Source organism: Mauremys reevesii, linkage group 2 (genome assembly GCF_016161935.1).
Source record: "Mauremys reevesii isolate NIE-2019 linkage group 2, ASM1616193v1, whole genome shotgun sequence".
In the NCBI taxonomy this organism is placed as follows: domain Eukaryota; kingdom Metazoa; phylum Chordata; order Testudines; family Geoemydidae; genus Mauremys; species Mauremys reevesii.
In genome coordinates, this window is record NC_052624.1 from 228,351,786 (window position 1) to 228,556,646 (window position 204,861).

Here is a 204,861-nt window from a genome sequence, read left to right on the forward strand (position 1 = left end):
CCTATGTGACCCTGAATGAAAGCCAGCCAAGGGAGAAAAATGTAAACCCAAAACTGATTGTTACTACCTTGGCATTTTTTAAAAATATGCAGGGTTACAGACTGGACTAGCACACATACTGCTGTGTTTGTAACTGGCACAGCAGAGGAAGGGTAGGTGGATCTTTACTAGCATTAAAATACTATCTCAGACAGCATGATTTAAGACCCAGTGGCTGCATTTAGTAGAAAAGTCCCTTGTAGACTCAGTAGCATGCTGTCCAGATTGGGGCACAGGGGAGGGGAGGAAGTCAGTTGTGCTTGTTTGCAACCTTCTGCATTCTAGTTCAGCATCCTGTTAGTCAAGTATCAGAGGGGTAGCCGTGCTAGTCTGGATCTGTAAAAGCAGTAGAGAGTCCTGTGGCACCTTATAGACTAACAGACGCATTGGAGCATGAGCTTTCGTGTGTGAATACCCACTTTGTCGGATCTGTTAGTATATAAGGTGCCACAGGACTCTTTGCTGCTCATCCTGTTAGTGTTTGCCTTAATCTTCCCCCACTCCTAGCAGGTGCTGCTTGAGAATTGTTCATGTAGAAGAAACTCAAGACAGATAGATCCTATGGAGGGCAGACTTCCAACTACCCTAGTGGTAGCTTGCCAGTCCTCTTGATTCCTTAAACTGTGTTTAGTTCCCACTTGATGACAAGCTCCTTTGTATAGATGGTATTCCAACAGTAGCCTGGAAAAGTTAGTCCGTAGTATGTGATTTCCAGACCAGTAATATCCCAAAGCCTTCTCCAGCCTGAATTAATGTTGAAACCAGCACTGATAACAGGCCCCTGATCTGACCGGGACATGTTTTTTTGGAGGAGGGGTATAGGGTAAAATTTTTCAAATGAATTAAATCTGAAATTCTTACCATGGGGTATCTTTCGTCAGGATTCATTGCAAGAAGGAGCTTGTGCATAAGCAGTGTATACAGCTAGCACAAAAGCATACCAGATTGATAACAGTATCAAACTGTGGCTCTGCCTGATTACAGAATGTAAAAGGGAGAGGGGAGTTATTGGTGTCTAGGACCCATAGTCAAGCCCAGAAACCTACTGTGTTAGGTGCTGTACAAATCTTTCCATTTTTATCCCATCACCTAATGAAAAATTGTGCAGGTTCATTTTATTGGCCATGCACTTCCATAATTACACAGGATCCTCAACCAGCATGGGAAAAGGAAGAGGGTCATAGATGACCTAGAGTGACCAAAAGTGAAGGAAGATGAGGAGAGTGGTTTTCCTCAAACTGATGAGAGGACTAGGCCTCAGGCCCAGATCACCCCTAGGCTGTAGCCTTCAGTACCAGCACCCATGCAGCTACTAGAAAGCTCAGGAGCTAGGTGGGCTGGGAACAAGTCAAAAAACTAGAAGAGAGAGATGTATCCTGTGCACTATACCCCCCAACAACCAGAGGTGGAAAGAGACCAGGAGGCATTGGGTTCCACAGCCCGGGAGACTGGAGTGTGGTCTTCAGTTATTTACATTATTTTGCACACTTGTAAGTAGTTATTGATGGACAGACACCTGGTATGTCTCCAGTGGCTATGTTAATTAGTTGATCTGACTGTACAGTAGCTTTGTGATGAGTGCTTGGCACTTGTCTGACTCTTCCTTCTTTCCCAAAAGTGTCACATTCTTGCAGTAATATAAAATGAATAGCACTGGTAACCGAATAGCACTGGTACAGCGGTACACATCACCTCATTCCCCTCACCCTGTGATGCAAGTATGTGCGTACACAAGGCATCTCTCCTTTCTCATGCTGACTTGGACCCCAACCCTAGTGATGAGATGCACTTGGATTTTCTGTAGCAGACCTACAAACTATGAGAGGGCCATGAGCTCATATCATGTGAAAATTCTTGCCTTTATCCTTAGCTGTGCAGAGTGCAGCATCCCACAGCAGTACAGATAGCACTGACTACAAAACCATTTTCATCATCCTGCAACTGCTACATGTGCAATTAAACCTTTTTGTCAGGGGCTCTGTGGTCAAGGCACAGTTTCATGAGCCATGGCAGCAGAAGGTAAGGAAGGAGAGGAGGCATGCTCTCATCCCCTAACAGTGGGCCCAGACCCATTGGTGATGGGGGGTGTGTGTGTGGAGGGAGGAAGGTAACCACAAGCTTTCAGCACCCTGCCATCATGCACTTTTCAGTACATTCCAGGTTGGTGTTCATGACCCTGCCTCCATGGCTGACCAAGCTCTACGTAACACTGTTGTAGTAATCCTTTGGGTTGATATTCACTTGATCCTTATGGTTAGCACTGCATTCTCTACAAGCCAGCTATTTATACCTACAACCTAGGGGTAAAGCACAGTATTAATTGCCTCAAATCTCCATAACCCCCACAGCTTAGCTAGGTACCTATAACAGGCTGGGCTGGGGAGTTTTTAGATGGCAACAGCACCCTGCTTCTGGAACAGCATTACCTCCCTCATTTCACTGCTCCATGAAAATCTATTTTCTCCTGGGGAACTTCTGGCCTCACTGCTGGTCATCCCGTCATGGTGTGCTAGTTGTCCTGCACCAGAAGTGTTGATCTACATAGGGAGAATCTGCATAAGCTGCAGCAATTGAGGGGACTCTGAGGCCTGCCCCTGAAATGTGATCTACAATCTTGCAGAACATCAATCCTGCTACATAAGCAGGTCAGGCACAAGCAGCAACAGCTTATCCAAGGGTGCTGGATCCATGACTTGGCCCCAGCTAGAACGAACAGATGAGACACATGTAGAGCTGGAAGTTCCTCAGTAAGATGTGTTGGTGGGCTAAAACCACTTCCATAATAAACCAAGTCCTAGAGCAGCTTTAGTTAATGAGATAATCTTGGATATACCCCGAAAACCTAGAGCCTACTCTGTGTAACTGTTTCACCAGTGTGACTACACGTACGATTAGGTATGGGTCATGTGGTGCTGCACCATGGATGCTGGGAGAAGAGCTTAGCTAGTACATACTGTACTATGGATGTGACAGTGCACCCCATAAGGCTTTATAGAAATATGCTTATGAATGTAGATGATATAACGAATATGTTTTATGCTACATGTGCCATGTGACAGTATCTATGTAAAGGCTATGCTCTGACTCTATTCCTCCTATTTGTGTATGCATGTATCATTTTTGTGCTTGAAGTTACTGGCTCTGTACCTGCTTGATTTCTAAGTAGCCTTAATAAAGCATTTGTTCAGCTTCTTGAGAAAGGAACGTGCAAATTAAGTGCCCACTTAAAGAGCAATGAATCGTGGAAGGCTCCAAGCCACAGAAGAAGTCTATCTGAGGCCATTCAGGGTAGTATGTAAACAATGGATGCTACCTGTAAAAACCTAGTCGTGCATGGACATGTGCCTTGTCCATGTGACTCCAAAACTCCATCTTGGAGCTGGACTTTGCATAGGAGAGAGGAGGGGGTCTCCACCCACAAGATAAAGTCTATTTGGGAAACCCCTCCATTTTGTCTTCAGCTGGCTCAAGAGATAGCCCCTCCTCCTCCAAGGCTACCTGAAAGAAACTGGAACAAAGGACAGTAACTACAGGGAGTGAGAGTGATTACTGGACACAGACTAGAAGGAGATTAGTCTGTAAAAGGAAGCTTACTGGAACACCACATGGGTGAAATTTTTGTCTGTATTCAGTTTTCTAACTGTATTAGAGTCAGACTTGCATGTTTTGTTTTATTTTACTTGGTAATTCACTTTGTTCTCTCTGTTACTACTTGGAACCACTTAAATCCTACTTTCTGTATTTAATAAAATCACTTTTTACTTATTAATTAACCCAGAGTATGTATTAATACCTGGGGGGGGGGGGGTGGGGGAGGGAGGGTAAACAGCTGTGCATATCTCTGTATCAGTGTTATAGAGGGCAAACAATTTGAGTTTACCCTGTATAAGCTTTGTACAGGGTAAAATGGATTTAGTTGGGGTTTGGACCCCACTGGGAGTTGGGCATCTGAGTGTTAAAGACAGGAACACTTAAGTTGCTTTCAGTTAAGTCTGCAGCTTTGGGGCATGTGGTTCAGACCCTGGGTCTGTGTTGGAGCAGACTGGCATGTCTGCCTCAGCAAGACAAGGTGCTGGAGTCCCATGCTGGCAGGGAAAGCAGTCTTGGCACATCAGTTGGCAGCCCTAAGGGGGTTTCAGTGATCCAACCTGTCACAATGGACATATCCTCAGAAGCAAGAAAGACAGACAACCATAATGTATATTTCTCTTCATCCAACTACCACCACATGCTCTTGTTCATTTTGAGTGCCTCCTTCCACTCTAACTCATCCCCACAGGAAAAAAAAACAAACAGCCTTATGCCAGAGGGAAACAAGCCATTAAAACCCTCAAAAGTCTGAAGCTATGCTCCTGGCTGCATCCCCGCTCCCACTCAGAGAGTGATCGTATTATTTCTTAGAAGTTCAGTATATTTAGCTTCATTTGAAAGGTCAAGGAAACAGTGAAACAAGTAGGTGCAGATTACACTGGTTTGATTGCACTGATGAAAGAATTCAAAAACTTTATTGACCTATAACCTGATTAGAATATGCCAGATGAGAACCAATATTGTACAGAAAGTTGTACAGAATTTTTACATAGAAAACTTTACATATCTGTACCATATACATTTTGTCCATCTGAAAAAATTTTCTACATCCACTGTAATACAGAATGCTTGACAATCTTGTCTTTAACCATCAGGGCACAATTCACAGTATGAATACATTTCCAATAAATTTAACCATCCCCAAACCATGCCAGATTTGTTACTTTAATATATTCAACATTAAATTCTGTACAGAGAGTGAAATCTACATCAAACAAACAAAAAGAAGTGACAGCAGACACAACCTAGACTGTTTGCAGTGATTCAAGTTCCAGTCCTTGAAGGATCATCATATTTCAATGGCTCTTTATATTTAAAAGCCCTAAAACAAGTATATTACAGGTAGTTATGTCAGTCGTGAGATTTTCTACCTCTGTTCTTGACAAAATTCAGCAACACTAACTTTTGGGCTACAACAAAACAAAAATCATAACTCAAAAAAATAAACCCAAACTTCTAGTGCATTTGGTAAACCATAAAATGTTATGGGTTTTTAGCAAATCAATAAGAAAATACAGAAACAAAACAATGCAGGAAGAACTGTATAGTGTTTAATAATTTATATTACAGACCTGCATCTCTGTACATTTTTCACAGAAGGATGATTAGCAATATCTCAGACCGCCTGAGTGTGCAAAAATTTTTAAGAGTAAGAGTATCAGACATAGTTGCTAAATACCTTTTACCATGAACAATAATTTTCCATTCTTTTTTCACTATAAACAACATTTTATCCTTCAAAATCCAGCTCTCCTGAGTTGTACTTCTGGCAGAAGTTCAAACCTTTACATATATAGTTCTTTGGGTACGTTTTAATTTCACACCCGCCATAAACATCTGTTGCTATACTGCTGTCTAGGACAGTAAAGGATATCGTAGCCCATGCTGACAACAGGACCGTGCTAAAAACTGGCTCTATGCTCAACATGAGCCAGGAAAGAGAACCAATAGAGATAATCCATCAGAAAACTGAAAGGAACTGGAGTGTTGCAAGCCTGAATTACAGCTGTAAGTATCTGTACCATTAACCCTTAGATACATGTTGCCATTCAAAGAAACCGGTTTTATGGCTATCCAGACAGAAAGCCTCAGCTACCAGGTCCTTTTAAATAGCCAAGGGATGTAATTTCGTAACAGAGCAATATTCAGTCAGCGCTTGCTACTGCTTGTTTGTTCCAGGGTCCTGCTCTGGTGGTTGGGATATCTGAAAAACTACACCAATCCGCAGGAAAAACCTTCGCAGAACAGCTCGAAGTTCAGGAATTAGGTCAAACTGCATAATTTCACACAAGAGAGGGTAGTAGAATGAGGCATGAGCTCTGAACTGAGGGGGGAAAAAATAAAGTTATTCTATTGTACATCCACCTTCACAAGCCTGTTCTTTAGAGTGTAGGATTTCAAATACTATGCATCAAGGTGAGACACAAACGTTAATGGAGTTCAAGTACAAACAATTTTATAGTCAGGCTGCTGGATGAAGGCGCTTTGTATGTGATGTATTTTGAGGTATCCTGCAGTGGCTATATCCTGTATCTACATATTTTGTTAAACTATTGCTCATTCTGAGAAAGAAGGGGCTTTTCCTTTTCCACTTAAGATTTGTGCACCTTGTCAGCTTACATCTGCAGCATGGCATCAAATTTTACTAAACCCAAGAAAGTTTAGTGGGGGCCGCGGAGGTCTCAGATGAAAGTACAATAATTACTTGCTGTACAATTGCTGAAATATTCTAATTTGTTCAGAAGATTGATTCCAAAATTCATTATTACACATAGCGTAGGAGTATACAGGCACTGGGTGTTATGGGAAGAATTAGGAAAAGAACATATTTATTAACCATTAACCCTTCCCTCATAGTAGCTGTTTGTGGGAAGCAACTTTTAAAGACAGCCCTCAAGGCAGACGTATCATGTCTTCATGTTATTTTATCCCAGTATGCTTGTCCTGCCTGCCATCCCCATCCTCCTCTCTAGTGTCTGTCATCATCCCTCATGTACTGTCTCAAATCAGACAGCAAGTTCCTTAGGGCAGGACATTTGCTCAATTGTCCATAAAGCAGCACGAACATTTAAAGGTCTATAACTACAAAGCCGATATATCATCTTTGAAAAGCTGAAGCTAAAAAAGTACTAAGTTTTTTGAGCATACCAGTGTTCAGATAATAAAACTTGGAACCAGTTCTTATTTGCAGTACTGCTTATTTTATTTTAAAATATCTTTCATGCAAATACTTACCCTTTCATCACTTATCTTGAGGACCTTAGTCAAGAATAAGAGTAGTAGATTAGTCCAGGCTTCCCGGTGACTTTCTGATGTAAGAGTAAGGAAGTAACTTAGAGCTTCACTGCAGACACTATAGAGAACATTAAAATTACAGAAGGTAACAAAGTGTTTGTAAATACAATTGTAACCATAATCAATACTGAACAGGCCCCTGGCCAGAATAGCACCATTTTGGGAAAGGGAGTGTAAGCCTCATTAGCCAAAATAAATGAGAAGTGCCCTAAAAAAATGTAAGTAGGGGAGAGAATCTCAAACCCCATCCCAGTTGTAGTTTTGCACAACTGGTACTTTTACCAGTCCTAGGACTGTAATATCAGGGATGCTGCCGATCAGGATTGAACTGGCCTGGCAAAGTGAGGTGCCTGCCCCAGCCAGTACTATCATGCTCAGGCCTATCACATTTTCTTCCGATATATTACACAAAACGGTAGTAGCAGGCTCTAGAAAATGACAGAAGCAGAAAGATACTTAAAGTACTTCTGTATTTCATATAATTTCTGGAGGTGATAACAGATTTATCAGTCTTTCAGAGCAATAAAGAATCCTGTGGCACCTTATAGACTAACAGACGTTCTGCAGCATGAGCTTTCGTGGGTGAATACCCACTTCTTCAGATACAGTCTTTCAGAGTCACTGTATTATCTGTAAGTCTGAGTGCTATCACCACTGTATTTAAGTCCTACATTGTTCAGTCACTGGAAAGGGTTTTGTAGACTAAAAATTTTCTTCTAACAAATATGAGAGTTCAGAATAATTAATAGCTAATACCCCCAAGAGGCAGAGTGTGTGTCAGAAGGTTCCTGAAGCTCAGTGGCACCTGGGCTATTTCCTACAAGTAAGAGTATGTAGTGAATTCTCAAAGAAAATTGGTGTCTATTCTCAGATTCATGTGAAAAGTTGACCTCCTGTCCCCCTTAAACAACAGCAGCAAAAATTTTGGGAGCAAAGGAAATTCCCTGCCCCACCCCCACATGGAACACACACCAGGGTTAAGGCTGACACCATCCTATGTTCTGCTACTTTTGCAAGGTTTTATGGACAGGGCAGGGAGAGAGTGGAGAAGATCAGAAGAATTGCTCTCTTCTATCCCACATCAGGCGTTTCAGCTGTAACTTTCATTGTACTATTTCCTTTTCAACATTATATAAACATTAACTGTACATATAGCAAGTTAGATAGAGCACATTAAAATATCTATTTAAACACAAACCACATTAACGTTACAGCTATTGCAATGATCTTACTTCAATAGTCTTTGCTGGACTTCATCCCATGCATCGGTGCGGCTTTCATCCATGTACATGCGGAAAAGAATGCGCAACCCACAGGCCAGGCTACTGGTCTCCTGTTTCAAAAGATTGGGCTTTGATTTGCCTTTAAAACCTGGAGAAATGTAAGGAATATATTTAAATTTGTTACTTTCATCTTGAAGTTTCCCTTTGTACTTTTATCTTTTTAAAATCCTTGTTTGCCAGTAACTGGCTACTACAAATTACTCATTTATTAAATCTTGCAGCACAGGGCAGTGTTGTTGTTTGGGGTCTCTGTGTACTACCGTAACCTGAGTGATGAGATTGGAGTCCAACTGAGTCCTTGGGGAACCGAGTAAGAGAGGAACCCCAACACTAATCAGACAAGACACATGGGAAACAGAGACAGAGAGAGGTGAAATGACTTGCCTAAGGTCATACAGAAGGTTAATGGTAGATCCAGGAACAGAACTCATATCCCAATCCAGTACCCTATTCACTGGACTACACTGTCTGAATCACGCAGTGATGGTTTAAAATACTAATTTTATATAAAAAATAAATTGCTAGAACACCAAGGTTTAGCAAGCTATTACCATGTGTGCTTATTAACTGCTCTCATAAGGTTCATTACAGCTCAACTGCTATTAAAGATCTATACTGTATAAATGCATTGTTATACATTCACACCACACACAGGATCCAACTAAGATGGCCATGTGAGTGTATGCTGACAACAGACACCAAACAACTCACAGTATGGTGGGTGCACTATTGCTGAAAGTATTAATATACCTGGATTTGGTCCTAAGGAATAGATGAATACATCATACTACAGGAAATTTCCACTTTCCACCAACAAAGAGTCCTAGACAATGGCATTTATTTCACACACTTAAGTATATATATAAAACAAAGGATGGAATTTTTCAAAGAAGCCTATGGGAGTTGGGTGCCTAACTCCTTTAGGCTCCTTTAAAAATCCCAGTGAAAAAAATTAACATTTAGTCAAGAGTTTAAGGCCAGAAAGGATCACTGGATCACCTAGTCTGACCTCCTGTATATCAGAGGCCACCAAACACTACCCAGCACCACACTACAGTGCTTTCTGTCTTCAAAACATTTTACAAACGTTAATCTATCCTTCAAATCACTGAAAGGTATTATCAGCCCCTTTTATTACACAGATAATTTAATAATAGAAAGTTAGATGAGTTGATGAAGACCAAGCAACAAGTTATTGGGAAAAAAAAACAGGAATAGCTCTTAACTCTTAAGTTTCAGGCTTAAGACAATAGACCAGTGGTAGGCAACCTGCGGCCCATCAGGGTAACCTGATTGCAGGAGCCACTGGGAGCTCTGGGGGGCCGTGCCTGTGGACAGTCAACATCAGCAAAAGGTCTTGCAGTCCCACAATCAGATTACCCTGATGGGCCATAGGTTGCCCACCACTGCACTAGACATTGCTAACCACAGGCACCAACTTTCCAAAGTGCCAGGGGGGGCTTGACTGGCGGCTCTGACCCCGCCCTGCCTCTTCTCATCCAGTTCTGCCCCCTCCCCCAAGCACACTGCGTCCTCGCTCCCCGCTCCTCCCTCCCAACCTCCTGCATGCCGCGAAACAGCTGTTCACGGCAGGCAGGAGGTGCAGGGAGGGAGAGGGAGGTGTTGATTTGCAGGCCTGCTGGCAGGCAGGAGACACTGGCGGGGTGGGGGTGGGGGAGCTGATTTTTCCCCCGGAGCACCCATGGAGTCAGCGCCTATGTTGCTAACTCTCAGATACTTTCAGTTAATGAATTAATGTTAGCTGTATGACCTAAGGACTGAACTCTGTACTTAAATAAAGTCCCTACCAAAAAGGATACATGTCTCAAATGTAACCTACCAGTAAGCTATGCATTTACTTTAGGATGGCTAAGTACATCCTCACAGAGTTTGGTTTAATGTTATAAACCAAAAACTAAACTATCACACATTTTTATTTTATCTTTTTCCTTTTCTGAAAGGAAAGTTTCTTTTAAAGGAAAAGAAATGTCAGCTATTTAAGTAACCAACCAGAAAAGAATCTCCACTGAGCTCTATGACTAATTAACCTATAGCTAAGGCTAATGCACTATGCTGGTGCACCCTAAGGTGATATAACAAGGCAATCAGTTCAAAACACGCAACTGATTCAGTTCAAAACACAGTAACGTTGTTTTCTCAAATATTTTTCTAAATGGAGGTGACCCACCTGCTTTCCAGAGAGCAGTTCTTTGTTCATTGTTTGAATTAAAAGCTTTAGCAAATCTGTGAGATTCCAGCAAACAGTCCAGCAGTTTGAAAAGCTGTTGCGATGTTAGAAAACGATACATTCCTTGATCTTGTGTGTCCACATGAACATCGAAGTCTACTGCATCTCTCTTTAAGAAACAGATTTAGAACAGTCAGACTCAGAACAGGACTGACTACTGATTGTTGGTCATGGCAGTCAAGCTTTGCGATATCAGTCATTAACAACTGATTATGCCAACTTAAGGGCAAAAGGCTGTTGAAATTTTATTGTTCTATAATTTCTCTTTTAAAGACAGACACTATGAATTATGCCCCTTACCTTATTTCTAGCCATACACATACTTAAACTTAGATCTGGATAGAACAATCAAACAAGTAACACCACATACGAGGTAAAGAAATTTCATCACACACTAGTAATATCTAAATTTAAGCCTCCACAAAGTGGTCTGCCTCTGTGGGGGAGGCTGAATTAATGTAAGGTTTAACAGACACGTTGGTTGCTTTGTTGGAAATTATGTAATTGTTCTAAGAAACTATTAGTTGACTGAAGTCGCAAGAGCTTATGGAACTTAATCTACCAGTGAAAATCTTCCCAAAAGGCTAACACCAACCACTCAAACTTACTTGTGCTGCTGCTAGATTCTCTGCATCTTCTTTTTTGCTGGTTGCTGGGAAGAACACAATGTTGTCGATAGTCTGAATAAGCTCCAGTTGTACAACACATTTGATTAACAGAGCAGCAAACAACTTCTGTTCCGGAAATTCTTAAAAAAAAAACACAGCAAAATTACTTATTCTAGCAACTTTAACAGTTACTCAGGCAAAAAAAGCAAAGTACAGTTTAAATCTGTAAGTAAGTTATTTTAGTGAAGACTTTCAGGACAGACCTACACTTAAAAGAATGTAATTGCATGGATAGTTAAAAACCAAGCCTGAAATGTAAAAATTCATCCACTGAATTATCACCACACACAAAACAGTTTGTCAATATAGTTTTTAATTGGGAAGGGTTTTTTCCCCATCTTTTCAAACCTCTAAAATTGTTGAAGGGTTTTAGTTCAGTTTATAGGAGGCAGGTGTCCATCAGCACAAAACTACCCCTAAGTTGCGACTCTTCTTGGCAGTATTGGCAGAATAGCCAGAACTCAACAGGCAAAGTGATTGTCACTTATAAAAATGGACCCTTGCAGACTAGCATTACGATACATTTGCCTTCTCTATACTGGAAAATACTCACAAGTTAAATAGGGTGATTAGTCACTAGTATGTCAGGCATCTACACATACATTTGCAACCAAGGTTCTAGAGGCTGCTTTGTAACATTTGTTAGCTCTCCTCTGGGCAGGAATGAAAATTTTTTGTTCTCAGCTAGTGTTAGCTTACAATGTTACATCCCCCACAAAAAATTAAATTCAAGGAAAGAAAGATTAAGTTACTAATTTATAATAATTTTATAAGGAGTCAAATACTGTGTTTAAGAAATCTTGCTTTAAGTTACAAATTTACTAGCAACCTAAAGCAAGATTTTTAAACACAGGGTGAAATCCTGGCCTCATGGAAGCCAATGGGAGTTTTGCCATTGACTTCCAAGGGGCAAAAATTTCACCCAAGGTGTTTTTCTCCTTATAAAACTGTTCTATTTTTGCCCTCACCACAGAGAATTAAAAGTCATATATCCATTAAATGATATCTTCAACACAGTGTATCTCAATCTTTTTGTGCTGGCAACCCCCTTTGGACTTAAAAAAACAAACAAAAAAAAACAAACTGTGACCCCTTACCTTAAATATCATTAAGTAAATTAAGAATAATAAACTAATATTTCAAACCTATGCAAATATATAGAGAAGTGCTGTCAAGTGATTAAAAATTAATCACGATTAATCGCACTGTTAAACAATAATAGAATACCATTTATTTAAATATTGTGAATGTTTTCTACATTTTCAAATATATTGATTTCAATTACTACACAGAATTCAAAGTGTACAGTGCTCATTTTATATTTATTTTTATTACAAATATTTGCAATGTAAAAAACAAAACCCGGTATATTTCAATTTACCTAATACAAGTACTGTAGTGCAATCTGTTTATAATGAAAGTTGAACTTACAAACGTAGAATTATGTAAAAAAAACCCTGCATTCAAAAATAAAACAATGCAAAATTTTAGAACCTATGAGTCCACTCTGTCCTATTTCAGCCAATTGGTCAAACAAGTATGGTTACAATTTGCAGGAGATAATGCTGCCTAAGTCTTGTTTACAATGTCACCTGAAAGTGAGAACATGCATTCACATGGCACTGTTGTAGCCAGCATCAGAAGGGTTCTGATGACGGGTTCTGTTTCCTCAGATGTCAGATGCCACCAGCAGAAGGCTGATTTTCTTTTTTGGTGGTTCAGGTTCTGTAGTTTCCGCATCGGAGTGTTGTTCTTTTAAGACATCTGAAAGCATGCTCCACACCTCATCCCTCTCAGATTTTGGAAGGCACTTCAGATTCTTAAACCTTGGGTCGAGTGCTAGCTAGCCTTAGAAATCTCACATTGGTACCTTCTCTGTGTTTTGTCAAATCTGCTGTGAAAGTGTTCTTAAAACAAACATGTGCTGGGTCATCATCCGAGACAGCTATAACATGAAATATTTGGCAGAATGTGGGTAAAACAGAACAGGAGACATACAATTCTCCCCCAAGGAGTTCAGTCACAAATTTAATTAATGCTTTTTTTTCTTTAGTGAGTATCATCAGCATGGAAGCACGTCATCTGGAATGGTGGCCGAAGGGGCATATGAATGTTTAGCATATCCGGCACGTAAATACTTTGCAACGCCGGCTACAAAAGTGCCATGCGAATGCCAGTTCTCACTTTCAGGTGACACTGTAAATAAGAAGCAGTCAGCAGTATCTCCTGTAAATGTAAACAAACTTGTTTGTCTTAGCAATTGGCTGAACAAGAAGTAGGACTGAGTGGACTTGTAGGCTCTAAAGCTTTACATTGTTTTCTTGTTGAGTGCAGTTATGTAACAAAAAAAAATTTACATTTGTAAGTTAGATTGCACTACAGTACTTGTATGAGGTGAATTGGAAAATACTGTTTCTTTTGTTTATCATTTTTACAGTGCAAATATTTGTAATAAAAATAATACAAAATGAGCACTGTACACTTTTCATCCTGTGTTGTAATAGAAATCAATATTTGAAAAAGTAGAAAAACATCCAAAAATATTTAATAAATTTCAATTCGTATTCTATTAACAGTGCAATTAATTGCAATAAAGTTTTTTAATTGCAGTTAATTTTTTTATTTAATTGCATGAGTTACCTGCGATTAACCGAAAACCCTAATAGAGTAATTTTTTGTTGTTATTCTTTGCAGCTAGCAAATATGTATGTGCACTTTTCAGCGAGGTCTTCTTGTGCAATGGATAAAAAGAGCTCAAGCAAGTACTTTGCAGAATGAAGGAGTGAAGAAGGCAAAGTGCAGAAAATATGATTGCAGCTATTTAATGTGCAGTTTTACAGCAATCAAAAAATAAACCTCATTGTGTTGTACGTACTGAAGTGCTACGTGCTGAAAGCAGGAAACCTTTGAAATTAAGTCAGCATTTGGAAAGTAAACATCTACAGTTAAAGAACAAGCCTCCTGAGTTCTTTAAAGAGAAAATGGAACAGCTTGAATAGCCAGCAACCACTGATGCCAAATACAAGGAATGTCAGTAAGAATGCTCTTGAAGCTTCATATCTCACATCACTTTGTATTGCCCAAACATGTAAGGAACATACAATAGCCGAGAATCTCACACTTCCTGTGGCATTAGACATTGTTACAAGCATGCTCGGCCATGAAGAGGCAAATAAACTTAAAGCTATTCCTTTATGAAATGATACAGTTTCAAGGCATGTTAATGAAATGGCTGATGACATTCAAGAGCATTTGAAAGAAAAGTTAAAATGAAGTGAATTCTTAGCTGCTTAGTTTCATGAATCAACAGATGTTCCAGGATCAGCACAGTTCTTAGCTTTCCTTTGATACAATTCAGATGCTACTGTTGAGGGAAAACATGCTCTTCTATAAAGTGCTGCCTAGCCACATGACTGAATAATATCTATTTAACATTTTTGCTTAAGCTACCAAATTATTTTGAAATCGATTGGAAAAAATGTATTGTTATATGCAGTGATGCTACCAAAGCAATGACTAGCAAGAACAGCGGGCTTGTTGCAAGAACAATTATGCTGCATGCAATTTGGACCCACTGCTTCTTACACTGGCAAGCACTTGCTGCAAAAGGAATGCTTTCCGAGTTGCATTACTTGATGAGTCTGTAAAAGTTGTGATTTTCATAAAAAAGCCTATTTCTATCAGCTCGCCTGTTTGTGATGAAATGGGTGCACTTCATAAAAGTCTTCTCTTGCACATTGAAGTGAGGTAGCTCTTAGGGGGAAAAGTGTTAAGCAGACTTTCTGAATTGCGAGCTGAAGTACTTATGATCCCACAGGATCAAGGGACTCCTTTTGCTAAATCGTTCTGGGATAATTCATGGTTTCTTCAATTGGCTTACTCAGACATCTTCGATCATCTCAATGAGTTAAACATGAGTTTTCAAGGACAGCACAAAACCATAGTTGTGTTGGGAGACAAAGCAAGAGCCTTTGGAAAGAAGCTTGGAGCCTGGTCTGCTCAGCTTCAGAGTGGAAACTTCGAGTCATTTCCTCTGAGTTGCAAGTTCATTAAATCAATTGCTGATGACAAGAGTGTGGACATAAAACAATTAAAAACATTATGATTGAACATATACTTGAACTTAAAAAGCAGCTCCAGGATTACTTCCCACCTGATGACGAAGAACATGACAGGAGGTGGATAATTAATCTGTTCAACAAAGGAGAAGTCAAGTTTGCCGAACTTGCAGGAAGCCTACAAGATAAACTGATCAAGTTTTCATCTGACAAAAAGCTTCAGTGTTCATTTCTTTCAGAAGATGTTTGCATGTTTTGAATGGCTTAGAAGCATGAGTATCCTGAACTTGCAACTGAAACTTTGAAAGTTTTAATTCCGTATACACCACCATACTTATGTACATGGGGATTCTCATCAATGGTTTCTTCAATTCAACCCAACATAAAAAATCAGCTGGTACAAAACAAGCACAAGTATCTCATTGAAGGACTTTGTAAGACTCTTAATTTGTAAAAAGTGAACTTATAGTTTGTTTCTGTGTAAAAATATACTTTGATCTGGTACACAAAGGTTACTTGGGACCTTCCTAAACCCATCCTGAGACACCCCACCCCCACCCCAGGTTGAGAAACACTACTTTAACAAATACAAAATCCTCTGTTATCAGCATTCTTCTTTTTATTTAGAGAAAGACTTACTTGCTGTAGGTCTGGTTCTGCTGATCTCTTCACTTGCTGTGGACCCCACAATGGGCTGAATCTGGTGTCTATCTGAAGATCTTGGCTGGACAGTATCATGAATATCTACAGATTTCTGTGATATTGTATCCTGAAAATAAAATAAACCCAACAGTTGGTACATCAAATAAACTGAACAGAAGCTCACCAATGGGTCAACTTTCAATAAAATGTAACTGTAATTTACTGACAACAATATTTGAGGAGTTTTCTATTTCATTATTGTGATTATTTAAAAAATATAATATGCACTATAGCAGTTTTTTTATATTAGAATTGGGAGAAGACTAATTCAAGTCATAAGGTTCACCAAGACAAGGATTGACAACTTCTCAAATACGTGCATATAGAGCAAAGTAATATAATCAAATAACTAAGATAAAATATGTAATTATATATTGAAATCAAGAGAATACTTTGCACTTACAATCATTTTTTTACCATTTTCTAATACTTCAGTGGACCATGTACTAGCATGTCAAGTAAAAGCTTAATTCAAGTTTCAAAGGATTAAGTAAAATACATTAACTGTAGTATAATTCTGAAACCTGGCATTGCTCTATACCTTCCTTCCAAGTGCTTTATTTACAAATTCTTAGACCCACCCAGCGAAGCATCATTTTCCAATATATAAATGGGTGAAAATGTGGCATAGGGACGTAAGTGGCAGATCTTTGAATACTTCAAATAGCAAGAGTAAGTGGGCAGTATAACTGAACTTTAATCTTTATTTGCTTCAAGTCCCCTGAAGTCATGAATGATCACCTCATGATGTGTGGTGGGTATAAATCTCAGAAGTCTGCTGCAGCAAGATGTTGGCTTGGCCGATGGAAGTATCAGGTAAATGTCCTATTAAATATTATTATTATTGTTATTTGATAGCTAGCTGCTTCAGCAGATTTCTGGGATATGTATATTCGGAATACTAAAAAACAGGGGAGTCAGAAGACAAGAACTGACCAGATAAGATCTATGACTTGGGATGACCTGAAAGAGAAAAGCGGCTACATTATATGAATAGCTTCCTTATTCTTGCTGGGTTGAGTATTCTACATACTAAATTGAAGAATTTTATTTCATTTTTTCACTATTTGTTGATCACCATTAAGACTACTCCCTGCCTTTCATTTTTAAGTACTCATGGGAAGAGGTAGAAATATTAAATTATGTAATTTAATATAGAAATATGAATATTCTATCATTAACTGCCGAAGTACATTATATAGACGTGTGATTATTATTCCTTTCAATAAGCAAATATTTCCAGTGTCTATTGTACAGTAAATGCAATTTGAGACTATGATGATTTAAATCTAAGTATAGGACACTTATAAACAATTACAGCATACCAATAATAGTAACCAGGATTGGGTATTCAAACAGTGGACAACTCCTCTCCTCATTTTATATGAATGCATGTTTGATTTTATACTATTGTGTATAATACCCAGCACCGTTACCAGGGCCGGCTCCAGGCATCAGTGCAGCAAGCAGGTGCTTGGGGCGGCCAATGGAAAGGGGCAGCACATCCGGCTCTGCGGCGGCAGGTCCCTCAGTCCCTCTCGGAGGGAAGGACCTGCTGCCGAAGAATGAAGTGGCGGTGGTAGAAGTACTGATTGTGGCTTCCCCCCGCCACTTGGGGCGGCAAAAATGCTGGAGCCGGCCCTGACAGTTGCACTCAAAACACTTTTAAGGAACAATCTAAGACAAGAGGGCCGTTCTGATACAAAATAAAGGGAGGCAAAGTGCTCTACTGGTTATGGAGGAATGGGAGTCAGAACTTCTGGATTTCATGTCCAGTTTTTGCTGATGCCTCGCTCACTGCACGAAACTGGGCAAGTCACAACTACTGTCTCTCAGATTATACATCTGAAAACATGGGTATAAGACTTCCTACCTATCTCACAGGAAAACTGTCAATCAGCTTTATTTAAAAAAAAAAAAAGAGTAAACTTAACTGCTGATTGATCATGAAAATCCACAAACCCCAGCAAACCAAACCACAGGATCTAAGGCTACGTCCTCACTGAAAAAGGTACATGTTTTACATTGAGATAGCTAACTTGACATCAACACACATTTTTTTTTTTGCAGTGAAGACAAAGCCTGAGACTCTGGGCTTTTTATAAAACATCACTGTAACATTTAAAAGGACAACAGCAGCTTTTTAGTTTATTCAAATGATCAAGGACTATCCAGTGCAATATTCAATTATTTACATATTGTACAACTTTCAGCTTTATTTCTAATAATTTCAAATGACTGGAAGTTCAAAAATATTGCCATCATCTACCATTTTATATAGTGCTTTTCACGTTCAAAGCACTTCACGCACATCAGGATGTGGCAAGTACATCTAATAACACTGAATGAGAGTATTGGCTAGAGGTCTAATACAACCAGAAATGGAACAGTTCACATATGTGTTTTCTCATAACTAGACCCCATGAAGAGAAATGGAGGGAGTTCACACCTTAGTGTTACTGTTCTGGACCTTGATCCTGCAATGACATCCAGATAGATGGACCTTTTCACCCATGCAGAGTCTTAGGCCCCCCATGTACTATGAAGATTTACCCACATGCTTAATTTAAAAAGCATGAGCTGTTCCATTGAAATTAATGGGACTCAAGCCCTTAGTCACATAAGTATGCAAATCCAAAGAAACAACAGCATGTCAGTTTACACCATCCAGGCTTTGAGACTAGATGGGCTACAAACTTTATTTATTTTTAAATGAAAGTTTATATTCTTATTATGAAACAAAATCTGTGAGAAACCCTAAACAATCACTGAAGCGCAATGATTTCTGTGATTGATTTTATTGTGCTAGCCTAGCTAAAAAGATAAATGTACTCATTTAAATTAAATCAAGACAACATTATTGTCCAAGGAGCCTGGACACCACTATATATGGGGGTTATCAGGAACGTGCACATGTACTGGAATATAGCTTACCTACTTCTGCACAACACAATGTCCGAGCACTGCGTTAACAGACTGAAAAAACACTATTTCTTGGCAACTGAATGTTTTGGTTTTTTTTAAAGTACATTATCTAGAAAAGCATTTCTAACCAAACCACATCAAAATTTGGATCTAAACTAAGCACATTTTACTTGTTCCATACAACAATGTATATTCAAGGCAAACCCGTGAGAGCTTTAAAAAAAAAATTAAAACTCATTTTACAAAACATACCAGCTGTTTCTCTCTCACAGCAGATGGTGATACAGGGCCAGCCTCTCCACCTGTCGGTCGCCAAGTCAACAGCCTTGAAAACACAAAGAGCACACACTCAGCAGTTTTGAAACAGAAATCACACATTTAGATACTTACATACAAGACACACATTCGTATGCAATGGTTGCCCTGTGTCTAGTATTGTTAGAAATTAAATTGATAAAAGGCATGAAAAATGAATAAAAAATGGAGGCAAAAATATACTCTTAATAGATGCTTCCAGAAATCTATAATTTAAATACTGTTTTTGAAATATAGTTTGTTTCCGTTATACGCAAGAAATAAAAGTAAAAATGTTTACTTCACATTTTTCCAACTATAACTACTTTAGTTCTTAGCTTTAAAAAGAAAAAAACCTCTGGTGTTCTTTGTAAACTTTATAACTGATACAGAGCAGAAGCGACAGTAACACTTTGCACTTCCTTAACCTCCACCTTAAGATGTCAAATCACTTTGCAAACACTGAAGAATATCCTTGTGAATTATTTGTATTACAGCAGTGCCTAGGTTTCCTAACTGAGATCAGGCCCCACTGTGGCAGGTGTTGTACATGCACATTGTAAGGTCTTCAGAGAGCATTACTACCTAAATAGGCAAGACAGATAAAGGGTCGGAGAAGTGGATACTAACATTTCTTATTTAATAGAATTGGAACTAAAATCCAGAGAGACTAAATGATTTGACAAGACAAGAATGGATAAGAAGTCTATGGAAGAGCTTGGAATTGAACCCAGATCTCAAAAGTCCCGGTCACAAAAGTCTTCAGGCAACACAAAGCAGGCAAAAAGTTGTTACAAAGGGGTAGCTGGGAACTCTTCTGGAATAGAGCTGGCTAAAGCCAATGTAGTTGGTTTTATGCTACCCAGTCACCATCACTACCTGTGAAAGGAGGTGGGAAAGAGTGGGCCCAGAGCATGCTGCACTTTAACAAGTCTCACTGGCATAATGGCCTTAGGGAGCTATTAAGTGCCTGCAGAAGTTAGACTGTTCCAATTTTTGCCAGGAGCCAGTTCCCAGCTCCTGGCCAGTACCAGGATAAGAGGAGGGTCAATTTTGCCTCTATCAATCTCAGCTATGCCAAACTCTGCTCTGGCACACCTGAGGGTATGGCTTCAGCTAAAATAACATTATATATTGTACAGATTGTATTATTTCTTCTGATTTGTAACAAAGACGACTTCCATCCAGGGCACCAGAATCTGATGCCTGTGACTTACTCAGAAGTGTGTGCACATGCCTGGTGGGGCTCATTGCAGGATTTTTCTACTGTCACCATGTTGCATAAGTATAGGAGCAAAGGTAGGGCAATGATTTCCACAAAAGCAATTGAGATATTGAATTAATAACGCAATAACTTTGCAAGCATGCCAGGACACCAATTTTACCCGGCTACCCACATGATTCTTCACAAAAGTGATCAGTAATTATTTTAGTTATCTCAGCAAAGAGTTTCTCAAAGAAAGACAAGTAGTATTATTTCAGGATTGTTTAATCACTTTTGAAAACAAAGAGTACATCTACACTTGGAGCCAGCGATGGGATTCCCAGCTCGAGTAAACAGTCTCTCACTAGCGCTCATTGAGCTAGCATACAAAAAGAGTAATGTAGCCACAGTAGCGCTGGCACCGGCAAGCGGCAACATGGACTAGCCACCACACATCCATGTCCACAGAATCTGGGCGGGTTTGTACTCAGATGGACTAGCCTGTGCCACTGCTTGCAACTGCCCATGTTAGAGTGGCCACACTACTATTTTTAGCAAATAGCTTGATGAGAGCTAGCGAGAGTATGTCTAGCCTAGCTGGGAATATCACGCCCAGCTCCAAATACAGACATAGACAAAGAGAGCCTGTCAAGCACTGGCAGATTCCAGTACCATGTATGAAGACTCACCTATTAAATAACTTTTGAAGCAATCACAATGTTTCTCACACTTAGAGGGATATAAAATACAACATATAAAAAGAGGTTTACCGAGTTGCCAATATTAAAAATAGTGTGAGGTAAAGTGCTGACTGGTCCAAAGGTTACTAACAGAATACAGGGTCTTAGGGTACGTTTCCACTGAATCCAAGACATAACTGCAGCTTGGGTAGGCATACCCTCCCTAGCTCTAATCCAGCTAACATGGCTAAAACTAGCAGTGAAGTTACAGAAGCACAGCTTCAGTGCCAACTAGCAACATGACTATGTACTCAGAGGGCCTGGGTGGGCTTCTTCACTGCTAGTTTTAGCTGAGCTAGCAAGATTAAAGGTACCTACCTGAGTTGCAATCACACCTTCACTTGCATTTTAGTCATACCCTTATTTTTAAGGCATTGGGTCAAATGCAGCCAGTTCGTATGCTGGAAGGCACCTAGAGTTAATACTGAAGTCATTACACATGGAATAAATGCTAATTTATTAACTAACCACTTCCACGCTATTAGTAATAAAGCCCTTGCCCTTGATGCAACCATATATACCTCTGCGCTCTTTGCTTCTGCCTGCACTTCAACAAACAGTGTCAGAATAAGGAGAAAGGAAGAAAGAGTAAGTGAAGTTACTCAGAGCAAGGAGGGGTTGTTTTCCTCATCCCCAAGCACTGGAGCAGCATTCAGAACAAGCTGTGTTGTCAGGGCTGCACTGTAGAATAGAAAGAGGAGAGAACTGAGGCTCTTTGTACAGCTGTGAGGGCAGGAAAAGCCCCAGCCCAAAGAGAAGAGAGACAAAAAGATAGGACAAAAATATGAACTCCATGAAAAGGAGACTCTGCAGAGAAACTGCATTGCAGGTCACAAGAGAGCTACAGCAAAAAGGCCCAGCTCCCATTGGAAGAGGAAGGAAGCCACAGGCATGGAGGGAGAAAAATAAGGTAGCTTAAGGGCACAGAAACAGCAGAAAAACAGGATGAAAACAAGGAGTTTGCAAAGAAAAGTTCATTTTTGAGGGAAATGGAGTCAGTATTTCCACTAACCCTTCTAGAAAGTCTTAAATTTTGCTGAGAAGACATGGCTAAAATGAACAGGTCATTTTGAGCAGTTTCATGTTGCATCAGGGTTGTCAGTAACAGTGATGGGTACCAAGTAAATGTCCTCATATGCCCTGGAAGATGAGGCAGACGACATACTGATCAGAAGACTGTATGTAAAAACACTGATAAAGCAGATGATGTTTCACTGGAAAGGCTGCACATCTCCCACAGAATATAAATGAGACCAGAGGGATGCTTGGGATAATACAAAAAATTCAACCTATAAAGCTCAAGAAGAAAACTGAAAACCTGAGGAAACTCTGATAGAAGACAGACAGGAAAAAGAGAATGGAACATATGGAAAATGTGGTAGAAAATCACAATATTAATGGAAAATGTGTCCAGCCTAAGAAGCAAAATACCATAAATGTCAGCAAAAGGGAAACTGTGAAGCATTATGCAGGTCTTAAAAGCAAATGCTTAGTAGACAATGCAAAAGAACCACCGTAAGAAGTCCACAACAGAAATTGTTACGGAGCAGCCAATGTCTGATTGTATGAATCCACAGAACAGTGAAGGAGCTTAGCACTTTGGTGAAAATGAAGACTTAACACATTCTGCTAGCACAAGTTCATATTAAAAATGTACATAGTAGCTGGCACAATGGGTTAGTGTGCTTGGCTTTTCACATCTGGCGACATGGGTTCAAATGTCATTCTCGGTCACACCAACAAAAGACACAGTGGTGGTTTCATTCCAGCCTTCAGCAAGCAGTTATCCACATCACTTCACCACCACACACAATCTGATGCTTTGATAGGGTGTGAAATTTATTATTGGTTTAGCTCAAAGAGTTGTATTATTAAATTAAACCTGAAACATCTGGGAACTGGCTACCTTTCTGTGGATTTTGTGTTGCTTTGGGTGGTGTGTTGAAGAGGTTTCTAGCCACTAAAGACAGGGCAGAGTGAGATATTTGTGAGGAGAAAGTCCCCCTTCGCTGCAATTCCCTCTGCACTTCAGCCTGAATGCCACATGCATCCCAGATCCCCCACTATCAGTTCCTAATCCCTCCACTGGGCCAGGTAACATCAGGAAGTCACACCATGGAAAGGAGAAAAAGATATGGAGCCAGCAGTCATGTGCAGCCCCAGCAGTGCTGTTACCTGAGTCAGGACAGAGACAGTGAGACTTCAGAATGGGTAGGGAGTTGCACACTCTGGCTTTGTCTACGCTACACCCCACTGGTGGTGGTGTGTAATGTATGTTTAGCTATGTGCTGGCGTGAAAAGCTCACTATGTCCACATTGTGGTGTGTGGCTACACGTGTCAGTGAAAGGCCCCGGAAGCAGGGAGGCTGTGGGGGAAGGATTCAGCAGCTCTTCACTGCCAGGACCTTTTGTTGTGGTGAGAAATGGCTCCAGCAGTGGGGAACTGGCAGAGCCTTTCCCCACTGTTGGCATCTTTCACTGAGGTAGGGAAGGCTCCAGCAGTGGGAAACTACACTGCTTAAAGGTGGAGGCATGGCTTGGGCAAGTAGGGAGTCGTGCAGGCATGTACTCAAGTACATACCCACACCCTTCAGGCATTTCTTTACTCTAGTCACCTAAGCTGTGCCTCACCACCTACACTGCTATTTATACCTCTGCTGAGGGGTGACACAGATATGGACACTACACACTGCCGAAAAAAGCCTACAGTATAGATGCACCTTCTGGGAGGGAGCTTGGGGGTTGGAGGATTTTAGTCTTGAACAACAGTGACAGTGATTTTCTATTTTTTCACACCCCATAAGCATGCATGGTGTACTGTAGCTGACGTGGCAAGACCCTTCCCCAGGGAGCTTACAGGCAGAATTAAGATATAACACAGCAAGGAAAGACAAATATATGAGGGTTGTGAAAGGTTAAAGGCCACAAAGAGATTAATACATCACACTAGGAACACTTTGTTAATTCTTCCTCCCCCCCTTTTTTTTTTTGCTTTTGTTTTTTAAGTAAACAGATTAAAATTGGGCAAGTGTGAAGATGATGAACCAACTATCTGGCTTCCCTGACAAATTAAGAAGCTTACTCTAATACACTTCACTTAGCATATTTTATAGCAAAACTCCTGTTAGATTATTTCATGTGTACTTAAAAAATGGAAAGGCCCACTGACCAATAAATAAGACTAAGAGAAGAAGCGAATAAAACCAGGAGATACAATTCTTCCTCAGTGAAGCTGTAATTTTAAAAAATTGATTAGACCTCAATAATTCCTGTTAAAAAACCTCCCATGTTATATTTCAAAGGTTTTTTTAAAAAAAAACAGTTGATTAACATTTACAATATATAGAAAAAGTACACTGAATACCCTTGTTATTCTGAATCAATTTGCTGTTCTAAAAGACCATTTATTTTTAGTCTTCTCTTGACAAATAAGCAAAAAAAATATTAAAAACATTAAATATAATATCCCAACTTTTTGGTCACCCATAGAAAATGAAATTGATTTAAAACCATGGAGCCCTTATCCAAATTATCTTCTAAAAAGAACAGCGAATACAAATTTTACAATAAAAAGAGGAATTTTCTTACGCATGGGGGATTGTGGTTTTGAAGATATCCAGCATGCAGTTGCACGTTTTATCCCAGATTTCTAGGGTAAACTTTTCACCATTTAGAATGACGACATTCTCCAAACAGTTGGTACCAGATCGTGCTAGCTGTTCATTGTCTGGAAAAGAAAATAGTGCATTTGTTTGTTTGTACCCAACAGGATAAAATGTTAGCATTGTCTAATACAACTTGGTACAGTCTTACCTTGCTGCACACACCAGTACAGCTGTGCAAATATATCATCCAAAAGGACATCACTAAGTACTTCTAAATACTGGGTGAATACATCACATATTGCATAAAGTGCATGATTGCAAGTAGTTGTCATCCATTCAGCTTTCTAGGAGAAAAAATAGCAAGGTGTGTACTACTGTAAAGTTTCAAATGTATCTTATTAAGAATGCGTGAAAGTTTTATTTTAACTTGTAGGCAATTCCTGGTCATCTGGTATTGGGTACTTGTTCCATCTGCACCTCTTTCCTAATTTCTATTTTTAATCCCTACTGCTATCCCTAAACTAAATTGCAACTACTATCCACAACGACATGTAATGCTGCATGGATTTGGAAGATAGGCCGGTCTAAAATAGGCCTCTCCACTTTTACCCTACTTACTGTGAGGTTAAGAGCATCAGCTTCAGTAACGCATTGATAGCATTAGAAAGCATAAACGAAGAAAGCATGAAAACCTGATCCCAAGGAGAAATTAAGTAATGTAAATGTGAAGAGTACCTGACATCATAACTGTAGCATACAGTAACTCCCTTTCTTTTTGCTACTATTTGAGAGCAATGTAAAGATTATGTAAATCATTAATGGATGCTAATATAAATTTAGTCTCACTCACAATTAGCTAACTTTCCTATATCTTAATATTTGACAAAGAAAAAGAAAATCTGGTCTTTCACAAATTAACTCTATGTATTTTCCAAAAGTAGTTGATATCTTGACCATATTTATAACCTATTATATCTGCCACTTTAGGATAAAAAAATATATGGCACAGCTGAAATGTATGAAATAATCAATCACTAAATTACCAGAACTTAGATGATCTTTCTTTAATGCTTTTAAAAGCAAGTGGCACCCCCCACCACCTCAGATGTGTGGGGGAGGGATATTGCCTGGGTCTCCAGGGAGAAGAGGGCTCTGTGGTTTCTTTCAGGATCTTTCCACTTTATCCTGCTCATGGGAGCTCAGCTTTCTCACGGATTTGAAAGGTGGGATTACTGCTGGGGGCAGCATCCTAGCTGACTGGCTGCTTTGAGGGTTGCACTGGAAGCCCAGTGGTTCCCATGTACCAAAGGAGAGGGCACCCCACACTCCCAGCCCAGAACAACAGCTCCCACACCTGGTGTTTGGGGAGGACATGTTGTTTTGAAACTGCTGCGGATGTTGAATGAGTTGCCTTTTTAAAATTGGGGAAGAAATTTTATTCTCACTGCCAGAGTGGCCAGCATAGGAAGAGTTTTTTGCCTTCCCTACAGCAGCTCAGGGACCTAGTGGGTAGGTTAGAAGTTGCAACTTGGCAGGTGTCCAGTGCAGGTACTCATTCGATAGGGAGTCTGGTTCCCTGATAACAGGAATTGGGAGCTAGAGGAAGGTTTCCCCTAATGAAACTAGGACTGGGATAGGAGCTCCTGAAGTCTGGTACGGAGAGGTTTCAACCTCTTTTTCCCCAGCCCCTTATAAACTTCATATGCATGCTGTGCAGTGAGATCCCAGAAATGGACTGGAAACATGTGACAGATACCCTCCACCAGGTGAGCAGATTATGAAAGGAAGGATGACTTGCACTGAACGGGTTACTGACGGATAGTTCCCAGATGACATCAGTTAATAAATTTGTGGCCTACTTCAACCATATCCCCTGTGTCTGATCTTTCTTCCTGCAATTACCAATTCCTAAACCATTCTTCCAACATGCAAAATAAGAAACTATTATAACCTAGTACATGGAATTATCATCCCTCACTATACAGATGGGGTTTACAATACAAATAAGAAGAAAGATCCTGAGTACGTTCAACAGAACAGTAATACAATTAAGATTGCTTCACTTGTTGCTAGAACTTTCCGATTCACAAGACACATGGGTGTGGCTTTATGCGTGAGGAACATTTTTTCCCCCTAGCTGTGAATCGTATGAAAATCTCTCCCCCTCAACCTCTTCCCTCCGCCCCCGTTTTTTTTTTTTTTTTTTTTTTTATACCTCTGTCTGCTGTTCTGGCAGTTTCATGTTGTCAAATATCCTGAAGACAATCCTAAACAAATCCTGCCACCAGTGTTTTTCATACGTATGGCCATATGTTTTCATTATTTCAAACATTACTGTTAAGCCCCTGCAATTAAAAAACCACACAAGTATGAGGAACCATAAAAAGAAACACTATATGCCACAGATGTGTCACTGCTACACTAATAATAATAATATTCAAAACCTGCATGAAACACATTCTATACATTGTTTTTATTTAAAAAAATTAGTGGTAAAGTCAACCGGTTAAAAAAGTATATTTTTAGAAATTAAAGTGGCACCTGGAAAACAAAGCAAGCATTCATTAGCACTTCAAACTAAATAGAATTTTTAAGTTTAATTTCAAGGGATAGAAAACTGAGGGCACAAATTTCACCTGAATAAACTCTTTATAGTTTTCTGTAACTTGTCAGAATTTACAGTAAAATATTATGAATGGAAGTGAGCTTTTCCAAATGCTATCTGAAGCTAGGAAATATTCAAGGTGACTTGTAAAAGAGAAAAAATTGGGTTGTGCCCTTTTTGATTCTCTGTAAGAACAGACAAGAGTTTTTAAAAGATTCTACTTATTTTTTTAATTGAGAAATTCAGGTCTCATCTTCTTCCCCCCCCCCCCCCCGAAAGACTAAGGATGTCTAGTGAACTGGGAATATTGTGACATGAGACACCATGCATATGAAATCTAATTGAGAGAGGAAGTTATTTTTATTAAGATTTTTTAAAACTTTTCTAGTAACACATTTAACGTAAAAATATTCCAGAAACAGTTAAGAAGAAAGTATCTAGTAAAGATTCACCACCTCTCACCCTTTTAATTAAGGGCTGGGAATATTTCCAGTCAACGTCTTTGACCTCCAACAAGCCATACAGCACAAATATGGAAAAGAAGCCTTCACATTTCTGATACTTTAAAAATGTAAAAACAAGCGTACTTTATTTTAAATACCAGGTGTTTATACATTAGAAGGAACCAATACATTGCATACAGTTCCATCTTCCTGTGCAGGTCATCTTTTAGCTGCAAGCAGCAGCAACTCATTTAACTCATTTACAAACCCTCTTCCTTTCATCTATTTTACATTCTGAACATTAAAATTAAATGCATCCCAGTAATGAGCCCTTCAAGTAAACATACATGCATCTCTTTCAACATTTCTTGATTTTTAGGGCTGTGCCTAAATTTGGCTTTACAGTTTTCCTTCCCAGCCTTTATAACAGGTATATAGAATTATAAATTGCCAAATACATTTGTATAAGTTGTTTGTTACAGTTACTGGAATTCTAAATGTACTTTTTGTTACATTTGAATCTGAGTTGTTTCCTGTTAGTGACAGTGAAGAATTAACCTCAAAAATCTAAAATATAGTTTACTTTTCTCTCTCATTATTTGACACACTGTAAACACACTTCCTTTATGAAAAAGGAAATCCAAACATTTCATATACATCATTAAAATTTTCAATTAAAATAAAAAGCACATTACAAGGGCAGAAGAGCATTCAATGAAAAACAACTAGATTTGTGTGGGAAAGTACTGTATAACTTTTCTTCCTTTCAGTCTCTTTCTGCAATCAATTACCAATTTGCAGACTCCATTACAATATCTGCCCTGGCTAGAACATAATTTGCAAATACTCCAAAAAATATGCAAATTCAAGTATTCAACAGAAACCAGAAAGGATTCCTATAGGATTTTGTCATAATTTTCTATTAATATTAAATCTGGTTATTACACTATTTGTTTACATTTGTTTAACAACAACAAAATAATGTGTAAAACTGCCAGGGGAAAAACATATTAGGAAGACATATTAACCTAACTAATTTTCTATTTTAACAAGAGTTTAGGGCATACTGATTGTTTACACAGTTGACCTACTGTGTCAAAATTAAAACTGAATGATTCTGACTAATTTACAACCTCTATCATAGGGAGGGAAAGTTACTGTTTTACTTTTACTGAACAGGCACTAAAAACAGCACTGAGTTTGACTATCACAGACTTTAAGAGAGAAACAGACATACAACAGAAGCCCATATCATAATGTCAAGTATTTCACCTATTGTATGATAATTCTAAAAGCATGTATCCATGTTCAATGGATCTTCATCAACTTAAGTAACAAAGCTAACTTAAGTCAAAAGTTTCTTCAGAGAAAAAACAAAAGATATTTTTAAATTAATGTTTCAGCATGTTTAAAATGTATTTATAGCACTTGCCTATCCTCCCAAAGTGACAGCAATTAAATCCAATATGTAAGTTACCAATTTTAGTCAGATCAGTTATGTTTGCCAACAGACAATTACCTCCATCTGTTTTAAAAATTTTTTTAAAGGCTCATAAACAAGAAAAACAAACCACTTGAAAATTTAAATTACAAATACTGATTGTTACCTGGTTCTTACATCTAATTTGCATCTATTGATGATACAGGATAACTCAAAGAGAATTGGGAACCATCCTCTCACCCACACCCTGTCTTCAGGAGCTACATTCATATCATCACTTGTGTATTCCTTGAAAGCCTTGAGAAGCAAATACAGGATTAATGTAGCAGAAGCACAGTATCATTTACAAGTTATAAACTTACTTTATTTTGGCGGAAGGTAGAAGTACTAAGATAATATTAGCGTAAATGTATTATATAAAGCACAATTTAAGTACCATTATGGATATTATATTAGAAAAATTATATTCAATATTTTACAATCTGGTATTAAGGTTTATAAATGATACCACAAAATATGGCAATAAAATCTACCTTAGGAGCTATACTGTGGTCAAGGTAAACTAAATGTTTTTTAAAACTATTCTTATAAAAGGTATGAAAAACAGATTTTGCAAGAAACACCTGGATGATCTACTCAGCCACCATTTTTAACTTTTAATTTAACCTCTCAGTCTCCTATTCTGTCCTATAGAGACATCCTTGAGGATAATAGTATTTTTTTTAATTGACACCTATACCTATGCCACTATAGCAGGGGTCGGCAACCTTCAGCATGCAGCCCATCAAGGTAATCTGCTGACAGGCCGCGAGACATTTTGTTTATGTTGACCGTCCACAGGCACGGCCCCCTGCAGCTCCCAGTAGCCACAGTTCGCTGTTCCTGGCCAATGGAAGCTGCGGGAAGTGGCGGCGAGCACATCCCTGTTGCCCACTGCTTCCCACAGCTTACTCTGATGGGCCACGTGCTGAAAGTTGCCGACCCCTGCACTATAGGTATGTTAGCAAAGGGTGCTCCCTGCATAGGAACAGATACTGAGAAGTTCCAAGCCCCAACAGCTCTCACTGAAGGTCCCAAGAAAATTAACCAACACAAAGTGCAACTTGTTCAAAGCCTACATCAAGATGTTTATAAACAAACGTGCAGCCCATGCCCTCTCCTGGACTTTAAAGTCCCTTGTAGAATTTAAAGCTGGTACAACTGCACATTTTTATGTAATGAAAGTATTATTAATTTAAACACTTATAATTTAAAAAGTATGGTTTATACCTGAGGTCTGTCTGATACATATTTTGCACAATGGCGAATGAGGCGGATTGCTTCCATGCTTGTGTCCGGAAAAGCTGCATTGCATGCAAATTCAGACAAACATTTTACTGCATCCTGGAAAGAATCTATGGTGGCTGGGAAGTGTTTTTCAAATACAATTGCTGGAAAAAATACATATATATTAAAATTAACACATGGGTCCTTCAAACATTTTCAAACAAAATGTCAATTGTCCCCTAAAATAATTTTTAGAAAACCAAGATGCAAATCTAGCATAGGAAAAAGGGAAGACAAAAGCGATAGAAATGGCTGAACAGATTTGTGTCACTGCTTGGTTCTGTTAAATGTGTAATTATTACAAAAACCAAAAATATTCTGTTAAGAATTCATACAGAGGGCACTGTATTTTTATAATACACCTCTACCCCGATAGAACGCTGTCCTCGGGAGACAAAAAAATCTCACCGCATTACAGGTGAGACCGTGTTATATCAAACTTGCTTTGCCCACCCCCCGTTCCTTGTTCCCTGACCACCCCCTCCACAGACCCCCATCCCTAATCACCCCCAGGATTCCACCCCCTACCCAACCCCCCTGTCCTCTGACTGCTCCAACCCCTATCCACCCCTCCCCGCCCCCTGACAGCCACTCACTAGCAGCGGCGGGAAGCGGAGCAGCCCGGCCCGTCTGCTCCAACCTGCCGGCTCCCAGCCACGGTGCTCTGCTTCCCACCGTTGGTGAGTGCGGAGAGGTTGGGGAAAGGATGCCCCCGCCCCCCCCTGCAGCGGGAAGCGGAGCGACGCAACCCCAGCCTGCTCCGCTTTCCTTGCCCCAGCCCCAGCCGTGTCACTGGGGGGTGGCTGGAGAAAGGTCCTGCACTCACCTGCAGTGGGAAGTGGAGCACCACAGCTGGGAGCTGGTGGAGTGGAGCTGGCAGGGGCTGGGGCTGGGCTGCTCCGCTTCCTGCCGCCGGTGAGGTTGGGGAAAGGATGCCCTCCGCACTAACCGGCGGTGGGAAGCGGAGCGACGCAGTCCCAGCCTGCTCCACTCTGCCAGCTCCCAGCCGTGGCGCTCCGCTCCCGCCGGTGAGTGCAGGGAGGTTGGGGAAAGGACGGCCCCCATACTCACATATGGCGGGAAGCGGAGCGCTGCGGCTAGAAGCTGGTGGAGTGGATCAGGCTGGGGCCAGGCTGCTCCGCTTCCGCCACTGCTGGTGAGTGCGGGGGTGGGGGGGATCCCTTCCCCCAAGTCCTGTTCCCCGAGCGACACGGCTGGGGCGAGGGAAGCCGAGCAGGCTGCTCCCGGCCCCCCACTAATTCCCCGGGCCACTCTGGGACTGCGGGGCCCCCAAAAGTGCCCTCTCACAGCTCCTGCCCCCCAGACCCTGGGCGCCCCCGAGACCCTCTGTCCCTTATCAAATCCCTCAGCTCCGGCCTGGCCCAACACCCTTAACATGCTGCTCAGAACAGCATGTCAGAGCTTTACCGTGTTGTATGCGAACCCACATTCTATCGGGTCGCGTTATATCGGGGTAGAGGTGTATATTTTAATTTCACACCCATTCACTGATGTAGACTTCTAAAGCAATGAAAGCCCACAATTAAATGAGTTGAGGCTTGATATTTAGCACTATCTATATTTAAACACATTTTTACTAAGAGCTGAACAGCATCTCCCAGGACAGGCTACAGCATCAGGAATCAGTTGTAGGCCTTTCCCCCCCCCCACCCCATATTTGTGGTTCAATTGTATTGGCTTTACATATTCACACTTGAGTAGTGAATCACAGAGCTTTGAGAACTTCCTTGAAAGACTGCCTGTTGTGGCTGCACAAGAGATCCCTTTTGGCATTGAAAGCTTAGAGCCAATACCATAAAAGATCATACAATCCCAACTGCCTCACTTCCTTCTTTTAAGACAGAGCCCTAGGCCAGAACTCAGAGAACAAAGGGAAGGTGTGCAGGTAATGCGATTATGCAACATACTTGAAGAAATACATCTTAAAAACTTAAATTCACAATCAAAAATGAAAAAGTATAACTTGTTTAAAAAATTCATTGTCTCTCAATAGTTGACTTTTCAGTCTAGAATAAATGTTTATAGCTCTATTATAAAACTTATGTGTAGAGTACAAAGACAAATGACAAACATGTTACTTTATTACTTTTTGAAGTATATATTCTCAGTGAACTACAAATTTTTTAAAAAAGCAGTAAAACCAGAAATATTGTTTTAACATGCATTTAGGAGAGTTCTGCTAGGCAAATAATTAAATTAGAGCAAACTGAAAAGAACAATGAGCTGTTCATTTGCTTCCACATACCCTGTAGTGATATCTGTAAATTATGCATCAGTACTTACTGACAATGTGCCCTGTAGTTTGAAATGCAAGTTCCACTATACTTTCATCCTGATCTGATGCAGCCAAATGAAACACTGAAAATATATTCTTCCAACCTGAGCGAATGTTGGCAGCTTGAGAGTTTACCATCTGTGCTATGCATCGTACAACCATGTCTCGAATGGTAGGAGACCTAAATTATAAACAAAATGTTAATAAATAGTAACTGAAGCTACTGTACTGATTAAAAAACAGAACTTTTCTAAGGACCAATTTCATTTTACAGAAGCAATTCAAACAAAATAACTGATTCCAAAAGCTGGTGGTTATGTTCCTAAGTGATTCAGCTAACTGCATAATTACCTGTTTCTCTTCATTATGTGTTCAAACGGCCTTAAGAAATCCTTCTGGAATCGGAAATTAGCAAGTTCTCCTTTTTCTAAGAATTTCATTGATAACTGCCTTAAGGAATCTACTGCAAAAATAGCTACATCTTCATTAGGATTGCAGCCAACCTAGTAGTGTAGAAGTAGAAACACATGTTGGCATTAAAACTGCATTTTAAGAAATGAGTCTGAATTGTCTTTACATTTGAAGATGGAAACGGAAGAGCAGAAATCACAAATTCAGAAGTGAAACTTAAGATACAAAGTTAAAAATACATTATTAACTCAATCAATTCCTACCAGCAGCAAGGCTCAGTACTTTACCAAATACGTTTCTCACTTCCTAACCTAACCAACTTGTATTTTGAAGAACACATCCCAACTTTTAGAGCTCTCTAAAGATAAACAAATGAGCTCATTAGAGCTACTTCACTAGTCAAAATGATAATACAGCGGACCCTTGCTAGAACATGTGTCTATATAGTGCAAATTTGCTTATAGTGTGGGACCGTGCATGGATCCCAAATTTAATTACCTTCATTGGAATCCATGGTAACGCAGTCCCCGCGTTAACGCGGGACCACACATGGATCCAAAACCCCATGTTCTAGCGAAGGTCCTGTGTATTAAAAAACACAGAAGACAAAAAAAGGCATTTAATTTAGAACGACAGATTAACCCAACACTGCAAACAGCCAAAGCTGAGTTAAGAAACACAAAACACTTTTTACAACACCCAATGACCGCATATTACCACCTACAGCAGCCATTTATAGATCTATACCATGATTAGGGCCCTACCAAAGTCACTGTCCATTTTGGTCAATTTCACAGTCATAGGATTTTAAAAATGGTAAATTTCATGATTTCAGCTATTTAAATCTGAAATTCCATGGTGGTGTAATTGTAGGGGTTCTGACCCAAAAAGGATTTGTGGGGGGATCGCAAGGTTATTTGTGGGGGGGGGGTTGCAAACATATTGTAAGGGGGGTTGCGGTACTGCTACCCTTATTTCTGTGCTGCTGCTGGCAGTGGCGCTGCCTTCAGAGTGGGCAGCTGGAGAGCGGCAGCTGCTGGCCAGGAGCCAAGCTCTGAAAGCATAGCCACCACCAGCAACAGCGCAGAAGTAAGGATGGCATGGTATGGTATTGCCACCCTTACTTCTAGGCTGATGCATGCAGAGCTGGGTCCTCAGTCAGCAGCTGCCACTCTCCTTGCCACACAGTTCTGAAGGCAGCAGCACAGAAGTAAGGCTGGCAATACCATACCATGCCATCTTTACTTCTGCGCTACTGCTGACGGTGGCTCTGTCTTCAGAGCTGGTATGGTATGGTTTTGCCACCCTTACTTCTGTGCTGCTGCTGGCGGAGCGCTGCCTTCAGAGCTGGGTGCTCAGCCAATAGATGCCACTCTCCATCGCCCAGCTCTGAAGGCAGCGCAAAAGTAAGGGTAGCAATACCACGACCTCCCTAAAATAACCTTGTGACCCGCCTGCAACTCCCTTTTGGGTCAGGACCTCCAATTTGACAAAGATGATCTCCCCCATGAAATCTATTAAGTAGAGGGTAAAAGCACACAAAAGACCAGATTTCACAGGGAAACACCAGATTTCATGGTCCGTGATGCATTTTTCATGGCCATGAATTTGATAGGGCCCTAACCATTATTAACAAGTTGGCCAATTTATACCACTGCCTTTGCATTTAGTACAGAATATATCAGCCTTGTGAACAGAGAATAACTAGCCAGTTCAAACATGGGTTCAACAGAACAATATAGATGGCTTTAGCCCTTCTACCGTAGATTTTGTATTCTTTTTCCTTTTCTTCTTTAATGCTCTATTTCTATCTATACTAAAGGATAGTCAGTTAGAACTGAATTTAGGTGTAAAATTTTTCAGATTTAGTTTTGAAAGGGTTTTAAATAGATAGGAATCATTTTCTGATTGTGTGAGCAATTCAAATAGTGTAAGGATTAGCAAACATACCTTATTAAAATGATCTCCAATAACTTCCCAGATTCTAGACCACTGTAGTCTTATCCGACCCATGTTATAGTAAGAAATCTCTACTATCTTCTGCAGACTAAACATTCGAGGATGGGTAGCAGACAGTAGTTCATCCATAGATACGGCACAAAGCCAACGGACAAAATCCACTATTAAACAATCAAAATTCATTTAGTATTCTTTCCAAGCTTGATCAGAAAGCTACTTTGTAGATTAAGATAAAAAGCGATAAAACTTACCAATAGCATTTCCATCCAGCCTTGTAGATCCTGTAAATATTCTGAAAAATTCACAATTAATAAGACTTCATTATTTTAAAAAGGGGCTTCTTTTACAAAAAATAATTTATACCACAACTATTTTGCTGCTGTGTTATTGCCCAAACAGATTTCTGGCTATGACAAAATCTAACTGCCTTAAATAAAGCATTTAAGACTTGACAGGTAAATTCTCAAAATCTGGAACACTACCAAAAATGTGAATCATGATTTATTATACTTAGTAAGATTTTAGAACTGCTGTCCCTCAGCAAACTTCAAGAGAAGGTAAAGTATACCAAGAAACACAGCATTTTAAATATATAAATCAGAAAGTACTTTTCATTATGCCAGAAAGATTTGGGTCAATATTCAACCTTTACAAATGACACCACATGATATAATGTTGACCAAAGTATTTGGTCACAGCAAATACCCACAACTGACATCAGTCTTGTGTATTATGCCTAAATCCTAGCGATTCGTGCATTCCTTCAAAGGAATACCACTTTGAAATACAGCTATCAATTTTGAAAACTATTTAGACACTGGAGGCCTCAGACTTCTCCATATAAAACAGCAAGATTTATGAAAGGTTCCTGCCTGATCCAGTTTTGAAAATAAAAACCAACATACTCCTGTAAGATTCCACTTTACTTTTAGGGAAAAACTAGAACAGTAGTAAATATCAAAGACAGCATTCTTATAGATGAGTACTAATCAGGGAGGAATGGAAGGATGCAGTAATTGGGTAGAGAAGCAAAAGTGTTTAGTGTCAGTAGTTCTCTCTCTCTCTCCATAAAGGAGACAAAAATCCATACATTTTAACTGAAGTATTTATTCTTAAATTTATATAGAAAATCAAGATGGATCACACTTTATACAGCAACAGGAGCTTCTTTTATACCCCTCAGTTTTGCCCCTGCAGTTATTACTAAATATCTGTAAACAGTTCCTGCTTCTCTTTTCCCTACCTTCCTTCTATCTTCTGCTATGATGAGCAACTCCTACTGTGCAATAACACAAAAACAAAATAAAACAAAAACAAGCACCTTGTGACACTGCAATATGGTGATGCAGATATAGCATTTTTGTAATTACTGGGAAGCCAAATAACCTACTTATTTCTTCTATCACTAATTGAATCTACTGTATTCACATACTGTGAAAAGTTCATGAGGTATCCAACTGGAAGGAAGTTAAATACTGTACCTGTCTACAGCAACAACAACACTTTGGGAACTAGTTTCTCCAATGGATTCCTGAATACTCGCTATCTGCTTCCAATCCACATTTCCTCCAACTATGGGGAACAATTAAAAAAAGAAAAGGGAGGGGAGAAGAGGACAGAGACAAAAGTATGTGTGTCAGTATCAAAATAATCAAATATATTTGTATTTATGATGAAGGCAAGTAGACCAATTTTTTCCTTACCTGTTAAATTGGTCATCTCATTGAGTTGGGGTTGCTCCCCCAAACTTGCTTCAAGAAAATTCTCTCTCCAGATTCCACTTCTGTTGGAACCAAAACTCCCAGAAAATACTTCCAAAAATGCAAACAACAGGAAGAGTCCTATCGGATTTTTAAATTAGCTTTTCTGGTTTTTGCATCTTTGGAAGTATTTTCTGGAAGTTTTGGTGCTGAAACTGGATAATTAGTAATAGCGTCTGGTGCCTGGAGAGAGCATTTGTATATTCTACCAGAAGCAAGTGAACAGAGCTATCAGGATTGGCGAAGGGCTACTCCATGTGAATGATGAAAAACGAATCCCTGAAAGCAATGTCCCTAACACCATATCTACCACCATAAAATACAAAGAAAAATAACTACAAATAAATGAAAATACTTATTTTGAGAGCTAGAAACTGTGGCCAAGATTTTTAAAAAATCAGACCCTAAATTAAGGTTCCTAAATCCACATTTAGGGAAGTTTCTGAAAATCCTGGTCAAAACCAATAAAAAACAAAAACATTGAATTAATATTGCCATGGTCTTATAAGGACACGATTCTTAGGCACTGCAACACACAGAGTGTTGAATTGTTCTAAAATAATCTATTGGGAAAAGGAGCAGAGTAGAGTCAGAGTTCCAAGGCCAGAAGGGATCACACCAGATCATATAGTCTGACCTCCTGTATATCACAGACCACCCAGCACCCCTCACACTAAACCCAACAACTAAAACTAGACAAAATATTACAGCCCATAGCAGACTAAACTATTATGGGCAACACGTCGAGAACAGGAGGGACTGAACTGCACCAGTACCCAGAGTAGAGTATTCAATGAAAGCCATTTTTTTCCAATTTTAGAATCTGGCAAACAGAAATTTTTTTTTTCTTAAGTCTCCGAAAAATTTGTCACTTGGGGGTTTCCCCTCTATGCCAAGAAAGTAGAGTCAATTCAATTGTAATAGCTTACATATTTGGTTCCTCACTCTTGTTAATTTTCTATTTTTTAAAAAATATGTACATCACCCTTACTAGCTTGCAGAAACTAAGTGATTTATTTGTATTAGTGAAATTGATGTAGGTCCAGATTGAGAGAGGCCATAATGAAAGAAAGAAAATGATCAAGCAATATGTCCAAAACGGTCTCCCCTCAATCTGTCACAGAGGAAGGAGTAAAACAAACAGATGAAGTGATGGGGGAGAAACAAAAGTAGTGAGAAAATAATATGGAAAATAAGGATTGCAAGTTTTGCTTAGGAAAAAACAGAGTTTATTTTCAGACCACTTAATTTCTTTAAGGTTTATTTTCCTCTGAAAGGATGCGTCTGCTGTGGTAATTGTGACAAGGTAGTTATTCAACACCAGGTGGCTGCTTTACAAAATTCCTTCAGCTGAGGCTCTAGTTGTGCATATAGTATGCTTTTCAACAGTGGTTTGAAAGCAAGTACACAAGCTTCTGTAATGCAACACTTGATCCAGTTAGAGAGAGAGAGAGAAAATTTAGAAGTTTTGGCTTCTAATAATTTTGGATGAAAAGCTTAAGTGACAATGGGACTAACCAACTCAGGGATTCAAAAGGGAGTAGAGAAGGCTTTAAAAGAAACAAGTTTACGTCCTATGGTGGAGAAAGTTTTGGATGGTGGCTTGACTTATTTTGCTGCCTCCCAGAGTCTTAAAATGTGGGGGAGCAATACCAGGGAAAATCTCTACAACAAATTTGGAACCTCCTATGTTAAGGATGTGAATCTCTAAAGAGCATATACTTGGAGATACACATACTTTAGTGATACAAAAGAACTATAGGATTGGAATTCTAAAAATCTTTGAATCAGGTCACTGGCCATGTCCAGTGAATCAACTGAAGTATTTTCTCCAGATTACAGAGTAGCCTTTCAGAGTAGTCAGTTCTCTGGATGTTGCAAGTGTTTCAGCCACTCTGAGAACTTGATTTGGTCAGAACTTTCTGTTTCAACATGGAGGTTCTCAGGTTTGATTTACTTGGATTTGGGTGTTATAGAAGTCTCTTAGTGAGGAGATGCAACCTGTTAAGAAGCTCTGGATGAAGAAGCAGGCACATCTCTGTCAGGTCAGAGAACCCTGTCCTCCTCTGACACTTTGTTGTTGGATTTCTCCTTTTTAATATGGAACTAGTGGCATAAATTGTTGGTGGAAAAGAGTATGGAATGTAGTTCCATGAACGAGGCACAGCATCAATTCCAAAAGTTATAAGGTCTCTTTTCCAACAGAAGTGCAGTCTCACCTTCGCAGTTCAACTTGATAGAAAGAGCTTACCTTCTGGGAGTCTCAATGTGCCCATTAACTTTGTTTGCACAACCCCTTCACTTGATTTATTGCTTACCTGCTGAGCCAGTCACCTTCCCATTATATATGTCTTTGTGAATACAAATTAAAAGGATAGAGCCTGTTTGACCCAGGTGAAGGATATGCAGTGCCTCCCTGTGAAGGGACAAGCTTCCCATTCCTGTTTATTAATGTACAGTATGTTACTGTTGCATTGTCTGACATAATTTGGACATGGATTTAAGGGAGGCTTTCTTGGAAAGGCTACCTGGGCTAATCTGGTAGCACTTCATTCTGGCAGATGGATGTTCCTTTTCAAATCCATGCCACACATTAAGTGACCCAAATATAATGCCTGAATTGATTACTTTACTGCCTGGTAGGATGCAGATGTGGATATCATACGTAACCTTTGCCCTTTGATTCCACTAATGGAAATATGATAGTACAGATTGCAGAAACACAATTCTCCATGTCTGCAGATGGAATCACTGCATGTGCCACTATGATCAGAGTGTGATCCCAATACAAGAGACCACGATCTTTGGTGTTATAGTAAGAAAAGGATTAATGAGAGGCTGGCCCTTTAAATCTAATATCTAAGTACTCCTGTTCTTTTTGTGGATACAGACTAACACGGCTGCTACTCTGAAACCTAATATAAAATGTAGCTTTTGAACAGATCTTCTGTGGAAAAAAATTATGGCCTATAGTGAACCTGTCTGTATTCATGCAGAACTAGGACAGTGAAAACCTGCCCCTCAGAAGAAAAAGTGATTATGGCTCTACTGTATATTCTTCATACTAAGGAAATGATCAGGAAGAGCCTGGGCTGTTCTAGACCTCAAGAGGATGAACAGGTCCATGCAAAAAGAAATGTATTCGGAGCAGAACTCTCCTCACTCAGGAGGCCTTTTCAGATAGAAAACCCAGGAGGTGATCTGTTTACTCCATTTGACCTGGACTGCCATGATGGGAAAAGAGGAACATGAAGAGAAAGCTCAGTGGATGATCCCACTTGACAAACAAAGCACCAGAAATTTGCCATCTCTCTCCCCATAAAGGGCAGAGAGAGAGAGAGAGAAAGAAAAGGTTTTGCCTACTGTTGCCCCAAAATACGCGTTACAAATCAGGACACTAACGGATAGGGCAGGAACACTTAACTGCCACTCTGTTTGCACAGCAAGATACAGAGATTCTGTCACAAGAGGAAAAGGGGTGTTTGCCTCTGAGTTTGCCTCTGGTGTTTGCAAGAATGAGGTTTAGTTCAAAACGTGTTGGGCTGGGGGGAAGAGTCAGCCTACAGAAAAATTCTTCTAGTTGATTCTTGTCAGAACCACCTGCCTTGGGAATGTTCTCCTTTCATAAAGGAAGTGTTGGAGGAAAAAACAGAACTGTTAAACCTCTAGGCTTTATTAATAAAAAACCACACATGTCCATACATGGATACTGTGGTGCAATTTTTAATTTTAGACTTTTTTGTGGGTTACCATAGTTCTCACCTAGAAGGGAGAAACTTTTCTTAGAGGAGAAACACATTACTCCAACTTGCTAATTCATTCTGCACTCATCCACAGATAAGGAAGATTGAGAGTCTCTACAGTATCTTATTTCTGAGTTCTCCTGCATGGGATTAAGAGGACTTAGAACTCCCAACTTTTCTCCAAGGATATGGCAGAGTATTTTCAGTTTCTGTTTACTTTTAAACTTCTCTTCCTAAATCTAAATCTTTTATCACTTACTCCACTGGAGAGGCTGATGGAGGTCATCCGTCGCCCTTGTCCTCCCACCCATGCAGCTGGTGCCGCGGGCTCCCTCCCTCCCTCCCCTCCCTAAGATTCAATCAGGGATATTTATGGTATAAGTCATGGACAGGTCATAGGCCGTGAGTTTATGTTTCTTGCGCATGACCTGTCCAGGCCTTTTACCAAAAATACCCGTGATTAAATCGTAGCCTTAGACATGAGTATTTTTCCTTGGGGAAAAAAAAAAACCTATGCCTGTATAGATGTGCATACATACTAGGATATTTAACAGGAAGAATACTGCTGGAAAGCAGTAATGTCAGAAGAGACCTTGAGTGACTGTGGGAACCAAATTAAAATGCAAGTTTGCAGTCTAAGAGAATAAAATCAAAATAAAGGTACATTGATTTGGACTTGCATGCTTCAAGAGAGAACTATCCTGGGCAGTGAAGCTGTAAACTCTCTTTTACAGGGACTAGAATACGGTGTGCCTCAACAATAGCAAAACCTGTAGCAGTGTGGGGAGAGCGGATGGAGGCAGGTCACAAAGGGAGCCAGGGAAAAGGATTGGCTGAGGACTCAGGGCTGATATTGGGCTATGGAATAGACTGGGACGACAGCCCTCAGACCCCTGGCTGGGGAGCAATACCAGGCAGCTAGTAACAGAATCATAACTGCTCCAGGAAACGTGTTGCATGACAGAGAAATCTTTAGCCAACACTCAAGTTTTCACCAGACAGTGTGGAAAGCTGTTCTCATGAAGCAAGAGGGAGTCTGGCATCATATTAAAATCAAACTTAGAAAAAAATCAAACGTTTCTATTTAATAGTCTGCCTGGGTATGTGAGAAAGAAAACTGGGCATCGTAGTGAGTGCCTGAATTGTATCTAAAACCTTCATTTGTTTCCATGGATTTACTGTTGCATTACTCCCCACTCTCAAACAGATTTCTTGAACTGCAATCTTAATTTTAATTTAGATTTTTTTGTGCATTTGTTTGGCTTTTTTTTTTTTTGGTTATGGAATGGGTGTGAATTCAATAAAGTTTTATTTTCAATTATATAAAAATGTTCCAACATGTTGGTTTTAATGGCTTTATTTATCTAACATTGAATATGGCACATCTTTTAAAAAATTACAAGTTTCTGTCTAATTAATCAGAAATATAACATCCACTTTTTATCAATGTAAAAATAAAGAATCTTACTGATGGAATGAAGTTTGGCTCTCAAAACTTTACCTTTTCTATAACAAAGTAGCCACTTAAGTAGGTAACAGATTAAGATAAATAATTTAAATCAAGTTTTAAACTAATCATTTAAATCATTGTAATTTAAAACAATCCACCCTGCATATTTCTCACAAAAGTCCACAGGGTGTACCAATCAATCCACATTCATAAATCTACACCCCAATTTTATTTGTATGGAAGTCTGGCAAACAGACATATATTTGGTACAACGAATTAGCAATATTGCTCAATCTAGCGACACAATATCTTTAGTATGAAGTACTTTTGTGATCAGCTATATTTTAATTTCCTCTAAGAAATTACTATAATATTAATAAATATTGCAATTAAGCCATTTTATTTCCCACCCTGTATCCCCCACAAAGTGACAATAAATCAATAAAAAGTATTCTTTAAAATATTTAATTTGGGAGTAAATATCTCAATCACAGTCCTGCATTTGTATTAGCAACAGAAGAAATGTTTTTAATAAATAAGGCTTAAAATGACTTTTTTCCATAATTATGCCTCACTTCAATAAAAAAAGCCTCTGGCAACCACAAGCTGAGAACCAACTTTATTCAAATATTATACGTCCATACGAAGCTGGATAACTAAAATACTTAGAGCATTCATATTACTCACCTAACCCCAGGCCCACAAATTCATCAGGTGCCTGATCCTTTGTTCCAGTAAAAGAACCTTCCCTGCCTCTCACTGTCCCAGAGATGTAACGTGGTTTTACTCCAGTTCCTATTAATTGTGCCAGCTCAAGTTGACTAATACATTTCAGAATCTAAATTAACACAAAACACAGAAACCACTTAACAGCGAGAAGTGAATTTTAAAAATATTTAATATCCCTGTTCATTTTTATAAAATTCTTTATGAACGGGCAGATTTCAGGGTTTTCAAAAATAAAATTCTCATTTACACACATACATACACACTACACACCCAGACTATATACGTACACAGAATATGGCAAAAATTAACAGTAATCTTTTAAAAATACAGTTACTATCACTTCACTTTATGAACCCAATCCTACAACTTCATTCATGTAAGGGCTGTAGAATTGGGTCCAAAATATACAAGTCTGTGCAGATACAAAATAAAATTATAAACATAATATGAATGTGTACATATAAACACCCACTCTACATACATACATACATAGCACATACATACTCAAAACCCACTGTACTCCTGAGGGAATTGTGCACCAGGACATGGACTTGGCAGTGATGCTGCACCCAACCCTGAAACAGTGTAAGGGCTTGACCTTCCCCAGAAACAGCCTGGGGCCCTGGCATACCAGGTGTGGGCAGGCAGGCTCAGCCCAGCAGGATCCAATTGTGGAGGAGCTTAGTGTGGGAGGGGGATCCAGATGTGGGGTGAGAGGTTTCTTTGTGGGACAGTCTGGGTGCAGGTGGGTCCGGGGGAGAATCTGGATATACAGGGGCTTGTTGGTGGGGAGGGGGGAAGGGGAGTTCTGGTAGCAGGGGCAAAGGGACTCTGCAGAGGAGGTCCAAGTGAAGGCTGTTGGGGCTCAGTTGCGGGGGGGTCTGAGTACTGGGGGATGGGGCTTGGCAGGGGTCTGGGTGGTGTTGGGGGCTCAAGAGGGGTCCGGGTGCCGATGGAGGGGGGCTTTGCGGGGTGGCGATCCAGGTGAGGGGGGCTTCTAGGGATGGTCCCCGTGCATAGGGGGTGAGGCTCATTGGGAGGGGGGATCTAGTGTGGTTGGCTCAGCAGGGGGTGGGTCTGGGTCCAGGGATGGGGGTTCGGATGCAGGGGATGGTCTGGGAGCAGAGGGGGATCCAGGTGTGTGTGTGTGTGTGGGGGGGGGGGAGAGATCAGCGGGGTGTGGTCTCGGTGCAAGGATGGGGGTCCAGATGCAGGCGTGTATGGCTCAGTCAGGATTCTGGGGCCAGGGGACAGGGGAAGACTCAACGGAGTTGTGTGTCTGGGTGTGGGAGCATCCAGATGCATGGGGGTTGGGTGGACAAGGGAGCAGCTTTCCACTGTGGCTAAAGAGTGATGGGGCAGGGTGCGGAGCCAAGGGAGATTTCGGGGTGGGGGGGGGTCGGTCTGACCCAGTCCTCATCATTCCATGCAGGGGAAGTGTGCTCCTCTCCCACCCCCAGCCCAGCCAGGACTACCAGCTGCTGGGTGCAGGGAGGTGGGACTTGGCGTGCATGCATGCATCTTCGGGTGCAGGGGGTTGCAGATGAGGCTCGGCAGTGGAGGTTCAGGTGCAAGGGAGTGAGGCTTGGTGGGAGGTCTGGGTATAGATGCATGAAGGTTGAGCAGATGTGGGGGAGGGGGAGGAGGCTTGGGTCACACCCTCGCCCCCTGCAGTAATTTACCTCTTCACTGGCTGCTCCAGGCAACCTAAACAATGCACCTGAGCTGCTGAGGAGGGGCATGTGGCTGCTCTTGCAGCTCCCTTTGAATCCCCATCAGAAAGTCATTTTTCTGCAGGGAAGCAAAGAAATCTGTGGAGGACATGAATTCTGCATGTGTGCAGTGGCACAAAATTCCCCCAGGAGTAACACTGTATACAAAATCAACGTATTTTCATGTACATACTTTCTTATAGTTAAGAATGAACTACTCTTGTACCTCATGCCAGGAATTTCCTAAATAGTTTCCATCTGTATGAGCCACTGTGATGAGTGTTTTTATTGTGTCAATGTTCTTCTGTTTCATTTCAGTTATACCAGAACTCACTGTAAGCAAGGTAAATCTTGCTAGTGCTTGGACATAAGCATCTCTTTCAAGCTACAGAGGGAAACAAAAATGAGTTGTTTCTGTTAGTTTACATAACTTGTCAGCGTCTAAATATCTTTTGGTTCCTTTATGTATTATGGAGGCATTCGGACATTAATTTTTATTTTGAAATCGTATCTCTTATAATAAACCTATGTCCACACAGGAATGAACCAAATATATTAATACATTTGAAAAGTGTATTAGGAATATAGCATCAGATGTTAGTTCTGTATGCCCACTCTTTGAATAATTGTATGCACCACCCATCTATGCAGTAATATGAGCTGTTTGATTTATACGGCCCATATCCCTAGCTTACCCTACTTTGACATAGATTTCAACCTCAAATAGCTGGTTGCAAGACCTCAATGGCAACTACACTGAAAAGTAGGGAGCCATTACAGTCATGAAATTAAATACTGATTGTTGCTAAAGTCATTTGCAAAATCTCTTAGCCTACTGAAACTTAAAAACAGGGGAGTTTTCAATAAGGATCTATATGTTACTGAATAAAATAAGGTAGGTTTCATACAGTTGAATTTCAAAGCATTATATTAACTTAAAGCATCCCTCTCTCTTTCTCTAATGAGCTATAGGATAAGGCTCTCCTTGTAAAACCGTAAACCTGGGAAGGTAAGGTGTCACACGTAGCAGTCTAAAGCATGTAGTTTTTAGTAATTTCTTCTGAAACCAGACACTACATTTTGTATTTCAAGTTAAGATAAACAAATATTCAAGACATCCCACCAGATGAGAGATGCACTCGCTGTAATAAACTGTAAGGGAAAAAAAGATACGACTTCCCAGCAGCCTCTCCCCAGTTGAGAGATACTATTGCCCATGCCCAAGTGCTGCCTTGCCATGATCTGCTGACAGACTTTCACCAGAACAAGTCCTCGGAGAGAGGATCTAAGAGATATTTATTAATTGAAGGCAGAGACCTACATTATGTATCTGTGTATTCAGAAAAAGAACTACTATAAAATGAACTTGTTATAACCCAATTCCTGAGCTCTAGAACATCTGAGTGTAGGAGCAACTCTTCCTGGGTAGGTGAGTGACTGACCTACCTTCCATGCAAACAGAGTAGAGCTACAAAGAACAAGAGAAGGGGTTTCTACATGTGTATAACTGATGTATGTGGATGGCTTATTCATGTAGAGGCCAAAGGCCAGAAACTACATTCTTTGGAAAAGGAAGCTCATTACAACTCCATTTCTCATATGAACCTATTGCAGGAAGTAACTTTGAGGAGATTAGACTTGATTTCACAATGAGTATTTGTGGTTATAGCTCCTGGAAAGAGGGTGTCTTATAAATCTGATTTGAATAATACCGGAGGACATATCTTTTCCCTATATCTTTTTTATAAAACATGGACCCTAGCCTGCAGAATTCCATCCCTGCAAAGTCACGAAATAGATATTAATTACAAAATGCAGCGAGCTGTTTGGGAATTTATAAGGCAGGTTTTTAGATAAAAGTTAAAGAGCAAAAGAGCTGGAATAAAATGAGCCACAAGCAGAACAGACATCCATTTTGTTGGGTATAATCTAGTATCTTTTCTGTATTTGTGAAAATCCTCAGATAAGAAGTCAGCAGTGGCCAATTGGCAGGAAACAGAAATTCTGTGTGGGCTGCAAGGTTTATAAAAATTCCAGTGTATATGAAGTCTAAGAATTTACTGCTAATTTATTTCATGTAGAAAATACTGGCAGCAGCAGCAGACTCTTGTATAGCTAAATATTCGATAAACTTGTGGGATTACATAATTCAATGGGCCATATTCAATACTGACTGGCATTCTACTTTACTCTGGGCTTAGGCAGAGTGAGCACAGTTCAATCAGAGGAACACTCTCCCATGATATCATCAGGTGAAGAGGGATTGCTGAACAAAAAAAGACTCAGCAGTCAGAGTCAGATCTCCCATGAAGAGAAAAGCAGTAACAGAGGAATTTAAGGCACTCTCTTCTCATGGCAGATGTTCTCTTTTCCCTAATGAAATGGGAAACAAAGAGTGATGCCTTCTTCTTACTAACCACCACTACTATAGAAGGGGAGAAAAACAACAAATGAGCCCACCCATCAACTAAAAAGGATAGGTGATCTGAAATACGCAAATTAAGCACAGCCCTTGAGGACCCCTATCTGGAAAAATCATGGAGCAGGGTTGAAATAACTGGCTCTGTGGATATGGAGGAAGTGGTGGATGTGACATATCTTGACTTTAGCAAAACTTTTGATACGGTCTCCCAACAGTATTCTTGCCAGCAAGTTAAAGAAGTATGGATTGGATGAATGGACTTAAAGCTGGCTAGATCGTTGGGCTCAACGGGTAGTGATCAGTGGCTCGATATCTAGTTGGCAGCCGGTATCAAGCGGAGTGCCCCAGGGGTTGGTCCTGGGACCGGTTTTGTTAAACATCTTCATTAATGATCTGGATGATGGGATGGATTTCACCCTCAGCATGTTTCCGGATGACACTAAGCTGTGGGGAAAGGTAGATATGCTGGAGGGTAGGGACAGGGTACAGCGTGACCTAGACAAGTTGGAGGATTGGGCTAAAAGAAATCTGATGAGGTTCAACAAGGACAAGTCCAGAGTCCTGCACTTAGGAAGGAAGAATCCCATGCACTGCTACAGGCTGGGGATCGACTGGTTAAGCGGCAGTTCTGCAGAAGACCTGGTGATTACAGTGGATGAGAAGCTGGATGAGAGTCAACAGAGTGCCCTTGTTGCCAAGAAAGCTAACAGCATATTGGGCTGCATTAATAGGAGCACTGCCAGCAAATCGAGAGACGTGATTATTCCCTTTTATGTGGCACTGGTGAGGCCACATCCTGCGTCCAGTTTTGGGCCCATCACTTCAGAAAGGATGTGGACAAATTGGAAAGAGTCCAGCGGAGGGCAACGAAAATGATTAGGGGGCTAGTGCATATGACTTATGAGGAGAGGCTGAGGGAACTGGGCTTTTTAAGTCTGCAGAAAAGAAGAGAGAGGGGATTTGATAGCAGCCTTCAACTACCTGAAGTGGGGTTCCAAAGAGGAGGGAGCTAGGCTACTCTCAGTGGTGACAGATGACAGAGCAAGGAGCAATAGTCTCAAGTTGCAGTGGGGGAGGTCTAGGTTGGATATTAGGAAAAACTATTTCACTAGGAGGGTCATGAAGCACTGGAATGGGTTACCTAGGGAGGTGTTTTTTTAAGGCCTTGCTTGTCAAAGCCTTGGCTAGGATGATTTAGTTGGGGATTGGTCCTGCTTTGAGCAGGGGGTTGGACTAGATGACCTCCTGAATTCTCTTCCAACCCTGATATTTTATGATTCTATGATCTGGTATAAGATATGGAGTGAAAGCCCCAAGACAGACTTGTGTTGCAGCATCAGATTCACTTTAAAACCACAAAAATGAAAAAAACAGATTTTAAAAATGAGATTTTATTGTGCTCAGAGGTGAGGATGCATGGCTCACAGAACTGTACTGCGCTGTGCTGTTCAGGAAAAATCCATAAAATCCAGCTATCAATGTTATGATTTTATCATGATGCATAAAATACTGACTGTTCTTAGAAAGTGGTCTTGGGTAACAACCCATCTATAATTCTTCAACAAGACTGACACATAATATGAGAACACCAGTAGGAAGGTGGGAGAAAAATTTAGCATGGAACAGACAATGTATTTCTTCTCAAAAATTCTCATAAGGGAAAATTTACCAACCATCCCTACATCCCCGAATAGTCTTGTGTCCAAAATACTTATCAGAATCTTGCACAATAGGAACTTCCTAGTCTAAACAAGAGAAATAAGCACAGTATCTTAGAGATCACTGAGTGGTAATTGTTGGCAAGCCATAATTATTTTAATGGCGACCAAGATACAGAACTCTCCAGAACCTGAAGGTAATATCATGGTCTTCACTTAAGGAAAAGAAGCAAAAAACAATTAATTTTCCTTTGAGATTGAGGATCAATCATCCAGAAAAATAAGCAGAAAGCCCTGAATGACAAGGAGCAACCTACAAAGTGAATGAGATAAATCCCTATGTTTTGACAGTGGCCGATTCCAAGGAGCTGTTCCCCAGTCTATATTGAAAATTCTGAGATGCTGCTTTCAGTAAATTATTCATGGGCCATTAGTTGCTTTTCACAATTTAAAGACATTTATGCTGGCCAGCGTGCCTTTCATGTTGCCAATACATTTGCTCAAAAGAAAAGCCATACTGAAGCCGCAGTGTTTTATTCTCTGATGGCAAGATAGATTCACTGCTGCCCATAATACTTTTGAAAGTGGAAGACATTGGCTTCTGCTGAGAGACACTCCTACACACCTATTGCTAGTATGAGAAGGCAATTATTAACTGCCAAAAAAGTTATAAGAGGGAAATTACTATTTTCAGTAGGTGATAATGTAAATGTGTTTAGCTTAGGGATCACTTTTTTAATAATTAAAAGTTTATTTTCTATTTTCAGTAGACTCATTTAAAATTGTGGTGTCAAACATAAAAGAATTCAGCCTTCATCCCAACTACCAACATATACTCTCAGATTATGGCAGATCAGTACATTTATTGGCCATTTCCCTATACTGGCAGAATATTATGTTAAACAGCTGAGAGTTTAAAGCCCCCAAAATAAACTGATTCCCAAGTTTAATCAGTATTATCCACGAGAGCCAATGAGTCTGGAATTCTTGACATCCCATTTAATGCGAGATGCATTAGTGCATTATATTTGGAAAGACATTCCCAGTGCCACAGAGTTAAAATGATATCCAATTACACAAGTCTCAGAATAGCTATGGTCTCTCTCTAAAGTTGAGCATAATGTTTCCACCAAGGTTCAGTGAACTACAAATTTTCAACTACACAATATATTTGAAAAAGATTCATTTTAAGAAACAGAACCTTTTGTGACAAGATTTAAAGATGAAAATAAAAAAAGTTTGTCTGTTCATCTGAAAACTCTTCTTTGTAGTCTTTATATATATAGACTTCTTTGTAGTCTTTATATATATAGACTTTATATATATATGGAAACAAGTTTTACAAATAACATCTGAAGCAATTTAGAATTTAAAATAAACTCAATGCACTCAATTAAAACCAGGTACAGAAATAACATCAGAACAAGGAAGTCACTGGGTATTGCAGTACTTACATCTTCAGGTAATGATGTAAAGAACTTAGTGAATGTACTACCATTCCATTAACAGCACCTAAACCAAAATATTCTCATATAATCTTAACATTTAACATTACCTGAATGCTGAAAATGCATGCAATCCTGATTGCACATCGTATGCCTTCCAAGCAAAGAGATGCAACTTCTGTATCATCACAGTCTTGTAGACCCACACTGAATGCAGCTAGGAATGGTGTCCATGCCAACTGGAACACAATAAAACACACCTTACATTAATTTTTAATATTCAATCTCAATAACAGAAAACTTTATTCCAACAGAAAAAGAAGTATAAACATCACTGTATCTCACTGAAAAATAATAAAAAAACAAAATGCTTAATCCACAACAACTTCGGAGTGGACTTTCTACTAAAAAGAAATGGGAAGTAGAAATAGGGAAAAGGAGTAATAGTAAAGTTATAAGGCAAGGAGATGATGATTTTGGACCAACTGCAGTGTAATACAGACACACAGTTTCTAGTGACAATGCAGTCTTGTCCAGAGCATTTTTTTAAATTATAAATGTTTGTTATTTAGGCAGTGCCAGGGGTTCTAAAAGAGAGAAGCTGTGTGTAAGTTATATATAGTGGATATTGTTTTTATATTATCTAGATAACAGTTCTCCATATGCATACATAATTCTTTGCATAATCAGAAACAAATATATATATTTGTATATAAAAGTTCTGACAATAGCCCCAAAACTTAATTGCACAGTGAAAGGTGCAATTCAAATTTGCTGAATGGTGCCATCCTGACACACACAATTTCAGAGAATTGCTCCCATATAAAGAGTCAGATTGACAAAAATGTAACTGTAGAGTTCATGAACAGTTTTTCAAGAAAATATTTATCCTAGTCCGTGCCTTACTTGTTAGAGGAAGTAAGATAGCTGAGTGGATCAGTCTATCTATAGCATATTATTATAATGATTTTATATTAGTTAAACAGCATGGCTAACTACTATTTGGCCTTTTTCATACGATGAAAAAACCCTAACTATACAATAATCATCCCTACCAAGGTGCAAGGGGTGGAGATAGAAGGAAAGACAGTTTTTCCCCTCTCCAGAGAAGGGGATCCGGACATTCCTTCAGTGACATAACTTTCAGTACTTCAGTTTGAATTTTGAATGGCTAGAAGGGGAGATTAGATTTCTATTACTTTAGCACGTCTTTTTCCTTTTCTTTTCACACTGAGATTTTCCATAAAGTTTATGTGGACAGCAGTACTATAAGTCATTAAGAGTGTTTCTAATGGGACACTGCATACTACAATTTTGCTGTTTGGTGTGTTACACATACAGTTAGATTCACATTATGGTAACTTTCTAGAATTTCTTCAAAATGTACAATTTGCTCATTTAGGATGAAAATCATCCCTTATGAAGCACAAGCCCTATTTTGAGGATTTAAGTGGTTCACAGGCCTTGTGGTGGCACACAAGGTGAATTTCACCTGCACTTATTTTTATCATGATATATAACATCACTAGGTTATAAATTTCACTACTTCATTAACAGGAAAAGATATGCATACAGATTTGAGAACATTTACAGAACCTAGATATAAAGAAAGCCAGGATGGAGTGAGCAAATATTTATTCTTTACTACATTGTAATCACTACTTTGAGACGATATTTATTATTCCAATCACTGGCTCTAAACGTTAAGCTGTATTATTGGTTGGGATTTGATAGCAGCCTTCATGACTGGGAATGATAAAAGGATGAATGTCTTGGAGCTGAGTCTATTACACCTCTACCTCGATATAATGCGACCCGATATTACACGAATTCAGATATAACGCGGTAAAGCAGTGCTCCAGAGGGGTGGGAGGGGAGGTGTGCACACTCCGGTGGATCAAATCAAGTTCGATATAACGCGGTTTCACCTATAACAGTAAGATTTTTTGGCTCCTGAGGTAGAGGTAGAGGTAGAGGTGTAATTAGAAACTCAAAGAGGAATAGATATATCCACTGGAAGCTCACATTACAGCTTTGGGTTTTTCTCCCTTTAAAAAGGGATAGGTTTTGCAGATATTCTTCTCTGCAAAGTAAAGAGAAAATTTTATAAAAATGGGAAGTTTGTTATTTTACATACGCTATGTGACTGACAACACATTCCTTAACTTAGATGGATCAATTTCAGTTTTTTAAAAAATACTTACGAAACTCACACGTCTATAAATAATGTCTGTCACAGTTCAAGGCAACTGCATATGTATTTCTACTCTGTGGTCCAGCAAGGGCACCAACTCGAGGCTCTGGCTTCTCAGCCATCACCGCTCTTGGGCAGAGACCCACATCTCCCTCCTGCCAGGCATTTATCCAGGCTGCACTGTTCCCTGCCTACACTATGTTATTCCCAGTAAGCCAGACTCCCTAGACAAACCAGCGCCTGTGCTTTGCTTTTGCCTCAGAGGATATAAACAGTATAATTGCCCTCAGTTACAAGTTACCACACAGATCTTGCTAAGCAAGCCTATTTATATGCAAGGTGAAAGCATTACAGAGACAACCTATTAAAAACAACAAAGGAATCTATATACATCATGAAAAGCTTATCAGAGGTCACCTCAACTTTAAGGTCTTCCAGGTGTCAGTCTTTCCAACCCTTCCTTAAGGATTGCTCCCCACAACCCGGACAGAAGGTTCTGCCCGTTCGTATGATCACAAAAAAAAGTCCCTCTTTCAGTTTAAATTCAGGCTATTTATCAGTTACCTTTGAAGAATCCAATTTGAACCAATTTATGCAAGACTGTCCAGATGATGGCACCGCTCTGAATGTGTTAAAATCTGAGTGAATTTGCCTAATCACTTTAACTGTCCTTTGTTTCTGGAGAGCGGTGAAAGCACCTTTACTTGTTAAGCTCCCCACTCCTGAAGCCCTTCCACCACTATAGGAAAACGGTCTAGCAGGAGAGAAAGGCTTTGCCAGTTCCCCACTGCTGGAGCCATTTCTCACCACAACAAAAGGCCCTGGCAGTGAGGAGCTGCTGAATCCTTTCCCCACAGCCTCCCTACTTCCGGAGCCTTTCACTGACACTTGTAGCCACACACCACAATGTGGACGTAGTGAGCTTTTTACGCCAGCACATAGCTAAACATACATTACACACCGCCACCAGTGGGGTGTAGCGTAGACAAAGCCAGAGTGTGCAACTCCCTACCCATTCTGAAGTCTCACTGTCTCTGTCCTGACTCAGGTAACAGCACTGCTGGGCCTGCACATGACTGTTGGCTCCATACCATTTTCTCCTTTCCCAGGTTTGACTTCCTGATGTTACCTGGCCCAGTGGAGGGATTAGGAACTGAGAGTGGGGGATCTGGGATGCATGCGGCATTCAGGCTGAAGTGCAGAGGGAATTGCAGTGAAGGGGGACTTTCTCCTCACAAATATATCTCACCCTGCCCTGTCTTTAGTGGCTAGAAACCTCTTCAACACGCCTCCCAATAGCAACACATAATCGACAGAAAGGTAGCCAGTTCCCAGATGTTTCTGGTTTTAATTTAATAATACAACTCTTTGAGCTAAACCAATAATAAATTTCACACCCTATCAAAGCATCAGATTGTGTGTGGTGGTGAAGTGATGTGGATAACTGCTTGCTGAAGGCTGGAATGAAACCACCACCATGTCTTTTGTTGGTGTGACCGAGAGTGACATTTGAACCCATGTCGCCAGATGTGAAAAGCCAAATACAGTAACCCATTGTGTCAGTTGCCATGTACATTTTTAATATGAACTTGTGCTAGCAGAATGTGCTAAGTCTTCATTTTCACCAAACTACCAAGCCCCTTCACCGTTCTGTGCATTCATACAATCAGACATTGGCAGCTCCGTAACATGATGTTGTGGACATCTTACACTGGTTCTTTTGCATTGTCTACTAAGCATTTGCTTTTAAGACCTGCATAATGCTTCACAGTTTCCCTTTTGCTGACATTTATGGTATTTTGTTTCTCAGGCGGATACACTTTCCACAAATATTGTGATGTTCCACCACATCTTCCATATATTTCTGTTCTCTTTTTGCTGTCGGTCTTCTGTCCGAGTTTCCTCTGGGTTTTCCTTTTATGTTTCTTCTTGAGCTTTATAGGTTGAAATTTTTGCATCATCGCAAGCATCCCTGTGTTCCCATTTATATTCTGTGGGAGATGCACAGCATTCCCAGTGAAACATCATCTGTTTTATCAGAGTTTTTACATACAGTCTTCTGATCAGTATGTCGTCTGCCTCATCTTCCAGGGCATACGAGGACATTTATTTAGTACCCATCACTGTTACTGACAATCCTGATGCAACATGAAACTGCTCAAAATGACCTGTTCATTTTAGCCATGTCTTCTCAGCAAAATTAAGACTTTCGAGAAGGGTTAGTGGAAATACTGACTCCATTTCCCTCAAAAATGAACTTTTCTTTGCAGGCTCATTTTCATCCTGTTTTTCTGCTGTTTCTGTGCCCTTAAGCTACCTTAGTTTTCTCCCTCCATGCCTGTGGCTTCCTTCCTCTTCCAACAGGAGCTTGGCCTTTTTCCTGTAGCTCTCTTGTGACCTGCAGTGCAGTTCTTCTGCAAAGTCTCCTCTTCATGGAGTTCATATTTTTCTGTCCTATCTTTTTGTCTCTCTCCTCTTCGGGCTGGGACTTTTCCTGCCCTCACAGCCCTACAAGAGCCGCAGCTCTCTCCTCTTTCTATTCTACAGTGCAGCCCTGACAACACAGCTTGTTCTGGATGTTGTTCCAAGTGCTTAGGGATGAGGAAAACAACCCCTCCTTGCTCTGAGTAACTTCACATACTCCTTTCTTCCTTTCTCCTTGTTCCGACACTGTTTGTTGAAGTGCAGGCAGAAGTGAAGAGCACAGGGGTATATACGGTTGCATGCAGGGCAAGAGCTTTATTCCTAATAGCGTGGAAGTGGTTGAATTTATTCCAGGTGTAATGAGACCTATAGTATTAACTCTAAGAACTTCCTACTTCAGCAGGAGTTTGAACTGATAATCCCACTCCAGGTTGGTTCAGGAGTAAGCCACCTTCTCATAGAGTACTCTTCTCAGTTACCAAAAGACATCTGGTGCTCTGCTCTGCATTTGACAGTGTTACCATGATAGACAGAAACACATTTGAATATATATTCTTAATCTGGGAGCTGTTAATCTGAAAATCAGTTTTTAAAGTGGGGCAAATAGAAGATTGCTTAGATCTACACCAAGGTAAGGACAAGCAATTCAGAACCACACATTAGCAAAGATGTATCTTCAACACTAACCTACTCCTCCCATTGCAAACACTAAAAAGTAAGAAAATATTGCACACCTCTTCACTATACCCAAGGGCCCACAAATTCACAATTCCACTAAAAGCAACAGACTGTTTTGTCAGAATGAACTTCCTTTGGCCAACACACTACATACAACAAGTTAGATCTCCCTCAGAATGAAGAAGAATTCTTAACCAGAGAGCTGGGCTGTGTAACAGTTACTGACTGACTATATTGCCTTGTCATTTCCCTCCTATGCAAATCCCTTCACTCTATTGCCTTCTCTCAACAAATATTAACAGTTTCTCATCCATTCCTCATCCTTTACCCTGCACATTTCTCCTCAATTTCTCTTCTACCTTTTTCATTCCTTGTTTCAGGATGTCTCCCCGCCACCTTTTTGAGCAATTCCTTTTCAAAATAAAAAACACTTACTTTAAAAATACACCCCTTTTCTTCAGCTTTAGCTGTAGTAGATAAAGGGCTTCAGTTCCTCCTTTGAAATTAGGCCTTACTGGTGGGCAAAATAATGAGAGGATGAACTATTTCACCCATCACTCCCTTTTGGGGGTCCTTAAAAGAAAAGAAATGTTAAGGGGGAAACTGTCTGCAGAGGATGTCTGACATTTGATGGCTGGGAAGCAGGTGGACTGGAAAAAGTATGCTTCACTGTCATGGCTGCCATCCCAAGAGTCTCCTGGGACCACAGGATTCAATGTAAGATCACTGGGCCTTTGTTGTCCTGATCTTGAAAGATGTTCTGACTAAATGAGGCCAAAGACCAGTCGACACTCCCACCTCCACTGGCTTTGGCTAAATCCCGACCACCACCTGGGATGTGAGATTTTGGTTCCTGCTGTCACCTCTTCCCCCCATCATGTATCCTTTTCCTTCTGTTTCCTACACCTCTCCTTTTGCCTTCTGTGTCTGACTTAGCCAGCCTTTAAATGCCTTTCCTTTAGTTTTTGTATCTTTACGAAAAGGTTGAAAGGATTTTTAATGGTGCGCACCATGGTACTAAGTAGACCGAGGGCTCTGTATTCAGAACCCTGAACCTTGTTTAAAATTATTGTTGTACAGTAACAAAGCCATGTTAATATCTTTGGTCTGGTCTACATTTGGGGGGAGGGGACAGGAATGGATCTAATATATGCAACTTCAGCTACGAGAATACCGTAGCTGAAGTCGACGCATCTTAGATCGACTTAGACTGACTTACTTAGTGTCCTCGCGGCACAGGATCGACGGCTGCCGCTCCCCCGTCGACTCGGCTTCCGCCTCTCGCCCTGGTGGAGTTCCGGAGTCGACGGGAAGTGCATTCGGGGATAGATGTATTACGTCTAGATGAGACGTCATACATCAATCCCCAACAGATCGATCACTACCCGCCGATCCGACGGGTAGTGTAGACATACCCTGTGACTCTCTGGGCCCATTTATTCCATCAAAATTAATATAACAGAACACACAAGAATGGAAAAGGAGGGGGAGCAGAGAGAAAGCAGGAGAAAGGGAGAGGACAGGTAGGAAGCTTTTAAAATATATATTAAAAAGTTACTTATGCAAATGAAGACTTATCATTCCTAAGCAGCATGACATTGACAGGCACAACATCTTTCAGTAAAACAACTAAATGGTGCTTTTTATTGGTTTGGTAATATCAACCTGGGCTCTATTTCTAAAACTGTGGTTTTTAGCCCAGGATACGGTTATAAACTCATGCAGGTAGCACCCCCTCAAGTTATTTAAACACTTCTAAACCTCCAGGATAGATTAAGTAATGTGATTTTTTTTTTAAACAATTCTGATTGTTTCACATTGTAAAAGAATTAAAGTCCAGGAAGATTTAGATTACTCTTCTGGAAGTTTTGAAAGACCGAACATTACCACTGAAATAATATGGAATCCCACAGTATTTCTAACAATGCCTTGCAATCACAGTGTTCCAAGTTAACATTATATACCCATGTAGAATTTCAATACAGAACATGAGAATCTCACCTTGAACATTGGTCTCACATGCTCCAAATGGGTTGCACTAGTAAAAGGTGCCTGAACATGGCTCACTGCTTCCATGAGGGCTTTTGCTGTTTTAGCCATCTGTTCCATTTCCAAGTTATATAGAAGTCGTCTCTGCTTTTCACTAGCAACATCTATAAACACATTTTTCCTTTTACATTTGTGTTTTAGTCAAGGCTTTCTCACAGAAAGTAAAATAGTAATTTAGTTACATTCATCATTTAAATGTTGTATTCTGATATATTTAGACACTAATGACATCTAAAAGTTAATGCAAATTTATCTTGTTTGTTTATACTGTAGTATAAAATCAAATTACATCAATGCACTAATAACAAAAGTATGTGAGTAGTGAAATGTTTGTTTTTAAAATGATAGTTTACCTTAATTTTAGTCTATATAGAAATAATCTATATAATAAATCAAAGAAAGCTTATGACTGAACTGAAGCAATCTATTTTAAGAAGAAATACTAAGCAAGGTATATGGGCTGGATTAATTTCACAAAGTGGACAGAGATTTTATATCAAATTATCACCACAGCGAGGAAGGATTAAGTGTGGAAAGATAAATATTTATCTCTTTCTCAAATGTATGTGGCAAAATGCCTTAACACCTTTTCATGCTGGTATTGAAGCTTCTATCTCAAAGTGAGACACAACCCAGAGAGAGTACAATAAAAAGAAATAAACACTTAAATTTTCAGGGAACATTTAATTCATCAGAGTTTAACGGCTTTATAAAAAGGAAAAATAAACTGCTAGACAGAAACAAGCTGAAGAGCAGGAAAAAAGAGGTAGCTACAGATGGAGACTTTTGACGTTGGAAAGGAGTTATGAGCAGAGTGTTCTTGGGGGCTAGTTTTAGAATAATTCATTAACTATATATACACAGAAGAAATTGGGGTAGCTTTATAAAAACAGGATCTTCATATTTGCAGAAAATATGAAAACCGAGTGCACACAATGAGGAACCGGCAGATTCAAGAACATTTGGATCATTAAAATGATGGTCCAGAAGACAAACTGTTAAATGTTTTTTAAAATTATTTAAGGAAGGAACCAATCAATCTAGGGAACGTGTGCTAAACGAGCAATCATAAGCCATAATGAAAACAAGATTTTGAGGTGTTATTGTGGGGAAAATCATAGAATATGAGGGTTGGAAGGGACCTCAGGAGGTCATCTAGTCCAACCCCCTGCTCAAAGCAGGACCAATCCTTAACTAAATCCCCAAATCGCCCCTCAAGGATTGAACTCACAAGCCTGGGTTTAGCAGGCTAATGCTCAAACCACTGAGCTATCCCTCCCCGCATTACTGCATTAAAACAAGATATTGCTATAGGTGATGGACAGGATACAAAACAAAATGTGATATGGTTACTTTATTATAAAGGTCTCCTGTGGAATACTGTATACAGTATTCATCACTGTACAACAGCAAAAACTATGCTACCAAGGAAGTGCTGTGTAGAGCAACAAAGATGACACCTGGACTAAACAATATCAATTCTGAGGCAAGATAAAGTCAGAATAAACCCAGTTTAATTTACACATAAGACTTCAAGGGAGCATAACTGACTTTCAAAATTAAAGTCAATTACTGCAGAAGATGACATAACTGAAGCCAAAAAGATGACCTGAACAAGAGCTCTGTGTACCTCTAAAGCTTTTTTCTCTAACCAACAGAAATTGGTCCAATAAAAGATATTACCTCACCCACGTTGTCTCGACAAAAAGAAAGGAATTGATGGGTATGGGCAAAGAGTAAGAAAGCGAGAATAAGATTAAATTTAAAGAGGGCAGGAATTTTGGGAGCCAGAGTTCTCAAATATTAAGTTCACAGAAAGAATCATTTAGTACTACATGTAAGAACCTGTAAAATTAATCATCATAGGTTCACATTTCATAAGATACAAAAGAAGAAGGGGAAAAAAAAGTGAGAGAGAAAGCAAATTGAACCTCATTTCAGATTTCCTAGTGCATCCTTTCCTCTGTGTTTCTCTTAATATGTATGTTTTTTCAGGGTAGGTACTCGTGTATAGTATGGCACTGAGATTACTACTGTTGCTAAACAAATAACTATTCACAGCGACATTAAACAAGGCGCTGTTAGTTTAGTACACCACATTCTTAACACCAGGAGACCACATTATGAAATAAAAGAGCCAACATTTATTCTGTGATGACTGACACACTGCTGGTACTTACTTTGTTTACTAGATTTTGTGGGTATTACTAGTTCTTTCGTTTCCTTCATAGATATCTTCTTCCCTGCTATTTCATTATAGATAGCTGACAGATACTCCTCAGGAAGGTCCTTACTGTCATTGATACCTCTGTTCATCTTAATATACTGCTCCTTGGTCATTTTGTTCTTTACCTGGAAACCAAAAAGAAGCAAATAGTATGAATGAGAGGGGCAAAGGGGAAGATTTTTAAATGGATTTAGACACCTAAACAGGCAGATAGGTGCCTAAGTCCACCAGATAATCACCACTGACATTTTCAAAGTCACATCTCAGGTGTTACCTAATCCCTCAAAGTGGCTAAGTTTCCACCAGTCAGCATTTTCAAAACGGTCTAAGTGCTGCTGCCACCCCACCAGCGGTAAGGAGGTGCTAGAACAGTTAGCTCAAGCCAAAGCCTGGAGGCTCCAAAGCAGAATTTTTAAATTAGGCAAGGGAATGCTTATCTTGCCAATGGGGCCTGATTAGGGTGACCAGATGTCCCGTTTTTAAAGGACAGTCCCATATTTAAGCTCTTCTGCAAATGTCCCAGCTTTCTTTTTAAAAACGGGCAAATTGTCCTGTATTTTCTGTCTCTCCTCCCCATCAGTACTGATGGGTCCTGCTTCTGGCCCGATCCCTGATCACTAGCTGCCTGCCCACCAGCAGTGAGTTGAGGGTCCAGTGGCCAATGGGCGGTGGGTGTGCAAGGCTGGTGGCAGGGCCGGACGCTCCCCTTGCTGGTCTGTCAGTGCAGCCCTCGCTGCGTGCTGGCTCTCGGCCCCGTCTCGTTTCCGACTAGCACTGGCTGTGCGCTGCAGTGGTTGGTGAGTGCAGGCAGACGCTAGGTGGCAGCTGGTTACGTGTCTCCTCTGTAGCCCACCCATCAGACCTTTATGTGCTCCCCCTCTCGCTGTCCTCTCCCTGCTTTGTCCCTTCACCCATCCCAGCCCTACTGCTCCTCCATATCCTCCCCGTCAGGGTGTGTCCCGCTCCCAGTGCGGTGCGGAGAACCAGTCCCTGGTTGGAGTGCTCAGCTCACCAACAGCCTCGCCAGAAGGCTCCTTCCTTCCCCCACTGTCGCTGGCTGGGCCAGCGCCCCAGGAAAGCCCAAGAACCTCCAGCCTGGGGCGCTGGCTAGGAGGAGCCAAGCCCTGCACGTGCCAAAGCCCTGCACAGCACTGTCACGGGGAAGCCTCTCCGCCCCTCAGGTAAGCTCTGGAGTGGCGGGTGGAAGTGATTTCCAGCCTGTTCGCACCCCAACCCTGCAGACTCCACAGCAGCGACATGGGCAGGGGCTTAGCACCCTCTTCACCTGCCCTTCCCCTGCCTGGTTATGCCCCCAAGAACCACAGGACTGCTCCATTCCCTAGGCATCCTCCCCCACTGACCCACCTCTCTGGCCGGTTTGCTGAAGCCCCTGCAGGCAGGTTCCCTGGGCCCTGGTGCACAACCCATCCTTAGGGTTTAACCCCTTCCTGCCCGTGCTGTAACAGGGGGACAGGAGGTTGCTCGGTTATGTCAGTGGCCAGCCTGGAGGTGTTAGCTGCCTTTTAACACTGTGTGGGCAGGAAAGGACAAGGAGCTTCCAGCTACAGGGGAGAGGGGAGTGTGGAAAAGATGAATTCTGCCAAGACACAGGCCAGGTCATCTCTCCCCCCTGCCCCTCCTCCCCTGTGGCTGGAAGCAGCTCCTGTCCCTTCCCTCCCACACAATGCTGAACAGCTGCTGCTGCCACATTCTGGTGTGAACCCTGGCAGAAATCTGGGGAGGGAGGACATGCGACCCTGCATGCCCCCCACGTGTTGTCTCAGGAAGACACAGTGCCAGGTACAGGAGAGGCAGGTCTGTCCTGGGGGCCCAGCCAGGCATAGAAGATGGAGAGATCCAGGAAGGATGGGTCAAGGTCAGTCTGTCACCCCCCGTTTGAGCGAGATATAGGGGCATGTGTGTGTGTGTTTGTGACCTCTTCCCGAGTGTGTTGGGGGTAGGGGTGTGTGTGTCACCTCTCCCTATGTGAACCATAAAGCCTTAAAGATAATAAGGTAAATAAAAATAATACAACTACACAGTATTTTTCTTTAATAGGAGCTCAGTCAATTTGATGTTAATTTGAACACTGGTACTGCGTAGTTCTGATTGCCAATGAACTCGCCTGAATACGAGTAATTTTACCAGGTGTCCCATATTCAGCATAGCAAACTATGGTCACCCTAGGCCTGATCCTTTAGGTGTATACTGAGCATGTCTAAGACCTGATACTCGTTAGACCCCACAGCAAGAGAGCCAGATGCAGGCTACTGACAGGCAGAGGACACAGCACATGCACAAAAGACAGCAAAACGTAGGATGAGCAGGACAGAGAGAGACTTCCAGCTGCTGGTGGACTACCTAAGCAGCTGACTTGCAATAGGTGCCTAATTCCAGAAGAGGGTTCACAGCTGGTGGATCCCAAGCAGAGAGAGGTGCTTATCTCTGAGCCATCAGGCAGGTAACCCCAGGTTAGCCACTGATGGTATGTCTACACTGCAATTAAAAACACACACCTGGCCTGTGCCAGCTGATTCTGGCTCGCAGGTCCCAGGCTTAGGGGCTGTTTAACTGAAGTGTAGATGCTGGGCTCAAGGCAGAGCTTGGGCTCTGGGACCCTCCCACCTTGCAGGGTCTTAGAGCCCAGGCTCCGGTCTGAGACCGAATGTGTACACTGCAGTTAAACAGCCTCAGAGCCCAAGTCAGCTGGCCCAGGTCAGCTGCGGGTGTCTAACTGCAGTATAGACGTATCCTTTAGGCCAATGGTTTTAAACCCTTTTTCATTGGCGGACCCCTTTGGAAATTTTAGACATAGTCTGCAGATTCCCAAGAGTCCGCGGGCCACAGGCTGAAAACCACTGCTTTAGGCACCTTAGGACCCTTTCCTTTCCCCAACCCTTTCCCTGCATTTCGTTCCTGGATAGCTTAGGCTCCCCACACAGCTGGCTGGCTTCTGAAAATCCCTTTCTTAAGCACTTAACTATCCCCAGGCACTTTACAGGGAACCTATTCAGCATGGAGCCACCTAACTCAAAGCTGAAAATTCCATCACATAGTGGGCTGCCCAGGGGCTAGGCATTGCTTCACTCAGCTGAGCAAAGCCTAAAACTATTTAAAAATCTGGCCTAAAGTTCATAGAAATCATGCTAGGATTCATGAACTCTAATGAAATCTATCCATTTATCCAACAAACTGATAACTTTTCTCATTTGTTAGTGAATTGAAGAAAGTTTGTCCGCTCAAAAAAGCAATTCTCAAAACTGGTACACAGGCAAGTGCAGACTCTTCCCTATTCATGCTCTGTTAATGTACCATAATCCTGTTTTATCCTGAAACATCCCTGTGGTAACAATTCTATTCTTAGTCATCTCTTAGTGTAGTGGGGTGGTTACCCGCTCCTGCCCTTTGGGGCTTAAAACAGGTCAAGAGAGGGCTGTGGCTAGGGCAAGAAGCCTGGGCTGATTGGGGAAGGTAGGCTCAGCTGTGGCCAAGCCCCAATCAGGCCGAACTGGCCCCTATAAGAGGCAGTGAGCCAGGAGCCCAGTCAGTCTCCCTCTGTCCGTAGAGGGAGAAGGGCCTGGCTGCAAGGTGCTAAGTAAGGAACCTAGATTTGGAGCAGGGCTGGGAAAGGGCCATGGAGCTGGGAGCTCCAGCCTGGAAAGCCCCAGGCTGCAGGCCTGCCGACAGGTCTATTAGGTACTGGGTTGCAGGGGACAGCCCATAGGTAGGCAGAGGCAGCAGGTCCAAAACCCGCTTTGCCTATGAAGAGCGGCGTACACTCTAGTCTGCCCCCAGTGAGCAGGGGCTAGATGGGGACTGTCAGTAGCCTAACACTGAGGTGAAGCAGGGATAGTGGGTGGAGGTTCCCCTGATACTGAGTGGGTTCCGCAAGGCGGGGGCAGAAACCCAGTGAAGAGACATGGGGGCCAGAGTGAGGTAAGGCAGGGCACCGGCCTGCAGAGGGCGCTCCTGGCTGGAAAATGAGCAATTCTTGAGGATGATCAGCAGGAGGCGCTGCAGGGGTGAGCCTGCACGCTTACACTTAGGAAAGCTCATCCCCTGCACAAAAAGCCTGGGTTACAGTACATACTGCTTATCAGTTACTGGTTAGGGCTGATCTCCTGCTAAAGGCAATGTGCAAGCAGAAAGGATAATCCTTTTGCAGCCCCTCCGCCAGCCGCACGGAACGGAACGATCAATGCATGTCTCTCTGGTGGCTCGTGACGTGGCTGTTAGGAGGGGGTCATTTATGCAAAACCTAATTGTAAACCATTAACAATAGTAACACTACAGATATACAGCATGTGTTGAAACTAGAGAAAATTTACAGAAGAATCCCACCAGTTCAGATGAACCAGTGTTACCACCAGTAGGAGCCCTACAGCAGATAAGACTCCCACAGCTGGACCTGTTTTACCACCAATTTAAAGCAAGCATAATTGAAATCATGGTTAAATGGGTCCTGTAGCAGGAGTCTACACTACGACTCCAACAGGGGCAAAACATCATTTCATCTGAACCAAAGGACTTTTTTTAAAAAACAACATTTCCCCAGCGTAGACAAGACTCCCCTCTCAGTTATATGAAATGGTGAAATTATGTGGGCATTACATGATACTGATGAACATATGGTAGAGATTAAGCCAAGATCCAAATTAATCAATAAGCATAAAAACAAAACTATTATGGCACACAGCCTAAACAATCTAATCTAAGTTTATTACCTTTTCAAGGTTAAATCAGAGGTGGTACCAAATACTCTAATAATTTCAAATGTGGTGAGTATTGCATTTATAAAGGAGCTGCACTGACTGGGGTCTTTAAGCATAATTTTCCCAAATGGTGAAGTTACACGAACCTCTTTCAGTTTTCAAACTGGATGGAACCAGGGCAGATTTAAGATAAAACAGTAGTTAGTATCTGCAAGAATTCTGGCTTTGATTGTAAAACCAGTCACTAAGGAGTAGTATAATATAAAAACCAGTGGATATAACTCAATTCAATTAAAGCTAAGAAAGAAAGAAAGAGACATCTCACTGCAGGAATGGCCTAGCAGACTTGAACTGAAAACTTCAGAAGCAAAAGAAACACAGATTGTGTGTGTTATTTAGACGGCGCAGACTTATTAATGTTAGACTTCAGGTAGTACATCAGTATAGAGTAGAGCACAAAAATATTACAAATACATTGCGTAAAAGTTGAATGCTCTTATGTTAGAAATTCTGTGACATGCACCTAGTCATTTAAAAGTACAAGAAATGTTGTTTACATGAAACCTGACGTATGAGAAAGTTCTTTATAGCAACATACCTGTGGGCTATGAAGATCTGTCGTTAACATGATAATTGAGTAAGCTAAGACATATGCAGTGTCTGCACTAGCAAAAAGGGTTTGCCTGAAAAAAACAACGAAGCCACATATTACTAATTCTTACTCATTACTCAGTTTCACAAAAACATTAAAATAAGAAAGTACTGCTTACCCTTGGTTACATTCTAAATATCTAGCAGCAAATTTCTCCATTAGCCGATCAATTTTCTGAGCCTCTCCTGGAAGACGGAATCCCTCTAAAAACATGCGTAGAGCTGATACAAAATCCTTTCCTGAAAAGTCATGTTGGTCCACATATGCATACATGACTTCTTTGTTAAATTTATCATTGTCTCCCAGGAACTCTCCAACCTGAGTCTAAAATAAGAATGAAGAGAAAGGTAGAATACCAAAACAACATGCTGCATTTATGTACAGTATGCAAAAACTGCCACAGCGTATTTAAAATCTCCTATTCATAGCATTAGGAATCTTTTCCTGCACCTTTTTCCTGGCTTCTGATTGACTAAGTCAACCTAGCACAATGATCTAAACAGATACTAATTAGATCATATCCAATGAAAGCCCTGCATACTTAACGCTGCAGAGCTTCCAAAGACAGGGAAGGAAAAGGTGGGCTAGCAGCAGATGAGAACTGGAAAGAGTGGCACACTGTGCTACACTCCTTCACAGTAAATATTTTGTTCACATGCAAACAAAAGCAGTTCTTTAAAAAAATATTTGTAATGTTTCTCCACCGGTCTGTAAATAGCATATTTTTATTTTAGCCACACACACCAGAACAGTGTCCCCCTGGTGTGCGCTCTTCTGTCTCCTTTTTCCTCCTCGCCATTCTGTTCATTCACCATTTTGTTCCACTCCATGTGTTACATGCATGCATGCAAAAGATAGCAACAGCGTATCAAAAAAACCCTTGTGACAGGTCAACTGCACTGGCCATTTCCTGTTCTTCCCCACCCAGTCTCTTTAGGGGAGGGTGTAGTAAGTGGGCATGCAATGCCCGCTTATCCCTACATTCCTGGATCCAATGTACAGTAGGCCACACAAGATCCAATGTGAGGATTTCTTCTTCCCCTTACTCCTTTGTACAGGCATAGTACACTCTAGAGCATTCTAACCCTATGCGCTTTATAATTAGTGTAAACAGATAACAACGTAAGCACAAATGTCAAACAAACTAAAGTTACCAGTTTCCTTACCGAGTCTAATCTTTCCTCTTGATGCAAGAACTGGGCAATATCTTCAGGAGTAGTGCCAAGCATTCCCTGCTCTTGCAGGTACTGTATTCCTCTCTTTGGTTTCTTATTAAATCTGCATAAGCAATGTCAATATGGTATTAATTATAGTAAACATCTCTCTCTCTCTCACACACACACACACACACACACACACACACACACAAGACAGTCAAGTTACTGATATCATAGGTAACATCAAAATAATTTTTTTTATTTGCTAATCAAAGTTATTTTAGTTATCTTTCTCTGCTAAATTGGCCAAAATGTACATAAAGTAGGGACAGACCACTCCCTTGTCTTTTCTGCAAAGACTGAAGAGGTTAGTCTTCAGTAAGGATTTAATATCTGCCCTCAACCATTCATCATGGGATGCCTTTTAGTCTTTCAAAACCACTTTCTCTTGCTAATGATTGCCAGTACTGAGGTACTTAACTGAGCAACTCCCTCTAAAGATGGTCTCAATGTATCTAAGTCCTCAAATCACTGAGCAATACAAATATTCTTCCTTCTTTTCAACCAATGGAATGTTAATGTGGTGCAATATTGTCCACACAAGTCCAGGATGCTGGAGATTCAAACTGTCTGGAACAGGAACTTCTGTTCCACTTAAATTCCAGAATAAAAAAACATTCTGAAATGAAATGAAACAATGAAATTTCCCACAGAATGGAAATTTCAAAAATTAGTTAAAAAGATCAAAACACGTCATTTTGATCTTTTCTAAATGCTTGAAGCTCCTTGAGTTGCCTGGAGGCCAAAGAACCTGCCAGGTAGGCTGTCATGGGGTGGTAGAGCCTCAGAACTCAGAACAATTTTCTTGTGAAAATTGAAATTTTCCACAGGAAAATTTCAATTTTACCGAAAATGATTTTTCTGTCAGAAAACCATTCTACCATACAATTCCTAACCATTTCTAGTGAATGTCTTAACTATTCTCCAGTTCACATTAGAACAGGGCCATGAAATAACATGCAGAGAATTTCTTTTAAAGGAACTAATACGTAGACTTTTGTCAAATAAGGCATTACAAAAAGTAAGTCAATTCTTTTGACTGGTCTATTTATTGTATGAATCTAATATACTTTTTTATCCAAGTCTGGATCCCCTTCTTTTATGCCAGGAGTGCGGCAGAGGCAGAATGCTCATCCTCTCTAACGGTAAGGAAACAGGCTAACATACAGAGCATTGCTGGAAGCCTCCAAATGGAGCAGCATCTAGAGCTCTCCCATCAGAGGAACATCTGCTACATCCAGAGGTTTTTGGATGATGGAAGAGAACTGAGGGAAGAGTGGAAAAAACAGGGGAGTTCTCAGAGTTCCAAGAGAGCCTGAGAATCCACCATTCCATGGGTGACAAAGTACACTTACAAATCTATTCCTTGTTCTATTATTTCCTTCTGTTGCTTTAGGACCTCAAACTGCTCTGGGTTGTCAGTGCCAGACATCTGTGTGCTGTAACTGCCAATTCCTGATGAAGCCGTGGAGTCCAGGGAATTTAAGCTTCCATATCTGTTAATTGTCTCTGGGTGTTTGGTTTCATTATTCTCCTGCTCTGTAGGTTTTTCTTGGCCTACAAAGTGCAAACAAAGGAAACCAAGTCTTGTTTTCAAAAAGTAAAACATACTGTAAAAACTACAAAATCCCAGTTCAGAAAAAATCTGACAAATTAATTAAGGTTTATAAAGTTACTTTACTGTTAAATAATAGAAACCCGTGCCTAGCGTATATCAAAAAACTTTTTCACAGCATAAACTATATTTGAAAATGAAGTTTTACATTAGAAGTGGTGTTTCTCAACATAATATTGATGGCAGTTATCTTGCCAAAACCAGTGACATGGATGTGGGATAACTGTCTTTGTACAAGAACTTCTGAACTCTAATCGTTAAGTATTTCCCCTCTGATTACCAGGAACAAGCCATACTGGACAAACTTTTTACAACTTTGTGCTTAAACTGCCTGGTTTTCAGAAGTGCCAAGCAACTGGTATTCCCACGGACTTCAATGGGAGCCCTGGATGCTCAGCATCTCTGATAATCAGACCGCTTTAGGTGCCAGTGTTTAGCTACTGAGTTTGAACATTCTGGCCTTCGCCTCTCAGTGCCTCTGTTATCCCATATACCACATGGAAATAAGAAATAGTAATAAAAATAATGAGCATTGTTTACGGCTATTATTATTTCATCATCTGTGGCTCTGGCAATTACTGGGCTTTACCTTAGAAAAAATAAAAAGCAGTCTCTATCCTGATTTAGTATTAATCAAAATAACATGAAGTTTAGTATTTAAAAATTAGGGGAGATTGAAAGTCTCAGCTCAGAGTAAGTTTTATATAAAACAGCTGCACAGAACTGTTTTTCTAATTAGAAGGGTGTAATACAATTGAATTAAGTAGCTTCTGATGTTTTACTAATCCAGGAATTGAAATAACTCAAGATCAGCTAGGCTTAAAACAAAATTTTTGCACTGAAAGTTCCATAAGAAATTTAACAAATGGGACATATTGCTCACTTGTTTGTGCAGCTTCTTGTATTAATGCAATAAATAGCGTTTAAGTGCTGCAAGCTTACTAAACCATTGTGGCTAAGTAGGACGTGTTACACTTAGCTTTCTTATACAACTGGAAACATTTTTTTAAAAAGCCTGTATTAGAAACTCAAGAGCTTGTGCATTTTTGTGAATATTAGGTATGACTGCCAAGCACCTGAACAGCACCATTCAAATAACCTGATGGATCAGGTTACCTAGTTATTTGAGCAACTATGGTGACGCTCCTGAGCAGCACATCTCCACTCAGTAAGTGCTAAAGCATAAAATATTCCAAAACATCTTACCAAGGGTTGTCTGAGAATTGGGATTAACATATTGATCCTTACTCCATTCTACCATGCACTTCAAGATTGATACTAAACATTCCAATCCTTTCTTTCTCAAACTTAACTCCTGGAAGAGATTTCAAAAGTTGGACATTTTAATGTAATGAAAAGACTATTTAAAATACACCTCTACCTCGATATAATGCTGTCCTCGGGAGCCAAAAATCTTACCACGTTATAGGTGAAACTGCGTTATATTGAACTTGCTTTGATCCACCAGAGTGCACAGCCCCACCCCCCAGAGCACTGCTTTACCGCGTTATATCCAAATTCAGGTTATATCAGGTTGCGTTATATTGAGGTAGAGGTGTGTTTTATATGCATCATTCCTACAAACTCGTAACTTTATAAAACTTGCCAGAATACCAACCTGAATATTAGTCATGCCAAGTTCTTGGCTACCCCTTCCTTGAGCAATTTTTGATAGGTCATTAACCAGTCTTTCAAATATGTTTGCTGCATTTAAGTCACAGTCATAGTTTACATAAATATCCACTACACTCTGGGCATCTGTAATAATGAAATAAAATGAAATGTTGATAAAACTTACGTAGCAATAGAAATAGGAATAAAAAAACAAAAAATTAAAAGATATTTGCACCTGCAACTTGTCTAGGACACAAACATAAAAATCAGAACCAAGGGATTGTTAGTACCTGCACATATCCTTGTCAGTGTTTGTATAACCATCCATTTATGATCAAATGAGCTAGTAGATGTTTCCAAGATATATAGGAAAATTTCTTTGAAGAAAACCTAGGAATTATTTCAGGAACAGAAAAAAGCCATCTATTAAATTTCAACCACATGTAGTTCTTATAAACACATTTTTTTCCAATTACAGCTTTTGACTCTGAAGGCTAACATTCTGATCCATGCAATACTGAATGCATGTAGATAATATATGAGGCAGTCTCTTGGGGTGGAATATGTTTTCACTCATGATTAGTAGGTTTTACAGTCTGCAGGACCTTAAAAAGTCACTACACATACAAATGTAGGGCTCTTCCCAGAAGTAGTTATAGATTCATCAAGTCTGATGCCAGAAGGGACCACTGTGATTATCTAGTCTGACCTTCTATATAGCACACACCATAGAACTTCCCCAAAATAATTCTTAGATCATATCTTTTATAAAAACATCTATTCAGATCCCAGAAGGACAGATGCTGGCTGTATTGTGGGACAACTTCATCCAAGAGAAAATACTCTTGCACAGTACAGCTGCTTAATGTTTTTAAAAATATCCATTTTCTGTAATAGACTTGCAGATCTGTTTGGGCTTGGGGGGGCGGTTATTAATTCATAAAAAAGGTCCCCACTTCTTATGAGAGAGATGGCACAAGGTAGAGGAGAAGGATGAGTCCACATGATGGTTTAAAAGTAACATAACTCTGACAACCTTCAGTTGAAGCAGGTTGTAGGCATATGGAGAGAGGTGTGTATTCTACAATCCCAGATTACAGATGTTGGACACTTGGCCAGAGAGCACTATCTTTGCCTCTGACTTCTGGAGGGTGGTGCCATGGACCTTGCATCTCTATTGCATGAATCTGGCTCTTACTTTTTCCTCAGAACCACACTTTCAGCTTTCCTTCATCCAAACTGTTGAGGAGGGAGACCTTTGGCTTCATAGCTCCTTTCTCTTCCTTTCACAGAGATCCATAATGTAGTAATCAACTAGAATAGTGGGGTTGTGGTACCGAGCATGCTTGGCAACTAGATTGGGCAGAGTATGAGAGAGATGACAGCCCTGAGCTGTCATATGAAGGACATACTGATGGTGAAGTATGCCCATAGAACAAGAAACAGTCACAAAGACTCACAGAACATGAGCCTAAGCAGCTGCTCAAATTACCTCGGTGTGAACAGAACCGTTAGTTTGCGCCATCTCATAAAATACGAACTACTGCATCAAACTATCTTGCTACTGTCCACTTCTGAAATTTCATCTCTCCCCCCCCACTGGTTGCTATTAGGATAAGTCTATTTTTGCTTTAGGGTAGAAGCATCCACTTATTTGGGGGAAAACAGCAACAGTGTTCTCTAAATAACTTTGACAGTAAGCATTTTTTTAAAGCAAGACTTGACCAGATGTGTAGCATAGATCACCACCACACAGAGCTCTTTAGATTATATATATAAAAAACCCAGATCAGCAGAGCTCTCTAGTTAATACTCACAGTAAAGAAAGGCCACTGGGAAGTATGGAGAGATCAAGGACTACATCCTTTTTGAAGTTGATTTTATTTGATAAAAGCATTATTCAGGGCCACAATACCAAGAGTTTAAAATAATATAAATAAATAATCACTACCACACTGAACATATCCCTTCCTACTAAGACAACTTGTTTTAACATTTACAGAATCTTTCAAATGCAATAACCACAGTGTTTCCATATTTTGCAGAATCTAAACAGAGCAGCATATACAAGATTAAATTTTTCTCAGACTGCACCCTTATTTGTTATGTATTAGCACATATCCATTGGTCCTGGGGGAATTCTGCGCCACTGTGCATCTGCAGAATTTAGGTCCCACCACTGATTTCTTTGCTTCCCTGCAGAAAAATAACTTTCTGATGGAGAAGCAAAAGGAAGCAACAAGAGCAGTCATGCACCCTTGCCAGCAGTATGTTTCAGGTGCCCAGGGCAGCCGGCAGAGAGGTAAATCACTGTGAGGCAGAGGGCAGGACTGGGGAAGACCCAGCTGGTGGCTCCTACCCTAACGCCGGGCTCAACTGCTAGTCCAAGCTGGGCTGAGGATGGGACATCCTCTTCCCCTGCATGGCATCCCACCCCCAAATTTTTTCCTGAGCTGTAGGAAGCTCTGCAAACTCCACCCACACACAAAACTTCCTGCACCTATTGCTCCTCAGCTGCATGGAGAGGGATCACTATACAGGGAGCTGCTCCCCCATCCACCCAATCCCGACCCCCTCATACCCAGACCCTCCTGCTGTGCCTCATGTCCTCCCCTGCACCCAGAACCCTGTGATGAGCCTCATTCCTCCTGCACCTGGACCACCCTGATGTGCCACCCACCCCCGGATCCCCACTGTAGCAAGCCCCAACCAGCTGCACTTGGATCCCCACCCTACTGAGCCCCATTCCCCAGCATCTGGACCCCACCACTGAGCCCCCCCCCCAAACCCAGACCCCCTGTGGAGCTTTCTGCCCAGGGGTAGCCCTGCCCCCCATACCCAGACACCCCTCCTGCTGAGCCCCAACAACCTCTACCTGGACCCCCTCTGCAGAGTCCCGTTGCACCCAGAATCCTCCCCAACAATCCCCTGTGCATCTAGATCCTCCCTGGACCTGGATCCCCCACTGAGACACCCACAACCAGATTGCTCCACTCAGAACCCTCTCAACCCACACCTGGATCCTCCACACTAAGCCCCTCCACAGTTGGATCCTGCCTTGTTGAGCCTTCCTGCCCACACCTGGTGCACCTGGCAGAGAGGCAGAGCCCTGGGGTGTTTCTGGGGCAGACCCAATCCTTGCACTCTGTCAGGGTTGGTTGCAGCCTCACCGCTGAGTCCATGTCCCTGCGGGGGGAGCTGCACAGAGATCTCCCACCTTTGTGCAGCCAGTTGCCTGTGCTCCTCAATGCCATATTTATTTGACAAATAGAATTTGCAGAATTTTAAAATATTGTGCACAGAATTTTTATTTTTAATTTTTTTGGCACAGAATGACCTCAGGAGTAATCCATACTGCTAGACAAAGAGTCTGGAAACCAGTAAATGACCAGTTTCTGAGATATAATCAGTGGAGGTTCCAGTACTAAATGTAGGAGTCCTAAGTATCAGAATTATGGGCCCCAGGCTTGAGCTATGAGGATAACATGAACTTTGTCCTTTTCCGCCCTCCAGACTCCTCTCCGAGGAAAAGACATACATTAAATTCAGTCAATAAGAAATAAATCTATAATGCCCAGATCTCTGTGCATCCATGAAGAGACCAGACTTCTGGCTTTTGGATGGTCTTTGGACAAATACATCTGGGGAGAAATTAATTTTCTGAAAATTGTGGTGACTGTTTTTTTAAGCAACCCTCAGGCTGATTTTAATGTCTATTACTTGGATAGCTGAGAGGGTGGTTTGTTTGTTTTTTTAAACTACCTAATGACAAGAAAGTTTAAGTACTTATCTTTGTTCATCACAGGGAAAACCTGATGGCTATTCACAGGTGGGGGGACACAGGTAATAAATCATCAGGGCCTAAACCCCAGTAAGTCTCCAAGTTATTATAGCCATGCTATTTGCACAGACTGACAAACATTCACATGCTTTTCTCCCACTCTCAACAACCCTTTTTAATATGATCAAATTACCATTACAATGATGATTCATGCATCAGTGGAAATACATGGAATATATGGACCCTTTCAGAAAGATTGTTACAGTAAGATGAGTGAAGACAGAGAGAGCTCCCATATGTGGGTGGAAAGAAAGATGAGATAGCAACCAGACAGATTCTGATCGAGCCCAGAGGCCATTCTGACTGTTTAAGTGCAATAAAATAGTTCAAAATGAAAAAGGATGGATGACAATCTGTGGTCTTCTTTCTAAATAGCCCAAGTGGAGAGCATCTTCCTCTTAAACAAGCAGGTTTCCAAGCCTTCCAACAGAATATAGTGCTCAATCTCAAAATCAAGTGGTCAGTCTGAGGAATTTCATATCTTCGTGGAGAATCCTACCCCTGATCCTGAGACAAGAGATTTGGTGTAATAGAAAGCACAGCTTGTGGGTCTTCTTACCTCCAGGAGCTCACCACAACTGCCAAGCCCAGTCTGGGGCTAACAATTACAATCTGTCCATGCCTTTTGGACAACCTATAGGATCAGTGGTATTGAGAGTACACATAAAGGAACTCTTAGCTGAAGTCCAGGATAAAATACATCTGTCAAAAATTATGGCTCCTGTGTTTCCTTGAAACAAACCAGAAACATCTCTCATTTTTCTTAGTGGCAAAAGAATGCAGTGATGATCTGCCTTATTTGTGGGACAGGGAATACAGGCTTGACTCCTTGAGATATCATGCATGGTTGTACTTGCTTGAGGAGTCTTCTAAAATGATGTCTTTTTCAGGTAAGCACAAAGCCATTAAAGTGATCTGATGATGGATTAATCTCAGAGCATGACAGCTTTCTGAAATGGAAATGGCAAGACTGGCCTCTTTCCTCACAGCTGCTATGGCAGAACACCGCAGAATTATCCCTCACATTTGAACAGTTTTAGATTTGATTACAGGGAAGAACTTATCTATATTGTGCACTTATGGGGTCCCCATTATTGTTGTTAATATATTTATACTCACAACAACCCTGAGAAGTAGCCCTGAAGGATTCAGCACCTGAACTGATCATCAGTACAGATGGTAAGGGAGATAGGGAGGGGACTCCAACATGATGTTCCTCCTTTGTCTACCACAGCTGAGAATTCTGAATGTCTTGGAGAACAAACAGCAGCATATCCATGGCGGTTAAATGTATAGAGCACTTCCATAACTAGCACTGCAGAGGCTTCAGATAGTATTATGAATGACATGGAATAGTTACCCAATGCCATAAAGCCTAAAAGTCACCAAAACCACCATATACTTTCACTGAGACTAAGGCCTTATAGAGATTACGGCTTCCTGTTTGTCTTAGAATCTGCTCTTTGGTAAGAAAGCTTTAATAGCTGTGGTGTCTGTATGGGCTTTGATAAATTCCATCCTTGCCGCTGAGATGAAGATGGATTTCTGTATTTATACCCAGGGAGCGAAACAGCATGCACATCCTTTGAGGACTGAGGACACGGATGAAATGGGATCTTATTCAAATCACCAAAATACAAGCAGATTTGTGCCTTGATGCTTGAGGAGAGTAGCCACAGCAGTCAAATGTTTTGGCTTTTTCTAGAAAAGGAAAACAGCTAACATGTTTTCAGATACAACCAAATAAACCTAAGTACCAATTAGGCCACTTTTGTTCTAAAAGTTCTTGCATAAAATACAATTATATTATATTGTGCACAGCTTTTAAAATATTATATTCTTGTTTTATGCCCTATACTCTAGAACTAAAACTTCTGTTTGCATGACTGAACTTTGCTTGACAGCAGAGTTTATTTGCAGATTTTGTCACTTCAGAATCTCATCATTATCCTTCATTATCCTACTGTACAGTCAATTAGAAGATTATATAATTCCCAGTTTAGAGATCTATTCCCAGATTATTTACATTTTGTATATAATTTTGAATAATGTATAACATTATGCATTATTTACATATATTATATAATGCATTATTACAAGGTTATGAATGCCTTTCCTTTCCTTGAAAGCTAAGATTCTACAATTCTGTAAATATCCACTTTGGTCACAAAATTACCATGTGTACTATATGTGGGTATATGGATTTCCTATCTTTCATTAAAATCTGTTCCTGTATAAACGAGGTGAAAGTATGCCTTCCCAGAGAATTAACACACATTCACAGTCAAATATGGTGGAGTTGTGGTTTTTTTTTTTAAAGCAAATTTGACCTTTGACCAATAACCTGAGCTCAGGTGATGAGGTAAATAATCATTTGTCTCTTAGAAAGAATTAAGATGATTACTAAATTAGTACAAATGAAACTAAAGCTATAATGCAAGTAAAAGGAGGCAAAGAAACGTAAAGGTTATTTTATAAAAGAAGCCTGAAGCCTAGTACTTTGAGGCTTATTGGTACCAATAGTTAAAAAGGACATGTTAGGCCTAATAAGAGATAGCATTAGTAAGTAGCCTTGGGTCAGAAGATTAGCAATACATGTATCTTGTGATAAACTGTCTAGACTGAAAAGGCTTTATTTAGCCATCCATCCTTAACTGCATTGTATTGAGAATCTTCTATGTGCACAAATGCTTATGACAAATTGTCAGAACCCCAAAAATGGGTAGCAGGTATGACAAATATGGACAAGAGTCCAAGATTTAATCAAATATTGTCTTGAAAACAGGTGGGTATAAGAAATAGGTGCTTAAAAAAGTGAATTAACTTGACCCTCAATGGGACCTCTGGATAGCAGGATGGTGACAAACTGTAACACTTAATCTCTCCTTAAGGGGAACCCACAGCACCATGGATTCATGAGTATATGTGACATGGATTCCGATTTTATTCTTGTTTTCTAGATCTGTGATTTTGCTTATATTGATCGTGATAGTAAAACTCACAATGGCTACGTGGGTGTTTCACCAATCAACTTCTTCAAAATATCTAAGTGCCACCAAAGAACAAATCTTTTATCAGTGACAAAAGCATTTTTCACTCCAAATTAATCATGCCACTGCCAAAAGGATTTCCTAGTAATTTCTGTGTGGTAAGTTAACGAGTCAGAGTATTAAGATTTAAATAATTTAATGTTCAAAACCCATACATTAAAACTGCAAATTCAATCTATATTTTCTACAAATATTCCAGATGACTTTCCATACAGAATGTTGGCCTGTCTGCTCTACCTGAATGATGTTTCAAGTGCATTATCAGTAACAGCTAAGATACTATCAGTGATAGCTCCCTTTGTCCTTGGGGGAGAAGGGCTTTTGGGCAGTGTGGGAGAGTGCAGTGGTGGGAAAGTTCAGATCTTCTCATATTGGGGAGCTCAGACTCAGTAGAGAGAAACTTGGTGAACAGTATTTTAGAAAAATTCAGTGTTTCCAAAGTAGAAAAAACATTGAGCTACATGAATATGGTACAGTTAAAAGGCAAACAAAGTCACTGAAAATTGTATAACATACCTCGATCTGCATCTTTAGGTGTGTCTTGAAGTTTGAGAGAAGCGTGAGGAATATGGAAAGTGAAAGCTCAAAAACTTCTGGAACAGATGAAACTCCATTCTTGGACAATGCAACACAAAGATACTGCTTAATAGCATTTATAAACATCTCATTTGTCCTGAAGACAGGTCCTGCATTCTGTAGAATGGACAGAAGCAACTGCAATGATAGAATCTTTGATCGCAGCTCATGAGACCTAGAATGAAATAATATATACCAGGTATGAACAAGTTTGTAGTCACAAGTGCAAAACATGTTTCTGGAAAGTTTTCGTGAGCCACACAATTATTTTGTGTTTCAAATACTTGAAATAACATGCTGCTGTTTAAATACACTTTGTTAAAGAAAGTAGCAAAAAAGGTGATCTTAGTTCAAAAACAACAACAATTTGGCACATTTCAATCAGGCAAAAGTGTGTTTAAGCCCACAGTAGCCTTTTGCAGACCTTCCCCTCCCTCTGTCACCTACACCTACCCACACAATCCCCTCCCCTCCTGAATAGCTGTTTGGGGCTGAACATGGGATGGTTCTCCCCACTTCCTAATCATGAGAGAAAGAGAAAGAATTCTCTTCTGAGTGGCTTGGGAGGATGGGCTTTTTCTCCCAGAAATGGGGACACAGGGGAGAAGAGTGACAGTTACAGAATTCCACAAATTTTTCTTTTCTCCATATGCTCCTCCAGCATGGAAAAATGAATAAGGGACCCTGTGCAGCGAATATACTGCCTGATCTATTTAGGCTTTTTTCTCACCACTTAGCACTTGACACCTCATTTTTCTTTATACACGTACACGATACACGTATAGTCAGAGGTCCTGTCATCAGTCTGCCACTTGCTCTACTTAAGAGCAGTCAAACTAAATGGCACACTAATCAGAAGTGCTGCAATAGCAAAGTGGGGTGTGTGAACAGTATACTTGCATTACAGACTAAAACTGAAGAACAATTTTGGAAACAACTACAACAATGCCCACCCATCACCAACTCCCCCCCTCCCCAAACTAACAAAGAATGAAAAGTCAAACTGCAACCATAAGTTCTCCATGAAAGCTATCCAGGGGTGAAAGTAGAAATACAGATTTACCGGTACGGGGCTGGGTTGGGGCCGGCTCTGGCCCTCGGAAGTGGCAGGGCCTCGGGCAGAAGGGGTGGGAATGGGGGTGTGTGGTCAGAGCCAGTCACAGCCCACCCTGTACCAGTAAGTGCCCTCCCTGTCCCCTGCCGGGGTAGCAGCAGCAGCCGGGGGCTTTGGTGGCAGTTTAAAGGGCCCAGGGCTCGGCCACCGCTACCGCCCCGGGCCCTTTAAACTGCTGCCGGAGCCCCCGGCTGCTGCTGCTACCCCAGGGCTCCAGCAGCAGGGCTCCGGCAGCTATTTAAAGGGCCCAGGACTCCCCTGCTTCTACTGCCCCGGCCCCTTAAATAGCCCCCCAAGCCCCACCGCTACCCCAGGACTCCGGCAGCGGGGCTCTGGCGGCAATTTAAAGGGCCTGGGGCTCCAGCTGCTGCTGGGAGCCCCAGGCTCTTTAAACTGCTGCCTGGGGAAGCTGGACCGCCCCAGTATGGTGCACCGGCTCCTGCTGGTACGCCGTAGCAGGGCATACCGGCTTACTTTCACTTCTGAAGCTATCCGCCTTTTCAAAGAAATTTGAAAAGGTTATATTATATAAATTCTTCTGGAAAGTAGAGATGAGAGGCATAAGAGAAAAACAAATGTAGTTGCTGAAATACTGTGTGCATTATCTAGCATAGCTTAGGACAATTTATATCAGGTGCACAACACAGATCCAGAGAGCATGGAAAGTAATGGGGTCCACAATGGACCACCGATGCAATCACAGGAAAATCAATTTGAGAATGATACCCTCAGATAGGGCTAACAAAATAACCTTTGTTCACTGCTAAAGAGAAAAGAGATAACATACCATCACTGCCATAATAACCTGAGGAAAAACTGTTCCATGATCACAAGTTTGGCAGTCAGTTTAAACCTCTGCACATTAGCAAGAATCACTGCAGGGAAGCCTCTGATCCCAGGATACCCAATGACATTTAACTGTTTTTAAAGTACTATTTTCTTAGGAGCGAAGAATAGCACATTCTCACTTCTCAGATAAACACATTTGACTACTAGAAAGACAAAATTTTGGCCCTGACCAACAATATATAATAATGGAGATGCAGCTGCAGTTTAGGGAGTTAAGGGACAAATTGCAATGAGTGTGAATAAATCAAAACCACTCCCATTTGGATTTTGCACTAGCCAAATAAAAGTGACTTCCTCCGATAGCCACTCTAAAAGTCCTGACTGATGGTAATTACATTCTGGAAATTGTCTTGGGAACTAATGCTATACACAGAAGAAGCGTGCTGTCTTAAAACTAGAGGTATGAATGTCAGAAAAGTTTGATTAACGACAGACTTTTTTGTGTTTGGGGGGAGGGGAGGAACAAGAGAGTATTTGCACCCTTAAGGGTGATGGCATCCATGAAGTGTCCTGGATTGTAGCATGCTTTTCTCTTAGGTATATGAGATTTATCCTTATTTCTGGATGTCTGAGAGAAAAAAAAAATGAGCAGGTGGCTTTTATGGAGAGCAAGAACATGGACTTGTGAGAGTATAGCTTATACTGAAGAAATATTTGTTGCTAGTTGCCATTTGTCAACTAGCCAGTATAAAGAATACTGGAAAGAGATCCCCAGATAATACAGATCTAGGAGGTACACAAGATATGGTTCAGTAACTCCTCACTTAACGTTGTAGTTATGTTCCTGAAAAATGCGACTTTAAATGAAATGATGTTAAGCGAATCTAATTTCCCCATAAGAATGAATGTAAATGGGGGGGGGTTAGGTTCCAGGGAATTTTTTTTTTTTTGGCCATACAGTATAGTACTTTAGTTGGGAGGTGCCCCAGCCTTACCCCACACGGGCACAGCCCACTGGCACTGGAGACAATGAGGCAGGCAAGGAGGCTGAAGGTGCTGTAGGCTAGAAGCATGTTGTGCAGCAGCAGCGGCAGCTTCCCCTACTCTGCGAGCACCAGGGGCGAGGGGCTCAACCCTCAGCCCGCCCACGCCACCCCCTCCACCAAGCCCCCACTTAACCCACCTCTTCTTCCCTCCCCCTTTACTCCACACAACACGTCCTTGCTCCTCCCACCTTCGTCCCCGCGGCAATCAGCTGGCTTGCAGTGTTCAGGAGGGAGGAGGGAGGAGCGAGACAACGCGCAAGCTCCCCTTCCTTCCCCTGCCTCCTGAACACAGCAAGCTAGCTGATTGCCATGGATAGGAGGCAGGGGAGAGAGCGGGGAGGTGCGCTGCATCCTTGCTCCTCCCCCCTCCCTCCTGCCTACTGCAATCAGTTGGCTTGCCGTGTTCAGGGGGCAGGAAGGAGTGGGGAGGAGTGAGGACTCGGCACACAGGCTACCCCCTCCCTCCCCTGCCTCCTGCCTGCGGCAATCAGCTGGTTTGCGGCATTCAGGAGGCAGGGGAGGGAGGGGGAGCCTGCGCGCCGAGTCCTCCCTCCTCCCCCTCCCTCCTGAATGCTGCAAGCCAGCTGATTGCCGCAGGCAGGAGGCGGGAGGGGGAAGGTGCTGATCTGCGGAGTGTGCTGGCAGGCAGGAAGCGCTGTGCAGGGGGAGGCACAGGGGAGCTGATAGGGTGGCTGCTAGCTGTGGACAAAGCAGGCAGCCAAATGATGTTATAGCAAAGCATTGCACAACTTTAAATGGAGCATGTTCTGTAATTGAGCAGGGACATAAGATCAAAACAATGTTAAGTGGGGAGTTACTGTACAGGGTTCTATCAGTCAAACATCTGAGATCCATAACACCTCTAATTTTGTTATATTCTGCAAAGAGAGAGACACTAAGTTTGTTATATTCACTTTAAGAGACACTGGTGTTACAACGTGGCCCGGTACCACTCTACTGTCACTAGTCTGTTGCAAATGGATCCAATCACTGGTTCCCATGTGCTTCCAAGCCAACTGGAGCTGAGTGAAGTCTAGTCACTGTTTCTAGCTCTGGCACCCAAATAATTAAACTTTAGAACATCCCTGTGACAAAAAGAGGTATCTCTATTTCATTCTACAGGGAAAGACGAGTTAGACAAATGACTTGTCTAAGATCAGACAGGAAATCTGTGGCAGAGCTAGGAATAGAATCCAGATCTTGACTCCCAGTCTTGTGTGCTTTTAACAACGAGGCTTCCTCTCCAACAACTATGGTCATGTTCATGAAGACTTATTTTTCAGTAAACATGTTTTCAGTTTATTTTTATTTTTGTTATTTTTTCCTCTGTTGTTTCTCTTTGTTTTAAACATTACTGGAATTTTCTCTTGAGATATTTGCATGTCTGTTCTCAGTCTTGCTTTTTCACTACCTGATTTCCAAAACCATTTTTTTTTAACTTTAGAATTCTCTAAAGTGATTTTAGGTACACTGCTAATCATTTATTTTTAAAATGTTGCAATTATCTTATCCACTACTCCCCCTACTAAAAACATGTTTGAAAAGGCTGACAAGCCTTCAACGCTTTAGAACCGGAGATCAATTCCAGGCATTACTCCAAATGTAGGACATCTTTGAATGCCTTGGCAGCTGTTTCTTTTTGTCCCAAATGTCATTTCCTTCAATTTACCCTATGCAGAGAGCTTAATTGGTCCTAATTTGCATGTCAAGGACTCTATGGATTAAAAGGATGGATTCCAAGTGCCTCAGCAGCTACTGCTGCCCTCCAGGAGTAGTTAACCCATTACTGCCTTTGGTAAACTGATATCCTCATTTCTTAATCTCAGTTTAAAAAAATCATGTCAGAATTTAAGTTTGCTTTCTGGCATCTGTGCAGACCAAGGAGAGCGAAAACCAAACACTGTTCTCAACCGATATTCATTCCTTTACTCTACACTTCTGTAGTCCAAAATCATGGATTATTTAACTCTTAAATGCTTCTGGTGGAGTGGCTTCACCTTTAGAAATAGGAAAACTGTTGGATTAGAGCAAATGAAGAGCTTCTTCTTATCAGGCACCAATAAAGCAAGTGGCTTTACAATGAAGTTGGGAACTGCTGCTTTACTCCAACTTATTGCTTTGACAATCTGAAAAAAATCATTTATTTAAAAAATGAGCACTTGTAAGTGTTAAGGTTGTTTTTGTTTTTAGAAAATAGATTCCTTTATTTTCCTGAAAAGAAATGTTCCTTCAAGGTTCTGTCAAGATCTTCAAACTTCCTATGGCATGAATACACAAAGGCTCATGTTCTAGATTAAGGAGGAAGACTTTGCAAGCATTCTTCAATTCAGGCCCAAACAACTTCACATCTGAAAGCAACAGGTAATTTAGCAGGCCTCACTTCCTTACTGTCCGCTTCAGAAGCTTTGAGTATTCTTCAGCTTTGAGTAACATATCCAAAAGTGAACATTCAGCTAACATTGCAAGATTTTCTAGACATGTGAAACTAAAATACATTTCTAAGTTTTAGACCCCAAAAGGAGAAGCTATATTATCTATGAAGTTCTGAATAGAGACTATTTGCTCAGTAAAAAGTCCATGAACTGAGTATTTATTCTCTGCACACACCTACAGACAGATAATCACAAAAAAAGTTTGTTGTATAACAGGTATTTCTAATAGGTATCAAAGCCTTTCAGTTGCACATACACTTCAACTAATATCATGGTGTTAGGAAGTATTTAAAATATTTTCATTCATCTGTGTAGCTGTGCTATAAAAACAAGAAACACACCAACTTATTTCTTCCAAGAAAAGCACGCAGTTTTCTAGGGGACACTCAAATGCCCAGAAGATACAAAATTTATGTCCAAAGCTACAAAACTGAAGTTCTGTACTAACACAGGTCTGATAAACTCAAATATCAACATGTGGCTTCCTTTAAGATTAAAGAAAACAGTTCTCTATGACAACTGGCCCTCTGAGCCAGATGAAAACATGGTTTTTTCAATCACTTGTGTTCATCATTGATTCCAAGTTTTCAGGACAGACTACCAGTAATGTATTCCCTTGCCAACTAAGGTATGGTGGTCAAAGTGCCCAAACCGAACAGCAGGGCACTAAGAACACAGTATCACTGACTTGTTGCTACCAATGCCAGTTCTTCAATGTGAAGAATTTGCTTTTAGATCAAGTAAAATGAGTAATTTCTTGCTTCAACTTGAGTGTACACTTTCTCTAACTTTTTGGTTTTAGATGCAACTGAAGTACAAACAAACAGCATCTCCTTTTCGGCAAAACCACACTGGCCACATAACTGAATCTAGATATTACTAAGAGCAAAGTAATGACAATTGAAACCACAGATATCCTGCATTCTAGCTCTTTAGGAATACTGCTAGAGAGATGACGTGTTAACACAGTGGACTAGACTAGTTTAGATGGGAGACTGAATACATTTCTAGGGCACTAATAATCCAGTGTCAAGTTTTTATAGTAGATACAGTGACCATGCAGTCTGAGGGATGGATAACCAGAATCTTTTCGTAGAACTTTGGATGAGATAATATTGCAACCTTTTTTCTGATCCTACAAACTATTGTTCTACTTGTTGAAATCACTAGTATCCTGGACTATTCCAAGGTTATGATATCAGTGGTAGCAGCATTTCCTGACTCTGTTCAAGAGCATCTTCTCTCCCTAAAGAGCTGCATTTAGAATTCATCATCACAGGCAATCCATTTCTTTTATACAACTTCCCTTTAAACTGAATTGGATGGTCAATACTTATTCACACTAAGGAGACATTTAAATGAATCAATAGTTGTTTTATCTTTATTCAAAACTTGAAAAATCTTATTTCTGAATATATTAGCTTCTGGGGTCATCCAAGTGCACTGTCCACTCCCTCCCAGTTCTACCCCCTCTGCTGCTCAGTGGTCCACAACTTTTGTGGCTATTTGCAAAAATAAACTGAAATGGGATTAGGGCAACTCATGATGTGGGGTCAAATGGGAGCCAGGAGAATATTAATGAATACCCAAGCACCAGGCATGTGTTTCAAGTTTTGGAAAGCATGAGAGAGAAGAGAGACTGGGTGGTCCAGATTATTTAATATATTTCCCCCCTCATTTTTTACATTTTCCTATCGGTGAAGACCCTAATCTCACAATATAGTTAAAAAGTCTGCTCTAACAAAACTAAGTTTCTCTGAAATTGAGGGTTCATTCTACTAGACCTGTAGAAACTTAATAGGTAGAGGCTTTAACTCGGGTATCTTTGTGTATATGCCCCAACCATTAACTTATGTATTGGTTAGGTTTTGTCTGAAGTAGCCTTTGGCAGCTGGTTCTCTGTTAATTCCTTCCCTGTGCTATCCCCAAAGGACCATGATAATCTAGCAGGAATAAAAAGAAGGAAATTTCCTCACTAGTATATACGCAGTTTACAGTTTATTAGAAACACGGCCTTGCCAAAATCAAAGAGGGGAGAAGATTATTCTTTGGGTGGAACCAGATTGAACTGAATCATCTCGGTTTCTGCCGGTTAGAAATTTGTTTCCAACCACTAAAGGGAGAGGTTACTTACCTTGTACAGTCACTGGAGTTCTTCGAGATGCATGTCCCTATGGGTGCTCCATGTCAGGATGTCGTGCACACCCATGCACTCTTGATCAGAGCTTTTTGTCAGCAGTGCCTGCGGATCCATACCTATGACCAAGACACCCTCTGGTTCCTTCTAAACCAGGAAAGTCCTTCGAAAGACTCCATGAACAGACTAATTCCCCAACCGTCAACTGCGGCTAGTGAGCCGGTGTGGCTCCCCGCTGCCCCGGAGGGGGTCGAGCCCCGGCAAACCCTTGTACTAGTGCTGTCTAACTATGAGGATGGCTACTAAATTTTCTTGTTTCATTTTGTTTAGCACTTTGAGCTGTAAAGGCATTGGGGATAAGAATACAGCCATACACAAGGCCAAGGAATGACTATGGCATCTCCCATCAAGTTGCAACTGTGCCCTCCTCTCAAGCAGAATCGTCTGCACTTCAAATTGGATGAAGTCACAAAGAGGTCTATCTGTAGATGGTAAGATATAGCTCTCTGAATACCTTGTTCAGCTCCCATTCGTGGTCGATGCAGACATGCCTGCTGAGGAAGTGTGCCACTGTCTTCTGTAGTCCTGGTAGATAAACAGCTAAGATCGGTATGTGGTGTGATATGCACCAGTTCCATCACTGTACAGAGTCAGCACATAAAAAGACTGGGATCTGTAAGATGGTAGGAGTGGCATGACCAACTCAGCTGGTGAGGAGGACGAGGAGGAGGATTTGTGGAAGGTGGTGTTTCTTCTTCCTCATCTGGCTCTAGCTCATGTGTAAGATCCTGCTGTGGAGCAAGAACAAAGGGTAGTGGGCTGTTACTCCTGATGCGCTCTTATGAGATGTGACCCTGTAGAACTGGTTACTATAAGGGGCCCACAGGTTCCAATAAGCTGACGGTCATGGGGCATAAGGGAAGGGTCAGGACCCCAAGGTTCCCTTGCCAGGGTTGCCAGGTGTACTCAGAGCGTACTTCAAGGAAGGGAGGTTGAAAAAGAGAGGAACCATGTATAGACACCTTAGAATTGGATGACATGTCATCCAATGGTCTACTGGAGGGGCAAGTGGTGCCATTACCAGTGGTCAAGTCGGCCTCAGATTCTGAAAGAGATCCTGCAATTTCACTGGTACCACAGCTTGATAGCTGATGGGACGGTACAAGAGAATGATACCAGCTGGAAATGTCTCTCTATACCCTCAAAGAATTTGTGTGGGGCGGGGGTCTGCATTGGCATCAGAGGATGAGTCACCATTGACAATGGTAGGATCAGAGAGTACCTATGCTCTGGGAGGTGAGTTGGCACTGGTGGAGAGTGTCTCTCAACAATTCTCTGTAATGGTGATTCAGGCTCTTCCAGGATTCAAAAGGTCCTCATGGAATAGGAGCTTGGACTGTGGTGGGGACTCTAGGTGGGTCTCTCAGGAGTCATTACGCCAGGTGGTACTGGAGACAGCACTGAAGTGCAATCCGTGTGCTTTTCATATCTTGCTACAGAAGATGGTGCTGATGACTATTCCGGCTCAGCTCTGGAGTCCTTGTGTTTCACAGGCACTGTGTTCAGTGTGGATGCCACAGCCTGTCTAGGTTGTTTACCTGACAGCTTCTCAGTACATGGCAGAAGCTGATTGCTGAGAAGCACCTCAGTTACAGAGGAGGAGGAGGATTTAGGATTCTCAGATTGCTGAGAAGCACCTCAGCTTCTTAACTGATGCTGGAGTCTTGGTACCGGAGGGGATGGCAGTCTCACTGCTACCCACATTGGGATGCAAGGTCTCCTAAGACCCAGACCAAAGGGGCAACTTTCCCTTTCTCTTTTCCCATTCTGGGGAAAGGGGTCTTTTCTTCTTTGAGGGTCTAGACAGTTGTGAAATATCAGAGGGGTAGCCGTGTTAGTCTGGATCTGTAAAAAGTGACAGAGTCCTGTGGCACCTTATAAGCAGTATTGGAGCATAAGCTTTCGTGGGTGAATACGTCTGACAAAGTGAGTATTCACCCACAAAACCTTATGCTACAATATTTCTGTTAGTCTGTAAGGTGCCACAAGACTCTTTGTTGCTTTTGATAGTTGTGAAGGGCCCCAAGGACCTACTGTCACACCAAAGACAGTCACCTGGGTTCTGTGAGCAACCAGATCCAAAGTATGGGGGGTGAATCAGACCCATGGATCTCAGAGAGCACTCCATCACCAGGTACTCCAGTTTGTCTTCCCTCAATTTCTTACATCTGCTTTTAAGCCTGAGCAGATCTTGCATTAGGCGTAGACCTGAGTCTCCCCCAGGCAGCGAAGGCCACTTGAATGACTGTTGTTGTGAAGAGAAGATCTATAGCAAGTCTGGCAAGGTTTGACACCCAGGGTCTTGGGCATAATCTGTCCTTGAGGCCATGGACCAAGGTCAGAGTTAAAAAAAAAAAAGGGGGAGGGGGAATTACAATGGATCCATCCCCTCCCTACGCACCTTTGTACCACAGAATGAGGATGTCTACGGCACAGGTGCAGCGCTGCAGACACTACTGATGAAAATCTCCAATCAAGAGTACATGGGTTTGTGCACAAAAGGACACTATTTGAAGAAGAACTGTAGTGAAAGTACTCCTTAGAGAATCTTATGCCCTCATTCCCAGACAACAATCTGAATTTTGATTAGTTTATTTTCCTTTCTACTGTCTGGGGAAAGCAAGTCTGTTCACAAGTTGCGACAATTTAGAAAGAGTAATAGAAAATAAACTTACAAGTAAAATATTTATCTTTCAGTCATCACACATTAAAAAGTTATCAAATATTTAAAAGCCTTTAATCAAACATTGGACTTTATAGTTTGGAAGTGGTTTGTAATTAAAAAGTGATGACTTAGTTTACTGATAAAATAATGACTAGATAGAAAAGCACAGGCTTATAACCCATGTAAAGTGGTTAAAACTTACCAGAGAACAGAGCAGAAAGAGAGATGCTGCCATTTAACATATAAAAGATACACTAAAAATAAAGTACAGCTCAGTGGAAACTTTCAGATGTGGCTTTTCTGTCAAAATTGCTAACTATTTGTTTCTCAACAGCAGACGACCCTTATCATTTGTGTTCATTTTTATTTTTTAGCATCTAAGTATTTTCATAAAAGAAAATCATGCTGACTTACTTTGGATCTGGTGGCCCATCTGACAGTGGCTTCATAGAGAGTTTACACAGTGACCTGAATACTAGGAAGGCATCCTTTTGTAAAATGTGGGAAAACTTAGCACCAGGCGTAGGTCCTGAAGAATTTCCAGATTCCTAAAGAAGTTAACATATTTCAGAATTCCATTTGCATTAGCAGTGTGTAGGGAAATCCCCCAAATTCTAGCAACGATAAGTTATGATATTGAACAAATACAACCAAATTTTAAATGTAATTTAAGGTCTCCAGACTAAGTTTTAAAAATTTAGTTTGGCAATTCAGTTAAAACAGACCTGAATACAACATTAATAAAACCGCCAACTCAGTAAAGTTAAGCGTCACCAAGGAAGATGTAAAGTCAGAGCCAATAAGTAAAGTGTGGACAGTTTCAATTTATAGAAGACAACTGAGATCATACTGCCCTCACTCAGGGCTCCTAGAAAATAACTTTTACAAAGAAACGAAATGGTAACCTCGACTATAATTGTACCAGTGGGTTACAGAATAATATTTACACAGCCATAATGCCATGGCATAATTTATAATTGTATTGTTATAGTCTTTATATATGGTGAATGGCAAAAACTTTTAGAATAAAATATTCACTTTTTTCTATTTACCAACTTCTGGTGATGCTATAAATGCCATTATCACTTCTGTAGAGGATATGATGAGTCTTATCAGAGACATATGCTGTGCAACTAAAAGATAACAGCATCTTTTTAAACATTAAAGCATAATTAGGGTTGGAAAGACTATATTTTAAACTGGTACACATTGGTAGTAAACTGCCAGTACAGACCTCTGTGCCCATGCAGCGTGTTTTTTGAAGCCAACGGGATTCTACACACGTGCAGGGATTCGTGTTGCCAGAGAGTTCTTTTATTTCTTGCTATTACAAAAGCTTAATATTAAAAAAATGATGAGTGCATGAAAATAATTATTTTCAATGAAAATTCAAAATCAAATCCTCCCAATCATAGATATAAAGGTATGGCATAGCTTAAATCATTACCATTAGGGCACCCTGTAAGGTGCAGGGTTTTTTTTTTGTTTGTTTTGGTTTTTTTTAAATGGACATTTGAAAACAAGGGAGAATTGGCAATGGGTTATTTACATTGGTACTGATAAAGATAGGTGTCCTTTTAGGCATTTATATAAATCCAAAGAAAATTAAATTCTGTATTATAATTTGAGCATCTACCTTCTGTAGTGAAAATGTTTGCTGCCCTGCATGTAACTTGCTTGCAAAAGTCTTAAATAGCAGTCAAAGAGGAATACAGTACATTTTAAAAAAAAAATTTAAAAATGCCTCAGACTCCTTTAATAGTGATTTAGTTTTATACAATTATATTAAGACGTTGTATACACAAATGTAAGATAAACATATTATTATTATTAATAATAAAAAGAAAAAGATTATTATTTTCTTTACATGCTTCAACATTTATTTCCTTTAGTACCTGAGTGTCATTGGAAGAGACAGATAACCTGTCATCAGGTAAAGATGGTGTATATGCAACAGAGATTGGAGTCCCTGGAATTCCATTTGCCTGAATATTTTCACTGTCACTGCCATCTTCTAAAGTTCCAATTGTGCCATCAGCACTTCCATTTTCAGCAGTCCCTTCTACATCTAATGGGGCGGGGGGGGGAAGAAAAGGTAAAAAGCAAAATATCATGCAAAAATATACAATATTCAAATTTAAAATTAGAAGAATTTTTCTTAGAAGTTCAGTGCACTAAGATTAAAAGCGCCATAGGGCCCAATCCTACAAGGTACTAAATTTATATTTCTGTGAATTTTTTTTTGGTAAATAGTAAGTTTACCAAATTCACCCAAAATTGCATTTTTCGGGGCATCAAAGACATTCAATTAATTTGAATAGAATTCAATAAAATTTCAGAAAAAACAACCCCACAAAATTCAGAAATGTCAAGTCAAATCAACATTTCGTTATCAAAATGTCACTCAAAATTTGAAATGGTTTCATTTTGACCCAAAATATTTTTTGTTTCTGCAAGAAAAAAATCAGTTTCAGTTCAAAACAAAACAATTTCAGCAGAAACAAAACATTTTTAACTGAGCTGTAAATGGACATTTTGAATATTTAGTATTTCATTAATGGTCTGAAGAAGAGCTGTAAAGAACTCACAAGTGTAGAAAAAAATGGAAATGGAGATATAAATGCAGTCAGAAATCTGAAAAACTGATTATAGCTGAAAATTAAGCAAACTATCACACCTAAAAAATTCCCCCTCAGTTAAGGTAAATAGTAAAAAGCCCCACTCTAGTTCATTTTATTGTCAAGTGGTACAGTTTAAAGTGGGACAGTTGAAAGACTATCTCAGAGAGTAAATATGAAGTTAAAATGGTTTAGAATTGTATTTTATTTTAAATATACACAAATGGTTAAAGGAATCCTTAATGACTGCTTAGGCAAAGGTGACTGCAGAACGAAGCTGGCAGTATATAAATTTTAAAAGTGATTGTGATACCTCCAACTATTATGTTCACCATTTCCTGCACAATACTCTGTACAATATCTTGTGCCTTTTCTTCACATGCATTGTTTTCTCCATCATATGTTCCCACATCACTTTTAGACAGATCTTCCAAAAAAAGAGGCAGGAAAGATATTATTGATAAGCACTGAAGTCAATCAAGAAGGTTTTAAACACAATATTATACATTAAAAAAATAACAGAACAAGACAGCAGTACTGAATGGCTAAAGGTACTTTTCTTATTACAGGTAAGAAGATCCAAATATGTTTTAGTAAGGGAAGGAGAGGGGAGTACATTAGTTATCCTTACAGATAATTAAAGTAGTAATTGTGTAAATTTGTGAAAAATACTTAAAGAATATATGTTAACATTTCAATGGGCTTAGGGTGACGTGTACATTTTGCAATATGTGGCTGCACATTTGTGACTGCCTGGATGCAAGCATGCATCTAGGACTGCAATGACTAGAGCAGATGTAATTTATTTGTGGCCGAAATATGTTGTAAAGATAAAATGTTACCAGTAGTAGCAAGGGAAACTGATATTTGTACACTATTCTTAACTGTATTTTACTAACTGGAAACAGAATAATCTTCCATTAAGTCGCTCAGCCTTTAAGTACCATAAAACTCCACACCCTCTTCCTCCTCCTCACTAAGACCAAACCACACAGTGATTACTTTCTGCTGCTGCAGCCTGGTCAGCTTCTGTCTGTTCATTTTCTGCACTGTAAATATTAGAACCATTTTCTGCTTCTGTATCTTCTTGAAGGCTCTTGTCCACATCATTTGTGCTGTGGTCAAGTTCTCCTTCATGATCTTGGGGTAGCTGATCGACTATCTGTGATGGAAGATGTCTCAGCTGAGGTGATTCTGGTTCATGATGGCTTAAGGGTGACTGCTGTAGATGGTGCTGTTGTCGGTGTCTTTCCTTCTCCATCTGTTTGGCTTCCTGGAGCTAGAAACAGATCAGGTATTCACCAATACACATTTTGTTAAAAATAAAATGCTGTTTGTGACTTGAAAACAAACAAAAAAAATGAGCCGTATACCCTAATTTGTGCTGGATAATAAAATTTTATTAGTAAAATGTTCAAACATATATTCAACAATGTTCAAATATTCTCTTATTGTATCTATTTACATCCTGCCATGCTACATTAGTGAATGAATACTTTTATTGGTAGTACATTTGCTTATGCTGTATTTGTATACATGCTGTGACCGGGTGAGTCCGCCCTTTAAGAGGATTAAGGCTAAGCTACACCACCCGTGCCACACTGAGCTTGCCTCCCCAGGTGGTGGAGATGAGTGCTGAAGGTATATGATAGATAGATCAGGTGACTAAACCAGGCCTACTGGAGGGATAAGAACAGCTTGTGGGAAGTCTTGGTGCAGAACTCTGGGATAGGTCCGCACAAAGAGGGACATCCAAGGACAGCAGCCATGGGAGTAAGTACTCTCACAAAAGAGCTGAAGGGCTGAAAATATAGGAAGAGGTGTAGTACTAAAAATATTTGTTAATGGTTGTACTGTTGATATGGGGATAGAATCACCAAGGGAATTCTAGCACTGGTACTAACCTCTGAATCTTAATATTACACTACAGATTTTCCACTAACTTACAAATACTATTTACAAACAGATAATGCACAATGAGCATGACCTACATTCTGCAGCAAGTGATCTCTATCCCAGACTCTTCTGGTTACTTGCAAAAACTCTTCAGTTGCTAGACCCTCTCTATGACAGAATGTATTTAAGTAATTATATCCCCTTTTTTTTTTTACTTACTGATTAAATAATTGCCTCTACCCTTTTTTTAAAGCAATCACTTTTAAAAATGGGTTTGAGATGTGTCTCAACAGTCAGATGCGAAGTGGAAGATCGGTTTAATTCAAATGAAGAGAACAAAAACAGGAATAGTTCGGAGAATTTAGAGAGACCCTTTGTTTATGGGATGTTAATGTAGTCCTTTCCTGGTGTATGAAGCCTCCTTTTGAGCAACTTAATATGCGTGAAAGAGCAGGGAAGGAACATTTTCCCTATAAAGTGACAGCCATAGCTGGAAGACAATACTGCTCTTTCCTGATTACCACTGGTGAGTGAATTTAACAAGCAAGGAAGTATAGGCCTGGCCCTGGGCATTGGTCCTCCACTCTCTGAAATAGGAGTGGGGGAGTAAGACAATACAAACACCACACCTACTAGCAAAAATGGAAGATGAGAACAGGAAGTGTTCCTCTCTATCCTCAGCCTGGAAAAGGAGTAAAGAGTGATGTCCCCTCCCCATTCTCCCAGCAAGGGAAAGAAAGGGAACAAAGCTCATCTACTGGCCAATGCTGATGAAGAAGGCAGGCCCCATTTCTCCCAACCCGATTCGAAACCCAGACCTTCACAATCCTAAACCCAACACTGGTACTGCCCCTAAATCTCAACAAAGAGGCCTCAGTCTTCAATTTTAGCCTCTGAGTAGCATGTGCCTAAAACGTCATTCCCTGCCTATAACTACAACTACACAACCGACACCTAAGAGCCAGTTCACACAAGTGCTCAACGGCTCAGCTATTTCTTGAACAATAATAGCTGACAGCAGTCATACCATGTATTTTCAGAAACTAATGAGCAAACTAATGAATTTAGATCACTGGATGACTCAAACACTGTTCAATCTGAAAGGAAACTGCTTGCTAATATTCACAAACTAATAGCAAAAATACCAGGCTCTTCAGGAAAGAGCAATGAAGTCAAGCACTTCTAGGATCTGACCTTCCTTCTGTTTCCTGTGGCAATTTGCTTTATTAACTCCTTTGCTATCAATAGCAAAGAGCATGGGGCACAAGAAGCAGTAGACTCAGCTCACCACTTTCACTGCAAACCATGGCAGTACTCTGTAGGCATCTGTTAGGGTGACTATTACACACATTAAAAGAACATCAAGGGTGCAAAGTCAAGCATTCAGAAGTTAGGAAATGCCAGAATTACGATTGCTTGTGCAACCTTAATTTAACCCCCTTGCACTTATGCATTATGATACAATCATTAAATATGTGATCACACTTTTTTCTCCACAAGACTCATGCCTAGTCAGTGCACACGATGGATGGTGCTCAATTAAAGAGCAGCTATTCACTATTTTGTTTTTTCCTTAATGCATGCTCAGTTCCTGGTGTCCTGTTATTTTCCTTGTTGGACCTGTCCTGCAGTAGGTGACTTCAGGGTACCAATCTCGCGTAGGGCAATTTCCACCCCACCATCCACAATTTCCATCAACCTCAGCCTGGACCAGTCCACACAAGAGATCCATTACACTACAGTGCAAATAAGTGATGGTCACATAAACATCACCCTATATCGGAAACCTACTGACCGCTATATCTACCTACATGCTGCCAGCTTCCATCCAGGACACATCACACAATCCATTGTCTACAGCCAAGCCCTAAAATACAACCAGATTTGCTCTAATCCCTCAGACAGAGACAAATACCTACAAGATCTTTATCAAGATTCTTAAAACTACAATACCCACCTGGGGAAGTGAGGAAACAGACTGAGAGCGAGACGGGTACCCAGAAGTCACCTACTCCAGGACAGGCCCAATAAGGAAAATAACAGAACACTACTGGCCATCGCATACAGCCCCCAGCTAAAACCTCTCCAGCACATCATCAACGATCTATAACTTATCCTGGAAAATGATCCCTCACTCTCACAGACCTTGGGAGGGAGGCAGGCCAGTCCTCGCTTAAAGACAGCCCCCCAACTTGAAGCAAATACTCACCAACAACTACACACCACACCACAGAAACACTAACCTAGGAACCAATCCTTGTAACAAACCTCGTTGCCTATTCTCTTCCCATATCTACTCTAGCAACACCATCAGAGGACCCAACCACATCAGCCACACCATCAGGGCCTCATTCACCTGCACATATACTAATGTTTTATATGCCATCATGTGTCAGCAATGCACCTCTGCCATGTACACTGGCCAAACCAGACAGTCTCTATGTAAAAGAATAAACGGACACAAATCAGACATCAGGAATGGTAATACACAAAAGCCAGTAGGAGAATTCTTCAACCTTCCTGGACATTCTATAACAGATTTAAAAGTAGCCATACTTGAACAAAAAAAACCCCCAAAAACTTCAGAAACAGACTTCAAAGAGAAACTGCAGAACTAAAATTCATTTGCAAATTTAACACCATTAATTTGGGCTTGAATAGGGACTGGGAGTGGCTGGCTCACTACAAAAGCAACTTTGCCTCTCCTGGAATTGACACTTCCTCATCAATTATTGGGAGGGGACTACATCCACCCTGACTGAATTGGCCATGTCAACACTGGTTCTCCACTTTTGAGGTAACTCCCTTCTCTTCATTTGTCAGTATAATAATGCCTGCATCTGTAATTTTCACTCCATGCATCTGAAGAAGTGGGTTTTTTACTCACAAAAGCTTATGCCCAAATAAATGTTAGTCTTTAAGGTGCCACCGGACTCCTCCTTGTTTTTGTGGATACAGACTAACACGGCTACCCCGATACTTTACATAAGCTTGATTCATTCACCCAGAGCATACTCTATTCTGTGCATTGAATGAGGGAAGCTTTCTGTAGGAAAAAAAAATACTTTGTGACCATGTTATTAAGGACCATCACAGGGCATGTGCACAAGGCAGGGTGAGGGCAGAGACTGGCATTTCATAATCTCGGAAAGATGGACTTTGCAACCATAACATTCTTTTTACATAGGTTTCTGTGTGTATAACAACCTAGGCTTTTAAAAAAAGCCAACTGACCACACAAATGCTATCACGTGGAATCACACTGACACCCATATGGTTCATAAGCAGGATTGAGCCTTTTGATCCACATAAACGTCTGCCACTTGAGCTAATGGAGTCACTGATAGCAGTAGAAAGTTGTCATCCTCTGTGTAGGCTGACAGCTAGAGGAGGACATGACACACTTTGCCAGTTGGTTTCACAGCTATTTGCTGATACCAGAGGAATGTTGAGATTCAAGGAGTCTGATTCCATTCCAACTTCTGGAGGACAATGTGCAGTAGTATGTGCTTCATGGCCTGTGCTTCACTACATTGCAAAGCTCAAAATCCGCTTCCAGTTTACCGACGAGATGAGCAAAGTTTCTGCTTCAATTCTTTTAATTCATCAGCTAGTTCATATACCAAAATATCAAAAGAACAATCTGAATGAACAATACCATAAAAAAAAAGTAGTTATTTATTGAATGAAAAGTTACAAATACCATGCTATCTTGTAGTATGAATAACTAAACAAGTCTATAATTAAAATGATCTTTTAGGAACTATTTTCTACATACAGAATATTAAGATACTCACCGCTTGGTTTTCCATACGTGCAAATATAACATTCAGCATTTGTGTGAGAGTGGCCTTGGCTGTGGTCTGATTTATGAGATTTTTGCTTGCGAGATAGATATTGTAACATGTTCTTACAGCCTGCAGCACGGTTCCTTCATGAATTTCTATGTGTTGAGATGTTACTGCAGTGAGTAAAGCCTAAAAAAAGAACATATTAAGTTAGAACTCTTCTCCTTCTTAAATGAAGCATTGAACTAGTCTAAAATATTTTCTATGCACATTTCTATTTACAAAACAACCAGTACATAGCTTCAATTACATTTCTTGTTTACTGATAAGTTTTTCTATGGCACTCATCAAATCCTATCCAAGTACCTCACACACATTAATCAAATTATCTTCATAAATACCCCTGTGATATAAGGAAGTATCCTTGTAACCATTCTACAAATGAAAAACAGAGGGACACAGATTTGCTCTAGGTCAAAAAGAAAGTCTGTGGCAGAACTGAGAATAAAGGCCCTAGTTTTTGAGTCCAAGCCCACTGCACCAAACTACAACAATCATTCCACTCCACATCCACCTTATGGCTTTGCAAAACATATGCGACCTTTACTCAACAAGGGTAAGAGCCTTTGGTGATGAATTCAACAAGGTTTCTCAACAAAGGCTCTTAAGGACTAAGTAGCCATGGGATAAGAGGGAAGGTCCTCTTATGAATCAGTAACTGGGAAAGGAAACAAAGTGGACAAATAAATGGTCAGTTTTCACAGTGGAGAAAAGTGAGCAACAGGGTCCCCCAAGGATCTATACTGGGCCCTGAGCTGTTCAACATATTCATTAATGATCTGGAAAAGGGGGTGGACAATGAAGTGGTAAAATTCGCAGAGAATACAAAATTATTCAAAATAGGTAAGTCCAATGCAAACTGTGAGAAGTTATAGAGGGATCTCACAAAACTGGATGACTGGGCAACAAATGTAGAGTAGTGCCAAAGTAATAAGTGCAAAGTAACACATATTGGAAAAATAATCTTAACTAAACATATACGATGATGGGTTCTAAATTCGCTGTTACCACCCAAGAAAAAGATCTTGGAGCCATCATGGATAGTTCCCTGGAAACTTTCACTCAGTGTGCTTTGACAGTCAAAAAGGCTAACAGGTATGTTAGGAACTATTAGGAGAGGTACAGAAAATATAATGTCACTATATAAAACCATGGTGTGCCCATACCTTGAATACTGTGTTCCGTTCTGGTCAACCCAGCTCAAAAAAGGATACAACAGAACCAGAAAAGATTCAGAGAAGGGCAACAAAGAGGAACAAGGGTATGGAACAGTTTCCATGTGAGGAGATACTAAAAATATCAAGGCTGTTCAGCCTAGAAAAGAGATGATTGGCGGGGGGAGCGGGGAAGAGAATATGATAGAGGTCTATAAAATCATAAATGTGCAAGAAGTGAATAGAAGTGAATATTTACCCTTTCCCACAATACAAAAACCAGAGATCACTCAATGAAATTAATAGGCAGGAAGTTTAATACAAACAAGAGAATGAACTTTTTCCACACAATGCACAACTAACCTGTGGAATTCATTGCCATGGGATGTTGTGATGGCCAAAAGTATAACTGGGTTCAAAAAAGAACTAGATAAGTCCAAGGAGTACATGTTAATCAATGGCTATTAGTCAAGAGGTCAGGGATGCAACCTTGTGCTTTGGGGTAACCCTACACCTCTGACTACCAGAAAGTGGTAGTGGAAGACAGAGGATGGATCCCTCCATAACTGCCCCATTTTGTACACTCCCCTTGAAGCTCTGTTATGGGCCTCTGGCAGAACAGAATACTGGGCAAGATGGACCATGGTCTGACTCATGGCAGCTCTAATGTTAAGAGCATAACAGTGTACATCTACAAAATAATGTCCACCAAATAAAAAGCAAAGTAACTTTTGGGGCAGGGGGGTCACACAAAAACTCAAATTTATTACAACATAATTATCTGTAAATATATTACAAATATTCTCTTGTCTTCATGGATTCATAGATTCTAGGGCTAGAAGGGACCTCAAGAGGTCATCAAATCCAGTCCCCTGCCCTCATGGCAGGACCAAATACTGTCTAGACCATCCCTGATAGACATTTAGCTAACCTCCTCTTAAATATCTCCAGAGATGGAGATTCCACAACCTCCCTAGGCAATTTATTCAGTGTTTAAACACCCTGACAATTAGGAACTTTTCCCTAATGTCCAACCTAAACCTCCCTTACTGCAGTTTAAGCCCATTGCTTCTTGATCTATCCTTAGAGGCTAAGATGAACAAGTTTTCTCCCTCCTTCTTATGATACCCTTTTAGATATCTGAAAACTGCTATCATGTTCCCTCTCAGTCTTCTCTTTTCCAAACTAAACAAACAATTCTTTCAGCCTTCCTTCATAGGTCATGTTCTCTAGACCTTTAATCATTCTTGTTGCTCTTCTCTGTGCCCTCTCCATCTCTGGAGATATTTAAGAGTAGGTTAGATAAATATCTACCAGGGATGGTCTAGACTCTTTGCGCCATTGACTATGCTCACCAAACAGCTACACCAGACTTTCCCCAGATGCTTGTACAATTGAACCCTTATCTAAAAGTCTCAGGTAGAAATTGTAAGGCGAGTTTTGCATACACAATTTTTTTTTCTATCATTCAACTTCAGGACAAGCAAATTTACATTTGGTGGCATCTTTTCTTAAGTATACTAAATCACATACAGTTATTATACAAGTTAAAATTTTAGCAATTTACAAATACCTAGAAACCTACACAGAAAAATAATGAAAATTATATATATATATATATATACATATACATATATATATATATATATATATATATATATATATATATATATACATATACACACACATATACACACCTATTAGCAGCAACTTAAGAGAAAATATTAAAGAATAGTGTCTTATATGTGCATAGCCTTTCTCCACCATAGTGTGGGCAAGATTAAGTAGAATTCTTTTGAAAGATTATTCATTGATGGGGGAGCCAGCAAACTGAGAAAGATACAAACTTATAAAATAAAAATGATTAAATTTATAATTTTAGATGTTATAATTTTCTTTGGATTTTGCACTGGATCCTTTTACAAAGCAGGATTCCTTTCATTAAATTACAACAGGAATCTTAAAACAGGAAACTGTTTTTCCCCAACTTAATCTTTATTTGATAAAAAAAACTTCAGAAGTTATATCTCACAAAACTGGGTGACTGGGCAACAAAACAGCAGATGAAATTCAATGTTGATAAATGCAAAGTAATGCACATTGGAAAACATAATCCCAACTGTATATAAAAAATGATGGAGTCTAAATTAGCTGTTACCACTCAAGAGAGAGATCTTGGAGTCATTGTGAATAGTTCTCTGAATACATCCACTCAGTGTACAGTGGAAGTCAAAAAGGCTAATAGAATATTGGGAATCATTAAAAAAAGGGACTGATAATAAGACATGATAGAGGTCTATAAAATCATAACTGGTATAGGGAAAGTAAATAAGGAAGTGTTATTTACTCTCTCATAACACAAGAACTAGGAGTCACCAAATTAAATTAATAGGCAGCAGGTTTAAAACAAACAAAAAGGAAGTATTTCTTCACACAATGCACACTCAACCTGTGCAACTCTTTGCCAGAGAATGTTGTGAAGGCCAAGACTATAACAGAGTTCAAAAAATAACTAGATAAGTTCATGGAGGATAGGTCCATCAATGGCTGTTAGCCAGGATGGGCAGGGATGGTGTCCCTACCCTCTGTTTGCCAGAAGCTGGGAATGGGCAACAAGGAGTGGATCACTTGATGATTACTGTCCTGTTCATTTCCTCTGGAGCACCTGGCATTGGCCACTGTCAGAAGACAGGATACTGGGCTAGAGGGACCTTTGGTCTGACCCAGTATGGCCGTTCTTATATGCAACTATATAAACAATTCAAATAGTCAAAGAAAAACAAACAAGGTTTTAAAGAGAAAGTTATTCTAGAAACAACAATACACATTAAAACTATAATAAACAACTTTTTACCCCATCAGGATTCTTTTGCTCAAGACAATCTTTTAAGAGAAGAAAAAAATTAAAGAAAAAATGTGTCTTTGGCAAATACACAACAGTGACCAGACAGCAAGTAGTTTTTAAGGAGACCATAAGAAGTAACTGAGGTCAAAAAACAGTAAGTGTATGATATTATAAAGCTAATTTCTTAATATACAATGATAAAGGAAACCTTATATTAACTTACCTTTTTCGTATATTAAAGAAGTGTAAAAGCTTTCAATACAGGTAATTTTGGATGCTGTATGACATGTGATACACATAAATGATTAAGCCTTACATTGTGCAATTTTTTTTTAAGGTGCTTTTAAATGTGAAGGAATTCAGAGCTCTGAATGGGTATTCTTTGCTGTTTAGTTTTATATTTAAATAAACAAACATTAAATAAAAACTATGTAGTGGCCTAATGTTGTTTGACTCAATTAAAACGTCTTTAAACTAGATAAAAATAACAGTTGCACTCTTGACTATCTCTCCTTTCCCATGAGAATCAGGATACTATACGGAGGCTGAATTCAAGTAGTCATCTAAAAACAAAACCTGGGGAAGGAGCACCTGATTTGAGGATCTGCTCAAATGGTTTCACAAAGACCTGTCCTCTAGCTAAGGAAGGATTTCTCCCCCACTCAGAGGGCAAAGACATGTTTTAAGGTAATTTCAGTCCTCTCCCTGAGGCCAGGTATTTAACTAGTCTTTAAAAGGTGAAGCCTGAGATGCAGTTATGAACTCAGTTATTAGAGAACAACTTAGGCTAAGATGAATGGTTGAAAAATTGAAATTCAATAAAATTTTCTAGACTGAAAAGCAATGGAAGTGTTGCCAAAGTGTAAAAAAAACTCTTCAGACATCTGTCAAAGAGAGGTACAATCTGTCCAACATAAGGCTTCACAATGTATCTGGTTTTCATTTTGTTTCCATTTCTGGCAGATTTCTAGAGAGTGAGATGCCGTTTTTCCATCATTACTTTTTGATGAGAAGGACTTGTACTATTCTTGATCAAATGAGGAATTCTATCCCGCACTCCCTTATATTTTGGGCACTCAAGCTCAGTGTCTGTCTTGATCTATTTTCTACAACACTGGTCATACAACTTGCACCTTTGTGTGTCAATTTCCATTTCTAGTTTGTGGTCACATCTAGGTAAGGGAACTAATGAATTTCTTGTTTAAGTCTTTTTTTCTTTTTTGTAGTTAAACCTGTATACATCAATTTTTCTTTATAATCTTCTGGTTTCAGATGCAGAACACAACTCCTCTCAGCCTGTGAGAGGGATGATCAAATAGCTCCAGGTAGGCTATGTAGGTTTTACCCAGGATCACATCCAGATTCTCAAAGCTTTCTTCACTGAGCCCATCACCTCAGGATACACACAGCTTCTTTGCCTTGCTTCAGATCATTAGGTGGATACACCACGCTGCTCCTTAGCTTCAGATGTGAAAATCACGAGAGTAACAGGCCAGAGGAGAGGTAGTAAAACAGTCAGGTTGATGGACAGCAACTCTTACACTCAACTCTGCTGGGATCAGCAGGAAAGCATCTCTTATAGAGACTTCAGATTTTCTGAGATATGTTGGAGACAGGTAGGGGAATCTTCAGGTATCAATTCTTATGTTTCAAATTATATATATATATATATATATATATATATATATATATATATATATATATATATATATATATATATATATATATATATATATATATATATATATATATATATATATATATATATATATATATATATATAACAACATTCTTGGAGCGATTTTAGATTTAGCAAATAAATTGCATGTTTACCACTGAACCAGTTTTAATCCAAATGAAAAATTAACATTCTATAACTAAATATTCTGTTCTATGTTTGTAGAACTTGCATTCTCTTTTTATACTGAATGATCCACAAAAGGACATAATGCTTACGTTACAGTGAAACAAACAGGGACAGGAAAAACAAGTTACAAAAATGCACAAAAGTGTTATGCAAGTAAGTACTGTTTTACAATGGCAATTTCCAACCTTTAGTTTAAAAACATAAAAAGATCTGTTTGTGCTTAGTAGATTTGTCTTAATGGTCTTTTAAAAAACAAACAAACAGACAGTTGAGGGTGGTTCAAAATCCTGGACTGAACCTTTACAGGGCAAGGCTTTCTTCTCAGTGAAGCCTGACTATACAAAACACCCCAACATTGGTGGGTTAATGCCAGTTTTTGTAGTCTTAATTTGGCCAGCAGAAGAGGTATTTTCCTCTATGAGAAGTGTTATATTCCCACTGTTTAAATTGTCTGGGGTATTTTCTGCCACAGAAAGGCAAGACATAAAACATAAGTAGTCCTAACCAGTATTTCTGGCACACTGGTCTTGGGAACGCAATCTGGTTTACTGTGAGAACAACTAAAAGGTTATCTGTTTACTGCACAATGTAGAAAGTATAGAATGAATCTTGAGTAAAGATTCTGTTCTCTAAAGATAAATGTGCCAATTAGCTAAGACAATAATTAGCTAGCCACAGACCAACTTCTGGAAGAAACTTAAGGTCACAAGAACAAGAATTTAACCCATATATAAAGAAGTGTATTGATAACATTTTATTGATCATCAGATTGATGGCAAATTTTACTATTGCATTTTATGCTTACAATCATGTCTTCCAAAGCCACATTATCCTTAGAGCAAATGGGAAAACAGCTTCCTTTTTACCATTTCTAGATTTTTCTAACTGAAGTTACTCAGTTTTTAAAGAGCTCCACTTCTTTAAATGTAGAAGCACATTGCAATAATGAAATAAAGCATTTATCCTCAATGTTTTCTATTCAGAAAAAAGGATGTAATCACAGACACCATATCCTGGGTTCTGTCACCAGAATTCAGGATGAAGCATAATTATTCATCTACAGAGCAGACCTCTTTCCTGATTCAATTCTGAATGTTACTTTTTTTTTCTAATTTGAGTAACTTTTCAATAATCAGCAAGCTGTCCTATTGTCTTCACAAGTGAACCTAACCAGTTCATCAAGTTTCCTAGCCTCAGTCTCCCCTCACAGATGTGAAGGACTGTTCTTTTCAGATAACTGGCTGTAATGCCTCTGGGTATGTACCAGTTTCTCTTGTAAAATGGATTTAAAATCCTAGTTTGATTCTGATATCTAATTTTCAGTTGTGAAATTAAATTACATGTATTGTATTAAAGCCCCCAACATAACATACACAAAATACATCTTAGTTTTAACAGGGGGCCTTCCACATCCCCAACTCTCAAAACTATACCCACTATGAAAAGTCATCTCCCCCTAAACTGTGATAGCAGATATCAAACTAATCAGGGTCAGCCAGTCACTAACTTGGAAGGAAAACCTCCAAAGAAAACCATATTCAAGGTTTTCAAAAAAGTATCTAATGCTAAGTTCCAGAGGCAATGTTTAGACATCTAATTAAGTACTGTAATATTCAAAAGTACTGAGCACCCAGCAGTTTCCTTTCAAGTCAATGGAAGCTGCTGGATGCTCAATACTTTTGAAAATCAGGCCACTAACAGTTAGCTTGCAGCAAGCTAGCTAGAGTGTAAATGTACCCTGCACTAGTCTGCTGTACATTAAGTGCATCTGTGCATTCTGCTGCCATGCACTAAAACTTCCATGTAGCACTTTGATCTACCCCATTTCAAAGAGGGATAAATCAAAGAGCATTAGGGAACATTTAGTGTACAGCAGCAGGGTCCACACAGACACACAGTATGCAGTAGACTAGAGTGGGGTACATTTACACCCCACTTGTCACAAACTAAGGTGCATATAGATAGGTCCTTAAGTGATGTGGCAAATGAGCAACTGAGTGGGTGGCACCCCACCCTTTCCTAGCACTGAATTCAATGTCACAAAATGACAGTGAAAAGCATTGTGCTGAAGTTTTATTGCTGTCCCTTCAGTTTTTCCCAATCATTCCATCTTTTTTCTAGCTCTCAAAATTATTTTTCTATTAAAAACTAATATGAACCGCTCTGTTTTATTTTCATTCTATTATGAATGAATCCATGAAGAGCATTTTACTTTGAATCAGTCTCAAAATTTAACATACATTGACACTAAATATTTGCTTCTGCCTTTCTCCTCCTTCAGACACTAACCATGAAGACCACAGCCTTGCACAGAGGTCATTGCATATGTAGCAGATTTAGCAGTCTTATCAACCAATAGATGCTTAGATGCTTTATTCACTCAAACTAGGAAGTTGTTTCATTTTAACCTTTCAGCTTATCACTGATAACAGAAAGGTCTCTTGAAAAGTCAAAGGAAATTCTCCTAGCCATGCACTAACAGACGAGGCTATGGGAATTTGTGGCTATGAAAGAGCCAAAGACACTCAGCACACAAATATCAGACCCACTCAAAATAGAAAAGAGAAAAAGCAAGGACATCTGCTTATGGGGCCATCTTTCCTACCACTCCAATTTTCTTCTACAGACATTGATACAGTTCAACTTTTTTTGTTATGGATAATAGATACTACAAATGGAAAATTACATAAAAAAGTGTGAATAGAACTTCAGATTTCAAAGATGAAAACATTACAGAGGCAAGCCATGAATGCTACCTTAGCCCTAGTAGAGTGAGGCTGAAGACAAGGCAACTGATACACACATGCCGAGGGAGCCAGAAGGAAAACAGATTCAGAGCAGAGGACCTTCACGCTACCATAAATGGAAGGTCAACAGGTTGCTATTACTGAAAAATTAATTATTTGCAGAGACAGGAAATCACCACACTCTAAGTGGTCAGTTACAGAGAGCAGTAAACTTAAAACTGCTCTCTAGACAACAGTGGAGCAAACTCAAGTCAGATTGCAATGCTGCAACAGTCTAAAAGAGAAATCTGAACTCAAAGAAGGAAGTTGGGAGATACAGAGCGTGAATGGGAAACAAGTGACCTTTGCAGCAAAATGAGCAGGTCTAACCCTGAGAGCAGTGTCTACACCAGTGGATGCCTATGTATGAGAAATATCTATTAGATAGTTCACATTTAATCCATTCATTAGTGTGCCCTTCACTACTTTTCATTGACATTATTGTCATGGCAGCATAGATGCTCTCCTCCAGCATCGCTGTCAATGGCGCTCCTTTGATGACTATTGAAGTGATGAGAAAAGCTCTTTGGCAACCCATTTTATGCAAAATACATGCAGAGTTTATAACAACATTGGGAAGAAAATACAGAACTTCCTGAATGCACAAGTCAACAACATAATCACAAAGCTGGCACAGTGAAACACATCACTAACTCTAATGTTCCTACTTGATCTCTCCCTGATGGATGCTCCAGTTGTTTAACATAACCTTTCCCAAAGCTACAACCTTGCAGATACTTTGATTTATAGTTTACCTCTCCAGGAACACCTGGTAGTTGAAGCAAATAACACACAGACTTTGCAAAGGGGATTATAAAATTACTCTTTGCTTTAGACCAGAGGTACCCAAACTTCCCCCTTTGGAGATTCATGTCCCATGTATGCCCCTCTCTTTTTAAGGGGCTATGGGGAGGGGTTCCTTGTATCCATGGGGGCCAAGGGGAAGGGGTGCCCTGTATCTACAGGGACTGGGTACTCATCATATGGCAGTTCAGGAAAACACTACCTATAGTAGTCGGGCAGCTGCCAGGACCCAGCTTCCTGCTCATCTCACTCCTCTCTCATGCAGGAGAAGCAAATGGGGCCGCACTGAAGGGCCAGAGAGTTAAAAGGGAAGCAGAAGGATGCACCCGGTGAGTATTGGTACCCCTTCAGGACAGAGCCCTTCCTGACCATGTTCTTCAGCGCCACTCCATCTGCTTCCCCTGCGCAGGCTCTGAGCCACAAGGCTACACTGAGGAGGGAGCTATGTCCAGCAGGGGTAGGAGCATCCTGAGGTACAGCCCTCCACTCCCTGCTCACAGACTTCCCACCAGCCTCCCCCTAGAGGAAGAATAACTGCCAGTTGGTGACATTGTGAGGGAGCAAGGCAGGCAGAGAATCTGTTCCCGGCAGCTAAGACTGTCCATTGAGATCACCCACACAGACCCCTTGTGATCCCCGCCCTTCACTGTGACTCTGTCTTTGGACCCTCTGAGAACCTTGTTGGGGAACACACCCCAAAGCTGGGGAGCACACCCCAAAGCTGGGGAACCTCTGCTTTTGACAGCACCTGAAAAATACAGATCCAGACAAAACAATGAAACACCTACATGCCCTTCCCTGTCTCAATTTCCTCACCCCTCTGGAAACGTTCTTTGGGCTTATGCCGAGTTCTCTGGGATGTCCAAGACCCTCCCATCTTCTCCTCCTGCATACCCTTCTTTTTGGCTTCTGGTCTCTTCTCCTTCTCTCTCTGAAATGGCTAGTGAGAATACTCCTTTTAGAAAGCTGATGTCCCCTCAGTCATGTGGCACATTGATCAACCTCATCAGCTGCTTAAAGCAATTCCTTCATCCAGCTAGAGCTCTGTTGATGGACTGTGACTTAAATTCCATCCAGTCATCTGTAGACAAGGCTTCATGTCATAATCATGACTCCATATGCAGTGAGAGCAAAAGGATAACAGACACGTACTATCAGTATGCTAAGAATAGAAAGGAACACCTTATGAAACAGGGCTGGTGTGGGAGATGAAGAAAGCACTAAAATAAAAACTGAAATTGTGTTTCCAAATAAATACTAGGCTTTGAATCCTCAAGGACATGCACATTTTCTTGCTGTCATTACTATAATCATTTGAAATCACATTTGGTCAGCAATTACCTTTATTATTTGTAGCTGAACCCCTTCGTCTGTTTGAGGACCTTGAAAGCAGCCACATATTGTCTCAATAATTCTATCGATTAATTTTTTGCCTGGAGCTGTACTGTCTGGAGCATTTCCAGTCAAGTGCCCATATGCTATAAGTTTCTGAAGGAAAAAAGAAAGGGACATGCTAAATAAATCCAACCTTGCAATCGAATATGTAGATTCACATTTATGACACAAATGAAGTCAGGATAATTAGAACAGTGCAGTGTATCCCAAATCACAGTACATTTCAAGCATTTGTAGAAAATCCTTCAAAAGCATTCATGTTCTTATCCAACAACTGCAACATCACTCAGTATGAAGTTTATCAATTTAGCTTAACTAAAACACTACAATTTACAGTCTGCAAACATTTACTCAAAATAAAAACTGTCAACAATTTTAACTGGATTCTGAGACTGACTCAAAAATTATACAGCTATTCACATTACATTTTTACCTATTATATCTGTACTATGCAATGTCATAATACACTTAACAGAAAGCAAGTTTACAGGATGACTTTCAAGGCTGGCAAACAAAATTGGAACCACTAGGTGTGTTTTAGTTTGTAAGTATTCACTCATCTTTGCATGTGTGCTTCATATCTTGTGAAAAGAAAGAGTATTTTAAAATAACAGAAGTCTGTTCTGAGCATTCCAGCCATGAGACTACTTGTAAGTCTCAATAACCTCCCTACTCACAATAGCAAGAGTAGACAGGCAGCATAGTGAGACTGTATGCCAGGTATGCATGTGCCTATGAATACAAATATATGCACCGAGTTCAGTTTTCAGGCCACCTAGGGGAAGACAGAATTTTTGGTAGACATCTGAAGTGTTTTTTCAGACCAACATTACAGGACCAGGATGAAAAGATTAATCTACTTTACATGGGAAACACATGTCATGGGCTCAAACTAGAGTGTTTGTGAACTTCAAACTTTGACTATTTTACTGCAATTATGAAGAATATAAGAAGTTTTACAGTAATATACCTGTTCTGGTAAGAGATGTTTAGCCTTTCAGAGAGTTGTTTTCTATACATGCACATTAATACAAAAGATTGAGGTTTGGGACAAGTTACATTATATATAAATTAGTATACAATTAACTAGTTGTAGTTAATATAAAAGTATATATATAGCTAGATACATTTTCTTCCTTTGCTCTCCAAAACTAGTCTACAGTTGTCTGAAAAAATCATATACATTTTGGTTAGCATGTCCCATACAGTGGCTGAAAAAGACAGACATTCTTCCTTAGTTACATTTACCCATCCCCTTCCCTCCAAACCAAACAAGACTTTCTTTCAGACAGTTAATAAAGCCCAATTGTATACAGACCTGTAAACAATCTAGAGATGTACTAACAATCCTGGGGCATTTAGACTGGCATGCCAATTCGAATGGTAAGAAGTACTTGTCGGCTTCAATAAAACTTGTCTTTGATTTCACTGGTGGAAGTGTGCTTGAACCAGGCTTTGCTTCTCCATGAGGGGGACTAAACAGAATAGTCTGATCATTAGAATGTAACAAGTATCTACACTTAAGAAAACCTTCCATCACAATACTAGTTTTTCCCTCATTTTTTTCACTTGTTCTTAACCTCAAGAAGGGAAATGATGTATTGAAAACTGATTTTTATTAACTGAAACTATCAGAAAAAATGCAAGAGGATGGTAACTTGCAATAAGTAAATATTCTCAGTATGAATATAAACTTTGCTTCTACCTGAACGATTCCTTTTCTTAGATCAGACAGGTCCCATTGATTCCAACAGTGGATCTTCAGTTGCTCTTGCTGATTTGGAGGCAGGCAAACTTGTTTTCTCTGAATGCAGGTGTAACCCACACACCAACCCACACACCTCCTGGCTGTGGTGTTTGGTCACCTCTAGTAGCACTGAGACCACTTAGAGATTCATGAGTCTGCTCTACAGCCTTGGCTAAGGGCCACATGGCTTTTAGCTCATACAGTTAGCTCCAGAAGTCCCAGGTTCAAGCCTGCCCGCTGACGACCAGGGTCTGTCGGTGTTACACAGGCTTAGCCCTTCCCACTGAAAAGTCTGCACAACAGAACTTTCAGAGCTGTGAAATACTCCTTAGAATTATCTAGATCACAACTTGCTACTACAGAGTAAATCGTAACTCAGACAACATTGCTTACTGCAAAGCATGGAGACTAATGACTAGAACATCATCCTATAAGATCCCTCATATCCTTCCGGCAATGTAAGCATTTGAAAGGTGAGCCAAATCTGTAGATTTTCTTGATCTAACAAAATATGCTGATGAGAACAAAAATAATTATAATCTCTTCCTCAGGCAGGTCCTCAGACTATAAGAGTGGGATTCTTACAGTAGTATCCACTTGAAGGACCTTTGAACTGATTACAATAATTATATAACATTTCTTATAAAAACTGCAATTTTTGAACTATTTCATGTAGCACCTTCTTTTGAAGGAGATGTCCACTAATATTTATATCTAATATTTAGTGAAAGTGGAACATTAAGACCAGCCAGTTCTGCTGCATATCTCTTCATAAAGAGTAAGAAATGTTTATGCCAATTTTGTTTTTTGACAGAGGTATTTTCACTTGAAACTTCTAGAAGACATAGAGGTCTTGTTGTCTCTAACTGCTGGATGGCACAGGACAAGTAAGGAGGATTTTCTAAACCTTTTGGTGCGTGCATATATCTCTGACAATTTGGGCTACATCTTCTCCTTAAGGTGATTTGGTGAGAGGCAAAAAGGAAGTGATCACAACTTCCCAAGTTCTGTGAAAGACTATTCATTTTTGAGGACGAAAGCTGAATTTGTCCTCACAACTATCTTAGCCTGTAGAAAAGTGCAGAACTACAACAAAGCAGATACATTTCTTGAAATGGTTCAAATTGATATTTAGGAAGCACTTCCAAAACTAAATTAAAGGTACCAGAGCAGGGAAGTACACATTTGTTGTGGAGTTGTTCAAGCAGCTGCTTCAAGGAATTCATTAATAATCAGGTGAAAATAAATTCTTTTTTTACTTAATGTTTCCAGGATAGAGAAAAGAGAATTTATCTTATTTTAAAACACAGGAGGGGCTCCAGTTATACAGGTTACTTCTGAAGTCCACGGACTAATTGGTATAAGGAAAGATCAATATCTGAATCTTCACTAGTTTAAGAAGTGAACTGTATTAGTGGATATCTTTCTTGAACAAATCATGGTTGACACCACCCCCAAGTTTCCCTTAATTCTTAGTCTCCACCATTCAAAAAATAAATAAAGGGGGGGTAGATTCAATCTTTTTCAATTCAGCATTTGGATTATTATAATATCTGCAAGAGATGCAGTTTTCCCTGATGTTTTCTTAGAGGCTACCTCCTCGGAGATTCCTCCACATTCTGAGCTCATTTGAAATTCCCATGCAAGCCGTTTCCTCTTAAGAGGAAGATGTCAGATCTTCTTTGTCCACCTCTGGTAGGGCTCTGAGGGAGGTACACACTATTCATGTTGTAGGATGTTAGCACACTCTGTGGATCTAGCCTAGGAGATCCCAGGGATTCACTATCATGCCAAGTTCTGAAAAATTAGATGGATTGGGTAGCTTATGGGGGGGGGAGGGGAAGGGAGTACCAGGAAACCCTGTTCAGTGGGAGTTCGATATGTAAGCCACATGGATGGGGTCTCAAAGAAACATTAAGGACCTGCCCCAGCATAGCCTGATGAAAGAGGTCATTGCTGTTGCTTGAAGTATAGGAAGCCCCTTAAAAAGGAGCTGAATAACCATAATGTTCCACTTGTCTCTGAACACAGAATCTTCAGGTAGGCTCAACTACTGCTGATGCTTGGAAAGAGCGGGGAGATCCCCTGCAAGGTGGAGCTGTTTACTCAAATGAACATGTGAGTCAGACCTAGAAGTCAGAAGGGTTTCACAGACCCAGGAGACCACCTCTGCTGAGTTCACAGTTAGCTTCATGAGCAGACAAAGCTGTCTGAAGCAACAAGAAAGCCTTGCTCCTGCTTTGGAGTCCACCATGAGGGTTGTGGTTACACACAAAAAATAGCTGAGGCAGACCTGGCAACCAGTTTAAAAAGAGGCCTAGGAAACTTGTTACGCACAACGTAGCTTGTCCTCGCTTGCGGCATTGATCCTGGGTAGTGTTTGGTACTCGTCCTCCATTTGTAGCAGGATGGATAAAAACAATGTTTTTTTTAAAAACCATTCTTTTTTTTATTTAAACTGGATTTAAATTTTTTTCAATAAACCTGTTTAAAATTAAATCTGAATGTAATAGAAAGCGTTTTAAGGCCTAAACTTACTATAATCTCTTTAAATCAGTGCTGTAACAAGGCGAGGCGAGTGAGGCACTTGCCTTGGGCAATCAAAGTGGAGGGGTGCAGCTCTACCGCAATCGGCGGCGCTTCGGCAACAGCTCTACCACCGCCGCTTCTTCGGCGGCAATTCAGCGGTGGGTCCCTGAGTCCCTCTTGGAGGAAAGGACCTGCCGCCGAATTGCTACCGCTGCTTCATTCGTTCTTAGGCGGCAATTCAGCGGCGGGTCCTTCTCTCCGAGAGGGACTCAGGGACCCGCCACCAAATTGCTGCTGAAGAGCCTGGAGCCGGACCTTCCCTCAGGCGCAACAATTTCTTGTTACGGCTCTGCTTTAAATATTTAAATAAAAAATAAATATGATGAATCCATAAGCCTCTATCAAAAGCTTTGAGTTAAAAGTTGCTTTTTTATATAAAGAAAGAATCGGGGGGAAACCCATCTAATTTTTGAGATCAAACTTTATAAATAATGGTACAATAGGTTATATGCTGTATTAAGGGTTCGATTCTATGGGAGACCCATGGGCTGTGCTACTGAATGCAAAGGACTGGCAAATTCATCATAGATGTTGGGACCCAGCCTCTGACTCCAGGAGACACCATTGTTCATCTCATCAGGATCGTCCACTGAACCCACCTGGGTATCTCATAGTCCTATTTTATAGCTTCTTCCTGCTTGAGTTCAGATTGGCTCCTTTCTAAAATTATGAATATTATGACTCTACCAAGCATGGAAACTTGCTCTCTAGCTCATGGAATAAGACTGATCTACCAGCCTTTACTTCTGGATGGTTTTGGGCACGTGAAATAATGGCCTTGCTGTCTCCTTGCATGTGTCCAGAGAGATATAAACAGAAATCCATTAGTTTCTCAACAGTCTCCCTCTTGGTCGCTAAACAAATAAAATATTGCAGTGCGGTCTAATGGGGGTTACACAAGCAGAAGTCTCGGATTGTTGTTTGGTCTTTTGTTTTTCTGGGGGTAGAGGTGCGGCAGGGAATTGTGTAACAAGGGAGAAGGAGCAGAATGTGCAACCAGAGAGGAGCAACACTGGTGTCAAAGCAGGACAGTGTGGGAAGAAGGGACAACATTTTCCAGAGTGAAGCCTCTAGTGTTGATTTCAACACCTAGAAACTGGAGAAAAAATGTCATAGCTTCAAATAATAAAAAAAACCCTATTTGGGAATATTTCAAGAAATTCCTGTATCTCCGGGTAAAAAAGGAACTCCTGCCAAATGTAAACAATGCAACAAAGATACAAGGCCTGGTAGTCGGCATGAAACAACATTATGAAAAATGTTCCTCAGAAAGCAATGACTTAAGATGATGATGTGGACACGTTTGAACAATCTGCATCAAATAGTTAGTAAAGAATGCTGCAAAAATAAGTAATGGACTGCTTACCATGTCTTACTATGCTAGCAAACTATATAAGTAGTCAACACTGGACTAAAGAGAAATACAGAAGATATGCTGAATATAGGAAATCTATTTCCATAGCCTTGAAAAAACTGCAGAAAGATTGCTGCAATATTGCTGACGCTGTTGAAATTCATAAAGAACTTCCAGAGACACTGAAGAAAGAAATACCCAACAACAAAGTTAAATTGCAGGCAGTAAAGAAGTGGATGGATCAAACGCTTATTCCACCTCATTTTCTTGCCAATATTCTCAACCTAAAGTGCCAGGGTTGATCCTTAATGGATGAAGAAGATGCTTCTACTATGACTTAGGCATCTAATAATCACCTATCAGACATGTCAACCATAATAAATTTCAGGGCTGGAGGTGAACCATTCAAGCAGTACGTTTGCCGATGATGTTTTAAAGAGAGTCACACCACTGAAGTCACTAGCTAAGCACCTGGAACCAGAGTTTGTTGAAGTATTAACCCAGCTTTTTGCAGCAGTAGCCTCTTAGAATATTTTCTTCATTTGGACTGATTCATTCAAGGCTGAGAAATTGATTGGGAGGTGAAAAGGTAGGAAAACGTCTCTCTCTTCCAGTCTATGAATAAAAACAAGAAGGAAGAGGATATCTACTAGTTTTAAAAGTTTGAAGGACAGCCTAAGTAACTTAGAAGACTGTTGTCTCATTTTCAAGAGAGTTAGATGAGTATGAACTTAAGCTCCAATCACTTTCACTTAGGCATATTTGAAAAATTTCCCAGACTGACCTGAAATAGTAAGTTTAATTCACAGACTACAATTAATCCTTCTGTTCCTTTAATAAATCATGTGGAACTGATAAGAGAAGTTTATATGTCCAAAACATTAAAGGTTTTGCTTAATAAAACTAAACTTAATTTACAGTTGAGTGTTTAATTAAATTCCAGTTAATTTCTTAAGGCAGCTTGACACAAATCATGAGAAAAAAGTTAAATATCTAGTAAATAAGCAATGTAATTCACCATTTTCTAATATACTAAAAATTAATAATTAAGAATCTGAAAATACTAATCTAATTGATTAAATAAATGTATAGCTGTAGTATACCCTTCTAGATAGCAAAAAGATGTACTAAATCTACCGTAAAGGCTGTATTTAGCTGTAAATCAACCTGGTTTTAGTGGTTACATCAATCAATGAGAATTCACCTTTCTTTAGAAAATAACTGAAGTACAAATGGAAAAGTTGATTAAAATCGATAACTTCAACTGAGGCTTTCCACTTGGTGATTTAAATCATAGTTTACATTGTGGCTTTAAATCAATCCACCCTGACTAGTACCAATCTTAAATAAGGAGCATGACAAGCATTTCTTGTCCCTGAGTTCCCTGACTAGATTGGGGTCTGCCCCAACAGCAGATTCCGGAGCCATACAACACCTCAAAGAAACTTTTTCAAAAGGTTAATCAGAATGTGGATTTAATTATTAACTACCTACATATCCAATGTGAGATAAGAAAAGGAGTTTAAAATGAATTTTGGAGAAAAATAAGAAGATTCTCTGTCCTAATGCTCTGCAAAGAAAGGTCTTCTACCTTCTCTGCAGCCAAAGACAACTAATAACTCTTTGGTAGGAGGGGTACATCCTACATCCATAGCTAACAAGTCTATGTGCCTCCAAAGCAACAAAGGAAACTGAAGATCCACTATTAGAATCTTTAGACATGCCTGAAAAATATATAAACAAAATAAAAGTCGATTTACAAAATGTTTCATCATAGGTAAGGATTATATGTACACTACACACACACAAAAAACAACTATATACACTCACAAAACAACTGTTAAAAATATTAAGGCTACAAAGCCTAACACTCAAAACTATAAAATATCAGAATTGAGGTTGCACATGCAATCTGGATGAGGCCCCTTTGTGCATATGCATTGTGATACAGTCTTTAATTACATGATCACATACTATTTTTCCACAGGATTCCTGCCTCATTCAATGCACAAGATGGATGATGCTCACTGTATAAAAAGCTATTCAATATTTTGTCCTATCCTCATTGTTCAATGTGTGGTTGCATATCTTAGTTACTGAACACTATTCAAATGTGCTATGAGAAGAGAATTATTAATTTCCTCATGGACTTTTCTATGGTGCTCATCTGAGTGCTTCAAAACATTAATTTTATTTTCACAACATTTCTGTGAGGTGTGGGAAGGGACTCAGATAGAGAGAGATTAAGGTAAGAAATGTCTACACATTTTAGATGCCCAATCTGAGGAGCCTAGGGTCTAATTTTTCAGAGTACAAAGCAATATGCGATACTTCATATCTTCCAAAGCACAGTTCCCCTTGCCTTCAGTTGCAGCTATGATTATTCAACACTGCTACAAATCAGACCCTGGGGTCTCAAGATGGACATCCAGAAAATGAGGAACGCACAATTACTGGCCTATGAAAAGTTTGGTTTAAGTGACTTGCCTAGCATCACATGGGAACTCTGTGGCAGAGGCCGGGATAGGATCCAAATACCCTGGGTAGCATTCAACTGCTTTAACCATGAGAGCATTCTCTCATCCCCTGCCTCATTCACAAAATACCACCCAATTTCTGCAGCAAATGAGGCAGGAATTCTACAGACAATAGCCTCCTTCACTACTCAGCTCTGATTTATCCCTAGAGCACAGCTCATCCTGTGCACTGAATGAGGCAGGAGTCCTATGTATCATGTAATTAAAGACTATCATAACAAATGCCCAGTTTGCCAGGGTGTTCGCAGATTTGCTGACAGCAGAGAAACACACACTCTAGAAGCTTGGATTCTATTCCAACTTCTGGGGGGGAGTGTTCTCTAATGGTCACAAATCTGTCTGCCTCTATACATGCTGCATGTGTCCCATTCAGCCTGTCCTAGATCTGTCTCTCTACCCGACTCCTCAACCCAGTGCCAGTTTCTTCCCTTAGCCTACCTAGTCTCTACATCACAGTCTCCTTGCTCAGCCAGTACTAACCTCCAACTCTGGGCTCCCCATCTCAGTCTCCCTGGAGCTCCTCGCCCAGCCAATCCCAGTCTCTTCCTTCCTTGGTTGCTCATCTAATCTCAATATCTGACTCTAGGTCCCATCCCAGTTAACTGCCCACAACAGCCAATCCAAGTCTACCTCCCACATGGTCCCTACCCCAATCTATTCCATCCTCTCCCCACAACCCTCCAAATCTTTGTGCTCACTCTCAGTTAAACGACAGCTGCAACAGACGGGAGCAGCAGTTGCAGGCAAGCTCCTGACTATTATTCATCTCACAAGAGATGTTCAGCACCTTTCAGGATGAGCATATGGATAATATTATATGCTTAAATTTATAATAAATACTATACAAGTGTCTATATGAATATTCTTCCTATCTTCACAAGACAAATTATTTTTGCTTAGTAAGAGGAAGAGAATTACTACATACCTTTGTTTTTCTGTTTCAGCTTTTATTTCCTCTGAAAAAGGAAACAGCGAATTAGAATTCTTAATAAAAGCATAGTTATGGTAATATTAATATGCACATTCACTTCTAATTTTATATTTGTTAACAGGTGGAAAGTCAAACTTCTATTTGGACTAATACCAAGTTTTTTTTGTTTTGTTTTTTAACCAAATTTCAGTTTAAAACAGCAAGCACCATCATGAGCAGTTCAAGTGTTTCTATAACTCATTTCTGATGTAACTTGCAACTAATTATTAATTCAATATCAAAACAAAGATGAGCTAGATCTCTATTTTCCAAGATATTTAATATTTAAAGTGGTGCCCAGTTGCCCTAAACAAAATCAGGGCCACTTTGTGTTAGACACCGTTTCAATACATAGCCTTTGTCCCAAACAGCTTAGACAAAGATATAAAAGGCGGGGGAGAAGACTGCAATCAAAACAAGTATAATTCTTTGAGGACAAACAACTCTAACATTAGGCTGTTTTATCAATCTATGCATTATATCCTGTCTTTGCAAACTTCGCAAGTCTGTTTTATGAATTAACAGGAAAACTACATTCATAACTTCTATCAGTTTTACCTATAAAAACTCTCTCACTTGTGCTCTTAAGAAACCAGTCATATATGCCTAGATGTTACAATTTTTCCTTTATTAATATACAGCTGGCTGCAAACAGCTGCTCACATTGAAGCAATGACCTAGGACAAAAACATACTCCAGTAGCATTTCCACTTCAGACATATTATTAAATTTTTAAATTATTGCAACTTAGAAATGATTAATTTCTTATGAGACTTCAACCCTTTCCCCATCCTTCATATAATCAGGTCAATGATATAGAAAAATGCTTAATTTTACCCAGTATTTTAAATGTCTAGACTCTAGACATTGTGACAAAACATTAAACAATTGTGTAGCTAATTTTAAGAAATTTATATATCTTCAGATACCAGATTACTTACTACTCACAACAAAGCAAACTATAACATCTTTCATAGGAAACACATGGTGTTTACTAGGCATTAAGGAATCTGATTTCCACAGAATTTGCTCTGATTACAGTAGGGAAAGACATTGACAGTCAAATAATAAAATTATATAGGATCAATATATAAAATCTTATTAATATTCATCACAGAAAAAGAGAGTGATACTGATGTATCAGAGCAAAATTTCTGGTTCTAATCGTAAGCATCGATCAAGCATGCACAGAGTATTTGGGAAAAAAACCAAACAAACAAACCACCCCTTCATTCAGTCATGGCATTTTTCTTCACTTAGAAATGATAGAAAAATAAGATTGCATTACAAATTACCTTTGAACATGATCATTAACCAAGAAATGATGTAGTACTTGAGCCTCACATGCACTGAATTATTTGAATTAAGTAGCCATCCCCTTTCTCCATAAATGAAATTTATTATTCAGAAGTGGAGTTTCTCAATTGTGGACACACTAAATATGTACGGTTCAAAGCAAAATTTAAAATGATCACTTCTTTACAAACAGAATCTAATGCCCTGAAACTGCCCAAAGTACAACAAACTGAAGTTGCTATCTTTATAGTTGAACAGTATCTTTATAGTTGAACAGTATGAACTTCTAGTTTTTTCCTTTTTAATTTCAAAACAGAAATTCTAATTAGCTACAAGACAGAGCTAGGGGGTTGACCTTTTCAATAATAGAAAGATGTGTACTTCTTTCAAAGTGAACATTAAGATTTATTGACCAGAGGTTAATTACTGACCAAGGTAAACTAGAGGTTGATAAGCACCTAAAAAGACAATATATATTAGCAATCACTGAAATACAAATTGAAGTCAATCACAGAATATCAAGGTTGGAAGGGACCTCAGGAAGTCATCTAGTCCAACCCCCTGCTCAAAGCAGGACCAATCCTCAACTAAATCATCCCAGCCAGGGCTTTGTCAAGCCTCACCTTAAAAACCTCTAAGGAAGGAGATGCCACCACGTCCCTAGGTAACCCATTCCAGTGCTTCACCACCCTCTTAGTGAAAAAGTTTTTCCTAATATCCAACCTAAACCTCCCCCACTGCAACTTGAGACCATTACTCCTTGTTCTGTCATCTTCTACCACTGAGAACAGTCTAGATCCATCCTCTTTGGAACCCCCTTTCAGGTAGTTAAAAGCAGCTATCAAATCCCCCCTCATTCTTCTCTTCTGCAGACTAAACAATCCCAGTCCCCTCAGCCTCTCCTTATATATCATGTGCTCCAGGCCCCTAATCATTTTTATTACCCTCCACTGGACTCTTTCCAATTTTGCCACATCCTTCTTGTAGTGTGGGGCCCAAAACTGGACACAGTACTCCAGATGAGGCCTCGCCAATGTCGAATAGAGGGGAATGATCACATCCCTCAATCTGCTGGCAATGCCCCTACATATACAGCCCAAAATGCCATTAGCCTTCTTGGCAACAAGGGCACACTGTCGACTCATATCCAGCTTCTCGTCCACTGTAACCCCTAGGTACTTTTTTGCAGAACTGCTGCCTAGCTAGTCTGTAACAGTGCATGGGATTCTTCTGTCCTAAAGGCAGGACTCTGCACTTGTCTTTGTTGAACCTCATCAGATTTTTTGGCCCAATCTTCTAATTGGTCTAGGTCCCTCTGTATCCTATCCCTACTCTCCAGCTTATCTACCATACCTCCCAGTAGAGTGTCATCTGCAAACTTGCTGAGGGGCAGTCCACGCCATCCTCCAGATCATTAATGAAGATATTGAACAAAACCGGCCCCAGGACCAACCCTTGGGGCACTCTGCTTGATATTGGCTGCCAATTAGACATGGAGCCATTGATCACTACCCGTTGAGCCCGACGATCTAGCCAGTCTTCTATCCACCTTATAGTCCATTCATCCAGCCCATACTTCTTTAACTTGCCAGCAAAAATAGTGTGGGAGACCGTATCAAAAGCTTTGCTAAAGTCAAGGAATAACACATCCACTGCTTTCCCCTCATCCACAGAGCCAGTTACCTTGTCATATAAGGCAATTAGGTTAGTCAGGCATGACTTGCCCTTGGTGAATCCATGTTGACTGTTCCTGATCACTTTCCTCTCCTCTAAGTGCTTCAGAATTGATTCCTTGAGAACGTGCTCCATGATTTTTCCAGGGACTGAGGTGAGGCTGACTGGCCTGCAGTTCCCCAGATCCTTCTCCTTCCCTTTTTTAAAGATGGGCACGACATTAGCCTTTTTCCAGTCATTTGGAACCTCCCCCGTTCGCCATAAGTTTTCAGAGATCATGGCCAATGGCTCCACAATCACATCTGCCAACTCCTTTAGCACCTTCGGATGCAGCGTATCCGGCCCCATGGACTTGTGCTTGTTCTGCTTTTCTAAATAGTCCTAACCCACTTCTTTCTCCACAGAGGGCTGGTCACCTCTTCCCCATGCTGTGCTGCCCAATGCAGTAATCTGGGAGCTGACCTTGTTCGGTATAACTGGGTATCTCCATTATGCCTATGGATTTCATGGCATTTTTCACTCTTAAATTAACAGTCTAAAGAAGAATAATTCAACAGTCCAGGAAAAAAAATATTCATGTCAGATGAGCCAAACAGGGAAACAGTATTTGCAGATTCTTATCGATTAGGAAATTAGTATTTCTCATTAAACTCACTTATAGCAAAGCCATTTCATAACTCAGTGTTCCCTCTCTTTTAAACAAATATTAAATTCTCTTATAAAAACTATTTTAAGTCAAGAGAATCCTTCTCAAGCTAGATAAAATTTTGTTTTCCCAAGGATTCTATTTCATTTTGTAATAAAGATACAATCACAATAACATTAAGCTATTCTTTGTAATTGTTATGCAATTTTAAAATTAAACTGAGTTGTATATGTTTAGGGAACAGAGGGAAGCCTGCCAAATGTTGAGGAAAACTTAAGGTAATGCTTCCAATAAACAGTGAATGACAGTTTGAAATCTAATAGCACTACTTCTGGAGTGGCTGGCATTCCTTCTCTTCTCCCAATTAGAAAGCATAACCGGGTGGCTAGTTTCATTAGAGAAAATCCCACAAGAAACCAATTTAACTCTTCAAGTCTCAGGATTTGAAAACAAATGTATGAAATACATACTGGCAAAGTCTAAACCTACTAGCCAGAGGCCAAAAATAAAAGATATGGGGGCAGGCTTAGAGGTAACACCTAGGAAGATGCACTAATTATTGGAAAAGGGGGATTTCTACCAGGATGTTTTGCCTAAAGTCAGCTCCATCTTCATATCAGTCTGGACCTACAAGATGTCTGATTATTTGAAATCTTTTTCTTCTGCTGGTGGAAGGAGAAACAGCTCTTTTTTCCTCAGTCATCTTTGGAACTTTCCATTACTTTACCTCCACCCCCTTTTCTGGGTCTTCCTCTCTATGAATAAATAATTCTAGAGCATTCCTTTCTGCTATTGATAACTTCACCAAGAAACTGAAAACTAATATACCTTTTAATTAGACCTCCATCTGCTGGGTTTCCAACTGCAGCAGAGAAATCAACTAGTCTTGTCAGATACCCTAATTTTTAATACGAAGTGAAACTAACCTATTAGGACAGGGGAACTCAAAAAAGCCAAACAGCTTTGTCTAGGTGGGCATCTGAGTAACACTGGGAAGAAATGTGGTTGTTATCCTGTGCAGTGAAATGACAGGACAGGGAGAGGTGGCATCCTGTTCAACTTGGCAGAAACAGAGACAAGATAAAATAGTTTATAAAGGCCTTTAAAACGTTCTCTCTCTCTTCACAATTAATATGTTCGGTTTCTAAACCTATATTTGTTTTTATGGTTATGTCTAAGTCATGAAAAGAAATTCTGACCGGTGAAGTTGTGCTAACTAACCACACTGTCATTTTCTTGGTTTCAGAATTACAATCCAGAATTTTTAAACCAATTTTATAAATTACATTTCAATAGCCAGCAGGAGGCATCTCAATTTTGGACCAGCTCTACACAACTCTACTTACAGAAAACAAGCTACATGATTTGTGCAGTTTTGCCACTTTGAATTTTAAAAAAATCTAATAGCAATTTATGTTAATGCTTTATTTATCCTCCAGAAGTTCAATTCAGAACGCCAACAAGCATATTGTACAGCAATACATCAACTATAATGAACAGTTTGTCACAATCAGTGATATCTAATTCCTCTGATATTTTCATTAAAACATGCTTATGTCCAAACAGAGACACCATTTTCTACACTGCAGGAAATCAAGATATGGAATGAGCAATGGTCTCTCTCAATAAGTTGTCATCTCTTCTCCCTTCCTGCTACAGAACAAAGAAGTCAGAGTCTTTAACCAGTATCCAAACAAAGGTACCAAAAAGTCCTCCAAAGTGAAGTGACCCAAACCAACAGACTACTAAGACGGGTGGATGGTAGAGGCATTGTGTCAAACATCTAAAGAATTTATCACTGAATACACTCTGCCTCTAGGCCCCTCCCATTAAAACGGGGGACTGTTAACATCTTGTGCCACAGTATCCTGAGAAAATGGGAAGAAAAAGTAAGTTGTGTAATGGAACTCAACAGGAACTTTCATAAACTCAGCAGCCTTTATTCTATAGTATTTAGGCACAGTGGGTCAAACATACTTCGTCAGTTATATATGAGTAAATACCCACCACACTTCCCAGTCAGTTATTCTCCCACAACCTAAACGTACTTTGGATAGCTGAAAATGGCCTGAAGCCGCACATAAAAAGCAAATTATGAACCCTCACTTTACACTCAGCACAACTTGATCCAGATGAGTACAGTTAGTTTCACCTCTGCATCTAGTTTTACATAGGGAAGCGCTGCAGAAAGAAAGTGGCATAGCCTGCTATTTTTTCTATCGAGACTGCCCATGCATCAAGCACACATGCTGGGCTTCTGCTTTAGTAGATACAAAAATACACAATCTGCATTAGACAAAAAATAGAAAGAAACTTGTCAATAAAAGTACAAAGGAAAAGAAAAAAGAGGTAGGAGAAAACAAAAAAAACCAACCAAACAAACAAAACAAAAAACAAAACAGAAAAGAAAACTGAAGGAAGAGACCAAAAGGAAAGGGGATGCAGGGGAACCCAAAAACAAAACAAAAAAAACAAGAGAGAGACAATGTAAGAGGAGATAACAAAAAGTGTTGATTGTGGAAACTGGTCTGTATACTTGAAACAGCTTTCTAACCATGGTTAGTCAGTCTCTTTTCCATTCCTTCCTAAAAAAAACCACACATGAATATCTCCACTTTATGTTCCAACGCTCACAGCCATTCTGTTTGTTCTTTCCATTATGTAGCCTCTGTGCTGTTAGACTATGAGACCTTTGGGGAAGAAATTCTTCTCTAGCAAACTTCTCCAACTGCACAGCACTATGTAAATAGATAAAAAGGACACAGGCAGATGGGGAAAGAAAGAAAAAGCACTACAGCGAGGAAGGGAAAGAACAAATGGTAGTAGTCTCACTATGCGTTGCCTCACATTTTATTCCTCAGTAGCAAAGAAATGAGCTGTCAGAACTGTGTGTTTTTGTATTGCTGTAGATAACCTGTAATAACTTTTCTCCCCTATTTAACCTAAAATAGATCTTGTAGATAGAAAGAAAATTACAGTAAAATTTTGAGACCATACAGCCTGTAGGTCTTTCCCTATGCTATTTGTCTTCTGACATTTATTGACACTTTCCTAAAATCTTCAGAGGAACTAGAAAAGTTACTATTTCGTGGCTATGATTCTACTCTCAAACCATGATGGTAGATGAACCAGAATGGTGACCATAAGATACAGGACAGACAAGCTAATGAAACAAGCTAAGGTACAAGCTAATGAAATAAAGCCTTCCCCATGAATCTGAGTGAGATTTCCACAGTAAGGAAAAACAGTTAGGCTGATAACAGTGAAGGGCCAGATCACCTCTTCTCATGAGGGAAAACACACACACACACACCCCCACCCAGGGACTGGAAAATTCTGCTAAATTACCCCCAACATCATAATATATTTGGGAGTGGAAGGGAAGGAGAGAAAACACTGTGGTGGATTGGGCAGGGATTCAGCTTCTAGAAGCCACAGATGTGCTGGAGGCCTGTGGTATCAGAATAGAGGCCCAGAACTTCTGCATCAACTCTAGGATTCCCTGCCAGTACTGTTCGAGTGAAGCTACTGAATTATTTTGGGAAAACCTCTCAGGGGGTTATATTACATAGAGGGGTTCTGCAAAAAAGCCAGTATATCCTCAGGTGGTATCAACTGAGCTGAACACTCTGCTGGGATGGGGAGGATGGCAGAGAGGCAGAAACATACATCCCACTCCCCATGAACCCCACAATACCCACACATAAATCCTCCCCCCCTATAGACGGCTCTCAGGCTATATCTACAGTTGGAGCTGGGGACATCACTTTCAGCTCACGCTGGATTTCCTGTCTTCATTAAAACAAAAGATAGCAAATACTACAGTTAATATCACAACAAAAGGTCACATACACTAAACAGAACAAAAATGTGTATACATATCTACTATATAGATATTAATGACTGAACAAGTCAATATGAAAATATATTTTTACTGGTAAAGATACAGACTGATTTATACTATAACATGGAAAATAATAGTTTAGTAAGTTTATCATCACATAGTATGATACTGGAAAAATGATAATTTTGGCAAACATTTCATTTATGACATTTCCTTCTAAAAATGTACATGCTTCATTTCTTCCCCATTAAATTTCAGCAGTTTAATAGATGTGTCTCACTGTAGCCATGGTATTCTAGAACAGAAAGCTCCTACTTGGTTTAAAAGGAAAGTGTGAACTAAGTCCTTGATCTGGCAAGGAGTTGCACATAGGTGCAAGGTCTCTGCATAATGTTAACCAGGTAACTTAATATCTAGGCAAAGAAGGAATGAAAGTGAGAAGTAACAGTTTAAAAAATGCAACCTTCCTAAATATACAGAAGGGAGAACTGGACAAAGCACCTAGAAAATCTAATATGCAAACAAGTGAGCTACAACCCAAGATAAAAGAGGAGAGTTTGAAAGGACAAAGCAATTCTGAGTCAGTTCTTTTGAGTCACTGCAAGTGAATGAGTTTCCAGGCAATACGCAATGAAGAAGCATTTTATACAATATTAATAATGCAATAGTGTACATTCTGAAGCATTTGCTTGATTTAGTTGGCTTCTCTATATTTTCGCTGGTTAGTCTCTCCAATATCTGACACTGCCAATATTGCTCAAGTTGGTATGCAGCAACTGTGGGAAGGAGAAATCTTTCAAAAGTCACCACAGGATTTTCAACATGGGGGGCAATTTCTATGTTGTTCTTTTCATGGTTATGTATACTTGAGCCCTCTTGACTTAGCAGTCTCTGTAAATCCCTCTGATTTCAAAGCTCTAAATAGTAGGTGCTAAGCGCTGTACTTCGGCTATTATTGCTGCACTTGTTTAAGAACCCTTTGAAATTCACATAGGTCATCAGCATTAACGAAGTCAAAGGCCTTGAATTTTTCATTATGTATTTAGAGACAAACTTAAATTATGCTGTTATTAAACATTTCTACTGTGGTAGTTTCTAATGGGGCCCAACCTGATTGAGTCCTTTGTGCTAGGCACTGTACAAATATGTTACAGTCTCTGCCCTCCACAACTAACAATCTAAACAGATTATGCTAAATAGATTTTTTAGTTTCTTTAGAATGGAAGTGAAAAGGTATCTAAACGGATACCAAAATTGCCCATTTTATCTCATCACTCTTTGCTGGTACTAAGCTTGGCACTAGCAGAGAAGGATGCCAATATCAAAAGCCTCTCTCCCTGACTAAACAGCAGCAACAGAAGACACGTTAATGCTTTGAAGGGGATTCAGAGACTTCCAGGAAGAACTAAAATAATCATACAAGATTAGGGTTGGAAAAGACCTCAGGATGTCATCTAGTCCAATCCCCTGCTCAAAGCAAGACCAACACCAACTAAATCATCCCAGCCCACGCTTTGTCAAGCCAGGCTTTAAAAACCTCTAAGGATGGAAATTCCACCACCTCTCTAGGTAACCATTCCAGTGCTTCACCACCCTCCCAGTGAAATAGTGTCTCCTAATATCCAACCTAGACCTCCCCCACTGCAACCTGAGACCATTGCTTCTTGTTCTGTCATCTGCCACTACTGAGAAAAGCCGAGCTCCATCCTCTATGGAACCCCCCTTCAGGTAGTTGAAGGCTGCTATCAAATCCCACCTCACTCTTCTCTTCTGCAGACTAAATAACCCCAGTTCCCTCAGCCTCTCCTCATAAGTCATGTGCCTCAGCCCCCTAATAATTTTCATTGCCTTCCACTGGACTCTCTCCAATTTGTCCACATCCCTTCTGCAGTGGGGGGACTAAAACTGGACACAGTACTCCAGGTGTGGCCTCATCAGTGTCGAATAGAGGGGAATAATCACTTCCCTTGATCTGCTGGCAATGCTCCTACTAATGCAGCCCAATATGTCATTGGCCTCCTTGGCAATGAGGGCACACAGTAGACCTGTATCCAGCTTCTCATCCACTGTAATCCGCAGGTCCTTTTCTACAGAACTGCTGCTTAGCCAGTCAGTCCCCTGCCTGTAGTGGTGCATGGAATTCTTCCTTCCTAAGTGCAGGACTCTGCACTTGTCCTTGTTGAACCTCATCAGATTTCTTTTGGCCCAATCCTCCAATTTGTCCAAGTCACTCTGGACCCTATCCCTACCCTCCAGCGTATATACCTCTCGCCCCAGCTTAGTGTCATCTGCGAACTTGCTGAGGGTGCAACTCATCCCATCATCCAGATCATTAATAAAGATGTTGAACAAAACCGGCCTCAGGACCGACCTTTAGGGCACTTCGCTTGATACCGGCTGCCAACTAGACATTGAGCCGTTGATCACTACCTGTTGACCCCAACAATCTAGCCAGCTTTCTATCCACCATATAGTCCATTCATCCAATTCATACTTTTTTAACTTGCTGGCAAGAATAGTGTGGGAGACCGTATCAAAAGCTTTGCTAAAATCAAGATATATCACATCCACCGCTTTCCCCATATCCACAGAGCCATCATAGAAGGCAATTAGGTTAGTCAGGCATGAATCCATGTTGATTGTGTTTAAGTAGCCCAAACAAAAGAGAAGCAGCAAGGGAAATCTGAGCAAAAAGCAGTGCCTGCATTTAAACTGCAATTGTGGTAATCCAAAGATTCACCATTCCCAGTGTACAGTTCTTTAAGATAACCAAGATACAGAGGACATATATATCACTGCAGAGATAGCCCATGCTCTAACCTAGGTGTTGCCCGAACCTCCCTGCCTTCCACACAGAAAAACCTCTCATCCAGGAATGAGGGTGCTTTAAGCCTAGGACTCAGCCCAGGCTAGCAACCTGCCTACTTCACAGTGAGAAGGCAGGCTAATCAAGCCCAGATGCCGACGTCCTCCAATCCCTTCCCACAATTCCATCTGGGCTATATTTTTGTTCCACTGAACAAAAAAAATAATATGCAGATTCATTGCTTTTCAGAGAGATCAATTCTAGCCCAGATAAGATGCTCTCACCGACAGTCAGTGGCATCATGTCTGAGCAGTAAGAAATTAAGGGCAAAAAGAAAAGAGGCCAGATATGAGCTGCTATAGATATACACAGGAACTCTGCCAATAGATCAGACTGCTCCTTTAGCAGGACAAGAAGAGCCAGGCTGCTGCTGCGAGGATGCTGGAAAGAGAGGAGAAAATGGCAAGGGACTACAATGCCCACAACCATGCCCCAAAATAGGAAGAGCGACAGTTAGCGCTGAAAGAGGAACAGCAACATAAAGGAGCTGATGGACTGACTACTTGGCCCCACGGCCACAAGAAAATGCAAGCCCCTGCACTGCTCCCAACCCAGCCTGCTCCAGGGGCCTCTCCTCCATTCCCCATCCTGTATGCAGGATGTGGGCCAATTAACCAGTCAATACAGTTCATGGATGGTCAAGTACATGGTCATTGCACTCCACCTCCATGCATCACAGGGGGAAGAACAAGTTCAACATATTCATAAATTATCTGGAAAAAGAGATGAACAGTGAGGCGGTAAAATTTGTAGATGATACAAAAGATACTCAAGATAGTTAAGTCCAAAGCAGACTGTGAAGAGTTAAAAAGCAGATGAAATTCAATGTTGATAAATGCAAGGTAATGCATATTGGAAAACATAATCCCAACTATACATACAAAATTATGGGGTCTAAATTATCTGTTACCACTCAAGAAAAGATCTTGAAGTCACTGTGGATAGTTCTCTGAAAACATTCACTCAATGTGCAGTGGCCGTCAAAAAAATGTTAGGAACCATTAGGAAGGGGACAGACAAAAAGACCGTAAGTATCATAATACCACTATAGAAATCCATGGTATGCCCACACCTTGAATGCTGCACGCAGTTCTGGTCACCCCATCTCAAAAGAAATATATTAGAAATAGAAAAGGTAAAGAGATGGGCAACAAAAAAGATTAACGTTTTCATTCATGACCTTGGCAGAAAATAGGAGCATGCTAATAAAATCTGCAGATGACACAAAGTTGGGAGGTATTGCAAATATGGAGGAAGACCAAAAAAGCATACACGAAGATCTGGACAACCTTGAAAACTGGCGTAATAGAAATGTGATTAAATTTAATAGTGAAAAGTGCAAGGTAACACTTAGGGACTAACAACAAAGAATTTTGGCTATAAGCTGGGGATGTATCAGTTGGAAGCAACAGAGGAGAAAGACCTAAGTGTATTGGTTGATCACAAGATGACTATGAGCCACTAATGCAGAAGTGGGCAAACTATGGCCCACGGGACACATCTGGCCGGCGGGACCCTCCTGCCTAGCCCCTGAGCTCCTGGCCCAGGAGGCTAGCCCCTGGCCCCTCCCCTACACCCTCAGCTCACTGCACAGCCCATGCAATGTTCTGGGAAGCAGGGTTGCAAGCTCTTGCTGGACAGCGCAGCTGCAGAGCCACGGCCTGACCCGGTGCTCTGTGCTGCACGGTGGTGTGGCTGGCTCCAGCCAGGTGGTGTGGCTGCCTGTCCTGGTGCTCTGGACGGTGCAGCTGTAGCGTCGTCAGCCACCAGTGCTCCAGGCAGCACAGTAAGACAGCAGGGAGCGGGGGCTTGGGCAGAGGGCAGGGGAGTTCGGGGGGATGGTGTGGATAGGGGTCAGGACAGTCAGAGGGCGGGGGAAGGTGAGGGTCGAATGGGGGCAAGGGTCCCGGGGGGACTCTCAGGAAGGAGGGGGGTTGGATGGGGCCGCAGGGGACAGTCAGGGGCAGGGGTTCCGGGGGCAGTCAAGGAGAAGGGGTGGTTGGATAGGGCAGGGGTCGGGGGGGGGAGCTGGCAGGGGGCGAGAAGCAGGGGGGCGTCCGGCAGGGCCACACCTGGCTGTTTGGGGGAGGCACAGCTTCCCCTAACCGGCCCTCTAAACAATTTCGGAAACCCGATGTGGCCCTCAGGACAAAAAAAGTTTGCCTGCCCCTGCACTAATGTGATGCAGCTGTGAAAAAAGGTAATGCAATCCCATGATGCATCGGGTGAGGTATGTCCAGTAGAGAGAAGGAAGTGTTACTTCTATTATACAAGGCACTGGTGAGATCGCATCTGGAATAGTACGTACAATTCTGGTCTTCCACATTTAGAAAGATGAATTCAAAATAGAAAGGTGCAGAGAAGGGCTACTAGGATGATCCGAGGAATGGAAAGCCTACTTTATGAGAGGAGGCTCAAGGAGCTTGGCTTGTTTAGCCTAAGCTAAAGAAGGCTGAGGGGAGATAAAATTGCTGTTTATAAACACAGAGATAAATAAATAGCAGGGAGGAAGAGGAGTTAAGTTAAGCGCGAGTGCTGACAAGAGCAAAGAGATATACACTGACCATCAACAAGTTTTGAAATTAGATTAAGTTTTCTCACCATCAGAGGAGTGACGTTCTGGAATAGCCTTCCAAAGGGACCAGCAGGGGGCAAAGGCAAAAAACCTAACTGGCTTCAAGACTGAGCTTGATTTTATGGAGGGGATGGTATGATGAGACTGCCTACAATGGCATGTGGCCCATCTATGACTGCTAGTAGGAAAAATTCCAAACGGCTAGAGAAGGGACAATAATTGGGAAGGGCTCTGGGTTACTACAGAAAATTCTCTCTCAGGTGTCTGGCTGTTGAGTTTTGACTACATGCTCAGGGTTCAACTGAGCTCCATATCTGGGGTTGGGAAGGAATTTTCCCCCCAGGTCAAATTGGCAGACCCTGGGGAGTTTTTTTGCCTTCCTCTACAGCATGGAGCACAGGACACTTGCTGGTTTAAACTAAAATAAACGGTGGATTCTCTGGGACTTGAAGTCTTTAAATTAGGGCTGTCAATTAATTGCAGTTAACTCACGCAATTAACTAAAAAAATTAATCATGATTAAAACAATTAATCGCGATTAATCACACTTATAACAATAGAATACCAATTTAAATTTATTAAATATTTTTGGACATTTGATTTCAATTACAACACAGAATACAAAGTGCACAGTGCTCACTTTATATCATTTTTATTACAAATATATGCACTGTAAAAATGAAACAAAAGAAATAGTATTTTTCAATTCACCTCATACAAGTACTGAAGTGCAATCTCTTTATCGTGAAAGTGTAACTTACAAATGCAGATTTTTTTTTTGGTTACATAACTGTACTCAAAAACAAAACAGTGTAAAACTTTAGAGCCTACAAGTCCACCCAGACCTACTCCTTATTCTGCCAATCGCCAAGACAAACAAGTTTGTTTACATTGATGGGAGATACTACTGCCTCCTTCTTATTTAAAATGTCACCTGAAAGTAAAAACAGTCGTTCGCATGACACTTTGTAGCCTGCGATGCAAGGTATTTATTTGCCAGATATGCTAAACATTTGTATGCCCCTTCATGCTTCAGCCACCATTCCAGAGGAGATGCTTCCATGCTGATAATGCTCATTAAAAAAATGTGTCAATTAAGTTTGTGACTGTGTTTCTTGGAGGGGGAGGAAGGGGAAGAACTGTATGTCTCCTGCTGTTTTACCTGCATTCTGCATATATTTCATGTTGTAGCAGTCTCGGATGATGACCCAGCACATGTTTGTTTTAAGAACACTTTCACAGCAGATTTGACAAAACGCAAAGAAGGTACCGATGTGAGATTTAAAAAAATTGCTATAGCACTCCACCCAAGGTTTAAGAATCTGAAGTGACATCCAAAATCTGATAGGGATGAGGTGTCGAGCATCCTTTTAGAGGTCTTAAATGAGCAAAAATCGGATGCGGAAATTACAGAATACAAACTACTAAAAAAGAAAATCAACCTTCTGCTGGTGGCATCTGAGTCAGATGATGAAAATGAACATGCATCAATCCACACTGCTTTGGATCGTTATCAAGCAGAATCCATCATCAGCATGGAAGCAAGTCCTCAGGAATGGTGGTTGAAGCATGAAGGGACATATGAATCTTTAGTGCACCTGGCATGTAAATATCTTGCAACGCCAGTTACAACAATGCCATGCGAACGTCTGTTCTCATTTTCAGGTGACATTGTAAACAAGAAGCAGGCAGCATTACCTACCCTAAATGTAAACAAACTTGTTTGTCTGAACGATTGGCTGAACAAGAAGTAGGACTGAGTGGACTTATAGGCTCTAAAGTTTTACATAGTTTTATTTTTGAATGTAGTTTTTTGTACATAATTCTACATTTATATATGTTCAACTTTCATGATAAAGAGATTGCACTACAATACTTGTATTAGGTGAACTGAAAAATACATTATTTTTGTGTTTTACAGTGCAAATATTTGTAATAAAAAATAAACATAAAGTGAGCTCTGTACACTTTGTATTCTGTGTTGTAATTGAAATTAATATATTTGAAAATGTAGTAAACATCCAAAAATATTTAAAATAAATGGTATTCTATTAACAGCATGATTAATTTGTTTAATCGCGCAATTGATTGAGTATTTTTTTTAAATCACTTGACAGCCCTACTTTAAATCATGATTTGAGGACTTCAGTAACTCAGCAATAGATTATGGGTCTATTACACAAGGGGTGGGTGAGGTTCTGTAGGCTGCAATGTGCAGGAGGTTGGACTAGTCGATCATGATGGTCCTTTCTGACCTTAAAGTCTATATTAACTGAATAGATAGAAGAGCTGCTGCAGCAACAGATTTCAGCAAATGGAAAACTGTATTTACACCTACTAAACTAGATTTCAGACAAACACCATTTGAAAAATGAAATCATCATAAACCATTGCAGTTACTTATTGTCCTAGAAGTTTGCCAAGACAATTGGTGTAGCCAGCAATGTAGGATTATGGTGAGGATGTCAAAATCAGTCTTTTATTGACATAATCCAGAGAATCTGCTGCAGTTGATGACTGGTATCATGGTAAGACATTTTCTAGTTCAGCAGTAAAAAAAAATTTAAGGTGCAATGTTAGATTTCACTAAGTAAGGATTACTAAAATTTGATAGTGCACATTAAAAAAAAAACCCTTGTATATCACAAATGCAAAACTATTCAAACAGTCTTTAGATGGCAATTGTTACTGCTTCTGCACTCAAACTTCAAAAACCTAAACCAGCAGGCTTCTGCAAAGCAGCAGTAACTTCCTTTGGGCAACTCAGGATAAGACATTTAATTACAAAGCTAACAACTGATAATTTAGACGGTCTAGAGTTCCATTAACTTATTACTCTGTTGAATACTTAATGTCTAGTATATTGATTAAATATAGTTTATTGTACACTTTCTATGTAAATGACTTCCACAGACTATCATACAGAGAGCAAAACATGGCATTACAAGAGGACAGAGAAGTCTAAAGTTGTAAATAACCAAGATGTAACTGTATTACATTTGAAAAAAACAGTGTATTTGTATAATTAAAAAATCTATCAAAATACATACATGCAAAAAGAGTTCTGGCTGCATATGGAAACTTAATGTGGCATTTTGTGGCTTGAGTTCTTAATTGTGAATCCTTAGAATTCTTTTATTGTGTTTATGGAATTTCCCAGGGTATTTTTTTTTAAAATTGGCAATATTACATGCATATCCTGTCAATAGGAACTATTGAGATAGACAGCACTGAAATGACCCGAGTAAGCATCTTAGGTAGTCTGTGGAAGAGAGAGACCACTTTTTGTGAAAGTTAGAACATTTGCACCTTCCAAGACGCAACTGGGCAAGGTCTCTTCCTGCAACAAACAAACAAACAAAGCATTCTTCTCCAATATACTTCTCACCTTGCAAGATCCACAGAAACTGTGATTCATTCATTTCTAACCCTTACCTAAACATATTAAAGCCACATCTACACAAGGAAATGTTACCAAAATAATTCCTATTGGAGGAAGCCCAGACAGTAGTTTCTGGCAATGTTAGTTACATGTGCTGAAAAGCAGGGCTGACTAAGGCTAGGTCTAGCGTAGCAGAAGTCAGGATATCTTAGGTCGATTTACCTGGCCGTGAGGATGGCGGTGAGTTGACCACTGCTGCTCCCCCATCGACTCCGCTTCCGCCTCTCGCCGCGGTGGAGTTCCGGAGTCGACGGCAGAGCGAGCGGGGATCGATTTTATCGCGTCGACACTAAATGTGATAAATTGATCCCCGATAGAGCTATCACTACCCACCTATCGTGGGTAGTGTAGATGTACCCATAGTAACAACAGATCCAGCTACAGGAGAAGGCAGATATGACAGCAAATGCATAAGTTAAAGTAGAGTTGTACTGAGACTTTAGTGCAGGGGTCGGCAACCTCTGGCACGCCGCCTGCCAGGATAAGCACCTTGGCGGGCTGGGCCAGTCTGTTTACCTGCTGCGTCGGCAGGTTTGGCGGACCGCAGCTCCCACTGGCCGCGGTTCTCCGTCCCAGGCCAATGGGGGTGGCGGGAAGCCACAGCCAGCACATCCCTGGCCTGCGCTGCTTCCCTCCACCCCCATGGCCTGGGACGGTGAACCGCATCCAGCGGAAGCCACTGTCCGCCGAACCTGCCGACGCAGCAGGTAAACAAAGTGGCCCAGCCCGACCGCGTGCCAGAGGTTGCCGACCCCTGCTTTAGCCTTATCTCCCCCAAGTCTCCTCCCTATGGGATCAGCAACAGCATTCTTTTGCAAAATCCCCTAGTTTTGCCAAAGCCTCCATTCAGCTCTAGTTCACTTATGTATCTGCTCTCCTGTCTACCGACTTCCCCTGCTAGGTCCTCATTGTGCCTTCTTACATGCCCAACCGTTAGCCTTGGAACAACCTTTCACTTTTTGTGAGCCATTCAGCCACTTACTCTTAAATTCCTCCTTAAAACAGCCACCCACCTCTATCAACACTTTCAGAGATGATTCACACACATGCAAAAAAAAAAAAATTCTATTCAAATAGAAACAGAAAATTCTAAATCTGCTCAATCTGTTCTCTGATCTACATTCCCACCCCATCATTTTCTTTCCACAATTCTTCTCCCTACTCTTTACCTTCTGTTGCTTTTCATCTCTATCAGTTATAATGCTACAATACATGCACTAACACACCCTTCTTGAACACCTCCTGCCAGCCTACAACCTACTTCAGGTTCTTGTGAAACAGTCACCACTTCATGTGTTTTAATTTCCCAAGTCTGCAGTTGGCCATGCTACTTGAATGGGGGCTCATTTTCCTAACTCAATGTTCACATAGTCAAGGTGGGGTGGGGAAACAGAGAATTCACTCTGCTGTGGCTCACAAGCACTGTATCCTGCCAAGATCACAGATGGGGAAGACGGGAAGATACAATGGCTGAAGTGTGTGTATTTTGTTTGAATGGCACATGGCAAAGTGAGGTCCTATGCAAATGCACAGACCTAAAGACACCACTAATCAAGACCACTATTACAGCATTCAAAGAACCAAAACAAGTGATTGTGATGAGTTTAAGAAATATTAATATAAGCAATGTATAGTTTTGTATGCACACACACACTATATTATGACAAAGTTCCTCCTCTACCTTGGTGGGTCCTGCGCTTATTGGCGGATTTGCTTGCCTCACAGATTCACTCTGTGGGTCAGGAAACAGCCCAGAGACCTTCCCCTCTGGTAGAAGCCACAGTCCAGGTCAATTCATCCTGTGTTTGATCAGGAGTTGGGAGGTTTGGGGGGAACCTGGGCCCGCCCTCTACTCCGGGTTCCAGCCCAGGGCCCTGTGGACTGCAGCTGTCTAAAGTGCCTCCTGGTACAGTTGCGCGACAGCTACAACTCCCTGGGCTACTTCCCCATGGCCTCCTCCCGACACCTTCTTTATCCTCGCCACCGGACCGTCCTCCTGATGTCTGATAACGCTTGTTCTTCTCAGTCCTCCAGTAGTACGCCTACTCACTCTCAGCTTCTTGCATGCCTCTTGCTCCTAGTTCCTCAGGTGTTCTCATTAGCCTAGAGCAGCACCTGCTCTGGTCGCTCAGGGAACAGAAAACTCCTTATCCAGTGGCCAGTATATCTCCCTTCTACTACTGTGGTGTTCCCAACTCGCCTGGTTCTAGCACTATATATATTCCAAAAGATTTAAATTCCTAATTTCATACTAAGATTTAAGACGTTCAAAATTAAGAATATACCGTTAAAGAATTTTTAAAAATTTACTGCATGCTACTGAAGCTTCAAATCTGAAGCATTAGATATATGCTGCTCCTTGTCAATTTCATGCTTGGAGGCATTACAGGACTAAATGCCAAGGGAACGCAGACTGAGAACACCATACTGAGATAGGTGCCCAGATTTGTTCTGCAATTAAATGTCAAAACCTGAGATCCTTAATGATAAGTGTTCAGCACAAACATTAATTACATTTCACGGCCTGATTCCCCCTCGATGAGCATAGCAAGTTGCTATAGGTCTTTTGCTTTAAAAATGCTCATCAGTTTAAGTTCTAAATCATGACTTGATATTTAGAAAAAATAAAAAAAAGTGAGGCGGTTGAGGAAGAGAAAATATATCTTTGAAGAGATACATAAATATTGCAAAATCGCAATCTAAAATCCAACTTCTGCAGGAAGCAGAGGCATTTTACAACAGTTTCAAATAACTTATTCAAGTTAACGGAAGTGGCACTGACAGGATGCAGGAGAGCTGTGTCTAGCATTTGTTGACTAGAAGAAACAACAAAGATCCTTTGAGGATGGCAACATAAGTAAAGAATGATAATGATGGAGCGCACAGTCCATTCTAGAAACAGGGGAATAGAACATCCTAATCTCTGCAAAAAAGAAAATTTAAGATAAAGGAGAACCCCCATCGGATGATTTTTTCCCCTCACTTTCTGATTTGTTATAGGGCAGAAGCAAATCCATTAAAATATATTTCATCACTTGTCTAACCCCACTTAAAATGCAAAGAAACAACGCATTCACAGTTATGCACAGGAGTGTAACACTTGTTTGGGAGATATATAGATATAATATATTTCAACAACAGGTAATACTTAGTTTTAGTAATAAATGTTGGGCTCACATCACAGAAGGTGTGTCTTCCTCAAAACAAATTTTTTACATGCTTCTGAATTCTATACTAGAATACTACAAATTTATAATCTTAGTTTAAAATTAGAAACACTAATCATACTACATTTCTCATAAATCTCTTTGCATTGTTCCATAAACCTTAAAGGATTTAGGCATCTTCTAGACATGAGAAAATCTGAATAATCTTTACAATAGAAAGCACAAATAAGGAGGAAGTGATGCACTATAAAACTATTCTACAAATATTATGGAACAGAACCAACACATTTCATTTGAGATGGTTTACAGACACATCATCCTATTTTATTTCAGTTTTACTGTGTTACATACAGGATACAAAAAGCCAATTATTAAACAAAATATCTTCTGCCTTCTGTATACTCCTATTTCTTAAAGGACCTATTCCTATAGAAAAGTCCATTTCTACAGGATACTAATGAAATATGAATGCTTCATTATATATTAAACAGCAAGCACAATAATCAAGTAGATGCAAATAATTCATTTCTATGTTACTGTCACGACTACAGAGCAAATTGCCCCTTACATCCCTGTTAGTCTCTCTCAAGTACACCCTACATGTGATAGGCCTGGCTCTCTGCACCTCACTGTGGGTGGAAACACATGATTCAACTACTCTTAGCCCTGGTCTACACTGGAGGGGGGAATCGATCTAAATTATGCAACTTCAGCTAAGCTGCCGTTCCCCCATCGACTCTGCCTGCACCTCTCGCAGCACCGGAGTACAGGAGTCAACGGGAAAGTGCTCGGGGGGTCAATTTATCATGTCTAGACTAGATGTGATAAATCGATCCCCGCTGGATCGATCACTGCCCACCGATCTGGTGGCTAGTGTAGACATACCCTTAGACTGGATCTCGTAGCTGCGGGCATCTGGTTCCTAATAGCATTAATAACATAGTCTAACTTGGTTTGGGCACCCCTAAGGGTTTCTTTCCTCAAACGGTACAAAGCACAGAGCAAAAGGTAAAAAAGACCTACATACATGGGTATTATTTTGTAAGTTCCCCTCAGTCCAACTAACTCCAACTCAGGCAGGCATAAACTGACTGCCTCGACTGCAGTTTCTACCTCTCTCACACTATCCTGACTGCCATTCCAGCAGGTACTGCTTGCTATTCAGTAATAGACTTGTGTAATGCCTTTTTCAGTATTCCCCTGGATCAAGACAGCTGGGATATCTTTGCATTTACATGGACGGATCTAGAGACTGGGAGGGCGGAACAGCTGACCTGGACTCTGCTACCACAAGGATATGTTGAATCGCCAACCATTTTCTTCTCTATCCTGACACGCGATTTAGCTGATATTAAGCTACCTGGTGGGTCAACTTATCTCTTGTATGTGGATGACGTCCTGGTTTGTTCTCCTGATCAGGTAACATGTGAAACAGACACTATTTACTTGCTAAATTGCTTGGCAGATAAGGGACATGAAGTGTCCCATTCTAAGCTTCAGTTTGCCAAGGACCAGGTAACCTACCTTGGTCATGTACTGACCCTGGGACATCGAGCTCTATCTAGTGCCCGTATCCAGTCAATCCTTAACATCCCACGGCCAGAGACTAAACGTGAAATGCAGGGATCTTTAGGCCTTGCAGGATTTTGCTGTTCTTGGATTCCAGATTTTGGAGAAATGACAAAGCCCCTTTATGAGCAGATAACCCATGATGACAAGGAGCCCCTGCACTGGAATTCTGGAGCTCTCAAAGCCTTTCAGGAAGTTAAAACAGCCTTGGCCTCAGCCCCAGCCCTTGGGCTCCCTGATTATCGGAAGCCCTTCGTACTCCATGTGCATGAGCGACTAGGGGTGGCCTCGGGTGTCCTGAACCAGACTTTTGGGCCCAAGGAACGACCTGTGGCCTACTATTCCCAAAAATTGGATCCGGTGGCACAAGGCTTTCTTGGTTGCCTTTGGGCGGTGGTTGCTGCTGGCCTTCTGGTACCCCAAGGAGAGAAGGTTACTTTAGGCCATCTGATGGTCCTACGAACCCCACATGCGGTCCAACTACTGCTAGTCCAAAAGGGCACTCAGCATTTAACCTCTCAGAGACTAACCCATTTGGAAGTTTCTTTATTGTCCAGAACCAACTTAAAGATTGAGCAATGCCATACCTTGGACCCTGCGACCCTTTTACCTTTTCCGGACAACAATCATAAGCCTTCACATGATTGTCTTCAAGTAGTGCATTATCAGGAAAAACCTCAACCAGAGCTTTCAGATGTGCCCATTCCAAATGCTGACCTGGAACTGTATACAGATGGCTCGGCACGGGTCGTGGAAGGCCAACGAATATCTGGATTTGCAGTATCTACCCAGTTTGAGGTATTACAGTCTGCACCCCTGGGACCCTCCATCTCAGCCCAGGCGGCAGAATTGGTAGCCCTCACCCGAGCATGTGATCTGGCAGCAGGGCAGTCTGTAAACATCTATACTGATTCGAAATATGCTTTTGGTGTTTGCCATGCCACGGGCCAACTCTGGGCAGAGCGGGGCTTTATTACCTCCGGTGGCACTAAAGTAGCACATGGGCCCTTAATTCTGGAACTATTAAAGGCCGTGCACCTGCCATCCAAGATTGCCATTATTCATGTTCATGAATGGGAAGAGAAATGATCCCACCGTCCGTGGGAACCAATTGGCTGATGCAGCATCAAAAGCGGCCTCCCTACAACCTTATATTACCAACCAAATGGTGCTCGCACTCTCTCCCCCATCAACACCAGTCCCATTTGTCCCTGAACCATCAGAGGTTAGTCGCTAGGAGGACATAGGGGCCACTAAGACACCAAGGGGGAAGTGGCAGCTACCTGATGGGAGAAGAGCCTTGCCCTGGGCTGCTCTGTGGCCTGCCCTATTTAAACTACACCAAGAAACACAAGGCGCAGCAGAGGCCATGGCAGCTATTGTGAACAGACTTTGGCATGCCCCTGGGGTATTCCAGGAAGCCAAAAAGAGTCCTTTCCATCTGTGACATTTGTGCAAAACTCAATCCAAAGGGGGGAACCAAAAGGCCCCCCTGGAGCAAGGTTATGGGCATATACGCCCTTTGAACGGCTCCAAATCGACTACTCAGAGATGCCCAAGTGCCAAGGCTACAAGTATCTTCTTGTAATTGTATGCCAACTGACTGGCTGGACCGAAGCATTCCCGACTAGACGAGCACCTGCCTTGGAAGTGGGGAAAACCTTATTGAACCATGTTACTCCTAGGTTTGGTCCTCCTAGGTCTATTGACTCTGATCAAGGGACTCATTTCACTGCCCAGGTTATTCAATACATTGCAAAGGGCCTAGGTATCACCTGGCTTCTACATACTCCTTGGAGACCACCATCTTCTGGGCAAGTGGAAAGAATGAACCAAACTTTAAAGCTTAAGCTCTCCAAAATATGTGCACAGACTGGGTTAAAATAGCTTCAGGCTCTGCCTTTGACCCTCTTGGCAGTTCGAACTGCCCCTAGGGGTCGACTTGGTCTCTCACCTTTTGAACTTTTATTCGGCAGGCCATACACCGGATTTGCTGACCAGGACCTGTGACTGATTTAGCCACTTGGGGGGACGAGGAGTTGACCAGATATGTTGTTTCCCTCCAAAATACTCTCATGTCTCTTCACAGGTATACAGCCCAATTTCAGTCCTTACCCGCTGATGTACCTGCTCACCGGATACAGCCAGGTGATTGGGTCTATGTAAAAGAGTGGAAAATTGAGCCTCTCCAACCCCAGTGGGCTGGCCCTTTTCAAGTCCTTCTTACCTCCCACACTGCAATTTGAGTAAGGGAACGGGATACCTGGATCCACGACACCCGAATCAAGCTAGCCCCTAGGCCGGGGCCAGAAGCAGACGACATCGGACTTTGAGGGAGCACCGCCAGCTCTTCCCAGCGTGACCCGGAAGAGCCAGAAGCAGACGATACCTGGAAAGCTGAACCTCTCGAGGGACTAAAGCTTTTGTTCCAACGAACAAAATCCTGAGACTTTGTGACTATGGGTTCTCAGACGGTGCTGCAGTGGCTATTATTTTTGAGCCTGCCCCTTGTACAAGCTAACCCGCACCTAGCAGCTAAACCTCTTCAGCGACTGGCCATGTTGGGACACTTGTCTGACTGTTGGTTGTGTCACCGTACTCGTTCTGAGGAAGGAATAGGACTGTGGGCTGTACCTTTAAACCTCTCTGAAACTTTCTCCCTACAAGTGGTGCGGAAAGCTGAGTGGTGGTGGAAAGGAGAATACCAGTCCGATAAGTATGGGAAAACATCTGAGGTTTGGCATCATAGTTGGGAGGCCCAAGGGGTCCCTCTCTTCGATATTCTTGGGTTTGGGTATAAGCTGGCCCTATGTTTTGAGGCTGTTGATGGGACCGGGATGGAACTGGGTTACATCCCCTTAGAAGCCTGTGATCAAACCTTTAGGTTTAGTGTTAGAAATGGAACCTTTTACCCTTTAAAAATTGGTGTAGACACCCAGAGACCTCCCTGCCAGTTTCAAAAGGCCTATATTGCGAAATTTGACAGGCGAACATTATCAAGGGGAGTGGTTTCCTTCACTCCTTCCCTTGGGTCTCATAAATGAGACCCATGCATATTATATGGACATCTCCTCTGGCATTTTATCACCTCACTCATCCCTTGTAAAAATCTCTCAATGCCAGGGGGTGCTAGTAAGCTTTACATCACACTCGTTTGCTGTTACATACTGTGGGGGTATCTTAAACAACACCCACGCCATGGGACATTTGAATGCATCCCATTGGCGGTGCCGGGGCCGGGTATTTGGCAACTCCAAACATCAAGATGTTAGGGTAGATTGGCGCCACCGAGTAGCAGGAAGCTCCCTCACCCTTTATTTACAGAGCCCCGGTCTGTATTTTATTTGTGGCCATAACGCTTATAAAGCCCTCCCGCCGGGTTGGCATGGCCGGTGTGGTGTGGCCAGAGTATTACCAGACGTTCAAGTAAACACCACACTGGACTCACGCCAAATCCTCAACCTGGGGACTTATTCTCACAAGCTCTTTACACCCTTGAAAGGGGCTCGGGTTAAACATGCCGAAAACCCCCTAGTAATCAGGCAAACGGGATTTAATTCCTTTATATGTGGACTTATTCCTGGACTGGGGGTAGCAGAGCTGGAAAGGGCAGTGGTAAACATTTCTGCAGAACTTGAAAAAGCAGCTAATGCCTCCTTGGACGCTTTCCAAAAGTTATAACGAGAAATCGATGACATAGCAGAAGTAACACTGCAAAATAGGCATGTGCTAGATGCCATGAATGCTGAAGTAGCGGTGGCCTGTGCTTGCATTGGGGAAAGATGCTGTTTTTATATTAATCGCTCTGGTTTAATTGAGGAGGATTTGCAGGCCATCAAGGATGCAGCTGTTTTCCACACTGTCTCTCTTGATCATACCCTTAATTTTGAGGACCTCCTCCCAGACCTTGGGTCATGGTTTACTGGCCTTTTCTGTAAAATTGTCAAATGGGATTATTTTCTCTCTTTTCTTTCTATGTGTCGTTTGGGTAATGTTGCAATGTGCAAAATGTTTGTGTAGTGCTGTTACTAAGGGCTCTACTGTCCGTAGGAGAACACAATCTCTCTCCCTCCAGCGTGATCGTAAATTGCGCAACGGGCCGGACAATTTGGATTATCAGGCCCGAAGGGGGGACTGTGACAGTCAACAGCGACTCCCTAACAGCTAGTAGCCTTATAATAGCTGGCAACTATTAGGGGAAATTGGACACCTCACGGACACAGTACTTTTTTTTGAACTGTCTTCCCTTATCGGTCTTGAGGCAGTTGAAGCTGGTCCTAAGCCCGTTTTTGCTGAGAAGACTGCAGAAGTGCAGGGTTTGCTAACCACCAATCAAATGCTAACACGACCGAAGCCTGTGTGTGAGTGTGTATAAAAGATTCCTAGTTTTTGTATGGAATAGAGTTTTTGTACCAAGGTACAGAACTCTCCTTTCTTCTGCAGAATAAAGCAACCTTTCCTTATCCCTGTCTGGCTGTCATTGGCTCTCAGCTAGGCGGACCCGACATTTCGGTAACAATAGGAAAAACAAAAGATACTTCCCTAAGCCAAGAGCTACATGCCTGCCAAATTTCAAGCCCTTACTCCAAAGTATGGAGACACTAGTGCTTCTCAAAGACATTCCTATAAGAATTTAACATTGGTAAAACAATGTATTACTCCACTAACTTCATTCTGAGAAACGGCTGTACTGTTAAAAAATTCAGCCTGAGGCTAAGACCTAATATGTAAACTGAGCCTTGAAAAAGTTTGACAAAAAGAGTTATAAGCAATTGAAAATAGGGGCTTATAGTTGAAAGTGTTAATCAACCTTAACTATAGGAGCCTCTGCCAGCTACATCTGTAATGTTTTAAAGATACATATCCATAAATGTATTACTATAAAGACAACATCAATACTAAAAATAGTGTGCAAATGGAGAGAAAAATAGTCTGTTCAATTTAAACATAGGACGTGCCTATCACTGTAATATCTAGGTATATGCATAAAGAGGCAATATATGCAATGAAAAACAATTATAATGTCTTTGAATAACAGAGACCTACCTATGGCCCTATACCAGTGCAATAGCCTAAAACTGTTTCGTAAAAATATGAACTCTTTAAAAAAAAAAAAAAAAAAAGTTCGCATAAAATGTTGTAAGAGGATGGGGATTTTTCATGATCCAAGCATGCAAAAAGCACAAGAAATACAAAAATAAGGATATTCTTGTATCTTGAATTTTTTTATAGAACCTCTAGCTACCATAAGCTATAACCCACACATACATGTCTAATCATAATTCAGTTATATGTACGAAGGTATTTATTTTTATGTGAGCATGTTTTTTCTTTCACTGAGCAATTCCAACCATATGAAAGCAAAGAAATAACACCCAGGGTGATATATATCGTAATACATTTAAATTCATTTACTAAAATAATCTTAGGGCAAATGAATCAATGACACTGGCAAGAAAATCCACCATAAAGATTGTTTTAAAAATAGATTTTAAAAAACATTCTATAACATGACAATTACTGAACCTTGTGTTTTGTCATTTTTCATTTGTTGAATATACTCAGCTTTATAGCATGCCTTCAAAGGTTCTTGAGACACGTTAGATCACAGTAACACATTTGCTAAATCTAATTTCCAGCTATTACACTTCTTTAGCCAAAACACCCAGAGCAATTTGTACATGCTATACAGGGATCCTACAGTTGTCCATCAACACATCAAATCAGGCAGGCTCTTTATCATCTTGCTGATAACACTTCTAAGGAAAAGGAAAAATATGTGGTGGATTAACAAGACACCTGTCACTTGGCATCTCTGAAGATGTGAGGGGAAACATTTCCCCCCACAAACACACTTTTTTTGTTTGGGGAAAAAAAACCAAAAAGACAAAAACCGTTTTGAATAAAGATAGTCTACTCTTGACAGCATATCTATAAAGAGATAAAAACTGTACCTATTAAATTCTTTTATTATCAGCATGACCAACAGTGGTACACTGTTGAGCTTTCATCCTCTCCATAGGGTCAATTGAGAACTCTCAATCTTAGACTCTGAAATGTAGGCGGCAGAACGTCCTCATTCCCACATGAATGAGTGCTTCAAAAAATCAGTATAATGCATCTATGACCATTACATAATTAGCCAACTCAAAACAGAAAAAGAAAAGAAGTCACTGAACAACTTCCAAACAACAGATAAAACACCGTCCCATTGTTACAGTACTAATCTGGCACTCTGGAGACCCAAGTTCAATTCCCTTCTTTGCCACCAACATCCTATGTGGGCCATGAACAAGTCATTTAGTCTTTCTGTACCTCAGCACTCCATCCATAAAATAAGAATATCATCTCCCAACCTCTCAGCGGTTTTGAGAGGACAAATTTGAGATTATGAGGCTCTTGGGTACTATGTTAATTGGGACCATATAAGGAACTAAGATAGAATCACAGTCACAAATACCATCTATTCTATCTATCACAAGGATTGAAAAACTAACTAAAAGTTTGCAACAAGAACACTCATATGGCTGGACAATTAACATAAAGAATGATACATGGGGAAGTACTGAATTTGAGGTGGAGAGAGAATATCTAATGTGGTGCATCAGTGATTTGAGTTAGTCCCAGTCTTATTAAGTATTTCATTAGTATGTCTAAAAGGAATACACAAAAAGTTAATGAAACTAACAAATGATAATGAAGGAGCTGAATACTAGGTAGGGCAAAGAAAAACCATGAGGAGGTCTTAGATCGGAAACAAGGGAACACCACAAAATGAAACTGAACTTGGGAAAAATCAAAGCATATGAAAATAAACATGGGAGAAACAATCCAAAGCAGCTGATATTCGAGTCTGGAACACAGTCATGCCAGAGAGACAAAGTAATAGGCGTGAGAGTAGACCGCAAGTTAGATTTGAATTTGTAAAGGGACGTGTCAGTAAAAGAAGCTAATGCAGTTTTAACCCTGCAGTATATCAACCATGGCTCTATGCCACTCAAAGAGATGATGTTACTATGTCATAATAACGGGATGCTTACATCAGTAAGAGACAAACTTAAGTGTAGACACACGCACAACTAGGTTGACGTAAACTGACTTGCGTTGATCTAACTTGGCAATGTAGAAAAATCTGAGTCAGTGATATTCACTAGGCTATGAAATAGTTTCCCAAAGGACGTGAAAGAAGTCCTGTCACTTGGTACATTTAAAACTGAATGCAACACTAGGAAAAAAAAATCTGTAGGGAATAAACCTGAACTAGCAGGATTAGATAGCATTTTAGTGATGGAAAAGAGGTTATGTCCCAAATACTTGTTATAAAAAGCATTTTAAAAAAAACTGTAAAGCTAGCTCTGTAAGGATGGATACGCAAATCAGAGAAAATATGGGATTGGTAGAAAAAAGCATGTGCCCATCTATCTCATTTGATTGTTGTGGGGCATGCTTTGTTTCTTCCCATTACATACAAGAAAGGGATAAACCGAGAGTGAAAGGAAACTGAATGAGTACTCCCTACCCAGAATTTTTTTTTGAAATGCTGACAATCCTTTGGAGAGTCTCTCCCCCAACACTACTAAATTTTAAGTTTCTATTGCATGTTAAAATGCATCGTAAGACCAGACACCTGCTTCTGAAGTCCTGAGTTTGAGTCCCTTTCAAGATACAAACGGGAACTGCCCTCACAGCAGGAGCTTTAAGTGTCTCAGAAACATGTTTACCTCGTTCTGAAAATGTTGCATCAACAATACCTTTAAGATGTCAGAAAGCAGTTGGACACTTTGTCCTTTACTGTTTACAAAGTTAAAAGCAGTGTTTGTAGAAAATGCCTTAATTTTTACTTTTACTATTCTGACTGGAAGATCTTCTCACATATGGGTGATATTTTTTCTTCTATGCTGGATTTTTGAACACTGGATTATTTCTTGCTAATATCAGAAAAAGGAATCAGCTTCTGATATAAACAAAGGACATTTTAAATAACTTTGTACAAAATGTGTAGCTTTGGTCTGCAGGATAACTCTCCTAGTTATGACGCGCTCCTTGCAGATGTAATTGCAACTACGAATGCTATTAAATGGGCAAAAACAGGATACACAAGATAGAGGCTGAAACAGGTTCTTGGTCAAGCACAAAGAACATAATTTAAGGTCTGGTCAGCAAAAATTCATCTTTACAGAGGTCTTTTCATATCAGATACCACAGGTCACAGGTCGGCAGGGAGAGCCAAAAGGGTTCTTATCTTAGAATACATGACAGATTTACAATTTGAACTTGCTATCACAGCTGAAACACCACCAAGTTACATACAGTACTTCTGGTGGCAACTGTGTCTTGGAAACCAGGGTTTCACTGGCTTAGTCAACCTGCCCTACAAAGAAGGGAAGGAGGAAGTCATGCCAATGTTTGTTTTCTTTGTGATCCATAAAGGCAGCAAGTAATTTTTTTTTAAATGGGGAGGTTGGCATTTTCCCCACCCATATTAGAAATTCAGGTTCTCTCTATCCTGCTTTACTCAAAAGGGCAGGGATTTCTGGAGACCAAACAGAGGTACTTAAAAAGTGAAACCTGAGTGACAGAGTGGAAAGGGATTTTTCATCAACCTATGTAAAATCTTGTTTGTTTGAAAAACCTGAAAAGAAATATAGCAGAACCTCAGAGTTACAAACAACACAGTTACGAACAGACCGGTCAACCACACACCTCATTTGGAACCTGAAGTACACATATAAGAATCACATCAGTTTATGCCCTCAAGGAGTCAAAATCTCACAGCAGAAGAGGGTCAACAGAAAGACAACGTATTAAAAAGTTAAGCCAATGCACCAGCTTGTTGGCCAGCTACATTGCTGTAAATATACATTAGTATCTTAAATGCAGTATGTATCATTTAAATATCTGTATTTGTCATGACCAACTATTCACCGATTTATGTTTAATATTTACTTTCTATACATATTTTAATGCCTATTTATAACCAAATAGAAATATGAATTACCCATTTAATTGTATTATCTGTTTTGCATCAGATAAGAATTCAAATTCTTCTCATGTAGTGTATAACTTCTGTTCTTTATACATCACACACAGTAACACCTGTTCATACATGAGGGATTTTGAATTCAAAATCAGTACATTTCAAATTCATAACACCATCCATTAAACAACATAATTTTCATTGCTACAGAGATGTTATAAAAATGATGGGCTAATGGGTTTTAGCAAGCAATAGCCTGAAGCCAACATAAAAATACTTTTTACTAAAAAGCTAATGTGAGAAATTTTATTTAAAAAAAATTAAAATAAAATATTAACATACTACATTGTATATTACTTATTAAGGATCAGGTTAATATTCAAAGAACCTGGCGACAGATTCTGGCTTCCTGGCTAGGGAATCCTCCTCCCCTGAGTACACTTAAAGAAAAAAAGAAAAAAAAAAGAGGGACCAAATTTCTAAATATCCATTCTCTTTCTAGCACTTTTCTTGTGTACATACTTGGTGTGCAAGCCCTTCCTTTACAAGGCCAGCCCATATTTTCTATACCACAATTCCATAGGAGGAGGAGTCACAATTTTCCAACAATGTGCAATACAAAGTCTGGGTACCAACAATAAATTAATTTGCTGTTTTGTTTAAAATGTAGATCTCCTTTACTGGAGCAATATGCAAGAAGGTCAGGAGAACTCCACAAAGAAAGTATTTTGTCATAACATGAATCTCTTTAATAATTTCCTCCTGAAAACTATTTAATTGCTGGACACAACCACCACATATGCACCCTTTTCCCTACAATCCCTTCCTCAGAATGTCAACCTACCAGCAAAAATATGATGGATCTTACTTGGAGTCAAATACCATCTATACTGTAATTTATATTTTTTCGTTTCTGAGTTACACAAATTAAAGATGTATATCCCCTTTCCCATATATCAATTTCTTTGTTCAAACACCTCTCCTATCTTTTCATCTGGGTCCTCTTCTTATCAAGATCTTTTTCAATCAAAATTGTATACATCTTAGAAATTAAAACTTTTGTTCCAGCCTGCTCCTAGGTCAACTCTACAAAGAGTGCTTAAAGGTCTTATTTGAGTTTTGTGGGATAGTCTATTGTTAACCCAACTAATTACATGGTTTAATTGTGATGCATAAGTCAAATTAGGGAAAGCTATTCCACCAGACTCTGTAGGTTTATAAACTACTTTAGAACAAACCCTTTGTCTTTTATGTTTCCATATGAATTTTAATAGCACATCCTGACATGTTTGTAATGTCATGTCAGGGGTACCAACTGGGATATGCTGAAACTAAAGTAACAATTTTGGGAGTAATGCAGTGGTGTTGTAGTCTTCTTAGTCCCAGGATATTAGAGTGACAAGGTGGGTGAGGTAATTTCTTTTACTGGATCAACTTCCGTTGGTGAGAGAGTGTTATGCTTTCAAGCTTACACAGAGCTCTTCTTCAGGTCTAGACATTCCTCTTTACTAAGGCTACCCTGCGTAGCCAAGAAATTTCATGTTTTGTTCCATTCCTTCAAACCTTATTTTATTCCACATTGGAGAATAATTTGCCTGAAAATATTTTTGTTTCTCTAAAATATTTATTCCTATATTTTTTAAAAATTCCTTTACCCATTTCGATTTATGTAGCTGACAACAATTTGTTTTGACCCTTTGGGGAATATTAAATTCCTAAAAATTCAGATTTATTGTAGTTTATTTTGAAGACTGCTCAAATTCCAAACTCAACTGTTCTATAATTTTTAACAAGATGTTGCCAACATACAAAGCTATTTTGTGTTCAAAACTAAGAGAGCTTTTGATGCCCTATATAAAAGACTGTTTCTCACATTATTACAAATGGTTCCATTGCCAAAGGAAACAATATCGAGGGGTCGGGATGATAGTCAAACCTGTTTTGTACCACTCGACATTTTAAAAGGAGGGGATTTATGATCATGAACCAAAGCAGATGCTTAAGAATGATATATAAGGCCAATACTTCCCTATAAAACTGATTTCCAAAACTAAACCTTAACAAAATCCACCTGATGTAGTCCCACTCCAGCCAGCCTCTCAGCATCCAAAAAAAGCAAAACATGGGAAGAACTGCTAGAATTAATGTTATACATGAAATGCAGAGTTCTTCAGCTAATATCAAATAGATGCTTGCCAGTAACAAACCCCGATTGGTCAGAGTGAATATATTTGGGCAAGATGACACTCAGTCTGTCTGCGAACATGGTATAAATTTTAGTATCCACATTAAAGAAATAAATCTGTATGATGCACAATTGGTAAGCACTTTCCTTCTTTAGGGATGACCACAATGTTTGCCTCTTTCCATGAATCTGGAATCTCATTTCCCTGCACTACACAACAAACAACTCAGTTAAAATAGGGACCAATGCTTGCTTTAGAGCTCTGTAATGCTTCCCAGAAAACTCATTGAAGCTTTACTGGATTTTAAATTCTTAATTACAACTTCAACATCCTCTGCAACAATTTGGCTATCAAGATGTGATGCTATATGTTTGAAGATGACCATTTATATAATTGATATTGCCACTGTTATACAATTGCAACAAATTTCCAGACTCATGGCAAAGGATATAAAAGACACTGTGATAAACTATTTCACATTTGGGGACAATGTATACCTTCAAGTTAGTGAAACAACTATGGGACCCACATGGCCCCACAGTATGCCAACATTTTTATGGCTGACTTAGAACAACGCTTCCTCAGCTCTCATCCCCTAATGCCCCTACTCTACTTACGCTACATTGATGACATCTTCATCATCAGGACCCGTGGAAAAGAAGCCCTTGAGGAATTCCATCATGATTTCAACAATTTCCATCCCACCATCATAGATTCATATATTCTAGGACTGGAAGGGACCTCGAGAGGTCATCGAGTCCAGTCCCCCGCCCTCATGGCAGGACCAAATACTGTCTAGACCACCCCGATAAACATTTATCTAACCTACTCTTAAATATTTCCAGAGATGGAGATTCCACAACCTCCCTAGGCAATTTATTCACCTCAGCCTGGACCAGTCCACACAAGAGATCCACTTCCTGGACACTACAGTGCTAATAAGCGATGGTCACAAACACCACCCTATACCGGAAACCTACTGACCACTATACTTACCTATGTGCCTCCAGCTTTCATCCAGAGCACACCACACAATCTATTGTCTACAGCCAAGCTCTAAGATACAACCACATTTGCTCCAATCCCTCAGACAGAGTCAAACACCTACAAGATCTCTAACAAGCGTTCTTAAAGGTAATAATTGGAGATATACCAATCTCCTAGAACTGGAAGGGACCTCGAAAGGTCATCGAGTCCAGCCCCCTGCCTTCACTAGGAGGACCAATTTTTGCCCTAGATCCCTAAGTGGCCCCCTCAAGGATTGAGCTCACAACCCTGGGTTTAACAGGCCAATGCTCAAACCACTGAGCTATCCCTCCCCCTATATAAAACTACAATACCCACCTGCTGAAGTGAAGAAACAGATTGACAGAGCCTGAAGAATACCCAGAAGTCAGCTACTCCAGGACAGACCCAACAAAGAAAGTAACAGAATGCCACAAGCTGTCACTCCAACTAAAACCTCTCCAGCGCATCATCAAGGATCTACAACCTATCCTGAAGGACGATCCCTCACTCTCACAGATCTTGGGAGACAGGCCAGTCCTTGCTTACAGACAGCACCCCCCAACCTGAGGCAAATACTCACCAGCAACCACACACACCACACAACAAACACACTAATCCAGGAACGTATCCTTCCAACAAAGCCCGTTGCCGACTCTGTCCACATATCTATTCAAGGGACACCAACCATCATAGGACCTAAGCACATCAGCCACACCATCACAGGCTCGTTCACCTGCACATCTATGTGAAATATGCCATCATGTGCCAGCAATGCCCCTCTGCCATGTACATTGGCCAAACCGGACAGTCTCTATGAAAAAGAATAAATGGACAAAAATCAGACATCAAGAATTATAACATTCAAAAACCAGTTGGAGAATACTTCAACCTCCCTGATCACTTAATTAATTACAGACCTAAAAGTCACACTACTCCGACAAAAAAACTTCAGAAACAGACTCCAATGAGAAACTGCTGAATTGGAATTTATTTGCAAACTGGACACCATTAAATTAAGCTTGAATAAAGACTGGGAGTGGATGAGTCATTACACAAAGTAAAACTATTTCTCCATGTTAATTTTTTCCCTACTGTTACTCACACCTTCCGGACAACTGTTTGAAACGGGCCATCCTGATTATCACTACAAAAGTTTTTTTTCTCCTGCTGATAATAGCCCACCTTAATTGATTAGTCTCGTTATAGTTGGTATGGCAACACCCATTTTTTCATGGTGTGTGTGTGTGTGTGTACACATATATCTTCCTACTGTATTTTCCACTGCATGCATCCAATGAAGTGGGTTTTAGCCCAGCATTACAAGGTATTTACATGCCAAATACGCTAAACATTTGTGTGCCCCTTCATTCTTCGGTCACCATTCCAGAGGACATGTTTCTATGATGATGACACGTTAAAAAAATTGCGTTAATTAAATTTGTGATTGAACTGTATGTCTCCTGCTCTGTTTTACCCACATTCTGCCATATATTTCATGTTATAGCAGTCTCGGATGATGACCCAGCACATGTTCATTTTAAGAACACTTTCACTACAGATTTGACAAAACGCAAAGAAGGTACCAATATGAGATTTCTAAAAATAGCTATAGCACACGACCCAAGGTTTAAGAATCTGAAGTGCCTTCCAAAATCTGAGAGGATGAGGTGTGGAGCATGCTTTCAGAAAACTTAAAAGAGCAACACTCCGATGTGGAAACTACAGAACCCGAACCACACCAAAAAAACCCCCCAAAAACAAACAAACAAAAAACAGCCTTTTGCGGGTGGCAGATAATGAAAATGAACATGCGTCAGTCTGCACTGCTTTGCATTTTTTTTTTTTTTTTTTAAATAGAACCTTGTCATTGGCATGGGCGCATGTTCCCTGGAATGGTGGTTGAAAGATGAAGGGACATATGAATCTTTAGCACATTTGGCACATAAATATCTTGTGATACCGGCTACAGCAGTGCCACGAGAATGCCTGTTCTCACTTTCAGGTGATACTGTAAACAAGAAGCGGGCAGCATCATCTCCGACAAGTGTAAACAAACTTGTTTGTCTAAGCAATTGGCTGAACAAATAGGACTGAGTGGACTTGCAGGCTCTAAAATTTTAGATTGTTTTATTTTTTAGTGCAGGGTTCTTTTATATAATTCTACATTTGTAAGTTCAACTTTCATGATAAGGAGATTGTACTACAGTACTTGTACTAGGTAAATTGAAAAATACTTTCTTTTGGGGGGTTTTATATAATTACTATAATTACAAGTATTTGCACTGTAAAAACCCCCAAAGAAAATAAATTTAGAGAGAGAGAGTGAGAGCGCGCGCGCGTGCGCATTGTACACTTTGTATTCTGTGTTGTAACTGAAATCAATATATTTCAAAATATAGAAAACATCCAAAAATATGTAAATGGTAGATTGTCTAATTAAATCACAATTAATCAATTCATTTTTTTAATCGCTTGACAGCTCTAATTTTAATTAATTTAAAAAAAAATCTCATTGCACTCAACCACTGCCTCTTTACAGCATGATTGTCTAGTTTAACATCTTCAAGCTTCAAGAGTAATTTTAAATATGTTCTGCAAGTTGATGGCACTGGCTTCTGTTGCTTGATTTTCTCCCCTGAGAGGCTGTCCTGGGACTAGGATCTGCCAGCTCTCTTTAGCCTTCTTTTTTCCTTTTCTTTCTTCTCTGGCTCCACAGGTGATTTTTTCATATTTAAGGAACAGATCTGTGGCTTTAGGTTGGCTTGGTTCTTTTTAATCTTCTTAAATCACTTAAATGCATTCCCCCTCTATTGTAGAGTGCTGGATTCAGTCACCATATTCTTTACTGATTTAGCCATAACCCCTTAGTAAAAAGAGTATTACAGGGGGCAATAAAATTATGGAGAGCAGTTTTAACCATTTGATGAGTTTTTCTCTGCAGTTAAAAGCATACATTTATCTCCATAATATCAAAATGCACAGACTGTTCAATATCCAGGTTTTGTATCAGACTTTATACTCAAAAGCCTTCTATTTCATCACACACCATAAGTTCCATAGAACAGTTATATCAAAACACATTTTCAAACAAGCAGCATGACAGCAACTAATTAGGTTTGGAAGATAAATTTAAGTTTAAAAGACAAATTTAAGCTGTTGATGTCAAAGCTGCAAATAAAAATAAGTATTAGAACATCACTTTGGACACAAGGCCCAAATTTTCAGAATTCCACATGACAAAGTCCATGCACAAAAACCTAACGTTCACGTACAACTTCAAAGACTGGGCACAGGGTTACCCAAAGCTATGTTCTAACCGGCCATATGGTGGGTCACAGAATCATAGAAGCATAAAACCATAGAGTTAGAAGGGACTACAAGAGTCATCTTTCTAGTCTCATCTAGTCTAACCCCCAAAGTCATACCGTAAACCAGCTCCTGACAGTCCACAACTAGTACATTAACATGAAAGATCTGTAAGCAAACAATTTTGCTATGCTCCTGTATTAATTCCAGCAAGAACAGAGTTCTGCAGTAGCAGAGCAAGTCCATGTTCTGTCTCAGAGCCATCTTAGGATCATTTTGCAATAGGATGACAACAGTCCATCTGGAATCTAGTCAACCACTTTGTTAATACTTTGATGTCACCTAATGTCCCGCAAATGATTTCTCAAATATTTCCTATGTAATTTCTCTAGGAATTATTTTTCAGGTCTAGTAAGACAAAAGATTATTCTCCACTAAGATCAATATTCTCCAAACTCCCTTTTCCACATAAACTATACTCTAACAGAAATAACCTACATCAGGATAAGTAATACTGGTATACTTCTCAAGTGATTCATGGCACTCATACTTCAAAATACACAGAACATAAACATGAAAAACATATAAACACACATTGTAGTTTATTACTTAAATGAATTTAATTTATACATACACGACAAAGTACCACTTGTAGCTCTGCAACAATGCAATGCTGAAAATAACCACAAGAGCTTTAGAAAATGTTTTCACTGTGTGTGTGTTCAAGAACTGATTCACACAAACATATCCAAGCAAAAATATAAGTTAGGAAATAATTGCAATCACAACGTTAAAGGCCAGGTTTTAAGCAAAACAGTGACAAATCTTATCTGATTCGACAAACCACTTAATTTATTTAAAAACATTTACCTAAATCACACTTATAATTAAAAGTGAAGCATAAAATTTACTTATTTCACGTTTATCTACAGATTGTCATTCCATGTTTAAATTATTAACTGTAACTGCAAGTGTAATATCACAGCAATGCCTACCACATGGATATCATACAGATGAATGCAATACAGATGTTTAGATTACATTTCACCTTAACAGTGATCTATGTGTATACTAAAACAAATTTAGGTGTAGCATTTACAACAAGAGTATGTCTAACACTGGAGTAAAAGACCTGCGGCACAGCCCTTGCTGGCCCAAGTAACCTGACTCGGGCTCATGGGGCTTGGGCTGTGGAGCTAAAAAGTGCTATATAAGATGTTTGGGCTTGGGATGGAGCCCGGGGGCTCTAGAAACCACAGAGGATAGATTTAAATTACCAAGCGGAAAGCCTTGATTAAATCAATTTTAATCAACTTTTCCATTTGTACTTGTTATTTGCTAACGAAAGACTAACTCGTTGGTTGATACAGCCATCAAAACATGTTGATTTACAACTAAATACAATAGAACCTCAGCGTTATGAAAATCAGAGAGTTACCAACTGACCAGTCAATCACACTCCTCATTTGGAACCAGAAGTACACAATCAGGCAGCAGCAGAGACCAAAAAAAAAACCCAAATACAGAACAGTGTTGTTAAATGTAAACTATTAACAAAAAAGGGAAAGAAGCATTTTTCTTCTGCATAGTAGAGTTTCAAAGCTGTATTAAGTTAACATTAAGTTGTAAACTTTTGAAAGAACAATTGTAACATTTTGTTCAGAGTTAGGAACATGTCAGAGTTACAAACATCTTCCATTCCCAAGGTGTTCGTAACTCTGAGGTTCTACTGTAGAGTCTTTGCACTAGATTTTGTGCATCTTTTTGCTAGCTAGGAGGGTACACTAAAACTATATATATACACACACACACATTTATTTAAGCAATTATCTGGCTTAATATTTTCAGATTCTTATCAACTACATTTTTTTATGTTAGAAAATGGTCACTTCTATACTGCTTATTTACTAGATAATTAACTTTTAGCCCATGATTTGTGTCAAGCTGTATTAGGATGGTAACTGAAATTTAATTAAACATTGAAAACAGCATACAATTTATTTTATTAAATAAAACAACCTTAAACATTTTGGATACTTTAAACCTCTTATCAAAACCTTTTTTGTATTAACAACTAAATGATTTATTAAACAGAAGGATTAACTGTAGTCAGCTAATTAAACTGTAGTCAGCCTGGGAAAAGTTTCAAATATGCTTAAGTGAAAGTGACTGGAATTTAAACTCCTAGTCTTGCCTAAGTCTCTTGAAAATGAGATGATCTTCTAAGTAACAGACTGACCTATTATGCTATATTATAAGGCCTCACCTCAAAAGTTAGAAGAATCGGGGGGGGGGGGGGAGAAATCTTTCTTTAAAGAGAAAACCAGCCTGTAACTCAAAGATTTTTTTTATAGAGGCTCATGGATTCAGCATATTTAAAGTGTTTTAAGAGATTATAAATTTACACAAACATTTTGTATTAAATTCAGATTTCATTTTAAACAGGTGTATTTTTAAAAAGGAAAAATGTTAATTTAAACAATTAAAACCTAATTTAAAAAAATCCAAAAAGTCATCCATTTTTATCCACCTTGTTGGAAACTGTTCAGAATATTACTCCTCAGAAATTCTTTAAAGAAAGAAAGAGCAAACAACTTATACTAAAAACTCTCTTAAAGAGAAACAGAACAACACTACAATTTGAAGTGGCATACAAACTAGAAACATTCCTTTAATCATGCTCTAGATCTATGCCGTCGAGTTTTTCTTTAGTCGTGGTTATGTATGATTATTTTGGCCTAATTCTAGCTGTAGAACTAAAAATAAAGAAAAATATGACACAGCACTAGTAAGAGTAGATAACAGATTACTGAGAAGCAAAAACTTGTCACATGATTTAGTACAAGAATTATCAGTTTATGCAGCAAAGAGGCAAGTGGCCAACTTTCTATACAAAATCAGTTCTGATACATAAGTTGCTATAGTGTGTAAATTTCCTAATGTTTAAAGAAATTGCTAGCGAATCACAAAAGTGACCCTGAATTTGCATTTCAAAGACAACATTGGCGCATAAGAATTGTGGTAATTATTTCTCCAATCAGGACCTGAAAAACCCTCTCAACCTAGGGTGACCAGATGTCCTGATTTTATAGGCACAGTCCTGATAATTGGGGATTTTTCTTATACAGGCACGTATTACCCCCCACCCCCATCCCGATTTTTCACACTTGCTATCTGGCCAGCCTATCTCAACCAGACAAGTGGGCTGAGTTAAGCTGGAAAACCACTGGAGATGAAAGATTACAGAGTGGTCAAAGGAACAGTGGCACTTGGAAAGGGAAAGAAAAGGTAGGAAATACACTTTTTCCAGGAAGGGAGTGAGAAGTTACACAAGCAGAGTATCAAAAAGCCTCTGCTCTATTACAAAAGGAGCAGGAAACAGAATGGCATAGATGCCACTTTTTCTTTAAGTTAAAGGGGTGAGTAAAAAAGGAGGAACAGAGAAGTGGAGCAGCTGAATGCAGAATTCTTGATTTGAACTTAAGAAAGCAACATAAAACTCAGGAGATCCAGTACAATCTTGGCACCTCCTGCTCTTCTCTAATACACACAACAGACTGGAAGACAAAGCTTCTCCAGATCATCTGATTGCTGACTCTCTATACATGCTCATGTGTCTCTAAATCTATTTCCCCATTGTTATGGTAAAAAACCTGGTATCAGCAAAATAAAAGTTTTTAATTCCTATTGCTGGGATAATCTTACTAGCATACATCTAAATTTGTTTTTACATATCTACTTATAAGGACAGTAGTGCACTCAAGTATCACATCTTAAATGAAAAGAAGAAAACAACAATAAAATGAATTAAACACAGTCAAGTGTCCCAGAAGTTCAACTAAAATTGTCCTTATTGTAATAAAGTTACAGGTAAGTCCTCTCTGCCCTAACATGAAATCCTGCCCATCTTTCAAACTTATACCTATATAGTGTTCCACTCTGAGGGTATGTCCTCACTGTACAGTTAGCCCAGGCTATGGCCCTGGCATTGCTCCTAACTCTTCTTCCACCCACACAGAAAAACCTCTAACCTGAACTTAAGGATGCTTTAAGCCCAGCCTAGCCTAGGTTGGGGATACTGTCTTGAGCACAGATTTCCTTCAGCCCAAAAGAACACATGCTAAACATGCCTGGTGCTGTTAGTCCTCCAACCCTATTCCATAATAGCACCTCGGCTATACTTTTTGTATAAGTTCTCCTTTCTTTCAGACTTGGTTTTAACCCCTGCTCCATTTCTGCTGTACTTCCACAGCAACTGGACAGAGAAATGCTTCTCTTGTGTTGCCAGCTGGCCTGAAGCTGACACTAGCATCCTAGTAAAATTGTGATGTGATGTCAGTAAGACCTATAAGAGCATTTCCACACAGAAGACCAGGAAGGACAAACAAGTTTAACAGTACACTGCAAATAAATTCATAGAATGGTCCAGTTTAATATACCAGTAAGAACCATAAGATATCCTACTAGAAATCCAGCCCAGCACTGAGGATGCAGCCATGTCAGTCCAGCACAGGTAGCTATGGCTCTGCAGTGAGGATGCTCCCCCAGACTAGACTAGCCTGGGTTAACTCTGCAGTGAAGACATATCTTAAGTGCTTGCTGCTGTCTGTCTGTTATAAAGCTTCATTTTCACCTGTCTGCAATTCAGCAATAGAAAGTTGAGTTTACTGCTATCCACTACTTTCCCAGTGCGCACATGATGCCATATAGCATTCCTTTCAAAACCTTGACTTATTAACCAAATGAGGAAAGCTGAAAAAAAACAAAAAAACAATTTTCTTGCTTTTGTGAATAAGTTGTAATCTTATTTCTACCACTTCCTCACCTTCTATGGTCATCTGAATATACAGTGCCATATCCAGGACTGTCCTACAGAATGTGCAGCAACAAGTGTATTAATTTTACAAACCTTGCAACAGAACTACCACATCTTTGAGAGGCATAAAAAAAACCCCCAAAGAATTAAGTCACCTTTGTTTAAAAGACACTGCAGTTAATGTATTTTCATTACATGCAGTAAATACCACATCTAAGGAAAAATGGAACAGTCATACTCAAACTGTGGAAGTGGTTTCCATCTACCTCTCTAAACTAAAAATACAAAATAAGGACCAAAACTTTATCACCTTGCTCATGCAGGTAGCCCCATTGATTTATATATGTTTTACTTGTGATTAAATTCAACGTACAAGATTAAATTTAAAAACCACTAGTATTAAAAGTAGTTGCACAACTTGCCCAGGACATTATAAAATAGAACCTATTAACAGTAAATGGGACCACAGCCATTTAGAAAAGGCACAAGTGTGAATGCGATAAGGTGAGTGCTTCCTTCAACTCAAAGTGGGGTTCCAGCTAGAAGCTGCAGCAGGCCTATACCAACCATCTTGACCTTCGTCTTGCCACTGAAGTTCTATAGTCATTGCTGAGAGAGAAGGTGCAGGGCCTATGGCAACCCCTTCCTTCTTTGTTTTACCTAGGTGTACAAGTCGTTGGTCTGCGCTCCATGGTGGCTTGTCCTGGTGGGGAAGGACCCATGCTTTCAGCAGCAGCTAAGTCCAAGCAGCCCTACCTAGGGATGGCCTGCACGCCCCAACTCGGCAAAGGCCCTAGAAAAGGTGGGCTAATAAAAGCTCCCTTCCAACTTCTTTCCTGGCTCTAAACTAATCATTGCTTGTTGGAATGTTCGCACTACGTTAACCGGATTTAAACTAAAAAAAAAAAAAAAAAAAAAAAAACATGAACTTTGGAAAACAGCCATAATTAATAGAGAACTAGATCAACTGGGCGTCGATACTTCACCCCTCAGTAAGACAAGACTTTCAGAAACTGGATCATTAGATGAAGTAAACTACCACTTCTCCTGGTATTAGAAACCTGAAAATGAACCAAAAATATGTGTGTTGGATTAGCTGTCAAGAAGTCTGTCCTCAGTGCAAGTACCACTTATCAATGACAGGCTCACAAGGCTGGATGTGAATATGAACTCAGGAACCCTGACTCTTCTGTTCATCTACAGACCAACACTTGACTACTCCAAACAGCAAAAAGCTGAGCTCTATTCTCAACTGGAAAAAATCATAAAGAATGTCCTCATAAGGAACAGACTCGCTGTTCTCGGTGATTTTAGTACCCATGTGGGTAAGAGCAATGGGACACATTATTGGCCAACATGGCACAGGTAGCCTCAACAAAAATGGCCAGCATGTCCTTGAGCTTTGCACTTTTGTGAGCTATAGTCTCAAATATTTATTCTGCTGGCAGCAGCGGCAGCAAGGTCACATGGAGACATGCCCGCTCAGGACACTGGCATGAGCTTGATCTCATCCTGATCCGTCTGCATAGCGCTGATCGCGAGACTGACCATGCCCTTCTCCAGCACCAAGCACCAATTACATCTTTTAAAGATCCATCATGGAAAGCCAAATGGCAAACCTTGCCTCCAAATTACTAACATGAAGGACTGACACTTGTGCAAATTTTCAATTTGCGCTTGAGTGTGTTTCTAAAAATGATCAACTTGATTCCCCTGATTCTGATGCTTTGTGGAAAAATTTCAAGAATAAGATAGTGGCTAATGCCAAAGATGTCTATGGAATAACAAAAAAATCAACCTGACTGGTTTTCAACCTCTGAACATCTGCTGCTCCCACTCATAGAAAAGAAAAAGCAAGCTCACCTAACTTTACTTCAACCACCAACTAAGTAGAAAACTCTTAAGTTCAAAGAGGCTAAAACTGCAGTCCAGAAAACTACTAGAGAAAGTGCCCAAAAGTATTGGCAAGACCTGTGCAGAAAGATTCAGACCTGCTTTGAAAAAGGGGGACCTTTGTGGTACCAACGGTGGAATCAAAAAGTCACTTGGTCCAATTTGTAAAAAGAATGCAAACCTGAAAGCGAAAGAGGGTGCCATCCTGAATGACAGGCAATAACTTGACCAATGGACTGAGCATTATAAAGAACTCTACTCAAAGGATGCCATTATCTGTGATACTGCCTTACCTGCCATCCCCCAGCTTCTAACAATGCAGGAGCTGGACCAAACACCAGCTCTTGAAGATGTAGAGAAAGCTATAAAAGAGATTGCACCTGGGAAAGCAGCAGGCAATGATCAGATACCTTTGGAGCTCCTAAAAGCAGGGGGAGAAAGCTTGTGATAGCCACTCACTTCTTTGCGCCTGCTGGGAAGAAATCCTTGGAGTCACTTGGGACTAGCAGATCAACAACAACAAGATCCTTGAGAGAACTGACCTACAGTCTATGCAGACTATGCTAGGTTTCATTAGCTGGGGCAGTGTATGCCTCAAGATAGTCTGATGAAGACTGTGCTTTATGGCCAACTCCAAGAACTGACTGCAATGTAGAGGAACTGTCAAACTTTCAATACAGTGACAAGGTCAAGCAAGAAATTCAGCGCTCCCACTGACAACTGGGAGAACCGTGTCCACAATTGCTCAGTCTGGAGAAGCTAGGTTAAGGCTAGTGCAGTCATTGGGAGAGCTATCAGGACCCCAGGCTGAGGCCCACAGGCGAGCCAGGAAGGAGAGTGTGCTCCAAGCTCCATCTGGCGAGTGGACCTGTAGCCACTGTGGGAAGGTCTGCTGCTCGCGCATTTGGCTCTTCTCCCACACTACTGTCAAGCACCACTAAGTAACTGACTTCATCGTGTTTCTTTTCATCTGCCAAGATGTTGCATGGCCATATTAAACAGCTATAGTAACAAAGACCATTATTTCAATAATACCTAATTATCTTTTCTTAAATGTGTCTGGAAAGCCTATAAAACTGTTTACATTAGTGATTCTCAAACTTTCTGCAGAGCTGCTTCCGTCACAGCAATGAAGCATCTGTCAGTCTTCGAACGGTACTCCTGTTAGTTGCAGGCAAAACCAACACTCATGGTTCCCAGAGGCTGTTTAGATCAACAACAACAAAAACACACCAAACCACACACTCCAAGCTGCAGCAAAATCTTTCTGCATCCTACATGACTATTTCATGTCAGATGCTTCTTCTGTTTCTAAATAAACACATGACCAAATCTGAGAATGACGCCAAATCTGGACAGGTACCAAATGTTACAGAAACAAACGGCAAAGAGATTAGAACAGTGACGGCTGAAAGCAATGATTTATTATTATTATTATTATTAATAAAAATATTAAGAAATGAAAGATTTCTATACCAAGAGGAAATAAGCACAGATAAAAGACGGTGGATGTGACCAAGCAGCTATACTCATCTCAGTATTATAAGGTTATTTTCATTTTCTCACTGTAATGTTATCTTAATATCTTTTCCTATAACCAAGTGCAATAGCTGACACAGTGAAAATGTGAGATCAGAAAGGATCTTTAAGTAAGCCACAAGATGAAAAGTTATCTAAACCAGTGACTGTTAAGCTTTTTCAACTCAAATGATTATTACCGGTATTTAAAGTACATGAATGCCAGTAACTGAGAACTCATAAGAAATCTTTTATCATATCAGTGTGTACATGCTATACAGAGTGGGAGGAGAAATCCAAAAAAGAAAACCATTTTTATTTGAAGACAGTTGTAAACAGTAATAAAGTTTTAAAAGTATACACTTTAATACAATATTGGTTAAGTTTTGGAAGTGTATTTAGTAATACTACATTTGACGCAAAACTGCAAGAATGTTTTCACAAGTCTCTCAAATTAAAAAACCGGGATAGAAGACTTTTTTGGTTAGAAAAAGTTACAAATATTACAAAAAGTAAGATGGACATTATAGTCAATACTGTTAGAACAGTGACCTCCATTTAGCAGCAAAATTCAATAATAAAAAAAATAAGAACAGAGCAAGGACCATGTGCTGTTTCACTGCAAGTAATTTCAATGCTAGCTACATAAAACTTGCTATGGGTAGAGCATGATCCTATTTTACAACCGTAACACTTCGCCACACGAGAGATGCTACTGCAAAACTGCATGTTTTGTTCTAGCTCAGGGGTCGCAACCTCTGGCACGTGGCTCACCAGGGTAAGCATCCTGGCAGGCCGGGCCAGTTTGTTTACCTGCCGCATCTGCAGGTTTGGCCGATCGCAGCTCCCACAGCCTGTGGTTCGCTGCTCCAGGCCAATGCGGGCGGTGGGAAGCGGTGGCCCGTGCCGCTTCCCACCATCCCCATTGGCCTGGAGCAGCGAACCGTGGCCTGTAGGAACTGCGATCGACCGAACCTGCAGATGCAGCAGGTAAACAAACCGGACCAGACCGCCAGGATGCTTACCCTGGTGAGCCACGTGCCAGAGGTTGCCGACCCCTGAGCTAGCTAAAGTACAATATATGAAGGAACTAAGTAAACAGAGAAAAGAAGAATGAGAAGAAATAGGAGTTAAGAAGAATGTTATGGAAGTCTGATCAGTGCTACTGCTGCTGCGTGAGGATTCTTTCCATGACCCCACAGTGCTTAACCACCCTGACAGTTAGGAAGTTTTTCCTAATGTGCAACCTAAATCTCCTTTGCTGCAATTTAAGCCCACTGCTTCTTGTCCTAGCCTCAGAGGTTAAGAAAAACAATTTTTATTTTTTACATACTTGAAAACTATAATGTCCCCTCTCAGTCTTCTCTTTTCCAGACTAAACAAATCCAGTTTTTTCAATCTTCCCTCATAGGTCACGTTTTCTAGACCTTTAATCATTTTTGTCTCTCTTCTCTGGACTCTTCAATTTGTCCACATGCTTCCTAAAAGGTGGCACCCAGAACTGGACACAATACTCCAGTTGAGGCCTAATCAGCGCACAGTAGAGCAGAAGAATTACTTCTCGTGTCTTACTTACAACGCTCCTGCTAATACACCCCAGAATGACATTCGCTTTTCTGCAACAGCATTATGTTATTGACTCATATTTAGCTTGTGGTCCACTATGACTCCCAGATCCCTTTCTGCAGTATTCCTTCCTAGGCAGCCATTTCCCATTTTCTATGTGTGCAACTGATTGTTCCTTCTTAAATGGAGTATTTTGCATTTGTCCTTATTGAATTTCATCCTATTTACTTCAGACCATTCCTCCAGTTTGTCCAGATCATTTTGAATTTTAATCCTATCCTCCAGAGCAGTTGTAACCCCTCCCAGCTTGGTATCATCCACAAACTTTATAACTGTACTCTCTATGCCATTATCTAAATCACTGATGAAGATATTGAACAGACCCGGACCCAGAACTGATCCCTGAGAGACCCCACTCATTATGTCCTTCCAGCATGACTATGAACCGCTGATAACTACCCTCTGGGAACGTTTTTTCCAACCAGTTTTGCACCCACCTTATAGTAGCTCCATCTAGGTTGCATTTCCCTAGTTTGTTTATGAGAAGGTCATGCAAGACAGTATGAAAAGCTTTACTAAAGTCAAGATACGCCACGTCTACTACTTCCTTCCTATTCACAAGGCTTGTTACCCTGACAAAGAAAGCTATCAGGTTGGTTTGACACAATTTGTTTGAGACAAATCCACGCTGACTGTTGCATCTTCTAGATGTTTGCAAAATTGATTGCTTAATTATTTGCTCCATTGTCTTTTGGGTACAGACATTAAGCAGACTGGTCTGTAATTCCCTGGGTAGTCCTTATTTCTCTTTTTATAGATGAGCACTATATTTGCCCCTTTTCCAGTCTTCTGGAATCTTACCCATCTTCCATGACTTTTCGAAGATAATCGCTAATGGCTCAGATATCACCTCAGTCAGCTCCTTGAGTATTCTAGGAGTACTCCATTCACTTGTGCAATGAAGCCACATGCTTGATACAGTACAGTAAAACTTTACTTGTATTTTTAAAATAGTAAAACCTCCCCGCACTACACATACTGAAGCTGCCATAAAGATACATTGTTTCCTCCCTCAAGGAAAAAAAAATTGTTCCACAACAGCAGTGAATATTTTTCACAGATTAATAGGTTATAAAAGCAGAAGTGATTATCTAGTCTGACTTCCTGCATGATACAGGCCATAGCACGTCCCCGAATTAATTCCTGTTTGAACTAGAGTTTGTCTTTTAGAAAACATCCTATCTTGATTTAAAAAAGTTTACACAAATGGAAAAGCCACCACAACTCTGGAGTAAATTGTTTCAGTGGCTAATTATCCTCACTGAAAAAAGTATGCATAGTTCTAGTTTGAATTTGTTTGCTTCAACTTCCAGACTTTGGATCCTGTTATCCCTTTGTCTGATACAGTGAAGAGTTCTCTATTATCAAATTTCTATTCTCCATGTAGAGTATTGTACTTATTCACTGTGATCAAATCAACCCTTAATCTTTGTTTTGATAGACTAAACAGATTGAGCTCATTGGGTCTTTCATTATAGGGCATGTTGCCCAAACCTTTCATTATTTGCATGGCTCTTCTCTGAACCCCCTCCAATTAATCAACATCCTTCTTCAACTGTGGACATAATATCCCATTATCGGTCACACCAATACCAAATAGATGTTATATGATGTGTCTTTTCCTACTCAATATTCCCCTAGTTATGCATCCAAGGATTGCCTTGGCCCCTTTGGCCAGAATCACACTGGGGGCTCATGTCCAGCTGATTATATACACCATGATCTTAAACTCCTTTTCAGAATCACTGCTTTCCAAGATAGAATCCTCCATCATGTATGTATATGGCCTATAGTCTTTATTCTGGACAGATAACTTTACATATGACCATACTAAAACAAACACTGATTATCTGTGCTTAAGTTACCAAGCGATCGTGCTGTATCAGTGACTGTCCTCTTCATTATTTACCCCACCCCCAATCCGTGTGCAGGGCCGGAAACCTGGGAAGTCACCCTGGGCGTCAACTTCTAGGGGAAGGAATGGGCAGACACTTGGCTAATTTTTTTTTGGGCAGGGTGGGGGAAAGAGGGTTGGCTGTTGCCCTAGGCATCAACATCTGGAGCAGGGAGCTGGCAGGTGCTTAGCTGCTCTTCCCCTTCTCACCGTTGCCCTCACCCCCAAGCCACTATGCTTGGCCTTTTTTCCTTCATTTTTTTTCTGCTCAGCTGCTTGGGGAGTGCCAAAAATATTTTCTGCCGTGAGCTGCAAAACACCTAGGGTCAGCTCTGTTTGCATGTCATCTGCTAAATTTATCAGTAATGAGTTTTGTTTTCTTCCATGTCACTTATATAAACATTAAATAGTGCAGGGCCAAGAACTGATGCCTGAAGGACCCCACTAGAAACACACCCACTTGATGATTTCCCATTAACAACTACATTTTGAGATTAGTTAGACAGTTTTTCATCCACTTAATAAGTGGCATGTTGATTTTGTATCGTTCTAGTTTCTTAATTAAAATGTCATGTGGTACTGAGTCAAATACCTTCCAGAAGTTCATTACATCACCACTTATTTTAATCAACCAAACTTATAGATCTTTAAAAAAAAAAAAAAGAGAAATATCAAGTTAGTTTGACAAAATTTATTTTTCATAAACCCATGCTGACTGGCATCAATTATATTACTTCCCTTTAGTGAGTTCCGTTCCAGCTATTCCATTATTTTGCTCAGGACTGAGTGAGGCTGACAGGCCTACAATTACCTAGTTATTCTTCTTAAATGCTGATAAAACATTAGCTTTCTTCCAGTTCTCTGGAACTTCCCTAGTGTTACAAGAGTTATTTAAAAAAAAAAATATCAACATTAAATAGTGCAGAGCACTCCTTGACCAGCACTTTTAAAAATTATTGGATATAAGCCACCTGAACCCACTGATTTTAAAATGTCTAGCTTTAGCAGCTGCAGGGTATCCTCCTTAGTTGGAATGAAAAGTATTCTATCACCACATGCCATGACTACATCACTTGGCTTTGTCCCAAATACAGAACACTTATTGAGCACTTCAGTCTCTTTTGCATCATTATCGATGGCTACCATTTCCCTCTAGTAATGGACTAATACCAGTTAGGTTTCCTTCTGTTCCTAATACAATTTAAAAACTTTTTATTGTTCTTATCTCTGCTAGCCATAGAGTTCGCCTTATGTCCTTTTGCTTCCCTCATCAATTTTCTATAATTCCTAGCTTTCGATTTATATTCATTACTATAAACTTCCCCCTTCTATTTGTTAAATATGTTTTGTTTGTTTTGTACTCTAGTAAAGTGCTCTTAAACAATTATTCCCAGTTATTCACATTGTTCTGTTTAATTCTCTCTCACAACTGATTTGGCTTATAATTGTTTTCAGCATTGTGAAACTAGCCCCTTTCAAGCAGATGGATATATATAATTGTTTTGGACTTTATCAAAATGTATTATGTGCAAACAGAACCATGTCACGATCACTTGTATCTAATCTACCACTAATTTTTAGTATGTGATCAACTCCTCATCATCCATCTAGATGATTTCTAATATAGAATTACCACATATTGGATGCAACACTGAGTTATGAAATCATCTTCTATAATTTTTAGAAGTTGCAATGACAACTTAGTACTGGCAGCATGAGACTTCCAGTATACATCACTCAGACTGAAGTTCCCATGGTAACACAGCTTTTTTCCCCTTGCACGTTGTAGCTAGGTGCTTAAGGAGATGGTCATCCTGTTCTCTAATGTGATTTGGTGTCTGTAGCAGACACCACCTTGTACCTAACCTTGTGCTTTATCTTTTGGAAGCAAATGATCTTGAATGGATCAATGTTCTAAGCTGTCAGTGACTAAAAGTGGTAATGCCATTTTTGACAGAGGGCTCCCATTCCTATGCTATATTGGTTCTTATACCATGCTGTTCACTATAGTATGTAAGCACCTATCCCCTTCCCTTTTGCCCACTTGTTCCTTCCTAAAAAAAAAATAAAAAAAACCCACCCAATGCTTATAATCTATTCAACATTTCAATCATGTGAATCTTGCCCCCAGGAACTAGCTCGACTTTAGGCTCACAAATGAGCCAGTTAATCTTTATTACTCAAGCTCCTGGCATTGGTGTATAGACAATTAAAGAATTTATTTTCTTTGTGTCCTTTGGTGTCTCGATTAACTTTTTTCTCAACATCTTAGATGGGCTAAACAAGTACTCGCTTGCTTCCTCTTTTCACCTTCTCTTTTTCTTATTAGCTGAAGTCCAGCCTGCTCTCTAGGGGATCCATTCTCCTTCTACCAAGATGGAGGCCACCTACTTCCCCATAGAAGGTGGACCAACACTCCACAAAACCCGCTTCATTATACCACTTGCCTAGCCAGTGCTTCACTTCTAGAATCTTCTGCCTTCTTCACTCGCCGGACAGGACAGGACAGGACTTCAGAGAAGAATGTCCAACTGATTTTCTACTACAGCACCTTTTTGAGTTCTCTGAAGTCACAGAAGGGACCTTGAGAGGTCTTCTAGTCCAGCCCCGTGCACTCAAGACAGTACTGAATATTATCTTGAATGTCCCTGACAGGTGTTTACCTAACCTGCTCTTAAAAATCTCCAGTGACGGAGATTCCACAACTTATCTATAATCTGCGAGACATCCCATGAAGCAGCATTATTAGCACTGACATGCATTATCACCAGTGGATCCTTGCCCACTGATTTAAGAAGCAATCAAGTCTTAGTATCAAGAGTATCAAGTACCAAGACTCATGGTTTGGCCCCAGGAAGAAAGAACGCCATTCTGTTGTCCACCTGTCCCTTTCAGAATGTTATTTACATTCTTAGTATAAAATTCCCCATCAAAATATTGTACGTCTTACTCAGATGGCTGGAGCTTTTTGTGGGCATGCTTGATTTTCTTATGGTTTGGGCTGAGCAGCCTTCCACAAGTGTGTCCTGTATACCTTTCTGTTGCATTTGAGCAGTTAGCTATTCAGAGATGTATTCTGTAGTTTGCATGCTGACAACATGGTAACAAAGGGAAAATTTTAGCCTTGTATAATTCCTCCTGGTCCTCTCCTCTCAGATAGTCAGAGACTGACAACTCTCATCTGTCTCCAACTGTGTAGAATGCCCCCTCATCCTCTTGCCTCTGGTGGTTATAAATTGCCAGGCTTCCTCTTCAAATGCCTCTTTTCCGGTTTCTTGGTGGCCAGTTACTTTTGTCCTTGAATCTGCAATAATGATGTTTCCTGAATCTGGCTGTTCAAGAACTCCTCAGCCTCCCTGAGGTTCCATAGTGTCTGTACTTATCCTTCCAATTCAAGAATCTTTTCTTTCAGGTCACCAACTTTCACTTCATATAATGGAAGTTTATTCTGGCTTCAGGCAGGAAAGTAAACATGGAACATCCATTACAGGTCTCAGATACCAATCCATAGCTAGTCACCATGGTATCAAACATAAAACACCACCTAGAAAAAGAGCCTCTGACATGCCCTCTTGTAAACTCCTTCTGAAACTCCCCATTTGCCTCTTCAGGATTTTTCCTGGCAACTGGTATATACCGAACCTTGCTGCTCATCTCCACACTTCCATTAACAAGGAGCGATTAACTATTCAAAGACTTCAAACACTGAAGCTGATCAAAGAGTCCCAGTCAAATGGCCCAAACTGATACACAAACAGACCAGTCTCTCCCTGACCTGTTCAAGATCCTACAGCCCAGCTAGACAACCCTCACGAACAACACAAAAAAGACATATCAAACAACAAAAATTCTACCTCCAAAACACAAAGTCCACACATAGGCTATCTGAAACTACAATTTACCACTCCTGTTTGTCAATTTTCATTGGCCACTGAGCAGTAAGCCAGTCATTTTTAAATCAAGTGCTGTTACAGTATTACCTCCAGAGCAGTTTTTTTTCTGAAAGACTCCAGGAAAACCTGGCTCATCAGATATCTGATTTCACCAGTCAGAGAGAGAGCAGAGTTTTTAAAATATTCCAATTTGGAATATCCCCATAAAATAAAAACATACCCAGAATCAGTGCCACTATAATTCTAAAAAATGCAAATGCAGAGGAGGTAGAGGAAGTAGAGAGACTGAAGAACAAAAGGAGTAAAGATAAGAGCAAATAGGGGGAGAAAGACAGAAGAGAAAGGAATGAAGTAGTAAGATGAGGGAAAATGTGCTGGTAGGAAACACAGAAAAGAAGATTACTATTTGACTGGGAAAAAGAAAATGTAAAAGATGATTCATTGTTAGAAATAGATGCAGTGTAGTCATAAGACAACTTTATCATTTAAGTTTAAACATTCCAATTAGCCCTACCGCAGTTTATTATACAGCATTAGCTTCAAAAGTTGAACTTTCTGTGTTACAAAGATGGTTTAAGACAAAGAAATTTAAAATTAGATTTAGAATGTATTGAAAGTCAAGATTAAGAAGGCTTAGAGATACTGTTATATCTTAAATTGAGGATATATTTTATTATATACAGTGTGTTGTTATAGCCGTGTCAATACAGGATATTAGACAAGGTGGGTGGGGTAATATGTTTTATTGTACGAATTTCTGTTGGTGACAGAGACAGTAAGTATGATGTATTTTATTGTAATTAGAGTTCCAGTTGAAAAACAAATAGGGTGAAAGTTTCCACTGGCTTTTCATTTTACCAGGACAGCAAAGGATTTGACATGTCTTATCCATTAAATTCTTCCCTACCCACATTTGATCGACACTAACTTATTATAAAAAAATAAACCTAATACAAGACACTGGCTGATCAGAGATTCACAGCCCTTAAGTAACTCTAGAGCAAAAGGAATTAGTACCCCTTTTTCCCTTCTAAGGATTAGCATTGGTCAGTGTTATCATTCCAAACAGTCAAAAAATTACTGAATACGAAGTTCAAGATTATGGAGCCCTGTTTTCTAACTACACTTGTTTTCCTCAGTTCTGTAAATCTGGCCAACTGGTAGCACTACATCAAGTCTCAGATGTGGTAGCAAACCTGGAAGATACTTTACTGAGCCAGTGAAGTCTCAGTGTTACCGATAAGTCTTCGGTCTTAGCAAAAGGGGAAGAGAAGTCATAATTACACAATGGCCCTCCTAGCAACAACATGAATATAGCAAGCTCCTTACTTGACATCTCAACTGGAAGAATATTACAACAATAAATGTTGAGGGGGAAGACAGTGACAATATTAACCAATGAGATTTTGTTGCTTCGTGCTATCTGAGACATAAGAAACAATATAAAAAACAGAAGAGACTAACCCATTTTAATAAACTAGCATTAATATATTTTAAAAAGAACTCTGAATCAGAAGAAGCTATTGGGATAATGTAACTGCAAAGTTTATTATTCTTTTCATAGCAACACAAGAGTACAACAGAAAAGATAGTAATTCTGCTAAGTATTGTATCTTTCCGATCAAGCATATAGGCACTCTAAAAACCTGGCCTCGGTATCTAAAAATTAACCACTACATTTAGTAACAAGGTACAAGGTGTCATTTAAGATAAGAAGCCTGCCAGTGTACACAGGAAAAATAACTAACAACTTTGCAAGAGAATGTATTTGAGAAAAGGCACATGATATAATTTAGAGATTTAATTTAACTGCACTAGCTTTGAAGCAGACTTATTAAATGCTCTACATATTCATGACATGGTCTTTGGTTTCTGTATTGACCATTACACCTAATACTACACATGTATCCAATTATAACCCCCACTCTAGAAAGTGACTGTGTGAAAGAGTTCTACAATGAAGAGGAGAGAAAGGAGAGCAGAAGAGACCCACGGAGCTCAGCTCTACATTCACAGATTAAGGTGAAGGTGAGTCAAGTCTACCGAGAGGTAGGTTTACTCTAGCTTTTTGTCATTTTCAGAGAATTACACTCAAATCGTAATTCTATGCTGATATTTATCACTGCAAACAATTGCATGATGTGGTATCTATACTAAACGGTCACACAGTGTGTGCATGTGACATGGTACAAAGGTTGAACAGACCTCCCTGTAGGAAGTTCCACAGCCATGTCACACCTCACCCAGTGGGGTCATAAATGGAGGCCTTACCAACCCAGACAACAGCATGGATTTTTGTGGATTAAATTCCAGGCAGGGTTTTCAGTGGCACCAGTTCAGCAGAGCATGGAACTTCAAGCAGATGAGTAGTTCTTGTTTTGTTTAATTCTATACTGTTTATCTGGAGTTTACAGATTTAAGATGGTTGTAGGGAATATGGCTAGAGGTAATTCTAATTTGTAGTTAGAATAAGGAATCTTATTTCTGTGAACTCTCTCTCCAGCTATTCAGGTTCACACACTAACTCAAAAAAAAAAGTTTAATACTAAATATTTTATTTCAATTAAAAAGTTAAAATCCTGTTAACATCCAACTGAAAAAACAATGTAAGGATACCTAAGTAGATTAGGCACACATTTCAATTTACCTTAACAATGTAATAATCTGGCAATATAGTTGAAAAACTGGAAATTACAACCACAAAACGGTAGCAATCATTTGCCCGCTCCTCACTAAGAATAATGGGAGATCTAATTCTAATGTCTGCATTAGGCAGTAAATTAACAGACAATTCAAAAGATGAACACATTCCTACTAACATTTTAAACGATATTGGTGCACAAATAAGTAAACAATGTACAGTTCTTTTGTCATCTGTGTTCCACGAGAAATAGTAAAGGAGTGTGGGAAAGAATATATGAAATGTTCAGGCTTCTTAGAAGCATTACAAACAATGGAATGTAAAATAAAGAGGGGGGGGGGGATGTCAAGACGTAATTGACAGTGTTCTGTATGAAACCCCACACAACTTGGCAGACTAGACCAAAATCCAGGTAAAAAGCTTTAATGGGGAAAGAAAGAAAAGAAAAAAAAAGTAAGATGGAATGTAAACACCAGACTTAATTCTGCTGGATTAAAAAACCTGAAGAAAACATAGCTATAATTCAAATCATTTTGTGTGCACGAAAAGAGGTTCAATTTACATTTTAATAACCAGTAAATGAAGATGTTTACACTAAAAGAACCTCATCTTCACTCCTGGTTGGAAGAAAGAAAACTCAATCATAGTTAATACTCCAGAAAATAGTTTCCTTCATTCATGCTTTAAAGCAAAAAAACACACTAGAGACTAAGATTCTAAGAAAAGTGTAATAGTAAAGAATGCCAAGCAATATGTAGGGATTAAAAGTAAGGAGTGACAATATTCCTATTTTAAAAGTTTTAACTTCCTGTTGTTCACAATAACCCCTTGAAATCTCAAAATGTTTCCTTACTAATTTGTTTGCTTAGTACATGAGTACGCTAGAAGTTTTTTGTTTTTTTAACTTGTTATTTATACATGGTGGGCTCCTGACATCGACCGCATGATTTTAGAAAAACAGAACAAAAGGAACACAGAAAATTTGTTTTTAGAAACAAAGATGTAAAACTTACAGCCAGAACTAATATAAGGAACATTAAGTAGACCAAATATTGGACCCCACCAACCTGACAATTTGAACAATACAAAAAAAATAAATTACTGAAAAAAGCAGAGAGGCTTGTCTAATGGTGGCCACGTGTACCTGTATGAAGAAAACAGTGTAAACAGCAGCTGGCTATTTTGTGCACTTCAAACTCTTTACAGATAGAGTCTATTATCTTACTGTTAAGATTCACAGTGTCCCCCCCACCCCTTCCTTATGCCTTTAGTTATTCACTGTGATTGAGCAGTAAATGTAAACAGCTGAGTAGGGACCTTCATATTATATCAGTATTGTATATGTTATATATTTCTAAGGCATCTAAGCATTTGATATTTTTAACACAGAGCACAGTTAAACAGAAAACATAAAGAGACCAAAAAGTATTCTCTGTCCAGGTTCCTTTGGTTCCATGGCACACATATATTTGTTGTTGTTATTAAAGGCTTTCTCCAAAAGGTGGGTCCAAAAACTCCTTGGCTAAAATATTTTTTTGCTTCCGTTTAATATGCAGATTTGTATTAACCACAACATATCCACCAAAACAAGGACCCAGGCAGAACTAATATTTGGATCAGAGTCACAACTGATTTTAATTACAGTATTCTTCTAATCTACTGTCAGTAGGTAATATCCTATTATCATATCATTGGCACTGCTATGCTTCGGAAGATCCCAAAATAGTAATGAAAAAGCTTTTTAAAAAATTCATGAAATAATTTAACCAGATCTTTGTAGATTAACTATTCAGACTGACACCGATATTTTAGCTAATTTAAATATATACAACGTATTTTAATGACATTAGGTAAAAGCTAAATCCTATTTAACTAAGAAAAACAAAATCAACTCCTCAGCAGATCACCTGCAGTAGCTTTAAATCATTATGTAAGGCCTCACTAAAGTTTCCTTAACCATTGGTTTTAGCACTCAACATCCAAAAATCCAAGATAGTAATATTTTTGGTTTTATAAGCAAGAAGTAAAAACCGAGATTTACATAATTACAATTAAAAGACTTCTATAATAATATGGAGAGGCAGACCGAGCTGATAGGGGAATAGATTAGGAATCAGAACATTTCCAGGAATCAACCACATTCCTAGCTCTGCCACTGATGGAGTGAGATGTCTCACCCACACCCCATGCCTCAGCATCCCATCTGTGAAATGGGGAAAATTATATTTCCCTTCCTTTGTAAAGCATTTAAATATCTGTGGATGGAAACTGCTATTCAAGAGCTAAATATCACTGTTATAATTAGAAGATGGGGCCATAAAAATGTTGAGTCCCCAAACAATCACCCATTAAGGTTCTTATTCCATCAGTCTAAACATTTTTACAGTAAAAACACTAATTTATTAATATCATTTGTTCGATTATCCTATTCAAAAGATCCATGAAGTCTTCATATTTTATATATTAGAGAATATATACAATCTTGTATTGCCCTTATCTATCTCACTCTCCCATCCTCTGCTGTCTTCACACCCATGTGTCATGTCTTGTCCCTATTTAGATGCCAATCTTGGAATTAGATCCACAGTTGAAGGTTTCAGTAAAGCTCAGCACTGACACAGTAATCAATGGGGTTCATTGTGAGTACAGATCTGCCAGCACAGATCAGTTCGCATGATCAGGATATTAGACTGCAAGATATTTAGGGCAAAAACTGTTTATATTTTTATAGCACCTAACACAATGAGACCAACATCCTGGTAGTAGAATCTGGATGCTCCAAGGATACAAATAAATAATTCAGTTTCTGAAATAAAGTGTAATTTCATGAGGTTTCCTACTCTCTAATTAATTCCACATAAGATAGTCTGGATATAAACTCAGTTTTTTAAACTGCATGTTTTATATTTAGTTAATTTAATTTATTTAAGTTGTAAATAAAGAGTAAATGCGTCATCTGTGTTGTAAATCAAATGGACATTATCCCACTTTTGTCTTTTTTTTTTTTTAAACTATAACAAAGATTAGAGATGAAATACTTTCTTCAATTTGTTTACTATTTGTGTTTGACAGCACTTTGTGAATAGCCAATTTCACTACATCCAATTTCCTCTGTTGGTCAGGGTATATCACAAACAAAGGAGACATATTTTATTTTTAAAAAGAAAAATGTGATTTTAAAGGTGACAAAAAGTAGCAAAAAGACTCATGAGCCGGTATAGTACATGAAACTACTTATAATTGATTTTTTAAAGTAAATTTCAGGTTAATTATGTCCTTTTAAATGAATCTACTTAAAATAAACATATTACCAAAAATTCATAAGATAAAATCACTTCAACAACAATATTGCCAATTTAAGGATAAAAAGAATACATCCAAACAAATCAAAGGTAGATTTTCTTCCAATTAAATGATATATTGATTTTTTATGAATGTGCAGTCATTTCTCAGTCCAGAGATCAGTACCTTGGCCTGTGCTCATTACACCATGAAGTTTAAGCCAAAATGCATGGTACATACATCCAACCTTTTTTTCTTCTCAATATCTCCTCACTTAAACCCTATACAGTCAGCTGTGTCACACATCTAATACTGCACAACATAAACATCTCCACTGTACGCTCAGCTGTCAGACAACTAAAACTCGCTCATCTAGAGCAACATGAACATCTCCATAATGTCTCCCCCTTCACTGTGGTTGCATTAACTCTGCAATACATGAAAGAAATCCCCTTTCCTAGCAGCTATTTTTCTCTCCATACACACACTACAGAGGTTCCTTTTAGACAGCTATCGACTGAATCTCCTCCACCCTCATTCTTCCTCCCTACAGAATAGCTTCCTAATTCAAGGACAGACATCAATTTTAGACATGGCCTGAGTGTCATTGTCTCTGGTTTTCCATCATCCCCTTTTCTTTCTCTTCCCTCCCCCTGTATCGCTGCCTGTCACCTGCTCCCTCCCCGGCGGCCTTGTTCTTCCAGGTCAGCTCAGCACACACACACACACACACACACACACCTTCTTCTCTGCCTATTCATCCTGGGCGTGTGGGGCGGAGATACCCCGCCAGGCAACTGACTGCATCCCTTCCCCTCGCTGTCAACAAGGGGCAACTCGGCAACCTCTCTCTCTCCGAGATCCAAACACACCAGTAGTTGCTTGCAGTGTAATAACCAAAAGCCTTTGGTTCCCCCCCCCCCCACCTCTTTTCTTCCCATCCCCAGCTACACAAACACCAGCCCGGCCACATCTTCTGCTTGATCACAAAGGCCTCTCTGATGCTGCCTTTCGATCACCAGCCCCCACTAACCCTCCTTCTCCCCCTCCAATCACTCCATCAGCCCCCTCCGCTCCCCAACGCCTGTGCACCCCCAGATCAACGAACGGCCCCCACCGCCGCCTTGTCTCCTCCATCACCCGGCTTAGGGAAAGGGGGGCCTGAGGGCAGCGGGGTCAGCCCAGGGGCACCGCCTGCCCCAACCCCCGCTCCCTCCCCGGCTCTCACCTAGGGCCACCTCACAGGCTTTGCGCAGCTGGGAGTGATGCGCCTTCTTCACCTCCTTGTCGGCCAGGATCTTCTCCAGGGCCCGGGTCAGGAACATGTTCTTCGTCTTCTTGCCTTCATACATGGGAGCGATCGGGGGGACCGGCCGCTCCCGCCGGGGGGAGGCAGCGGGGACCGGGCAAGGGGGGCACTCGGGCGGCTGCGAGTCCGGGACTGTGGCCGCCCGGCCGCTGGGGGCAGAGAGGGGGGAGCGGAGCAGGTCACCGCGCCGTGAGCGAGGCCCCCGGGACGGGACGGGACGGGGCGGGCCGGTCAGGGCGCTGCAGCCCCTCGGCAGGAAGCTCTGACCGCGGCGCTCTCAGCCCCGGAGTCGCCCGCCCGCACCAGCCTCCATTAGCGGCGGCGGCGGCAACAACCTGCGCTCGCCATGTTGGAAGGAAACGACGTCAGGGCCGCGGCCGAAGGGCTGCGGAGGAGGAGGAAGCGGCGGCGCGATGCCCCAACCCGGCAGGAAGGCGGAGGGAGGGAGCGGGCAGGCAGAGCCGCGGCGCTACGGAGGCTCAGCAGGGACTCGCCTCCTGCCCGCCCTGTGGGTGCGCTGCGCGCTACAGGTGCAGAGGGCGGGGGACGGGCTGGGGAGAGCGAGGCGCTGCCACCTGGGAGCTACTTCAGCAAAGGGAGCGGCAGCACCGCCCCCCTCCGGGCGCCCAGCGAGCGAGCGAGCCTTAGGCAGCGCTACCCGTCACTGGGGAGAGACTCCCTCAGGCTGCTCTGCCCCCTACCACCACCCTCTTCCGGGGAGACACTCCCTCGGACAGAGCTGCTCCCCACCCCCACAAGTTTCACCCTGGCCACAGCAAGAGATCCCTTCAGGGAGACTGCCCCAGGTCTCTCCCTGCTTAGGGGATAAAACTCTTTGGGGCAGACCTGCTTGCCCGGCTCTCCCCAGCAGGAGGAAGTCGGGACTCTCTCGGGCAGGCCCTCTAATGATAGAGGTATTTATGTCAATGAGATGTATCTTCTGCGTTCATACTGGCCCAGCCTCTCAGCCCTTCACTTTGATCTGAGATGTAACTCACAAGAGCAGGGGTAGGAAGTGTGTTTATATAATTGCAAATTGTGCATGATACTAATGAGGACTGAGGAGGACCACCAGGAGTTTTTCTTGTTAATACTAAATAGTATTACTGTGCACTTCTAAAGTGTTGTGAGTGTTTTTGTCCAAAGACCTCAAAGCATTTTACAAACATTCAGTCTTTCAGAACAGTTGCTTTTTCTTTGCCATTAATACCACGATTACCCTACCCCCTTAAAGTCCCATTTTAAATACGTTATTTCACAAGGGCCATCAATGTTAACACCTCTCCTCTCTTTAGCATAAAGTGACATAGGAAAAATAAAGTCTAAACTAAAAAATGCTGCTGTAATTTTTTGCACCTCCACTACATGATTAAATGGTGTTTTTGTGTTTTAATTGTTGTCTGTGTTTATCTTCTTAGACTTTATTCCCCTGGGGTAAGGACGGTATTTTCTTCATATTCTGTAGAGAACCAAGCATAAAGTCAAGTATCAGAGGGGTAGCCGTGTTAGTCTGGATCTGAAAAAGCAGCAAAGAGTCCTCTGGCACCTTATAGACTAACAGCTCTCAACAAATGGTAGATAACAATAAATAACAGTAAGTCCCAAATTTTGCACTTAGAATTAGTACAAATGTATCTAATGGTAGGATTTGACCCTAACTAAGTCCAGGTCTACACTAGGAGAATTTTGCTGTCATTAGTATATAATTCCAGCAAAGAGCTCATAGTGTGGATGTAGCTTATACCAACAAAACTGAACTTTTGCTGGCATAATTTATTCTCCCCCCCCGAGCAAAATAAGATATACTGGAAAAAGCACACTTTGCTTTATAACTGTATATACTGTATAACTATGGGTATGTCTACACTACGTAATTAGGTTGATTTTATAGAAGTCGATTTTTAGAAACCAGTTTTATACAGTCGATTGCGTACACACTAAGCGCATTAAGTCAGCACAGTGCGTCCTCACTATTGTGGCTAGCATTGACTTACAGAACGGTGCACTGTGGGTAGCTATCCCACAGTACCCGCAGTCTTCACTGCCCATTGGAATTCTGGGTTAAGCTCCCAATGCCTGATAGGGCAAAAACATTGTCACGGGTGGTTTGGGGTACATGTCGTAAGGCGTCCCTCCCTCCGTGAAAGCAACAGCAGACAATCGTTTCACACCTTTTTTCCTGGGTTACCCGTGCAGATGCCATACCACAGCAAGCATGGAGCCCGCTCAGCTCACCGTCACCATACATATCCTGGGTGCTGCTGGCAGACGTGGTACTGCATTGCTACACAGTAGCAGCTCATTGCCTTTGCGGCAGACGGTGCAATAGGACTGATAACTGTCATATGTCTCCTGGGTGCTCCTGGCAGACCTCGGTGAGGTTGATCAGGGGCGCCTGGGCAGATGTGGCTATCCTCCTCTTACTTAGAGCACCAAATGAGAGCCAGAGACTCCAGGTCATTCTCTTCTTTAAGTTTTGTCTCATGGAGATTCAGTCTTGCCTGGAATATCATGCCAGCTGGAGGCTTCTGCCTCAGGCTGCTCTTCCAGCCAGCAGCACCACGCAGTCACACCTACCCCAGCCTACCCCTTGCTCCCATGGCTCATGAAGCCTGGACAGTAGTAAGGAGCAGTTCAACTATAGGCTGAGCAAGTGCAGAATGGTGGTAGAATGTGCCTTTGGACATTTAAAAGCTCGCTGGTTCTGTTTGCTGACTAGGTTAGACCTCAGCGCAACCAACATTCCCATTGTTATTGCTGTTTGCTGTGTGCTCTATAATATCTGTGAGAGTAAGGGGGAGACATTTATGGCAGGGTGGGAGGTTGAGGCAAATTGCCTGGCATCCAATTTTGAGCAGCCAGACACAAGAGTGATTAGAAGAGCACAGCAAGGAGCACTGCGCATCAGGGAGGCTTTGAAAACCAGTTTCATGACTGGCTAAACTTCGGTGTGGCAGTTGTGTGTGTTTCTCCTTGATGCAAACCCGCCCCCTTTGTTGATTTTATTCCCTGTAATCCAACCACCCGCCCTCCTTTGAAATAAAGTAACTTGTTTTGAAACCATGCATTCTTTCTTTATTAATTAAAAAAAATGAGATAACGGACAAGGTAGCCCGGGTGGGGTGGGGGAGGAGGGAAGGACAAGGCCACATTGCTTATTGTAGCCATACTAAAAATCAAACTGTTTGAATTACAGTCTTCTGTTGCTTGGGCAATCCTCTAGATTGGAGTGGCTGGGTGCCTGGAGCCTTTCCCCTTCCCTCCCCCCCGCCGCGTTCTTGGGCATCTGGGTGAGGAGGCTATGAAACATGAGGAGGAGGCTAGACGGTTATACAGTGGATGCAGCGGGGGTCTGCGCTCTTGTTGGCTTTCCTGCAGCTCCAACAGATGCTTCATCATGTCCGTTTGCTCCCCCATTAGCCTCAGCATTGCGTCCTGCCTCTGCTTTTCGCGCTCACTTAATTCTTTCCTGGCCTCTGAATGTCTCCATGAATTAAGCTGTGCCCTATCAGTGTGGGAGGACTACATGATCTTGGAAAATATGCCATTGCGAGTGCGTTTTTTTCGCCTTCTAATCTGCAATAACCTCAGGGACAGAGATGATAGGGGGAGCATAGAAACATTCTACGCTCTATGATTCTGGGGGGACTGCATGGACACCTGCTAAATTTCCCACGCTGACCAAACATTAAATGAAAGTTCCTGGGGCTTTTCCTGTGTACCTGGCTAGTGCATCGGCGTTCAAAGTGCTGTCCAGAGCAGTCACAATGGAGCACTCTGGGATAGCTCCCGGAGACCAGTACCATCGATTTGCGTCTGCACTAACCCAAATTTGACCCAGCAAGGTGGATTTTAGCGCTACTTCCCTTGCTGGCGAGGAGTACAGAAGTCGATTTTAAGAGCCCTTTAAGTCGATGGAACGGGGTTGGTTGTGTGGACGCATTCATTTTAAAATCGACCTAACACAGCTAAATTCAACCTAACCCCATAGTGTAGACCAGGGCTATGTCTATACTAGGGGCTTTTGCTGGCACAGCTACATCAGTCACAAATCACACCTATAACTGCCATGGGTATCCCAGCAACAGTTTGTAGTGTAGACCTGGTTTAACCCCAATAACAGTCCCCTAGGGCAAGTAGGAGGTACATAGAGATGTCACTCACAACTGAAATGTATCTAACTTTGGGACAGACCATGCAGCTGTTTCAATAGCATACAGAAACATTACATTACAATCCAGGGCAGGAAACAAATGAAAATACTGTATCTAATTGAAGGTGCAAGAGAAATATAGGCAAGTGGAATGTGATTTAATATATTGGAGAGTGAGCAAGATAATTAAAATTGTTAACACCCTTACTGTTCCAGAAGGCACCAGGGGATATTTAATGACCTCATACAGTTAAGACTGGGTTTTCATCTCACCCAAAGGATTGTAACTCCAGCAGCACAGTGCCTGTCATAACTATAAAGGGAAGGGTAACAGCCCTCCTGTGTACAATACTATAAAATCCCTCCTGGCCAGAGACACCAAAATCCTTTTACCTGTAAAGGGTTAAGAAGCTCAGATAAACTGGCTGACACCTGACCCAAAGGACCAATAAGGGGACAAGATCTTGGTAGGGGGAAGGCTTTTGTATGTGTGCTCTTTGTTTTGGGGGTTGTTCGCTCTTGGGTCTATGAGGGACTGGACATCAATCTATGCTCTCCAAATCTTTCTGCACAAGTGTCTCATATTTCAAACTTGTAAGTAACAGCCAGGCAAGGTGTGTTAGTTTTATCTTTGTTTCCTCAACTTGTAAATGTTCCTTTTGCTAGAGGGTTTACCTCTGTTTGCTGTAACTTTGAACCTAAGGCTAGAGGGGGTTCCTCTGGGCTCTTTGAGTCTGATTACACTGTAAAGTTATTTTCCATCCTGATGATTTACAAAGATGATTTTTACCTTTCTTTATTAAAAGCTGCCTTTTTAAGAACCTGATTGATTTTTCCTTGTTTTAAGATCCAAGGGGGTTGGATCTGGACTCACCAGGAATTGGTGGGGGGAAAGGAGGGGGAATGGTTAATTTCTCCTTGTTTTAAGATCTAAGGGTTTGGATCGGTGTTCACCAGGAACTTGGTGGAGGAGTCTCTCAAGGCTACCCTGGGAAGGGTTATAGTACTTGGGAGGGAGATATTCTGGATGGGGAGGTAGACAGAGTTTCCCAAATGACTCATAAATAATGTGGGTGGTGGCAGCAAAACCAGATCTAAGGTGGTAGTTAAGCTTAGAGTTTCTCATTCAGGTCCCCACATCTGTACCCTAGAGTTCAGAGTGGGGAAGGAACCTTGACAGTGCCCCATAAAAGTATTTTGTGGAGTTTGTTAATTACACTCTTTTCTGACTCTGTGTTCACTGAAAAGCCTTTCTCATACTAAACCAATATTGATATTCCGTATGCCAGTCACGGTTTCATACATTGCATATGTCAAAGTGGCTTTGGCTTTTCAAACCTAACAATGGTGACCAAGTGGCAGGACTAAGAAGTCCTGCAGATGCCTTACTGTTTGTTTTGCAGAAATCACCTCAGCACAAATCTCCTTAGCAAAGCCATAAATGGATGGCATACAAAGTGGTATTTAGAAAAGAGAGTTTTCTATTGATTTGTTCAGTCCATTTGGCAGAAACAGACTGTATATTATTTTCATGAAATTATTATACTCTGAGACACCTTCCTTGGTCTTTTGTGTTGTCAATGTTAATGTGTGGGCAACAGCCTTGTTTGGTACAATGACATTTCTGTAGTGAAAGCCTTATTTTGCAGCATACAAGCACATGGTCTATGTCACAGTCTGCACTCTGAAAACTGTCAGTATGGAGAATATTCAGTAGTTGTTTTCTACATGTGACAATTAAATCTAGTTGGTGCCAGTTTCCAGATCTGGGTTGTCTCCATGAGACTTTCCAGTGGTGACTTCCTTGGAAGTAGATGTTGGTAATGAACAGTCTTCAGTGAGTGCAGAGCTCCAATAGTCTTTGCCCAGTGTTGTTCTTTTTTCCCCCTCCGTTGTGGCCAATGCATAGTGGCCATGTCTCATGATCTGAGCCAACTCTTGTGTTTAAGGCTCCCAATGGATAGAGTCGCTTGTCTAGTGGTGTCTTATTGATGATGCTGTTGACTTGCTGATAGAACAAGTTCTTCTCTTCAGAAATGGAGGAAAGTGTTGGGTCATGTGTACTGATGATGTTGGCAAAGCCACTGTGGTATATATTCTTAGAAGTATGATACTTTCTGATGTTGCAATGAGACATTCAACCAGAGCAGAAAGCGGAGAGTGAAGAGAAAATTGCAGAAGACCTGACATACTAGTAGTGCACTGGCTTTATCCTCAGACCCCGTGCCTTGTGTCTCTGGCACTTTTGGCAAGGACAGTTTTTGGTTGCAAATTGGACTTTTTAGCCACTTGCAATGCTGCAGCATGACACATAGTAACTGGACTGCTTTGACGCTTACACCATCGTCTTTCAAGATAGATGGTTTCCATTATAGATTATGAAGAAAAAAAGGTAACTGCATTCAAATGGCACATGTGCATGCAGTTATCCATTTTGCATGTGTAAATGTGTATTTCCATACACAAAGGATGTGTGTGCAAATGTCACAGGTGTAATTTAACTGGCCAGTTTTTGAAAATTTGGCCTCTAGAGTTGTTGCTGAGACTGTGGGGGGAAGACAGCAAAAAAAACTTATACTGTATTCCAGCTGTGTTTCATTCCAACTTCAATATAAATCCAATACACTTTTTTTTGTTAGGTTTGTTATATTTTGAATCTCTAGTTTCTGTCTTCAGGTTAGAGCAACTTCAGCTCAATTCATTGATTTCCAGAGCATCACCCAGTTGGTGTTTTAGATCAACATTCTAGTTAAAGGAAAAACACTAAAAGTCTTTGGAAACTGGGCCTTCCACCCCTCAGAGAGTTTTTTGGGTTTTTTATTACTTTTAAATGAATTACAGTTAACAGTTCTTTAAATAATAAGGGGAAAATAAAGCTGCAATTTATTTCCCTTTTATTCAACATACTGATCTGAGAAGTGTAAAGTAGGTATAACTTTTTGGTGTCCCAAGCACAAGATAGGGCCAGGGGCCACAGTGTGGTGACATAATGTTTTTAACTTCTTCAACTGAATTTTTGATTGACAAGTTTCCTCCAATTTTTGGCTTCCTTCTGGCCAACCATACAGAGTATGAATCTGGGTTCATAAAAAGTGTTTTGAAAGAGAGTAGAAGAAAGACAAAGATGTCAGTAAGTAAAGTTCCCACTTTTCTATGAACAGAGTATACACACACTGAAAACTTACCCCCTGTCTTGGGTTTGGCTTTTTTGGTAACTCAAATAATAACAACTCAATATAAACTTCAACATAAACTTTTTCCACAAGCTTGGCTATTTGTAGAATTTTTCCTATCTCAGACCATTGTTGCCTCTACGAAAAGATTCAGCCTCTCTAGTATCCTGATCAGAGCTAATTGCTTATATGAGTCCTACTAGCAGGTGGATTCAATTACATTGTACTTACATGCAGGATTCAAGTAAGTAATATACTCCTATATTCTGTGCCAAAATGTTAAAAATTCTGTGAACAATATTTTAAAATTCTGCATATTTTATTTGTCCAAATAACACAATATAATCACACCAGTTTCAGATATTTTGGTAATTTATTTCAAAATACCTGTCAGCAAGTATGTCTGTAACAATACAGGCAATAACAAAAAATTCAGGAAATGTTTTTTGACAAATAGATTCCTTATTAGGCATAGTAACACAGAACTTTGAGTAATTCATTTAAACTGTAATACAGAAACGTATTTCCTGCACACCTCAGAAACAGTGCAAAGGCTTGGGAGAGTCAGAGGTAATGGAAGAGCTGAGGGAGTGGGAAGAAATTGATGGGAAGGAGCCTGGGAGTGAACCTGGAGGGTTGTTGGGTCTGGGTAGGAGAAGTATGGACAGTTTTTTTGGGGGGGAGGCATTGTTAGGGAGTTGGGGATCCCCCTCAAGCAGACCCTGGCTTCTTTCTCCCATTCAGTCAGGCACATGTTTCTGAATACCAGTCTATGTGATCCATCAGCAGAATGTATTTTCTGTGGTGTAGCGGGGTGGTTACCCACTCCTGCCCTTCGGGGTGGAAAACAGCCCAGGAGAGGGCTGTGGCTGGGGCAAGAAGCCTGGGCTGATTAGGGAAGGTAGGCTCAGCTGTGGCCTAGCCCCAGTCAGGCCCAGCTGGCCCCTAAAGAAGGATGTGAGCCAGAGGCCCAGGCAGTCTCTCTCTGCCTGTAAAGGGAGAAGGGCCTGGCTGCAGGGAGCTAGAGACAGGGTACCTGAATGGAGCAGGACTGGGGAGCTCCAGCCTGGGAAGCCCCAGGCTGTGGCCTAGCATAAGGCCAATAGGTACTGGAGGTTGCAGAGGGCAGCCTGGGGGTAGGCCAAGGCAGCAGGTCCAAACCCAACCTTGCCAGTGATGAGTAGGCTGATGCTGCAATCTGGCGCAGGGGCTAGATGATGACTGGCAGTAGCCTTATACTGAGGTGAGATGGGAATATTGGGTGGGAGTTTCCTGGGGAAGGGAGACCCTAAAACTGAGAGAAAGGGGTCACTGCCAGGGGGCAGCACCCCAGCTAACAGGGCACTGGAGTCCAGGGAGGGACATGGGGGGGGGGGGAAGTGGTAGTGGATCACTGGCCTGCAGAGGGTGCTTTGGGATGGAAATCAAGCTAATTCCCTGAGACCAGCAGGAGGTGCTGCAGGGGTGACCCTGCACCCTTAAACTTGGAGACAAATTTTTGCAGGGGACATGAATTCTGCGTGTGTGCAGTGGAGTAGTATTCCCCCAGGAGTAGAAGATGCACTGCATCTCTTAGGAAACCCCAGCTGATAGACTCCTGTCTGGAGCCCCTGAGAGAAGACAGTAATTGTACTGCTACCACCTTCTTTGGGGATGAATGCCTCTGCTTTGCATCTTCCCCTAGATAACCTCCTGCTGTGCCTTGTAGGGATGAATCTGGCCCATTAGCTAGTTAATTTTCAAAACACTTTTGTAAGGCAGGTTTAAAATGGTACATGACTGTGCCAAGTTTTTAATATCCTTATATGAGTTATAAAGTAAGAATATTTTATTTTAATGAAAAAATCAATATTTTATTTATTGGGAAAAAGGTATTTGCTTTACCCCCTATATGCTAGCACCAGGCTCCCGTAACATTCTGGAGCTGATGTGACATGACCAGCATAATGCATGCTGGGGTGTCTCACAGACTGGAAACTGAGTAGACTGGATATTTTCAGCTGGAAGAGAAGAAAAAAACCCTATACACTGTAACTTAATTTTTATGTGCTGAATGATTCTCTTCTCTTTGATATGTGGTACATTTAGCACATCAATCTAAAACTGGTGCATTTTTTCAAAGTATTTGCAGGTCACATTTAAGAAGCTCATAATAATAAAAAACAGCTGAAAATATAGAGAACTGGAAAATGCTAAATAGGAATTTAGCAGAAAAAAATCTTTTTAATCTGGAAATATAGTAAATCAGATTAATAACGAGGATGGTTTCAGCTGTTCTTCCCTTCTAGATATTTTAATATCCATGTTGAAAGGCTCAGACAGAGAGGTCATAAAAGTCATGTGGATTAAGGTGGGAAGCAATGAGACAGGAGCAATAACCATTTTTAACTGCCACGAGGTGATCTTTGAATCTTCCTGATTGTTTCCTTCAGCAAATGCAGCTGGTTATTTCCTGTCAAAAATGCAATAACTGTTATTTCAACATATACATTATAAACTGTGGGTTTCATGGATGAAATGAAAGGGTTCAAATATGAATAACAAAAGAGAAAGTTGCAGGGGAGCCACTTCTATTCTTGCCTAGAAAAAGATATTAAAAGTCCAACTGTAGTGATTCATTCTAGTACCCTAGTTAAATATTTACTAAATGCATATTTATTAAAATAATTTTTAGAATAGTTTTTTGGAAACACCTGTGACAGGTTTGATAAGTATAATTTTGTACTCTGCTGCTCTCTTTCAATAAAAGCAGTCATTTTAGGTCTCAGTCTTACTGAGGTAGAAATGAAGATTGTGAGAGAGTAGTGCTGAGCTACTAGTGGGGCTACTGGGCACAATTCATTGTTATTCATGGTCCAATAAGATGAAGAAAGCTAGAGAGCAAGTGCTGTTGGCTGGCCAAAATATTACCTAGCCTACATCAAGAGACTTTGAACAGCAGCCTCTGCAGGATACTTATTTTTTCCAAACCCTCAGATGGATCTCTGCATTGGACATTGGTTTTTGTGACTGCTCCTGTTCTCAACGTTGACATTATGGCTTGGGCAGCAGCTTGGGCTAGCAACCCAAGCTCGGACCCAGGGAGTCAGGTGAGCTTGAAAGCCCTAGCTGCAGCCTGAGCCACAATGTCTACACGGCTATTTTTAGAGCATTGTCTCAAGCTGAGTTAGTGTGTCTGTCTTCCTGGGCTGGGAGGCTCACTCCCAGCTGCAATGTAGACATACCCTGTGTCATAAATAGTTAGTTAAGGGTTAAGTTTCCACCTGTAAAGGGTTAACACATAGTACCTGGTGAACACCTGACCTGAGGACCAATCAGGGAAGAGAATTTAAAATTCCTAGGAGGGAACTTTTTCTCTCTGTTCTTGTGTGTGCTGTTCTTAGCCGTTTGGAGTTACAAGGGTCCAGATGTTTAATCAAGTCTTCTGCAAGTTTCCATCTTTCTGAACTAATTTCTTCTAGTCAAGATAGTGAGTATTAGAAAGGTCCTTTGTGTCCTCATCTAATAATCCTATGTTTGCAATTCTGTGTGTTTGTTATTGATTATTCTTAATTCTGCCTGTATTGTTTGTACTGAGAAGGAGAGAGGATTCTCTCCAGAAATTAGTAAGGTTATACCCTATGAATGTCCAGCTTGGACTCATAGAGATTGTGTATTTTCTTGTTTTTCTTTTAATAAATTCTTTCTATAAAGATTGGATTAAATCCCTTCTACTGTGGATACAGGGGGAGGGGGCTAAGAAACTCTCTCTCGGTGGTGAGACAAGCTTATCTCTGGGCAGAGACGGGAGGGAGGAGACGGGAAGGTTTCTCCCTCTGTGAGTTGATCTGTGTTTCCCCAGGGAACGTCTTTGGAAAGAGGAGGGGGGAAACAGGGGTGTCCCGGCCCATATAATTGACCGGGTGGTGGCAGCAAAAAGGAGACCTACCCTAGGATTTTAGGGTGGGGGGATACATGCTGGTCCTCAACTTGAAACCCCCCAGTTTCAAGTGAGGGTGAGACCGTGACACCCTGTGAGGCCCGATACTGCAACCCTTATTCACAGGGGCACCCCCAGAAATTTTTGACATGGTATGCACTGTCGTTTGCCCCAGTGTCTCTCCTGCCAAGTCTACACCATGGTGTGCCCCAAGAGAGGAGACACCCCTGTGGGGTCAATGACCGAGTCCTGCACTGTTGACTTCCCCCTACCACAGGAGGGAAGGGGAAGCCCAGTCACCCTGGCAACCCTCATCTCTCCCAACCAATGAGAGGAGGGGAGACAGCATCAGTCCCAGTAGCCAATAAGAAGGCAGACCCTGTACAGAACCTGGGAAAGCAGGAGGGATGCTGCGAATAACTCAGCTTTCCCTCCATGTGGCAGAGACCAGCAGGCAGTGGAGGAGAGAGAAGTACTACAACCTGCCATAACAACACTTCCAGGCCCAGCAGCTGGCTTGTCTGTAGTCTCAGCCTGCAGAAAAACCTCAGGAGGGGACAATCTGCACCCTTTGCCACCAGCTTGCCAGCAAAAGGAGGAGACAGCTCATCTCTACTGCCACTGCCTGAAGCCTGTTTGCCCTGCAGCCAACACACACTGGATCTGGGATTTTGGATCCAGAGACCTGACCTGCGGGTTCCCAGCTTTAAAGACAGTCAGCGCAGTTCCAGAAGGGAGCGGGCGGTTAGTCCCTCTCCAGTGATCCCTAGGGAGAATCTGCTTGCCTGGATCAGTCTTCTGGCCACTCTTCCAGATGAGGAACCTGAGAGAGTACCCTGTATTATAGGTAGTTATGGTTTAATTTTCACCACATTGCATCTGTGAAAGGACTTTCATCTACCTGGATCAAGACCTGCACTGCCAATTCCCAGTATAATAAACTGTAATATTAACAACATCTCTTTACAAGCCTGCTACGTGTCTCCACGTACACCACCAAGGTACCTATGGGGGACAGAAAGAATTGAGTGGTGAGGGACACTTTTGTTTAGCAACATTGGGGGAGTGTGTGGTCATGTGACCTAGTGTGCTTGCCAGCATAGCCTTTAGTAATTCAAAATCATTATTAGGGCTGTCGATTAATCACAGTTAACTCACACGATTAACTTTAAAAAATCACGATTAATCGCAGTTTTAATCACAATGTTAAACAACAGAACACCAATTGAAATGTATTAAATATTTTGGATGTTTTTCTACATTTTCAAATATATTGATTTCAATTACTACACAGAATACAAAGTGTACAGTGCTTACTTTATATTTTTGTTACAAATATTTGAACTGTAAAATGATAAACAAGTATGACATTCTATACCTTTGGGGGGGCATCCTGGAACCCCAATATTCCTCATTTTTATATAATCATGAGCTTACATATAAAACATGCCTGTGTATCTGCTGAAAGTCATTTCTCTATCCATATATGTATATCATTAATGCATATAAAGTTATGAGAATTGTGTTGTATGGCTGTCAGTAAAACATGCTGTAAGTTGGGGAATCAGCCAGCTATTAGCTCCCCAGAAACAACAGCAAGGAAAGTAACCAGCACCCTGGTGGGGTTTCAAACAACCCGTCAGCAACAATTGTCCAGCAAGGGAGCTACAATTCAGTGATTCACCTGCATGAGGCCATACACAGGGAATTGCTCATCCGTGCCTGGAGACTCAGCAATGCCTCCAGACACGTCTGGATTGGTGCTCCCCAAGCACATGGGATTGAGGTTATAAAACAGAACACAGTGGCTACATGCTGGGCCTTTCTCCTTCACCCACCTACACTGCAAGCAACAAGGACACTCTGAAGACACCAACTGAGGGGACTTGCCCAGATTTCAATGGGGAACTGCAGTATCCAGTGGGGTGAGAAAAACTGCTTAGTCTAGTTGTTGCCCAGTCTAATAAGGTTGAGAGATTAGACTGTGTGTTTATATTTTATTTCTGTTGGTAACTAACTCTGACTTTTTGCCTATCACTTAAAATCTGTGTTTTGTAGTCAATACATTTGTTTTACTGTTTATCTTTACTAGTGAGTTTGTATGACGCATGTGGCAAATCTGCTCAGGTTTTGCAAAAGCTGGTGTATATCCACTCTCCACTGATGAAGTGGTGAACCAATTAATAAAGCTGCACTGCCCATCGTGAGAAGTGCAAGATGGTATTTTCCTGAGCTACAGTGCTGGGAGCTGAGGAGATTTTGCTCTGGTGCCTTTCTCTGTGTGACTCATGAGTGGCTCTGGGAGCATTCATGCAATCTAGCTGGGTGTGGGGTCTCCACATGCGGTTGTGCTGAACATGTGTCAGTCTGCACTGCTTTGGATCGTCACTGAGCAGAACCTGTCATCAGTATGGAAGCATCACACCCCATCACACCAGGGTTTATATATCTGCTTGGAACCTAGGATTGTTTACCTGGCTGGGGATATAGGTTACAGCCTGGGTTTCACTTTAACACAGGCTCTAACCCGCCTACTTTGCAGTTTGGGCTCAGGCTGAAACTCAGATTACAAAACTTGGGTACTGATAGTTTTCCCACAATTCTCTGTGAGCTGTATTTTCCTGCCCTTCTACATACTCACTGCACCAAAAGTCACCTGCCAGTATATATATATATAAACACACCTGGTTGGTGTTTAAACCCCATATGTCATGTGACCTGTTCCAATTCTGCACAGCAGTTGAATAAAATTTGACCAGAGATGCTATCTGGGAGATCGTCATCTCAGTGTGCTGCTAGATGGCCAGGGGCTCATACTAAGATTCTGCTGGTCCTCTGAAGTGGGGTCGGTAAGGTCCATGGCTTGGGGAGATGTACCTAAAATCATCACCTCTAAGAGAGAGGCTGGCAAAGGGAGGTGGGGGATTAAGCAGATGGCAATTCAGTGCAGAGAAAGGATTAAAAACCTGAAGACCGCATACCACACGGCAAAAGACATCAACAGCAAGTCTGAAAACTTGCCCCTTCTATGAGGTGTGTGATGGGTTTCTTGGCATTACCCTGAGCACAGAGTTCAGTGTTGTGCTGGGCAGGATTTTGAGCCCAAAAGCGCTTATTTTTAAAATGGGCCCAGAAGGACTGGCAGAGCTGGAAGAGACCTTGGTCACAAAGGGAGTGCGGGAGCTGGAACAGATTACGTGGAGAAAGGGAATGGAAGACATTCTTGACTGGATTCTATGTACCTGTTCAGGGAAGGGACTGGGGAAAGGACTGGAGAGGAAGTGGCCGCTGCCATCTTTGTTGTTTGTGGTGGGGGGGGCGTGAAGGAGGGGGAATTACAGTTTAAGTGTGGGGGGGGGGGGTTGCTGTTTATGACTGATGCAGTTATTGTTGTGGAAGACATTGTGTTGTGTGGGGAGTCTGTTATTGTTGACAGCAGAAGCCACACCATTTCCCTGGGCCCTTTTTCTTCTCTCCGTCACGTCCCTCTGCTCTCCTCCTCACCAGATATGTGTGATCCAAGATGGATTCTAAACAGGGGGCTAAATTACATGCAGCTACTGGTTTACTGTAGCTAGAATTTCACTGATCTGTTCAGAGCTGGAAGTACAAGATAAGCAATGCCTGCAGATGCAGAGATGCATGTAGCACAAGCATACATGCATTTGTATGTATAAGTGCAGCATATATATATATATATATCTATATATCTATATATATATATATATATATATATATATATATATATATATATATATATATATATATATATATATATATATGCTGCACTCTACTTTTTCCTCATACTGTAACAAATATTGAAACATGGTCTGAGACAGCCTACCTTTTAAGTCCTAGTTTATGACCTTTGGCTGTATTATGTGCCAAGTACTTTAAAAAGTGTCTTGGTACTGCTGGTACTTGGTACCTTGGTACTGCTGGTCCCTCTCGGGGTGGCAGGTTGAAAAGGCAGATATGTTGTAAGCAAGCTTCTGCATCCTAGTTCAGTGTCCACTCCTGGGTTACTATGCTTGCGAGCTTTTCTTACAAGAGAAACTCAAGATGGTCCAATGCCACCCCCTGAGTTTACTAGCCCTCTCCTGATTTGCTGACCAGTCACTAGGCAATGAAACATCTCTTGGCATAGATAGATGATCTTTTGCCAGAGTTCTAGAAAAGTTGTTCCTTCTTTCAGTCTAATATCTCCAACAAATTAACATGATCTTCCAATCTTGAAATCCTCTTCCTGAAATATTATCAGTGGTAAAAGGTCCATGGTTTGTGGGTAGGGTTGCAAGGTGCCTGGTTTTCAACCAGAACATCCTGCAGGCTCCGGTCAGCAGTGCTGACTAGGCTGTTAAAAGTCCATTTAGTGCCGGGTTGGCAGGCTCCCTACCTGGCTTCACGCGGTTCCCGGAAGCAGCAACCTTTCCCTCCAGCTCCTAGGCGTAGGGGTGGCCACTGGGGCTCCACACACTGCTGCTCTGAGTGCCGGCTTTGCTGCAGCCCCCAATGGCCAGGAACTGCAGCCAATGGGAGCTGAGGGGGCGGCACCTGCAATGTGGGGGCAGCACACAGAGCTGCTTGGCCACGCGGCTCCGCCTAGGAGCTGGAGGTTCAGGTTGCTGCTTCCTGGCAGCTGCCTGAGGTCAGTGCCACATGGAGCCTGCACCCCCTCCTTTGCACCAACACCCTGCCCCAGCCCAGAGCCCCCTCCTGCACCCAAACTCCCTCCTGGAGCCTGCAGCCTCTCTTGCCACACCCCTGCTCCAACTCAGAGCGGCATCCTGCACCCAAAACCCCGCATCCCTGGCCCTACCCTAGAGCCCATGCCTTCACGCCCCATACCTCAACCTTCTGCTGCAGCCCTGAGCCCCCTCGTGCACCCAAACTCCCGCCCACAACCCCTTCTGTACCCCTGCTCCAGCCCTGAGCTCCCTGCTGCACTCCAAACCCCTCGGCCCCAGCCCAGATCCCCCTCCTGCATCCCAAACCCCTCATACTAGCCCCACCACAGAGCCCACACCCTCCACTGGAGCCCTCACCCCTCCTGCATCCCAACCACTCTGCCCCAGCTCAGAGCCCCCTCCTGCACTCTGAACCCCTTGGCCCCACCTCCTGTACCTCAAGTCCCTCATTCCTGGCCCCACCCCAGAGCCCACACCCCCAGCAGGAGCTCTCACTCCCTAACTCACCCTGACCCCCTCATTTCTGGCCCCACCTCAGATCCCACACTCTCAGCCAGAGCCCTTACCCTCTCATGTACCCCAATCCCCTGCTTCAGACCAGTGAAAATGAGCGAGCAAGTGAGTGAGGGTGGGGGAGAGTGAGTGACAGAGTGAGATGGGATGGAGTGAGCAGGGGCGTGGCCTTGGATAAGGGGTGAGGCCTTGGGGCAAGGGTGTTCAGATTTGTGCAATTGGAAAGTTGGCAACCCTATCTGTGGGCCCCACCAGACCCCCCCAGGCCATTTTGATAGGTTTTTAAAATACAATTATGGACTATTTACCATTGTTTCGGTGGGCTGCTGACCTGAGATGCAGCTGCTTCTGAGTAGGCAAATGTGGAGAGATGGAATAAACGCATACCAAGGAGATAAAAATCGCAACTTGTGGCTTTATTATGACTAAGAACATCAAAGAGGAGAAACTTTTCTTTCTTTCCCTGGTCCAAAAAATAGTGCCTTTGCAGGGCCTTTTTCCTCCACTGGACTTAAATACCCACCTGTGTTTCTTGGGGAGCGGACCCTGAACAAACAGGGAAAAAGAAAAATGGTCAGGAACAACCTGCTTTAGAACATGCAGAAAGGTTTTGGATGCAAGTCAGACCTGCAGTTAGAATTCCAGAGGCAAATGTAGGAGCAGGACAGGGAAGGAAAGGGAAGAGAGGGGCTGAGACAAGGAAGGAAGACTGCTGGTAGTGTACTTTGAGCATGACAGGGTGATGAGGGAGCAGGATTGACAGCAGCAGAGGGAACTATTTGAGCTGTTGCTTAGCCTGCCACCAGCTGGAAGCAGACCCCAGCACCCGTATCTGCCCCTACCTCTGTCCCAGCACAGGCCACTGTGGTGCTCCTATCGCCTACAGGTTCTCCTCCACGCTACTTTGTCCTGCAGCCAATGCAGCCACTGGACAAGTTTGGCATGGAGTGAGGAATGAGCCAACTCATGCACTCCTGGAATGGAAATAGGCATTGACAGATGTACCCTGTTTGCCCTATTCACATCCAGTCATTAGGGAAGAAGAAGTACAGTGGTGATGTGCAATTCCATTATCAGTGATGTTGACTGCATGGCATTATTGTAGGTTTTGTTTGCACTTTTCACTTTTATAAACATGTGCATTCTTTATTTAGTGGCAGATGTTGTGCCCATGTTTGTTTTTAATAAAACATTTGTTTGCACAATGCATTGGAAGGTGAGTGCATGGGAAACAAAAAAAGAGGCAGGAAGTGTAAACCAATGCTTTTAATAAAGTCTCATAACAACAACTGATAAATAGATATGTGTATACCACAGGCAAATCACAATATTCCACATCTTCACATTTCCCCAAGCAAAGCTAGGAGGTGGGCACACGAGGTATCCCTTACTTCTGTTGCTTTCCTGGATCTAGCACTAGTGATCACAAGTGCATTTTCTGGTTGCCTGTACTGGGCCCATAAACCAACACTGTCTTTGACTCACTCCTGGTTAAAACACTCCTCCTTCTTGCATGTGTTGTGCAGCGTACAGTGCATCCTAGTATCACAAATGGCACTGGCACACTGGTTTTATAGACAGTGCCAAATGGTTTTATAGACAGTGCCATTTTGCCTTCAATTGATCAAATGCACATTCTACCACCATTCTGCAGCTTCTCAGTGTTTCAGCAAACCTTCTCTCAGGTGCTCTGAAATCAAGGTATGGCTTCATGAGTCAGGGCAGTAGAGGATAGGATGGGTCTCCTAAAATAATAGTGGGCGCAGACATGCTTTGATATCAATATTATTGGGAGGGAATAAAGTCCCTTCTTGTCCAAATAGGTAAATGCCTGATCTCCTGAGGTCCCTGGCATGATGGACCTTCCAGTGTAATCTACACTGTATTAATGAACCTCCCTCTATGGTCAACCAATATCTGCATACTGAGCAAGTAGTATCCTTTCTGACTGACATATTCATGTGCACTATCAGGGGGGCACAGTGTGGGTCAATGTACTATTGATGGTCCAAGCACAGTTTGGGAATCCCATTTTTTTCAAGGCAGCTATTATTTTAGGGACATTAGCAGTGTTCACCATCCAGGAGTAAACTACAGCAGTAACTGTCTCACAAGCCTCAATCACCACAGCACAAACAGTTGACTTGCCAATTTCAAAATGATTAGCCACCTGGGGAAGCTCGCAATAACAATCCACTTCTAGATTGGTGTTCATTTAACTCATTTTCTTTGTCTGGTGCTGGAAGGTGGGAGCAAATTCTGCACAGCTCCATGAAGGTGTCCTTCCTCATGCGGAAGTTCTGGATCCACTGCCAGGTCTACATGACAATGTAGTCACGCTCAGTCTGTGCTTGTGGTCCTGCTCGAAAACTGTCAGCACAGGGGGATTCTGTAGCTATTAAAACCTGTATCAGCTGTCTCCACTACTCCATACATCCTGCTTGAACTACTTACCATAGCCTGCCACCTCCTCTTCAAGTTGACAAGCCACTGTGGAAAGGCCCTCCACCATGTCTCATGCCCTCTCTCTGTCTCTGGTTGTGGAAATGGTCATTGCATTACAAGTGCCAACAGATGGCACAAGTCATTGTCCTGAGCTGGATCCAGGTCTTGGCACCAGATGGAATAGATGTTATAGACAGAAGTGAGGAGCGTCCAGAGTTCAAAGTGCTTTAGTTTACTGAGTTGGCAGGCTAAGAACACTTCTGCACAGAGGTTCAGAAAGGACAAATAAGTTCTCCCACCATACACGGTGAAAGAATTCACAGAGTGGTGCAGCTTAATGCAGTGCGTAGAACCATGGGATATACCCCACTTCACACACCATTTATAGTTGACAGAATGTTCTTCTGTACCTATGCTTTTCTATACTTCCTTTTCTTCTACTCACCAGTGGTCATTTTACTACTGGGGTAGAGCACCATTTCCTTTATCACAAACTATGGATTACTGACTTCATTGAGAACAGAACTGGATTCTGTAACAGCACACAGAATGGATGACAGCCTCTTATTCTGAATATTTATTATGTTTACTAATTTTCTAATTTAATTTTCCAATTTGCACATTTTTATAAACATATGAGGTTCGCAGACATTTTTTTACAAAATGGTAGTTTTTCTTTTATGTTCAGAGGCTACCTTAGACTTACAAGCTTTTAGTGATAATATATTGGAAGTAGGAAAGAGAAAAGAAGAGGTGACTAAAAAAGAAAACTGATCTAGGGTTGCCACAGCTGCAGTCAGCTGTGTCTCCTCAGCTGGCACGCCACAAGTATAGGATATGGGCCAGCTGGTTTGGCATTCTCTATGAGGGCTCTCCAGTTTTGGAACTCACTCCCCGCAGGATGGATTTGGAGCTAGCCTGTGGTAACCTATGAATACTGTATGTTGGCCTGGCTATTGACCTGTTTATTGTATGACAATATTAATTTAATTCAACAAGAGTTTGTCTGTAAAAACAGGCTGGAGGAAAAGAGAGTGCCAGTTTTCAGCAAACGTTTAAGATTTGTTAAAGGACAATGCCAGGGTTATTAGCTCTGATGATTTTGCCTGCAGCCCATCTATAAATTTGGTTTTGACCGGCACAGAAAAAGGCCTGTGAACACAGAAGAACAAAAGAACTCTGGCAGGATTAAAAAAGAGAGGGCAGTAGTTGTTTGGGGGCACCACACTGTGACTCAGGACCCTACTGGGGGTGTCTGAAGAGGCTAGGCCTGCCCTCTGTCAGGGGATGGCAAGACTTTAGGTAAGATGGACATGTGTGTCGACTGTTTGTTTTAAAATTCTTTTTTTCTCTAATGCTTTATTCCTACTGCTAGACTAAACAATGCTTCTGTTTTAATAAGGCTGTTTGGTCATTATACACACCACTGGTTACAGATGCCTGAAGGGAAGAACTGCAGATGCCTAAGCTCAGTGGAACCTGATGGGTAGAAAAAACTTGATACACAGGATACACTTGATACACAAGTCCTGGTCTAAGATTGGGAGAACTGTGAAATTCCATCCTGAGAGAGGTAAAGGCACGAGGCCTAAAACCAGAAAGGGGACAGAGGTTCAGCTAGACCTGTAACCACAACACCTCCATCTCTTCATAATAACCAAAGTTGATTGACCTTCACAATGCGATATAAGGGCAGTTTGTTTTCCCCAGCTGGGAAGGAATGGTAAGGTTCAGGCAGGCAGTCTTAAAGATCTCAAGTATGTTCTTTATTGTTGGGTTATTGCTGGTTGCCATGGATATGCTGAATACTAGTTGGTGGGCTGTTACAGGCTTGGTCTAATTTTTGGTTGTGTGTTTAAGAATCGTCCATGAATACCTAGATCACTAATTTTTAACTGGTGGGTATATCAATCAAAATAAACATATATCAAAGAAGTAATATTCTTTTCGTCTGACAATGAATTTCTCAGTGTTTAAAGAATATTATTTATTAAGTATCCTTTTAATAGAAAAAGCCAATTTTTATCATAGATTGGAGAAACAGTCTGGCTTCTAACTTGTTAAAAATGTCCCTCATACCTAATTGCAGGTTAGATGATTCCTAGCCAATAGTTTTCCATTTCATTTAACATATTTTAAATTTTCAGCCTTAACTTTTACATTGTAGTGGATGTGAGAATAGAGCAGTAAATTTAGTGTAAAAGGGTTTGCACAATCCTGGTTGTCATGCCTAAAAATTGACCTTCCTTTGAAGTGGTCCCACAGAAGTCTTATCTTGAGGATTCCAGTGCTGTATTTTATTTGGAATTTATTGGGTGGACTTAATGTCACACTACATTGCCTAATATTTGTTGTATTCCTCATTACAAATAAATCTATATATCTAGAGCAGGGGTAGGCAACCTATGGCACGCGTGCTAAAGGCGGCACGCGAGCTGATTTTCAGTGGCACTCACACTGCCCGGGTCCTGGCCACTGGTCTGGAGAGCTCTGCATTTTAATTTACTTTTAAATGAAGCTTCTTAAACATTTTAAAAACCTTATTTACTTTACATACAACAATAGTTTAGTTATATATTATAGACATAGAAAGAGACCTTCTAAAAACATTAAAATGTATTACTGGCACACAAAATCTTAAATGAATAAATGAAGACTCGGCACACCACTTCTGAAAGGTTGCCGACCCCTGATCTAGAGTATCAGCCCTATCCTGAAAAAGTGAACAAAGCCCAAGTAAAAGTTTGTACACAGGAAAATGCACTGCAATACAGTGGGGCTGGGGAAAGGAATCATTGCATGGTTGTCTACTGCAGAATATAGGGAGAAATGCAGACCACTGCTGCTTTTGTATGTGTGTTTTTACCCATATGGATTTATTCTGACCACACCTCTATTTTGAATAGTATTTATGACAAGAAAGGTTTACTACAAAAAAAGCCAAGAGCACTGTTTTTCCTTACACGTGCTCCCAAAGTCTCCCACATTTCTACAGAAGAAGTGCATTACTTTACCCTCTTCCAAATTACCCTGCGGAGCGGCACTGCAGATGAAACAACTGTATTGCACAGGCAGCAAAGACTAATCTTCTATGGATTCTCTGCTGCTTTGCTTCTCTTCCTCCCTGCCACATAGCAGATATTTACTAATTTCTGCCCTTTCAAAACTACATGTATGTAGCTTCAAGACATGACCTCAAAACAGGGGGTAGCATAAGTGTACACATTTGTGTACAGTGGGACACATTGCAAGTGAGATGTTAGGTGATACAGCATGATACTATACCCATAGCCCCCCTCCACACTAAATATGTTAAAAAATAAATTATATCACGGGACTCCTCAAGATAAGATCATGTATATGGGACCACTTCCAAGACATGTTAATTTTTAGGTATGAAAACCTTGATCGTGAGATGTGAGATCCCTCATACTAACAATAGATTCTTTTCTAGATTTTTTGTTCTTTAGTCTTCCTTCTTCAAAAATTAGAATTACAATCATTAATATCCATTTACTTTAAGTTCTTTAGTGTAGAGGTTGTTTTCTAAGTCTCATGCAATCCTTTTAAATCAAAAATTATTATTCTTTGTTTATTTGCCAAAGTTTGTTTTCTTACTTTTGATCTTTCAGTTGGCTTCTCTGCCACTAATTCCTGTTTTGTTCTCTCAGTAGGCAGTCTGACCCTTCTATCACCTAATTACCCCTCATTATTGTTTCCCTTTCATCTTCCCCTGTATCTATTGGGTTTTCAGTTATTTCATCTCCTGCTAAAATTGTTCTTTTTTCCAACAGCCAAAAGAATCTGGCTAATTCCACTCCATTCAGTGCATAATATTACTCATATTTAATCCAGATCTTTTACACCACCACTAAGTAGGCATTTCCTCTGTGCCTGTTCCTTAATCTTCTTAATAATGACTGAAGAGAGAAAACAAACCCCAAACATATTAGTTGGCACTTTCATTCTGCATATTCCCACTATGGAGTGTAATCTTTTTTCTTTCAGTTTTTAATATCAGGATATACATATAAGTATTTTACTTACTGACATTTTTTAAAAAGCTCTCAGCAGGTCACCATCCAAAGAGGATTTTCAAACAGACACACATCCATAAGTGTTAAGAAGTAACACCCAGAAAACTGTCTTATAGCAAACTTTTGTGTATCTTTCAACAGACAACTAAGCAGGGTAGGGACAGTCTTGTGTAGATTGAGACCTTGATACTGGTAATAGATGGGATTTTACATAAACATACACAGAGTAAAAAGAAAATATGTTGATTTCAACAACTTTAAGTGACAATATTATGATGACATGTTTTATGTTGAGTGTCTTCTCGGGCTGAGGGCCTGTGTTCATCAGCTGTTTACACACATTACACTGACTAGGCCAGCTCCTCAGCTGATGTAAATTGACACAGCTCCACTGAAGCCAATAGACCTACACCAATTTGCAGCAGCTGAGGATCTAGAACATGCTGGTGATATGCAAAAAATGAGTGTTTCCTCCCTCCTTTTAAAATTTTTACATTAATTTTAGTGTTTGTATAGGGTGGTGGCCTGACAGCCCTGGAGACTTAAAGTATTCTGTCCTCAAAAAAGGTACACCATGAGCCAGCTTCCCTGTATTGTCCTGCCAATGGGCCTCAAAACTGACCTGGAAGAATCAACTCGGGGGGTGAGAAAGTAGTTAGTTCTTCAGGCACAATCCATCCTTGGCCTCTTTTCAAAGACAAGCAGCAAGGTGCCAATTAGTACCAACTGTGGGGGTGGATTCACTGTAATTGAGTAGGACGGGATCCACCAATTCACCAAACAGACAGGAGGACGGTAATAATTGTTGTTTACTTCCAAACTGGGCTACTAAGAGCAAAAAGCAATTTCGAAAATGAAGCATCTTCTGACATCTAGCCATGTCTATGCTGGGGGTTAGTCGGCTTAACTATGGCATTCGTGGGTGTGAATTTTCCTAACTTTTAAGTGGCATAAATACAGGCCTAAATACAGCCAAGGTTTTAATAGAAAATATCTAAACATTCTCAGGAACCACTCTTTAACTCAAAAAGTCATTTACATTTTGTTATATATATATATCTATATATATAGAGATATATATATAGTTTTGAACAGGCTTTTTCATGAAGTTCTAATGTATAGCACATTCTTCACAATTTTTCAGTCTTGCCAGGTATCCTGAGCACCCTCTGATCACTTTGATTTCACTGGGAGTTGAGTATACTCCACACCTCACAGGATCAACGCAGAGCAGAAAGGGCATCATTAAAGCAGAGACCATCTTTTTGTGGTGTGTTTGTACAGGATCTCGCACACTGGGATCCTGGGCTAGGGCTCCTAGGCACTGTGGTAATAATAATACATTATTAATATCAGTAGTGGCTCAGCCTTGCAAATGACCTGCAGGAATATCTTGCAGCAAACTGAGGAGAACTTGTTTTTCCGTATGAAGAAAATATGTTCTTGCAGTATCAGGGATCTTTAGGTGTCTGTCCAAACCAGTTGGACTCGTAGGTTTACATAGTTTAGGAGATAGACACCGAGAACATGCTGGCTGCTATCAGCAACTGTATCATTTGCCAAGTATTGCAGTTACACCGTTATGTAAAAGCCATTATACAGTACATATTGTACAAAGAGACATCTCGTTCCTCTGTGAATGAATCTGCGTAGGTATGTGGGGAAGTTCACATATTGGTAAGAGATTCATGATTTAAATTGGTTACCAAGGGCTAGCATTTATTATAGCTTTAAGATGACACTGTCAGACAGTATTCTTTTCCTTTTTGAAATGGATGAAAAGAAATGGAGGAGAGAAACAGCATGATATGGCAAATTTCACCTCATAACGTATGTTCAAATACAGAATGCTTTTCTGACAGTTTCTGAGGAACAAGGTCAAATATCATTCTAATTCTCCTACCACAATAGCATGAATTCCACTGAATTAACCCTTAGGCTGTCTCCCAGGAGAATAACAGTATGTCATTTTTGACAATACTTAGCTCTGTAAATATAATAATTTATTTCAAACTAGGTAACTTATCCCTCAGAAAAACTAAAGATATACCAACTTGCATGTATTAAAACTAAGCAATTTTTGGTCAGTTGAGCACAGACAAATATTCTACACTTAGCTTTTGTTGTTTTTGTCCCTTTTAACTCAAAACCAGCCAAACCAAATTTTTGGAAACTAGAAAAATCAATAACGATATCAATCACTTGGACTATGGCAAATCATGGAACTTTTCAACCTGAAGATATTATTTTTGTCAAAGTTATGACAAGTTTTAAAAAAAGAAGTCATATAGACTATAGCACTATTTGATAGACCTTACAGGTATACAGTATTTTGATGAAATATAAAAATTCGGATTAAAATTTATACCTGCCCAAACTGTCTCTCTGTATACCTCTTCAAACACAAATTGATATTCTGTGCAGAAATGATAATAGTGTTTGATTAATTAATTATTTGTTTTTAAAAGTATAAAAACAACAATCTGAGTGATACTAAGAGAAGTACTTGTATACAAAGGAATATGACATTTCAGAAAGAATGGCCCATAGTCTGCGAAAAGGAAAAAGCACCCCCATTCACACCTATAACAACATCTTTTCACACTAGACTACCTATTGGCTAAGGTAAAGTATATATTCCTAACAGCCTTGAGATAGGTTAGAATAATAATAGGTGTGTTCTGCACCATATCTTCTTTAATGCAAAAAAAAAAAAGGTCTGGAAAGAGTATCTCTAAACCTTATATGCACATAATGGACATTACAAATAAGCTGTGCATCTAATTTCTTTGTTGTAGTGGGAGGACTTTCTTTGTCATGTGTAATGAATGCATTGTCTGCATGGCTTGAGAGTATGACAGGATTTTTTCAATTACCATTTGAATATATTAATTATGAATGCATTCCCTAATGTCTTAATTCAAGGGCAGATTCTTCTGTGGTTGACTCAGCCATTCACCCAGGGGACAGTTGAAATGAACTGCAAACTGAAGACAGCTAGATTTTCCTGCCTGTCCACTCAGTTCCTGCCAATCCAGGGTAATTAGCAAGGGACCCATAGGGTTAAAGATTCACCTGTTCTCTGAAGAAAAGGTAGTTGAAGTGCCTCTGACCCCAGAACTTTTTCTTTTTTCAGCAATGAGGTGGGGGTGTCATCTCACTACTTTCTAGTCGGGGCGGCTCCAGGCACCAGCGCCTCAAGCGCGTGTCTGGGGCGGCAAGCCATGGGGGGCGGCCTGCCGGTCGCTGTGAGGGCGGTACATGGTTCCGTGGCTTCGGCGGCAATTCGGTGGCAGGTACGAAGGCACGGGACCAGCAGATCCTGGCTGCTGTGCTTGGGGTGACAAAAAACATAGAGCTGCCCCTGTTTCTAGTGACTGGAGTTAGGGGAGATCCCCCAATTTGTAAATATTTAAAATAAATAATAATTTATAAGAAAAAGACTGGTAGTTAAATCAGGCCAGAATCTATCCATCTGTCCTTTTGAGGTCATTTGCAAAAGAGGTTAGCTCCAGCCCCAAGGATGTAGAATTTCAAACTTTAAAATTTCAGCTGCAGTCTTATGGCAACAGGTACACTCAGCTACAGAGTACAGAAGGTGGGGAACTCATTTACAAGCTACCCTCTGTGGATCTTTTCTTCTCATGGCTGACTAACTTCTTGGCAGGATAGACTGGCAGCATTAATGATTTTGTGGTGCTAGTGTGGCATGAAAGTCTGTGGATATAATCAACTGGACTGGGAGTTAGGCTGCACACTGATTTCTTCTTGTATAGCTGATCTGAAGAAAACAATTAAGTCTCCTTGGGTCTTACACTTTTATCTTCCATGAACATGAAAATTTAATATAAACACTTTGACCATAACACATGCTCTAAATTTTCAGTGTATTTGAAGATTTTTAAACCGAGAGATGATACGCAACTTGTGCTAATTTACTAGATGGATTTTTTCAAAAAGGGTAAAAAGTTTGGGATTCTTTAGTCATATTTTAAATGTTTGGGTTTTTTTCCACCTAATTTGCATTGTCTTAATTAAATGACTCCGATGACTCTTTGTTCTAGTCTGGTATAATATTTACAGTTGATGGATTTTATATTTTGAAAAGTATAGATATTATTTATTTAGCTTTCTGTTGAATTGCCCTATTTTCCACAGCAGTTGGGTAATGATAGAGCCACAAGTCTGAGGTATTATTCTGGTGCTTTACTGTCACTTAAGAACTAAAGGGACATGGTAACATCTAGCTTTCAGTAGTAAAAGTCAACAACATTAAATCATGTGGCTGGCAAACATTTTTCATAATAGAATTTGATTGTTGTATTAAAATAAAACTGGAAATTAAAAAGTCTTCTGGCAAAGCTATATAAGCGGCAAGGCAAATGCACACAAACATTACAGATACTCTTACACAAGATAAGCAGTACTTTATTCCAGAACTGGTGCTATTGACTTCAGTGGGACCCAGAGAATAAGCTGTTTACTCAACATGAGTAAATCAGAATCTGACCCTTAATTATTAGTCTCTCAGTTATGATGGAATTTCTAAGGTAATTGTTAAAAATCACTGGCATAAATAAAAGTAAACAAAAAATGTGTTGAGGCATGGTCAGTTGACCTACAGACCACTGGCCAGATTTTGATTTTAGCTATTCTGATGCAAATCCAGAATTACTCCATTTACTTCAGTATTGACCTAGCTGTTTCTCTCCTCTTAAAACAATATAAAAAAGTTGGAAATCTGGAATCAGTGATTTCATTCCAGATTTACACTGGTATGACTGAAAACAGAATCTGAATCCTATTCATACTGCTGGTTCTGGCAGTTAGGAAGGTGTCTTATGTCATAAATGTGACATTCAGATTGTGTGTTCATTGGCCTCTATTTTAAAATCTGATAACTCTTAAACTTATTTTGAAAATATGTTTCTATATAATTCCTCTCCCCTTCTACCTGAAGCATTAGCTTCAGTGCTTTTCATAGACTCTTTCTACATTGTGTAGATACAGTATATTTAATTCACTGCCATTGCATTTTACAGACAAATATGTGTTATGTATATTTCTCAGTAAAAACACTTGTCTGGAGACTATATACTGGTCAAGATTATTTGGACTCTCTAAAGCCTAATATTTGACTAAGTTCAATGTTATGATATAGGCTCCCATTTGATGCAAATTCTTTTGCTGAGACGGATGGCTTTGAGAAACTTAGGAGTGTCTCCTACGTATCAATTAGTTTCTACGTTTTTTAAAAATTATTATTGAAAGTTATAAGTCAGCAGAGTTGGGAAGAAATGCCACTGAAAATCATGGCTAATTGATATTTTCAGTTTCAAAATCCATGTAGTTATTCTGTTAGTCAACAAAATTGTCACTTCTGGATTTCACAACATCGCCATATAGGACATTGTTGACCACAAGATTAATAATAGCAGAATTCTACCACTGACATATTTGATGCTATCTTGGATGAGAAAATATTCTCAGCAAAACATGCACAGCAAAGTAAAATCAATGTTTCCAAAGCTGGTTATCAATCAAGTTATCTTGTACATGATAGAATGCTAGTAAAAATAATAAATAAAAAGGGAACAGCTGTAAGTAATTACTGAGGTAAGATTAAATGTTCAGCAAGCTTACATTTGTGAGTCAAAAAAGAACATCAGTCTAATTTCAAGTAGTCAATACTGAATTTATTCTTCAAGGTAAAATCTTCTATTTATAATAAACTTTTGATGATTCATCATAAAATATCATATTATCCATTTGTAATTTAGCACATATAGCCTGGATTTTGCTAGTGACTCTCTCTTCAAAGATCCTATATGCATTTTAGTGCTCCTGAAATCCCTGTGGGCATGAAAGGATTGATAGGCAGTGAAGTCAGTGTAATTCTACTGTGCAGGGGGAGCAAGATGCAGGGACCTACATAGGAAGTGTCCGCTCTCTGAGCATCACAGAGTTGTGTTTTGTGGGGTCTCCTCTATCCCCGTCATACTGGTGATGTGAATAGTTAGCCAGTGGTTCTGTGACTAGACCAATCCACTGACCAATCTCTCCTATGTATGTGGTGCAACAGTTTCTAAGGTTGCTGCAGATTTGAGGGGAGAAGTATTACTTCCCACCTTGATCCTTGAAACTCCCAGGTGCAGGCAACGTATTTGGGCTGCTCACATGCAGCTTCCAGGATGTAGCCACAGTAGCATAAAATGAACTGCTCTTGACATCAAACATTTTTAGATGTCAAAGCTTCTTAGACAAATGTTAAAACGTTTGCAATTATTTTTTTTTATTTTGCAAAGAGGTCAGCTGGACTTTCAATTTTAGACAAACTTATTTAGAGAAGAAAGAATACTTCTTTTTTTCAAGAGAATTCAATTAATCTTTCACTACTCTTCAGACCAGATGCTGTAGAGTTAAGACAGATGTTTCAGGGGGAACCATGACAGCATAACTCATATAGAATCATATTTTATTCCAAATAGTTCATTCGGACATATAGTGTACCTGCTATGTTTTCTGTGCTACCCCGCTCTAAAGATTATTTCATCTGAACTTGCTCACCATGACAAAGTTCTAATGAAAACCATGCACATCTCTAAAATTCCACATTTGACCAATTAGCTTTTTAGATGCAGAATTAAGGAGAATATTTATTAAGGGCTCAGTTGTGAAACTTGCTGTGTGTGTGTGTAGGGTAGTTAGGGGGTGTAAGGAGACCCATTACTTCCCTGAGTGGGAGCTACCCTCATTGCCAGAGCCCGTGCGATCATGTGACAGGGCATTCTGATGATTGGATCACCAATTAAATTGCCTCAGAGTAAACCTAAGGGGCAAAGCTATGCCTAATTGATAGAATGATATGGGCTGAGGGCCCAAAAGGTTAATTACCTCAGAAGAGGCACAGGAAGGAAGCCTGGAGTGAGGAGATAGAGACAGGCAGGTTTTT

At 40.6% G+C, this 204,861-nt stretch overlaps 1 protein-coding gene across 1 annotated transcript; it reads right to left on the bottom strand.

Moving 5' to 3' along the window:
* Nucleotides 1-4,511: 4,511 nt before the first annotated feature.
* ARFGEF1 (ADP ribosylation factor guanine nucleotide exchange factor 1) lies at nt 4,512-175,583 on the bottom strand. Its single transcript, XM_039524399.1, has 39 exons — nt 174,901-175,583; nt 115,509-115,539; nt 107,675-107,831; nt 106,303-106,449; nt 95,455-95,634; nt 90,764-91,040; nt 90,075-90,188; nt 89,039-89,211; nt 87,558-87,691; nt 76,841-77,075; nt 69,724-69,823; nt 69,438-69,577; nt 69,026-69,134; nt 67,560-67,761; nt 66,154-66,265; nt 65,106-65,311; nt 64,934-65,018; nt 59,577-59,748; nt 57,349-57,500; nt 50,162-50,290; nt 44,753-44,911; nt 42,773-42,923; nt 36,614-36,704; nt 35,384-35,424; nt 35,124-35,293; nt 33,114-33,265; nt 32,771-32,943; nt 30,410-30,570; nt 29,307-29,437; nt 26,867-26,996; nt 24,860-24,995; nt 24,635-24,773; nt 19,061-19,133; nt 15,821-15,950; nt 11,064-11,203; nt 10,396-10,564; nt 8,157-8,295; nt 6,865-6,982; nt 4,512-5,953 (listed from the first exon to the last, which is right to left on the bottom strand). Exons 1-39 carry the CDS (start codon nt 175,022-175,024, stop codon nt 5,789-5,791), a joined length of 5,547 nt encoding a protein of 1,848 aa, XP_039380333.1. The 5' UTR covers nt 175,025-175,583; the 3' UTR covers nt 4,512-5,788.
* Nucleotides 175,584-204,861: the final 29,278 nt, after the last annotated feature.

Bases quoted from the DNA above. Each gene is read 5' to 3' on its own strand.
- ARFGEF1 (XM_039524399.1), bottom strand. From the start codon at position 175,024: ATGTATGAAGGCAAGAAGACGAAGAACATGTTCCTGACCCGGGCCCTG. The intron at 107,832-115,508 runs GTATGTAGTAAT...TATTCTGTTTAG, and splicing joins GCTGAAACAGAAAAACAAAG to TCCCCCTCATGGAGAAGCAA. The intron at 35,425-36,613 runs GTACAGTATTTA...TGAATTTTTCAG, and splicing joins GTTGTTGTTGCTGTAGACAG to AATATTTACAGGATCTACAA.